Below are 288,358 nucleotides of genomic sequence, written 5' to 3' on the forward strand. Positions count from 1 at the left end.
CAAGAGAGATTCTGTATAAGAATATCTGCTGTGTGAGTGGCATTCTTCTTAATCTACAAATCAATTTGAAAGGTGAGTTGATAAGTTGTATGGGAATGTATGTGGTGCATCTTTGTACATTAAGGAATTATATTCGTCCCTTTTTAAATGTTTTATAGTAGTAAATGTGTTTTGCTCTAATACATGCTGTTTTGTTTTTTGTTTAATATCACAGTGTGCGTCTGTGTACATTAAGGAATTATGTTTGTCCCTTTTTCCATATTTTCTAGCCTCTCTTTTTATACTCGCCTCTCTCTCCTCTTACTGCTTCCTCTCTCTCGGTACTACTCTCTTTTTCTTTGTCCTCTGTGCTCATATTGCCCTTCTTTGTCTTTATATTTTCCTGTCTCTCCTCTTATTCCTTCTGTCTCCTCATTTTCTTCCATCTCTCTTCATATTTCATTTTTTTCTTGATACTCCCTGTTCTGTCCTCTTTCTCATTTCTCTCCCTCTGTATATACTCTTGGCAGATTTACAAGCCCCTTGTGCGTCTTTGTTGTTTTATTGTGTTAGATTTTTTGATGTAATAGTGGCAGAAATTATGTAGTACATTGCATATGTATTTGGAAAATGAGTCAGTGTTGTTCACTGAAATGTAGTAATGATATACATGGAATAAGTATAGTCACTTAAACGTTTTTCAGTAGTAAATGGTAAAATACATTGTCTCATATTTTTTTGTCTAATATCACACTGTGCATGTGTGTACATTGAGGAATTATGGGGCATATTATCAAGCCTGGGCGATAAAAGTTTCGCCACTCTATCGGCAGGAAACTGCTGATAAAGTGGCGATAATGGGCTTGATATTATGCTCTATGGAATTCCAATCGAAGCTCATGTTAGATGTCCTTCACATTTAGCATGAGCTTCGATTGGAATTCCATAGAGGATATTATCAAGCCCATAAAACTGCGATAATTTTTTCACCCAGGCTTGATAATATGGCCCAATATTCGCCCCTTTTTAAATGTTTTACAGTAGTAAATGTGTTTTGGTAAAATGTATGGTCTTATAATTTTTTGGGTAATATCACACTGTGCATCTGTGTACATTAAGGAATTATATTCACCCCTTTTTGAATATTTTCTACACTTTCTTGTCATACTCCTTCCTCTCTGGTCTTACTCCTTTCTCTCTCATTATACTATCTTCTTTTTCTTATATTCTGCTATTATACTTTTTTTCATACTTGCTCCCTTTTGTTTTGTATATTTCTCCTACTCTTTATATTCTCTCTTGTCTTTATATTCACCACTGTCGTCATAGTTCTTACTGTCTTCTCATAGTACTTCCTCTCTCCTTATACACTCAGTCTTCCCTTATATTTGTATTTTCTTCACATTTTTGTCTCTGTGTCTCTTTATATTCCTTCCTCTTTTTTCATATATACTCTTCTGTTAGTATATTCTCTGTTTCTTCTTATTCTCGCTGTTCTTTGCAGGTACTCCCTATTGTTTTCTCATACTTTTCTTTTCTTCTCATACTCTCACATTTTTCCTCTCTTTTCTTATACTTTGCACTCTTTTCTTATTGTCACATTCATCTCCTCATTTCCCCCCCTGTTCTTATACTCCCCCCTGTTTTCATATTCTACTCTCTCTTCTCTTACTTCTCCATGTCTCCTCATACTACTGCGTTTTTCTTATATTCTCTTTTGTCCTATACTCCTTCTCTCTGTGTTCATATTTTCCTCTTTTTCTTCATATTTCTTTTCTATTTTAATTTTCTGTCCTCTCTGTTTATACTTCTTAAATCTGTTCATATTGTTTGCTCTCTTCTCTTTCTCCTCCTTGACTCCCTGCATACACTCTGCAGCACTTTCCTCATATTCTCTGTCTTTTCATACTGACCTCTCTCCTTATATTTGTTTCTCTTGTCATACTTCTGCCTCTTTGGTCATACACTTTTCACTCTTCATAATCCTCCATCTGTTTATACTCCTTCTTTTCTCCTCATACTGTATCCTCTGTTCTTGTACACCCCTTTTTTCCTTATGCTCCACTTTTCCTCACATTCTCCGTGCTCTCTTCTGGTACTGTTCTCTTTCTCCTTATACACACTGTCCTTTGCTAGTATTCCTATTTTGTTCTTATAGTTGCGTGTCTTTTCATATATTCCTTTTTTTTTCTTTATAGTGTTTCTCTCTTTTCTTATAGTGCCCTCTCTGTCCACTCACTCTCTTTTTTCTTCTTATACTCTTTCTTCTCTCCTCATATTTCCATCTTTCTCTTAATACTCTCCCTTACCTATTCATACTTTCAGTTTATTCATACTCCCTTTCTCCCCTTATATTGCAGTGTCTGTTTATACTCCCCTTTTTCATTATATTTTCCTTTTTTCATACTCCTTCCTCTCTTGTTGTAATTCCTTTTATTTTCATAGTCCCACATTTATGCTCATAATCCACCCTCTCTTCTTATAAGTAATATAATAGAATTTTTCATATATTTATTTTTGTAATGTTATATATATATTTTTATTATTAGATTCTGTTTATCAATACAGATTTTTTTTTTATCATGCCTACGAAAACTCAAAAGAGGAAATAACGAAAGAAGTGTTTATTTGAAGAGAAATCATCCACAAGATTTACATGAATAATGTGTTAACAAAAAGAAAAAAAGTCCTGGTAAGAGAAAGAACACTTTTCTGAGGAAAATGAAATTAGGAAAAAAATGTTTTATAATAGAGTTGTGTCAAATTTAATTAAAGAAATTAAGGAATGTAAAAAAACAGCATTTTATAAGAAGAAGAAAGGTATCGAAAATGTAGTTGAGATAGCTTTCGAATTGAAAACGAAACAGTTTATTTTAGTAATCAATAGAATTAGATCACTAGATAAGCCAATCCATTTAATGAAGGCCAAAGGTAAGTGGAGAAGAGTAATCAACAGAAGTAATTTTTGTGAGTTTTTTTGGGTGAATGTAAACATAGCCCAAGTTCTGAGCCTTTTCTTAATGGCGAAAGTTATCTTTAGAGTAATGATTTGTTGCATGCAGTTGACACTAGTGGTCGTGCTTATGAGGTTAGAAATGGTTGTCCTATTGAGAAAGAGAAAATTGTTCCTAGAAATGCAGAAGAGGTGTTAGCTGATGATGTTTTAGGGAGACGTCCTAATGCTCCAGTGTACACTTGGAATTGTAGTAGTATTTGTAGTGTACAGCAAGAATCTCATGATTTTTACGCAATTTCTTACGTAACTAGACTAAGAAAAGTGTTAAACAAAAGATTAAGATGCTGCAAGGACTAGACCCTTGCAGAGTGAGAGAAAATACTGGTTTGCAAGGTCATTCTCTTGCTTGTCTTTTTAAAAAAAGTATGTCGAAGTGTTTATCACCATTTCAGGATGTTAGCAGTACATCATTCTGAAATGAGGAAATCAGTCAGAAGATTGTATCATGCAAAAAGTCCAGCACTAATGTTAAAAAAGTTGAACAGTGCTCTTTTGAATGGATCTGTATCAAATGTAATGAACGTTTGTGATGAAATTGAGGTTAGTTATTTTGGTCCTGAGGAAGACAGTGCAGAAATTGAGAAATTAATAGAAGAAAATGTAGAAGAGAATGTACAACATTGTAGTACAGAAAATTTTGAGCAAGAAATTACAAAGTTTAGGGTGATTTCAGGTGAAAGGCCAAATTATTCTTGTATCTGTTGTCAACGAACTCATTAAAAAAATCAGACCAGGACTGTTGATTTGTATTTAAAAAGTGAAAAGGAAAATAATAATGAGTGAAAGGATTTTGCAACTTATTTGTTGGTAGAGAATTGTGTTAATTTGGGTTCTGATCAGCGTATTTGTAAATATTGTTATAACAAATTAGATGAGAACAAAATGCCCTCTAGAGCTGTGCATATTAATCTTGAGTTGGTAAATATTTCTTCTAAACTGATGGATTTAAATACCTATGAGTCTATTCTTATTCAATGTGTGCATCCATTTTAGGCTATTGTTCGTATGGAGCCTAAGACAGGAAAATTGCCTCCTTCAGATTTGCAGAGAGGATTAAAGGGAAGAGTTGTATATTTGACTCTATATTTAAAGAAAAATAATAAAACAGTTTGTGTAGAAAATGTAGAGGATGAACCTTTATTTATTCTTGTTAATGGCGTTCCCACTAAGAGTAAGAATATCTGGCAAGAATTAGTGGATGTTAGGAAAGTGAAAAAGGCAACGTTGTATCTGGTAAAAAATAATCAATATTATAAAAATGTGTATGTGAGAGAAAAAGAAATAACTGTAGAAGAAGATAGTGACTTGCCATTTGGACAAATTGAAAAAGTGGATGTGTCCAGAACTGAAGAAATCTACCAACATTACAGTGTTCATCCACTTCATTCTAAAGAAGTCATGGGGAATACTATAGAGTTATTCCAAATGAAAGAAGCAAAAGGAAGTCCCATTAGTGTATGGGAAAAAAAGCTTGGAAGCTCATTGTTTCCCTAAGGTGTTTCCCACAGGATAAGGAGAACGATATGATGACCGACCTGTGCAGATTCCTGCATCTGAATTGCGGACATCAAGATTATATGCAGAAGATCCAAGATTTCGACATTGTATTCCATATTTGTTTCATCTTTTGTTTGAGAGTGATTTGTCTGGACTTTCTTATGCAGTAAACCATATATTGAAAACAGGTTTACATCTGCAAAATGTTTTGACAAAGGAATTTATGGATAAAGTACTGCAGAAAGATAATGTTTTGGAATCTCAGCTAATTAATCTCATGGCATGTCAGCGTGGTACTAATGAGTACTGATACCGTCGTCATGGAGAATTGAAATGTATGCTAAGGAACATAGGAACTCCTACATGGTTTCTTATTCTTAGCTGTGCTGAATGAGCTTGGGATAATTTACTTCAATTTCTTCTAGAGGCAAATCCAAATATACTAATTATTGAATACAAGACTCCTGGAGAATTGTGTTCTTTGGATCCAGTTAATGTATGCAGGTATTTCAATCATAGATTCGAGGCTATGATGCCTTTTATCACCAATAAAAAAATCCTCCTCTTGGAGAGGTTCTGGATTTCTTTTGGAGAAAGGAGTATCAAGCGAGAGGTGCTCCTCACATACATATGCTAATATGGATCAAAGATGCTCCCAAATTTGGAACTGAGTCAGATGATACTGTGCTGTCTTTTATTGAAGAATATGCTACATGTGATATACCCAAAAGTAGACAAGATAAGGACCTAAGACAACAAGTCTTACGATTCCAAAGCCATAAATATGGGAAATACTGTCGTAGAAAGTACAAATCTAAGGACAAGTTCCACACCAAATATCGTTTTGGATTTCTACGTCCTGTAATATCGAAAGGAAGAGTGAACAGTTTGATGTCATCTTTGCGACATACTATCACAAGAAAGTCTCTAAAAAATACCTACAACTTAAAAAGAAATGAAGAGTCAAAATACATAAATGACTACAACTCAGTCATTGTGTCCATGTGGAATGCTAACATGGATATTCAATATATTGCAGACAATTCCATTGCTGTTGCTCAATATGTAACATCTTACATAACCAAATCAGAAAAGACAGAATTGAAGGAAATGTGGGAAGAGATTTCCCACGAGTAGAGTCTAAGTAAGAAATTATATAGTTACAGTTTGAAGATGTTATCTCATTGAGAAATTGGAGCGTATGAATGTTCAGATCGCTTATCATCTGCTAGTCTGTACTCCAAATCTAGAAGAATCATTTGGGTGAGTTTAGGTCTTGCTGCAACACAAAATCGAGTACTTAAATCTGTACAAGAAATTGAATATGTAGCTGAAAAAGAGCCAGAAAGTACTGATATTGTAAAAAAAATAGAAGTCATCATCTTGAAAACATGTTTCCTTAGGAAGTGCTTAAAAACTATATTTTTAAACGGAATAATATAGAAAACATCAATAATGGTATATATGCCGTGGTTGGTTCTGAAGGATGTTTGGTGAAACAAAGAAAAGGACATTTGATTAATCACTGTAAACTGAGTTGCGAAACTCCTGACAAAAGGGAACTTTACTATTTAGCTCATTTGCATATTTTTCAAGCCGTGGCATTCAGAATTGGAATTACTTGGAGATTTTCAGAGTTATGAAGATTCGTTCAACGCAAGTAAAGATAGTATAGAATGTCCTGGTTTTGCTAATTATGTGAAAATGTTGAACAACGAAATTGAGCAAGAAGCTACAATTGCAGCTGAGATTGCTAGAGACAGTTCTCAAGAGAGTCAAACTTCTGCTCCGTTGAGTCAGGACCCACTAGGAGTACCAATTGTTCAAAATGAAGCAGCAACTGCTATGGAAGAGGTGGAAACTGCAATGTATCAAGCTCAAGAAGATGTAACAAACTTAGGAAACTTGGAAGAACAACTAAATCTTGAGCAGAAAGAAATATATGAGCAAGTGAGAGAACAGATTGGCCATGGATTACTTCATGAGAAGAAAGAGTGCTCTTGTTCATCATTTGAACCTATCCGAATGTACGTGAGTGGACAAGCTGGAGCAAGCAAAAGTTTTTAAATTAAAGTAATCACAACTTTTCTACAGAAAACAACTGAGTCGCATTTGTCTTGTGTTGTCACTGCTCCAACTGGATTAGTAGGCCACAATATTAAAGGAATTACTTTACATCGTTTAATAATGCTACCAGTAGAGAATGAAAACAAATTAGAATACCACAAGCTATCTGGAGAAGCTTGTTGTGAAGTTTCAAGAGTCTTGAGGAAAAGGAAACTTCTCATTATTAATGAGGTAAGCATGGTATCAAACTTAATGCTTGCCTTTGTGCATTTAAGAATGCAGTAAATTCTATTATTCGGAGGAAAACAGTCATAGTTTTTGGAGATCTTCTACAACTTACTCCTTTAAAAGGACAACCAGTTTTTAAAACACTGGCGCATGAAGATACCAGAAAGTCTTTGGGGAGCATTGGAAATGTAAACATTTGGTCATATTTTGAGTATTAGGAACCTATTACAAATATGCAACAAGCAAATTATGCTGTTTATGGAACTATTCTTCAAGATATAAGAATTGGAAAATTGACTGAACATGGCAAACAAGCTTTACAGAGATGATTACTTTCCAATTTGTTTCCAAATGAAAATATTGTCCCAGAGAAAATATACATGAGAATTGCAGAAAACAAATCTGTAATCTGCTTAATGCCAACACTGCATGAATGTCCTATATTCAATGAAGAAATGTTAAAGTTGGAAAATGAAGAAATTATAAAATTGGAAGCTATTGATAAAATAGAACATAAAGGAATCACTATTATTTTGACTGAAAGGTTGAAGAGGAAATTGGATTCTTTAGAGAAATCGATAAGTAAAACTGCTGGTTTAGAAAATAATTTATATGCATGTGTAAACTATAGGGTAATTGTACGACGTAATTTGAATGTGGAAGAACTTTTAGTATATAAAGCAATGGGTAAAATAGTTAATTTTGTTAATTACGTAAATAGAGATGGTATAGAATATTTGAAAATCAAATTTGATTAAATTTAAAGAAGTACAACAATTTAGTCGTTGTTCATCTCAGTTTTTGACTGTAAAAGATTTGTATGTTCGCAGAAAAAAGGTTCCTATTTGTTTGGCGTATGCGGTGACCATTCATAAATATCAAGATTTAAGTGTAGATAGTGCTTTAGGGCCATATGTATCAAGATACCAATTAGCAATTCTGTAATAGCAATTTTTAAGAAGTCGCTATTTCAGAATCGCTAATTGAACATAGAAGTTGGTGTTAATTTGCGATTCCTTAAGGGCATTTTGGAATTTTTTTTTGCTTAATACATTGCATTTAAGGAATCGCAAAATTAGCGATTCCTTAAATGCAATCGCAAAATAAGGAATTTCAAATTTTGCAATTCCTTATTTTGCACCCAAATTCTTTCATACATACCATTTTGCGAAAATGAGTTCGTAAACGCCGAAATTCGCGAACCCATTTGGCCTTGATACATATGGCCCATAGTGAATATTGAAGTACTGTGTTCAAAGAGGGTATTCCATATGTTGCTTTGTCTCGAGTGAGAAATTTATCTGGATTGTACTTGATTGATTTTGATGAGACAAAGATGCAAGTTGTGTGAAAGAGTATAATAGATTAAAAAGAGAATATGCACCCAATCTAGGTCAATATCTAATATTTGAAAAGCGTGTGGTAGGTAGTAAAAGTAGATTTGAGAATATCTGTAGTGAAGCTGTAGAGAAAGAAGAAAAAACAAGATGAAGTTGTGATTGGGGGCAAAAAGAAAAAGGACAGTGTTGAAGAGAATGTTGGTTATCAGTTTGAAAATAGTTCTGTTGTCAACTGCTATGCTAATGTAGTTGTTTATGTTGTTTTTTTCTTTGAAAGTTTGCTACAACAAATTGTTAGAAATTGGAAAGAAAGATTCTGTTCGTTGTTGTATTCTCTTTGTGAGAAATTTAGCAGTGATATAAGTAAGTTACAAAGGGGTCGATTCCGATCCTGGTAAAAAATTGTCTGTACGATTCGTATCCGGAGCCATCTCCGTACGAATCGTACCAGTCCATCCGAGTCGCGTAGTACAATCCGTATTTCGTGAAACCGTCTGAATCGTCGCGATCCATATGTATTGCAATGTTGAAACAGTGAACCGTACGACTCGGATACATGCTGTACGACCCGACGAGTACGATCCGGACCGGGGTATCAGGACGCGAGTCGTACGGTCCACACCAGGTAAGGGCGATTCATACGGAAAAGCAAACAATCACATATACACCGTATGGCGCGTACCCCCCATGATCACAGGGGTACGGTGCGTACCCCTGCGATCATGGGGGGTATGCGCCGTATACCCAGTGAACATGGGGTACTCGCAAAACACCCAGCATATAAAGGGTAGGGTGCATACCCCATGTACGCTGGGGTACACGCCATACCCCTGCAATCATGGGGGTACGCGCTATACCGGGGGGGGCAGTTCCGTACCTGTTTTGGCCTGAACTCTGCTTTTACGGCTATTTTCAGCTCCCGTAGAAAAAGGGTTGTACGGTGCGTACCCGACATGTGTTGTACTTGCTGGGTCATATAAACCAGCCGGGAACCGTACAGATGTCGCGTACAGCAGGTTACGAGTGAGACTCGTACGGAGATTTGAGTCGTACAGTCTCTGTACGATTCGTACGGAGTCCAGCTCCTGGTACAAATCGTACTTCATCGTACATACGGGGGAAGTTGCAGGGTACGATTCGTACGGGAAAAATGCTCCGAACGGCTATTCGGAGCGCTTTTGACCGGATCAGAATCGGCCCCAAAATGTTTCTGATATTCAAAATGTTTTGGACATATGTTCTGGTTCTACTCAATTTACGCAGAATATTCAGCAAGATTGTCAGGAATTTGTAATGCATATGCTTGTTGTATTGGAAGATGAAGGTATAGATATTGAAAATCTTTTTGGCCTTACTTATAAATGGGAACATAACTGAGAAAATTGTTTGTTTACATGTAGCAGTAACATTGACAGTGAAAGATTCATATATTTGACTTTACCTGACTGTGAATCAGTGCCTTTTAACAATCTAATTAGAGGAGCAAGTCAAAACATGGAGTTTAGACAATGTAAATCAGAAATGTCATCAACATTATTTATACAAAGATATGGACAGTATGTAATTTTAATGCTGCAACGTTGTAGAGCTGATGGAAGAAATTTGGAAACTTTGTTTAAAAATGTTGTAGCTGGTCAAGTTTCAATATCGGGAAGAACTTTTGTAGCTGTCTGAAAGGTTGTATACATTGTAATGATAGTCATTTGGTTTTTAAACAACGTTTCCCTAAAGAATTACCAAAATCTTACCTAATATTTTTAAAGCCAAAATTTTTGGAACGAAATTTGGCCTTTCAGGATTACTGCTGTTAAGGTACGTTAGTCTGGTGTTGTAGAGTATTTTGTAAGTGAGGGTGAGGAGCTTGAAGGTGATCCTCTTGTTGATATTGAGGCAGTGTAGGTGTATCCGGTGGTGGGTGATGTGGCTGCAGCAGGGGACATTGATGATCACTCAGGTGGAGGTCTTTTGGATTTGTTGTAGTTGTTGTAGGTGTTTGGCTGGAATTCCTGTGTAGATTTTTTTGCCACAGTGTAGTCTGCTGCTGATGAGGGCATGTGACACTGTCCTTCTGCGTTTGGTTAGGATCCACTTGTAAATGTTGTGGAGCATGTGGATGGTGTTATAGCAGTAAAAATATAGTGATGGATGCTATTTTTTTTACTGTATATTTAATGTACGCGTACAGTGCGAATTCTGAAAGTTGTTCCATAAGCGTACGTAAGCAAGAAAAAATCAATTAAAAATATATATTTTACAGATATCTATCAAGTTTATGTGTTTATATGTTGGTTGCTTCTAATAAGACCTTTTCTCTTCATTGGTACTTATAAGTAAGTGCTTATGCATAGTCTAAATTTGTTGAGGAGCAGTGTTTTAGAGAGTGCTGAACTTTTGACCTCTGTTGCCAGTTGACTTTTGCATGATCTGTTGGGGGTAGGGTGGAAAGTTTTGTAAGTTGGAAAGGTTTGAAATGTTGAACCAATTGAAATGTGTGTTTCGTTTAGAATTAATGTGTGAAGGATTTTAATTGGGTATTTACATGTATGTATGTGTAAATGAGACAGAACATGTTCCATTTCGTGGTTCTGCTGCAAAGACTGAACAAGAGAGATTCTGTATAAGAATATCTGCTGTGTGAGTGGCATTCTTCTTATTCTACAAATCAATTTGAAAGGTGAGTTGATAAGTTGTATGGGAATGTATGTGGTGCATCTTTGTACATTAAGGAATTATATTCGTCCCTTTTTAAATGTTTTATAGTAGTAAATGTGTTTTGCTCTAATACATGCTGTTTTGTTTTTTGTTTAATATCACAGTGTGCGTCTGTGTACATTAAGGAATTATGTTTGTCCCTTTTTCCATATTTTCTAGCCTCTCTTTTTATACTCGCCTCTCTCTCCTCTTACTGCTTCCTCTCTCTCGGTACTACTCTCTTTTTCTTTGTCCTCTGTGCTCATATTGCCCTTCTTTGTCTTTATATTTTCCTGTCTCTCCTCTTATTCCTTCTGTCTCCTCATTTTCTTCCATCTCTCTTCATATTTCATTTTTTTCTTGATACTCCCTGTTCTGTCCTCTGTCTCATTTCTCTCCCTCTGTATATACTCTTGGCAGATTTACAAGCCCCTTGTGCGTCTTTGTTGTTTTATTGTGTTAGATTTTTTGATGTAATAGTGGCAGAAATTATGTAGTACATTGCATATGTATTTGGAAAATGAGTCAGTGTTGTTCACTGAAATGTAGTAATGATATACATGGAATAAGTATAGTCACTTAAACGTTTTTCAGTAGTAAATGGTAAAATACATTGTCTCATATTTTTTTGTCTAATATCACACTGTGCATGTGTGTACATTGAGGAATTATGGGGCATATTATCAAGCCTGGGCGATAAAAGTTTCGCCACTCTATCGGCAGGAAACTGCTGATAAAGTGGCGATAATGGGCTTGATATTATGCTCTATGGAATTCCAATCGAAGCTCATGTTAGATGTCCTTCACATTTAACATGAGCTTCGATTGGAATTCCATAGAGGATATTATCAAGCCCATAAAACGGCGATAATTTTTTCACCCAGGCTTGATAATATGGCCCAATATTCGCCCCTTTTTAAATGTTTTACAGTAGTAAATGTGTTTTGGTAAAATGTATGGTCTTATAATTTTTTGGGTAATATCACACTGTGCATCTGTGTACATTAAGGAATTATATTCACCCCTTTTTGAATATTTTCTACACTTTCTTGTCATACTCCTTCCTCTCTGGTCTTACTCCTTCCTCTCTCATTATACTATCTTATTTTTCTTATATTCTGCTATTATACTTTTTTTCATACTTGCTCCCTTTTGTTTTGTATATTTCTCCTACTCTTTATATTCTCTCTTGTCTTTATATTCACCACTGTCGTCATAGTTCTTACTGTCTTCTCATAGTACTTCCTCTCTCCTTATACACTCAGTCTTCCCTTATATTTGTATTTTCTTCACATTTTTGTCTCTGTGTCTCTTTATATTCCTTCCTCTTTTTTCATATATACTCTTCTGTTAGTATATTCTCTGTTTCTTCTTATTCTCGCTGTTCTTTGCAGGTACTCCCTATTGTTTTCTCATACTTTTCTTTTCTTCTCATACTCTCACATTTTTCCTCTCTTTTCTTATACTTTGCACTCTTTTCTTATTGTCACATTCATCTCCTCATTTCCCCCCCTGTTCTTATACTCCCCCCTGTTTTCATATTCTACTCTCTCTTCTCTTACTTCTCCATGTCTCCTCATACTACTGCGTTTTTCTTATATTCTCTTTTGTCCTATACTCCTTCTCTCTGTGTTCATATTTTCCTCTTTTTCTTCATATTTCTTTTCTATTTTAATTTTCTGTCCTCTCTGTTTATACTTCTTAAATCTGTTCATATTGTTTGCTCTCTTCTCTTTCTCCTCCTTGACTCCCTGCATACACTCTGCAGCACTTTCCTCATATTCTCTGTCTTTTCATACTGACCTCTCTCCTTATATTTGTTTCTCTTGTCATACTTCTGCCTCTTTGGTCATACACTTTTCACTCTTCATAATCCTCCATCTGTCTATACTCCTTCTTTTCTCCTCATACTGTATCCTCTGTTCTTGTACACCCCTTTTTTCCTTATGCTCCACTTTTCCTCACATTCTCCGTGCTCTCTTCTGGTACTGTTCTCTTTCTCCTTATACACACTGTCCTTTGCTAGTATTCCTATTTTGTTCTTATAGTTGTGTGTCTTTTCATATATTCCTTTTTTTTTCTTTATAGTGTTTCTCTCTTTTCTTATAGTGCCCCCTCTGTCCACTCACTCTCTTTTTTCTTCTTATACTCTTTCTTCTCTCCTCATATTTCCATCTTTCTCTTAATACTCTCCCTTACCTATTCATACTTTCAGTTTATTCATACTCCCTTTCTCCCCTTATATTGCAGTGTCTGTTTATACTCCCCTTTTTCATTATATTTTCCTTGTTTCATACTCCTTCCTCTCTTGTTGTAAGTCCTTTTATTTTCATAGTCCCACATTTATGCTCATAATCCACCCTCTCTTCTTATAAGTAATATAATAGAATTTTTCATATATTTATTTTTGTAATGTTATATATATTTTTTTATATTAGATTCTGTTTATCAATACAGAATTTTTTTTATCATGCCTACGAAAACTCGAAAGAGGAAACAACGAAAGAAGTGTTTATTTGAAGAGAAATCATCCACAAGATTTACATGAAGAATGTGTTAACAAAAAGAAAAAAAGTCCTGGTAAGAGAAAGAACACTTTTCTGAGGAAAATGAAATTAGGAAAAAAATGTTTTATAATAGAGTTGTGTCAAATTTAATTAAAGAAATTAAGGAATGTAAAAAAACAGCATTTTATAAGAAGAAGAAAGGTATCGGAAATGTAGTTGAGATAGCTTTCGAATTGAAAACGAAACAGTTTATTTTAGTAATCAATAGAATTAGATCACTAGATAAGCCAATCCATTTAATGAAGGCCAAAGGTAAGTGGAGAACAGTAATCAACAGAAGTAATTTTTGTGAGTTTTTTTGGGTGAATGTAAACATAGCCCAAGTTCTGAGCCTTTTCTTAATGGCGAAAGTTATCTTTAGAGTAATGATTTGTTGCATGCAGTTGACACTAGTGGTCGTGCTTATGAGGTTAGAAATGGTTGTCCTATTGAGAAAGAGAAAATTGTTCCTAGAAATGCAGAAGAGGTGTTAGCTGATGATGTTTTAGGGAGACGTCCTAATGCTCCAGTGTACACTTGGAATTGTAGTAGTATTTGTAGTGTACAGCAAGAATCTCATGATTTTTACGCAATTTCTTACGTAACTAGACTAAGAAAAGTGTTAAACAAAAGATTAAGATGCTGCAAGGACTAGACCCTTGCAGAGTGAGAGAAAATACTGGTTTGCAAGGTCATTCTCTTGCTTGTCTTTTTAAAAAAAAGTATGTCGAAGTGTTTATCACCATTTCAGGATGTTAGCAGTACATCATTCTGAAATGAGGAAATCAGTCAGAAGATTGTATCATGCAAAAAGTCCAGCACTAATGTTAAAAAAGTTGAACAGTGCTCTTTTGAATGGATCTGTATCAAATGTAATGAACGTTTGTGATGAAATTGAGGTTAGTTATTTTGGTCCTGAGGAAGACAGTGCAGAAATTGAGAAATTAATAGAAGGAAATGTAGAAGAGAATGTACAACATTGTAGTACAGAAAATTTTGAGCAAGAAATTACAAAGTTTAGGGTGATTTCAGGTGAAAGGCCAAATTATTCTTGTATCTGTTGTCAACGAACTCATTAAAAAAATCAGACCAGGACTGTTGATTTGTATTTAAAAAGTGAAAAGGAAAATAATAATGAGTGAAAGGATTTTGCAACTTATTTGTTGGTAGAGAATTGTGTTAATTTGGGTTCTGATCAGCGTATTTGTAAATATTGTTATAACAAATTAGATGAGAACAAAATGCCCTCTAGAGCTGTGCATATTAATCTTGAGTTGGTAAATATTTCTTCTAAACTGATGGATTTAAATACCTATGAGTCTATTCTTATTCAATGTGTGCATCCATTTTAGGCTATTGTTCGTATGGAGCCTAAGACAGGAAAATTGCCTCCTTCAGATTTGCAGAGAGGATTAAAGGGAAGAGTTGTATATTTGATTCTATATTTAAAGAAAAATAATAAAACAGTTGGTGTAGAAAATGTAGAGGATGAACCTTTATTTATTCTTGTTAATGGCGTTCCCACTAAGAGTAAGAATATCTGGCAAGAATTAGTGGATGTTAGGAAAGTGAAAAAGGCAACGTTGTATCTGGTAAAAAATAATCAATATTATAAAAATGTGTATGTGAGAGAAGAAGAAATAACTGTAGAAGAATATAGTGACTTGCCATTTGGACAAATTGAAAAAGTGGATGTGTCCAGAACTGAAGAAATCTACCAACATTACAGTGTTCATCCACTTCATTCTAAAGAAGTCATGGGGAATACTATAGAGTTATTCCAAATGAAAGAAGCAAAAGGAAGTCCCATTAGTGTATGGGAAAAAAAGCTTGGAAGCTCATTGTTTCCCTAAGGTGTTTCCCACAGGATAAGGATATGATGACCGACCTGTGCAGATTCCTGCATCTGAATTGCGGACATCAAGATTATATGCAGAAGATCCAAGATTTCGACATTGTATTCCATATTTGTTTCATCTTTTGTTTGAGAGTGATTTGTCTGGACTTTCTTATGCAGTAAACCATATATTGAAAACAGGTTTACATCTGCAAAATGTTTTGACAAAGGAATTTATGGATAAAGTACTGCAGAAAGATAATGTTTTGGAATCTCAGCTAATTAATCTCATGGCATGTCAGCGTGGTACTAATGAGTACTGATACCGTCGTCATGGAGAATTGAAATGTATGCTAAGGAACATAGGAACTCCTACATGGTTTCTTATTCTTAGCTGTGCTGAATGAGCTTGGGATAATTTACTTCAATTTCTTCGAGAAGCAAATCCAAATATACTAATTATTGAATACAAGACTCCTGGAGAATTGTGTTCTTTGGATCCAGTTAATGTATGCAGGTATTTCAATCATAGATTCGAGGCTATGATGCCTTTTATCACCAATAAAAAAAATCCTCCTCTTGGAGAGGTTCTGGATTTCTTTTGGAGAAAGGAGTATCAAGCGAGAGGTGCTCCTCACATACATATGCTAATATGGATCAAAGATGCTCCCAAATTTGGAACTGAGTCAGATGATACTGTGCTGTCTTTTATTGAAGAATATGCTACATGTGATATACCCAAAAGTAGACAAGATAAGGACCTAAGACAACAAGTCTTACGATTCCAAAGCCATAAATATGGGAAATACTGTCGTAGAAAGTACAAATCTAAGGACAAGTTCCACACCAAATATCGTTTTGGATTTCTACGTCCTGTAATATCGAAAGGAAGAGTGAACAGTTTGATGTCATCTTTGCGACATACTATCACAAGAAAGTCTCTAAAAAATACCTACAACTTAAAAAGAAATGAAGAGTCAAAATACATAAATGACTACAACTCAGTCATTGTGTCCATGTGGAATGCTAACATGGATATTCAATATATTGCAGACAATTCCATTGCTGTTGCTCAATATGTAACATCTTACATAACCAAATCAGAAAAGACAGAATTGAAGGAAATGTGGGAAGAGATTTCCCACGAGTAGAGTCTAAGTAAGAAATTATATAGTTACAGTTTGAAGATGTTATCTCATTGAGAAATTGGAGCGTATGAATGTTCAGATCGCTTATCATCTGCTAGTCTGTACTCCAAATCTAGAAGAATCATTTGGGTGAGTTTAGGTCTTGCTGCAACACAAAATCGAGTACTTAAATCTGTACAAGAAATTGAATATGTAGCTGAAAAAGAGCCAGAAAGTACTGATATTGTGAAAAAAATAGAAGTCATCATCTTGAAAACATGTTTCCTTAGGAAGTGCTTAAAAACTATATTTTTAAACGGAATAATATAGAAAACATCAATAATGGTATATATGCCGTGGTTGGTTCTGAAGGATGTTTGGTGAAACAAAGAAAAGGACATTTGATTAATCACTGTAAACTGAGTTGCGAAACTCCTGACAAAAGGGAACTTTACTATTTAGCTCATTTGCATATTTTTCAAGCCGTGGCATTCAGAATTGGAATTACTTGGAGATTTTCAGAGTTATGAAGATTCGTTCAACGCAAGTAAAGATAGTATAGAATGTCCTGGTTTTGCTAATTATGTGAAAATGTTGAACAACGAAATTGAGCAAGAAGCTACAATTGCAGCTGAGATTGCTAGAGACAGTTCTCAAGAGAGTCAAACTTCTGCTCCGTTGAGTCAGGACCCACTAGGAGTACCAATTGTTCAAAATGAAGCAGCAACTGCTATGGAAGAGGTGGAAACTGCAATGTATCAAGCTCAAGAAGATGTAACAAACTTAGGAAACTTGGAAGAACAACTAAATCTTGAGCAGAAAGAAATATATGAGCAAGTGAGAGAACAGATTGGCCATGGATTACTTCATGAGAAGAAAGAGTGCTCTTGTTCATCATTTGAACCTATCCGAATGTACGTGAGTGGACAAGCTGGAGCAAGCAAAAGTTTTTAAATTAAAGTAATCACAACTTTTCTACAGAAAACAACTGAGTCGCATTTGTCTTGTGTTGTCACTGCTCCAACTGGATTAGTAGGCCACAATATTAAAGGAATTACTTTACATCGTTTAATAATGCTACCAGTAGAGAATGAAAACAAATTAGAATACCACAAGCTATCTGGAGAAGCTTGTTGTGAAGTTTCAAGAGTCTTGAGGAAAAGGAAACTTCTCATTATTAATGAGGTAAGCATGGTATCAAACTTAATGCTTGCCTTTGTGCATTTAAGAATGCAGTAAATTCTATTATTCGGAGGAAAACAGTCATAGTTTTTGGAGATCTTCTACAACTTACTCCTTTAAAAGGACAACCAGTTTTTAAAACACTGGCGCATGAAGATACCAGAAAGTCTTTGGGGAGCATTGGAAATGTAAACATTTGGTCATATTTTGAGTATTAGGAACCTATTACAAATATGCAACAAGCAAATTATGCTGTTTATGGAACTATTCTTCAAGATATAAGAATTGGAAAATTGACTGAACATGGCAAACAAGCTTTACAGAGATGATTACTTTCCAATTTGTTTCCAAATGACAATATTGTCCCAATGAAAATATACATGAGAATTGCAGAAAACAAATCTGTAATCTGCTTAATGCCAACACTGCATGAATGTCCTATATTCAATGAAGAAATGTTAAAGTTGGAAAATGAAGAAATTATAAAATTGGAAGCTATTGATAAAATAGAACATAAAGGAATCACTATTATTTTGACTGAAAGGTTGAAGAGGAAATTGGATTCTTTAGAGAAATCGATAAGTAAAACTGCTGGTTTAGAAAATAATTTATATGCATGTGTAAACTATAGGGTAATTGTACGACGTAATTTGAATGTGGAAGAACTTTTAGTATATAAAGCAATGGGTAAAATAGTTAATTTTGTTAATTACGTAAATAGAGATGGTATAGAATTTTTGAAAATCAAATTTGATTAAATTTAAAGAAGTACAACAATTTAGTCGTTGTTCATCTCAGTTTTTGACTGTAAAAGATTTGTATGTTCGCAGAAAAAAGGTTCCTATTTGTTTGGCGTATGCGGTGACCATTCATAAATATCAAGATTTAAGTGTAGATAGTGCTTTAGGGCCATATGTATCAAGATACCAATTAGCAATTCTGTAATAGCAATTTTTAAGAAGTCGCTATTTCAGAATCGCTAATTGAACATAGAAGTTGGTGTTAATTTGCGATTCCTTAAGGGCATTTTGGAATTTTTTTTTGCTTAATACATTGCATTTAAGGAATCGCAAAATTTGCGATTCCTTAAATGCAATCGCAAAATAAGGAATTTCAAATTTTGCAATTCCTTATTTTGCACCCAAATTCTTTCATACATACCATTTTGCGAAAATGAGTTCGTAAACGCCGAAATTCGCGAACCCATTTGGCCTTGATACATATGGCCCATAGTGAATATTGAAGTACTGTGTTCAAAGAGGGTATTCCATATGTTGCTTTGTCTCGAGTGAGAAATTTATCTGGATTGTACTTGATTGATTTTGATGAGACAAAGATGCAAGTTGTGTGAAAGAGTATAATAGATTAAAAAGAGAATATGCACCCAATCTAGGTCAATATCTAATATTTGAAAAGCGTGTGGTAGGTAGTAAAAGTAGATTTGAGAATATCTGTAGTGAAGCTGTAGAGAAAGAAGAAAAAACAAGATGAAGTTGTGATTGGGGGCAAAAAGAAAAAGGACAGTGTTGAAGAGAATGTTGGTTATCAGTTTGAAAATAGTTCTGTTGTCAACTGCTTTGCTAATGTAGTTGTTTATGTTGTTTTTTTCTTTGAAAGTTTGCTACAACAAATTGTTAGAAATTGGAAAGAAAGATTCTGTTCGTTGTTGTATTCTCTTTGTGAGAAATTTAGCAAAGATATAAGTAAGTTACAAAGGGGTCGATTCCGATCCTGGTAAAAAATTGTCTGTACGATTCGTATCCGGAGCCATCTCCGTACGAATCGTACCAGTCCATCCGAGTCGCGTAGTACAATCCGTATTTCGTGAAACCGTCTGAATCGTCGCGATCCATATGTATTGCAATGTTGAAACAGTGAACCGTACGACTCGGATACATGCTGTACGACCCGACGAGTACGATCCGGACCGGGGTATCAGGACGCGAGTCGTACGGTCCACACCAGGTAAGGGCGATTCATACGGAAAAGCAAACAATCACATATACACCGTATGGCGCGTACCCCCCATGATCACAGGGGTACGGTGCGTACCCCTGCGATCATGGGGGGTATGCGCCGTATACCCAGTGAACATGGGGTACTCGCAAAACACCCAGCATATAAAGGGTAGGGTGCATACCCCATGTACGCTGGGTGTACGGTGAATACCCCCATGATCGCAGGGGTACACGCCATACCCCTGCAATCATGGGGGTACGCGCTATACCCGGGGGGGGGCAGTTCCGTACCTGTTTTGGCCTGAACTCTGCTTTTACGGCTATTTTCAGCTCCCGTAGAAAAAGGGTTGTACGGTGCGTACCCGACATGTGTTGTACTTGCTGGGTCATATAAACCAGCCGCGAACCGTACAGATGTCGCGTACAGCAGGTTACGAGTGAGACTCGTACGGAGATTTGAGTCGTACAGTCTCTGTACGATTCGTACGGAGTCCAGCTCCTGGTACAAATCGTACTTCATCGTACGTACGGGGGAAGTTGCAGGGTACGATTCGTACGGGAAAAATGCTCCGAACGGCTATTCGGAGCGCTTTTGACCGGATCAGAATCGGCCCCAAAATGTTTCTGATATTCAAAATGTTTTGGACATATGTTCTGGTTCTACTCAATTTACGCAGAATATTCAGCAAGATTGTCAGGAATTTGTAATGCATATGCTTGTTGTATTGGAAGATGAAGGTATAGATATTGAAAATCTTTTTGGCCTTACTTATAAATGGGAACATAACTGAGAAAATTGTTTGTTTACATGTAGCAGTAACATTGACAGTGAAAGATTCATATATTTGACTTTACCTGACTGTGAATCAGTGCCTTTTAACAATCTAATTAGAGGAGCAAGTCAAAACATGGAGTTTAGACAATGTAAATCAGAAATGTCATCAACATTATTTATACAAAGATATGGACAGTATGTAATTTTAATGCTGCAACGTTGTAGAGCTGATGGAAGAAATTTGGAAACTTTATTTAAAAATGTTGTAGCTGGTCAAGTTTCAATATCGGGAAGAACTTTTGTAGCTGTCTGAAAGGTTGTATACATTGTAATGATAGTCATTTGGTTTTTAAACAACGTTTCCCTAAAGAATTACCAAAATCTTACCTAATATTTTTAAAGCCAAAATTTTTGGAACGAAATTTGGCCTTTCAGGATTACTGCTGTTAAGGTACGTTAGTCTGGTGTTGTAGAGTATTTTGTAAGTGAGGGTGAGGAGCTTGAAGGTGATCCTCTTGTTGATATTGAGGCAGTGTAGGTGTATCCGGTGGTGGGTGATGTGGCTGCAGCAGGGGACATTGATGATCACTCAGGTGGAGGTCTTTTGGATTTGTTGTAGTTGTTGTAGGTGTTTGGCTGGAATTCCTGTGTAGATTTTTTTGCCACAGTGTAGTCTGCTGCTGATGAGGGCATGTGACACTGTCCTTCTGCTTTTGGTTAGGATCCACTTATAAATGTTGTGGAGCATGTGGATGGTGTTATAGCAGTACGAGGAGATGGTGTAGACTTGCTTACACATGGAGAAGGAGGAGTTGAGGATGAATCCTAGGTTGTGGACATGGTCAGTAGGTGTTGGTACTGTTCACAGTGTAGTCAGCTAGCAGGAGTCGTCCGAGGCTGAGGGGGTGGGTCTGAGGATGAGTACCTTCATCTTGTGCGAGTTCATGTTTAGAGAGCTGCTCTTTATGTAGTCGGTGACGGCCTTCATTGTGTTGTGGAGGTTGCTTTTGGGTGTATGTGGCTTCTTGGTGAGTAAGAGGATGAGCTGGGTGTTGTTGGCGTAGGAGATATTGTTGAGGTTGTGATGGTGGGCTACTTGTGTGAGGGTGGCCATGTAGATGTTGAATAGCATTGGGCTAAGGGATGAGCACGGGGCGATGGAGCAAATGATGTTGGTGGTTTTGGATCAGAAGGCTGGGAGGCAGACGGTCAGAATTACTATTGGAAAGGGGCGACCATTCGGTCCCCCCGAACGTATGGTGGAGTACCACGTTCCCCCCGGGAAGCCATCTTGGGCGGGAGGCGTGCCTCGGCTGGTATGCCCGAAGCGGCGTAGCCGGGGCGCGACTTTTTCCCGCCCTGGAGTGGGCTGGCCTAGACACTGACGCGGCCGGCCACGCCCTGGAGGCAGGCCGGGGCGGGTTTACGCCCGCCCTGAAGACGGATAAAAGGAGCAACAAGCCAGGAAAGCATCCTCTTGTTCCTGTGCTCTGAAGCTGCACCTCCTCGCTGCACGTGAGCTCGAGACGGAACGAAGAGCCAATTTTGAGCGTTGTAATCTTTTTGTTTGTTTGCAGATACTCGGTTTGGAGAATGCCCAAGAAGGCGGGAAAGCGAATGACTACCGAACAGATGCTGCGTGTTCTTATGAAAGAGGTGACCGACCTAAAGAGGCGAATGGCGGATAAAGATGAGGAAGGGGGACCGAAACGCCCTTTGGCAGGAGCAGCTCCGGGAGGAAAGGGCAAGAGGCCCAGAAGGGGAGCAGCGGGGGGAGACATCCCGGTTCCCTGTACCCCACTCGAGAAACCAACTCCGTTGCCGGAAGAGGGGAATCCGATTCCCGTGGTGGTCACCCCCGTGTCCGGGGAGGATATGCCGCCCGAGCTGGCAGCACAAGTAGCAGCGTGGTTGGGTAAAGGTAGCAAGGGCGCCATGGCTGACGACGCGCAGGTATTGATGAAGCAACTGCGTGAAACAAGGGAAGCGGCTGCGGCAGTAGTGAAGCCACCTGGAACAGGTCCAGTCGCAGATACAGCTTCCGGTTCAGGTAAGCGGCCATTGCCGATTGCAAGGGATGAGTCTGCACCCTCTCGAAGGGAAAAGTTGGGTCAGCATGTCCCTCTGGCTATTAAAGAGAAGATATGGGCAGATGAGTACATAAACATCTTCTCGTTGCTTACCGATCATTATGAGATGGAGCATGTTAAGAGCCAGAAGGAGCTCATGCATCCGAGTGTTTGGCGCGCAAAAATGGCCGCCTTTAAGGTAAACGAAAACATTGGCACTTGGGGCAGAGCATGGGGGATTTTTACATCCATCATGGGTGAACGTAGGCCCGAATTGCTGTCCGAATTGCCGATTTATCAGACACGGATCATGGGGTACTCTGTTTCACACGAAGGCAATCAATGGTTTTGTTACGATAATATTTTCAGAAAAGCGAAGGAACATGATAAAAACTTAACTTGGGATTGTTATGATTCTGTGTCTTGGTCCAAAATGGAAGATAATGGTATGTTGAAGTTGCCGTTGGTAGGGAGTAGCGTGGGTGAATCCTCCCGCCAATATGCTGGGACGCCCTTTCGATCAGGTACGAGTTACGACAACCACTCGAGGCCGAGCGGCAACACAGGTAAAAGGGGGATTTGTTGGAACTTTAACAGGGGTAAATGTACGAGGCCCCAAGGGTCTTGCAAATTTAGGCACGAATGTGGTGGGTGTGGGCAAGCATCCCATCCTGAGTCCATGTGCAGAGCCAAAACGGGTGATAACGGGGGTAGAGGAGGCGCCAAACAGGTCTGATATAGTCCGAGGGGCGCCTTTACCTACTCCGATTGATACCATGGCAATGATTCCCTGGCTCAGCGAATACCCGGATCACGCTTCCGCTGGGGTGTTGCGGAACGGGTTTTCATATGGTTTCCGCATTCCTGTGGGGGAGTTTCGGGGTATAGCGAAATGTAAAAACCAAATTTCGGTATTGCAACATACGTCCGTGGTACAGGAAAAGATCGGGAGAGAGGTTACTCGAGGTCGAGTTGCCGGTCCATTTAATGTGCCACCAGTTGCTAACTTTGTTTGTTCACCTTTAGGGGTGGTCCCCAAGAAGGACCCGGGTGAGTTTCGGTTGATACATAATCTATCAGCCCCACGTGGTCGTTCCGTAAATGATGCGATAGACCCGGAAGTATGTTCGGTGCGGTACGCATCCTTCGATGAGGCCGTAGCCATATTGAATCGCCTGGGGCCCGGCGCGCTGATGGCAAAATCTGATATCGAGTCAGCGTTCCGGTTGCTCCCGGTACATCCAGATGACCAGCGTCTTCTTGGTTTCATGTTTCAGGGTCACTATTACATGGATCGGTGTATGCCGATGGGGTGCTCTATATCTTGTGCCTATTTTGAAAAGTTCAGTTGTTTTCTGCAATGGGTCTTCACAAAGAAGACGGGGTTTCGACATGTTATGCATTATCTCGATGACTTTTTGTTTCTGGGGGCAGCCGGGGATCCGGCATGTGGACAGGCCTTGACTGAATTTCGTGTCTTGATGGAACAGTTTGGCGTGCCATTGGCACCAGGTAAGACGGTGGGTCCCTCGACTTGCCTCGAGTTTCTGGGGATCGAGCTCGACTCTGAGGAAGGTTGTTTTCGTTTACCAGATGATAAAGTGTTAAAGTTCAGGGCATGCCTGCAAACGTGTATAAGTGAGTCTAAGGTTAAGCTGCATCAATTACAACAATTGGTGGGACAGTTGAATTTTGCCCTAAGAGTAATACCGATGGCCCGCCCCTTCTCCCGCTCGATCGCTCAAGCCATGGTCGGCCTGAAGGAGGGTCATCATCGCACGAGGCTCTCGGCTGAGGTTCGCCAGGACATGCGCATTTGGTTGGCATTTCTGGCGGAGTTCAATGGTCGAATTGTCTGGAATAAACCAGCGGTGTCCTCCGAAGAGCTGGGGCTGTGGACAGATTCGGCTGGGAGCATTGGTTTTGGTGCCATATTCGGCACACAATGGTCGGCCCAAAAATGGCCGTTAGGGTGGCATGAGTGTGGGCTGACCAGTAACATTGCCTTTCTCGAACTTTTTCCCATTTTGGTGGCCCTGAAAACTTGGCCTGAGGGATTCAGAGATCACTCTGTGGTGTTTTGGTCCGATAACATGACCGTGGTTGAGTGTATCAATAGCCAGGCAGCACGATGCAAATGGATGCTGAGATTGCTCAAAGAAATTGTGTTATTGTGTTTACAATTAAACGTGTTATTTAGGGCGAGACATGTGCCGGGGGTAATGAATCAGGCGGCTGATGCACTCTCTCGTTTTCGTATGCAGGCCTTCTGGGGTTTTCTGCCCACAGCGGACCCGGTGGCGGCACCCTTTCCCGAAGCTCTCTGGTCTCTCGGTGCCCCGAACTACAGAACCTCGTGGGAGAGAGTTTAGCACCCCGGACAAGGAAGGCATATGAAGGGGCGTTCCGAGCCTATTGGGCCTTTTTGGGGACTGCTAGGGGAGAGCTTTGGGGACAGGAAGAGCTAGTAGTAACATATCTGCTGTCTTTACATCAGGCAGGCAAATCAGTGGCTACGGCCCAGAGGCATCGGGCCGCCATTTCCTTCATGGCAAGGGCTCATGGGATCCAGGACCCGACTGCGTCTTTTGTTGTGCAAAAAGCGCTACGTGGGTGGCAACGCCTTGAGGGTCGCAGAGTAGATGAAAGGCGCCCGATAGGTCTGGATAGGTTGGCCCTGTTATTATCCATACTCCCTGCAACGTGTTCATCCCGATATGAAACAGTGTTATTCCGAGCCGCTTTTACGCTGGCATTCCATGGGGCTATGCGGGTAAGCGAACTAGTGGCAAGGAACAAGCAGGATGTGACGGGGGGACTGTGCCGAGAGCACGTTCAGGTCAGAGGGGGGACAATGACTGTCTCGTTCGTCAGGTCCAAGACCGATCAGGGTGCGATGGGTGACTGCATAATTATACAAGGGATTCCCGGGTCCTCCATGTGCCCGGTGAGTTGTGTAGAGGAGTATTTAGCACAAAGGGTGGCATCATGGGGGGGGACTTTGTTGAGACACGCTGACGCCACCCCACTGACGAGGTTTCAGTTTCAGCGGGTGCTTGCGATGTCGATTGCCGCTGCGGGCTTGAACCCGGGCGAGTTTGGGACCCATTCCTTTCGGATAGGGGCTGCTACAGAGGCTACAGCCAGGGGTCTGAATTTCGAACAAGTTAAACGTGTGGGGCGCTGGTCCTCCAACTGTTATAAAAGGTATGTGCGGTTGCACATGTTGTGAAGCTGTAATGATGTACTCACGCTTCTTGTGTTTGTTTGGTTTCAGTTGCGCAAGCCTACGAGGCGGGGCGGACTATGCAGTAGACCCAACACCGGGCCAGCGGTCAGACATCACCGGCTGTGAAAGAGGAGGTGTGGGTCGTGGGCCACTCATACGTGAGGCGTGCCGCGGACGTATTCAAAGCAGGTGATATGATTCACGTGGCTGGGGAATACGGGTACAGGGTGTCCTTCTACGGAAGGGGCGGACTCTGTATTGACCAGTTTCGATCATTTTTTGAGGGTTTGCTAGGGCGGACGAGGTCACCGCCGTCTATAGTCATAGTACATCTTGGGGGCAATGATTTGGTCACCACTGGTAGACGACTTCTTCTTGAGGCGATGCTTTCCACTGTAAGTTGGCTGGCGAGGAGAGTTCCAGGGTGCACGATTGCATGGTCTCATATGATCCCACGAAAAGTTTGGCGGGGGGCTATTTCTGTTTCTGCTCTGAATCATTCAGTAAGGAAAATCAATAACAAAGTGAGTAGATTGTTCCGTTCCAATACATTGCATTCGATTTCGCATGGTTGTATTACTAGTGACAGTATGTATTTGGGGGATGGTGTTCACTTGTCCCGGGTGGGGAACGAGTTACTCATAGGAGACTTGATGGCTTGGCTGAAGACTTTAAGACATGACCTTTAGGTAGGAGTTTTGTGGGGGGTCCGGATAGCCGGTCAACTATCCGGCCTGTGGCGGTAAGGTCATGATCGGTGAGCACTAATTGGAAGATCCCTATGAGTGGGCGTCACCCATTACGGATGGGAGCGCTCGAGGGAGGTGGCCATTGGCCCCTCAACGGGGAGGCGGTCCCTTCTAAGGATGGGCCGCCGCAAGGAAAGGAAAGGCGGTCAAGGCCCCTTCCTGGGTAGGAGGGGCTACAGCCCTCTCCTGGGGAATTTCCCGGGGCCAGGACATCTGCGACGGCAGATGTGGTAAGTTGTGTGGGGTTTGGGGAGGGGTCTACGCTACCTTCTAGATACCTCACACGAGTCCTCGGACGACCTTTAAGTGGCGTCGAGTTTAGTGGGGCCCCCGTCAAGTCAAGGGAAATTGGTAGTTGCACTTGAGGTACACCTCTGTGCGGTCGCCCCTCACAAGTGAGGGGGATATTTCTGGTTAGGGATCTTGACACCGGTTACGACCTTGCCGTTGGCCCTTAAACGTTAGGATGTACAATTTCAAATTGCAAGTTAATATTTTGTAGGATGTTAGTTCGGCTAGGAGAACCTTTGTATTAGAGAGTATGTTAAGGTTAGCCAAACATCGCAATGTGGTAATGAAATTGTACATAATATGAAACTGTTATTTCAATGTTTTAATTTTGTTTCATATTTTAATAAATACGGCCGGGAGGGTCACTCCCTCCCGTCTTCCAAAAGTTCAGAACTGATTCCGGTTTCCCATCCTTGGGGATTGTGTTGAGAGGGGGTGGCGGGTATCTCAGCCATATGGAAAGGGGCGACCATTCGGTCCCCCCGAACGTATGGTGGAGTACCACGATCCCCCCGGGAAGCCATCTTGGGCGGGAGGCGTGCCTCGGCTGGTATGCCCGAAGCGGCGTAGCCGGGGCGCGACTTTTTCCCGCCCTGGAGTGGGCTGGCCTAGACACTGACGCGGCCGGCCACGCCCTGGAGGCAGGCCGGGGCGGGTTTACGCCCACCCTGAAGACGGATAAAAGGAGCAACAAGCCAGGAAAGCATCCTCTTGTTCCTGTGCTCTGAAGCTGCACCTCCTCGCTGCACGTGAGCTCGAGACGGAACGAAGAGCCAATTTTGACCCACCCACCAGCCCCTGAGGGCAGCAAGTGGTTTTGAATAAAGTTTTGATGTGGTAACTTTAATTTTGTTTGTAGATTGGGATTATTATCATGATAACTTTGAAGATGCAATAAAGAATGGTCGTTTTGTGGTATGTTTTGTAAATAAAGTAATCCTGCTTTAGTGTTGATCAGTAAGCATGCTTTAATAAAGTGATCGTTGTTACTGTTTTTTTTTTTTTTTAAGTAATTTAGTCATTTAGTTTAGAATTGTCGTAATTATTTTGGTCGGGCGGTAAGGTCATGATCGGTGAGCACTAATTGGAAGATCCCTATGAGTGGGCGTCACCCATTACGGATGGGAGCGCTCGAGGGAGGTGGCCATTGGCCCCTCAACGGGGAGGCGGTCCCTTCTAAGGATGGGCCGCCGCAAGGAAAGGAAAGGCGGTCAAGGCCCCTTCCTGGGTAGGAGGGGCTACAGCCCTCTCCTGGGGAATTTCCCGGGGCCAGGACATCTGCGACGGCAGATGTGGTAAGTTGTGTGGGGTTTGGGGAGGGGTCTACGCTACCTTCTAGATACCTCACACGAGTCCTCGGACGACCTTTAAGTGGCGTCGAGTTTAGTGGGGCCCCCGTCAAGTCAAGGGAAATTGGTAGTTGCACTTGAGGTACACCTCTGTGCGGTCGCCCCTCACAAGTGAGGGGGATATTTCTGGTTAGGGATCTTGACACCGGTTACGACCTTGCCGTTGGCCCTTAAACGTTAGGATGTACAATTTCAAATTGCAAGTTAATATTTTGTAGGATGTTAGTTCGGCTAGGAGAACCTTTGTATTAGAGAGTATGTTAAGGTTAGCCAAACATCGCAATGTGGTAATGAAATTGTACATAATATGAAACTGTTATTTCAATGTTTTAATTTTGTTTCATATTTTAATAAATACGGCCGGGAGGGTCACTCCCTCCCGTCTTCCAAAAGTTCAGAACTGATTCCGGTTTCCCATCCTTGGGGATTGTGTTGAGAGGGGGTGGCGGGTATCTCAGCCATATGAACAATACCAAACTAAGAATTTGACGCATACTATTTGGCCATGCGGAAAAGTATGTGAAACCATTAAGGACTTTTTGTTGTATATTAGGTCAGGATATATTTGTAAGTAACATTATTTACAGTGTATGAAAATTAATCATAATGTTTTGTTATTTCATTATTGTTTGAGATGTGTCATATTTACGTAAGAAATTGCTCTGAGAAAAAAACATTTAAGATATGTTTTATTTTAATTTTTTAGATTGTTATTGAGAATGTTAAATGTTTTTTTTAAGATAATCTTATTGATTATCTTTTTTTGCCCGCTGTTATGTGATGAGTACTATTGAACTCATTGTTTCTAGTGAAATTCAATATATTCTGAGAACAGCAAAAAAGGCAAATGTTATACTTTACAAATTATTTTGTGTTGTAAAAGATATATTGTAACTGTATTCTTTGTGTCTTCCACAGATGGTAATTGTATAATGTATACTTTTTTATTACTTATTCTGCTTAAGGTAAGTACAAGTAACTGTTAAAAATGGTCGATGGAATGTGCTTCTACCGAGCTGAAGTAACAAAACATGGATGGAGTGCATAAGTGTAAAAAGATGGTTTATATCTTTTAAAGACATTTCAAAAAATTATATACTGAGTGTACCAATGTTCTATACCTGTTGCTGTGATTATTTCTGACTTATATAAGGAATTACTACTTTCTAATTATGTTAAAAGGTGAGTACTGGATAGGTCTTTAATAGTTTATTTGTGTGAAAAGACATGAAGTATTCAAAAACTAGTGTGATAATGGTACCTAAATATACACAGATACACAGTGTTGTTCTGGACAACCAAGAGTATCTCTTGCATTTTACTAAAACACATTTACTATTTTGGAATGGGTAAGGTGAATAGACATATTCTACATTTTTTAGTACTGTGTTTTACTATAATAGCCTGAGTCTTTTCCTATAATCATAAGGAGTGACTGGTTTCAAAATTTAAGAAAACTTAAGAACAGGATATCCTTATAAGTAATTATATTTATATAACTTTATAAAGGAGTAAAACTCTACTAATGGAATGTTATTAGACAATGGTATTTATATAATATTGTTTTAGGCCAAAATAGTTGAAACCGCTAGTTTTGTATTATATTTTAAGAAAACTGATAAATTGAACTGTTTAGATTTTTATACAAGGAGCTACAACATAAGAGAAATATTATGGAAAGAGAACACACCCATACTGAGGAGATTATGGAAATTACCTTGACTGTAATTGAAGAACTAATTGTATCTGTCACAGGCAATGTGACTGAAGAATGGGAAATTAGTGCTGCAGACATGAGCTATGATTTCGAAGACGAAAGCTTTGATGCAGATTTTGTGGAAGCATTAAATTATGTTGACATTTTAGAACAAATTAATTCCGAAACTGCTAACGAGGGAATTGATGTGTATGAAATACCTGATGAACTTGTTTTAGAAGCTCTGTTAAATTATGAGATGTTAGAAGAATAAATCTATTGTTTAAAAATAATAAAGGTTGGAGCACTATCTACTAATGTATTCATTGTACTAAAAGTGAAGCACTTTAAGACTCAGTTATAAATTCTTTACATTTTTGAATTGATTTAAAATATGCAAAGTGGGTCTGAGGGAATGGATTGCTTAAAATCCCTATGGACTATACATTCAGTCTTCTATGCACCTGCAAACCTGTGTTTTATACCTTCAATTCCCCAGTCTGTATCCGTACACTTCGACTAAACACTCTGACACTGCTGTTTCAGTATTGTAGTGAGTCATTCAGCAGTATGTGCTTATCTATGTACTGTGGTAAAACTGAAGCTGTTATAAATTTAGTTAGGCACTTTGATTGCAGAACTGTAATCACCTAGTCAGTACTTAAGTATTCATGGCGCAAAATAGGCATTACACCATTGACTGCTTTAAACCCCTATAGACAATGCATGCTGTCTTTTATGCACCTGCAAACTTGTCTTTTATACCTATGATTCCCCAGTCTGTATCCTTAGACTTCCACCAAACACTCTGACACTGCTGTTTCAGTATTGTAGTGAGCCAGTCAGCAGTATATTCTTTTCAATTGTACCGTGGTAAAACTGAAGCTGTAATAAATTTACTGAGACACGTTCTTTGCAGAACTGTAATCATCCACTCATAGTCATAGTCATAGTCAAGATACTTTATTCGGTTTTACGAATAGCAAACCATAAAAGCAATATTTCAACAATAAAAGGGGAAATTATATAATTAAAAATATGTACATTTAAACTTGTACAAGTAATAAAATAATTAATTCACATGTTAATACAAACAAAGTTAAAAAGCTTTCATCCCAGATGTGCAATTTTAGACTTTATTTGATACCATAACTACAGTACAAGTTTCCATTAGTTCGGGAGGCTTTTTCTCATTCTCAGTGCATTTTTTAAAAAACCAACCACAAATAAAGGGCTTTCTGGGCTCAGCATTTGCAGGAAGCAAAGAGCCGGATGAACCTGGGTGAAATTCCATTTTTTTAAAAGAGGTTTTAAAAAGAATCTACGGGAAACATCATATTAATGGCAAAAGAACATGAAGTGCATTAGGTCCTGTGGTGATGAAACATCGCAGCCACAGGGCGGCAATACCTGTCCTTTATGACTTCCCTTTGGAACAGCAAGTAGAAGGTGGTAATAGTTAAACCTAAATCTGCTTAACAGAAACCGCTCATGGGATGAAATAGGCCACGTTAGATAAGGTTCCAGGGAGGGGACGATTTTAAGTAACATAAAGTTATGAACACTAGGTTTAACCAGTTCTGTCCCTTCTCTGTTAAATTTTTGCCATAGGGAAAAGGTTTCATTAGCATAGACCACATCCTCGATGGTAATCGTTTCAGGGCTTTAAAAGTGATCCACTCACTGTCTAGATACTCATGGATTAAAACAGGCCTTAGGCCATAGACTGCTTCAAACCCCTATAGACTGTGCATGCAGTGTTCTATGCACCAGCAAACTTGTCTTTTATACCTTCAATTCCTCAGTGTGTATCCTTACACTTCCAGCAAACACTATCATACTACTGTTTTAGTATTGTAGTGAACCATACAGCAGTATGTGCTTATCTATACACTGTTGTAAAAGTAAAGCTGCTATGCATTCAGCCACACACTCTGCTTGCGGAATTGTAATCATTCCGTCAGTACCTAAGTACACTTGGTGCAAAATGGGCTTTAGGGCATGCACTGCTTGAATCTCCTGTAGACTATGCATGCACTGTTATATGCACCTGCAAATTTAACTTTGATATGTTCATTTCCCCAGTCTTTATCCTTACACTTGCACAAAACACTTTGTTATTCCTGATATAGTTTTGTAGTGACTCATTAATCAGTGTGTAGTAATCCATTCACTACATTCAAACAGTAATCAGCAGATGTACAATAGGTGGTACATCCCCAGAGATATGCCAGTTATTGTGCACTGTACATCATAACCATGGATGCACTGTATTTACAATGTGGTGTATTATGGGGCAAAAATGGCACAGATATGTGATGTATTTGTGTTGTGAAGGTGGTGCATTGCTTGTCTTGTGTTGGAAACACAGCGCAGCTCCAGCAATGCTCTTGGGGCCCCATGCTTACAATGCTGTGTCAATCCTTACACCTGTTTCAAGCAGATGCGGGGTTTTGATGCAGCATAAGCGTAAAAGTGACTGAATGAAATCTTATAGATTTCACTTAGTCACTTTTAGGAGGCGTTCCTGCACCAGAACACCTCCACCCACCCCCCATCTCTCTGCGCAGAAAAGCCTCCTTCTGGCGCAGGGCTTTACAATGTGATGCACCTTCCATATGCATGACATTGTAAATACCATACACCATGGCACATCTTTTGCACCACTGTTGCATCACAAAAGTGACGCAACAGGTGTGTAAAAGAGGCACACGGGCATTGTAAATCCGTTCCTAACACATACAAATTCACCCAGGCAGTTTTACCAGCCGTACAGATTGAAGTATTGATTTGTAACATTTATATGGATATGTTACATTCCAGTGCTTCGGAAGTACTACACTATACTATAATACCTTATAGATTTAGGCTGAAGCACTTCCTTATAGTTTTGCACTTTCACATTCACTATACAGTAGTAATGTATTCATTAATTAATTTATTAACTGCACATTCATTCTGACAAACCTTTACACACTAACATAGAAATATAGTTCTTTCTTTGACCAGTGAAGGTAGTTCCAAAAAGAACTGTTTTTTTGTGTTTTTTAGTTTTCTATATTTTTTGTATTTTTTAACAAGTTTTTTTTTTTTTAACTACAAAAATAGAACAGGAACCCAAAAAGTGTCCAACAGGAACAAAATGGAATGTGAATAAAAAAAACTCATGATGATGACAGCGATGCTCACGCTTCCTGCGTTTTATCAGGTCGATGGACAGTTCCCAGTAACATAAAAGTTCCTCACAATGAATGCAAAGGATTTTAACTTCACCAAAATCATGTTCGATCTGTGGTTGTGGACTGCTTTCCACAGGTGGTGGTGGTGCACTTGATGTAGTTGCTACAGCAGCAGGTGGGTCCTCTTGCAACCTCCTTGTTGCAGCTCTTCTAAAATTGTTCGGGTGCAAGTTCTTCACGTGCCGCACCATACTTGCCGTGCCAAATGAATATTTTGTTTGCAGGATTGCCCCTGGAAAGTGTAGTTTGTAAAATTTTACAGGTCACAAGAGGTGCATTGACTTTAGGGAAAGTAAAGAACTTCCAAATGACCGCCTCTTTTTTCTTCCTCTGAGGTGCTTCTGCAACAAATTCTCAATCAGAGGAGTGGCTGGAAGATGAGTCCATAGGTGTTGTCATCATTTTTGTTTGACACATTTCATCAAGGAGATACTTCTTCTTGGAAAGTCAATGTAGAATGATTTAAATAGGAGGGGTCTTTAAAGAGGTGGAATAGGAAGTGTTATGAACAAATCTAATCTCTTCTTTTTAAGTCACATGGCTTTGCGTACACTTACGGTGCGTTTACGGTGCAATGATACATCTTTCATAGATCAATTAATGGAAATCATCACTACCAACTCCAATACCGAAACTAACAACATTGTTCTAGGAGACTTTAATTTACACTGGAATGATAAAGATGACAAACAGGTCAATACTCTTAAAGACCTTCTAGAGGAGCTAAACCTTAACCAAGCATGCACACAACCAACACACATGAAGGGAGCCAAGTTAGACTGGATGATTTCAAAGACGAACAATACCTCAATTACAGCAATTGAGCCATGCGACTGGTCAGATCACCATGCCATAACCTTCCTGATAAACACTATGAAAAATACCAAAACCAGACTACCTACCAGACACAAGAAATGGATGCGAGATACCAAAGATCTGAATATAAAATTACTAATAGAAAGTTGTGAGAAGGATCTAAACCCACCAAACAATATGCTGAAAGTGGAGGATCTTACGAATCATTACACTACAACAGTGTTGAACATAGTCAATACCACAATGCCACTAAAACTGAAAAGAACAACAGAGAAGATCAAAAATCCATGGTTCAGTGGAACACTGAATGAAGCAAGGCGGAAGCTGAGACAGGCGGAAAGAAAATGTAGACAACACCCAACAATGCCCGAACTGAATACCCTCAGAAGAATCTGGAGCGAATACAATAAAAAGATCCTAAATTCTAAAAAGGAATTTATTAGATCCGAACTAGATAATGCCAAAAATAGGCCGCGGAAACTATTAGAGATTTTAAAACAGCAATCTAATAAAGTGGCCAAAACCGCTCAAGAAACGACAAAAACTAAGTTGTGAAGAGTTCTCATCCTTTTTCACAAACAAGGCTAATACTCTGGAAAGAGAGCTCAGAAAAGAAGCTGACAACATTGATAATACAGACAACCTTACACCGCAAACAGCTAATATCACCTCGGATAACACCCATATCACAAAAAACATGGCGCAATGGGATAACTTCAAGATACTTGACCAAAATACCGTCGCCAAAACACTATCAGACATCAAACCCAACAACCACTATAACGATCCACTCCCATCAAAGTGCATCAAAGAAATAAATCATATTGTGATTCCCATATGGACAAAAATAATAAAGGCCTCCCTATCCCAAGGGACCCTTCCAGATTGCTTAAAACTGGTCAAGTCGTTCCCATCATCAAAAAACCCTCAGCGGACCCAGCAGATCCAAATAACTTTCGCCCAGTGACCAACATCCCGATTCTTGCCAAACTAATTGAGAAATGTGTTCAAAACTAATTAAGCCAACACATCACTAACTTCTTGCTACTAGACGATTGTCAGTCAGGATTCAGAACAGGACATAGCACAGAGACAGCGATCCTTCATATTGTCCATGATGCGCTACAGGCATTAGACCTTAATCAGACATGTCTTCTTATCCTCCTAGACCTATCATCAGCATTTGATACAGTAAATCATGAGAAATTATTGAACAGGCTCCATGACAGGATGGGTTTGTCAGGAAATGTGCTAAAATGGTTTGAATCATTCCTTCAGAATAGAACGCAAAGATTTTTGGTCAATCAATCACTCCCAACATCAAGCCCTAACTCAATTGGAGTCCCTCAAGGCTCTACGTTATCTCCATCACTATTTAACCTTTACATTGAACCTCTCACAGAAATCCTTCAAAATTCAAAAATATCCTATCACATGTATGCGGATGATATGCAGATTTACATCAAGATAACATCCATGGAGGACCTCAAGAGAATGAATGAAGCCTTAAAAATATCATTACAATGGCTAGCTGACATTCATTTGAAACTAAATGCACAAAAAAATGAATTCCTACTAATCACACCACCAAAGAAACACACAGAAGGGAAAGAATGGTGCAATATGATAACAGTGTTAAACTGCACCCCTACACTAGTTGGCTCAGCGAAATCATTAGAAATCACACTTGATGACAACCTAAACATGAAAGCCCACATCAAAGCTATGGCAAAAAGCGCACGCTATCACCTAAACTACATTAGAAAAATGAAACCATTCATATCCAATCCGGATCTCAAACTGACAGTACAATCACTAGTCATCTCAAGGATTGAATATGGAAAGGGGCGACCACTCGGTCCCCCCGAACGTATGGTAGGGGGCCCGGATCCCCCCGGGAAACCATTTTGGGCGGGAGGCGTGTCTCGGCTGGTATGCCCGAAGCGGCGTAGCCGGGGCGCGCCTTTTTCCCGCCCAAGAGGGGTTGTCCTAGACACCTACACCTTTGGCCACGCCCTGTAGGCAGACCGGAGGAGGGTACACGCCCTCCCGAAGAAGGATAAAAGGAGCAACAATCCAAGGAAGCATCCTCTTGTTCCTGTGCTTGGAAGCTGCACCTCCTCGTTGCACGTGAGCCCTCGACGGAACAAGGAGCCAATTTTGAGAACTTGTAATTTTTGTGTTTCTCTTTCAGCGATTCGGAATCTTTGATCCAGGACCTCGTCGAGCAGCAAGGTTCGAATATTTGACAACGATGCCTGGCAAAAAGGTCGGAAAGAAGGCTGGAACCGAGCAGATGCTTCGTATGCTGATGAAAGATATGGCGAGCATGAAAAAACAGATGGCGGCAATGAACAATCCGGGCAGGCCTAAGAAAGTCATCGGACCAGCATTGCCGGGAGTAGTCCCCTCTGGAAGAGGTAAAAGGGCCAGGAATAGGGCGGCAGGGGGGGAGGCCCCAGTCCCCGAGTCACCCCCGACAAGCCCGGTTAGTCCTGCTGAGGCCCCCGTTCCGATCCCGGATGCGGGACAACCGATCCCTGTTGTAGTCACGCCTAATAATGAGGGGGATATGCCTCCGGAGTTGGCCGCCCAGTTAGCCGCATGGTTGGGAAAAAATACCGAGGGTGCTTTGGCGCCGGGAGACACGGCCGAAGAGGCCAAGCTACTAATAAAGCAGTTGCGGCAATCGAGAGATGCTGCGAAGGTGAATCTCCCTCTTGTTTCCCCTCAGGTTCCCGCGGATCAACCGGCGTCTGGCGTTGAAACAGCAGCACGACCAGCTACCGATTCGGGTAAGGAGCCGTTGCCAATGGCAAGGGAGGGATTGTTACCTTCAAGAAGGAAAAGAGTGGTCCAGCATATCCCGCTGGCCACTAAAGAGTTGATTTTGGCTGATAAATATGTCAATATGTTTTCTCTCTTGACTGACCACCACGAGGTGGAGCATGTTAAAAGTCAGAAGGATTTGTTGCACCCGAGCGCATGGCGTGCGATAATGGCGGGATTCAGGGTGGATGAGGCAATCTCTAATTTGGCCAGGGCATTTGCAATGTTCACTGCGATCATGGGGGAACGAAGGCCTGAGGTGTTGACTGAATTGGCTTGCTACCAGACACGTATAATGTATTTCTATGAAACTTACGAAGGCAATCAATGGTTAGGTTATGATAGTAAGTTTTGTAAGGCCAAGGAGCACGACTCATCCCTGACGTGGGATTGTTTCGACTCCATCTCTTGGCAGAAACAGCTCATGCCGGGCACGACGAAGTCGTCTTCGCCTGGCGGGAATGGGTCGGAGTCCTCCCGCCATTATACGGCGGCGCCCTTTCGAGCGGGCGCCACTAGTGATCACCAACCAAGGAGTGGTGGGAGCGGGGGTAGAAAAGGGGTCTGTTGGAGCTTTAACAGGGGCAAGTGCACAAGGCCACAAGGGACATGTAAATTCAGGCATGAGTGTGCGGGGTGCGGACACTCTTCACACCCTGAGAGTTCGTGCAGGGCCAAGAATGGTGATACAGGGGGTAGAGGAGGGGCCAAACAGGTCTAACATCGACCGAGGGGCTCCACTACCTACCCCCGTGGACATCATGGCATTGATCCCCTGGCTGAATGAATACCCTGATCATGTCTCCGCTGGGGTGTTGCGAGACGGTTTCTCGTATGGTTTCCACATCCCGGCGGGGGATTTTCAGGGGGAATCACGGTGTAAGAACCAACTGTCGGCTCAGCAGCATATGACGGTGGTGGAAGGTAAGATTGCAAAAGAGGTTGCCCTTGGCCGGGTTGCTGGCCCATATGGTCACCCGCCTGTCGATGATTTTGTGTGTTCACCACTGTGTGTAGTCCCCAAGAAGGACCCGGGTGAGTTTAGGTTAATTCATAACTTATCGGCTCCTAGGGGTCATTCGGTAAACGATGTGATTGACCCAGGAATCCGTACGGTACGGTACGCATCATTTGATGAGGCCGTTGCAATGTTGAATCGCCTGGGGCCTGGAGCGCTGATGGCCAAATCGGATATTGAATCAGCGTTCCGGTTGCTCCCGTTACACCCACAGGATCAGCGTCTGTTAGGTTTTGTTTTTCAAGGACGCTATTACATGGATAGATGTATGCCAATGGGTTGCTCAATCTCTTGTTCTTATTTCGAGAAATTCAGTTGTTTTTTGCAATGGGCATTCACCAGGGCCACGGGCTATGCCCAGGTTATGCACTACCTAGACGATTTCCTGTTCTTGGGGCCAGCCGGTGACACGAAATGTGCACAGGCTTTACTGAAATTTTGCACGCTCATGAAGCAGTTTGGTGTGCCATTGGCACCAGGGAAGACGGTGGGGCCATCGACTTCACTCCAGTTTTTTGGAATTGAGCTCGATTCTGTGAAAGGATGCTTCCGTCTGCCCGACAAAAAAGTGGTGAAGTTCAGGGCTTCTCTAGAACTATGCATTAGCAAAGAGAAAGTAACTCTCCATCAGTTACAGCAAACTGTGGGACAGCTTAACTTTGCCCTTAGAGTTATACCAATGGCGCGCCCCTTTTCCCGCTCGATTGAACAAGCCATGGTCGGTCTCAAGGAAGGGCACCACCGCACAAGACTGTCGGCAGAGGTTCGCCAGGATATGCGCATATGGTTGGCATTTCTGGCGGACTTCAACGGTCGAGTGGTGTGGAGCAAGCCGCCAGCGTCCTCGGAGGAGCTGGGGCTGTGGACCGACTCGGCAGGGAGTGTGGGATTTGGCGCCATCTTCGGTAATCAATGGTCGGCACAAACATGGCCGACGTGGTGGCACGACAGTGGGCTCACAGGTAACATTGGGTTCCTTGAGCTGTTCCCTATTTTTGTGGCCTTGAATACATGGCCGGAGGGGTTTCGTGATCGCTCAGTGGTGTTTTGGTCCGACAACATGACCGTGGTCGAATGTATAAATAATCAGGCAGCGCGCTGCCAGTGGATATTGAGATTATTGAAGGAAATTGTACTACTGTGTATGAGACTGAACGTCCTGTTTAGGGCAAGACACGTGCCGGGTGTACTGAACCAGGCAGCTGATGCACTCTCTCGTTCCCACATGCAGGCCTTCAGGGGTTATCTACCTTCTGCGGACTTGGTGGCGGCACCATTTCCCGAAGCTCTTTGGTTACTCGGTGCCCCGGATTACAGGACCTCGTGGGAGCAAGTCTAGCCCCCAGGACAAGGAAGGCATATGAAGGGGCGTTCTGTTCCTATTGGTCATTTTTGGGTCCAGCAAGAAGGGAGCATTGGGGGCAGGAGGAGTACGTCCTGAAGTTTCTAGTGTCACTCCACCAGGCAGGCCGATCAGCGGCAACGGCCAATAGGCACCGGACCGCCATTGCCTTCATGGCGCAGGCGCATGGCATCAAGGACCCCACATCATCCTTTCTGGTAAAGAAGGCACTGCGTGGGTGGCAATGCCTCGAAGGTCGTAGAATGGATTCAAGGCGCCCGATTGGGCTAGAGAGGTTGTCCCTGTTAATGTCCGTACTCCCTGCGACATGTTCATCCCAGTCCGAGGCAGTGCTGTTCCGGGCCACGTTTGCCTTCGCATTCCATGGGGCGATGCGGGTGAGCGAGCTGGTGGCGAAGAATAAGCAGGATACGGGGGGAGGTCTGTGTCGAGAACACATTCTGATCAAAGGTGATTCAATGGTAGTCACAATAGCCAGGTCCAAAACCGATCAGGGAGCTATCGGGGACAGTGTTGTTGTCCAACGCGTGCAGGGATCTCCCATGTGCCCAGTGAAATGCGTGGAGGAATATTTAGCGCAAAGGGCGGTATCATGGGGGGGAAGCTTGCTGAGACACAAAGACGCCACCCCACTGACGAGGTTTCAGTTTCAGCGGGTGTTAACAAAGGCAATCGCGACAGCGGGCTTGGACCCGAGCGATTTTGGGACCCATTCCTTTCGGATAGGGGCTGCTACAGAGGCTACATCCAGGGGTCTGAGTGTGGAAAAAGTGAAGCAATTGGGACGTTGGTCCTCGAACTGTTATAAAAGGTATGTGCGGTTGCACATGTTGTGAAGCCAATGTCATGCACTCATGCTACTTGTCTTCTGTTTGGTTTACAGTTTCGCGAGCAGGCTATGCGGGGCGGACTGTGCAGTTGACCTGACACCTGGGGACCAGCGGTCAAAGATCACCGGCTGAGGAAAGAGTGGTGTGGGTCGTTGGCCACTCATACGTGAGACGTGCCGGGGACGTATTCAAAGCAGGTGACATGATTCGCGTGGCTGGGGAATACGGGTACAGGGTGACCTTCCACGGAAGGGGCGGGCTCTGTATTGACCAATTTCAATGTTTTATTGAGGGACTGTTAGGGCGGACGAGGTCACCGCCGCCTGTAATCATAGTACACCTGGGAGGCAATGATCTGGTGACCATCGGTCGACGAGTACTACTCGAGCGAATTCTATCCACTGTTAGTTGGTTGGCTAGAAGGGTCCCAGGGTGCACGATAGCATGGTCACACATGATTCCCAGGAAGGTGTGGCGGGGGGCCCTCTCTGTGACTGCTTTGAATCATTCCGTGAAGAAAGTCAATAACAAACTTGGTAGGTTGTTTCGCTCAGGACAGTTGCATTGTATTCCGCATGGATGTATTCGGGGGGATCACATGTATCTCGAAGATGGGGTCCATCTGTCCCGGGAGGGGAATGTCTTACTCATAGGAGACTTCCTAGCTTGGTTAAGGGGTTTGTAAATCCATGACCTTTAGTAGGAGTTTGTGGGGGGTCCGGATAGCCGGTCAACTATCCGGCCTGTGGCGGTAAGGTCATGATCGGTGAGCAGTAATTTCAAGATCCCTAGAGGTGGGGCGCCACCCATTATGGATGGGAGCGCCCGGGGGGAGGCGGCCATTGGCCCCTCACACGGGGAGGCGGCACCCTCGAAGTATGGGGCCGCCGAAAGGGAAGGCGGTCATAGGCCCCTCCCAGGGGAGGAGGCGGCTACGTGCCCCTCCTAGGAATTTCCCGGGGCCAGGACATCCGCGACGGCGGATGTGGTAAGCAGTGTGGGGTGGGAGGGGGGTCTACTCTACCTTCTAGACACCTCACACGAGTCCTCGGACGACCACTAAGATGGCGTCGAGTTAAATAAGGGGCCCCCGCTAAGACAAGGGAAATTGGAAGTTGGCACAGAGGTACAGTCCTCTGTGCGCCCGCCCCTCACAAGTGAGGGGGGAGTTCTGGAGTAGGGATCTGACACCGGTTACGACCTTGCCGTTGGCCCGTAATGTTAGGATGTACAATTTTTATTTAGAAAGTATGCATTTACAGGATGTCTAGACTCGGCTAGGAGAACCTTTGTATTAGAGATTTGTTAAGGTTAGCCAATACGCGTGTCTGCATCGTAATGTCATAAATGAAAAATTGTACATGATATGAAACTGTTATTTTAATGTTTTAATTTTGTTTCATATTTTAATAAATACGGCCGGGAGGGTAACTCCCTCCCGCCTTCCAAATGTTCAAGAACTGTGTCCGTCTTCCCATCCTTGGGGATTGTGTTGGGAGGGGGTGACAGGCATCCCGGCCATATGGATGTACAATGCTAGCAGGGCTCACAAAAATATCAACTGCACCTCTAAAGGCATGTCTCAACGCAGCTGCAAGACTGATAACCGGATCGAGAAAATTTGACCACATATCACTGCACCTGAAAGCATTAAACTGGCTACCTTACGAAGCCAGAATCCAGCTAAAAATGGCATGCATAACCCACAAAGTGATACACCACAACACACCTAAGTACCTGGCTCAGAAAATTAAAATATCCAGAGGAAACAGACCGGCCAGGAGTGCAAATGATCCGGTGCTGAGACCAGCCATCTTCAAGAAGAAGAAAATGTACGATAGAGCCTTCTCAGGAGCAGCACCAAGGATCTGGAATTCACTTCCGCCGAGCATAAGAAAAATTCCAGACACTACATCCTTTAAGAGGGAAACGAAGAACTTCCTAATAAATAAGTTCCTTCCATAGGCTGGGCCCTGGTCAATAGGACACTTGAAAAAGGATTGAAAACAAAAAGCTACACAAATAATAGACACTTGGGATATTTTAGCCAGACTCAAATATATATCACATTTTGTATATATTTTCTGTATAACAATTAATGTAAAATCTCAGACTGTGTCATACCCTGTATATATTTTTACTGTATAACGTTTAATGTAAAATGTCCATCTATTGCTACTTTATGTACCTACCTCTTAATATTGAAAAGATCTACCAATACTTGTCTATAACTACCTCATATAATGTAAAGCGCTCTGATACCTAAGGGTCTTGTTTGCGCTATAGAAAACTCTTAAAATAAATAAATAAGAGTGTGAACGACGTACCGGAATTTGCGTATTTGCTTTTAAAAGTAATATACGCTTATTATAAGTAAAAAAAAAACTAGTTTCATAATTATCCCAGATAATGTCTTCCCTTAATAGGTACATTAAATACATAAATATATGTTTTTGAACGATTAGAAACTTTCGCGATGTGCGCGTACGGAATGCCGTACATGATGTTACGTGGAAGCCTTGATGCGATGCGCAACGTCAAAGCGTATCTGTATCGTGTGCGGGTTTGCGCAGAGGTCGATTTACTGTACAAAGTATGGTACGATTGCGTATCAAAAAAATGAAAAAGGAATTATATAGAATTTAATTTTAATATATTGTAAAAAAAAGTGTAATTAATAAGAAAAATTGGAAAGTAGTTTTGTTATTATTTTACATAAAGAATATGAAATATAACTTAGAAAATAAAATAAATATAAATATTTATAATAAAAATGTAAGTAATTAGTATAAAAAGAAAGAAATATAATAAATAATTCATTTAAAAATCATCATTTACAAAACCTTTGAAATTCACTGAAAAAACCATAGGTTTCACACATGTTATAGTTAGGAATTAATATTTACAAAACCTTAGAAATTCAGTGAAAAAACCATAGGTTTCAGACATGTTATAGTTAGCTGGACATTTCACTCATACAAAACCATTGAGATTCCACCGTTATAGTTAGTTGAGATAAGCGTTTTTTCTTTTGCCAATAACTTTGTCGCCGTTTGACGAATCCACATGGAATTTTCTAAACTAATGGTTCACTCAGGTGGTCAACTCCTGTTTTGAAAGTTTTGGGGTGATTCATCAAGCGGGGGTAGAGAAAAAGGTGAGTCTCAAAACACTTTTTCTCCATGTTATTTTCCATAGGAATTTTGGAACAGGCTACAGCCCGAACTGCTGAACGAAATTACACCAAAGTTGGCAAAAATAAAGCTCTTGGATCAGAAAACATACTTTATTTTAAAAGGTGGAAATCTGTTCAGTAGTTGCTTAGAAATTAAAAAAATAAAATTGTGTATATCTGAGCCCCGAGGAGGATTCGTGAGCCCTCCAGAGCATGAGCTTCATTCTGATTGGTTGCCAACACACTGTTGGCAGCCATCTTCTGACTCAATAACAGAGTCACAAAAAACAGCTTAAAAATTGATAAAAACAAGAAAAGGGGGCAGGGTAGAAACACCCTGACCCCCTAGGTATGCTCAGGGAGTCTACAAGCCTACTCAGGGCCATAAAAAGCATTTTTTAAACAAATTGGCAGAATTTGCGTTGGGTGCACAAATCCGGCTGAGAAAATAAAATAAAATAAAATGAAGCGCTGGCTCCTGGCCTTCGTTTTCCTTAAGACTCTGAGTGGGCCAGGTCTCGGGGGCAATGTGTAATTATATAGCGGCGGCCCCTGCAGCCTCGGGAACCGCTACCTCCCCAGAGCTTTATTTATAAATAGGCGGGGGCTCTCGACCCCCTCTAAGCCCCTGGGACCACCACCTCCTCTGAGCTATTTTCACGAAGGGAGGGGCCACGCAGCCCCCCTTCTGGAGCCCTTGATGGCCCTGGGGACAGCCAACCCCCAAGGCCAACTCCAGTGTTGTCCCGGTGTGCCCCCCCGGGACATTGCCTTTTGCTATGGTGGGGCAGGAGCACGGCTCCTTCCCTGCCATACCAAACACTGCTTTGCTAACCTGCTCTCGCTTCCAAGAAGCAAATCAGATTTAAATGCTCCCCTTGCCCAAAAGCAATGCAGGCTCCAGCAGGTGGTAGGGAGCCAGAAGGGACCGTGACGGCATTGGGGCTCCCCCATGGTCCCCAACTTGAGGGCTAGCCCCGGGGAATGTGGCCCCAGGACCAGAATTGGCCTCAAGAGGGGGGTCATGCGGCCTCCCTCAAAAATAAAAATAATGCTGGCCAGACCCTGGGGATGGGGTCCCGGGGGCAAATAGTGGCCCAGGGAAGGGACGCCACGCAACCCCCTTCCCATTTTTTCTAAATGCGCAGGCCCAAGGGATTAGGGTCCTCAGGGCCCAACAAATACTAAAAGAAGGGGGGACACAGAGCCCCCATTCTAAAAATATTAAAAATGAAGAAAAGCCAGCATCTCACCAGAGGCCCACCCTTTCCCTGCACCACTCTGCAAATGCACCCCTGGCACATTCTAAGTTGGGGGATTAAGTCCCTTTCATTCCTGAGGGTCCCTGGGGGCCCAACGTACCCACCTGGTACCTCCAGTAAGCTCCACACAGTGGGATTGGTGAGAGGTGGTCCAAGGCCACACCCCTTTTTACCACTCTGCAAACACGCCTCTTGGCGCACTCGCTGGGGGTGATGAGGTCCTTTTGTGTTCTGAGGACCTCAGGACACAAGTGGACCTCATCCCCAAGCAGGAGTGCACCAGGAGCCGCATTTGCAGAGTGGTAAAAAATCGGGGAGTTGCATTTGAGCACTCTCAGCAAATCAGTTGTATGGGCCCTACTTGAGGTAACAGGAGGGCTAGTTGGCCCCTAGGGACCCTCATGAGGAAAGGGGACATCATCCCCCAACCAAGAGTGCACCAGGAGGCACGTTTACAGAGTGGTGGAGAAAGGGGGCGGGGTCTGGGTCCACCTCTCAGCAATTCCACTGTATGGGCCTTACTGTAGGTAAGAAGTAGGCTAGTTGACTCCCAAGGACCCCCAGCAATAAAAGGGACTTCAATCCCCATCCAAGAGCATGCCGGGGAGCCCGTTTGCAGAGTGGTGGGAAAAGGGGGCATGGCCTGTAATGGTACTTACTGGAGGTAATAGGAGAGATAGTAGGCTCCCAAGGATGTCCTTAGGGGCCAACTGCGCATCTTGTTACCTCCAGTAAGTCCCATACAGTAGGATTGCTAAGACGCCATCCGAGGCTACGCCCTCTTTTACCACCACTCTGCAAATGTGCCTCCTGGCAGACTATGGGATGGGGGTTGAAGTACACTTTACTCCTGAGGGACTTTGGGGGCCAAGAAGCCCTCCTGTAAGTCCAATGCAGCGGAATTCCTGAGTCCTGGTCGGAGGCCTAGCACCCTTTCTCCACCACTCTGCAAATGCTACTACTAGTAGAGATCTAGAACCTGGGTGAGTCAGGGTGACCCAAAACTCACCTTTGTTTCAGAAATCCCCTTACCAAGCTAGCTACAGTGTCTCATCGGTAGTAATTACTTCCCAATGACTTAGACAATCCAGAACATGAACTTAGGGTACCTCAGGTATCGTGGAACACATGAACACTCTTTCGTTATATAATCATTACAAACCGAAACTGGGAGGCAAAGAACACACGTGCAAGTTTGAAATGTTTATTTTTTCAATGCAACATTCTCAAACGCAGTATCTTGTATAATATCAACATACATATTATAAAAATCAGAGTTAGCAGCATAGTCACTAATCCATAATAAGCAAAAGGTGATAGCATGTTATGATGCAAAAATCTATAGAATTCTGTATCACCTATATTTCGCGCACCCTATTCAGTATATTATATTATATCTAAGAAGGTCTCTTTTGGGTTCTAGCTGGGCGGGCCCATACCTCTAATTCTCAGTAGGAGTAGATCACATCAACAGCTACCAGCTCTCTGCATGCGAAGCATCAAGTGTGTCGATTCATTCCCTGTAACTCTATCTTAAACCCGCGTAGAGCCCAATGTTGACAGCAACATTATTTGTGTTATGTCTAACGTGGTCCGAGGATCAGGCCTTCAGCAACCTTGTGTTAGGTTATTCTTAGAGTGTGCAGTTCTCGGTGTGCAGACAGTTGTACCAAGTGTACCAAGCACGGCTGATACTAAAGCAATAACATATTATTCTCAAATAAATCACATCTTTCGTCTAGGTTGAAAGCTACAATAACAAGTAGGTGCCGTGTGCAAACTCAAGCTGAAATAAAATATTGCGTTTAAACATTTAATAAGCTCATGCTAACTTAACACAATATATAGAAACGTAGTAACCATATGACACCCCCCAATGATCCGAGGACGGTTAAAAAAGAAAAAATATAAGCCAATACTCTATGAGACATGAAACATTAAAGCAGAGTTCAATGATATTGAGCCAAGCTAAATATATGTAAATGTATATAAAAGTTTAATATCAAAAATATGTATGAATGCCTACAGTGGCCACACAAAAATATAAAAAGTCGAACTTAAGGCCTACTCCCAGTTCATAGTCCCAGAACATATGAAAGTCGAATGTTCGTATTAAAAAAGGGCACCATTCAGAATTACTAAAAAGTCACGTGCCTTAATAATGAAAGTCTTCAAAGTCACTCATGGGTTGAATGATTATGCAAAATAGGTAGCTACAGCTTCCAACATGAAATCACTGTCATCATCCGACAACAGTTCAGCCATCCAATTAAGCAATGGGAAAGAACATACGTGCTCCTCCAACACCAATTCCTCTAGCAACATCAGAGGACAACTCAGTGGGTTCTCGAGAACGCTATGTGCCAGAAAGTCATGCGCCGCTGCGAATATGTCCCACTGACCCATTAGTCCATGCATCGCTGCCACAGCCATAACCCTTTCGCCAGAACAGACCAACTCGTGAGCCACTACGGGGTTCATCAGCTGATCAAAATCGACGTCAGGAGAAGTCGGTAAACAGAGACACAAATCAATGGCCCAGTCGAAATCACAGCTCAGGCAATGAAACACGGGCTGGACACATGTGAAGTAGGAAAATCTAAACGATAATCCAAAAGCCGTGCTTAAAGTCGCAAGCGGCAAGGAGCCATAGTAATCAAGCATCCGGTTGCGAAACTGCATCAGTAGGGGCTGAGCGTTTTCTTGCGCAGGATGGGCATCCATGTTTTAGAAAGCAAAATATCAACAGAACGCCTGCAGCCAAAGCCAGCAAAACAGGAAATCCGCCAAACAAGCTTGCGAATATAGAATGAAAGAATGCAGGGATAATACCAAATACTTTTTCAAATGTAGTCACGAGACCACTGCTAACCAATTTAAAAAAATGTGCCAGACCTGTTGTGGAGGAGGCATTGCAGATTTGATGAACCAGCTCGGAGAAATGAAAAGGCAAATCAGTATTTAAAAGCGCCTGCACTTCTGTGCGTGTGTTAGCTATGTGAAGGACATAAGTTTCGCGGGCAGAGCTCAGGGCCACTGGCTTCTGAGACAATAGGGCTCTTATACGGCTTAGACCATTGAACTCGGCCTTCAAAGTTTTTATTCGTGGCCAAATTGAAACATCTGAATTCCCATGCGTGGGCGGATATAACACATTCTTGCAACAAACCACCCTCTCTGAAACGGTAACCACATAAGCGATACCGACCTGTAACCCACAACACAGTTCGTTATTCAAAAGTAAATAACTACCGTTGGATAATAACGTGAACGTGGGAACTATTGCAGGAACCGGAGTCCCCTTCAAAACACAGGCCAAATTAGGCTTGTCCTGATTACAAGAACCATGCAACTGGATGTGTCTGCATATTAGTGAGCGGTCAGGCGACTGTGTACATTCTTCACCATTCAGATTCACTTCACTCCCCTCCTTTAGGCATCTGTAAGTGTATGGCAAAGACCATGTCTCATGGAGGAAAGTACTGCCTAATGGTTCATATCGCCCTATAGCCATATACTTCATACAATTTGTAAATTTATACAGAGCAAAAGGCAAGGTAATAACACCATGGATAAGCCATGTAGCAGCAGTCACCTCAGCCACCGAAAATGGTAAGGATTCTAGTTTTTCAATGTGTAACATAGAAAATGATGCATCTCTCATTGAAAGCATGCGCTGTTTTTCAGTCAAATTAAATGGGGCAAATAGTGATGAGACGTTCATAAAATTCCAAGGTACTCGACCAGACTTCAGAGTCTGTAGTGTCCAAGCAAACTGCATCACAGAACGCAATTGATTTTGACCATGATATAACACGGACACTTCATCATGTACAATGTCAACTACAGAAGACACAATATTGTTCAACGTGTAAATTTGGGAAGAAAGCGTGTTAATACTGTTATCAACAACTGCAAGTACTTTTTCTAAATTTGCTTGATCAATAGCCCTCAGGCGCTTAGCAGCCTCAATTTGGGAAACTTTCCAAATTTCATTGTAAATCGCATAAAGCCACCGTTTAGATCTACCTTTAGCTGGGCCTTTTATAAAATCATTCAAATCCACATTATCATTCAATTGGGACAGATGTAGTTTGACTGCAGCTAATGTGGAATGTTGCAACCAATTCTGACACAGCTTCCCCACAGAATAAGTTGTGACAGTATAATCTTCTTCAAAACGGGGGTCGGGTCTGACTTCTGTGAACCCTTCAGCCAAACCTAGAAAACGACGTTGGCAAGAATCAGCACCCCTATGCCACATCAGCCAACCCTTGGAATCCAAACTGGAAATGTTAAAGGATGAATTGTGCAATAGAGTTTGCAGCTCATGAATGGACAATTCAGTAAAGTTACCCCAACCTGAATATTCCTCTAAATCTGGGATGGTTGGTGTATTTAATTTTTTAGAAGTAGCCAATCCAAAGCATGTTGTTTGGAAAATGGATGAATTTAAAAACAACATGTTATTCGGGATGAGACATGCACGGTGCAAAGCCTCAGTGCCTTGTACCTGCCAATCCTTGGTACCCCAAACCGATTTAAGGTCAATTGTTCCTTTCCAAAACTCATAGCCATCTACAGCCAACCTGTCTAGAAAGGACTTCGAATACAGTAATTTTGTATCGGTAAGTCTAACTTTGGACATGGACTTTTGTGTCATTTTAAAATAAAATGACTCGGGATTAGATTGATTAAAGTCTGTCAAATAAGTATATTTTTTCAGAAACGTATTGGAGATGCCACCTAATGGAGCAGGGCAATGTTCCCATTGTGTATAATTTACAGCAACCCTTCTTGAATTTGTCTTATGCAAAAAATGATTACCATAGTGTTGAAAACAAAACAAATCACCATAATTAATAGAATCTAAATACAGATCCTCAGCATCGAAGGCAGCATAATATTTCAAATCAGAGAATAATGCTTCTACGGCCTGAATATCCCAATCATCAGAACGTATATTTTGTTTATTCACATCTCCCATGTTTACTCTAAGCACATTTGGAACATTAATCACTTCAGTGGGCCCATGTATCTGAAACCTAACCGCATCCCACACAATCCCATCAAGGACAGGCCAAGCAGTAATGTTAACTGTATTTAAGTTTCGTTTCAGTCTGTGCGCTGAATGTGAAGAGGAAAGAGGGGCCAATGTTCCATTAAGGTATCGAATTCCTGTTCTTTCTTTAACGTAGTGACCATCAATCAGGCGGAAAAAATAAAACACAAAACCAATTGACATAAAAAGGTAAAATGAAAATAGTATCAACAAATGTATGTCCAAGGGGGAATTAAAAAAATGTTTTTTAAACAACGTGGCATATTTTGCAATAGTTGAGGGTTTCTTTGAAGGTTCCGAAACAGAGTCAAAAGAGAATCTGGACTGGTCGGCCAAACGGGTATGCAAATCAGGCATCGATAAATCAGCAGGATAAGTGTAGTTCAACTCATCAATGTCAGTTACAGGAATAGTATTTAATAAAGGACTGGATATGGCAGGCATCTCGAGGGACACCTCCTGTTCTGCACCAGATGTAATAGCCAGCACAGAGTGCCTCACCATGGAAGGACAGGAAACAGCCGGTGTCATGCTATGAAGAATCGGCCACCCTGTGTGTCTTGACATTGTCAATAGAAATAAATCTGTTTTCCTTACGACCTGGAAGTGGTGGTAAAATGACTGTTCTTGTGCCCTTCACTCCAAGAACTCGAACCGGTGCACGATATGAGGGACCAAACTCTTTCTTGTTATCGATCTTCTCTCGAACCAGTTCTCCAACTTGGGGTAGCCAGCCAACTACTGGGATCTGCAGCGCATCATCCGATGTGGAGGGCAAATGTTCCTTTGCAAGACTGTCTCTGGTCTTTTGTAGATTCTGTAAAACATTGCAATGTTCATCTACGTCAAAGGCCGTGGCCTGGGCCTTGCAGTCCAGCCCATCGAGGTCAGGGACATACATCTTGATACCAAAGAGCATTTCGTATGGGGTCCGCCCACCCAGAGACCTTCTAGGGAGATTATTAAGCGCACGCTGCACGCCTATGAGGTGGGCTAACCAGTTTCTGCCAGTGCCTATAACTCGAGCTGTCAAAGATTGCTTTAAGTCGCGGTTCATTCGTTCAACTACACTGTTACCCTCAGGTCTGTAGGGACTCGAAAACTTGACTTGGACCCCCATCGAAACCATAGCATCCTTATACGCCTTAGAGGCGAAAGCCGGACCCTGATCCGAATGGAAAGTACCACAGGCAAAAATTCCCACAAAGACTCGCAAATCCTTAATGACAGTACGTGAATCAGCGCTCCGATGTGGCCATACCCACAAAAAGCGTGTGCATGAATCTACTGCTACTAAGATGTACTTGTATGCAGTATCAGAAGAAAATGGACCGCAGTGATCCAAATAAACGCATCCAAGCGGTTTATTCGAGATGTACAACCGTGTCTGAGGCGGACGCGCAGCAGTTGAAGGCTTAATCTGCTGGCAAATGTCACAATGAAGAACATAATCGCGCGTCTGTTTGTACAGTCCCCGCCACCAGAATCTTTGTTGTAGCTGAGTTACAGTGGCCGAGACGCCCGCATGCGCAGACGCTACACCTTCATGAGCCGCTGCAATCAAAGCAGCCCTGCGATCCGAGTTGGGAACTAGACGTTCGCCAACATCAGGGATTTTCACATAAGGAACCTTATCGGGACTTAAGTGGTATGTGTATTTAGAAGGGAACCCCGCAGGAAATTTACTTCCCTTCTCCGTTGCAGCAACTGCTGCCAAGATGTCATCATCTATTTTGCTTTTGGACCTCGTGACTGCTGCAACTAAGTATTTTGATACCGCTGACTTCGCTGCTTCATCAGCAAGCGAATTGCCAACAGCGTGGACCCCCACGCGCTGATGACCGAGAGTATGAATCACAAACACGAGTGGCAACTTCTCTTTAAGTTCCGCCACTCGGACCCAGATCATTTTATGTTTTATTGTGCGACCTTTGGAATCACGAAATTCATTCTGAATCCAAAAAAACAAGTTTTCATTGTAAGACTGGACACAGTAGTAAGAGTCACTTACGATCAAAGTCGTCACACTAGGATTTGCGTACTCCAATGCCAGCATCAGAGCACGAAGCTCTGCTAATTGTGCGGTGCAGTCCCCAAGTGTCTGCGTGTGCACGACACTGGACTTGAACTCATCGTTCACCATGGCACCGACCACAATGGCGCAAGCGGAAACGTAGGCATGTTTAGAGCCATGCTCAACCTGCGCCGAACCATCAGTGTAAATGATGCAATGGAAATCCTCCAATGGCCGCATTGCTAATGGAGCAGGATTAACAAATTCATACTGTAAATACTCCTGCGACCGTAAAGTGGCGTCAAAAATAAACATGACATCTTGTGACGTCAAGGATGCAGCCCATTGAATCCACCGAGGGTGCAAAGCTTTGGAATTAGGTACACTGGCTTTCGTAACCGCCTCTAAGGCAGGACACGGGGTAACAACCAACATGCGCTTTCCTTGTGACAGGGCACGTTCTTTAAGAATTGCCATCTGTACAGCCGTCAAAACCTTCTCCACAGTGGAAAAACGCAATTCAGCCGATGTGTACAAGTGTGACTTGTAAGCAATAGGTACTGTATCTCCTTCATTAAAAGTCAGGTACGTGAACCCCACCGCCCCAGGGATAATTCTTATCACCAGGTTGGTCTGGTTATCACGAGTCTGTAAGTATTCAGAAGATAGCAAATCAGCCTGCAAAGATTGTAGAATGGCTGAATGCTCAGGCAGCCAGCATGATTTGGAAAAAGATGGTTGTATCAAAGCATACAAAGGCTTGATACGCTGGGCATATTCCGGAATGTAAGTTCTCCCGAAATTCAAAAATCCCAGCAAAGACTGTAATTTTTTCAGTGTTGTCGGAGAGCGCAATTGTGCGCATTTCTCCAGGAAGTGAGGAGCTAACCCTTTTCCCTCATTGTTAAGCTCGTAACCGAGAAACAACACTGTGTACTCTGCAATGTGCGACTTTGCAAAGTTAAACTTGTAACCAATGTCTGCAAAGTTACAAATTATGCTATTTACTCGACACAGATGCTCCCAAAGATCGTCGTCTGTGAGATAAATGTCATCCACATACGAACAAGCAACTGGGTCAATGCCCTCTAGAAGAGAGACAATGCGGGAGGAGAATACTCCAGGACTGTTCTTATAGCCCATTGGAAGACGCCGAAACATTTTTTGCACACCGCCGCATGTAAAACTGGTCCATTGGGAACTTAGACCGTCTAATCTATAGGCATAAAAACCATTGGAAATGTCAAGCGTGGTTTTGAACCGTTTACGCTCAAGACTGTTCACTAACGCAGAGCCATTAGTATTCTGTACTGCGCAGTTACGGCAATGCTAGTTCAAATGCCTATAATCCAAAACCAAACGATATGAGCCGTCCGGCTTGTTTACATTAAAAAGGGGGTTATTCATCGGTGACACACACGTTTCAATTACACCTTGATATTCCAATTGTTCAAGGATAGCCGCGACTGAAGCTTTGGCTTCACGCCGTATGGGATATTGAGGTTGTGGCTGCGGTTGAGACCGTAAAGGAATCTCGTGGCTTGGTGACAATTTATCCCAGCCACACTGATTGCGGTACACAGCTGGCGCAAGCGCCAGAGCCCACTCTTCTGCAAAATGCAGCGCTTCCACTCTCGGTACAGTGTGCGCGAAACTGGGCAGGATTACCTCCTCCCCTCGCGGAGTGCGAGAACAAAAGGTGGGGGCCAGTCAGCCTCCGAAAGCAAAATGTCATATGTAGACGAGAGATTTTCCCAAAATACCCCTTTTACAGTTCGCTGCATGTCACCTTCAATTAACAGGACAATTTCAAAAAGAGGTTCAGGGGGAGCAACATGCGTATCAGCAGTTTCAATTACAACATAAGTTTCAGTTGCTGTCACCTTCAACAGTGGACGGAGGGCCTCTCTCACTATGGTAATCTCCGCCGCGCTGTCTAGCAAGGTCAGAGCCCACGTCAGATTCCGAAGCCGCGTTCTCACTATCTGGGGCATATCGATGCGCTGTCAGGGCGGCGACTTTCTTCGTAGAAAACTGTGGTCTCCTGGGCGTAGAGCCTTCCTGCTGATCTCCACCGGTACGCGGGCGGGGCTGACCACGTCCTTGCTGGCCACCCCGGCCCCTGCTGCCCCCTTCTCCACCGGTTGACGGAGCCGATGAGTCCTGAAAGGAACGAGGAGAGCGTTGGTCAGAAGCCTGAAATCTATCAGCCGATTTAATCATCGCGCGGTCGCGCAAATCATAAACACGATCCGACTGCGCAGGCAACGGAGACGCAGGAGCAGAAACCTGTGTTTGTTGTTGTTGTTGCTTACCCTGATTCTGCTTTTTAGGCCAATTTTGTTTATTGGACTTTTGTTGACCACCAGTTTCCGATGACTGACCCTGGGGCTGCTTTTTCTCTTTATCAGGAAAAGCCTTAAGCCCCTTCGCATTGCGGCCAACCGTTTTATAAGTGGCCACAATGATCCTTGCCAACCGACGGGGTCTCTCGGCCTCGGGAATTAACGCCAAAGCGTTAGCCACCTGAAAGTTCACTGCATCTCCCTTGACATTTGCAAGGATCAGATCGCAAACCACATCAAAGGAGCCACACAGGCGCATACCCAAATCGACCGCCGACTCCGGTCCGTGTTCATCCTGAACACGTTTAAGGACCGCACCCAGATTGGTCACAGACGTGGTGCCGTAGCACCTCGAATAGACCGCTGCAAAAGTCTTACCCCAGGTCTCACAGTCAACAAGCTCAGGTGCCAAATCTTTCGGTAAACTTAGTGTAAGAATCTGGTGTTTATCACCGGGACTCGTATTAGGAAACACAGCTTCAAGCTGGCCGAATTTCTCTGCAAGCCAGAACGGAAAATCATCCTTGTCCTGTGGCTTTTTGCCCATCACGAAATTCACCATGACCGGATTGATTTTCAAACCAGCATGTTCTGCACGAAGCTGTGCCCCCCTAGGGGCTGCGTCCTGAACATTACGGCTAGTGTAATGAACAAGCGCTCTAATCACTTCCACCGCGACTTCATGAAATCGGCGCAGATCTCCCACGTTACAAGTGGCGCGATTAGGGTGAGGAGTGAATCCAGCCAAAGCGGGCCAAGGTGTGCCCGGAATGGACAAAGGACCTAACCTCGGAGCGGTTAAAGCGTGTGGTAGGGCGCCACCAAACCAAACTCCATGCTGCCAAGCATCAATAGGAACTTCCAGTGCCCTGTACGGAGCGTACGCAACCGGTACAGCTGAAGCAGTGTAAGAATGGAACACTCCAGAATTAGCGTCCACCGGCGGAAAGGTCACCCACGAATAAAACAGTTCTTACGGGTAAGCATGTTCCGCACTCACTACCAGAACAACAGCCAAGCCCTCTACTGGAACATCATAAGCCCGCAAATGGTCACGCACCGCAATGCGACTATGCTGCGGGATGTCCACGGCTTGTGCCATGTCAGCACAGGAAAGTGAAAAAACAAAGATTACTTTGTAGCAAAACTGGGTAGTAATTCAACAAAACCGTTTTAAGATAGATTCAAGCTTGAAAAAAGACCTATTTCAAAAATAGGTAGGTTTTTCCGACACTGCCGTTTTCCGGAAACGGGAATGAAGGGGTTAAGGTTTGAATGATATACTACTCGAGTGTCATGATATAAGGCCAATCAACGTATGGGCGCCATGTAGCAGGGTTTCCGTTCTCCCACAGAACTGTGCACGGAGATCTAGAACCTGGGTGAGTCAGGGTGACCCAAAACTCACCTTTGTTTCAGAAATCCCCTTACCAAGCTAGCTACAGTGTCTCATCGGTAGTAATTACTTCCCAATGACTTAGACAATCCAGAACATGAACTTAGGGTACCTCAGGTATCGTGGAACACATGAACACTCTTTTGTTATATAATCATTACAAACTGAAACTGGGAGGCACAGAACACACGTGCAAATTTGAAATGTTTATTTTTTCAATGCAACATTCTCAAATGCAGTATCTTGTATAATATCAACATACATATTATAAAAATCAGAGTTAGCAGCATAGTCACTAATCCATAATAAGCAAAAGGTGATAGCATGTTATGATGCAAAAATCTATAGAATTCTGTATCACCTATATTTCGCGCACCCTATTCAGTATATTATATTCTATCTAAGAAGGTCTCTTTTGGGTTCTAGCTGGGCGGGCCCATACCTCTAATTCTCAGTAGGAGTAGATCACATCAACAGCTACCAGCTCTCTGCATGCGAAGCATCAAGTGTGTCGATTCATTCCCTGTAACTCTATCTTAAACCCGTGTAGAGCCCAATGTTGGCAGCAACATTATTTGTGTTATGTCTAACGTGGTACGAGGATCAGGCCTTCAGCAACCTTGTGTTAGGTGTTATTCTTAGAGTGTGCAGTTCTCGGTGTGCAGACAGTTGTACCAAGTGTACCAAGCACGGCTGATACTAAAGCAATAACATATTATTCTCAAATAAATCACATCTTTCGTCTAGGTTGAAAGCTACAATAACAAGTAGGTGCCGTGTGCAAACTCAAGCTGAAATAAAATATTGCGTTTAAACATTTAATAAGCTCATGCTAACTTAACACAATATATAGAAACGAAGTAACCATATGACACTAGGTAAAGAAGCATTTGCAATGTAATAGGTTTCACATTTGCGAGAGTTATAGCTATTGATTTTTGTAAATGTAAAAGTGTTTTACTAATTTTTTTTGTGTATAGTGGATGTACATTGTATGTAGTGGAATTATGTGGTATGTTGTGCAGTGAAATTATGTGAATATAAAATATGTGGAATTTATTGTATAGGGATTATGTGGAGTGTGATTATGTGTTTTGGATAGTAATTATGTGGTATTGTAGTCTGTGTTCTGGAGTGGTTTCCTCAGGTTTAGTCTTTCTCGTTTCCATAGAAGCTAAACTATAAATTCAATGAGACACAAAAAAAGAAGGAACCACTGAGGAGCACATCTGGACCTAGTCAAAGGTATGAGCGGAGCCACTGGAATTATGTGACTGTTCGGCTGCACCAATTTTCAAATAATTAAACATTTACTGCATTTGCCAAATATTCCATCATATGCTGCCTAATTTGCAGATTTTAACAAAAAAAACTTGTTTCAAGCTCAAAAGGCTCCTACCTTTTTCTGTACACCTCTTGCTTCTTTTTGCACCACCTCTGTTGGTTCTTTTTGTACTGCTCTTGCTTCTTTCTGCACCTTACTTGCCTCTTTCTGCACTTTTTTGATCCTTTCTATACCTCTGTTGCTTCATTCAGCAATTCTCTTGCCTCTTTCTGCACTTCTCTTTCTTCTTTCTGTACCCCTTCTGCCTCTTTCTGTACCTTGCTTGCCTCTTTATGTACCTCTCCTACCTCTTTCTGTACCCCTCTTGCCTCTTTTTGCCCCTCTGTTGGTTATTTCTGCACCCCTTTTGTCTGTTTGTGCAACTCTCTTGCCTTTTTCGGCAGTTCTCGTGCCTGCTTCTCCACATCACTTGCCTCTTTCTGCACTTCTATTGCCCCTTTCTGCACCGCTCTTGCCTATTTCTGAACCTCATTCCCTTCTCTTCTGTACCCCTCTTCCCTCTTTCTTCACCTCTATTGCCTCTGTCTGCACACCAGTTCCATCTTTCTGCACCACTTTTGCCTGTTTCCGCAACTCTCTTGCCTCTTTCTGCAGTTCTCCTGCCTCCTTCTGCACCTCACTTGCCTCTTTCTGTACTTCTATTGCCTCTTTATGCACCTCTCCTGCTTCTTTTTGCTCCCCTGTTGTCTCCTTCTGTACGCCTATTGTCTCTTTCTGCACTCGTCTTCCCTCTTTCTGTACTTCTCTTGCTTCTTTCTGCACTTCTCTTGCTTTTTACTGCCCCTCTCTAGCCTCTTTCTGCACCCTTCTTCCCTATTTTGCATCCCTCTTGCATCTTTCTGCTGTTCTCGTGCCATTTTCTGCACCTCTCTTGCCTCTTTTTGTACCTCACTTACCTCTTTTTGTACTTCTCTTGCTTCTTACCACACCTCTGGTGCTTCTTTCAGCAATTCTCTTGCCTCTTTTTACACTTGCTTCTTTCTGCACCCCTCTTGCCTATTTTTGCACATCAGTTGGTTCTTTCTGCACTGTTCTTGATTCTTTCTGCACCTTCCCTCTTTATGCACCTTTCCTGCCTGTTTCTGTACCTCTCTTGCCTCTTTCTGTATCTCTGTTGCTTCTTTCTGCACTTCTCTTGCTCTTTCTGCACCCTTTGTGCTGCTTTCCGCTCCTGTTGCTTCTTTCTGCACCCCCCTTTCTGTACTTTTCTTGCCTCTTTGTGTACCTCTCCTTCCTTTTTCTGCACCCCTCTTGCCTCTTTTTGCACATCTGTTGTATCTTTCTGCACTGCTCTTGGTTCTTTCTTAGCCTTACTTACCTCTTTCTGGACTTCTCTTGCCTCTGTCTATACCTCTGATGCTTCTTTCAGCAATTCTCTTGCCTCTTTCTGCACCTCTCTTCCTTCGTTCTGTACCCCTCCTACCTCTTTCTGTACCTTTCTTGCCTCTTTCTGCACCTCTCCTACCACTTTCTGCACCCCTCTTGCCTGTTTCTGAATCTATGTTGGTTCTTTCTGCACTGCTCTTGCTTCTTTCTTCAATTCACTTGCCTTTTTCTGGACTTCCCTTGCTTCTTACTACACATCTAATGATTCTTTCAGCAATACATTTGTCTCTTTCTGTACCCCTCTTGCCTCTTTCTACACCCTTCTTCTGTCTTTCTGTACCCTTCTTCTATCTTTCTGCACCTCTCTTACCTCCTTTTGAAACCTTGTCCCCCCTTTCTGTACTGTTCTTTCCTGTTTCTGCACCTCTCTTCTTCTTTCTGTACCTCTTTTGCTTCTATCTGCACATCTCTTGACTTTCTCTACCCTTGGTGCCTCTTTCAGCACCTTTGTTGCTTCTTTCTGCACTTGTCTACCGTCTTTCTGCATCCCTCCTTCTGTACCTCCCTTGTCAATTTGTGCATCTCTCCTTCCTCTTTCTGAACCCCTCTTGCCTCTTTTTGCACCTCTGGTAGTTCTTTCCACACTGTTCTTGCTTCTTTATGCACCTAATTTTAAAATGTCTGCATCCCTCATGCCTCTTCCTGCACCCCTTTTCCCTATTTCTCCACCTCTCTTGCTTCTTTCTGCACTTCTCCTGCTTCTTTCTACACTGCTCTTGCTTCTTTCAGCACCTCTTTAGCAAGTTTCTGTATCCCTCTTACCTCTTTCTTTTCATGTGTTCCCACTTTCTGTACCTTTCTTACCTGTTTCTGCATCTCTCTTGCCTGTTTGTTGCTTCTGTATGCACTTCTCTTGCCTCTTTCTGCCACTCTCTTGCCTCTTTAAGCATCACTGTTACTTCTTTCTGCACTTCTCTTGCTTCTTTCTGCACCTCTGATTAAGAGGTAGTTTTAATCCACCTGCCCTATTATGTACTAGGGCTTTACTGGAGAGGTCTACCAATCACAGGGATACCCCAACCCACAGTGTACCCTAATGTATGTAGGTGTTTTGACTATATTCTAAGTGTCTTTTAGCATAGCACTGGCTCCGGACCTGGTTAGTCAGAGTCAGTTACCACCAGTACCCGTCAGCAAAAAGTTAGGGGCACAGGATGACTTTGCAACAAGGCCTATTTCTGCATCTCTGTTGGTTCTTTCTGCATATCTCTTGCTTCTTTCTGCATCTTTCTGTACTTCTGTGGCCTCTGTCTGCATTTCTCTTACTTCTTTCTATACCTTTTTTACTCTTTCTGCATATGTCCTACCTATGAGGCATAGTTGGAAATGATCATCTAAAGAACCTTTGAAATTCACTGAAAAAATCATAGGTTTCAGGGACGTTATAGTTAGAAATTAGCATTTAAAAAACCTTTGAAATCGAAATTCACTGAAAAGAAACATAGGTTTCATGGACGTATTAGTTAGAAATTACCATTTTAAAACCCTTGAAAATTCAGGGAAAAAAACACAGGTTTCACAGACGTTCTAGTTAGTTGAACATTTCACTCGTACAAAACAAGAGAAGTTCGGCCGTTATAGTTAGTTGAGGTAACTACAACTTTCACCCCCGCAATACACTGCTGATGAAGTCACATATTACATCACTCATGAAATGATCAGTGACATCACTGATGGCATCTCATATGACATCACTGATGACATCATCCATTTAATAATCTGATGCACCTCCTCATACCCTAATATAACCTTTGATACACCCACTCTAAAATGCAGACTAGAATTTTCGAAACCAAAGACACACCAATAGCAGTTATTATATACCCACTCACTGATTCCTAGGTCTATACACACACATCCACTCATTCACCCATGCAGTCACTCATACATGCAGTCACTCATCAATACAGCACTATCATATGCACTCATACACCTATACAGAAACACACACTTCCACTCACCCATAGAGTTACTTACACACATAGTCAGGCATGGAAAGAATCATTCACACTCCCATTTACTCACCTACATAATTATACACACACCACCTCACTTATTCATACAGCTAATAACACATGCTTATTCTGTTATAAAATCATTGAAACAAGCACACACTCATCCATATAGTCAGTCTCACAATCACTCACTCTCACATATACTCATTTATATAGTCTAATACTCACAATTAATGCATTTCACATATGTAGTTACTCACACATTTACCACTGAGACATCTAAACATTCACCAACACACCCATATAAAAACTCACCCATCCATGCAGCCCTTCACAGACACACTCTTGAACCCATACCCCCAGTGAATCACCCACTCACACATCTATGTACTAAGTCACACACACCCCACTCATCCACAGAGACACTCAGGCACTCAGACAGATACTCAGACAACCAATCGATAACCCATATAGACACTCATGTAGCTACTTACCAACCCATGCAGCTGCTTACACACCAACCGACAGACTAAGTCAGACATTCACACAGTTTAGTCACTAACTCATGCATTCAGTAAGACATATTTAATCACTCACTTATACAGTCAGTCACGCACCTACTAAATCATCAAGACAGATACTCATACACCCACTCATTCTTCAATACACCTTGGTATGTATATATATATATATATATATATATATATATATATATATATATATATATAAATATTACCTACTGGCGTCTCGCCAGTAGGTATATATAGTTAGGATTTTTTGTCTATGGAACTTTTGAAAATTCTATGTCTAATAACTTTGGCGTTTGTGGACGGAATCGCCTGAAATTGTCAGGAAAATGGTACATTTTGTTTCTGAGCAGCTCTTGAAAATTTGGGGGGGTTTCGTCAAGGGGGGGCCGAGAAAAAAGGGGGGTCCCAAAACGCGTTTTCCCCATGATAATTTCCATAGGGCGGTTGGCCTCACTTTTAGCTCGAACGGCTGAATGGATTTGCACGAAACTTGGCAAAATTGTAGGGACTGTTAGCCCGATGTGCCTTTGCTAGGTCTCAATATATGTGCTCCAGTGGATTTTGAGAAATTAACGTTCAAAACAAGATATATATCTGTAACAGCGCTCCGGGCTGCGCTCCGGTCCGCTTACTTTTCGCGAAACGGAACTTTGCGATGCGAAGCTGATTGGCTCTCCGGTGTCTGTCAACATTCTAAACAGTCCGGAGCGGCCGCCATCTTTTCTCTCGGTAGGATCGAGAGAGAAGAAGAGGTGAAAAACGAAGGGGGAATTTAATGAAAGGGGGCAAGGTAGACCCCTCTTGACCCCCTAGGAATGATGTCGGGGTTATAAAAGGGTCCCGTGGGGAAAATAAAAAAAAAATGATTTTTCACGGTAGAAGCGCTTCTCGGGCCGCGAACTGGGCCGCAAACTGGTAGCGAAACGGGAATTCGCCATTTTGTGTTTTGTTTTAATTAAATTACTAGGTATAAGGGGGTACGGGAGACGTATCCTGATCCCTTATGTTTTCTGAGGGTGGCTGAGGAGGCTCATATATGTTGATACATGTCTTCCAGCGGCAGTGCGTGTTTTTTTTTTTTTTTTGCTGTGTGACGTCTGTTAACGTTCGATTCGATGGAAATCAGGAAGTGTTGACCGCCAATTTGTCACTGCGATCAAATATTTTGTTATAAATGAATCCTTATTGATAAACATTGTCTGCGCCATCTTGCCTTTTTTCCAATGCCACAATTTTGTCGTGCACGGCAGCCATTTTAGATGCCAGGCCGGTCCCAGGCTATCACCTAGCCCTGCGGATGTAGTTTATAGCCCCAGCTGTAGAGAATCCAGACATGCCAACCCTCCCGATTCATGCGTGAGACTACTGATTTCAGTGCTAGTCTCCCGCCTCCCGATTTCTGCAAGCAAAAACCCGGGGGTATATTACCAACAACTAGCGATAATTTTTGTCTCTAACTTGTTTAGAGACAAAAGTTATCGCCGCACATCGGCGATTTTTATCGCAGATAAACCTTGCTATTAGCAAGGTTTATCGCAAATGCGATAAAAAACGGCCGCAATGCCTGAATATCGCTGTAAAGTCAGCGATATTCATGCATTATCGAGCAAATGCTCTTAGCCATGTTATCCACCTCCCATTGGATAACATGGCTAAGAACTGCTCAGGGCAGGCGTTAGCTTTTGGAGATATTCGCGCTTAGCGCGAATATCTCCAAAAGTTGGTAATAGGAGATAGCGATGTTAGGGACTGTTTCCAGTCGCTAACATCTTGGCACGCCCACTTTGCATGTCATTAGTGATAAATATCACTGACATGCAAAGCGGGGCCCAAGATGGTCGCTATCTCCTTTTAGCTGTCACTAACTGGTGTTAGCGACAGCTTGGTAATAGGGAGATAATTTTATCTCCGCTTTCTTGGCTTTTAAAGCCAAAAAAGCGGAGATAAACCCCCTTGATAATATGCCCCACGATTCCTCGGGGGTTTCAGGTGACAGGGCTTGGTATTGTGTTACGTGGTAATTCTTCCAGGAAACGTCAGAGGGTCGATGCAGGGGTTCTAGAAGGGGTGATAAACCATTTAAGCCTCATGAACAAGCGCATGGTCTTTTAAAGATCTGTGAAGTACTCGGGGCGGCGGTGTGTGTGTGTCCTCTTTCAGGAGCGGGCGGGGGGGCACTGCCAGCAACTTGCCAGGCCAGGCAGTGTTCAACACTTGCATCACCCTTTCTCTGCCTGCTATTGCGCTCCATGCTTCGGAAAGGTAAGAAAAAGAACGTGCATTTGAGTTTGAAATGTCCGATCCTGTAGCAGTACACTTCCAAAGCCCACACATGACAATAACCCGATTCAAGGCCCCATTCACCCGATTTTTTAAAAATATATAGCACTCCAACAAAGTAGGATTATAAAACTTTATTAACTTTTAAATATAACGAACGGAACAAAAACTGTAAATACATTTAAACATTTTTTGACAAAAAAAACAACAATGGTCAGAAGCTGTCTTTTGTGCGAATAGTCCCAAGGCAGCACAACGTGCTGAGTTCTGGACGGCACCCAGGTGATGTCACCTGGGTGCCGCACTGGTTTTTGGGATCCTACAATGCAGCTCAGAAAAACAGCGTGGGGCGTCCCGGGTGGTGCGGGGGGAGGCCTCGTCAGTAGCGGTCTGAAGTGCGAATAGTCCCAAGGCAGCAGAACGCGCTGAGATGTGGATGGCACCCAGGTGATGTCCAGTAAACTGCCGCACTGGTTTTGGTATCCTACAATGCTGCTCCGAAAATTGGCGTGGGGTGGCCCGGGGGGGGCGTGGGGGAGGCGGCGTGAACGGGCCTCCCCAGGTGGCAGCCATCCAGCTGAGTTGCGCCCGCTCTTGCGGCTACAGCGTCTCGCTCACCATGTAGTTGACTTCTGCCCACTCTTGCGGTGCAGCGATAGGCGGCTGCCACAGGACTCAAAATGGCGGACGGCTCTTCGGTTTTGGGCCTGGTCCACTAAAATGGCCCTAGGACACCTTGGAACTCGGACGCTTGCCTGCTAGGGCTTGGGCTCCATTCTCGAAAGCGTCCCCTCAGCCGTGAAGATTCAACAAAAGTCTTGGGGGCCCTCGACTCCTGCAGGCTTCCGGTGGGGAGCGGCTGCCATGATTGCTCACGGAATGACCACGACGGAGCCACGAGATGGTGGTGCTCTCATGCTGACGCCAGCTTCAGTCTGAAACATCCAGAAACAAGGTGGGGCTTTCATTGTTTGGGGAAAAAAAATGTTCTAAACCAATGAAAAGTGTTATTTTTAGGTCATATGACCAAGCCTTCCATCTTTAGGAAACCAAAAGTAAAATGAACCAATGAAAAGTTTTATAAACAAGTCACATGACCTGTTATGCGGCATAGGGCTACAAAAAGCGTAGAAAATCCGTTGGCACGTGAGGCGGCGTCAGTAGCGGACCGATGTGCGAATAGGCCGAAGGCAGCACAACGCGCCGAGATCCGGATGGCACCGAGTTAGTGTCCAGCAAGTTGCTGCACTGGTGTGGCTATCCTACAATGCCGCGCCGAAAATCGGCGTGGGGCGCCCCATTGGCCTGTGAGGTCGCGTCAGTCAGTGGGGGCTGTGCGTCTCCCCCAAGATGGAGGCTCCTCGGCTGCAGTGGGGCGCCCCTTATCTGTTAACTCGCCGTCCAACTGAGTTGCGTCCGCACTTGCGGCTACAGTAGGCCGAAGGCAGCACAACGCGCCGAGATCCGGATGGCACCGAGGTGGTGTCCAGCAAATTGCCGCACTGGTGTGGCCATCCTACAATGCTGCGCCGAAAGACGGCGTGTCCAGCTGAGTTCCGGTCACTCTTGCGGTACAGTGACTCGAACGCGCCGAGATCCGGATGGCACCGAGGTGGTGTCCAGCAAATTGCCGCACTGGTGTGGCCATCCTACAATGCTGCGCCGAAAGACGGCGTGTCCAGCTGAGTTTCTCCCGCTCTTGCGGTACAGTGACTCGAACGCGCCGAGATCCGGATGGCACTGAGGTGGTGTCCAGTAAGTTGCCGCACTGGTGTGGCCATCCTACAATGCTGCGCCGAAAGTCGGCGTGGGGTGCCCCGTTGGCTTATGAGGTGATGTCAGTAGTGGACTGATGTGTGAAAAGGTCGGAACCAGCACAAGGCGCCAAGACCCGAATGGCAAGTCCTGGATGTTGAGTGCCATAGTTGAGAGTTCTGAGCAGTGCTTGTAAGACTGTCTGAAGCTTATTTGCACCTGCTGCAGCTTCACTATTGCCCTGGTGTGGCCAAAGGTCGCACATGACATAGGCGGCCGGCTCCCGAGGAACTTTTTTCCTTTTCCTTTCTGCATCTTGTCCCACAATCCGTTTCAACTGAAGACACGACCAGGTCCCTGAATGTGTGCAGGGGGACGTTATTGATTGAATCAAAATGGCGGCTTGACACAAAGCTGACTCAAGCGTTGCTGTTGATGCTATACAGACAAAAATTGGTTTTCAGTTTGTACATTCTTCAGGATTTTTTTTTCCATCCAAGGCTGATTGAGAGTTTGTAGAAAAATGGCTTCAGATTTTCCACATACTACTCTTCAACATTCTTCCTAAATGTAACAATGTGAGACTCACTAGGAGAACGGCTGTTTATCTTTCCTTTCAAAATGCTGCCAACAATATTTTCTGAATGGAAGACACCATCTTGTAGCATAAAGGGCCGAAAGGGGTTCTGGTCTGGCCGATGGTTGGTGGAGACATTTTGACTATATCTTGGACCTGCCCGGCCTCGCCCCAAAATGGCGCCGGTATAAATGGGACTCGTAACTCCTTCTTGTGTACTGGTTGAACAACTTTGATATCACGAGATATGAATGCAGTTTTGATGCTCATGGCGGGCGGGGACGAGAATTGATTGAATATTTCGACATCCCTATTGATATTAAGTTCTGATGTGTTTTTGATTACTGTAGTATTGAAAGTTCGAATTAACGTCACCCATGGTACTTGCCCGCAAATGTATATCTAGATGATTTTTTTGTAAGTGGCCCTGTCGTATTTTAATTACAAAATGTACGTCCACCGATTCCGCAACTGTTAGACACCTTAGTTCTTGCAACCTAATGGCCCGCTCGTTACGTTCCTCTATAATAGAAATGTCTCCTCATCATATACGATTTCAGTTTGCTCCGTGGCCGGCCCACGTGGTTATAGGCCCGTATTTGTATACTGACATTTTCACAATAAAGGTTTTTAAAACAAAACATGGTAGTAGTATTTACATTGGTAAAGTTTTTACTTTTAGTCACTGTTTTCGAATCAGTAAAAGGCAAGTGAAATAAAGCAGTCCAATTACATGACGGATAAAAGGTATAATATGTAGGAACACAGTAAAGATAAATGGTCAAGGGCAGTTGTGTTTTCCACTCCTGCAACATAAAGTGATCGATAAGAATCTGATAATCAGGCGTATCGGCGACTAAGACAGCAGGCCGAGTCTCTTTTACTCAACGGCTCCGTCATGGAACGAAGAAACGCCCTTTTTCTCGAAAAAGGAATATATTTTACTTGCAGGACAGTTGTAAATTTTCCGGGAAAGTACATTAGCCTGGAATATTATAACATATATGTTTTTAAAAAAAATGTTCGAAATCAATAAAAAGCGTATTTTTTAGGTCATATGACCAAGCTTTTCATTATTAAAATAACAAAAGTAAAATGAACCAATAAAAAGTTTTATTAACAAGTCACATGACCTGTTATGCTTACGTTACGCGCTGCGCGCCGCGCCCCGGATCACTTCCGGGTGCGCTAACGCGGCGTGTCATATAACGCATTACGCGACAACGTAGGTCAAGAATATAGTCAAAATGTCTCCACCAACCAGCGTTCGGAACACAACCCCTTTCAGCAGTCCAAAAAGTTCTGTAAAATGACAACAGAGGGGACAGGCAACAAGAACCATCAGTCAAAGAGGGGAGGGCAAGTTCTTCTCTACCGGGTCATGTTGGGGCTATACCGGAACTGATCGAATTGGTAGTCTACAGTGTTTCTGGATGTTTCAGACTAAAGCTGGCGTCAGCATGAGAGCACTACCATCTCGTAGGTCCGTCGTGGCCATTCCACGAGCAAACATGGCAGCCGCTCCCCACCAGAAGCCTGCGGGAGTCGGGGGCTCCCAAGACTTTTGTAGAATCTTCACGGCTGAGGGGACGCTTTCGAGAATGGGGCCCAAGCCCTATCAGGGAAGCGTCCGAGTTCCAAGGTGTCCCCGGGCCATTTTAGTGGACCACGCCCAAATCTGAAGAGCCGGCCGCCATTTTGAGAGTCCTGTGGCAGTCGCTTATCGTTGCATCGCAAGAGCGGGAGCAACTCAACTACATGGTGAGCGAGACGCTGTAGTCGCAAGAGCGGGCGGTAAACAACTGAATGGCGGAAGAGGCACAGTGTAGCAAAAGCGGGCGGAATGGCAACTAAAACGGTAAAGGGGCGCCCCACTACAGCGTGTCTTCAGGTCAAACGGATTGTGGGACAAGGTCCAGAATAGAAGAGTCATCAAAAGGCAAAAAGTTCCGCCGGACCCCGGGAGCCGGCCTCCTATGTCGGGGGCGATCTCAGGCTAAACCGGTGCTATAAGACTTGGGGAGGGGGTCGGAGCCAAGCGTCTTCTCCGAGTCCGTGCCATCACACCGCCCCTCGGGGGCCTCCGTCAAGCGGTTTAGGGAGGTACCATATCACATTGTTTTCAAATGCAGTCAGGTCCACAAACGACCCTCACTTACTTTGAGAATAGTGAAGCTGCAGTAGGTGGAAATAAGCTTCAGACAGTGTTACAAGCGCTGCTCAGAACTCTGAACTACGGCACCCAACATCCAGAACTTATGCCATTTGAGAATGGCAGTGACATTGAAGCAACTCAGGGACCAAAACCATTAACGTACTTTCACGTATGAAAATCTTACTTGGGGAGGGGGCAGGAGCGAAGCGCCCCCTCCCAGTCCGCGCCACCACACCGTATGTTGAAAATCTGAAGCCATCGTTCTACAAACTCAACCAACCTTGGATGGAAAAATCTAGAAAAATGTACAAACTGAAAACCAGTTTTGGTCTGCATAGCATCAGTAGCAACGCTTGCTATCAGAGTGCATGAGTTTCATGCTCGATCGATTGAGCTAGCCGGATCGGGCAATAAAAAGTATAAAATAGTTATGTAAATAGTTATTTAATAAAATGTTTTACCCTGTTTCTTTGCTGGTGTGTTGTAGTTATTTTTAATATTTGCATAGGGTTTGTCGTTATTTTGGGCGGGGTGGGTGACGGAGCCGAGCTGTCTTGCAGCCCTCATGGTGTGGAGCTCAGTTCATCTCACTATTTTCGTATTTCTCATGAAGGGTTGTTCCTAATATTTCTATTTTAGCGAGGTCAAAAAGAGATCCAATTAGTGGCCTACTGATTTTGCTCGATTAATTTTATTTTTTTACACGATTTTTCACGATTTTTCACTATCTGCAAAGACTAAACAGAGTATTGCGACTTTCTGCTTGTTTGTAAATAGAGAATGAACCAAAGAGAATCAATTGTAAAACAGAAAATCCTTGGATAACAATCAATCAAATGGAGAGACAAGCAGGCACGACGGATTACAACGGGGGTAAAGGCCTTTGTTAACTACTCTTCACTATCTGCAAAGAGAGAGTACTACTAAGAGAAAAGAGGGGGGGGCAGCGTTCAAAGCACATCAGCGTGCATAAACACGAAAAAGTTTTTACCTATCACGTACTTGACATTTGACAGCTTTTGATATTTGCTATTAAAAAACCAATGAAATTCACTGAAAAAACCATAGGTTATAGGCCATATATAGTTAGGAATTTGCATTTACAAAACCTTGAAAATTCACTGAAAAAACCATTGGTTATAGACCATATATAGTTAGGGATTAGCCTTTTCAAAACCTTATTTTACTCACACAAAACCATTGAAATTCCATATATAGTTAGCTCCACTAACTATATATCGCGCACCCGCAATCCACTGCTGATGATGTCACATATTACATCATTCATGACATGGTTAGTGACATCACTGATGACATCACTGATGACATCTCAAATGACATCACTGATGACATCTCAAATGACATCACTGATGACATCTCAAATGACATCACTGATAAAATCACTGATAACATCTCATTTGACATGACTGATCACATCACTGATGATATCATTCATGTGATAATACCATGAACCTCTTCAGACTCTAATATAACCTTAGATACAATCAGTGTAAACAGACAGTCACAGACTGTCACTCATCCATGGAGTTACTCACACACCTAGTCAGTTATGCAAAAAATCAATCACACCTCCATTTTCTCAACTATACAGTTATACACACCTTACTTATTCAAACATATACTAACACATATTTACTTTACTCTCTTATACAATCCCTGATACATGTTCACAATGATCCATACAGCCACTCACACATTCACTGGCTCTTATGCACAGTTATTTATATATGTCAACTCTCACATGTACTGTGTTTTACATATGTACTTACTTTGACATGTAGCACTGAGATATCCATTCACTCACTAATACACTCATGCACAGTCAACCGCCCATACAGCTGTTTCCACATGCACCTTTGAACCCATACATATAGTGAATCAACTACTCACACATCTATGTACAGAGTCACACACCTCCCAGCCACCCATACACACACACTCAGTTTCCCATACAAATACTTGGACAACCAATGAATAACCCATACAGTTACTCATATAGCTACTGATCAACATATGCAGCAGTTTGTAGAACAACAGATATAATGATGCACAAATTAAAACAGTTTAGTCACTAACCCATGCACTCAGTGAGACACATTTAATCACTCACTCATACAGTCAGTCATGCACCTACTAAATCCTTCATCCAGACACTTATACATCCACTCATTCTTCAATATGTAAGACATATTTTAACTTTACAGAAACATACAGTCACTGGATGTTGTCATCAGTGATGTCATCAGTGATGTCATTTGAGATGTCATCAGTGATGTCATCAGTGATGTCACTAACCATGTCATGAATGATGTAATATGTGACATCATCAGCAGTGGATTGCGGGTGCGCGATATATAGTTAGTGGAACTAACTATATATGGAATTTCAATGGTTTTGTGTGAGTAAAATAAGGTTTTGAAAAGGCTAATCCCTAACTATATATGGTCTATAACCAATGGTTTTTTCAGTGAATTTTCAAGGTTTTGTAAATGCAAATTCCTAACTATATATGGCCTATAACCTATGGTTTTTTCAGTGAATATATATATATATATATATATATATATATATGTCCCCACAGATTGCTCTGATTTAAGGCCGCACTCCGCATCAGGTAAGTCACGGACCTTTATTTTCCAAACATGCAGTTTAAGTCCCGGTTATTAAGTCCTTGGCCTTACGTACGTTTCAAAGCATTTGCGCTTCTCATCAGAGGCCCGAAGCAGAGAGTCCTTTTTCTGCAACCACATCTCCCTCGCAGTTCTTTATTGTTCATTGGCCTCTGGTGTGCCTCAATTAATATTCTCTATGCATGCCTGTAGGTGTAGTTCATTGATGTGTTTTTTATCCTTCGCTGCATTGATTCTCTGCTCATTATTCCAGGATGTCTTTCTTTACAGCCCTCCGGTGGGCCCTAGAAACAAACCCTGCATGTTCCAATTCGTTTCCTGATGTGCCCATACAGAGAGGATTCTTTGTCTCCCTTACGGACCCTTTAAGTGTTGGGCGGTGCGTAGCCTCCACGGCCGTAGCCGCCGTGTTAAACATGTCCCCACAGATTGCTCTGATTTAAGGCCGCACTCCGCATCAGGTATGTCACAGACCTTTATTTTCCAAACATGCAGTTTAAGTCCCGGTTATTAAGTCCTTGGCCTTACGTACGTTTCAAAGCATTTGCGCTTCTCATCAGAGGCCCGAAGCAGAGAGTCCTTTTTCTGCAACCACATCTCCCTCGCATTTCTTTATTGTTCATTGGCCTCTGGTGTGCCTTAATTAATATTCTCTATGCATGCTGGTAGGTGTAGTTCATTGATGCTTTTTTTATCCTTCACTGGATTGATTCTCTGCTAATTATTCCAGGACGTCTTTCTTTTTAGCCCTCCGGTGGGCCCCAGTTCGTTTCCTGATGTGCCCATACAGAGAGGATGGATTATAAGGACAACGGTGGGACTAAGAAAATAAAATGATTTACAACAAAAGAAAAAGGAGTATGACCCAAAGAAAATATGAGAAGAAAGGGGAGTATAAGCAGACACTGCAATATAAAGAGATAAAGGGAGTATGAACAGACTGGAAAGAACAGACTGGAAAGTATGAAGCGGTAAGAGGGAGTATGACGAGAAAGGTGGAAGTATAAGGAGAGTAGTAAGAGTATAAGAAGAAAGAAAGAGAGTGTGAGCAGAGAGGGAGAGAAGTACTATAAAGAGAAAAGAAGTAATATGAAGAGTGAAAAGTGTATAAAGAAAGAGGCAGGAGTATGACAAGAAAAACAAATATAAAGAGAGAGGTCAGTATGAAAAGACGGAGAGTATGAGGAAAGTGCTGCAGAGCATATGCAGGGAGACAAGGAGGAGTAAGTCAAGAGAGCAAGCACTATCAACAGAAAGACGAAATATAAACAGAGAGAACAGAAAATGAAAATATAAAAGGAATATAAAGAGAAACAGGAAAATATGAACACAGAGAGAAGAAGTATAGGACAAAAGGGAATGAAACAAAAAGGCAGTAGTATGAGGAGACATGAAGAAATAAGAGAAGAGAGAAGAGAATATGAAAACAGAAGGGAGTATAAGGACAGGGGGGACAATGAAGAAAGGAATGTCACAATAAGAAAAGATGGCAATATCAGTAGAGAGTGGGAAGTATAGGAAAAGAGAGAAAAAGTGTGAGCAGAGAGAGGGGCATATGAGAAGAAAAAGAAAAGTATGAGAAAAGAATAGGGAGTATGTACAAAGAAGAGCGAGAATAAAAGGAAAAAGAGAATATAAGAAGAGAAGAGTATATATGAAGAAAGAGGAAAGAATATAAAGAGAGAGAGAGACAAAAATGTAGAGAAAAGACAATATAAGAGAAGACTTAGTGTATAAGGAGAGAGGGAGTACTATGAGGAGACAGTAAGACCTATGAGGACAGGGGTGAATATAAACACAAGAAAGAATATAAAGAATATGGGAATTATGCAAAAAGAGGAGCACTTATGAAGAGAAAAGAAAAGTATAAGAAGAGAGGATAATATAAGAAAAAGGAGGTAGTATGATAAGAGAGGAATGAGTAAGAGGAGAGAGGGAGAGAAAGGAAAAATAGAACAGAACAGGGAGTATGAACAGAAAAATTAAATATAAAGAGAGAGGGAAGAAAATGAGGAGACAGAAGGAATATGAACAGAGACAGGGAAATATAAACACAAACAAGGGCAGTATGAGAACAGAGAATACAAGAAAAAGAGAGGAAGAAGTAAGAGGAGAGAGGGTAGAAAATATGTAAAAAGGGTCAAATATAATTCCTTAATATACACAGATGCACAGTGTGATATTAAACAAAAAAATATAACACCATGCATTATACCACAACACATTTACTACTGTAAAATATTTAAAAAGAGGCAAATATAATTCCTTAATATACATAGATGCACAGTGTGATACAAGACAAAAAAATTTCAGACCATGCATTTTACTATTTACTACTGAAAAACGTTTACCTTACTATACACATTCCATGTATAGAATTACTACACTTCAGTAAACAACCCTGACTCATTTTCAAATACATATGCAATTTACATTATTATTTTCGCCAACATTTCATTAAAAAAAAGTGACACAATAAAACAACAAAAATGCACAAGGGGCTTGTAAATCTGCCCAGAGTATATACAGAGAGGGAGAAAGGAAAAAGAGGAAAGAACAGAGATTATGAACAGAGAAATGAAGTATAAAAAGAGAAGGAAGAAAATGAGAAGACAGCTAGAATATGAGAAGAGATAGGGAAAATAAACACAAATAAGGGCAATTTGAAGACAGAGAAGAATATAAGAATAAGAGGGTAGTACCAGGAAAGAGGAAGAAATAAGAGTAGAGAGGGGGAAGTATGACAAGAGACATTAGAAAATATTGAAAAAGGGGCAAATATAATTCCTTAATGTACACAGACGCACAGTGTGATATTACAGAAAAAAATGAGACAACGCATTTTATCAAAACACATTCACTACTGTAAAACGTTTCAAAAGGGGCAAATATAATTCCTTAGTGTACACAGATGCACAGTGTGATATTACAGAAAAAATATGAGACCATACATTTTATCAAAACACATTTTCTACTGTAAAACGTTTCAAAAGGGGCAAATATAATTCCTTAATGTACACACATGCACAGTGTGATATTACAGAAAAAATGTGACACCATGCATTTTATCATGTATGTATGCTGACGGCAAAATTATAGATTTAGAACACAAACCTAATTCTAAACAACCAACACTATTAACTACTCAACAACTAAAAAAGTGACTGCACACATTGTACATTTTTTAGTACTGCACTTTATTGTACAAAGGTGACTCACAAAACAAATTAACTTAGCAAATCATTTTATCAAATAGTTATCCAAATGCAGAGAATTCATTACTCTTACTAAGAACAAAGGCCCTCATTAGGATGACGGGCGGATTGCCCCCTCCAGGCTGGCTGTAAGCACCACAGGCCTGGCGGGGACAATCCGCCCGCCATCCGCTCCGGAATGACCCCACGCCATATTAAGATGGCTGTGGGTCCGCAGCGGACGGAAATACCGGGGCAGAAAAGGTTTAATATGGTGGTGGAAAGGCATGCGGAGACACCCCTGCGGGGGCCCGTTGTGGACCCCCAGGAACTCCGGGGGTGTGCACATGGGAGCATTTCAAAGTACAACGTGGCAGGCACTGCGCGGTGCCTGTCACTTTGTGCTTTGTAATGCACAACATGTATCTTTAGCATTGCGGTGGGCAGTGCTTTCAGCACCTCCCGTCGCAATGCTAAAGATACAGGATGCACCTGCCACTGTGGCGGGTGTATCCTAATACCCCTTATGGTGGGCAGTCCCTACACACGACAGGATGGCTGGTGGACAAAGTCCGCCCGTCATCCTAATGAGCCCCAAAATGTACCACATATATTCCCTTACAATGTATAATCTCACCTTAGATATTCTTATTCAGAATCTCTCTAGTTTGGTGTCTGCAGAAGAACTAAGAAATGGTGCATTTTCCCTCTCAATTTACAGTTCTATACCTGTAAATAACAAATCAAAATCCTTCACACATTAATTCAAAACCAAACACAAATTTCGTTTGGTTCAACATTTCAAACATTTCCAACTGACATAACTTTCCACCCTACCCCCAACAGATCATGCAAAAGTCAACTGTCAACAAAGTTCAAAAGTTCAGCACTCTATAAAACACTGCTCCTCAACAAATTTACACTATGCATAAGCATTTACCAATAAAGAGAAAAGGTCTCATTACAATCAACCAACATAGAAACACATAAACTTGATAGATATCTGCAAATATATATTTGTAAATAGATTTTTTCTTGCTTATGTACGGTTATTGAACGACTTAGAGAATTCGCACTGTACGTCGTCCGTACGTGCATGGTACGCGTACGATAAATCCACCGTAAAAAAAATAGCCTCTATCAATAATTTTTATAATCACTGGGAACCCCATCCCCGGGGCTCAAATATAACGTTGGGCACCCTGGGGGGAGCCCCAAAGCCCCCACGATCCCAGCCAGCTCCGGACGTCCTTCAGGAGTCGGTATTGCTTTTCGTCAGAGAGAGCAGCTTACATGCTGCTCTCTCTCATGAAAAGCAATCTCCTTTCATACTTGAAATACAGAACAGCCCTAGGGGATCAGGAAGTCCTATAGCAAATAGCAAACTTTTCCTCTCAATCTACACACAAATACAAATAAATAACAAATCACATTTGTTCCCTCATTAAATCAAAATGAAACACACTTATATTGCTTGAACTTTTTAAACTTTTTCCAACTGACAAAACTTTCAACCCTTTCCACATTCTGCCAGTTACCATAGAAACACTTCAGGGAACACCTAACTGAGAACACAGGTGAAAAGTTCATCAAACAATGTTGGAAATAAAAACAGCAAGTGTGCTTGAGTTGTCAATATAGCAGCTTATCTAAAGTAACGTTCTTTTCTATCAATTTTTCTGAACCAATACATTTCAGGCTTTCAAAAAACAGATAATTGCTCCCTAGTTTCTGTGTAAATTTTTTTCAAACATCCAATCACTTCTTTACTTTTTTCCAAAACGACATCTCATCCACCATTTTAGAAATGTTGTATTTTTCAAACTGCCATTTCATTTACAGAGACCATCTGAGTGCATCCAAACCTCTCTTCAAGATGCGTAGGGTGTGGATTGTGGGACACAGCTATATTTTCTGGAGCCAAAGGTACGCAGAACAGAAAGGACATCACAAAGACCTAGGTTTACCAAACGTCGATGTTAAATGGATTGGACAAAGAGGGTTATAGTGACACCAATTGATGCCATTGGTGAAATACTTTTTGCATATCTAACACCCTGACCTCATAATTGTGCACTGTGGTGGCAATGACCTAGGAACTTTGAAAGGGGTAGGTCTGGAAATGATTATGAAGGACACCTTTCGACAACTGATAACACTTTTCCGCAAAACTGCCTTTGTCTTTTCTAATATATGCCAAAGGTAGAAATGGAACTGGTCCAACCACCATTGTCCACAGATTGAGAAAGCTAGGAAACATGTGAATAAATCTGTTTCTGCCTTTCTCAGAGACTACCACAATAATCTGCATTTCAATATGCAGGACATCTATAGGAGAGACGGTGTACATTTTACAGATGAAGGGAACAGAGTCTTCCTCATAAACTTAAGACTCTGATCGGTACTTACTTGTGTAGGTACTAAAATTTCCCAATAAACACAAGGGCTCTTTTTAGAGCCACCCAACATGTAAACACATACACTTGATCAATCTCTAAAAACTATTTTTATTTTTCTAGCTTACGTACGCTTATGGGACAACTTACAGACTTCGCACCGTACATCGTACATACGTGCATAGTACGCGTACGCTAAATCGCCCGTAAAAATAAGTAGCCATTATCACTAATTTACATGCTGCTCTCACCCATTTAAAGATTATCCAGGTTCTCAACCTAAACACGTCCCAAATCATCTCTCATCACTTTGTCTTCTTTGTTACTGTATTGTATGAGGTAGAGTGCGTGACCCTATGCCCAGAACCGTCGAAGGTTCTGGAGACTGCCACGCCTCAGGATCAGCTCCTGCAGTGTCCCGAAGCCGCGCTGCCCCTCTCCCAACATTTGAAAACCCCGGGGGGAGATGGTAAATTAGTCGAGACTGATTACATTAGTACAGGCCACTCGTACGCTACCTGGAAAACACACCAACAGTACAAGGTCCTGATTTCCATTGTACTCATTTCTTAGTTGCAGGTCCAGTTGTCAAATCGGCACACAACACACCCACACCACACCCATCCAGCAAATTCGTCACTGCACACGTGACCCTATGTATAAAAAAGACAGAGTGCACATGTTGCACGCCATTTTAGAGTTGTTCCTAAAGTATCAAACAAGGGGCCCACTACTAGATACGTGGCCTCTTTGGTCTGAGTTAGTGGTGCCCGAAGCACTGAGCGGATGAATAACCTGCGATGATGATGATGTGAGCAGGAGTATGTTGTTAGCCATAGAGATATCAAGACTCAGCACAATATATGAGACTTCTTTGTTGGAGATCGGGATTACATCATGCATAAGGTGTCTTTTCCACAAAAAGGTGAGCAGTGAGGCTTGAGTACGCATCAGAGAGAGTCTTGGTTGTAGCAGACTAGATACAAAAACGAGACTTACCGTTTTAGACGAACGCACTCCTATATAGTGTATTAATTTACATGCATACATTTTTTCCCAATAGCAGGAATGTTTTTGTAATTGCTGAAATGTTCAGAATATTACCAATAGAAACAGTTCGTAAAAATGTGAGAAGGAACGTGTATAAAAGCGCAATGTTATCTAACTCCAAATTAATATAGTAACAATTACCAGTCATAACATCTTTCTTTTAATATCTTTTAGATGGAGTTCTTCACGATGCATTATTTAACAAGGACGACGGCAATGGCACAAGGTGAGCAAACCAGCTTGTTTCGGAAAGAACGACAAGTTATCTGTGAAACAAGAGAATGTGAAGTTTGCAGCAGGCGAGCAAAACACACATTAGGCTAACGGGGCTTCAGCTAGGATGTGATAGCTTCCTGGGCCCACACACAGTCTCGCCGAGTACTTCCAAGCTCTTTTAAAGACATTTTGCTTGTTAATGAAGCTTTGATGTCCCCCCTCCCCGCCCGCTTACAGCCCCTGCAGCTCCACTGATCTTTTTGCTCGAAGTTAAGCCCCCCCCCACATTTTATTTTAGCCCCCCCCCGATATTTTTGACTGGTTGCGTCTCTGGCTTCAGGCTCCCTCCCCCATATTGTGTGTGTCTCTCTCATGTTTTAATGTCCTTTTTTCTCTCCTTCTCTTTCTTACTCTCTCACATTGTTTCTCTTTCTTTTTGAAAGTTTTGTACACTGCTATCTCCAGTCTTCTATATACAACCTTAGCTGAGTTGAAGTGGTGAACTCTCTTGGTTACTGTGAAAGCTTCTTCAACACGTAGAGCACCCTCTTTCAATCACGCCAATGGCACTAGGTGAGTAAAGAATTTTGTTTCCGAAACAACAACAAATTATTTGTGAAAAGAGAGACTGAGTACTGTGCAGCAGCTTCACTATGTAGAAATATATAATTACCTTCGAGCAGTGACAACAGATAGGCTACAACAGTCTGCGAAACAGATCTACAAGCTTATTGCGCCAATTTTGTGCCACTTTTTACATGGGAAAAGTCGCGCAAGGAGCTTGTAAATCTGTGTCCGACTTTTCAAGAAAATAATCTCAACTCCAGACTCTGCGAGACATGTCGGAATAAATTCCTGTTGTGTAAAGGTCCCTAAGCTATTAAGTTCGGGATAGGTGTCTCTGATATGTGTTAAAACGTGCAATGTGCAAACTTGCAATGTGCAAAAGACTATGCTAAATATGGCGTTTAATGTACAATAGCTGCCTTGCTGGTTTTTAGAATAGTGTTAAATAGTTGTGCTGAAGTGCTTGTAGTATATGTGTGCAAAAAAGGGGGGGTTGTATTAAAAAATATATACATTATATATATATATATATATTCAATGAAAAAACCATAGGTTATAGACCATATATAGTTAGGAATTCGCATTTACAAAACCTTATTTTACTCGCACAAAACCATTGAAATTCCATATATAGTTAGTTGCACTAACTATATATCGCGCACCCGCAATCCACTGCTGATGATGTCACATATTACATCATTCATGACATGGTCAGTGACATCACTGATGACATCACTGATGACATCTCAAATGACATCACTGATGACATCACTGATGACAACATCCAGTGACTGTATGTTTCTGTAAAGTTAAAATATGTCTTATATTTTGAAGAATGAGTGGATGTATAAGTGTCTGGATGAAGGATTTAGTAGGTGCATGACTGACTGATTGAGTGAGTGATTAAATGTGTCTCACTGAGTGCATGGGTTAGTGACTAAACTGTTTTAATTTGTGCATCATTATATCTGTTGTTCTACAAACTGCTGCATATGTTGATCAGTAGCTATATGAGTAACTGTATGGGTTGATTGGTTGTCCAAGTATTTGTATGGGAAACTGAGTGTGTGTGTATGGGTGGCTGGAAGGTGTGTGACTCTGTACATAGATGTGTGAGTAGTTGATTCACTATATGTATAGATTCAAAAGTGCATGTGCAAACAGCTGTATGGGCGGTTGACTGTGCATGAGTGTATTAGTGAGTGAATGGATATCTCAGTGCTACATGTCAAATTAAGTACATATGTAAAACACAGTACATGTGAGAGTTGACATCTATAAATAACTGTGCATAAGAGCCAGTGAATGTGTGAGTGGCTGTATGGATCATTGTGAACATGTATCAGAGATTGTATAAGAGAGTAAAGTAAATATGTGTTAGTATATGTTTGAATAAGTAAGGTGTGTATAACTGTATAGTTGAGAAAATGGAGGTGTGATTGATTTTTGGCATAACTGACTAGGTGTGTGAGTAACTCCATGGATGAGTGACAGTCTGTGAGTGTCTGTTTACACTGATTGTATCTAAGGTTATATTAGAGTCTGAAGAGGTTCATCGTATTATCACATGAATGATATCATCAGTGATGTGATCAGTAATGTCAAATGAGATGTCATCAGTGATGTCATCAGTGATGTCATTTGAGATGTCATCAGTGATGTCATTTGAGATGTCATCAGTGATGTCATCAGTGATGTCACTGACCATGTCATGAATGATGTAATATGTGACATCATCAGCAGTGGATTGCGGGTGCGCGATATATAGTTAGTGCAACTAACTATATATGGAATTTCAATGGTTTTGTGCGAGTAAAATAAGGTTTTGTAAATGCGAATTCCTAACTATATATGGTCTATAACCTATGGTTTTTTCATTGAATTTCAATGGTTTTTTAAATGCAAATTTCTAACTATATATGGTCTATAACCTATGGTTTTTTCAGTGAATTTCATTGGTTTTTTAAAAGCTAACATCTGTAGCTGTAAAATGTATTATTCTTTAAATCCCAAAATATATTTAGATATTTATTGATATTTTTTTTTTAATATTTTTTTCTTCGCTTCTAGTTCGCGAACCGGGAAGCTTTCCGTTAGCTCATCTTGATGCCGCGATCTAGTCCGCGAACCGGTCAACGTTACGTTAGCGGAACAGTGACGCGTCGCGGAAGCGCGACGTATCACGTTATCGCGTAATGCGTCTAATGACGCGTCGCGTTAGCGCTCCCGGAAGTGCTCCGGACCGCGAACAGGAAGCGATCTGGGACGCGGCGCGCGCCGCGTAACGTAAGCGGAACAGGTCATGTGACTTGTTTATCAAACTTCTCATTGGTTCATTTCACTTTTGGTTTCCAAATGATGTATGACTAGGTCATGTGACCTAAAAATAACACTTTTCATTGGCTCAGAACTTTTGTTTTCCCCAAATCATGTAAACCCCTCCTTATTTCCTCACTCTGACTTTCATCTTGGTGAGAGAAAGACCATTTATCTGAAGTTCCACAATGGCTTCCATTCTTGCTGCAGCTGGTGCACCCCCACCACCACCTCCACCTCCTCATAAGAAGAGAGGACCACCTAGTCAAATTATGACTAACAGAGAGGAGGAAGAGGAGGAAGAAGAAGAAGAGGACAGAGAGGAACAACAATTTGTCGATGAGTTGCCCCGGGTTTCTAAACGAAAAACCAGTTTCATCTGGCAGTTTTTCACCATCCCTCCTGGATCAAAGAAAGTGAATGCAAAATATGCCACCTGCCTCATCTGTGATTACAGATTGTCGAGAGGCACAGAAAAGAAGTACAGTATGGGGAACTATACAATGCATCGTCACATGAGCAGGTGGCATCCCTTGAACTACAGCCGGGCTGAGTTAAGGGATCTTGAAGACAATCCGACGGCAACTCCTGTGGCAAGATCTACATCCACATTGTCTTTGACGGGAAGAGAGGCACAAGAGACTGTGCCAAACATCCAACCCAACTTCCAGCATATGAAGTTATCTTGTATTTACTGTGGTGCTATGCTGTCATATGGCAACATGAGTGTCAACCTGATGAACATTGCATATGAAAATCATAAATGCCCTAATGCACCCAAAAAGTAATTTTTTTTTTTTGCTCCAGTTGAGCCGTTTTGAAAGCCTGTTTTTTGTTGTCTCCCCTCCATAAAAAACACAAAAAAAACATAAAACAGTTCTAAAAATACAAAAAAAACAAAAAATGTTCAAAAAATAAAAAAAAATATAAAACAACAAAAACAAAAAAAAACAGTTCTTTTCAGAACTACCTCCCCTTTCAAACAAAATTGCTAGAATGTTTATCACTCTGGCAAGCTCTATTTCTTTTGGTTCGCTTCAAGTTCGCTGACCGGTTCGCGAACTTTAAGCGAACTAAAAAAATATTTTTTTAAAAAAAAGAAGAGTTAGTATAAGGGAAGTAAACAGAGAATAATGTAAAAAGAAAGACAGCTAGAGAGAGTAAATGAGAGATAGTGTCAATGACATCATCAGCAGTGCATTGCGGGTAAAAAGAGTGGAAAACATTTACCTTATAATTCTTGTTACCTTTTTTAAATATTTTTTCATACTTTCAATCTGTAAAACAAAGAACAAACATTTCAAAAAATATTAAAACATGTATTTAAAAATTAGAAAAGACAAGGGAAAAGGTTCAAAAACAAACAGTTTTTCAACAACTTTGACATTTACAGAAGTCTCTGCTTCTCTACGTCCCCTACACAATCCTAAAGATATATATTCGAAAGAAACTGTATCTTGATATTGCTGAACTGAGGCCTATTTTGGAACATGATGTTTTTCTTGCACTGCTAATGTCTCACAATAGTGATGCAATAGCAGCGCAAAAAAGATGTAAAGCCATAATAAAATTGTGTCTAACATTGTAAATGATTGTTTTAGGATGCAAATAAGATGTGTGCTTTCAAGAGCTTTCTTTGAGGTGAGGCCTCTTTTTTTTTAAAAAAAAAAACACTACCCAGAAGTACAGCACTCTAAGCATTAAAATTGATATTTACAGAACTCAGCTTACCCATATGTACCACACATTTCTAAATGTATATCATAAGGACAAAAAGCATAACATTAATTATACATGTTAAATGGTTTATTTTTGCTGTTCTCAGAATGTATCAAATTTCACTTAAATCAGTGACTTGAAGGTATTCATCATGTAACAGCGGGGAAAAAAAAACACAATCAAAATGACTGTGTTTAAAAAACCCATACAACCTAAGAAATCTGATTTCAAAACTTCTTAAAATTAACTTACTTTCAATGACGTCAAACGATCTCCTATAAACAGCATCCACTCTGTTGTGCTTTAAATATTTTCAGCCCGCCACTTTCTGAAAGAAAACCTCCATCGATACGTGAAATATGTTACATAGAAAAAAAACTTCTCTCATTATATCACATGTTTCCACTAGGCCAAATCATGTTGCCGCGATTCGCAAGTCTTGTAATTCTTCCAATCAAATCCCGACATTTTCTATTTTCGCAACTTTCAAAAATAAAATATTTGAGATTATTTTCACAATCCTGGACTACTAATATCTTACTCTTCTTTGTCACTCATGTTCTCCTTTTCCTATGACACTGATACTGCTTACTATGAAGCAGACTTACTTGCATCAGGTTTATGTAGTTGGATTTTTAATCGAGACAGCATTGCAGACTTACATTCCCTCTACTTAAAATTTTGGTTTTAAAAAACACCAGGTAAGAATTTTTAAGGTCAAACGGCAATTTTTTTTTGAAAGTTACAACAGAATCATTACAGAATGACCAGCCGTTTCCAGACTTTAAGTAAGCTGTATAATGTCCTGATGTTGTTGATGGACCATCGTGATAGATAATTGCTACAGTAACAAAAGTCCTCCCTGATATTGACAGCTGAGAAGCCACAAAATTTTTTATTAAAGTTGACAATTTTGATCCATCAGGCCTACATCGTTGCATCATTAAAATGACATACTGGCCATATCTACGTATAAATAATGTTGACATCATATCACATTTACATTGGCTACACTCCATGTTGTGATCCGCTGCATTTACTAGCTTATTAAAGGACACTGATTTACTGTCTGGCAAAGTTAAATATATAAATCTTTCTGAGTCTACACTAGTAGTACTTGATACCATACAGTTCTCGCAGTCATGCTGCCATTGATAAGAAAGCCCAAACAGGTGATCTACATCTACACCCTCATCTTGCAATATATCAAGCATATACATTAAAAACTCCTGACAATCTTGCTGATTATTTTCAGAGAAGTCTGTTTGACCTGAACATTCATCTAACAGATAACGAACTTCAGACACACTTTCTACTTTTGTTCGATCAGTGCTACATTTCTCTAACACAGAATTCAACAAGCAGCATAAACTTTGTTCTGAATTGAACACAATCTGTTGTTTTAAACTCTCTAGTGAAAAGAGAACATTAACAACGGCATTTGCATAGCAGTTGACACCAGAACTGTTTTCAAATTGAAAACCAACAATCTCTTCAACAGTATCCACTTTCTTTCTGCTAACAACTTTCGGTTCATTGACTTTTAGTCTTTTTGCAACAACCTCCCTACTATTACTGCTATTTCTACGTTTCCGGCCTACCACACGTTTCTCAAACAAAGGATATTGAGGCAAATGTGGCGCATACTCTCTTCTTAACCTATTGTATTCCTTAACACAATCTAGATCCGCACAAATGTTTGTGACATCACAGTCAATCAAGTACAATCCCGATAAAGTTCTAACTCGTGACAATGCCACATATGCCATACCCTCCTTGAACACTGAACTGCCAATATTCACCAATGCACAGTCTACACTTAAACCTTGCGATTTATGGATTGTCACCGCATATGCCAAGCAAACAGGAAACTGTTTACGGCGAACATATAAGTCTTTAACAAGCAAAAACCTAGCAGAACAACGAGCAATTATCTGTACTTCCTCAATGCCATCAAATTTAATTCTTAAAAATTCTATTCCATCTCTATTTCTGTATTTCTCAAAATCAACAACATTACCCATTGATCCATTTACCAGACCTCTTTCTACATGAAAATTCCGTCTCAAAATGATTCGGCAATTTAAACACACATTCAGAGTCTTTTCAAAACCCGCTGTCTTAGATATAGTCTTCTCTAATGAATCCAATTTTGATTTCAAATTATCTGACAAAATAATTGTTGATCCCATATGCTCTAATTTGTCGATAGCTTCCAGTTTCACAATGTCTTGCTTTTCTAAATTCAACATTTTGTTGTTGAAGATGGCACATTCTGCAAGAGTTGGCATGAGACATATCCCGGATTTCTTCTCAGTAATTTTCTGAAAAATATTCTCAGGCACAATCTCTTGTTTGGGATACAAATTTGACAGTAACCGTGCATTTAAAGCTTCTTTCCCATGCTCGGTCACTTTTCCAATTCTAATATCTTGTAGAATATTCTTGTAATCTTCATCCTTTGCCTGACGCATATTTTGATGCAGTTCTGCATAATTGAAGTTTAACCATATATTGACGTTGCCAATGCTCCCTAGGCACTTCCTGGTATCTTCATGCGTGAGTATTTTGAACACAGGTTGACCTTTTACTGGTGTCAGCTGTAGAAGATCTCCGAAAACAATAATGTGTTTCCCACCAAATAAGACATCATATTCAGTTTTAAGTACTTCTTGCATTCTCAAATGCACAAAGGCAAGCATGACATTGGAAACCATGCTTACTTCGTCAATGATAAGTAGTTTCATTTTCCTCAAAACTCTTGAAACTTCACAGCAAGCATCTCCAGATAACTTGTTGTATTGTAATTTGTTGTCATGCTCCACCGGCAGCATCAGTAGACGATGCAAAGTAATACCTTTAATATTATGTGCTGCCAGTCCAGTAGGAGCGGTGACAACACAAGACAGCGATGACTCAGTCCTTTCCTGCAAATAACAAGAGATTGCTTTAATGAGGAAACTTTTTGCAGTTCCCGCTTCTCCACTCACGTACAGTCGGACAGGCTTCAACGACGTACACGAGCACTCTTTCTTCTCATGACTTAATCCGTGCTCAATTTCCTTGGTAACTTCATCATATATTTTCCTCTGCTCAACGTTGAGTTGTTTTTCCAAGTCTTGTAAGTTAACTGAATCCTCCTGAGCATGTGCCATGGCTCTTTCTACTTCATTCATAGCAGTGGCAGCTTCATTTTCGATAATAGGTCCTCCAAGTGGATCTTGACTCAATGAAACAGAACTCTGACTGTCCTGAGAACTGTCTCTGGCAATCTCGGCTGCAATCGTTGCTTCCTGCTCAATTTCCAAAGTTAGCATTTCTTGATATTTAGAAAAAGCAGGACATTCTATGGACTCCTTGGCTGCATTGAAAGAGTCTTCGTAACAGAGGAAATCTCCAAGCAGTTCCTCTTCTGCACGCCAAGGCTTGAAAAGTTGCAAAAGTGCTAAATAGAAAAACTCCTTTTTTTCTGGAGATTCGCCACTTAATTTTCGATGGTTTACTAATTGGCATTTTCTTTGCTTGACCAGGCATCCCTCACTTCCAATTACAGCATACACTCCTTTCTCAATATCTTCTTTGATGTTCCTCTTGAATATATAATTTTGGAGAACCTCATATAGACAAACATTCTCAAGGTGACTGCTTCGATTTGGATAATATGTATCCAACATGTTGGTCTTCAAAATGTCGGTACTGTTTGGTTCCTTTTCTGCCAAATACTCAATTTCCCGAACAGGTTTTAGAACTCGATTTCGCGTTGCAGCAAGACCAAGACTCGCCCAAACGAGACTCCTGGATTTGGCATAGAGACTTGCTGAAGACAATCGATCAGAACATTCGTAAGCTCCGATTTCTCGATGCGACAACATCTTCAGACTGAAACTGTACAACTTCTTGCTGAGGCTCTTTTCATGGGAAATGTCCTCCCACATATCCTTCAGTTCGGTCTTTTCTTTTTTGGTGATGTAAGATGTCACATACCGAGCCACAGCCATACAGTTGTCAGCCACAAACTGTATATCCATGTTGGCATTCCACATGGACAAAATCACTGGGTTGTAGTCATTGATGTACTTGGACTCTTCGTTCCTTTTCAAATTGTATGTATTCTTGGGTGATTTCCTCGTCACATTATGTCGCAGCGAAGACATCAAACTGTTCACTCTTCCTTTAGAAATCACCGGTCGTGGAAAGTTGAAACGACATTTGGTGTAGAACTTGTCCTTGTTTCTGAATTTACGACGACAGTACTTTCCACAACGATGGCTTTGGAAACGTAGAACTTGTTCTCTTAGACTTTTCTTCTCCGTTGCGTTTGGAACAGCACACGTAGAATACTGTTCGATGAAATTCATCACTAAGTCATCCGGATCTTTTCAAAATTTAGGTGCATCCTTGATCCACAGCAACATATGTATATGAGGGGCACCTCTTGCTTGGTACTCCTTTCTCCAGAAGAAATCCAACACCTCTCCAAGAGGTGGATTCTTTTTATTTGTGATGAAGGACATCATAGCTTCAAATCTATGATTGAAGTACCTGCATACATTCACAGTATCCAAAGAACACAGTTCTCCAGGTGTCTTGAATTCAATGTTTTCAATATTTCCATTTGCCTCTCGTAGAAATTCAAGTAAGTCATCCCAGCCATACTCGGCACAGCTCAGAGTGAGGAACCATGTCGGAGTTCCTAAGTTCCTCAGCATACATTTTAAATCACCATGACGACGGTACCAGTACTCATTAGTACCACGCTGACACGCCATGAGATTAATTAAGTGAGAATCCAAAATACTGTCTTGGACATTGACTTTATGCATAAAGTCACTTGCCGAGATGTTTTGCATCTGTATACCACTTTTTAAGATGTGGTTCACTGCATATGACAGTCCAGACAGATCGCTTTCAAACAGGAGATGAAACAAATAGGGAATGCATTGCCGAAACCTAGGATCTTCTGCATACAATCGTAAAGTCCGGTATTCAGACGCAGGAATTTCACGAGGTCGCTCATCATATCTTCCTCCTTGACCTGTGGGAAATAGCTGTGGGAAACACCGAGCTTCCAAACTTTCCTCCCAAACACTAATGGGACTCCCTTTGGCTTGTTTCATTTGAAACAACTCAATAGCATTCCCCATGACTTCCTTGGAATGCAAAGGATGAACACTATAATGTTCATATATTTCTTCACTTTTAGAGGCCTCTACTTTCTCAATTTGGCCAGCACACAAATCGCTATCCTCTTCATCACTTACTTCCTCTTCTGCAACATATACATTCTTATAGTACTTATTATTTTTCTTCAAATACACTGTTGCCTTTTTGACTTTCCTAACATCCACTAAATCTTGCCATATTTTCTTATTCTTTGTCGGAACCCCATTAACCAAGATAACCAGAGGTTCCTCTTCCACTTTTTCTATTCCAATTGTGTTAATGTTTTTGTTCAAATCTAGAGGCAAATAAACAACTCTTCCCTTTAATCCTCTCTGTAAATCTGCTGGAGGCAACTTCCCTGTCTTTGGCTCCATTCTTACAATAGCCTGAAAGGGATGGATACTTTGAATCAAAATAGATTCATAAGTATTTAAATCCTTCAATTCAGAAGGAATCTCAACCAATTCCAGATTATTATGAACTGCCCTAGCAGGCATCTGGTTTTGGTTTAATTTATTACAACAATAAGTACACACACGTTGATCCGATCCCAAATCAAAATAATTTTCTACCATCAAGTATGTGGCTAAATCCTTCCATTCACTATTATTTTCCCTTTCACTTTTTGCATATAAATCCACTACCTTAGTCTGATTCTTATAATAAGTGCGTCGACAACATACACAAGTGAAATTAGGCCTCTCACTTGATTTCATCTGAAACGTGGCAATTTCCTTCTGAAAATTATCTGTACTGGAAACCTGTACATTATCTTCCACATTACCCTCTACTTCAGGGTCAATTTGAACATTCTCATCTTTACTACCAAAGTAACAAAACTCAATTTCTTCACAAAGATTCTTCACATCTATTTCAGAACCATGCAAAAGAGCAGCACATAACTGTTTAAGCATAATTGCTGGACTCTTAGCATAATACAACATTCTCACTAATTTTCTCACTTTATTATGATGCACTGCTAGCATCCTGAAATGATGAAAAACACTCTGGCATACTCTCCTGGAAAGACAAGCCAGTGAATGACCACGCAAACCTGTCATTTGTCTCACTCTGCAAGGATCTAAATCTTGCAACAACTTCATTTTCTGCTTCAAACTTTTCTTATTAAATGTCCGTATAAAATCACAAAGCAAATTGATGGAAACCTGTAGCACACTGCAAATAGAACTACACTTCCAAATGTACACAGGACCCTTAGGACGTCTTCCTAAAACCTCATCACTTAGCGCCTCTTCTGTCTCTGTTGTCACAAGTTGTTCTTTTTCAACTGGACAACCATCCTTCACTTCATAAGCTCGACCACTGATGTCAACTGCATGCACCAAATCATTATCCTGAAAATAAGTCTCCTCATTAAAAAATGCCTCAGAACTTGAACTATGCATCCATTCTCCAGAAAAAACTTCACAAAAGTTAGTACGATTTACTACTCTCTTCCATCTACTTTTTGTTTTGAAATCAGAAATTACCTTGCTTAGTTTCCTAATTCTATTGATTACCAAAATAAACAACTTTCGCTTGATTTCAAAAGCATGATCAATAATTTTCTCTACATTTTTCTTCTTCCTATAAAATGCCGCTTTCTGTTGGCCTTTCTTTTTAATATTTTTCAATAAATTAACTAATATCCTATTACGGAACATTCGTTGTCGAATGTCCCTAAACTGTTGTTTCCTTCTACTATCATGCACAGAGTTATCTCTTCCTCTACCAGTAACATTTGTGATGGGTCTCTCCTTTCCATTTAAATTACTTTTCTTTTTGTGAACAGAAACATTTTTTTGAGCAAAATTTTTTTTACTACAAATATTTCTTAAGAATGATTTCGTGCTCTTACCCGGACCTTTCTTGGTGTTTTGACAAGTATTTGGGGAAGAGGACTGCTGCAATAAAACATCATCCTGCTGTCTTTGACGTTTTCTAGCCTTTCGTATTCGACTTCTGGAAGGCATTTTCCAAACTATGAAAGAATTTGCAGTTGAATCTGTGAAAAAATATAATATAAAATGTTATTAACCACTATTACCAAACAGTAAATAAATAACAGTCATCTAAAACTTAATGCCGTACTAATTATTTAACATAGCAAATATTTTCCACCAGCACTGCATCACAAAAATGACACTCAATGGTACAAAACAGGCATACAACACTCATAAATCACTCCCTAATATTTTAAATCATTAATTCAGGATGACGATAAGATGTAGCCTATCTAAAGGTTTGTTTAGGCCCAGATCTTTGGACTGGGGTGAATGTGTGTCATTGATCCACATTCAGTCCATCACCTGTTTTGTTTATTTGAGGTGAGGCCAACACATGGTTGCAGATAAGATTTTCACTGAAAAAAACCAAGGTAAAAAAACATGTGAAGGCCTACCAATGAAGTAAATCATTAAATGAAAACCAATACATTTCTGGAAATATGCACTACTAGTGCTTCATAAGATGTTTTGGGTCATATTTATAAGTTATTTGAGTATCTAGTATGCTATTTTACATTCTTCATGGTGCAAATTTATTGTAAATACGCTCCCACCTGCGGTTGGCAAATTTAGATTTTGATTATGGGAGTTAGATAGGCATGTTAATAATTTCCCAAAAATGGTATATAACCCCAAACAACCTTTGAAGCAAATGCTCTTAGCCATGTTATCCACCTCCCATTGAATAACATGGCTAAGAAGTGCTTGCAAATGTGATAAAAAAAGGCCGCAATGCATGAATATCGCAGAAAAATCAGCGATATTCATGCATTTTCCAACAAATGCTCTTAGCCATGTTATCCACTTCCTATTAAATAACATGGCTAAGAACTGCTCAGGGCCCCATGAGGAACGCTTTCCATTTAAAAAGGGAAAAATAACTTCAAAGACACTAAAATGCCTTCTAAATATGACCCCAAACAACCTATGAAGCTCTAACAGTACATATCCTGAAATTTAATTCATTTCAAAATTCGTTTTTAAACACAACATATAAATCAATTGTATACCTGCATTCATGAAGAAATGACTAAAAATGTCCTTGAGACACATGAAAGTGTTTTCTGGAATGCCCTAGCACCATTTTTGGGACACTATTAACATGGCTAGGTAACTCCCATAATGAAAATCTAAATTTGCCAAGCACAAGTGGGAGCGTATTTACAAGACACTTGCCCCATGAGGAACACTTTACATTTTGAAAGGTAAACATAATATCGCAGAAAAGTCAGCGATATTCATGCATTTTCCAGCAAATGCTCTTAGCCATGTTATCCACTTCCTATTAAATAACATGGCTAAGAACTGCTCAGGGCCCCATGAGGAACGCTTTCCATTTAAAAAGGGAAAAATAACTTCAAAGACACTAAAATGCCTTCTAAATATGACCCCAAACAACCTCAACCTATGAAGCTCTAACAGTACATATCCTGAAATTTAATTCATTTCAAAATTCGTTTTTAAACACAACATATAAATCAATTGTATACCTGCATTCATGAAGAAATGACTAAAAATGTCCTTGAGACACATGAAAGTGTTTTCTGGAATGCCCTAGCACCATTTTTGGGACACTATTAACATGGCTAGGTAACTCCCATAATGAAAATCTAAATTTGCCAAGCACAAGTGGGAGCGTATTTACAAGACACTTGCCCCATGAGGAACACTTTACATTTTGAAAGGTAAACATAATATCGCAGAAAAGTCAGCGATATTCATGCATTTTCCAGCAAATGCTCTTAGCCATGTTATCCACTTCCTATTAAATAACATGGCTAAGAACTGCTCAGGGCCCCATGAGGAACGCTTTCCATTTAAAAAGGGAAAAATAACATCAAAGACACTAAAATGCCTTCTAAATATGACCCCAAACAACCTATGAAGCTCTAACAGTACATATCCTGAAATTTAATTCATTTCAAAATTCGTTTTTAAACACAGCATATAAATCAATTGTATACCTGCAGTCATGAAGAAATGACTAAAAATGTCCTTGAGACACATGATTGTGTTTTCTGGAATGCCCTAGCACCATTTTTGGGACACTATTAATATGGCTAGGTAACTCCCGTAATCAAAATCTAAATTTGCCAAGCACAAGTGGGAGCGTATTTACAAGACACTTGCCCCATGAGGAACACTTTACATTTTAAAAGGCGAACATAACATCTTAGACACTCAAATACCTTATAAATATGGCCCAAAACAACCTATGAAGCTCTAGCAGTACATATCCAGAAATGTAATTGATTTCTTAAATCGTTTTTAAAAGCAACATATCTGTTTCAGCTTACATAACAGACCATGAAATGGGCTCCATGTATCACAATATCTTGTGTTACTGCATGCCAGAATGTTACACCAAATATGCAATTATAATTTCTCTATGAAACTAATTCTATTAGTATATCACTAGAGACAAAACCACATTTTAAAAACACAGCTTTCTTCATCATTTTCTCCTTAAATCATACTATTCTCTATCTAAATTAAATAAATCTTTTCTCACCTTAGCAAATATTTTTTGAGTTTTGAAAACAGTCTCAGAAATACACCAAATTGTCTTCAGCAGAAGAAAAAGGATGCACTCCAAAGGCTGCAGCTATTGAAAGCACAGAAATACAGATATTCTTTTCACATATCTCTCATATTAGCCAATCATACCTCTTCCCTCACTTTTTTCAAATCAAAACCCTTCCCCCCTCTGCCCTGTCTGCCTTGTTTCCATAGCAACCACCTCCTGGAAGACCTCTCATGTTTGCAAATTCACACAACAATGTTTCAATTGAACTCTGAACTCTCAGTGCACCTGCGTATCCAGTGCAATCTTTCATTAAATGTTTCTTCCTTGACCATTCAAATTACATCTTTCAAAGAACACATCCATGCACCCTAACTTTCTGTTTTCAGAAATGGAAATGCACCAATCACTGCTAATGAATCATTAGCATTGTAAATCCACAGTTTTTTTCTTTAGAAACTCCTACTGTTTCAACTGCCCTTTCATTACCACACTTCATCTGACTGCAGAACAACCTTCTTCCACCATGTTTAACGTCTGGATTGTTGGACATAGTTACATCCACTGGGCTCAAAGGTATGCTGAGAGCAGAAATTTACACAACCTCAATTTACAAGATGTGGAAATTAAGTGGTTGGGCCAAAGAGGATTAAAATGTCACCAATTGATACCATTGGTGAAAACCTTTATGCATTTGCCAAAACCTGACCTGTTAATAGTGCACTGTGGAGGTAATGATTTGGGCACTTTGACAGGGGTAGGTCTGGAAATGCTTTTAAAGGACACCTTGGAGCAATTAATGGCACTTTTTCCTCAAACTGCCTTGGTATATTCCAATATATGCCAAAGACAGAAATGGAGGTGGTCCAACCAATTTTGTCCACAAATTGAGAAAGCGAGGAAGCATGTAAACAAATCTGTTTCAGCTTACATGAGAGACCATGGAATGGGCTCTCTTTACAACAATAACTTGCGTTACTACATGCAAGATATCTACAGAGGAGATGGAGTTCACTTCTCAGATGAGGGCAACAGAATTTTCATTCTGAATTTAAGACTGTGCATTGGTACCTACTTATAAGTACCTAAATGTACCATAAACCCAAAAGCTCTTCTCAGAGCTACCCTACATCTGATCACTCACAATTATTATTTTTCTCTAACTTTTTTCACTAATTTTCCACAAAATTCGCTCCCCGGAGCGCTACCCGGTTCGCTAACCGAAAGCTAACCTCGCGGAATTTTTTAAAAAAAAGTTTTTTTTTCCGCACATATAAGCCTCCTCAGCCACGCTCAGAAAACCTAGGGGGTCAAGATAAGTCTACCATGACCCCTTCTACCCATTCTAAACATTATTTGCCCTCCATCTTGTATCTTAATGCGACCGATACACAAAATGGTGGACTCCCGTGACGCTTAAGGTTCGCTAACCGGGCCGCTTCCCGGAAAGCGGTCCAAAAAAAAGGTGGGAAAGTAATTTACAGAAAAACGACTAGAGACACTCTCACCAAATATACATTAGCTCATACTACATAACAATCCCTTCCATTCTCACAAATTTCATTGAAATTTCATTTAGCCATTTAGCCTGTAGACCTCTCCAAGTACCGTGAGGTAAATTACTTCACAAAACACATCTGAAGTGTTGGAATTGACAACCAATGAAAATGTTACTTTCATTTTCTACTTTTATTACCTGACATTTGATTGGTTATATACCTGTATATATATAAAGGGAGAGAAGGAAACACAGCCATTTTGACTACTACTTGTTGTTGTATATATCATTTAGAATATCAATAATAACATCAACTTGTTTCTAAAGGTAAGTTGTTATTTTTAAAACTGAAGTATATTGTGCACTATAAGTAAATATGATAAACATTTTCAGATAGTTATATACTATCCCTCTGTAAGAGTTAGACATTGAGAAAAGCTTCTTTATTATAATTATGGACTGATTTAGGTTTCTGTGGTATAATTATAAATTTACTTAGGCTTCTTCACAGGCACTTTTTAATAGTACTAATTCACGCCTGAAACCATACAGTGCCCATAGATTACTTCTCTGGTATAAACTCACAAGTGCCTGTCTGAACTTAAACCCAACAGTGCCCTATCTCTACTTATATATTTATTTTTTATGAAAATTACAGCAAAAAAATGGAAGGTGAGCAGAATGTTTCCTTCGAAATTGTTCTGGAGACCAACACACAAAAAGAAATTGAGGACAATGAAGACTCTGATTTCATGGATCAATCACGGGACCATGAATTAGTTCAATGTGTGGAATCAGTGGATCATTTACTTCATTATGATGACGGTCAAATGTTTGAACTTATGTTCACTGAACAAGAACACATATCAGACAGTGAAATGCTAGACGTTCTATTAAATTTCGAAAAACAATCCGAAAAATAAAATTATATGTAATATTAAAAAATTGTTTGAGTCTTTAATCATTTTTATATGTAATTCATAAAGTAGTTAAATGTAAGAAATGTTATTAAATTTTGAAACACAATCACAACAATAAAAAATTGCTGAAAAAATAATAATATTAAAAAAAAATCAACAAAACCAACAAATAATTAACATACAGTATTAGAAAAGTCTTTCATTATTTTATCCATAAAGTTCGCTGCCCAGAACGCTTTCCGGTTCGCGAACTTGGCGCTTACCACGCAAAAAAAAAAAATTTAATTTTTTTTTTTTGGACCCTCCTAGGCCCTTTTAAAACCTCCACATAAAACCTAGGGGGTCAACGAGGATCTACTATGCCCCCTTATGGTAATTTCCCCCTTTGTTTTGGCCTCCTCTTGTCTCTCGATCCTACCGAGAGACAAGATGGCGGCCGCTCCGGACTGTTTAGAATGTTGACAGACACCGGAGGGCCAATCAGCTTCGCATCGCAAAGTTCCGATACGCGAAAGGTTCGCTAACCGGATCGCTGCCCGGAGCGCTGTTACAGATATATATCTTGATTTAAACGTTAATTTCTCAAAATCCACTGAAGCACATATATTGAGACCTAGCAAAGGCACATCGGGCTAACAGTCCCTACAATTTTGCCAAGTTTCGTGAAAATCCATTCAGCCGTTCGGGCTAAAAGTGAGTCCAACCGCCCTATGGAAATTAACATGGGAAAAAGGCGTTTTGGGACCCCCCTTTTATCTCGGCCCCCCCTCCACAAACCCCCCCCAAATTTTCAAGGGCTGCTCAGAAACAAAATGTGCCATTTTCCTGAAAATTTCAGCCAATTCCGTCCACAAACGCAAACGTTATTAGGCATAGAATTTTCAGAAATCCCATAGGGAAAAAATCCTAACTATATATACCTACTGGCGACCGCCAGTAGGTAATATATATATATATATATATATATATATATATATATATATATATATATATATATATATATATATATATATATATATATATTGCCAGTAGGTAATATATATATATATATATATATATATATATATATATATATATATATATATATATATATATATATATTGCCAGTAGGTAATATATATATATATATATATATATATATATATATATATATATATATATATATATATATATATATATATATATATATATATATATATATATATATTACCTACTGGCGATAGCCAGTAGGTATATATAGTTAGGATTTTTTCTCTATGGAACTTTTGAAAATTCTATGTCTAATAACTTTGGCGTTTGTGGACGGAATTGGCTGAAATTTTCAGGAAAATGGCACATTTTGTTTCTGAGCAGCCCCTGAAAATTTGGGGGGGGGTTCGTCAAGGGGGGGCCGAGAAAAAAGGAGGGTCCCAAAACGCGTTTTTCCCATTCATTTTTCCATAGGGCGGTTGGCCTCACTTTTAGCTCGAACGGCTGAATGGATTTGCACGAAACTTGGCAAAATTGTAGGGACTGTTAGCCCGATGTGCCTTTGCTAGGTCTCAATATATGTGCTCCAGTGGATTTTGAGAAATTAACGTTCAAAAAAAGATATATATCTGTAACAGCGCTCCGGGCAGCGCTCCGGTTCGCGTACTTTTCGCGTAACGGAACTTTGCGATGCGAAGCTGATTGGCTCTCCGGTGTCTGTCAACATTCTAAACAGTCCGGAGCGGCCACCATCTTGTCTCTCGGTAGGATCGAGAGACAAGAGGAGGCCAAAACAAAGGGGGAAATGAAGGAAAGGGGACAAGGTAGACCCCTTCAGACCCCCTAGGATTGATGAGGGGGATATTATAGAGCCACGCGGGGCCCAAAAAAAATAAATAATAATTCCGATTTTTTCGCCGTAGAGACGCGTCTTGGTACGCGAACCGGGCAGCTAACCGGGAAGCTAACCGGCAGTGTAACGGGAGTCTGAGGAGTAGCTGATTGGCTGTCAACATTGTAAACAGTCCGGAGCGGCCGCCATCTTGTCTCTCGGTAGGATCGAGAGACAAGAGGAGGCCAAAACAAAGGGGGAAATGAAGGAAAGGGGGCAAGGTAGACCCCTTCTGACCCCCTAGGATTGATGAGGGGGATATTATAGAGCCATGCGGGGCCCCAAAAAAAAAAATCCCAATTTTTTTGCCGTAGAGACGCGTCTTGGTACGCGAACCGGGCAGATAACCGGGCAGCTAACCGGGAAGCTAACCGGCAGTGTAACGGGAGTCTGAGGAGAAGCTGATTGGCTGTTAACATTGTAAACAGTCTGGAGCGGCCGCCATCTTGTCTCTCTGTGGGATCGAGAGACAAGAGGTGGAAAAAAAAAAGGTGTAAATGAAGGAAAGGGGTAAGGTAGACCCCTCCTGAACCCCTAGGATTGATGAGGGGGCTATTAAAGTTCCCCGCTGGGCAAAAGAAAAAAAAAACTGCTATTTTTCGCGGTAAAGGTGCTTCCCGGTACGTTAACCGGGCAGCTAACCGCCAGCGTAACAGGAGTCCGACATATTATGTTTTTTGAACGTTTGTGATATGTGCACGTGTGGATTTTGTCTAATTAAGGTTAAAAAAATATATATATATCTTTAAGCGTGCTCTGGCGCGCTTACGTTACGGGTTTTGTTTGCGCTGCAGAGACGATACGTCACGGTTATGCGATGCATCATGAGGCGTCTCACGGGCTACGTGATACGTCACGTAATAAAGAATATATTTTACAGCTATAGATATTAGCTTTTAAAAAACCAATGAAATTCACTGAAAAAACCATAGGTTATAGACCATATATAGTTAGGAATTTGCATTTACAAAACCTTGAAAATTCACTGAAAAAACCATAGGTTATAGACCATATATAGTTAGGGATTAGCATTTACAAAACCTTATTTTATTCGCACAAAACCATTGAAATTCCATATATAGTTAGTTGCACTAACTATATATCGCGGACCCGCAATCCACTGCTAATGATGTCACATATTACATCATTCATGACATGGTCAGTGACATCACTGATGACATCACTGATGACATCTCAAATGACATCACTGATGACATCACTGATGACATCTCAAATGACATCACTGATGACATCACTGACATCTCATTTGACATTACTGATCACATCACTGATGATATCATTTATGTGATAATACAATGAACATCTTCAGACTCTAATATAACCTTAGGTACACTCAGTGTAAACAGACACTCACAGACTGTCACACATCCATGGAGTTACTCACACACCTAGTCAGTCATGCAAAGAATCAATCACACCTCCATTTCCTCAACTATACAGTTATACACACCTTACTTATTCAAACATATACTAACACATATTTACTCTCTTATACAATCCCTGATACAAGTTCACAATGATCTATACAGTCACTCTCACATTCACTGGCTCTTATGTTCAGTTATTTATATATGTCAACTCTCACATGGACTGTGTTTTACATATGTACTTACTTTGACATGTAGCACTGAGATATCCATTCACTCACCAATACACTCATGCACACAGTCAACTGTCCATACAGCTGTTTCTATATGCACTTTTGAACCCATACACCTAGGGAATCAACTGCTCACACATCTATGCACAGAGTCATACACCTCCCAGCCACCCACAAACATACTCAGTCTCCCATACAAATACTTGGGCAACCATTCAATAACCCATATAGTTACTGATATAGCTACTGATTTAAACATGCAGCAGTTTACAGAACAACATATATAATGATTGCCAAATTAAGACACTTTAGTCACTAACCCATGCACTCAGTGAGACACATTTAATCATTCTCTCATACAGTCAGTCATGCACCTACTAAATCCTTCATCCAGACACTTATACATCCACTCATTCTTCAATATGTAAGACATATTTTAACTTTACAGAAACATACAGTCACTGGGTGTTGTCATTTGAGATGTCATCGGTGATGTCATCAGTGATGTCACTGACCATGTCATGAATGATGTAATATGTGACATCATTAGCAGTGGATTGCGGGTCCGCGATATATAGTTAGTGCAACTAACTATATATGGAATTTCAATGGTTTTGTGCGAATAAAATAAGGTTTTGTAAATGCTAATCCCTAACTATATATGGTCTATATCCTATGGTTTTTTCAGTGAATATATATACATATATATATATATGGGAAAGAGCAATGCGCTGGAGCATTTGGAAGGGCTCACCACGAAACTCCAACCATCCGGTTTGTTTTGCCACCGATGTAGCCTTTAACACCTTTCTTTGCTGAACATTTCACTGAGTCCGACGCGTTTCGGGGCCAACGCCCCCTCCTCATGGACTTGAATCAATGAAACACGCATCACTCGCCTTCGTGTTTCAACCGTATTTAATTGAAACAGACGCCCTGAGTGGGCGTGGTTTACATAGTTTGTTTCGCCAGGATTGCTGGTTACTGCAATCCTGCTTAAGGGCAATACTTGTTACTCACCTTCATTACACTACAGTAACCAGCAATCCTGGCGAAACAAACTATGTAAACCACGCCCACTCAGGGCGTCTGTTTCAATTAAATACGGTTGAAACACGAAGGCGAGTGATGCGTGTTTCATTGATTCAAGTCCATGAGGAGGGGGCGTTGGCCCCGAAACGCGTCGGACTCAGTGAAATGTTCAGCAAAGAAAGGTGTTAAAGGCTACATCGGTGGCAAAACAAACCGGATGGTTGGAGTTTCGTGGTGAGCCCTTCCAAATGCTCCAGCGCATTGCTCTTTCCTTCATATATATATATATATATATACATATATATATTCACTGAAAAAAACATAGGTTTCACACCAGTTATAGTTACCTGGAAATTTTGCTGACATAAAACCATTGAAATTCCCACGTTATAGTTAGTTGGACTCACTATAACTTGTGCGTGTAATGCACTGCTGATGACATCACATATTACATCACTCATGGCATGGTCAGTGACATCACTCACGACATCACTGATGACACCATCCAGTGATTGTGTGCCTTTCTGAAAAATAAACATGTTTTATATATGTATATGTAAAGGTCAATGGAAGAATAAATGTTTAAATTAGTGTCTTAATGGATGTTTTTTTAAAAAAAAATGATTGGTTAACTGCTTTATTAAGTGTATTATAGTGAATACATATATTAGCGAGTATTGTTTAAATATTTAAATGTTTGTATCAGTGTTTCACTTTGTGTATAAGTGGGTGCATGGGTTGATGAGTAGCTACATGTGTGTTTATATGGGTTATTAGATGTTTTTTTAGTATCAGTATAAGTGTCCGTATGATTTGGTGGGGGTGTTACTTAGCATACAGAAGCATCAATGACTGACTCACTGTTTGTATGTGTTTTGAAGACAGCATATGTGTCGGACTGTATGGGTGAATGAGTGTGTATATGTATGTGTTAGTAAGTGAATGACTGTCTTACTAGTGTCTTTTATCAGTAACTACATATGTTTTAATCTAGTATATGTGAGTATTGGTGTATATAAGTGAGTATATGTGAGAGTCAGAGATTGAAAGAATTCTTGTTTAAATAAGTATGTGTTTCTATAAGTGATTGTTTAAGAGAGTAAGTATGTGTAAGTTTCCTTAGAAGTAAGGTGGTAGTGTATGTATAGCTGTATATGCAAAAAAAATGGATGTTCAATATTTTATTTGCATGTGTGAATATGTGTGTGAGCAACTTTTGGAAGACTGTCGTGTGTTAACGGATGTATAGGTGTCTCACTACATATGATGAGTGAGTATATGTATGACTGACTATATAGAACTGTTGGTGAATGAGTGGATGTGTATGTAAATGGTGGAATTACTGAATTGGTTGTTGTAACTGGTATAGGTATCTCCACTTTTTTGAAAATGTTAGTTTCTATTTTTGAATATGTGTTTCAAGGGTTACTTTACAGTGAAAGGAGGTCAGTCTCGATGTCACAAGGATGTTGTCATCAGTGATGTCATGAGTGATGTCACTGACCATGTCATGAGTGATGTAATATGTGATGTCATCAGCAGTGCATTACACGCGCAAGTTATAGTGAGTCCAACTAACTATAACGTGGGAATTTCAATGGTTTTATGTCAGTAAAATTTCCAGGTAACTATAACTGGTGTGAAACCTATGTTTTTTCAGTGAATTTAATAGGTTTTTTTAAATGCTAATTCCTAACTATAACTGGTGTGAAACCCATGGTTTTTTCAGTGAATTTCATAGGTTTTTTAAATGCTAATTCCTAACTATAACTGGTGTGAAACCTATGGTTTTTTCAGTGAATTTCATAGGTTTTTTAAATGCTAATTCCTAACTTTAACTGGTGTGCAACCTATGGTTTTTTCTGTGAATTTCATAGGTTTTTTATCTGCTAATTCCTATCTTTTTATAGGGCCTCATACCTATGTGTTTTTAGTGAATTTCTAAGGTTATTTTTTCGCAAATATCTATAGCTTAGAAAGGTATGTTTTTCTTAAAATGAATCCTATATTGTATATTAAAGATAATATTTTTGTTTTAAAAAAGTATATTCTTTTTTTTTTATATTTCACACTGGTGCGCTCCCGAAGCGCGTACCGGTGAGCGCCCCGGTGCGCGTATCAGGACGCGTCCCGTCAGCGCACCAACAAAAAAAAATAATGAAGGAGTGAGCATAAGGAATGGGGACAAAGAGAGTGGTGTAAAGAGAAAGAGAGCTAGAGGGAGAAACACAGAGGGACTGTGTAATAGATAGTAAAACAGAGAAAAGGTATAAGAGGAAGTAACTGAGAAAAGGAAAATGAATAAGGAAGCAAAAGAAGAGAAGAAAGAGGAAGAAAACTAAAGCAGATGTTCTGGGAGAATGTGAATGGGTGATGAGAACAAAAGGAAGGAGAGTAAAGGATGGGGAATGGCAGGTAGTGACAGAACCAGAGAAACGGAACAGTGGTGATGGAGGGAAAGAAAATAGCAGTGAGTGTAAGTAAAGAGGAGTGAAAGAGGGTGGATAAAAGTGAATAAGGGTAAGACATGGGGAGTGACAGAAAAAAAGAACAGAGAGAGCAAAAGAAGGAGTGTCAGAAAGGGACTAAGTGAAGCAGAAAAAAGGAAAGAGAGGGAGTGTGGGTGAGCAGGGGCACTGAAAGAAGTTGAATGTGGTAGGAAAGTAAGGAAAACATAAGTACATATGGAGGGTAAGAATAAGTGAGGGAAGCAGTGTAAGAAAACAGGGGTGAGGTAGGTTGAGAGAAAAGTAGTGAGGTTAAAACAAAGGGTGATGATAAACTACATTTTTTAGTCACACTTACCATATAATTAATGAAAACTTACTTGCATCTTTAAACTACACTTTGTATCTGTGAAAGACAAAAGAAAAAACAAGTTATAATTAGTAAAATATATATTTTAAAATAGAATAAACAGGGCAAGAGGTAAAAAATCTAAAAAAGTTTCCTAAGAAATAAAGCAATAGTGAAGGATACAAAAACAGAAATAAAGTAATGTAGAAAGAGAAAAAAGAGGGAAAAAGAAATAGAAAGAGAACAAATTACTGAAGATAAGTAAGATACTAAAAGAATGCGAGATACCAAAACGAAATCAGGAAAGAGAAGAAAGTAAAAGGAAAATGAGTGAAAAGGAGAGGAGTCTAAATGAGGAACTATTAATAAGAAAGAGGAATAGAAGATGACTGAGAGTGAGTGAAGGGGAGTCACAGAGTGAAGGGATGAAAGGAATGAGGTTAATATAGAACGATAGAGGAAAAAGGAGTGAGAGAGTTAGTACACAGAAAGACAAAGGGAAGGACTGAGTGAACTGCAGTACAATGAGTGAGAAAGGAAAAAGAGTAAAGGAGCAAAAGAAGGAAAGAGAGGGGAAGAGAACTAAAGCAGTGGTACTGAGAGAATGTGAGAAAGATGAAAAGTGGTGGAAGGGAGAGAGGAAATGCAGACAGTTGAAATTGGATTGAGGACTTGTGAATGAAGTGGAGTAAAGGAACAGCGATGAAACAAAGTGAAAAAAGGGAGTATAAGTGAGTAAAGAGAGCTAAATAAGGGTGGAAAAAGGAAAATGAGTGTGAGACAATGGGAATACAATATAAATTACACAATGCAAACTATAGAATGACTTATACAATATGTTACATTGTTTATTTTTGCTGTTCTCAGAATATATTGAATTTCACTTAAATTAGTGAGTTCAAACTCTTCATCATATAACAGCGGGGAAAAAAACACAATCTAAAAGATTGTGTTTAAAAAAAACATAAAAACTTACAAATTATATATGTACAGTAATCTTTGATTCACTTACTTTTCCGTGAGGCCAAATAAAAGATAGTGAAGGTCCTTTTGGTGGAAAAAAAGTCTGATGTTCTCTATAACTTCCATTTCATCGACTTCCTATGAAAAAAGATCTAAGAATATCATACCTTACACTTTCCTTACGGCCAAATCGTGTCAGATATATGAGTATTTTTTACTATGAGATCCACTTACAGTACCTATATGAGATAAATAATTTTAAACATTAGATTAACTAACTAACTAACTTTTATTAACTATTCCCGTCTTCAAAGGCCAATTACCTTTACTAAAACTTTGGTTTTAAAAACACTAGGTAAGAATTTTTAAAGTCATATGGCAAACGTTGTTTATAAGTCAAATGAGAATCATTGCAGTAACTCCAACCTTTTTTACATTTTAAGTAGCATGTATAATGTCCTGATGTTGTCGAAGGACTGTCATGATAAATAATAGCTACAGTTGTAAAGGTCCTTCCTGAAATTGATAACTGAGAAGCCACAAAATTTTTGATACAAGTTGTCAATTTAGTTCCATCAGGTCTACATCGTTGGAAAACTAAAAGGATGTACTGACCATAACTTTGTATAAAGAATGTGGATAGCATTGGACACTTTCATTGGGTACACACCATATTATGATCTGCTGCTTTAACTAAATTTTTAAATGACACTGATTTACAGTCTGGTAAAGTCAAATATATAAATCCTTCAGTGTCTATTCTAGTAGTACTTGATGAACTACAATTTATGGCAGTCATGCTACCATTGATAAGAAAGGCTGAAAAGATTATCTACATCTAAACCTTCATCTTCCAAAACACCAAAAATATACATTAAAAATTCCTGACAATCCTGCTGAATGTTCTGTGAAAATTTATCTTCACCAGAACACATATCTAAAATATTTCGAATTTCTGTTACACTTTCTATTTTTTCTCTATCACTGCTACATTTCTCAAACACAGAATTCAATAAACCAAACAATCTTTGATCCCGATTTTCAACAATCTGTTCTTGTAAACTTTGAAGAAAAAAAACAACATTACCACTACATTAGCATAGCAGTTGACACCAGAACTGTTTTCAAACTGAAATCCAACAACATTTTCATCAGAATCCTTTTTCTCTCTGTTTTGAATTACAGTTTCATCTACTTTTTGTCTTTTTGCTAGTACCTCACTGCAATTATTCTCATTTCTTCTTTTTCGGCCTACCACACGTTTTTCAAACAGAGGATATTGAGCCAAATGTGGAGCATACTCTCTTCTTAACCTATTGTATTCTTTAACACAATCTAGATCTGCACAAATCTTTGTCTCATCAAACTCAATCAAGTACAATCCTGATAAATTTCTGACTCGTGATAATGCCACATATGCCATACCCTCTTTAAACACAGATCTTCCAATGTTCACCAAAGCACTATCTACACTTATACCTTGAGATTTATGAATTGTCACCGCATATGCCAAACAAACAGGAAAATGTTTTCGGCGAACATATAAGTCTTTTACAAGCAAAAATCTAGCAGAACAACGACTGATTTGTTGTACTTGCTCAATGCCATAAAATTTTATTTTTAAAAATTCAATTCCATCTCTATTTCTATAATTCACAAAATCAACAACATAACCCATTGCCCCATTTACCAGACCTCTTTCAACATTTAAATTCCTTCTCAAAATGATACGACAATTTAAACACACATTCAGAGTCTTTTCAAAACCAGCTGTTTTAGAAATACTTTTCTCTAATGAATCCAATTTTGTTTTCAAATTTTCTAACAAAACAATTGTTGCACCCATATGCTCTATTTTATCTATTGCTTCCAGTTTCACAATCTCGTCATTCTCTAACTTTAACATTTTGTTGTTGAAGATGGAACATTCTTGCAGAGTTGGCATCAAACATATCCCAGATTTCTTCTCAGTCATTTTTTAAAAAATATTCTCTGGAAGAATGTTTTCATTTGGATACAAATTTGAAATTAATCGAGCATGTAAAGCTTCTTTCCCAAGCTCACTTACTTTTCCGATTCTTACATCTTGTAGAATATTTTTATAATCTTTTAAAGACTGGTTGTCCTTTTACTGGAGTCAACTGCAGTAGATCTCCAAAAACAATAATGTGTTTTCCTCCAAATAACACATCATACTCAGTTCTAAGAATTTCTTGCATTCTCAAATGCAAAAAAGCAAGCTTTAGATTCGAGACCATGCTTACTTCATCAATGATAAGAAGTTTCATTTTCTTCAAGACTCCGGAAACTTCCGAACACGCATCTCCAGATAACTTATTGTAATGCAATTTATTATCATGCTCAACTGGCAGCATCAGTAAACGATGTAGAGTAATCCCTTTAATATTATGTGTTGCCAGTCCAGTTGGAGCGGTTACAACACAAGACAGCGGTGATTCAGTCCTTTTCTGCAAATAAGTTGCAATGGCTTTAATCAGAAAACGTTTTCCTGTTCCCGCTTCTCCACTTACGTACAGTCGAACAGGCTTAAATGATGTACATTAGCACACTTTTTTCTCATGTCTGAATCCATGTTCAATCTGTTCTGTAACTTCGTCATATATCTTTTTCTGCTCAACGTTTAGTTGCTTTACCAAATCTTCTAAGTTAACTCCATCCTCTTGAGCTTGTTCCATAGCTCTTTCCAACTCATCCATGGCAGTTGCAGCTTCATTTTGGATAATTGGTCCTCCTAGTGGATCCTGACTCAATGAAGTAGAACTCTGACTGTCTTGAGAACTGTCTCTAGCAATCTCTTCAGCAATTGGGGTTTCTTGCTCTATTTCTTTGTTCAACATTTTCAGATAATTTGGAAAAACAGGACATTCTATGGTATCCTTAGTTGCATTAAAAGAGTCTTCATAACAGAGCAAAATCTCCAAGTAGTTCCTCTTCTGTACGCCATGGCTTAAGAAGTTGCAAAAGAGCTAAATAGTAAAATTCTCTTTTGTCTGGAGCTTCGCAACTCAATTTTCGATGATTAATCAAATGGCCTTTTCTCTGCTTCACTAGACATCCTTCATACCCAATGACAGCATATTTTCCATTATTGATATCTTCTGTGATGTTCCTCTTATAACTGTAGTTTTGCAGAACTTCATACAAACAAGTGTTCTCAAGGTGAGTACTTCTATTTGGATAGTATGTATCCAACATATTTGTCTTCAAAATATCTGTACTGTTTAGTTCTTTCTCCGCCAAACATTCAATTTCTTGTACAGATTTCAAAACTCGGTTTCGTGTTGCAGCAAGACCTAGACTCACCCAAATGATTGTTCTTGATTTGGCATAGAGACTTGCTGATGATAACCGATCAGAACATTCATATGCTCCAATTTCTCGAAGCGACAACATCTTCATACTGAAACTGTATAATTTCTTGCTTAAACTCTTTTCATGTGAAATGTCCTCCCACATTTCCTTCAGTTCTGTCTTTTCTTTTTTTGTGATGTAAGATGTCACATATCAAGCCACAGCAATAGAGTTGTCAGCAACAAACTGAATATCCATGTTAGCATTCCACATGGACAAAATCACTGGGTTGTAGTCGTTGATGTACTTGGACTCTTCGTTTCTTTTTAAATTATATGTATTTTTGGGTGATTTCCTCGTCACAGTATGTCGTAGAGATGACATCAAATTATTTACTCTTCCCTTAGAAATCACTGGTCGTGGAAACGCAAAACGACATTTCGTGTAGTACTTTTCCTTGTTTTTGAATTTTCGACGACAGTACTTTCCACAGCGATGAGATTGACAACGTAAAACTTGTTGCCTTAAACTGTTTTCTTCAGTAGTTTTCGGAACAGCACATGTTGAATACTCTTCAATGAAACTCATCACTGTTTCATCCGAATCTAATCCAAATTTGGGTGCATCTTTAATCCATAACAACATATGTATATGATGAGCACCTCTCGCTTGATATTCCTTCCTCCAAAAGAAATCCAAAACCTCTCCAAGGGGAGGATTTTTTTTGTTGGTAATAAAAGACATCATAGCTTCAAATCTATGATTAAAATATCTGCAAACATTCACTGGATCCAAAGAACACAGTTCTCGAGGTGTTTTCAATTCTATATTTTGTATGTTTCCATTTGCCTCTCGTAGAAATTGAAGTAAGTCGTCCCATGCATACTCAGCACAGCTAAGAGTGAGGAACCATGTAGGAGTTCCTAAGTTTCTTAGCATACATTTCAATTCCCCATGACGACGGAACCAATACTCGTTTGTTCCACGCTGACATGCCATGAGATTGATTAGCTGAGATTCCAAAATACTGTCTTGCAGATTGACTTTCTCCATAAAGTCCCTTGCTGAAACATTTTGCAGATGAGCTCCACTTTTCAATATATGATTAACTGCATAAGAAAGCCCCGACAAATCACTTTCATACAGTAGATGAAACAAATACGGAATGCATTGACCAAACCTTGGATCTTCAGCATATAATCTTAAAGTCCGATATTCAGCTGCAGGAATTTGAACTGGTCGATCGTCATATCGTCCACCTCGACCTGTTGGAAATAACTGTGGAAAACAATGAGCTTCCAACCTTTCTTCCCATACACTAATGGGACTTCCTTTTGCTGCTTTCATTTGCTGCCTTTTAGGAAAGCCGTGAAGACATTTCTTTTCACCTCAGTTAAATAGTCTTTGTTTCTGGTTTGGTCCTTCATTGTGTTGTGTTGTACTGTCCATCATAGCGCTGGGACGCCACTTGGCTGTGGCAGCTATGCGCTTTATAAATAAAATAACATAACATTTGAAACAAGTCAATTGCATTCCCCATTACTTCTTTGGAATGCAAAGGATGAACAGTATAATGTTCATATATTTCTTTACTTCTAGACACATCCACTTTTTCAATTTGGCCAACTGAACAATCACTGTCTTCTTCTGTAGCTTTTTCCTCTGCTCCAACACTTACATCTTTATAGTACTCATTGTTTTTGACCAAATACAACGTTGCCTTTTTTACTTTCCTAACATCCACTAAATATTGCCAGATTTTCTTACTCTTTGTCGGAACCCCATTAACTAGAATAACCAGAGGATCCTCTACTACTCTTTCTACACCAATTGTATCAATATTTTTATTGACATCTAGAGGCAAATAAACAACTCTTCCCTTTAATCCTCTTTGTAAATCTGTAGGAGGTAATTTCCCTATCTTAGGCTCCATGCGAACAATAGCTTGAAAAGGATGGACACATTGAATCAAAATTGATTCATAAGTATTTAAATCCATCAATTCAGAAGGAATATCTATCAACTGAAGATTATTATGAGCAGCTCTAGCAGGCATTCTATTTTCATTTAATTTTTTCAAACAATAATTACAAATAAGCTGATCAAAACTCAAATCAAAAGAATTCTCCACCAACAAATAACTTACAAAATCCTTCCATTCACTATTATTTTCCAATTCACATTTTGCATATAAATCAACTAACCTAGTCTGAATCTTATAATGAGTCCGTCGACAACACACACAAGTTAAACTAGGCCTTTCACTTGATTTCACCTTAAACTTGGTAATTTCCTCGTCAAAGTTTTCTGTACTTGAAATCTGTACATTGTCTTCCACATTACCATCCATTACTATATCCATTTCTACACTGTCCTCTTTGTTCCCAAAATAACAAAACTCAATTTTTTCACAAATAGTCTTCACATCTACTTCAGATCCATGCAAAAGAGCACTGTTTAACTGTTTAAGCTTAAGTGCTGGACTTTTTGCATAATACAACCTTCTCACTAATTTCCTCACTTTATTATGATGCACTGCTAACATCCTAAAATGATGAAAAACACTCTGACATACTTTTCTAGAAAGTCAAGCCAGTGAATGCCCATTGCAACCTGTGTTTTCTCTCACTCTGCAAAGATCTAACTCTTGCAAGATCTTCATTTTTTTTTTAGACTTTTCTTACTATATGTATGTAAGAAATTTCGAAGCAAATCGATTGAATCCTGTCGCACACTACAAACACTACTGCACTTCCATGTGTACACTGGACCCTTAGTACGTCTCTCTAATACTTCATCACTTAACACCTCTTCTGCATCTCTAGACATAAGTTTCTCTTTTTCCATCACACAACCATCTTTCACCTCATATGCTCGACCACTGGTGTCAACTGCATGCACCAAATCATTTTCCTGAAAGTAACTCTCCTCATTAAAACATGGCTCAGAACTTGAACTATGCATCCATTCTCCAGAAAATACTTCACAAAAATTAGTCCGATTAATAATTCTTTTCCATCTACTGTTCGATTTGAAAATATCAATTGCCTTATTAAGTATTCTAATTCTATTGATTACTAAAATAAATAATTTTTTCTTAACTTCAAAAGCCTGATCAACAATCTTCTCTACACTTTTCTTTTTCTTGTAAAAAGCAGCTCTCTGTTTACCTTTCTTTTCATTTTTCAGCAAATTTAAAACTAGCCTATTGCGAAACATTCGTCTACGAATGTCCCTAAATTGATTTAACCTTCTATTGCTATCCATACCCTTCTCTCCTGCTCCAATAGAGACATTTTTTGAGGGCCTCTCCTTCCTTTTTAGATTTGCTCTCTGCTTCTGGATCTTCACATTACCGTTAACATTTCTTTTTAATCTACATAAATTGCGAAGAAAAGACTTAATTGACTTACCAGGAGCTTTTCTGGTGTTTTCTGAAGTACTTGTTGTAGAGGATTCCTTTGATTCCTTTGATGATTTTGTTCTTTTACGTATGGTATTTTTTCTACTCCTTTGCCTTGACGCCATTTTTGCTTGCTTTTAAAATGTTGATTTCAATCTGTGGTTCTGAAAAAAATAACACATTAAAGACCACTATTAGCAAACAACAAAATAATGACAAAAAGCAAACGATATAAACACTAATTTGCAACATATTAAAGTTTATACCACAGCAACTCAGGGCCTTATTTATGAAGACCTTGTGCCACCAGTGCGTCCCATGTTAAAAGAGACACACTGGTGCCACAAGGCAATCATAAATAAGGGCCAAATGTAAATACCATTGATTTGCCCCCAAAATCGTTTTTTGAATAACATTTAAGAAACACTGCGCAGAACCTATGTACAACCACTCAATATCACTTTTGAAACCTCACTGTTTCCCAAAATACAAATCCTCTATCTTGCAAATGTTCATAGCAAGCATTATCAAAAAGCAAAAAACAAACCAACAGCAAACAAACTCAGGGCCTTATTTATGAAAGCCTTGCGCCACCAGAGCGTCACTTATTTCCCATGTTTAAAAAGATGCAGCAGCAGCACAAGGCAATCATAAATAAGGGCCAAATGAAAATATCATTGATTTGCCCCAAAATCGTTTTTTGAATATCATTTTAGAAACACAGCGAAGATCCTATGTACAAGCACTCAATTTCACTACTGAACCCTCACTATTTCCCAAAATACGAATCCTCTATTTTTGCAAATGTTGATATCAAGCATTATCAAAAAGCAAGACACAAACCAACAACAAAAAAACTCAGGGCCTTATCTATGAAGGCCTTGCGCCACCAGTGCGTCACTTTCTTCCCATGTTAAAAGTGACGTACCGGCACCACAGGGCAATCATAAATAAGGGCCAAATGTAAATACCATTGATTTGCCCCCAAAATCGTTTTTTAAATAACATTTAAAAAGCACAGCGCAGATCCTATGTACAACCACTCAATATCACTTTTGAAACCTCACTGTTTCCCAAAATACAAATCCTCTATCTTGCAAATGTTCATAGCAAGCATTATCAAACAGTAAAAAACAAACCAACAGCAAACAAACTCAGGGCCTTATTTATGAAGGCCTTGCGCCACCAGAGCGTCACTTATTTCCCATGTTTAAAGTGATGCACCGGCAGCACAAGGCAATCATAAATAAGGGCCAAATGAAAATACCATTGATTTGCCCCCAAAATCGTTTTTTGAATAACATTTTAGAAGCACAGCGAAGATCCTATTTACAAGCACTCAATTTCACTACTGAACCCTCACTATTTCACAAAATACAAATCCTCTATCTTGCAAATGTTGATATCGAGCATTATTAAAAAGCAAGACACAAACCAACAACAAAAAAACTCAGGGCCTTATTTATGAAGGCCTTGCGCCACCAGTGCATCCCATGTTAACAGAGACGCACCGGTGCCACAAGGCAATCATAAATAAGGGCTAAATGTAAATACCATTGATTTTCCCCCAAAATCGTTTTTTGAATAACATTTAAGAAACACTGCGCAGAACCTATGTACAACCACTCAATATCACTTTTGAAACCTCACTGTTTCTCAAAATACAAATCCTCTATCATGCAAATGTTCATAGCAAGCATTAACAAAAAGTAAAAAACAAATCAACAGCAAACAAACTCTGGGCCTTATTTATGAAGGCCTTGCGCCACCAAAGCTTCACTTATTTCCCATGTTTAAAGTGATGCACCGGCAGCACAAGGCAATCATAAATAAGGGCCAAATGAAAATACCATTTATTTGCTCCCCAAATCGTTTTTTGAATAACATTTTAGAAACACAGTGAAGATCCTATTTACAAGCACTCAATTTCACTACTGAACCCTGACTATTTTACAAAATACAAATCCTCTATCTTGCAAATGTTGATATCAAGCATTATCAAAAAGCAAGACACAAACCAACAACAAAAAAACTCAGGGCCTTATTTATGAAGGCGTTGCGCCACCAGAGCGTCACTTTTTTCCCATGTTAAAAGTGACATACCGGCGCCACAAGACAATCATAAATAAGGGCCAAATGTAAATACCATTGATTTGCCCCCAAAATCGTTTTTTGAATAATATTTTAGAAACACAGCGAAGATCCTATGTACAAGCACTCAATTTCACTACTGAACCCTCACTATTTCACAAAATACAAATCCTCTATCTTGCAAATGTTGATATCAAGCATTATCAAAAAGCAAGACACAAACCAACAACAAAAAAACCCAGGGCCTTATTTATGAAGGCCTTGCGCCACCAGAGCGTCACTTTTTTCTCATGTTTAAAGTGATGCACCAGCAGCACAAGGCAATCATAAATAAGGGCCAAATGAAAATACCATTGATTTCCCCCAAAATCGTTTTTTGAATAACATTTTAGAATCACAGCGAAGATCCTATGTACAAGCACTCAATTTCACTACTGAACCCTCACTATTTCACAAAATACGAATCCTCTATCTTGCAAATGTTGATAACAAGCATTATCAAAAAGCAAGACACAAACCAACAATAAAAAAACTCAGGGCCGTATTTATGAAGGCCTTGCGCCACCAGAGCGTCACTTTTTTCCCATGTTTAAAGTGATGCACCAGCAGCACAAGGCAATCATAAATAAGGGCCAAATGAAAATACCATTGATTTCCCCCAAAATCGTTTTTTGAATAACATTTTAGAAACACAGCGAAGATCTTATGTACAATCACTCAATTTCACTACTGAACCCTCACTATTTCACAAAATACGAATCCTCTATCTTGCAAATGTTGATATCAAGCATTATCAAAAAGCAAGACACAAACCAACAACAAAAAAACTCAGGGCCTTATTTATGAAGGCCTTGCGCCACCAGAGCGTCACTTTTTTCCCATGTTTAAAGTGATGTACCAGCAGCACAAGGCAATCATAAATAAGGACCAAATGAAAATACCATTGATTTGCCCCCAAAATCGTTTTTTGAAAAACATTTTAGAAACACAACACAGGACCTATGTACAAGCATTTAATTTCACTACTGAAACCTCAATGTTTCACAAAATACAAATCCCCTATCTTGCAAATGTTCATAGCAAGAATTTCCAAAGCACATGCCACAAACCAATAAAAAAGAATCTCAATCTGCTTCCAAATCTGAGGTAATGCAAGTGACATTATTCTAAATGGTTCAAATATATTTATTTAATGAGACAAACACTATTAATTACTTCTCAAAAATATAAAAGCCATTCTTTTACCCCAAAATCGATTTTTAAATAACTTTTTACAAAACAGCACAAGTCCTATTTACAAGCAATCAATTTCACTACTGAAACTTCACTATCTGCTTCCAAATATTCTCCATAGAGCAAACAAGTCTCTAAATTAAATGAATCATTACTTACCTTTACAAATGCTTTGGGATATTGAGAACAGTGTCAGACACACACACCAATTTTCCTTTAGCAGAGCAAAAGGTGTGCACTCAATACACTGAAACCAAGACTGGCATAGAACATCTCTAACTTTACACACATATGCCTTATTTCAACCAATCAAAAGTCTTCCCTCACTATTTTCAAACCAACACCCTTCCCCCTGTCAGACCTTTCTATCTGTTACCATAGCAATTCCCTCCTACCTGAACTCTCAGGTTCAAAAGTTTATTCTACAATGTTGCAAATTAAGTCAGCAAGGATGTTTGACCTCTCAATACACCAGCTTATCCAGGGCATTATTGCTTTTAGTGACTTTTTCTTAACCATTCAAATTGCTTCTTTCACACAACACAACCATGCACCCTAATTTTCAGTTTTCAACTATCTGAATCCACCAATCATTGCTTGTGATTCAACAGCAGGGAAACTCCACAATTTTTTTTTTGTAAACTCCTACTGTTCCAACTGCCATTTCATGCCCACACTTCATCTGACTGCACCAGAACCTTCTCTAATCATGTATTCTGTATGGATTTTTGGACATAGCTACATCCACTGGGCTCAAAGGTATGCAACAAGCAGAAATGATCACAACCTTGATTTATCAAATGTGGAAATCAAGTGGATTGGCCAAAGAGGATTGAGATGTCATCAATTGATACCATTGGTGAAAACCTTTTTTTATCTGCCAAACCCTGACCTCTTAATAGTGCACTGTGGTGGAAATGATTTGGGCACTATGACTGGGGTTGGTCTGGAAATGCTTTTAAAGGACACCTTTGATCAATTGATGACGCTTTTTCCACAAACTGCCTTGGTATATTCAAATATATGCCAAAGACAGAAATGGAACTGGTCCAACCAATTTTGTCCACAATTTGAGAAAGCACGGAAACATGTGAATAAATCTGTTTCTGCTTACATGAGAGACTTTGGAATGGGTTCAATATACAACAACAACTTGCGTTACAACATGCAAGACATCTACAGAGGAGATGGTGTGCACTTCTCAGATGAGGGGAATAGAATATTCCTCCTGAATTTAAGACTATGCATTGGAACCTACTTGTAGGTACCTAAATCAGCCACAGAACCCAAAAGCTCTTTTCAGAGCTACCCTTCCTCTGATCACTCATAATGATTTTCTTTTTCAAACTTTTTTCACTATTTTTCACCAAAGTACGCTCCCCGGTACGCTCCCCGGTGTGCGTACCGGGCGCTTCCCCCGCGAAAAATGTAAAAATGATTTTATGAGGGGGGACATAAATGGGCCTTCTAAACACCCCTCAGAAAACCTAGAGGGTCAGGAAGTGTCTACCGTGCCCCCTTCTACCCATTCCCAACGTTGTTTGTCCTTCATCTTGTGTCTCAATTCTACCGAAACACAAAATGGAGGACTCCCGTAACGCTGCCGGTGCGCGTACCGGGGCGCGCACCGGTAAGCGCTCCCAAAAAAAAGGTGGGAAAGTAATTTACAGAAAAACCACTGGAGACACTTACACCAAATATAGAATACACCCTACTACAAAGCAGTCCCTACCATTTACCCACATTTGGTGGTATTCCATTTAGCCATTTGGGCTGTAGCCCTGTCTAAATATCCTGAGGTAAATTACATGACAAAAACACATATGAAACTGTTTGAATTTTCAACCAATTAAAATGTTACTTACATTTTGTACTTTTATGTGCTGACATTTGATTGGTCAAGTACATGAATATATATGAAAAATGAGAGGGAAACACAGCCATTTTGACTAACACTACCTAAGGTACATTTGGAAAACATTTTGACAGAAAACTTCAACTACTTTGAAGAAGGTAAGTTGTTAATCTGAAAGGAGAACTATGTTATGCACTTTAAGTTAATTTGTGAAAACGTTTTCAGATAGTTATATACTGTCCCTCTGTAAGAGTTAGACATTGAGAAAGGCTTGTCTATTATAATTATGGATTGAGTTTGGCTTCTCTGGTATAATTATGAATTTACTTAGGCTTCATCACAGGTACTTTCCTGCCTGAAACCATACACTGCCCAAAGAAACAGTGCCCTGTCTCTACTGATATATTTATTTTTTATACAATTTACAGCAAGAAAATGGAAGGACAACAAAATGAAATTAATATTTCATTTGAAATTAATATGGAAAACAATCCTAAGGAAGACAAAGATGAAGTAGACTCTTTGGATGACACTCTAGACCAAGACTTAATTAAATGTGTAGAAGAAATTGAATCATGGAATGAAAAGGAGGACATACCTGATGAATTAATGTTGCAAATTCTTTTAGATTTTGAAAAATCACAACAATAAATTTAAATTTAAAAATTAAAAATTGTTTGAGACATTATTCTTTTTTATATGTAAATTATGAATTAGTACCAAAATAGATATAATATAAAGTGAGACTTAAAATATACTGTGCAACTTTTTTGTGTTACATAGTAAGTTTGCTCATAGTTACTTCCTTTCTCCCACTATATTATCTCCAATGTGTATTTAACATCTCTTTATCATCTCCTGCCTCCATATTGTTTCTGCTTTCCTGACAGACTATGGTATGAATTCCATATACCACAATAACTTCTGTAAGAACATGCAAGATATCTACAAAGGAGACGGTGTATATTAAATTTTAGACTCTGCATTGGTACCTACATGTTGGTACTTAAATTAAAAATAAAAAAAAGAATAATTAATAAACATACAATTTTTGAAAAGTCTATCATTCTTTTTTCCCCATAGTACGCTCCCCGGTCCGCATCCCGGTGCGCGTACCGGGCGCTCCCCCCGCAAAATCGAAAAAAAAATACTTTTTTTTTGCCCCGAGGGGCCCTTTTAAAGCCCCCACATCAAACCTAGGGGGTCAGAGAGGGTCTACTCTGCCCCCTTATGGTCATTTCCCCCTTTGTTTTGGCCAGCTCTTGTGTCTCGATCCTACCGAGACACAAGATGGCGACCGCTCCGGATTGTTTCGAATGTTTACAGACACCCGACAGCCAATCAGCTTTCCGTGCGCAAGTCGCGTGGCGCGCCCAGTACTTTACGGTCCCGGTGCGCGTACATGGGCGCTACCATAGATATATATATTTTTTTTAACCTAAATTACTCAAAATCCACTGGAGCACATATCTTGAGACATAGCAAAGGCACATCGGGCTACCAGTCCCTACAATTTTGCCAAGTTTGGTGTAAATCCATTCAGCCATTCGGGCTAAAAGTGAGGTCAACCGCCCTATGGAAATTAACATGGGGAAAACGCGTTTTGGGACCCCCCTTTTATCCCAGCCCCCGCTTGACGAATCCCCCTGAAACTCTTAGGGAAGGACCGAAGCTCGACGAGGCCATTTTGAGGAACTTTTCAGGCAGATTCGTCAACCGGCGCCAAAGTTATTCCAAATAGAATTTTGAGATTTAACATTGAAAAAAATCCTAGCTATAACTACCTACTGGCGACTGCCAGTAGGTAATATATGTATATATATATATATATATATATATATGTTGATTTGAAAATAGTGAGGGAAGAGTTTTGATTGGCTGACATGAGAGATATGTGTGATGAATATCAGCGTTTCAGTGCCTTTGTTGGTTCCAGCCTCTGGAGTGCATACCTTTAATTCTGCTAAAGAATAATTGGTGTGTTTCTGAGTCTGTTTTGAATTTCAAAAAGAATTTGTAAAGGTGAGTTATCGTTTATATATTTTAGATAAAGACTAGTATGCTTTTTTGCGTAAATAAGAAAGTCAGCTGTGTATTTAAAATGATGTTTTGCGTCAAGTGTTTTGCATTCTGCTTTCAAAGGATTTTGGATTCTTTTACCAATTGTAATTGTAGATAATGTAAATTATTAGTACTGACAAGGTGTGTATGTACATAGGAGCTGTGCTGTGTTTTCAAATTATGATCGGAAAATCGTTTTTAAGGAAAAGGCATGCTTTAAAAAATTATGGGAAACTATGTACTTGTGATGTGACTCCTGCAATGCGTTGCTTTTGCGGAACAGATATATGATGCTTTTGTGTTGGTATTGTTACGGTGTATATGTAAAAAATGATGCATAAGTGTTGCACGGGCATTGTAAATACTCTCCTATGTGTGCTTAGCAATTTCAAGTCACTTCCCCCGGGTTCAAGGGCGTTGTGAATACGTCCCCATGTGTGTCTGGTCATTTGAAGTCACTTTCCCCGTAGTGCAAGGCCCTTGTAAATACGCCCACATGTGTGCCTGAAAATTTTTCATTTTGATTGTTTGAGTTACATAGCCATGTTAAAAGTTATTGAAAAAAAGGTGCAAGTTCCTTAAAAAAACTTTTTGATGTGTATTGGAAAGGGGCGACCACTCGGTCCCCCCGAACGTATGGCAGGGTGCCCGGATCCCCCCGGGAAACCATTTTGGGCGGGGGGCGTGTCTCGGCTGGTATGCCCGAAGCGGCGTAGCCGGGGCGCGCCTTTCCCCGCCCAAGAAGGGGTTGTCCTAGACACCTACACCGTTGGTCACGCCCCGTAGGCGTACCAGAGGAGGGTACACGCCCTCCCGAAGAGGAATAAAAGGAGCAACAATCCAGAGAAGCATCCTCTTGTTCCTGTGCTTGGAAGCTGCACCCTCTCGTTGCACGTGAGCCCTAGACGGAACAAGGAGCAATTTTGAGAACTTGTAATTTTTGTGTTTCTCTTCCAGGAGCCTTCCCTCCCAGCATCGGCGGACCACCGGATCCAGGACCTCGTCGAGCAGCCAAGCAGCAAGGGTCGAGTCTCTGACAACGATGCCTGGCAAGAAGGTCGGAAAGAAGGCAGGGATGGAGCAGATGCTCCACGTGCTGATGAAAGACATGGCGGACATGAAAAAGCAAATGGCGGCAATGAATAATACGGGCAGACCGAAGAAGGTCATCGGACCAGCATTGCCGGGAGTAGTCCCCACAGGGAGAGGTAAAAGGGCCAGGAATAGGGCGGCAGGGGGGGAGTCCCCAGTTCCCTAGTCACCCCCGGTAAGCCCGGTTAGTCCAGTCGAGGCCCCGGTACCTGTACCGATCCCGGATGCGGGCCAGCCGATTTCGGTAGTAGTTACGCCCACCAGCGAGGAGGAAATGCCTCCGGAGTTGGCCGCCCAGTTGGCCGCATGGCTTGGAAAGAATACCGAGGGTGCAGCGGCGCCCGGAGACACGGCCAAAGAGGCTAGGTTGCTAATGAAGCAGTTGCGGCAATCGCGAGATGCTGTGAAGGCGAATGTCCCTCTTGTCCCCTCACAGATTCCCTCGGAAGAACCAGCGGCTGACGGTGGAAAATCAGCAGGACCGGCTATGGAGTCTGGTAAGCAGCCAATGGCAAATGGGGGGTCTTTGCCCTCAAGGAGGGAGAAAGTAGTTCAGCATATTCCTCTGGCCACGAAAGAGATGATTTGGGCTGATAAATATGTCAATATGTTTTCACTCCTGACTGATCATCACGAGATTGAGTATGTTAAGGCTCAGAAGGATTTGTTGCATCCGAGTGTGTGGCGCGCAAAAATGGCGGGCTTCAGGGTGGATGAGACGATCTCGAATTGGGCCAAGGCCTTTGGGATGTTTACTGCTATTATGGGTGAACGTAAGCCAGAGATTATGACTGAATTAGCCTGCTATCAGACACGTATAATGGATTTCTATGAAACATATGAGGGCGATCTATGGAGGGGTTATGATAGTAAGTTTCGTAAGGCCAAGGAGCACGATTCGTCTCTGACGTGGGACTGTCTCTACTCCGTCTCTTGGCAGAAGCAGCTCTTGCCGGGCACGACGAAGTCGTCCTCGCTTGGCGAGTATGGGTCGGCGCCTTCCCGCCATCAATCGGCGGCGCCCTTTCTAGCAAACCCCGCAGGTGATCACCAACCCAGGAGTGGTGGTAATGGGGGTAGAAAAGGGGTTTGCTGGAATTTTAACAGAGGCAAGTGCACGAGGCCACATGGGACATGTAAGTTCAGGCATGAGTGTGCAGGTTGCGGACATTCTTCACACCCGGAGAGTTCGTGCAGAGCCAAGAATGGGGATACCGGGGGTAGAGGAGGTACCAAACAGGTCTAATATCGGCCAAGGGGTACCACTTCCTACCCCCGTAGATATCATGGCAATGATCCCCTGGCTAAACGAATACCCTGATCATGTCTCCGCTGGGGTGTTACGAGACGGCTTTTCGTATGGCTTCCACATCCCGGCGGGGGATTTTCGGGGGGACTCACTGTGCAGAAATCAACTGTCCGTTCAGCAGCACCCGATGGTGGTAGAAAACAAGATTGCGAAGGAAGTTGCCCGGGGCCGGGTCGCCGGCCCATATAGGCACCCGCCTGTTCCTAATTTCATTTGTTCGCCGTTGGGAGTAGTCCCCAAGAAGGACCCAGGTGAGTTTAGGTTAATTCATAACTTGTCGGCTCCTAGGGGTCTTTCGGTAAACGATGCGATTGATCCTGGAGTCTGTTCGGTGCGGTACGCATCCTTTGATGAGGCCGTCGCCATGTTGAATCGCCTGGGGCCCGGGGCGCTGATGGCTAAATCAGATATTGAGTCAGCATTCCGGTTGCTCCCGGTACATCCTCAAGATCAGCGTCTGTTAGGTTTTGTGTTTCAAGGACGCTATTACATGGATAGATGTATGCCAATGGGCTGCTCCATCTCTTGTGCTTATTTTGAGAAATTCAGCTGTTTTCTGCAATGGGCGTTCACCAGAGCTGCGGGCTATACACAGGTTATGCACTACCTAGATGATTTTTTTTTGTTCTTGGGGCCAGCCGGCGACACGGAATGTGCACAGGCTTTACTGGAATTTTGCAATCTCATGAAACGGTTCGGCGTGCCATTGGCACCGGGGAAAACGGTGGGGCCATTAACTTGACTCGAGTTTCTTGGAATTGAGCTCGATTCAGTGGAGGGATGCTTCCGTTTGCCCAGGGACAAAGTAATTACATTTAGGGCCTCGCTAGAATTGTGCATTAGCAAAGAGAAGGTAACTCTCCATCAGTTGCAGCAAGCGGTGGGCCAGCTTAACTTTGCCCTCAGAGTGATACCAATGGCCCGCCCCTTTTCCCGCTCTATTGCACAAGCCATGGTCGGTCTCAAAGAAGGACACCACCGCACGAGACTGTCTGCAGAGGTTCGCCAGGATATGCGCATATGGTTGGCATTTCTGGCGGATTTCAACGGTCGAGTGGTATGGAGCAAACCACCAGCATCCTCGGACGAGCTGGGTTTGTGGACCGACTCGGCAGGGAGCGTGGGATTTGGCGCCATCTTTGGTAATTGATGGTCGGCGCAAACATGGCCGACGTGGTGGCACACCAGTGGGCTAACAGGTAACATTGGGTTTCTTGAGTTGTTCCCCATTTTGGTGGCCCTGAAGGCATGGCCGGACAATTTCCGTGATCGCTCAGTGGTATTTTGGTCCGATAACATGACCGTGGTTGAATGCATAAATAACCAGGCAGCACGCTGCAAGTTGATTTTGAGATTATTAAAGGAAATTGTACTACTGTGCATGAGACTGAACGTTCAGTTTAGGGCAAGGCATGTGCCGGGTGTACTGAACCAGGCGGCTGATGCACTCTCTCGTTCCCACATGCAGGCCTTCAGGGGTTATCTACCTTCTGCGGATCTAGTGGCGGCACCATTTCCCGAAGCTCTCTGGTCACTCGGTGCCCCGGATTACAGGACCTCGTGGGAGCCAGCTTAGCCCCCAGGACATGGAAGGCGTACGAAGGAGCGTTTCGTTCCTATTGTGCATTTTTGGGTCCAGCAGGAGGGGATAAGTGGGGACAGGAGGAGTATGTACTGAAGTTTTTAGTAGCACTCCACAAGGCAGGCCGATCAGCAGCGACGGCCAATAGGCACCGGGCCGCCATTGCATTCATGGCGCAGGCTTACGGCATCAAGGACCCTACATCGTCCTTTTTGGTTAAGAAGGCACTACGAGGGTGGCAACGCCTCGAGGGTCATAGAGCAGACGAGAGGCGCCCGATTGGGTTAGAAAGATTGTCCCTGTTGATGTCAGTGCTCCCCGCGACATGTTCCTCCCAGTCCGAAGTAGTGCTGTTCCGGGCCGCTTTCGCATTAGCATTCCATGGGGCTATGCGGGTGAGCGAGCTGGTGGCAATAAATAAGAAGGATGTGGGGGGAGGTCTATGTCGGGAACACGTTCAGATCAAGGGTGATTCAATGGTAATCACAATAGCCAGGTCTAAAACCGACCAGGGTGCGATGGGGGACAGTATTGTGGTCCAGCGCGTGCGAGGGTCCCCCATGTGCCCGGTGCAGTGCGTTGAGCAATACCTGGCACAAAGGGCGGTAGCATGGGGGGAAGCTTGCTGAGACACACCGACGCCACCCCACTGACAAGGTTTCAGTTTCAGCGGGTGTTAACTTTGGGAATCGCGGCAGCGGGCTTGGACCCGAGCGATTTTGGGACCCATTCCTTCAGGATAGGGGCTGCTACAGAAGCTACAGCCAGGGGTCAAAGTGTGGAAATGGTGAAACAATTGGGACGATGGTCCTCAAACTGTTATAAAAGGTATGTGCGTTGCACATGTTGTGAAGCTAATGTCATGCACTCACGCTTCTTGTCTTTTGTTTGGTTTACAGTTTCGCGAGCTTGCGAGGCGGGGCGGACTGTGCAGTCGACCCGACACCTGGGAACCAGCGGTCAAAGATCACCGGCTGAGGAAAGAGTGGTGTGGGTCGTGGGCCACTCATACGTGAGGCGTGCCGCGGACGTATTCAAAGCAGGTGACATGATTCACGCAGCTGGGGAATACGGGTACAGGGTGACCTTCCATGGAAGGGGCGGGCTCTGTATTGACCGGTTTCAGTGTTTTGTCGAGGAACTGTTAGGGCGGACAAGGTCACCGCCGTCTATAATCATAGTGCATCTGGGGGGCAATTACTTGGTGGTGCTCGGTCGGCGAGTACTCCTCGAGCGGGTTCTATCCACTGTTAGCTGGTTGGCAAAGAGGATTCCGGGGTGCACGATAGCATGGTCACACATGATTCCAAGGAAGGTGTGGCGGGGGGCCCTCTCTGTGTCAGCTTTGAATCATTCAGTAAAGAAAGTTAATACTAAGCTGGGTAGATTGTTTCGTTCAGGACAGTTGCACTGTATTCCGCATGGTTGTATCCGGGGGGATAACATGTATCTCGAAGACGGGGTTCATTTGTCCCGGGAGGGGAATGTCTTACTCATAGGAGACTTCATGGCATGGTTACGGGGTTTGTATAGTCATGACCTTTAGTAGGAGTGTGGGGGGTCCGGATAGCCGGTCAACTATCCGGCCTGTGGCGGTAAGGTCATGATCGGTGAGCAGTAATTTCAAGATCCCTAGAGGGGGCGCCACCCATTATGGATGGGAGCGCCCGGGGGGAGGCGGCCATTGGCCCCTCACAAGGGGAGGCGGCACCCACTAAGTATGGGGTCGCCGAAGGGAAGGCGGTCATAGGCCCCTCCCAGGGGAGGAGGCGGCTCAATGCCCCTCCTAGGAATTTCCCGGGGCCAGGATATCCGCGACGGCGGATGTGGTGAACAGTGTGGGGTGGGAGGGGGGTCCACGCTACCTTCTAGACACCTCACACGAGTCCTCGGACGACCACTAAGATGGCGTCGAGTTAAATAAGGGGCCCCCGCTAAGACAAGGGAAATTGGAAGTTGGCACAGAGGTACAGTCCTCTGTGCGACCGCCCCTCACACCGTGAGGGGGGAGTTCTGGTAGTAGGGATCTGACACCGGTTACGACCTTGCCGTTGGCCCATAATGTTAGGATGTACAATTTTTATTTAGAAAGTATGCATTTGCAGGATGTTTAGACTCGGCTAGGCGAACCTTTGTATTAGAGATTTGTTAAGGTTAGCCAATAAACGTGACTGCAGTGAAATGTATAAATGAAAATTGTACATGATATGAAACTGTTATTTTAATGTTTTAATTTTGTTTCATATTTTTAATAAATACGGCCGGGAGGGTAACTCCCTTCCGCCTTCCAAAAGTTCAGAACTGCGTCCGTCTTCCCATCCTTGGGGATTGTGTTGGGAGGGGGTGATAGGCATCCCGGCCATATGGAAAGGGGCGACCACTCGGTCCCCCCGAACGTATGGCAGGGTGCCCGGATCCCCCCGGGAAACCATTTTGGGCGGGGGGCGTGTCTCGGCTGGTATGCCCGAAGCGGCGTAGCCGGGGCGCGCCTTTTCCCGCCCAAGAAGGGGTTGTCCTAGACACCTACACCATTGGTCACGCCCCGTAGGCGTACCAGAGGAGGGTACACGCCCTCCCGAAGAGGAATAAAAGGAGCAACAATCCAGAGAAGCATCCTCTTGTTCCTGTGCTTGGAAGCTGCACCCTCTCGTTGCACGTGAGCCCTAGACGGCACAAGGAGCAATTTTGACCCACCCACCAGCCCCTTATGGCAACGTTAGTAATGCAATGAAGTAGATTTGCGTTGATAGTATCTTTTTTCCAAGGTTTTTTAGTGTGTAATAAAGATGTCAAATGTTTGAACTGCAATAAAGTGATTTGCTTCATAACAATTTTTCTCATCCAGTTGAGCGGAGTATCACAGTCTAATTGAATGCGTAGCATGTGTAGATAAGTGGATGAATAGTACAATGTCCAGTTAACCGCTTTATCGCTCTCTTCATTAGGTTCAAAAAACGTCGTATTTATTTTGGTCGGGCGGTAAGGTCATGATCGGTGAGCAGTAATTTCAAGATCCCTAGAGGGGGCGCCACCCATTATGGATGTGAGCGCCCGGGGGGAGGCGGCCATTGGCCCCTCACAAGGGGAGGCGGCACCCACTAAGTATGGGGTCGCCGAAGGGAAGGCGGTCATAGGCCCCTCCCAGGGGAGGAGGCGGCTCGATGCCCCTCCTAGGAATTTCCCGGGGCCAGGATATCCGCGACGGCGGATGTGGTGAACAGTGTGGGGTGGGAAGGGGGTCCACGCTACCTTCTAGACACCTCACACGAGTCCTCGGACGACCACTAAGATGGCGTCGAGTTAAATAAGGGGCCCCCGCTAAGACAAGGGAAATTGGAAGTTGGCACAGAGGTACAGTCCTCTGTGCGACCGCCCCTCACACCGTGAGGGGGGAGTTCTGGTAGTAGGGATCTGACACCGGTTACGACCTTGCCGTTGGCCCGTAATGTTAGGATGTACAATTTTTATTTAGAAAGTATGCATTTGCAGGATGTTTAGACTCGGCTAGGAGAACCTTTGTATTAGAGATTTGTTAAGGTTAGCCAATAAAAGTGACTGCAGTGAAATGTATAAATGAAAATTGTACATGATATGAAACTGTTATTTTAATGTTTTAATTTTGTTTCATATTTTTAATAAATACGGCCGGGAGGGTAACTCCCTCCCGCCTTCCAAAAGTTCAGAACTGCGTCCGTCTTCCCATCCTTGGGGATTGTGTTGGGAGGGGGTGATAGGCATCCCGGCTATATAGGGCATCTTAAGTCTGTTCCGCATGAATGTAGGTGTATTATTGTTTTACATAAAAGGTTTAAAAACTTTGTTTGAAATCAAATGCATGCATACTTAGGGCCCGATGTAGGTGGTTGTTTCAGGCCATTTACCGACCGGTTACGGACGATTTCGGCCGTTTCCGACCGGTAAATGGCCAATCGGTATGTAGGGGCCTAAATCCAAGGCCACATGTATATTTTAAATGATGTTTTGCGTCAAGTGTTTGCATTATGCTTTGAAAGGCGATTTTGCATTTTTTTACCAATTGTAATTGTAGTTAATGTAAAGTATTAGTACTGATAAGGTGTGTATGTACATAGGAGCTGTGCTGTGTTTTCAAATTATGACCAGAAGAGTCCTACCTACATATGGGTGGCTTTAAATCGGTATATTTATCGATGTTTTATTTTACCGAATCGGTAAAATTACTGATTCCGTAATTTTACCGATTCGGTAATATATTGCCCCTTACATGACTGATTTTGTTATCTGGTCGGTAACGGCCGAAAATACAGTTTTTCGGTCGTTACCGACCGACCTACATCTGGCCCTTAAAGTCTTAGAGACAGATTTATGATGGTTGTGCGCCTCTTTTGTGCTGTTGGTGCGTCACTTTTGTAATGCAGGAGAGATTTACAAGAAGCACCATGTTGCAAAACAGCAGCCGCGGGTCGTGGAGGGAGTTACGGTGGGGCAGGCATGCGGGGAGGGTGAGGGGCAGGGTGGAGGGACGTAAACAGTGGCATATGGATTATTGCAGGTAAGTACACAGTTTAATGTGTGTAAAGTTTCATGTGGGCTTTTTTTTGCAGGGTGGGTAGTCATTTGCATGAAAGCCCTGTAATACTATCACTATCACAGTAAAATTAAAAAAAATTTAATGAATCATCTTTATAGCGTTGCTGAATCAAATTCTTACTGTTGATTTACTGTTTGGTATTAGTGGTTAATAGCATTTTTTATTATATTTTACCACAGATTCAACTGCAGATTATTGAGAAATTAGACAATGCCATCTAAAGATAGAATCCGAAAGTCTACGAAACGTCAAAGACAGCAGATTACTACATTTTTGCAGCAGTCCTCTACATTTAAATCATCTCAACGCAGAAAACTTCGGGTAAGCGAACGAAATCATTTCTTAGAAACATTTGTAGAAACAAAAGTATAACTACAGAACAAGTTTTAGTGCCGAAAAAGAGAGCCAATTTAAATGGAAAGGAAAGGCCCGTCAAAAAATTTTCTGCTACAGCTGGAGATAACTCTGTGCATGGCAGTAGAAGGGAAAATGTATTCAGGGACATTCGTAGGCGAATGTTTCGCAACAGGGTAATTGTCAATTTGCTAAAACAATTCAAGAAAGGCCAACAGAATGCAGCATTTTATAAGAAAAAGAAAAATGTAGAGAAAATTATTGATCAGGCTTTCGAAATTAAGCGAAAGTTATTTATTTTGGTAATTATTAGAATTAGGAAACTAAACAAGGTAATCTATGTTTTCAAATCTAATAGTAGATGGAAGAGAGAAGTAAATCGAACTAATTTTTGTGATGTTTTCTCAGGAGAATGGATGCATAGTTCAAATAGTGAGGCATTTTTTAATGAGGAGAGTTATTTTCAGGACAATGATTTGGTGCATGCAGTTGACACCAGTGGTCGAGCTTATGAGGTGAAAGACGGTCAACCGGTTGAAAAAGAAATACTTGTGTCTGCAGATGCAGAAGAGGCGTTAAGTGATGAGGTTTTAGGGAGACGTCCTAAGGGACCAGTGTACATCTGGAAGTGTAGTTTTATTTGCAGTGTGCGACAGGATTCCATCAATTTGCATTGTGATTTTATACGGACATTTCATAAGAAAAGTGTAAAGCAAAAAATAAAGATGTTGCAAGAATTAGATCCTTGCAGAGTGAGACAAGTGACAGGTTTGCGTGGTCATTCACTGGCTTGTCTTTCCAGGAGAGTATGCCAGAGTGTATTTCATCATTTCAGGATGTTTATGGTGAAATCAAGTGAGAGGCCTAATTTCACTTGTGTGTGTTGTCGACTGACTTATTATAAGAATCAGACTAAGTTAGTGGATATATATGCAAAAAGTGATATGGAAAACAATAGTGAATGGAAGGATTTTGCCACATACTTGATGGTAGAAAATTGTTTTGATTTGGGAGCGGACCAACGTATGTGTACTTATTGTTTTAACAAATTAAACCAAAACCAGATGCCTGCTAGAGCGGTTCATAATAATCTGGAATTAGATGACATTCCTTCTGAATTGAAGGATTTAAATACTTATGAATCTATTTTGATTCAAAGTGTTCATCCCTTCCAGGCTATTGTACGAATGGAGCCAAAGACAGGGAAGTTGCCTCCATCAGATTTACAGAGAGGATTAAAGGGAAGGGTTGTTTATTTGCCTTTGGATTTGAAGAAAAACATTAATACAATAGGAGTAGAGAAAGTGGAAGAGGAACCTCTGGTTATCATAGTCAATGGTGTTCCGACAAAGAGTAAGAAAATCTGGCAAGATTTAGTGGATGTTAGGAAAGTCAAAAAGGCAACATTGTATTTGATAAAAAACAATAAGTACTACAAGAATGTATGTGTTGCAGAAGAGGAAGTAAGTGATGAAGAGGACAGCGATTTGTGTCCTGGACAAATTGAGAAAGTAGAAGCCTCTAAAAAGGAAGAAATATATGAACATTATAGTGTTCATCCTTTGCATTCCAAGGAAGTCATGGGGAATGCTATTGAGTTGTTTCAAATGAAACAAGCTAAAGGGAGTCCCATTAGTGTTTGGGAGGAAAGTTTGGAAGCTCGATGTTTTCCACAGTTATTTCCTACAGGTCGAGGAGGACGATATGATGAGCGACCTGTTCAAGTTCCTGCTTCAGAATACCGGACTTTACGATTGTATACAGAAGATGCTAGGTTTCGACAAGGCATTCCCTATTTGTTTAATCTCCTGTTTGAAAGCGATCTGTCTGGACTGTCATATGCAGTGAACCACATCTTGAAAAGTGGTATACAGATGCGAAACATCTCGGCAAGGGACTTTATGGATAAAGTCAATGTCCAAGACAGTATTTTGGATTCTCACCTATTTAATCTTATGGCGTGTCAGCGTGGTACTAATGAGTACTGGTACCGTCGTCATGGTGATTTAAAATGTATGCTGAGGAACTTAGGAACTCCGACATGGTTCCTCACTCTCAGCTGTGCCGAGTATAGCTGGGAAGACTTACTTGAATTTCTACGAGAGGCAAATGGAAACATTGAAAATATTGAATTCAAGACACCCGGAGAACTGTGCTCTTTAGATCCAGTGAATGTATGCAGGTACTTCAATCATAGATTTGAAGCTATTATGTCTTTCATCATGAATAAGAAGAATCCACCTCTTGGAGAGGTGTTGGATTTTTTCTGGAGAAAGGAGTACCAAGCAAGAGGTGCTCCTCATATACATATGCTGCTATGGATCAAGGATGCACCTAAATTTGGAACAGATCCGGATGACTTAGTGATGAGTTTCATAGAACAGTATTCTACGTGTGCTGTTCCAAACGCAAAGGAGAAGAAAAGCCTAAGAGAACAAGTTCTACGTTTCCAAAGCCATCGTTGTGGAAAGTACTGTCGTCGTAAATTCAGAAACAAGGACAAGTTCTACACCAAATGTCGTTTCAACTTTCCACGACCGGTGATTTCTAAAGGAAGAGTAAACAGTTTGATGTCTTCACTGCGACATAATGTGACGAGGAAATCACCCAAAAACACATACAATTTGAAAAGAAACGAAGAGTCCAAGTACATCAACGACTACAACCCTGTGATTTTGTCCATGTGGAATGCTAACATGGATATACAGTTTGTGGCTGACAACTGTATGGCTGTGGCTCGGTATGTGACATCTTACATCACCAAAAAAGAAAAGACAGAATTGAAGGATATGTGGGAGGATATTTCCCATGAAAAGAGCCTCAGCAAGAAGTTGTACAGTTTCAGTTTGAAGATGTTGTCGCATCGAGAAATCGGAGCTTACGAATGTTCTGACCGCTTGTCTTCAGCAAGTCTCTATGCCAAATCCAGGAGTATCGTTTGGGCGAGTCTTGGTCTTGCTGCAACGCGAAATCGAGTTCTAAAACCTGTCCGGGAAATTGAGTATTTGGCGGAAAAGGAGCCAAACAGTACCGACATTTTGAAGACCAACATGTTGGATACATATTATCCAAATCGAAGCAGTCACCTGGAGAATGCTTGTCTGTATGATGTTCTTCAAAATTACGTTTTCAAAAGGAACATCAAAGAAGATATCGATAAAGGAGTGTATGCTGTAATTGGAAGTGAAGGATGTCTGGTCAAGCAAAAAAAATGTCAATTGATAAATCATCGAAAATTGGATTGTGAATCTTCCGAAAGAAAAGAGTTTTTCTATTTAGCTCTTTTGCAACTTTTCAAGCCTTGGCGTGTTTTTCCCAAATATCTACTAATGTTGAATGCAGAAATTGAGCAGGAAGCAACAATTGCAGTTGAGATTGCTAGAGACAGTTCTCAGGACAGTCAGAGTTCTGTTTCATTGAGTCAGGATCCACTAGGAGAACCAGTTATCGAAAATGAAGCTGCCACTGCCATGATTGAAGTGGAAAGAGCCATGGCACATGCTCAGAAGGATGCAGTTAACTTAGAAGAATTGGAAAGACAACTCAACGTTGAGCAGAGGAAAATATATGACGAAGTTACCAGCCAAATTGATCATGGATTAAGTCATGAGAAGCAAGAGTGCTCATGTACGTCGTTGAAGCCTGTCCGACTGTACGTGAGTGGAGAAGCAGGAACTGGAAAAAGTTTCCTCATTAAAGCAATTTCATGTTATCTGCAGAAAAGGACTGAATCATCGCTGTCTTGCGTTGTGACCGCTCCAACTGGACTGGCAGCTCATAGCATTAAAGGGATTACTTTGCATCGGTTACTGATGCTGCCAGTGGAGCATGATAACAAATTACAATACCACAAGTTATCTGGAGATGCTTGTTGTGAAGTATCTAGAGTCCTGAAGAAGATGAAACTTCTTATCATTGACGAAGTAAGCATGGTTTCAAATGTCATGCTTGCTTTTGTGCATTTGAGAATGCAGGAAGTTCTTAAAACAGAGTATGATGTGGTATTCGGTGGCAAACTCATCATTGTTTTTGGTGATCTTCTGCAGCTGACACCAGTGAAAGGACAACCAGTGTTTAAACTGCTTACACATGAAGATACCAAGAAGTGCCTAGGGAGCATTGGCAACGTTAACATATGGTTAAACTTCAGTTATGCTGAGCTGCGTGAAAATATGCGTCAGGCGAAGGACGAAGATTACAAGAATATTCTGCAAGATGTTAGAATCGGGAAAGTGACTGAGCGTGGTAAAGAAGCTTTACATGCACGCTTACTGTCAAATTTATATCCAGAAAAAGACGTTTTGCCAGAGGATATTTTTCAGAAAATTACTGAGAAGAAATCTGGAATATGTTTGATGCCAACTCTTGCAGAATGTTCCATCTTCAACAACAAAATGTTGAATTTAGAAAAACAAGACATTGTAAAACTTGAAGCTATTGACAAAATAGAGCATATGGGAGCAACAATTATTTTGTCAGAGAATTTGAAATCTAAATTGGATTCATTAGAGAAGACTTTATCTAAAACTGCTGGTTTTGAAAAGACTTTGAATGTATGCTTAAATTGCCGAATCATTTTGAGAAGGAATTTACATGTTGAAAGAGGTCTGGTAAATGGATCAATGGGTAATGTTGTTGATTTTGAGAGATACAGAAGTAGAGATGGAATTGAATTTTTAAAAATTAAATTTATGGCATTGAGGAAGTACAGCTAATTGGTTGTTGCTCTGCTAGGTTTTTGCTTGTTAAAGACTTATATGTTCGCCGTAAGCAGTTTCCTGTTTGCTTGGCATATGCGGTGACAATCCATAAATCGCAAGGTTTATGTGTAGACACTGCTTTGGTGAATATTGGCAGTTCTGTGTTCAAGGAGGGTATGGCTTATGTAGCATTGTCAGGAGTCAGAACTTTATCGGGATTGTACTTGATTGACTGTGATGTCACAAACATTTGTGCGGATCTAGATTGTGTTAAGGAATACAATAGGTTAAGAAGAGAGTATGCGCTACATTTGCCTCAATATCCTTTGTTTGAGAAACGTGTGGTAGGCTGGAAACGAAGAAATATCAGTAATAGTAGGGAGGTTGATGCAAAAAGACCAAAAGTCGATGAACCCAAAAGTGGAAGCAGCAATAAAATGAATTCTGTTGAAAATGTTGTTGGTTTTAAATTTGAAAATAGTTCTGGTGTCAACTGCTATGCTAATGTAGTTGTTAATGTTCTCTTTTCACTAGAGACTTTCAAAGAACAGATTGTGATCAATTCGGAACAAAGTTTATGCTGTTTGTTGAATTCTGTGTTAGAGAAATGTAGTGCTGATAAAACGAGAGTAGAAAGTGTGTCTGAAATTCGTTTTCTGTTAGACGAATGTTCAGGTCAAACAGAATTCTCTGAAAATATTCAGCAGGATTGTCAGGAGTTTTTAATGTATATGCTTGATGTATTGCAAGATGAAGGTGTAGATGTAGATTATCTATTTGGCCTTTCTTATCAATGGCAACATGACTGCGAGAACTGTAGGCTATCAAGTACTAATAGTGTAGACTCAGAAAGATTTATATATTTAACTTTGCCTGACAGTAAATCAGTATCCTTCAATAAGCTAGTAAAGGCAGCCGATCAAAATATGGAGTGCAGCCAATGTAAGTCTGGAATGCTGTCCACGTTAATTTTACGAAGTTATGGCCTGTATGTCATTTTAATGTTCCAACGATGTAGTCCTGATGGAACTAAATTGACAACTTTAATTAATAATTTTGTGGCTTCGCAGTTGTCAATATCAGGAAGGACTTTTAAAACTACTGCAATTATATATCATAATGGTCCTTCAACTAATTCAGGACATTATACAGCCTATTTGAAATCTGGAAACGGCTGGTCATTCTGCAATGATTCTGTTTTAACTTTCCAAAAAAGATTGCCTTTCCACCTTCAAAATTCTTACCTGGTGTTCTTACAACCAAAATTTTAGGAAAAAAAGCTTGGGATTTGTTCAGAGGAATTTCAAGATGTTCTAATGGCTCCTACTCTATATGGCCTTGTGGATAATTGTAGTACAGAGCGAAAACTGTTTGTTTTTATAAGCAAAGTCAAGTAACAGATCAAAATAAGGAGTAGAGGAAATGTAAGTCTGCAATGCTGTCCACATTATTTATGGAAACTTATGGATGAAATGTCATTTTACAATTTCAACTACATAAACTGGAAGAAAATAAGTTATCCAGTCTAATTAAAAATGTTTTGGCTACATAATCATCGATTTCAGGAAGAACATTTGCAACTGCAGCTATTATATAATATACTGGTCCTTTGACAACATCTGGATATTACACAGCTTATTTAAAATTTATAAAATGGCTGGTCTTTCAGCAAACATTACTAATTGACTATGAAGCAATGTTGCCTTTTGACTTGTTTTTTGACGTCAGAATTTAGGGTAGGTAATTGGACTATAATGATTCTAGGTGTTGCTGTAACTTAGTCTGCTGTTTCAAATTGCTTTGTATGTCTCAGTTTTCTTAAAACAATTGAGTTTATCTTTCAGAAAGTGGCGGGCAGAAAATAGTAACAGCACAACAGAGTATAAGCTGTTCATAGGATATCCTTTGACGTCATAGAAAGTAAGTTACTTTGGAGGAGTTCTTATTTCTGCTTAGTTATATTATTTGGGTTTTTTAAACACAATCATTTTGATTGTGTTTTTTTTCCCCGCTGTTATATGATGAATACCTTCAACTCACTGTTTTCAGTGAAATTTGATATTTTCTGATAACAGCAAAAATAAACCATTAAATATGTTTAATTAATGTTCTACTTTGAATTGTGATTTCTAATATATATATGGATTGGTGTGGCTCACTGGTTAGAGGTGGCAGACCCGGAAGCAGAGGTCAACCCGGGACCAGGGTTCGATTCCTGACGTGGCAGGGTCTTGGGCCATGGTCAGCGGTCTCGATAATTCTCGCCTCGGTGCCTACTCCAACCATGGGTCCCACTCAGCAACTCTGGGCAATAGCTTGCTTAATCTCTACTAACGGCTCCATCAGCGCCGGGGATGCCTGGCTTCACCTTGGGGATGCCCAGGAGGGATCATCTCTCAGGGAAAGCCAGGATGGGTTCCCCAGCGGTATACAGCACTGGGACGCCTCTTTGCTGGGGCAGCTGTGCGCTTTACAAGTATACCACATTTAACATTTAACATTCATTTTGTCTCATGCTCACACTTTTTTTACCACCTTCTATTAATTTAAATTTTTTTGTTCTTTCTTACACAGATTAAAAGTATAAAAAAGATAATTTAGTACGGTAATGACAATTAAAAGGTAAGTGTTTAGTACTCTTTACGTTACATGTCTATCAGATTTAACTTTTATTAGTTCCACTGCTTCTTTTCTTTAACCCTTAGTTTCCTGTCTTTGCTACTTCCTTCATTTCTTTTTCTTTTACTTACTTATACTACTCTTTTCACTTCTTCTATCAGTCCCCCTTTCAACAGTAACTGTGTATTACTCCCTCTATTTGTCTTTCTTTTCACATTACTCTCTGTTTATTTATTTGTCTTTTTTTTAAAAATATTTTTTTAGTTCGCTCCCAGTTCGCGTACCGGAACGCTAACCGGGAAGCGAATCAAAAGAAATAGAGGATGCTAGAGTGCTAAACATTCTAGCAATTTTTTTAAAAAGGGAAGGTAGTTCTGAAAAGAACTTTTTTTTATTCTTTTTGATGTTTTATATTTTTTTTGTGTTTTTTTGGAGGAAGGGGAAACAAAAATGATTCACTTCAAAGGGCTCAACAGGAGCAACAAAAAAAAAAAATTACTTTCTTGGACGGTTTGGACATTGATGATTTTCAAATGATGTATTTATTAAAGTAATACTCATCTCTCCGCATGAAATTAATTTTCCACATGCTAGACATGTAAATCTCATCTGCCCAAAGTTCTTTTGGAGATTTGGGACCGTTTCTCTTGCCGCTGACTCACTTATTGCTAAGTCATTGTTGGATATTTTAGCCGGTCGGGGGTTATCCATCAGATCTCGAAGTTGTGCTTTAGAATAATTAAGAGGGTGCCACCTCTCCATGTGCCGATGCATGGTATGATTACCATAGCTATATTTTTTTTCGGTCCCTCTCGAGAGTTTTATTTTGCAGATGAGGCAGGTAACGTATCTGGCATTAACTTTCTTTTCATGAGAAGGATGAGAAAAAAATTGCCAGATAAAATTCACTTTGATATGGGACGTTCTTGGCATTTCTTTTAGAAAGCCACTTGTCCCTTGCTCCTGTTCCTCGTCTTCCTCTTCTTCTTCCTGGTCGAAGATGACCTGGCTAGTCGGTCCTGTCTTCTTTGGTGGTGGTGGAGGTGGTGGAGATCCACCAGCTGCAGCTAATACAAATGCCATGTCTTAGCAAACAAAAACAGGTCTTTCTCTCATAAAAATGAAAGTCGGAGTGAGGAAAAAAGGTGGGACTTTCATCATTTGAGAAAAGAAAATGTTCTAAACCAATGAAAAGTGTTTATTTTACGTCATATGCTCAAGCGTTCCATCATTAGGAAACTAAAAGTAAAATGAACCAATGAAAAGTTTTATAAACAAGTCACATGACCTGTTATGCTTACGTTACGCGCTGCGCGCCGCGCCCCGGATCGATTCCGAGCCTTTACGTTTCGCGCCTTGGTTCGCGTTCCAGAACGCTTCCGGGTGCGCTAATGCAGAACGTCTTAAGGGACATTACGTAGTAACGCGATATGTTGCGTTTACGGGACGCATCGCGATGTGCCTTTCTAACGCGGTATTTGCACTAACGGAACGTTTACCGTTTCGCGGATCGGCAGCGAAACAAGAAAAAATAATTTAAACTATAATATAAATTGAATTTAAAAAATATAATACAAATATGTATAAAATATATTTATGAATTAGAATAAGAACATATGTTACAGCTATAGATATTTGCTATTAAAAAACCATTGAAATTCACTGAAAAAACCATAGGTTATAGACCATATATAGTTAGGAATTAGCATTTACAAAACCTTGAAAATTCACTGAAAAAACCATAGGTTATAGACCATATATAGTTAGGGATTAGCATTTACAAAACCTTATTTTACTTGCATAAAACCATTGAAATTCGCATATATAGTTAGTTGCGCTAACTATATATCGCGCACCCGCAATCCACTGCTGATGATGTCACATATTACATCATTCATGACATGGTCAGTGACATCACTGATGACATCACTGATGACAACATCCAGTGACTGTATGTTTCTGTAAAGTTAAAATATGTATTACATATTGAAGAATGAGTGGATGTATAAGTGTCTGGATGAAGGATTTAGTAGGTGCATGACTGACTGTATAAGTGAGTGATTAAATGTGTCTCACTGAGTGCATGGGTTAGTGACTAAACTGTCTTAATTTGTGCATCATTATGTCTGTTGTTCTGTAAACTGCTGCATGTGTTGATCAGTAGCTATATGAGTAACTATATGGGTTATTGATTGGTTGCCCAAGTATTTGTATGGGAGACTGAGTGTGTGTGGGGGTGGCTGGGAGGTGTGTGACTCTGTGCATAGATGTGTGAGCAGTTGATTCACTAGATGTATGAGTTCAAGAGTGCATGTGGAAACAGCTGCATGGGCGGTTGACTGTGTGCATGAGTGTATTGGTGAGTGAATGGACATCTCAGTGCTACATGTCAAAGTAAGTACATATGTAAAACACAGTACATGTGAGAGTTATAAATAACTGTGCATAAGAGCCAGTGAATGTGTGAGTGGCTGTGTGGATCATTGTGAACTTGTATCATGGATGGTATAAGGGAGTAAATATGTGTTAGAATATGTTTGAATAAGTAAGATGTGTATAACTGTATAGTTGAGGAAATGGAGGTGTGATTGATTCTTTGCATGACTGACTAGGTGTGTGAGTAACTCCATGGATGAGTGACAGTCTGTGAGTGTCTGTTTACACTGAGTGTATCTAAGGTTATATCAGAGTCTAAAGAGGTTCATCGTATAATCACATGAATGATGTCATCAGTGATGTGATCAGTAATGTCAAATGAGATGTCATCAGTGATGTCATTTAAGATGTCATCATTGATGTCATCAGTGATGTCATTTGAGATGTCATCAGTGATGTCATTTGAAATGTCATCAGTGATGTCATTTGAGATGTCATCAGTGATGTCATCAGTGATGTCACTGACCATGTCATGAATGATGTAATATGTGACATCATCAGCAGTGGATTGCGGGTGCGCGATATATAGTTAGTGCAACTAACTATATATGCGAATTTCAATGGTTTTATGCGAGTAAAATAAGGTTTTGTAAATGCTAATCCCTAACTATATATGGTCTATAACCTATGGTTTTTTCAGTGAATTTTCAAGGTTTTGTAAATGCTAATCCCTAACTATATATGGTCTATAACCTATGGTTTTTTCAGTGAATTTCAATGGTTTTTTAATAGCGAATATCAAAAGCTGTAAAATGTATTCTTATTCTAATTCAAAAATATATTTTATATATTTTTGTATTATATTTTTTTAATTTAATTTATATTATAATTAAAATTATTTTTTATTGTTTCGCTGCCGGTACACGAACCGGTAAACGTTCCGTTAGTGCAAGTACCGCGTTAGAAAGCCACATCGTGACGCGTCGCGTAATCGCACTGTATCGCGTTACTACGTAATGCGTCATATGACTGCGAGGCGCAGCTTCCTGGAAACGATCCAGAGCGCGGCGCGCAGTGCGTAACAGGTCATGTGACTTGTTAATAAAACTTTTCATTGGTTCATTTTACTTTTGTTATTCTAATGATGAAAGGCTTGGTCATATGACCTAAAAATAACGCTTTTCATTGCTTTCGAACATTTTTTTTTCCCAAATGATGAAAGCCCCACCTTTTTTTTCTCACTCTGACTTGTAAAGCAAAGGACCCAGATGCATTTACAGTTTATCACTAACACTGTTCCAGGCTAATGTATTTTCCCGGGAAATTTACAACTGTCCTGCAAGTAAAATTTTCCTTTTTCGAGAAAAAGGGCGTTTCTTCTTCCCATGAGGGTGCCGTTGAGCAAAAGAGGCTCGGCCTGCTGTCTTAGTCGCTGATAGGCATGAATATCGGATTCTTATCGATCACTTTATGTTGCAGGAGTGGAAAACACAACAGCCCTTGAGCATTTATCTTTACTGCGTTCCTGCGTATTATACCTTTCAACCGTCATGTAATCGGGCTGCTTTATTTCACTTGCCATTTACTGATTCGAAAACAGTGGCTATTATTCAAAACTTTACCAAAAAAGGTACTACTACCATGTTTTGTTTTAAAAACCTTTATTGTGAAAATGTCAGTATACAAATACGGGCCTATAACCACGTGGGCCGGCCACGGAGCAAACTGGAATCGTATATGATGAGGGGACATTTACACTGTAGAAGAACGTAACGGGCGGGCTATTAGGTTGCAAGAAGTAAGGTGTCTAACAGCTGCAGAATCGATGGACGTACATTTTATAATTAAAGTACGACAGGGCCAGTTACAATAAAATTATCTAGATATACATTTGCGGCAAGTACCATGGGTGACGTTAATTCGAACTTTCAATAGTACAGTAATCAATAACACATCAGAACTTAATATCAATAGGGATGTCCAAATGTTCAATAAGTACTCGTCCCCGCCCGCCATGTGCTTCAAAACTGCATATGTATCTCGTGATATCAAGGTTGGGCAACCAGTACACAACAAGGAGTTACGAGTCCCATTTATACCGGCGCCATTTTGGGCGAAGCCGGGCAGGTCCAGGATATAGTCAAAATGTCTCCACCAACCAGCGGTCGGACCAGAACCCCTTTCGGCAGTCCAAAAAGGTTCCGTTAAATGACAACAGAAGAGATAAGCAACAAGAACAATCAGTCAAAAGAGGGGACGCTTTTGTGAATGGGGCCCATGCCCTAGCAGGCAAGCGTCCGAGTTCCAAGGTGTCCCAGGGCCATTTTAGTGGACCAGGCCCAAATCCAAAGAGCCGGCCGCCATTTTGAAAGTCTTGTTGCAGCCGCCTTTTGCTGCACCGCAAAAGTAAACGCAACTCAGCTGGATGGGGGGTGAGGCACTGTGCGGCAAGAGCGGGCGCAATGCAGCTGGAAGGCGAGTGAAACGCTAAGGGGCGCCCCACTGCAGATGAGGTTCCTCCACCTGGGGAGGCGGGAGAGGGCCGTTTGCGCCGCCTCCCCCCCCCCCCCCCGGGCACCCCACGCCGTCTTTCGACGCAGCATTGTAGGATAGCCACACCAGTGCGGCAACTTGCTGGACACCACCTCGGTGCCATCCGGATCTCGGCGCGTTCGAGTCGCTGTACCGCAAGAGTGGGCGAAACTCAGCTGGATGGCGGGTGAGTCGCTGTACAGCAAGAGCGGGCGGAACTCAGCTGGATGGCGGGTGAGTCACTGTACTGCAAGAGTGGCCAAAACTCAGCTGGATGGCGGGTGAGTCGCTGTACCGCAAGAGTGGGAGGAAAACAGCTGGATGGCGGGTGAGTCACTGTACCGGAAGTGTGGCCGCAACTCTGCTGAACGGCGAGTGAAACGGCAAAGGGCGCCGCACTGCACATGAGGTGCCTCCACCTGGGGAGGCGGGAGAGGGCCATTTGTGCTGCCTCACCCCCCCCCCCGGGCACCCCACGCCGTATTTCGGCGCAGCATTGTAGGATAGCCACACCAGTGCGGCAACTTGCTGGACACTACCTCGGTGCCATCCGGATCTCAACGCGTTCTGCTGCCTTCGGCCTATTCGCACATCGGTCCGCTACTGACATCGCCTCACAGGCCAACGGATTTTGTAGGCTTTTTATAGCCCAAAGCCGCATAACAGGTCATGTGACTTGTTTATAAAGCTTTTCATTGGTTCATTTTACTTTTGGTTTCCTAATGATGAAATGCTTGATCATATGACCTAAAAATAACAATTTTCATTGGCTTGAAACATTTTTTTTTCCCAAACGATGAAAGCCCCACCTTTTTTTTTCTCACTCGGCAATCCAAAAAGGTTCCGTTAGATGACAACAGAGGGGACAGGCAACAAGAACCATCAGTCAAAAGAGGGGAGGGCAAGTTCTTCCCTACCGGGTCACGTTGAGGCTCCACCGGAAGTCATCGATTGATAGTCTACATTGTTTCTGGATGTTTCAGACTGAAGCTGGCGTCAGCATGAGAGCACCACCATCTCGTAGCTCCGTCGTGGCCATTCCGCAAGCAATCATGGCAGCCGCTCCCCACCGGAAGCCTGCGGGAGTCGGGGGCCCCCAAGACTTTTGAAGAATCTTCAAGGCTGAGGGGACGCTTTTGAGAATGGGGCCCAAGCCCTAGCAGACAAGCGTCCGAGTTCCAAGGTGTCCCAGGGCCATTTTAGTGGACCAGGCCCAAATCCGAAGAGCCGGCCGCCATTTTAAGAGTCCTGTGGCAGCCGCCTATCGCTGCACCGCAAGAGTGGACGCAATCCAACTACATGGTGAGCGAGACGCTGAAGCCGCAAGAGCGGGCGGTAAACAGCTAAATGGCGGATGAGGCACAGTGCAGCAAAAGCGGGCGAAAAACTGCTGAATGGTGACTGAAACGGTAAAAGGGCGCCCCACTACAGCAGACGAACATCCACCTGGGGAGGCCCGTTCACGCCGCCTCCCCCCCCCCCCCCCCGGGGCGCCCCACGCCATTTTTCGGTGCAGCATTGTAGGATGCCAAAACCAGTTGGGCAAGTAAAGGACATCACCTGGGTGCCGTCCAGATCTCGGTGCGTTGTGCTGCCTTGGGACTATTCGCACAACAGACCGCTACTGACAAAAAACAGTGCAGGAAAAGCGGGCGGAAAACCGCTGAATGGCAAGGGGGTGCCGTCCAGATCTCGGCGCGTTGTGCTGCCTTCGGACTATTCGCACAACAGACCGCTACTGACCATTGTTGCTGTGTTAAATTTTTTTTTTTTACGTGTTTACTGTTTTTTGTGCTTTGTATATATTTATAAGTTATTAAAGTGTTATAATCCTACTACTTTGTTGGAGTGCTATATATTTTTAATGTGACACATAATTGTGAAGACTTTGATGTACAAAAAGACATCCCTGGAATCTTCCTTTTCAGGCTCGGTCCCACACACCCTCACAGTGGGAATCCCCTCTCCAATCACAATACAGGATCGTTATCAGATAGTAGGAACGCGTGTGGTGTGACGGATCTCATGGGGTGGGGGCCTTGATCTACTGTAACTCCTTTGAAGAGGGATGATTCTATACAGTTGAGGCCATAAACTACATCCGCAGGGCTAGGTGATAGCCTAGGACCGGCCTGGACAATCGGACACAGAGGAAGAGGAGTGTCAGAGGGTGCGGTAGTGAATAGGGTGGAAGGGTGGTGTCGGGCGGGCACAGGGTGTGATTCTCAGGGAAGAGCAGCGCAAATGGGGGGAGGTTTATGGCCCATGCATAAGACAGAGAGCGGGGGTGACCAGTGCGTGGGGGAGATGCTTGCGAGGGTGGGAAGCCATGCTGAGGATCGGCGGCGTGCAGAGAGTGGGTCTGCTCAAGGCATCTAAAATGGCTGCCGTGCACGACAAAAGTGTGGCATTGGAAAAAAAGCAAGATGGCGCAGACAATGTTTATCAATACGGATTAATTTATAACAATTATATATTTACTCGCAGTGTCAAAATGGCGGTCAACACTTCCTGATTTCCTTCGAATCGAACGTTATCAGACGTCACGCAGCAACAAAAAAAAAAAAAAATGTTCACGCGCAGACGCTGGAAGACAAGTATCAACATATATGAGCATCCTCAGCCACCCTCAGAAAACATAGGGGGTCAGGATACGTCTCTCGTACCCCCTTATACCCATTTCTCACATTGTTTTTCCTCCATCTTGTGATTTAATTAAAACCAAACACAAAATGGCGAATTCCCGTTTCGCGTCCCGATTCGCTACCCGGAAAGTGCTTCTACCGCAAAAAAATCAATTTTTTTTTATTTGCCCCACAGGACCCTTTAATAACCCAAACATCATTCCTAGGGGGTCAAGAAGGGTCTACCTTGCCCCCTTTCATTAAATTCCCCCTTCGTTTTTCTCCTCTTCTTGTCTCTCGATCCTACCGAGAGACAAGATGGCGGCCGCACCGGACTGTTTAGAATGTTGACAGACACTGGAGAGCCAATCAGCTTCGCTTCGCAAAGCTCCGTTACGCGAAAAGTTCGCGAACCGGAGCGCTACCCGGGACGCTGTCACAGATATATCTGTTTTTTAAAACGTTAATTTCTCAACATCCACTGGAGCACATATATTGAGACCCAGCAAAGGCACATCGGGCTAACAGTCCCTACAATTTTGCCAAGTTTCGTGCAAATCCATTCAGCCGTTCGAGCTAAAAGTGAGGCCAAAAACCCTATGGAAAACTCAATGTTGAAAACGCGTTTTGGGACCCCCCTTTTTTCTCGGCCCCCTCTTGACGAAACCCCCCCAAATTTTCAGGGGCTGCTCAACAAAATGTGCCATTTTCCTGAAAATTTCAGCCGATTCCGTCCACAAACGCCAAAGTTATTAGACATAGAATTTTCAAAAGTTCCATAGAGAAAAAATCCTAACTATATATACCTACTGGGGACCGCCAGTAGGTAATATATATATTACCTACTGGCGGTCGCCAGTAGGTATATATAGTTAGGACCTAGTTTCCATAGGAAATCCCCAACATTCTATTGGGAATAACTTTGGCGCTGGTTGATGAATCTTCGCAAATTTCTCAGAGAAGATGGCTCGCTCCGCTCCGCTCCTTCCCTGAAAGTTTGGGGGGGATTCGTCAAGTGGGGGCTGAGAAAAAAGGGGGGTCCCAAAACGTGTTTTCCCCATGTTAATTTCCATAGGACCTTTAGACTCGGCTACTGCTTGAACCGCTGAAGGGAATTACACCAAACTTGTCAAAATGGTAGTGTCTGGTACGCAGATCACGCTTTTGGTAAAATAGTGTAAATCCCTCCAGTGGTTCCTGAGAAAAGTAAAAGAGAAACAAATGATATATCTATAAGGGCGCACCCGTGCGCGCACCCCCGCGAATTTTCGGAATTTTTTTTTGGGGGGGGGGGGGCTTGGGGGGCTTCTCTCTTTTATTTTATTGTGTTTGATTTTAATTTCGAGGGTGCCCACCCCTCGTTTAACTCCCGAGATCACCGCCGCGGCCCGAGCTGCCTCAAGATAGCCGCCGCCGCCGCCTGGTTGTGGGCGGGGCCGGAAGGACGTGGTTTCCGCTTCCCCCTGATTTTATATCAGGAGCACAGAGCGGGAGTATTAAAAACAAGCGTATATTTTTTATTTGTTATAAAAGTTGCATGTTTCAAATATTGTTTGTTTTATTTACAAGTATGTTGGTTCAAGCTGTCTGCACCGGCTATTTGGCTCTCCTATTGGTTGGCAACCCCAAATAGGCTTTGTGATTGGTGGACCTTGTCAACCAATTAGAGAGCCTACTGGCACGTGCAGGCAGCATGATCAAGACAGGCTGTAGACTCGCTGTCTCATGGGCAGCAACGGCGCATAGTCTTTGTTTAAAGTGGATTTTACATCAAGAGCACAGAGCGGGAGGACTACAAATAAACGTATATTTTTTATTTATTCTAAAAGTTGCATGTTTTGTTTTAATATTGCTTGTTTTATTTACAGGGTGCTCGTGATAACCGCAAGGCCCACGCAGCCCACACTCACTACCCCGCTGCCACTTCTCCCTCCCAACCTCGTAAGCACAGAGCGCCCGCTCTCTGTCACCACCGCAGGCACCAGAAGGAGCCCGCCGCTCACTCAGTGTCCAGTGTCTCTCTTCAAACCCCTTCTCTCGCAGCCGCGCTCTGCATGAAATCACCGGCCATTCTCACAGCATGAATGAAGTGGGTATTGCTACTTGTTCTGCGCAGCTCGTGCCCTTGTGCGCGCGGAGCCCTGAGGGGTCTATTAACGCCCGCCGGAGCGGTCATTAACAGCAGCTGCGGCGGGATAACTTCTATTCCACAATCAGTCATTCTAACGCAGCTCAGATCCGAGAGGGGGTCTGTCTCTCTGTCGGGGTGGGGGGGGTCTGTCTCTGCCGAGGGTGGGGTCTGTCTCTATGCCGGAGGTGGGGGGGGTCTGTCTCTATGCCGGGGTCTGTCTCTGTGGGGGGGTCTGTCTCGGGGGGTCTGTCTCGGGGGGTCTGTCTTGGGGGGTCTGTCTGGGGGGGTCTGTCTGGGGGGTCTAACTGAGGGGGGTCTGTCAGGGGGGCTCTGTCTGGGGGGGTCTGTCTCGGGGGTCTGTCTGGGGGGTCTGTCTCGGGGGTCTGTCTGGAGGGGGTCTGTCTCGGGGGGTCTGTCTCTATGCCGGGGGTCTGTCTCCGCGGGGGGGGAGGGGGTCTCTCTCTATGCCGGGGTCTGTCTCTGTCCTTGGGGGGGGGGTCTGTCTCTTTTAATTGTATTTATGCGATTTTATATAGCGCAGACTTTACCCGAAGGTGTCGGAGCGCTTCACAATAGGAACAGCACTGATACATGAGCAGAAGAATTACAAGTGAACAAAGTACAAAAGCAAACGTTACGTTACGTGAATCAAAAGTGACAATAGTGAGCAACCAAAATACATGAGGTAGCAATCGGTACATTACAGGAGGAAAAAAAATGTGTGCCGGTTACAAAAGCGTTACAAGTAGAGGTAATACTGCAATAAGTGGCAGACACTCCAGCACAAGAACAAACGTTACGAAGGCAATGGTGGCACTTGTGCAAGTATCTAAAGCAAACAAAAAGTGAGAGGTAGCGTACAGTGTGATGCCAGAGAAAAGTGACGTGTGCAAGTTACAAAAGGGTACCATACACCGGTACAAGGGTAATACTACTGTAAATGGTAAACACTCAAACTGCCACAACACACTGGGGGGCCCTTCCATAGTCACGGACAATAGAATTTACAATAATGGGAGGTCTTCCTTCAGTTCAGATGATAGAGGCGGCGTGAATTAGATTCGGAACATGAAAGTTGCTGGTTAGCGTTCTCAATAGGCTAGGCTACATAATAGACTATCCTTATGCCTTATAACCAATAACCAAGATAGGTGCAACGTTTTAACATTTTGCAGCCCCACATGAAGGGCTTTTAGTGCAGGGACTTTGTTGTTTTAAATAGTGCGTTTTTTTTGTTACTTTGCCCTGTTGCTATCATGGCAACTGCAGCAGTTAGCTCTCTCACTGGGTAGCATAATCGCACACCCATTTTTTAATTCATGGGCCAACGAATACCCCGTTTTTGTCTGGAAGCAAATAACATGTGCATAGACAAAGGGCCCAATAAGCCACAGCAATACTTGTACACAAATGCAGAAAACTATCTTGGTGGCACAACATGTGCAACATATATGTACAATATTTATGCACAGTTTTAAATTAAATCGCAAAATATTTCTTGAGAGCTAATGCACTAATATGCAGTTCTAGACTGTAGGGACCCTCCATTGCTGGTCATTTTAAAATGTTACTGGTTACTTACACTTTACTGGGTGCTACGGTAATTTTCAGCTCCATGGGGGCGCGGTGCTTGGGAACTGGGCTGATTAGGCCCTAGTAATGTAACCGCTTTGCATGAAAGGGTAATCATCAGCGCAAATTTAAAAAGGAGGCTCATCCTAAACACAGCAGAGAGACAAACACAGAGATGGGTCTCTACGAGTTTACTGAACTGCTGCTGAAAACACGCCCAGGGATAATCTCTAAGCAGGACCAGGCTTGACAGCAATTCTATCCAAATATTCTGTGGAGGAGGTTAACTTTTCAAAAAATGTGCGAGTTCATTTTGTCCGAGTCCAAAATGATGGGCAATGCATTTCATGTATCTGTATTTCCTTCGCTGCTCATAGTTTGCGGCCTGAGATCAGTGCCTGCTCTGGGACAACTTGGACACCCCCACTCCACTCCCTGGGGGCCAAGGCCGAAGGATTTCAGGGGTGCATTTCACTGGGCCAGCAGTTCATTGTTCATTGTTCATTGTTGTTCTTTCGCCTCATGTACAGCAAAACCGGCCTGTCCTTATTTTACGGGGAGTGGGTAAGCTTTCCCCTCTAGGAGCACAGAAGTTCAGTGGTAGAACACTTCTGAGCTCTATTGGCTGCTGCTAAAAAGGCAAAGAAAGCTCACACTACCGCAGGAAGAGGGGCATTTTGCATTTCTAGTGCTTTTATTGATTAGCTTCATTAATCTCCCCTGCCCGCGATTTTTTGTTTGTGCTGTTTTGTCCAGCATCTTCTTGAGGTTTCGATAGAGGTACCCATCTTCCTGCTGCTCTGCCTAAGCAGAACCTTCTCGGTTAGGAAATGTCACTTACAGACATCTATTCCCATGATCGTCTCGCTAGACATTTTTAAACTGCCTTCAATTTAGAGCGTTTCTCCCATTGAAACTTTCAGATGGATAGCGGCAGGTACGACATGGAAGGAAAGCTTGGATGTTAGAGAGATTTGAGGTAGTGATTGGTTTTCATGCGCCGTACCTCTCTGGACTAGAGTACCTCCACTGTACCATTGGTTGGATCTACAAGTGCGACTGGGACGAGTATCTTTCGGAGAAAGGGGATTGTGACGTTGGCTTGTATTGTCACAAGTTGCACCGCATATCATTGACAAACTGGGAGAGTGTAAACTGCATCGTTGTATTGGGGGGGCCAATGTGGGCATGGGCTGTAACAGTGCCTTGTGTCATCAGTTGTGAGGAAATGTTACAGTTTTCATATATTTTATATTATGTACATATATTTAACAATAAGGAGAAGTCTGCATTAGTGTTTTATGACGTACCTCCGAAAGGATAGCTCAGTTGGGTCAAAATAATGTCTCTTTGGGCAATTCTACCACGTATTGCATTAGCCAGCAGCTATGAACTGTATCCCTTCTTTCTTACCTAATTTTGTCTTGTAGTGTTGATAATTTGGAGCTGAGCATAAGGTGGTGTAGAAAAGTGGGACACTAAACGTATGTAAAAACAAGCAGGTGCTTTATATATATATATATTAGCTTTTAAAAAACCAATGAAATTCACTGAAAATACCATAGGTTATAGACTATATATAGTTAGGAATTAGCCTTTAAAAAACCTTGGAAATTCACTTTAAAAACCGTAGGTTTTAGGCCTTATATAGTTAGGAATTAACATATAAAAAACCATTGAAATTCCTCCTGTATAGTTAGCTGGACATTTTATTGATATAAAACCAATGAAATTCCACATATAGTTAGTTGCACTAACTATATATTTCGCGCATCCGCAATCCAGTGCTGATGATGTCACATATTACATCATTCATGACATGGTCAGTGACATCACTGATGACATCATCCAGTGTCTGTGTGTTTTTGTAAAGTTTAAATATGTTTTGCATATTGAAGAATGAGTGGATGTATAAGCGTATGGATGAAGGATTTGATTGTATAAGTGAGTAAGTATGTGTTAGTATATCTGTGAAAATGTAAGCTGTTCTGTGTTTAACTTTATAGATTAAGAAATCAAAGTGTGATTGATTCTTTACCGGACTGACTAGGTGTGTGAGTAACTCCATGGATTAGTGGCAGTGTGTGAGTGTCTGCATAGGTGTATGAGTGCATATGATACTGTTGTAATGATGAGTGACTGTATGTACGAGTGACCTTATGGGTGAATGAATGAATGTGTGTGCAGACGTAGGAAGCAGTGAGTGCATATGTAGTAAATGGTATTGGTGTGTCAATAGTTTCAAAAATGATACTCTGTATTTTACACTAGGTGTAACAGAGGTTATATTAGAGTGTAAGGAGGTGCATTGTATTATCACATGAAGTATATCATCAGTGGTGTGATCATTGATGTTAAATGAGCTGTCATCAGTGATGTCATCAGTGATGTCACTGACCATGTCATGAATGATGTAATATGTGACATCATCAGCATTGGATTGCGGATGCGCGAAATATATAGTTAGTGCAACTAACTATATGTGGAATTTCATTGGTTTTTTATCACTGTACCCCCTATTCTGAGTCTAACTCGCATTTCTTCTTGACAGGTCTTGTAATCCTCATCATTACTGCGTATGCATTTTAGTCTGAGGATTTCTCCATAGGGTATGTTAGCCAACAAATGCCTAGGATGTGAGCTGTTTGCATGAAGCGTTATATTTCCTGCCGTAGGTTTTCTAAACATTGTGCTTTCAAGTCTGGAGTTTTCAACATGGAGTCTAACATCTAAAAAATCGATTTGTGTCTCATGAATGTGTGAAATAAACTTCAAATTTAAGTCATTGGTGTTGATGTCTTCAATAAATTTCTGTACTGATGCTAAGTCACCTCGCCATATTAGGAAAACATCATCAATGTATCGATAATATGTGGATACATTTTCCTCTAACTGTGCGAGGTGTTTGCCCCTGAGGACCTGTTCCTCCCACCAGCCAACGTGTAAACATGCATAGCTGGGGGAAAAAAAAAATATATATATAAAAACATATTTAAAGTTTACAGAAACACGCGGTCCCTGGATGATGTCAACAGTGATGTTATCAGTGATGTCACCGACCATGTCATGAGTGATGTAATCGATGACGACATCTGCAGTGCATTGCGGAGGCGTGAGTTATAGTTACCTCAACAAACTATAACAGCCGAATTTCTGTACGTGAGAAACTTCCAACTAACCATAATGTTCCTGAAACCAGTGGTTTTTCAGTGAATATATATATATATATATATATATATATATATATATATATATATATATATATATATATATATATATATATCCACACAACGCCTCTCTTTTACTTCAGGGAAGGCACACTGACACCCGGTGAAAGTCAGGAAAAAGGCTTTTATTCCATGTTGAAAATTGCACAGGTAAAGCACACCCAACGTGTTTCTCCTCCTGCGAGGCTTGATCACGGGTAGAAGTCTCTGCCTTTGACTGGCCGCCTGGATTAGCACTGCACACACACATAGCAATACACACTAAATAAAATAAGGGCGTCCATCACTCAACACATTCTAATGATGTGGTATTCTGTAATTATAATGTGTTTAAAAATATGCACCATCACAGTTGTATGTGGTTTAAAAAGAGCTAAAACTTCACTTCAATTACTACACTTCACTCAGGCACCAAAAGGGAAATTCTAACCGGTGTTTTTAAAAAGAATTAAAGTTAGTCAGAATTACATATTCATTTTCAACATGTACTTGTTAAACTAGTGAGCCACACAGGGAGAGGACCTCCATAGCCAGCAACTCCAGCTCCTCTGCTGAGAAGGCTAAGGCCATGTTACCTGATTTCCCAGGCATCATGGCTCCCAGAGGTCCAAAACAGCAGCAAAAGTTGAAAGGAGGTGTTGTTGGTTGCAGTCAATGGAGGTAATTGAGCTTTTTTTGAAATGTTGCATACATATACACTACGTACGCCGCCACATCCATCTGATAGCCAATGTCCTGAGAGCGATGTCATGCTCCTGACATTTTATTTTGTGAAATAGTGTGCTTGTGAATGTTAATTGTGTCACCACCACTCAAAATTGTGGCTACTTTGTTTACGTATACAAAAAGCTAATGTTCTTCATTTGTTTTCCAAAACAAGTATTATGTAGTATGTTAATGTGGTTAAAAGCAATATTTTGGTAGTGTTGTTTATACCGTATTTTCAAATATAACAATTAAAAGAAAATTGTAAATTATAAATGTTAAATGCATTATTTACACATTTTAAATGTATTATTTACACATTTAAAACAAAAGTTATTAACACATATAAAAAATGTCATTAGAATAATTATGCTAAACTTATTAACGGTCTGTTTAATTATGAAAAAAAAGGATGTGCATTTTTTACAGCATTTTCATTATTTAAAAGGTTGGTATATGAACCCAGGGAGGGTGACAAGATGATAGCCTCAATTGTTCAGATCATTTCTAGACCTTACTGCAATGTATATATGGGAAAAGTACAGATTAAATAGGCAACAATTCTTGATTTAAGTCTTTAGCTGGGGACAGATCTTCTACCTCACAAAAGGAATACCAGAGCAATAACACCAATAGTCAAAATCATGGCAGTAATACATTTTGTGGCCACAGGAAGATTCCAATATACTGTGTCAGTACCTGATGGAATGTCACACCCACCTTTTAGTGGTGTGCTACAAGAAGTGCCATCTTCAAAGATGAGACACATCAACAGCTTCATGCAGTTTCTACAAACTAAGAATTTTGCCAATGTTAAATGAGATTTATATGCTTTGGATCGCCTACCGCATGTGGTTGTGGTAATTGATGACAAAATCTATTGCCTTAGTGCCGACACTCACCAGAGAACAAGTCTATCGCAATCAAAAGAAGTCATTCAATCAATGTGCAAGTTCTCCGCATACCTGATTTGAACATCACAAGCATGTGTGTGCATTTTCTAGGATCAATCCATGATTCCTGTATACTACGGAACAGCAGCATACCCCTGCAAATGTCACAACTTGGAACTGAAGGAGCCTGGCTTGTTGATAAGTACAATCTGGCAATATATTGTTTGGTGTAATTTCAAGTTTAATGATCTAAAATATTGTTAAATTTGTTGGCTATTTTCCTTCTTCCTTATACATGACTTAGCATGATTATTGGCACCGGTGAGGAATCAAACAACGCCAGGGAAATCTGCTTCAATGAGGTCCTTGGAGAAACACAGAGACCGGTGGAGCAGTCTTTTGGGCTCCTAAAGGCCAGATTTCGATGTCTGAATAAGAGTGGTGGAGCCCTCCACCCGATAAGGTGTGCCAAACCCCAATGGCCTGCTGTATGTTACACCACATAGCACTGCAACAGAAAATCCCATACATTGCAGAGGATGGAGACCATAAAGAGCCACCAGGTGAGGATGTTGAAATGCCAAATAAAGAGAATAGTGGTGAAGCGGAAGGAATTGATTTACGTCAAGATGTTATTGCCAACTTCACATGAGTGTGATTATATATTTACAGTGTATTACATTACATGTTAAACCAACTTTTAAACGAATGAGGATGACAGTCTGTGCTGGAAAAGTTTTAGAAAGGGAAGTTAAGGAAAATATAGTGCAAAGATGTTGGTAATCAAAGTTTTGACATAGTGAAAGATTTATCATTGATTGTTAAGCATGGGCATAAAATCCGTTCCATTTGCGGAATTTGTGGATTTTCTGCAATTTTGCGGTCTGCTAATCTCTCGAAATTGCAGAAAAATCCACGAAATCGCAAGCGGGACGTACTTTCAAAAACTGAAGTACATGAATCACCTATAGGGTTACAGCAGGTGCCCAAGTTGAAGATTATTTCTTTGTAACCATTTACAAAATGGTTACAAAGAAATTAACTCAAACTTGGGCACGTGCTGTAACCCTGTAAGTGCTTCCTGAGCGGCACCTCCAGAGTTCGTTGCCTACTTGCAACTATTCTCTGACCCTGCTCTGACCCTCGAAGCAGGGTAAGAGAATAGTTACAAGTATGGCACAATGTTTCAGGCTGTCACAAAAATTAAACCACAACAGGAAGCACTTACAGATAAGGAAGCAGGTGCCAGACTTGAAGCTCAAATTCAGTAACACATTAACCAGCCCCCGGTTGAGGCTGGGCAGGTGTGCTTTCTCCCCATAATCTACGGTGGTGAACCAGAGGGTGCAGTTGTGAACCAGAGGGTGGCAGTGATGAACCAGAGGGTGGCAGGGGTGAACCAGAGGGTGGCAGTTGTGAACCAGAGAGTGGCAGTGATGAACCAGAGGGTGGCAGTGGTGAACCAGAGGGTGGCATTGTTGAACCAGATGGTGACAGTGATGAACCAGAGGGTGACAGAGGGTGGCAGTGATGAACCAAAGGGTGGCAGAGGTGAACCAAAGGGTGGCAGTGGTGATCCAGAGGGTGGCAGTGGTGAACTAGAGGGTGGTAGTGGTGAACCAGAGGGAGCTGTGATGAACCAGAGGGTTGCAGTGATGAACCAGAGGGTGGCAGTGATGAACCAAAGGGTGACAGTGATGAACCAGAGGGTGGCAGTGGGGAACCAGAGGGTGGCAGTGATGAACCAGAGGGTGGTGGTGGTGAACCAGAGGGTGACAGTGATGAACCAGAGGGTGGCAGTGGGGAACCAGAGGGTGGCAGTGATGAACCAGAGGGTGGTGGTGGTGAACCAGAGGGTGGCAGTGGTGAACCAGAGAGTGGCACTGATGAACCAGAGGGTGGCAGTGATGAACCAGATGGTGGCAGGGGTGAACCAGAGGGTGGCAGTTGTAAACCAGAGGGTGCTGTGAAGAACCAGAGGGTGGCAGTGTTGAACCAGATGGTGGCAGGGGTGAACCAGAGGGTGGCAGTGGTTAACCAGAGGGTGCTGTGATGAACCAGAGGGTGGCAGTGGTGAATGGGAGGGTGGCAGTGGTGAACCAGAGGGTGGCAGTGATGAACCAGAGGGTGGCAGGGGTGAACCAGAGGGTGGCAGTTGTGAACCAGAGAGTGGCAGTGATGAACCAGAGGGTGGCAGTGGTGAACCAGAGGGTGGCATTGTTGAACCAGAGGGTGACAGTGATGAACCAGAGGGTGGCAGAGGGTGGCAGTGATGAACCAAAGGGTGGCAGAGGTGAACCAAAGGGTGGCAGTGGTGATCCAGAGGGTGGCAGTGGTGAACTAGAGGGTGGTAGTGGTGAACCAGAGGGAGCTGTGATGAACAAGAGGGTTGCAGTGATGAACCAGAGGGTGGCAGTGATGAACCAAAGGGTGACAGTGATGAACCAGAGGGTGGCAGTGGGGAACCAGAGGGTGGCAGTGATGAACCAGAGGGTGGTGGTGGTGAACCAGAGGGTGACAGTGATGAACCAGAGGGTGGCAGTGGGGAAGCAGAGGGTGGCAGTGATGAACCAGAGGGTGGTGGTGGTGAACCAGAGGGTGGCAGTGGTGAACCAGAGAGTGGCACTGATGAACCAGAGGGTGGCAGTGATGAACCAGATGGTGGCAGGGGTGAACCAGAGGGTGGCAGTGGTAAACCAGAGGGTGCTGTGAAGAACCAGAGGGTGGCAGTGTTGAACCAGATGGTGGCAGGGGTGAACCAGAGGGTGGCAGTGGTTAACCAGAGGGTGCTGTGATGAACCAGAGGGTGGCAGTGATGAACCAGAGGGTGATAATGGTGAACCAGAGGGTGACAGTGGTGATCTAGAGGGTGCTGTGATGAACCAGAGGGTGACAGTGGTGAACCAGAGGGTGAAAGGGGGGAACCAGAGGGTGGCAGTGGTGAATGGGAGGGTGGCAGTGGTGAACCAGAGGGTGCTGTGATGAACCAGAGGGTGGCAGTGGTGAGCCAGAGGGTGGCAGTGGTGAACCAGAGGGTGGCAGTGATGAACCAGAGGGTGACAGTGGTGAACCAGAGGGTGACAGTGGTGAACCAGAGGGTGCTGTGATGAACCAGAGGATGGCAGTGGTAAACCAGAGGGTGACAGTGGTGAACCAGAGGGTGCTGTGATGAACCAGAGGGTGGCAGTGGCGAACCAGAGGGTGGCAGTGGTGAACCAGAGGGTGGCAGTGATGAACCAGAGGGTGGCAGGGGTGAACCAGAGGGTGGCAGTGGTGAACTAGTGGGTGGCAGTGGTGAAAAAGAGGGTGGCAGTGATGAACCAGAGGGTGCAGTGATGAACCAGAGGGTGGCAGTGATGAACCAGAGGGTGATAATGGTGAACCAGAGGGTGACAGTGGTGATCTAGAGGGTGCTGTGATGAACCAGAGGGTGACAGTGGTGAACCAGAGGGTGAGAGGGGGGAACCAGAGGGTGGCAGTGGTGAACGAGAGGGTGGCAGTGGTGAACCAGAGGGTGCTGTGATGAACCAGAGGGTGGCAGTGGTGAGCCAGAGGGTGGCAGTGGTGAACCAGAGGGTGGCAGTGATGAACCAGAGGGTGACAGTGGTGAACCAGAGGGTGACAGTGGTGAACCAGAGGGTGCTGTGATGAACCAGAGGGTGGCAGTGGCGAACCAGAGGGTGGCAGTGGTGAACCAGAGGGTGGCAGTGATGAACCAGAGGGTGGCAGGGGTGAACCAGAGGGTGGCAGTGGTGAACTAGTGGGTGGCAGTGGTGAAACAGAGGGTGGCAGTGATGAACCAGAGGGTGGCAGTGATGAACCAGAGGTTGACAGCGGTGAACCAGAGTGACAGTGGTGAACCAGAGGGTGCTGTGATGAACCAGAGGGTGGCAGTGGTGAACCAGAGGGTGGCAGTGGTGAACCAGAAGGTGGCAGTGATGAACCAGAGGGTGGCAAACCAGAGGGTGCTGTGATTAATCAGCCCTAGAAAACAGTGAGCAAGGTCGAGGCTGGTCAAGTGTCCTTTATCCCCATATCTGCTGCCGAAAATGAGCTGTAACCTTGAGGAGGTCTCTGCATCCATGAGTTTCCCGAGCGCCATCCCCGTGTAGTTCCTGTGACCAGGAGCCTGCTTTCTCCTTATCTGCTGCCCTGCTTGGTCTCTGACCCTTTATAAACAAGAGGCATGTGTACTCGCATTGAAGCCCTGTCTGTTTGGCCCCACCACACACACTAGCGCTATGAAATGTATTCCTGCCCTTTCCCCACTATGATGGACAGCTTACTCAAGGGACCTCGGAGGTGGAGAGGGAGCAATTAAGGGCTGTGATATCTTTAATCCAGAGTTGAAAGGGTAGGGAGTTGAATTTAGGGGTGAAAAGGATGATTTTGTTTTTTAGGATTGAGTTTGAGATGATTCAGGTGGAACCAGCCTTGGACTTTCAACAGAGTGTCATTGAGGTGAAGGATGTCATTGTGGGTTTTAATCTTGTAGTATAGTTGGGTATCATCGGCATATAGGTGGTAACTGATTTTGGCTTGCTTGAGAATGAGAGTGAGGGGTTCCATAAAGAGGTTGAAAAGGGTTGGAGAGAGGATAGACCCTTGGGGGAATCCAAGAGCGACAGGTTGAGGTTTATACAGGCAGTGACTGAGTTTAATTTGTTGTGATCTGTTCTGGAGGAAGGAGGTGAACCGTTGGAGTACAATGCCTTTCAAAGCAAAGCAAACTTTTAGGGTGTTCAACAGGGTGGGATGGTGTACCGTATCAAAGGCAGTCGAGAGATCAAGGAGGATTAGCAGTGAGGATTCGCCCTTGTCAAGAGAGCGGTGAATGTCATCAGTAATATTGAGCATGGCTTTTTCTGTGCTGCATACCTTTCTAAACCCAGATTGGAAGATGTCGAGTAGGTTGTTGGAGGAGATACGGTTGTCTAGCTGAGACAGAACACATTTTTCAAGGGCTTTAGAGAGGAAGGTAAGGTTGGAGATAGGGCATAGATTCTTCAGATCATTAGGGTCGGCAGTGGGGTTTTTTAGAATAGGGGAGATTTGACCTAGCTGAAGGGAGGCAGGAACGCAGCCAGAAGAAAGTGAGGAGTTGATGATAGCGGTCCAGATTGGGGCAATGGCGTATTTGAGTTCTTGAACTAACTGGGCGGGGAGGGGGTCTTTCGAATGCGAGGACGGTTTGAGTTTGGAGATGATGTTGATGATAGAGGTTTCAGAGGTTGGATTAAATACACTCCATGAAGCGTTATTTTTAGGAAGGGAAAAGGTAGAGGATGAATCCGGCAGGGTGAGAGAAGGGAGGGGTTGGGTGGAGTCGGGTGCAAGGGGAGGAGGAAATAAGTGAATTGGGAGTGCTGGGGAGGGAGATTTGGATGGGGGAGGTTGATAGGTGAGAGGGGGGAGGAGGAAGGAGGTGAATTGGGAATATTTGGTATGGTGGATTGGATGGAGGGGGGTTGGAGAGAGAGAGTAGTGGAGGAGAAGGATAGTTCAATGGAGTTGACTTTGTTCGAAAAGAAACTGGCAATTTTTTCTCATCTATCTACAGAGGCTGCAAATTTAGGAGGGCCAGGGGAAGTTTGTTTTTAACAATGTTAAACAGTTCTCTGGGACGGTTTCGGGCCTGGTCAAATTGAGATCGGAGGAAGGTAGCTTTTTCGTTAAAGATATGTTTTTTGTAATGTGCTCTGTTGGATCTCAGTAGGGCCAGGTTTTCAGAGGAGGTATGATTCCTCCAGGCACGTTCAGATTGTCTGAGGGTCCGCATTACAACTAATGACATTTTTTTTGCCCACTATGCCAGGGGTAAAACTGTCCACATATCCTGTAATATGGATTTTGTGAGTCTGTGTGAGCATTTGGTGGCACAAAAGGGAAGAGTATTGCTGTTTGATATGTTTGTGTCAAAGTTAGGCCTAGAGCGAGAGGGTTTTGACTTCTGTTTCCAGAATTGCAGCAGGGTCTGGATAATGAGACTCCTCATCTCAACAGTGCAAGCCTTGCTTGAAGTGCCTGGAGCCTGGATGATTCTGTTATTTTGAACAAGAGCATCTAGTCGGGTCTGCAGCCAAGAAAACATGCACAGCTGTAAATGTGAGAGGTCTGCACCGTGGGAGTTCATTTGGGATTAGGAGAGGGTTTTTCACTAATCACCAGCTGGTTAAAGATGGCCCCCAACCACCAGCTTATCAGAACTCAACTTAACCTGGTAAAGATTCAAAAGATATACGTCTGCCTTCAGCTGTCTTTTAAAACATTTGAAGAGTATCCTGCTTCCCTCCTTTACACAGGGATGTTGCTCTCCTCTAAAGATTTATTTATTTATTTTATGCAATTTTTAAAGCGCGCAAATACCCGTACGGGTGTCTCGGCGCTATCGTTACAGAACTCACTTCATGAGATTAGGGGGGAATTAGGAGGAGAACAACCATGTTTTGAGGCTCTTTCTGAACTTGAGAAGCGTGGGGGCTGTTTTGATGTGGAGTGGTAGAGTGTTCCACAGTTTGGCAGTGGCGATAGTGAAACATCTATCTCCCCAGCTGGCCTTTCTTGTCCGTGGGACGTTCAACAAGTAGGCTAAGGACGATCGTAAGGTCCTACGTTGTTCCACTGGGCGGAGGGCTTCTTTTAGGAACTGTGGTCCTGCGTTGTTCAGAGTTTTGTAGGCTATACACAGAGCCTTAAATTTGATTCGGCTCCTAATAGGGAGCCAGTGTAACTCTTTAATATAAGGGGAAGTTGAGGTAAATTTAGGGATGGGTATTAGGGTTCTGGCCGCGGCGTTTTGCACCGTCTGGAGTTTATTGAGTACCTTTTCCTGAGCGTTCAGAAGAAGGGAATTACAATAATCGGTTCTTGAGAACACTAAGGTGCTGATAAGTGTTTTGCCCGCGGACTGTGGTAAGTAAGGAAGTAGTTTTTTTATTTTTTTTAGGGTGTAAAAGGCAGATGATACCACAGCGTTGGCGCGATGGAGGAAAGTCAACTTATTGTCAAATTTGACTCCCAAATTGCGGACCTTGGCTACCGGTTGGGGGGGGACCCAACTGAGATGGCCACCACTGTGGAGACCATGCCGGCTGCAAGCTCCCGAATGTCATCACCTCCATTTTATCGGAGTTTAGTTTGAGGCAGTTTGATGGCATCCAGGAGCTTATCGCCTTCATTCCCTCTTGAAAGTTGGCTGCGACAGATGTTCCATTGTTGTGCACCGATAACACTAGTTGAGTATCATCGGCGTACGTTGTAAGGGCAATTCCATATGATTTTATCACCCTCGCTAAGTCCGATACGTAGATATTAAAAAGCGTCGGACTTAGCGAGGAGCCCTGTGGAACACCGCATGGGAGGGAGAAGGTCTGGGAGGTGAAATTACCCATCTTGACTGTCTGAGGGCGATTGGCTAAGAATGACGCAATCAGATCTTTAGCCTTGCCTCTTATTCCTAAAGCCGAGACACGGTCGATCAGAGTGACATGATCGACCGTGTCAAATGCAGCGGAAAGGTCCAAAAGTATTAGGACCGCCGCTCCTCCCCTGCCCCTGTTGCTCTGATTTCATCTGCGGCCTTTAGCAGTGCTGTCTCCGTCCCATGCCCCTGTCTAAAGCCAAACTGAGTGTCATCAAGTAGATCGTTGTCATTGATGAATTTCGAAAGTTGGATGTTCATTGTTTTTTCGAAAATCTTGGCTGGGAAGGGGAGACAGGCGATAGGTCTATAACTGGCAGGGAGCAGAGGCTCCAGAGTTGGCTTTTTAGAAGTGGCTTAATGATAGCCTCCTTCCAGACCGATGGATAGATGCCTGTTGAAAACATGGCATTGCAGATAGTGGACAACGCGGGAGAAATTGCTTCAGGGATGAGATTCAGAATAGCAGGGGGGCATGGGTCGAGGGGGGATCCAGATTTAGTGCTGGTTACCAAACGTTGAATATGTTCCCGATTGATGGTGTCTAAAGATGAAAAGATGGGGGAAATACTGATGGGAAGTGCCAAAGGAGGGGGGAAGGGGAGGAATGCGAGAAGGTAAGGAAAATGGAACTAACCTTCTCCTCAAGGAAGCTGGCCAGAGCGTCCGATAGAGACTGAGAGCCTTCTAGGCGCGGGGCAGGGAGATTGGACAAAGTTGTGACCACCTGAAATAGTTCTCCTGCCGAGTTTTTCGCCTGGTTAATTTGGGAAGTATAATAACGACTTTTTTCAGAAACTATAAGTCTTTTATAGATGGAAAGGGCATTTTTATAGGTCGTTTTGTCTGCAGGGCTGTAGTGGCGACGTCACTGCCTTTCAAGGTTCCTGCAGTACTTTCTCTGAATCCGAAGGGCTTCTGTAAACCACTGAGCTGATGGTATTTTCCTGTTCCGGTGGGAAGTTTTGATCGGGGCTAGTTTGTTGCAAGCCATGTTTAAGTTTGTCAAATAATTGGAAGACGCTATGGTGGGGTCCTGTTCATTGGGGATATGACTTTCCTGCATCATCTCTGTTAAGTGAGCTAGATTGATGTTTTTCCAGTCTCTATAGGAAAATTGAGAGGGGGATGTAAGAGAAGGTTTGGTAGGGTTAGTTTCAACAGTGAAACAGATCGCTGCATGGTCTGTCCAGATAAGGGGAATTATTTGGGTAACTGTTATAAGGGGGCTGTTGGTGAATAGACCATCTAGTGTATGGCCTGCTTGGTGCGTGGGAGATTTTATCAATTGCAGCAGGCCGGCAGCTGCTAAGTCTGTAATTAGCTGCGTTGTATCATGGTTGTTGAGGGCTTATAGGTGAAAATTAAAGTCACCTAGTATGGTGAAGTGTGGGGAGTCTGCAGCTGCTTCAATTAAATTGCCTATGTTGGCTAGAAACTTGGATCTTGACCCAGGAGGGCGATAAATTAGCATGCCCTTAAAAGAAGATTTGGCCGAGAGGCCTAATGTGAAAAAGAGGGCCTCGTATTCAGGACAATTAAATTGTTTCGTTGTGAGTTTAAACTGGTCTTTGTAGATTATTGCGATGCCTCCGCCCTTTTTTTTTGGCCTGTCTAATCTGCATACATTGTAATTAATAGGGGAGTCAGCTCGGAAGTCTGGGCCGGAGGCTTCATCCCCCCATGTCTCTGTGATGAATAAGAGATCCAGTTTATGCGTGTCTATCAAGTCGGCGATTTCTAGCTTGTGTTTGGGAAGGGATCTGGCATTTATTAGCGCTGCTTGAACCAGTAGTGGGTCAGTTGTAGAGGGTTTCGAGGTTGCTTTTATGCAAGTAGGACATTGGTATGGGCCTAGGATGGGATTGGTATACCCTAGAAGTGGTAGAGCGTGAGGTAAAACAGCTACATGCCTGAATTCTAGTAATTCGGCAGAGGTGTAGTTGAGTCTCACCGTATTGGTAGGTGGTTGTGGGACTGGAGCGGCAGGGGGGGTAGCCCTTGGCCCGTCCTCGGCGCGGACGAGCGCAGACGAGCTTGCCTTATGCGCGCCTTCGGCGCGCAATCGTCGCGCCCGCTGCACTCGTCCGCTGCGCTTCCGGTTGCAGCACATGATTTATCGAGCCGAGAGTGACATAGAGAGGGGGCGTGGTCAGCGCGTGTGGGCGTGTCCGCAGGTCGAGGAAGGCGGCGTTGCCCTGGCTGCAGTGTGCCGCATCAGCCCTAAATCGGCTGGGCGGGTCTGCTTGCTCGTAGTAATGTCCTGGGAATTAGCAAAGTTAAAACAGATTGTGCAGTTTTTAAAAGAAGTGCTAACTCCCGGCTTTTCGCCTCAGGAGTGGAGTTCTGTGTTAGGGTGATCTTCACTGTGACCTGAATGTCCAGTGAAGGATGAGCAGACAGGTCAAATATTTCCCTAGTGTAACCATCTGAGGCTCTAGCATCAACACTGCTCTGATAGAAGTAGGGTGTGCCCGAATGCAAATGGATGCCAGCAAATCGTGACCCTGCTGGAAATCTCTAATATGCCTACCCATGCAAAACAGGAGAGAAAAATGCATCCAAGCTAGGTGAACAAGTTGGAGAAGCAAAGACACACAAGACAAGATATATTTTTAATACTAAAACACACACAGGGCTTATAAAGTGAAAATGTAAGGAGCACCTACCCTTGTACATCATCAACAGGCTCCTCAATCAGGAACTGCCTTCGACTGGGTGAAGACAAAGGAAATGCAGAAGAAGCTGAATGAAGGAGGAAGTCTATTCATATGCAGTCAACTGTACCAGGCGGTCCCACTGACAGCAGAGAAACACCTTTTTCCACTGTAGAGGTACTTGGGCTGAACACACTGGTACAGGAACATTGAACTGTGCTGTTTCCACAGAGTAACCAGTTATGGCCAATGGAAGACACAAAGGATCCTGAATCACAAATCTGGGGTCACAAAAGGGTCAGAATGTCAAAGATAGGACATATGAAATAAAAAAGAAATGCCCAATGACACCTGCAGTAAATGAGGGTTTTAATGCTAGTCAAAGTGGAACTTGGAGCCTTAGGCATAAGTGATATGTAAAAGAAGGCCTGGAGAAAAACACTCACAGGAATCTAGGGAGACATCACTGGAACTACCAATAAACAGAAACAGACTAATTATATTATATATATGCCCCTGCAAATCAACCTAACTAAGAGACCTGATAAACCACAGTGAGAGCTGCTGTTTATCAGTCTCGTTTGGAAAGCCTTGCAAGAGTTGGGCAAATCCCACCATAAGTCCCAGTGACTGCCTAATGTGCAATACCTGTAACTCCTGAGAGGGAAATACCACTGGCACTCTGAATCAGTGAGATATCGTACTATATACTAATACTAAGGAGTGTGACAATTGCGACAAATGAAAATAACAAAAGAGAGTTGCATTGATTTTATTGAACAACCTTGAGTTTAGAAGACCATGGGCAACATAAAGGTATAAAATGTGCTTTTATGTCACAACAAACACAGATACAATTGCTCCTCACAGAAGCAGTAGCTGGTAAAGTGAACAAAGACCAACAAGAAAAGAACTTTACATCAGTAACTCACATCACGATGGAAATAATCCTGTGAGAACTTCTGTTGATTAAAACAACTATAAAACACAAAATCTGAGATCAAATAATTGCAAACCGATCTAACCACCTTTTAAAATGGACTTAATACAACAGACCAGCACCTGGAAGCACCAAAAGAACAAATTGAACAAATAAACAGAGTACTTGACCTAGGCAGAGAAATATTTCTTCATAGACAAACTGGGGATTTGAAAGGCAAATGTAGACATGATAATATTGGGGTATCTGGAGTGCCTGGGAAGGTAGAAGGCACAGACATGATGACTATCCCGAGTACAGCCTCCTTGTTGTACTGGGATTGACCTGCTTCACTCGTTAGAGCTTCAGATAGCCATAGGGCACAGTACAAGTGTAATAAAAGAAAGAAAATGATGGACTATTCACATACAAGATTGTGACATCTGCATCTCCGTGGATTTGCGTAAAGTAAACAATGAGAAGGAGGAATGTTTTTTGGCCCTACACCTCTACACCTAGGCTTAAGGTATTGACTACTGGACCGAGCCATAATGTTAATCATAATATAAGACAGAAACAAAGTATGTCTTCAACCCAAGACCAGTTGCTGGAAAGCATGGTGATTGGAAATATGGACATGTCAAAAATAGCAAAAATCAATCTACACACTCACACAGGAAACTGCTATGAATGTCAATGGTGGCTTGCAGAGAAAGGTGGAGTGTGTCTAGAAGAGAACTGTCCATGGCTGAGTAATAGGTTGTGGTTGCCCGAAAATTGTGATCTTGCTTAATTGTGATGGAGTTAAAATCCATGACAGAGATGTAATGCTGATGATTGGTCTTAAATTGATCATAATGTGTGCAATTGGGAATGTGGCTATCGATTGGGAAGGTTAATTATTACCAATTTACAAATGCACTATATCGATTTAAAAATGTGAAAGAAATCCATGCGTGATATGCTGTCTTTTTGTGTGCAAGAATCATCTAAGACGTTGGGGTCCTGATAAACATGTAAAAAAATGGGATTGAATACATGTGCCCATCAAGACATGACATAAGGGTAGCCGGGAGCCATATGCTGGAACAACACAATGTTTATCGCAATATCCTTCAGATGAACACGTCTAGAGGTAATTACTATCAGGTAATATATGCAGTACAGTTTTACTTCTAAACATCCCAGAACCAATCAATTACAAAATCATATTGGCGACTGATTTTGGGGCCATAATTAGGTGACCTGCAATTGCATAGACATCATTTTCCTAATGAGGGCTTCAATGTTTTTGTCGGAGTAATTGATCCGAAGCAATTGTAACTGTCTCATTTCACTGCCTCTTGCTGAAGCCATTTATGAAAACAAATAATTGAAGAGGATCACTGAGAATCTTTATTTGCAATTTCATTTCTGAGTTAATTATGTACTTACAGTGCGAAAGGGCAAGTGCCCATTTCCAATAGAAATAGCATTCACAAGATAATTAATAATCATGGCCTGTCGGCATGCTAAAAGTAGCTTTTATCTGCTTTTTGCACAAGCAAGACCTTATGGAGTCAATGAGGTGCGAAGGGGTCTGCAATGTAGGTGCAGGATTCTCTGATTAAAGGCCAAAGACAGTGTGCTCCCAGGGTTCAGCACGCGATGCAGTGTACTAATCAGGTATTTAATAGGGGACAGAAGTGTGCGGACATCAACAGTGTCTCTATGATTCAAATAAATATTTTATGCAGAGGGATCAAATGAATCGTGGCATACTTACTTTCAGGTGCTTAAAAAGGGTAGGCAAGGCGAATATGATCATCCCCAATTCTCGAGGTGTTATAAGAACCCCCATTGGAACTTGAGAGGACACTTTTCATTGTGGAATATGACGGCCCATAAACGGTATAACATGATTTATGTATAAAAGTTCAGAATGGTGTCACGAACTTCTTTTTTAATAGTGTGAGGTATCGCATAGTCCGAAATGTCCCAATTATTACAATTAATTTTAGTATGCTGACTTGTTATTTATGTTTTCTTGTTTTTTCCTCTCAATTTGGAAGTTTGTGTCCTTCTCCACATTATTATTTTACGCTGCGTTGTTCTATTTTCTAAGTTTATTTTTCTTAACAAAAAGGAAGATTTCGATTAATAGAAGTCAGAGGCAGATCCAATAAATATAATTATTGTGTACACCCGAGGGAAAAATGTATTTGGAAGACTCTGCTCATTCAACCTGTAGCAGCAGTTCAAAGAGCGTCATTGTATGGAACCTGAAGGTATCTTTAATGTATCTGATGAACCGGCCTGGTGTTCGAACACCTGCCATACAATGCCACAATTCATCTGGAAGGATGTGAGGGTTCCTAAAGACTATTCTACTGAGCAAAACATGGGTCTGTGTTACTATCTATAAACACGATTGTGGCCAGCTAATACGACATGTGTGAGGTGGGATCTGGACATAAACTTCAGATTATTGTGACAGTGACCATTATAACTCTTTCTCAGAGATATTCATAGTCATGCTGTATTTGATCTTGAGGTTATAATACTTCCTCCCAGTACATAATACTACACCTTTGCATGTGGCCAGTGTCTCCAAATCCAGACCTAGATGCATATTTAGTCGTGGTAGGTGTTATGTTACAACTCTTCAATTTGTTAGCTTTCTTTAACATATCAGGGAAAACTGTGGTATGTTGGCCATGTCCTAACTCTGCCTTGAACGCTGTCTGGGAGCTGGGAGTGGTTATGCAGTAAAAGCAATGGCCTTTACGATGTACAGTAAGATAGCTTGAGCAAGACTGGGGGAGTGACAAACTAAGATCACCTTTAAGTACAAGACCTAGAAAGAGGGCCGGCTCTAGGGCGGTGCGTCCGATGCAGCCACACCTGGCCCCGACTTCGTGGGGCGCTCTATTTAGAAGTAACTTTTTGGTTTAAAGCACCCGTTGCAGAGTTCCTTGTGTGTCAGACAGTTTTGCAACAATATAAAAAGTCACACTAACTCTAGTGATTATGTTCCTGCTGCAGAGAGATTAGTTTTATCGAGTGGCTGTTCTGACTCATCATAAAGTAGCACAGAGTGTTAATATGCCTGCTGCAAAGAACTTGCACATGTAGATCACATAATTGTATTTTATGTGGAACGCTCAGTGGTTACTATTTTTGTCACAGAGATCTTTTTGTTACTTGCAGTTCATAAGTTACAGTTCAGATATAGAAGAGTGACCTATGAACTGTCACCAAAGAGCTGCATGTAAACTGCAAGGCATATGGTTGGAACCATATGTTTTTCCCCAGTCTTTCATTCAACTAATGTTGCTAAAAAAGGTTAGTTTGGGTAGAAATACATTCTTATAAACAATGCCAACCCCAACTTCTGTGGTACAAATCAGAGTTTGTGCTTCTCCAAACCAAAACATTCTTAAAATATTCTGCCTACTAATACGGATGATGTGATTCCTACATTGTGTACATCGTGTAATCCTCATTGTTTTATGTAACAATTCCTATATACTGATTTACACACGTATATTTCATTGTCTCTGCATAATGTGTCTGTGATGTAAAGTGCTCTGACACCCTACATGGTATGATTACAGCTGTAAAACAATTGAAATGCATGTGAGAGAGGGGCTAGAGAGAGATGAGTGGCACTGGTGTAGGGTGGAAGTGAGGGAATCGAGGGAGAAAGTCATTCACGGGGGGTCACCAACAAGATTGTTGCACTGGGCACCACCAGCGCTTCAGCTACAAAGAAATTTGAGCAAAGCCCAATCAAGAAATGAGAGCAATCCAGTCTGAAGGATTCACAGACAAAATATTGACTACCTGAATATCTGCATACAAAAATATCGAGTAAAAAATATCAGTCAAAAAATATCGACTCCCTATACTTAAAATTAAAATTTCAAAATTATCAGAAAAAAATATTGCTGTCACTAATATATCGACTTTTAAATATTTATACATTTAAATAGTAAATATTAAATTAAATAATATAACTTATATAATACAAATAAAATATATTTACTAATTAGTTTGAAAAATATAACAATTATAATTATTTTTGAAAATGAAAACGTGTATTTATAAGTACACTTATTTACATATGTCTAGTTAATAATATCATTAAACTAATACTTTAAATCTATATTATTTTTGAATGCTTATTTTAATGTAATAATATACAAAATAAATAAATATAAATATATCCAATAACGTAAAATATTTTAAAGAACTAACTATTTTAATTACAAATGTAAACCAAAACAAAATACAAATGCAAAAATTTCAAAAAATACATAAATTATTAAAAACATTAATAATCACAAATATATACATTTTCAATACCCAAAAACATATACATTTAAACAATATAAAGTAAACTACAACATTTTAAAACTCTTGAATAAACTATTCCCACTACAACTTATAAATAGTACACATAGGTGCTGATTACGAAGCCGGTGAGACAACACCAACGTGCCGTCGGTGTCAGTCCCACTGATATCTATATCCATGGTCAGACCGCAATATTAGGATTTGGTCGGTCGGATCGCATTGCCCCAAGGATGGACCAACAGCTACCAACCAGCTCAAGGAGCCCGTCGGGCGGTTGATCGGATCGCATTTCCCACGGCACTCCGATATGGGCCCTTGCATCCCTCCATCGTATGGCAGACACTGTATGGTTGTGGCAGGCATTTCTTTTGGCATTGTGGCTTGTGCTGCAGCCCTTTTAGGGCCTCAGCACAAGCCTTAATACAAAGACGCATGTTTCGGACCACCTCCACGGCTGTTGGATCCTAATTGAAGGTCAGGCCTGCCGACTAATTGTTGGCCAGTTCGTTTACCGCAACAATGCCAGTCGGACCAGCATTGAAATCGGCCACAAAGTGGCAAACTCCAGAGGTGTAAAATGTACAAGTCCCTCTACAGTCAATGCAACAATAGCGAAAGTGTCGGATTACGCAGGGGTAAAACTTACTATTCCCACTCCATTCAATATAGCAGTAGGGAAAGTGTAGGATGTTGGAGGGGTAACATTTACTATTCCTAGTCCAGTCAGTACAACAGTAGGGAAAGTGTTGGATTGGGGAGGGGTAACATTTACTATTCCCACTCCACTCAGTACTACACTAGGGAAAGTGCTAGATTGCGGAGAGGTAAAATGGACTATTCCCACTCCAATGAGTGCAACAGTAGGGCAAGTGTCGGATTGTGAAGGGATAAAATGTACTATTACCACTCCAGTCTGTGTAACAGTAGGGAAAGTGTTGTATTATGGAGGGGTAAAATTTAATATTCCTACTCCACTCAGTTCAACAGTAGGGAAAATGTTGGATTATGGAGGGATAGAATTCACTACTGCCACTGCACTCTATGAGGCATTAGAAACAGACTATTTCACTTCAAGTAAAATAAATATTTAAAACCTTAAACTTAATAACAAAAAATCTAAATATTTATTTATATATATCTATTTATTTAAATGAACAAATTAAATATGAATTACAATGTTTATTACATAATATAAATTAATCTGAATAGTTTTTTTATCAAAATACCCAAATCTATTGTCTAAATATTAACAACCCAACCAATTCATACACTATATTGTGCAATTAAAAAGCATAACACAATTAAACCATGAAATAATAATTTATAATAATAAACCAGAATTATAGATTTTTAAAGGAGAAATAAATTAGTGGATTTTTAATCTTGCAAAACTATAACGTGCGGTCGATGAGGAAATACACCTGTGACAATCGGTCACTGGCAGGTTGAAGTCAGTGGAAATTCAGGGAGATAAGGTGAGGTGGGTCCCTGGACCAGGCTCCAACAGTCAGTTGATTTTGACCTGGCTCATAGGACTCAGCTGCAGAGTAGTCCTGGCTGTCCCTAGTGCTAAAGAATGGGAGCTGTGGTTGCTACTTTTACTGCATAGATAATTCTGTGTGGAAGAGGGTACAAAATCTTGACAACGGGCCACAGAGACATCAAGTTGAAGATGCTGAAGGTTTCCCTCGAGGCACAGCATGGAAGAAGGACACTGGTAGCTAGACTGGCCACCACAAGCCCTAACAGTGACAAGCTCAACCTTCAGTCTCTTTGGCATTCTGGAGTTTGGAGGAAAATGGTAGCTGGTTGAAACTTTCTGAAGGTCAGGAGTATGTTTCCCAGAATTCACTTGACTACGTACTTTTTCATGATATCCTCAACGGGTCAGAAGGCCAGTGATTCGATGGTTCTGGTTGTGGGGACTAGTACCTTTATTCCAAGGGAGCTCTGGAGTGGCCTTTGGCTTGCAGAGAGGTTCCTCTTTCCTTTGGAACCAGTCTCTGGTCCAGGATGAGTCGTTGTCATGCAGTTGCAGGGTGGTTGTTACAGTTGCAGTCTTTGATGCCTTTTCTTTTTTGCAGGTCCTAAAGTCGCAGACCTGGGTCCCTTCTTTGTCATTCGGTTGTAAGCCAATCAGATCTGAGGGGCTGGTGCCAGGGGAGCCCCTTAATTTCTAGACTTATGGCTGTTAGGGGTGTGGGAGCTAATAGTCTATGGGGATGCTAGACAAAACAGGTAGAAGCCTTCTTTGGCTGTACAGACCAGGTAGCCCACCCTAGGGGTGTGACTAGCTTTCTAGGGGTGTTCACCTCCTGACTATTCAATTTTTTCATCTGCTTGAGTTACAAATGTGCTTGGGGCAGGAGTTTGGTCTTTTTCTCCTCTTGGAGGAAGCCTGGTTGCATTTCAGAGGTGGTGGGAGCTTTGAAGCTCACCGCCTTGTAGTGCAACTTCACTAGTCATCCTAGTCATCCTAGCAGTGACACCCCCGCCCAGATAGGCTGTTGTTTTGGGCTCCTAGAAAGGGTCCACACCTCCTGCACTGGGTCATATACCTGCTTGACAGCAACAGCTGCAGGCTGTCAGCCAGGGCACAGGAAAGTTTGGGGCAACCAGTTGGGTAACCTCTAACGTAGACCCCTGGGTGCATGACACAATATATCCAACTTTGAGAAAGAGTCAGGTTTAATCAAATAAGTTGTTTGATATCAAATATGACTCTTTTCCGTAGGAGCATTTTAGAAATTGGACTCCTGGTTGGCGACTGAGTTATGCACTCAGTCAAGGCAGGAACCACCAGCTAGATATTCACAAAAAGACGAAATGTGCTCACCCTCTGGTAACATGGCACAGAGCAGTCAGGATGACCTAAAAAGGCAATGTGCAAAGTATTTGTTCAACATACGCAGATGGGTACCGGAGTCAAGAGGTGTCAAGCGATGTGCCACATTTTGCCACGCAGTTGAGGGGATACGTCAATCTCACCAAGCTGCAATGGTGGTGATACGCTGTCCGATGTATCGATCTCAGGAGGCAAAGTGAGGTTTCAAAGTCAATGCGCCGATTTTGCTGCCGCAACCAGGTGGCTGCGCTGGTTCTGTTACCTGCAGACAGGAGTTGCATCGATATATGTTTTGCAAGTACCTGAGACAACTCCAGTGAGCCAGGCACAAGAGCAGGGGTAGACACTTTGAAATCCCTGAGCAAGCCAACAAATCCTTGGAGAACTCTAGGAGTGAGTATAGAGTTCACTTCTGCTTTAGCAGAGTCAGAAAGCAGCAGGGCAACAAACAGAAAAGCAGGCCTTCCAGATCAGCAGTCCAGTTCAGTCCGTTAAGCATCACAGCAATTCTTCTGGCAGAGCTTCAGTACAAAGCCAAGTAGTGTCTGATTTTAGGAGGTCAGAGACCCAGTATTTATTCCCAAAAATGCATTTGAAGTGGAGGTGACTTCAAAGCAGCTCTCTGAATTGCACAATTATCCCTTTCAACTCACTTTTTATTTATTTTGTATTTTATTTATTTAAAAAGTTTTTTATAGCGCTGCTGGACCCGAGAGTATCAGAGCGCTTTACATAGTGATGATACAAGAACAGAGCAAGTACATATTAAGTAACATATACAATTGGAAATGAAAAGGAGAAATTAAAAGAAAAGAAAATGTACAAAGCGGTAGGTTATTGAAAGGGGTCAGTAGAGAAGAGTAGAGGAGGTGCAGGGGGAGTTGAAGATAGCGCTAAGGAAGTGGGTGAGGAGGTGGGGTGGGTGAGATGGAAGGGGGAGAAGGTTGGGTAACAGAGAGAGAGTGATAGAAGGGTGATGAGCAAGTTCAAGATCAATAAAAATTAAGAACCCCAGTATTTAATGAGGAGAAGAGCTTTGAGTCTCCTTTTGAAGAGAGGGTAGGAGGGGTTGCAGCGAAGGTCTTTGGGTAGTGCATTCCAGATAGTGGGGGCATTACCAGAGAATGCACGAGATTGGGTATTTTTGCTTTTAAGTTTGGGAGAGATAAGGACAAGGGAGTTTGTACTTCTTAAGGATCTAGTGCTGCCTGCTTTTAGTAGTTTGCTTGACAGGTAAGAGGGGGTGTCTTGGTGAAGAGCTTTGTGGGTAACGCAAGCAATCCTGTGGGTGGATCGTCCTTCGATTGGGAGCCAGTTCAGATTTTTGAGGACAGGGGAAATGTGGTCGAATTTTAGACAGTCAGAAATAAGTCTGGCGGCTATGTTGAGGACAGATTTAATTGGTGCCAGGTGGACTTTGGGGTGCCGGCCAGAGTGGCGTTACCATAGCCATTCCTGGATAGGACAAGAGATTGTACGACGATTTTGAAATCATCAGCTGGAATGAAAGGTTTAACTTTTTTGAGGTGGTGTAGGGTGTAGAGAGCACTTCTTGCTGTATTGTTGATGTCGGGGATTAGACTAACGTTCTGATCAATGCTGATGCCCAGGGATTTGACCGTATTGGAGGTGCAGCAAAATGGATGAGGACAGGGCAACACGGCGCAGGGAGAGGCAGAAAATGGAGCACCATACGAGGGCAGTTAACCGCCTACCAACTGCCACTTCTCTGTGATGCATGTGCTCCGTGGCCATGCAGGAGGGGTTGACGCACTGCAGCACTGATGTCTCCAGGGTGCTGGTAAAGGTGACCACTGCTCTTGAAGTGCTGCTCACGAGTCAGTCTACCACTGCTGCTGCTCTGGAAGTTGGGGACAGTGAGGACACGACCAGTCGGAGCAGCATTCCCCTGTAACAGACACCCGGAGGAGCAGCAGACGCCATGAGGCTGCCACTGGTTCCACAGCTGGTGAGGACAGTCAGTTAATGGCATCCAGCACTGTTGTGCTTGGCCGCGGACGCTGATGCTGGCCACACTTTCAGGACTGAATTGGGTGAAGTAACCCATGACTTTCCACTATGGATGTCACATGTTGGACTGCCAGGTTTGGCCGTTTGTGTTGTGGCGTAGTGCCCAGAAATTAAAACTACGTCATTACATTCAACAACTGGCTGTGTCTCCTTACTTACTTAAAAATAGTTGTATGTGATCTCTGCCCGTCTCTGTCGCCCATCTGTTGCTTATGGCACTCCTGCTGCATTGGGCTCTGGCTGTGCAAATCCATCATCATAGTCCTCAAAATCAAAATCAGTTAATTCCACTTCTGTACCTTTCTTTGTGGCAAGATTGTGTAACATTGCACAAGTTCCAATGATTTTGCAGCAGATGATGGGTGTGTACTGATGTGTGCCTCCGCTTTTGTGGAGGCAGCGGAACCTGCTTTTCAATAGTCCAAAGGTGCGCTCTACAACGTTCTGTGTTGATTTGTGTGCCACATTGTATCGTCTCTCACTGAGGGTTGATGGGTTTAGGTAGGGAGTGAGGATAAATGACCGCACGGCATTTACACTATCGCCTAGGTGAGAAAGAGAGTGCCATTAGTTACATACACCAAAACACATTCCACTGCAGTATCTATCAGGGTGTGTCACAGTGATTTACCTAGCAGGGATCCTTTTCCAAATTCTCCCGCAGCCAGGTGTGTGTAGATTCCACTGTTCTGGAAGATCTATGAGTTGTGGGTGCTCCCCAGAAATTTGTCAGTGATTATGTTGGCAGCATTGCGGATTACCTGCACATTTATGGAGTCAGTGGACTTTCTGATCCTGTAGATATTCTCAGTGGCTGCTGGTGGGCAGATTGGAATGTGTATCCCATCAATACATCCTATGACATGCTGGAACTGTGCCATCTGGTAAAAGTCTGTCTTGGGTTTCAGCAGTTCCGCCTGTGTGTTTTGGAAGCTAATGTAGTTATGCATTCTCTGCATCATGGCATCCAGGAACTTTCTGAAGAAACGGGACAGGCAACTCTGAGACACCACGCCTACCACAGCTATCACCCCCTGGTAACTGCCAGATGCGAGTAGATGTAGGCTACAGAGCACCTGCACATGTGGTTGAATGGCGTGCACCATTCGTGTTCGGAGCTCCAGGAGTGGGTGCAGGTCTCTTATCAAGTCCAGGATTATATGGGGGTGTAGCCTGTACATTTCATGTATCTCAGCCTCAGTCTGTTGGAAGAGTGTGATGCCTTGTTCTGTAAATGCACTCCTCCCGTCTCTAGATCCTCACTCCTGTTGGCAGTAGACGTAGCCGCCTTGCAATCACATAGAAAGCCGCCATGGTGATCACACTGTTGCATTTTGGGATTGCTTATATACACTGTTGAAGATTACCACCTGCTTTCAGTCAGTGTTAATTACTGACTCTTAAATACTGAATTTCATGAAACTCGGTATTTCAGATTTTACCCACATTTCTTTTCTCCTTCTTACTGTTTCTTATTTACCGATTCGGTAAATAAGAAATCGGTAAATACTGATTCGGTTATTTAGAATTCAGTAATGATAAATCAGTATTTACCGATTCATAATTATGAATCCTTATTTTTGGCCTGCTACATCTCAATTGCCTAAATACCAGTTGGTAATGGGAAATGTAACAAATTTAGGCCATTACTGACTGGTATTTAGCTACCTACATATGGCCCCAAATGTGTAAACTGTGCCTTGTTTGACTAGGATTACTATTAATGCAATAAAACCACAGTACAGTGTACACCATCTCCTGAACACCCCAGAAACTTGACGCTGTTGAAACCTCAGTCTGAAAATGCTGCCAAGACTAGGAATTGCTAGCAGAATCTGAGATATTAAGTCTCATTCCCCAGTAGTTACTCATTTGTGACTGGACTATTAGATTCCAACTCATAATGACATTTTTTTCCTACCCTCACAGTTAGTGTACCAGTCAATAACTTAGAGAATTTAAATTACCTGTTCCATTGATGATCTACTTGCAATGAGGCCCTCCATTCTTTATTCAGCTGTCTCTTGCTATATTTCCCAGTTTTCTAGGAAAGTACAATTCTGTCCTTGTGTGATATTCTGAATTCTCCTTACAGTTTCCAACCATCTACCCCTTTTGCCTTGTTGATAGAGCCGCTCAAATTTGTTTTATATTTTATGCATTGAGACCCTTCATTGCTTGAGCTTTTCCTTCTCCTTCTGTTCTTCTTTTTTCTAGCAAAAACATGTACATGTTAAATGCAAATAAAAACTGAAGCATGTTCCTTCCTCTTTCCAAGTGTCAAATTGTCAGAAGCCATTTTCCTGAGTGCGTCATGGTTTGGCATATGTTGCATGAGCGGCCTTTTCCAGAGACCAGTGTCATCAGCTAAGGTAATGAATAGAACAAAAAGCATATCTCAACATCTGTTCCTGACACTGTCTCACATTAATTACTCAAGCATGTTTTTCAATCATACCCATGTGACCTACAAGCAGTCACACACCTGAACAGACATTCTGACTCTATCAGAGGTATTCACAAATGCCACTTAAGTGTATGAGTAAATTACTTGAGTAAATTACTCCTGCAGTTTCGAGGAACGTTACTACTTTTAGATATTTATAAAATCTGATTGTAAAGTTACTGAAAAGCGTATTGTAAGTTACTACTGCCAAAAAAAGAAACCACACTAAGGGGCTCATTAGGATGGCGGAGGGCCCACCACCACCAGCTGTGCGGTCGCGGGCCGTCTGCCATTTGACAGGCAATTTCCCCCGCCATCGTAATGTCGTTCTGCAAGTGAGGCGAGGGCAAAGAACACCAGCCACGCTTACGCCACAGGCAATCGTTACGATTGCCTGGTGGAGTGGAAAGGACATTGTAAATGGTGACCGTGCCTAGCAGGCATTGTCCACCAGATTACAATGCTGGTTACACCCAGCCTTTCCATGGCAGTGCAACTGCCATGGAAAGGCTGGTCGTGATTGGATTCGGGGCCCCGTTGCGACCACTCTCTGTGTTGGAGAGTGCACTGGGGGGTATCCATGGTACCCCCCAATATCTCCCACCACTATATGGCAGGCACCGGGTGGTGCCTGCCACGTAGTGCAGGGAAATGCAGTGCATACCATATTAATATTGCGAACGATGTTGCAGCCAGCTGCACCGTCCGCAATGTTAAAGGCCCGGGATGCGCCCACCACACTGGCGGGCGCATCTTAATTCGTGTTGTGGGACCGCCGCATGACTGGCGCCCGGTACCAAACACCTCAACGATGGCGGGTTGACTCAGGTCCGCCCGCCATCGTAATGAGCCACTAAGTCCAGCACCACATATGGCCAACCTATGATACTGCAACACCCTCCAATTGAATACAATATCACGCGGGACTTAAAATAAAACTCTATAGAAAATAATGTTAAATGAAATTAAACTATTTAAACTAGTTTTCAATTCAATGTAAAGAATTCTTAAAATAGTACATATTTATGATTTAGTTATAAAATGCTATAATTGTAATCCTTTTTTCGAATTTAGAAATTGATGTAACGTTATGTTTTTATTAAAAAATGAATACATTTTGAGTAAATATATATATCACTTATAATAATAGTATTAGTGGATAATATTTTCTTTTAATGCAGGTAAGTATTTATTGTTTAATCAAAACATAATTTTAATTTAATGTAATATATTTAAATTTATTAAAGATTTAATTCACAATTAATTTGAAATAGCTGTATTATTTCCTTATTTTGTTCTACACTTGAAATATATATAAAATGAGTTTATTTTAAAATTGAACATAAAATTCTTTGACTTAAATTAACACTTTTATCAAAATAAATATATTAACCTAAATGAAAAATATGTTTCTGAAGTTTAAACTAAAAATGCATGCATCTAAAGTAAAAAATATATTATGTACTAATAAGTATCAAAGACGTATAGAATTATTTAAACTTAATGTAACTATGCAACACTCATTTATAAATTAAAAAGAGTCTTAAAATATTCTAGAAATAAATAATAAATGTGTTCTATTTTTAGACTTTCTTAACATTAAATTATTATTAAAAATAAAATATTTATATTTTTATTTTATGTAATTTAATTTACATTATTGTTGTTGTTGTAAAAACTTTATTTCGGACTATGAGACCATAAAAGTACATATTTAGCATTCCCATGTATACATTCACTATATACAATAATTACAAATTCATAATATATACATGGTTGAATAGAAAATACAACAGAAGACAAAAAAATAACCAGTATAAAGGTTAAAAATACACAGTGGCTATGGAGAATCAGGAGTCCTTATATAATCCTCCCTTATACAGATTTTGATAACAATCTTCTTCTAATTAGCCACATAGCATTTAAAAAAAGAGATAACGCAAATACAAGTAAAGGTTCGGTATTATATTTTGAAACCCTAAATGCCACGGCACAGCGGGTAAATCCTAGGGGCCTTATTTATGAAGGCCTTGCGTCAGTTTTGTGCCGCCGGTGCGTCACTTTTTGTGACGCACCAGCGATGTAAAAAATGCGCCTCGTTGCGCCATATTTAAAAAGTGACGCATCTAGGTAGATGCGTCACTTTTTAAACCCCTGCGCCACATTATACCTGCGTCAGGTATAATGTATGCAGAGGGGGCGTTCCCCCGCAAAAAGCCCCGTAATAGTGACGCAGTGAAATCTATGAGATTTTACTGCGTCACTTTTAGGATGCTGTTGCGTCAAAATCTTGCGCCTGCCTCACAGCAGGTGTAAGACTGACGCAAGACCTTTCACATGGGGCTTTCCCCATGTGAAAGGACGCATTGCTGAAGTTGCGTCCCTTTTGTGACACACTCCAGCAATGCGTCACTTTTGCGCTTATAGATGCGTCAGAAATACTGATGTATCTGTAACTCCTTGCGACATGATGCGTCATACATTAAATATGACGCATCAGGAATGTCGTAAGGAGTGCGCAGTGAAAAGTGACGCATCGCTGCTTTCACGCAGCGATGCGTCACTTTTCAGAAATGAGGCCCTAGGTTTTTACATAGCTGAATTACCCAGCGTTTGCGCGGTAATGCGTATGCCGGGCAAAAGAATAAAACATGCATCTCAGTTTCATCCGATCGTTTACAACAAGGGCAGAAACTCAAATTCTCCAGGGCCCATGAGCTTGTGTATTCTGCCAGAGGTAGGTTCTACCTTCTAAATTGTGCATACAATTTCATCGCCATGGGTGACTGAATGACATCCAGAAAGGGTTATTTTATATACATCTCCTTTATTTGTAAGAACTCTCTGGTCAACCTGCCCTCATTAGTACTCTCCTGTAGTAACGACAGATTTGATTGCCTAAGCTGTTTCACAAGATCCTCCCTCAAAATTGTTAGGCAAGATGACTCTGGGGATAGACAGAGATCGGGTCTCCCAATCTGGTTGGCAAAGCTTTTAATATGGGCCAACCAGGGTGCTTTACTAGGCTTGAGTCTGGGGAGAAGCTCTTTTAACTCTTCTTTAAAGGAACTCAACTCAGGAGTTACCCATAGCCTCCTCCAGAAAGTCAAAGGCCTAAGGGCAATCTCTTGGCCGATTGGCCTCATTCCCAAGTCCATGTTATGTTATGTTATGTTAATAATTTCTTATATAGCGCACGTTCACCGAATGGTTTCTTGGCGCTAGCTATAGCCTGTACTTGAACAGCCAAGTTTTTAACAATTTCCTAAAACTCAGGAGGCTGTTACAGGATCGGATTTCAAGAGGAAGTGAATTCCATAGTTTAGGAGCCAGAGTCGCAAACCTGCAGCCACCCTGCCGTTGAAGTTTAAATGAAGGGGTGACCAGAAGTTGAAGACTAGTAGAGCGATGGGTGCGGGAGGGGGTGTATCTAGGTAAGAGACATTTAATGAATTTGGGGCTGTGATCGTGAAGGGATTTAAAAATAATGCAGGCTGTCTTAAATGCAGTACGTTGGGAGATAGGAAGCCAATGAAGTTTCCTCAGCAGGGGTCTGGCGGATTGCCATCTTGGTTACTGATGGATTAATCTAGCTGCCTGGTTCTGGACTAGCTGGAGACGCTTGCTGTGATAGAGAGGTAAGCCCAGGTAGATAGAGTTGGCGTAGTCCAGGTGAGATAGTACCAAGGCTTTCACCACCTGAATCAGCGCCGAATAAGTGAGCATGCGACTGATCTTCCTAATCCTGCGCAGCTGAAAAAAGCAGGTGGATACCACAGTGCCTGTATGGGTTTTCAGGGATAGATCATTGTTAATAGTCACCCCTAGGCTTTTTACTGAAGGAGAAGGAATGGGGGGGGACGGAGTTCTGGGGACCAATAGTGAGGGCCCCAGAAGGTTTGGCTGCTTCCATTCAGAATACTCCTGGTCTTGCCAGGGTTCAGCTTCAGGGGGTTTAAATCCATCCACTGGCGGATGTGGAGCGTGGTGCTCTGGAATTGCTGGATAGATTCAGGGGAATTATCGATCATAAAGACCAGCTGAAGGTCATCAGCATAGTTGAAAGTTACAGGTTTCTTGGCCTTCAGAGACTTAATCAGAGATAGCAGATATAAATTAAATAGCAAAGGGGAAAGTGAGGATCCCTGAGGGACCCCACAGGACGTGAATAATTTAGAGGAGGTGAAAGGAGCATGGCGTACCGCTTGAGTGCGGCCGCTGAGGAATGATGCAATCCAGCTACGGGCTGGGCCACAGCGGCCAGCCTGTTCGACACGGTCCATTAAGATATCATGATCGACCATGTTGAATGCGGCAGAGAGGTCCAAAAGGACCAGGGCCTGGGGGATACCCCGATCAGCGTTGCCTCGCATGGTGTCCAGAACAGCTATGATTACAGTCTCAGTGGAATGGGCAGGCGGAACCCTGCTTGATGAGGGTCCATGTAATCTGTTTGCTTAATAAAATTAGACAGACAAGTGGTTACATGAGCTTCAAGGACCTTAGCCAGATACGGAATCAGAGAAATGTGCCTATAGTTGGTAAGATTCTGGGGGTCTGCTCCAGGTTTTTTTAGGAGGGGGACCACAACTGCATCCTTAAAGGCATTAGGGACCCTACCCTGGGACAAGGACTCATTCAGAAAGGTCAGAATGGGAGCAGGAAAGACCGAGAAGAAGTCCTTTAGTATATACGGGGGGCAACAGTCTCTGGGCGAGCCAGATTTTACCCTGGCTAGAAGAGCCTGTAAGGACTGAACATCTATAGTTGGAAAGTGATAAAGGGTGTGCGGGTTAGGCGTCAAGACCAGGGAATCCTCCTTGGGACAGGAGCTGGGAATACTGGCCTTGATACTGGCAATTTTATCCAGGAAAAAGGTATTAAGGGAGTCACATAAGTCTTGAGTTGCAACAGGCTTAGGTAAAATTATTTCTGCATTGGATAACTCATTCACTATTGTGACCATATCCTTTGATTTATTATTAGAGTCTGTGATAAGGGGCAGAGAAATAAGAGGATTTAGCTGAAATAATGGCTTTTTTGTAGTCTTTACGAGCAGCTAGGTAGGTGATTTTCCCTTCCACAGAACATGTGAGTCTCCATGTCCTCTCCTTTTGACGTAGATCTAGATTTTGAGCTCTAAGGTTGGGAGAGAACCATTTCTGGGCTTCGGAGCGACGAGCGAGTTTAAGTAGTTTAAGGGGAGCTTGTTAATTGCTGGCTGCTAACAGCCGGTCTGAGATGTTAGTTTCAGCTAGGTCCACATCAGGGTTGGATGCGGGGACAGATCTCATAAGGCTGTCCAGGAAATCCTGTTTATTAATGGTGCTCCATTTCCTAATCCAGCCCCCCTTGGTAGCTGAGGTCTTAGTGCTCATGGGAAGCGAGACTACAAATTTTATTAAATGGTGATCAGACCAGATACATGGTAGTATTATGGGCGTGGAGACCTCAAGATTAGCTGTCCATACCTGGTCCAAGATATGACCTTTGATATATGTAGCCAAACAAAAAGATATGTTGGGTGAAATTAAGATTTGAGAGCAATTCTGTCATCTCAGTGGACTGAGGTCCACCGAGTGCATCATTATGCCAGTAGTTAAGATCGCCTATTAATAATATTTTTGCATAATCTGTGGCTAGCGTGGCCAACTGCTCGCTCAAAGAGAGAGGGAATGATGGCATGTGTTGTGGGGGTCTATATATCAGGACACACATCAGTGGCCCTGCGCAAGAATCAAGTTTGACAATCATGTTGTCTGCTGCAGGAAGATTTAGAGATGACATGGAGGTAAAAGTATGGTCCTTGTGGATAATAGCCGCTACTCCACCACCCACCTTCCATACTGGCCGATTGACATGTAGAATATAATAATGTTGGGGAAGGGCTGCCAATATATCGGGCATAGAGTTGAGGTTTAGCCATGTCTCTGTAATAAAGAGGATGTCTGGCTTGTCTGACAGCAAGAGTAGAAAAATGTCTAACTGGAGCTCGATGAGGCAGTGGGTATTCAAATAAAATATCCGAAGTGCAATATTTTTAGTGGTACTAGGGAGCCATGCCTGCCCCTGATGGCAAATAATATGCAGGAGTTCGTGAGGAGTGTTACGTATTTTAAGGATACCTCTAAGGTCAAGGCGTGCATGAGTGGCTGGGCAGATCATAAGGTCCACTCGGTGAAAGGCTCTTATTTCCTCAGAGGAATAAGTAAGAATTTGTGCAGGGGATCTGGCCCCTGGGCCCGCACTGGCGCAGACGGGCTTGCCTTTGGCGCGACCCCGGCGCGCCCGCTGCGCGCATCCTCTGCGCTCCCGCATTGCCTGTTGCATTTGTAGCCATTCCCCGCCTGAGCCTCCTCCCCCGTGCGGCGTGATTGGAGGCAGCCTAGGGGTGTGTTAGGAGAGCGCGAGGGAGCCGGTTTCGTAGACAGGTAAGATATGAATTGAGTAGTTAATCACCCAAGAGCATACAGATTTACTAACCACGATAATTTTGAAAAGGTTGCATTTCGTTTTAAATAGAACACATTTTAAAAATCACAAAGCACATAACAGCCATGAGCAAGTAGCGGTAACCAGAGCTAAAGTGCCCGCTCCCGCGTTGCCTGAGTCTTTTCTAGGCATTCCCCGCCTGAGCTTCCTCCCCCGTGCGGCGTGATTGGAGGCAGCCTAGGGGTGTGTTAGGAGAGCGCGAGGGAGCCGGTTTCGTAGGCAGGTAAGATATGAATTGAGTAGTTAATCACCCAACAGTCCATGTGAAGGGGAACCAGTGGGGTACTGAGTGATAAGCTAATTAGTTGACACATGAAGTTATTTTCTAACTTTATAAGATCTTTGGTTGGGCTGTGCCCCCAAAGTTCTGCCCGATACAATGTGGCCCCTCTCGCTTGAGCCTTATGTATCTCCACCAGAGGGGCAGCTGGCTTAAACATAGATAATCTAAGCATTTTCAATATCCCCCTCCTGTCTGGGTAAGCCTGAGCCGTGCTTTCATAATCTGGGGACCCCACCCAAATTGTTCAGACAATGTTATCCCCAGGTATTCGAATGTCCTTACTTTTTCAAGTGTAATGCCATTTAGGGAGGGATTAGGACACATGGTCTTTGGAGGATTAAAGACCATAAATTTGGTCCTAGATAAATTTATCTCTAGACCTCTCTTATTACAACCCATCCAAGGTGCGTTGAGTGCCGACAGCTGATTTGGACAATAACAAAGTATCGTCGGCGAACATTAACGCCGGTATTTTCCCAGTAGCCAGTTTCGGTGCATCCGTGTCTTTTATGTTATTTAGAAAAGCAATAAGCCCATTAATATAGAGGCAAAATATTGTGGGGGCCAGGACACAGCCCTGTCTGACCCCCTTTCTGACAGGGCTGCATGAGGAAAGTTCCCCAAATTTGCCACACCTAACCTGGGTGTAATTTTCTAAGTGTAGCCTCATCAACACATTTAGAAGGTAGGGCGGACATCCAAACTCGTCAAGCACCTCCCACAGCTTGCTTCTAGGCACGAGGTCAAAGGCGAACTTCAGATCAACAAATATAAGATAGAGGCTGCCACCCTCCATCTTCACCGTTTTCCAGAAAAGTAGCTGTAATCGAAATAACTGGTCCACGGTGGACATGTTTGATCTGAAGCCCGCTGGTAAGGACTAAAAATTCCCTGCTCCTCCATCCACTCCTGGATATGGCACAAAAAGAACCCTGCCCATCAGCTTTTGGGTGTTATCAGTTAAGCTGATGGGTCTATAGTTGTTAGGTAGGAGAGGGCATCCTTTTTTCAAGATGGAAACTTATAAGTATCAGGAGGATTCATGCCTTCCAAGATAGCATCAAATAGGACACTCAGATATGAGGCCCAAATAGTGGGTTCTTCCCGAAAGAGGTCCCCCGGAATTTTATCGAGACCCTGGGCTTTATTGGGGAGTAAGCTGGGTAAGGCGCTCTGAACCTCCAGAAGCGTGATGTCACCACCTCCTCCCTGATTTGACTCCAGATTTTTACTTGGAGACTCTAAGCTTGGGTGGTTTTCAACATCACAATCATACAGGGTCCCAAAGTGTGACTCCCAAACTTCGGGCACTATATTGGGCTCTATTGCTGGGCGTCCTACCTCATCACCAGAGCTAACTCACCTCCAGAACAATTTTAAACTGTTAGATTTGAGCGCTCTCCCACCTTTCTGTTTCCCACTCCTTCTTTGCGTTATGCAGGGTTTTCCTATGATTTATTCTAGCTGACTTGATAGGTGACTTATCTTTCCCTTTCAGCGCAATTAAAAGCTCTTGTTTTGCTTTACGGCAGTTATTAGTGTACCAAGAGTATTTAGGTCTCTCTATTTCTCTCCTAGAAACTTCCGGGTGGGATACATCTATCAGGTTTGCCACTAGATCTTTATGTTTTATTCTAACCTTATCCCTATCTTCTTCAAGTTGCTCCCCCTGTACCAACATGCTTATTCTCTCTGTTAGAGATAATACCCGCTGGTACAGCTTTGCCAGCTTGGGAGGAGATTGCCGGACATGATTCCATCTGATTTTTCTCTGGTTGTTGGTAGTTACTAGACCATCCCCAGTGGTCACCCGATTTGGAGCCTTACATTATTGAATAAGACCTATATATCTTTCTACCTCTTTGTAAATAAAGAAAACATGTTGGCGTTTATGCTCAGCATAACAAACTCTGCATGTGTGTCTTTGAATTTTGCCTGGTCCATTGGGACTATTGTAATTACAAAAAACACTAACTAGCATCCTGCATGTGGCGCAATTGCAACTTGAAATAGCTAGACATCCATCAATGTTGCTGACACCACACTTGTATTTCAAGTAAAAAGGCATGTCCATTCTTCAAACTAGCATGCCATTTACAATCTACATCAATTGTCTGCATTCGTATATTTATTTACCCATCTTGCTTCATGTGTTGTCTGTAATCAATATACAATGGCATGCCCTGCCCCATGTTCACAATTTGGCCTTCCAGTGAAGATCACCGTTGTAACCACAATTGTGACATGTGACATTCACTGTTGTTGACATTAATGCAGTGCCACTGGAACCAGCTACAACACCTGCCACTAGGACAGAATTTGATAAGTGTTCTGTATCAAGTCTGATACAACATCATCTCCCCTTAAAATCTTTACACCCTCTCATTGACTTACATGTTAACCATAATACTCATTCTAAATCAATCATAATATCTACTACATGTGTCATTCAGTATTTCTTACTATGAAGTCACAAGTAAAATATTTAATTTAACCACAAATTCCCCATCTCTATTAAGTCACCTTATTGGGACTCAAGACGCTCTCAGGTAAACTAACTCTACAACTGTGGATGTGCCACAAGGTACATATTTAGACTGCCACTGTGGTAGCCAGGTCACTATCAAACATGAAGTAGGTTTTATAGAGATGGGGAGCCACAGGATATAATGCTCAAAATGGTTGATGTCATGTGATCTATGTTAGCACCAGAAGCTTTGTTCTCATTAATTGTGACAGATTTGAATCTGCTTTTGGAGCTATAGATTCCCCCACTTACTTTCTGAATCTCATACAAACTACATGAGAAGTAAAGGAAATGGCATCAAATTAGCCACACAACGCAGATGGCCCATCAAAATGATAGACCCTTTATGTCAATTTTTGATCATTTTATTTCATTGAAAACAATCTACAAAGTGCTATGGCCAATATTACAAAATCCCGACTACACCTGGTACGACAGAGATCATCCTGTGCTTGTGTCCATATCTGTAAGAAACAGTAATTCAGCAATGCTAACGTGTTTCTAATTATGTGATTTTACCCTCCACCCAAAGATTCTGATGCAATGTTGATGGCTACTGTCACAGCATAAATGAACTACTCACAACACTGTCTCACATGCAAAGCAGCCTCTTTAACATAGACACAAATGTCACCTTGATTCATCCAACACAGGAATACACATTGGAAATTTTAATTTTCAGCTCTCAGGTGTACTTCACAAAAATGTCCTATAAAAGAACCTTCTTTAGCCTTACCCTCTCTTCAGCTCCAGTCACTTATGATCCAACAGCCCGAATCAATTGATCCATCCACCAACATTAGTGTGTCTGTTACCCAGTATTTTATGTTGTTTGCGAGCTAGGGAGGTGTCCACCATTATGTTAAATTACAGACCCTCTTTTCATGAAGATCCTTCACTCTTCTAACTCTCCAATTCAATTGATCTGTCCAATTCAAGTACTTTATACAGTTTAAAACAACCATAAAAACGGACAATAAATGTTTAAAACATTTGATGATCACATAGATATATACAATAAAATAATGTTGTCTTCTAAAACTGATTAAAGTGCCTCAGTGTGGATCTGAATCAAGAAACTATTGATAAAAATCTATTCTTTCGATCAACCTTTGATCTTAGTTCCTGATAGAGCTCATCATATCTTCCTCACTAATGTCCTGTGTTTTATAGCATGAACAAGAAATCTATGCACAGTAGTACATACTTGGTCCATCTGGAATGATTGTAGAAACTCTAAAGCCTCTTTACATTTTCTACTGTTTAAACATTTCAGAAGTGGCATTAAATACAATGTTTTCTGTTCTTTATAGAGCTCATAAAAAATAACATATGCACTTCAGATTGAAGTGTAATCGCATTACATGGACATATGTCCAAGTCCTTATCGGAGAAAACATTGGGAGGATAAGAGACCATAAAATAGACCATGCCTCATCTAAACTTCAGGTGAAAAAATCTCTGATTATGAGGCACGCTTAACAAATATGGTTCATGCCTGGTGTGGTACACAGTGGTAGGTAGGTTATCACCCTTCCCTTCTTCCGCTCCCCCCACCTCTTCTCATCAATATGGTCTAGTAATTATTTTTTTATTAGTAATCTTGACTGATCATTAATCAGCAGTGCATTATAAAGAACTCTGATCTGCCAATTGTATTCAATGTATTCTTTACATGGGTCAACCACCTGATATTTTGGACATTTGAAAGTTTAAACCAGTCATTAATCACTGACTATGGCAGTACTGCCTCAGGTCTTGACCACATGGAGAGCCAGAATAAGTGGGTGCGTTCTTAAGACGTCCCCAATGTACTTCAATCCTACTTCCTTAGGCATTATTAATGAGGGGAAACTACAGGGAAGTGACAATAATCTGCGCAAAAATGAGTATTCACTAGTTTGTAATACTGTTTAGTCTGTGTAGCCCCATACAGTGGCACCATATGTGTCTATTGCTACAAATCTGGCTCTCTGAATATTAAGTACAGCAACCAGTGGCATGGACCCTAACTTAGAGGCAAACTTAACAAGGGCCGCAATAGCCTGCTCCAACTGTGTAACCCTTACACTTATCAAGTACACTCAAGTCCCCCAAGAATCTAATGGGATCCCCAAGTACGTAAAGTTGGGACAATTTTGAGAGAAGAATCACCAATATGGAATGGAGGTATGTGGCTATGGGGTCACACACAAATCATAGCATATGAATTGGTTGACAACCCTGCGTCAGACACAATATCCCACAAAATGGTCCAATAATTTTTTAAGTCCCCTCTCATAAGTACAAAGTCCTTTGCATACATTAGGACTGGTACATAGCGATTCCATTTCCTAGGGGGATCTGCATCTACTGAAATTATGTCATTTCCTAACTCAATGTAAAAACTAAAAGGGAAAAGGGCCAACACACACCCTTGCCTGACCCCTTTTTTGATCTTAATATTTGAAGTGCACCCCCTTTGTGGCCTACATCTAATCCTACCTTCCACACCAGTGTGCAGTTGAGACAAAAGGAGAATAATTTTTGGGTTGGCCACCTTACTCAATAACGTGGTCCACAGTTTCCGCCTCAAAACATTGTCAAATGCTGCACTTAATTCCATGAACGCAAGGAAGAGACAGCTCTCCCTGGTGGTCACGTACTTACTGAGAATCAGGTGGAGATTCAGACACTGATCTACCGTCCCTGAAGCTTGTCTAAAACCCTACTACACTGAGGAAAGGATCTGATTTTCTATTGCCCTAGTAACCAAATGATCCAACAAAGCTCTACAATTTCTTTGCAGTCAATTATAATAATGCTATGAGGTGATAACAATGACGATCAGTCCTTTCCCCCTTTTAAAAAATAGAGACGATTGTGACCCATGACCATGACTTAGGTAGAGCATCCTTAATCACACTCCTAAGCTCATTCACCAAAACAGGGGACCACAGTGCCAAATTGCTATTAGAAAGATTGACAGATACTCCTTCGGGTCCCAGTACTTTATGACTTTGTAATCTAATTACTGCAGCGATAACATTCCCAAGCAAGATCATGAAGTGGTCTGAACTCACTTGATTCCCTATACCATCCAATGTACAGCCTTCTCTGGGTGTTTGTTCATTGGAATCATATAGCTTTTGAAAGTTTTCGACCTAATCATGTTCTGAAATAATTACATTTAACGTTGACCTTGGGACAGTTGGAGAAAAATGAGGCATTCACTATCTTTCAGAATTTTTTAATATTTCCAGACGAGGCACTAACCAGCTGTTGCAACACCTCATATCTAACTCTCATATCTCCATTGTTAAGCACATGGTCATCATCATTATCCATTTCTGTAATACCACCTTGCCATAAATGTTTGGGTTGCAGCTCTGAGTCATATCAAACTATGCACCTTAACTTATTGTCCTTTCCAGGAGCTGATCTACCTGACCCCTCCTGGAATCTACATTTCTTTCAATTGTGTGTGCCCTATCAACAGACCAGACTGAACCAGGTATTGCCCAGTACACCTCTGGCACAATCAGGAATGATGAATTCAGTTTTAAAAGCAGATGATCTGTACATACTATGTCATTCAAAGCATTTGTCTAGGAACAGCCTGATCCCAACACCATTTCAATCAGTGGTGGGAATAGCACAATAGCTAGAGACAATGCTGATACAATTTTGATTTTATTGAAGACGAGGAGGATAGCATTATGCAAAAACCTTTTATTCAACACGTTTGAGCAGCATCACTTCAAATTCCAAATAGTAGAACTCAACTTGAACACAAAATCGAATAGAACACTGGCATCCCATGTAAGTTCCTTGAATACCATCATACTCATCTTTTTTTTGACAACATGTGAAAAATACAAACTAGCAGAAAATATATTAAATCCAACTGAGCAAGGATATGAGATATACTTTTCCAGAATTCATTAGACAGGATACAAAAAAAGAAAAAAAAACATGTTTTTAAATACAAATTTGCAACACAAAATACATGTCAAACTAGTGTTAAATAAATCTGCCCCATATCTTTTCCAATTTCCGTAATGATTGAGCTCCTCTCATTTTAGCTAGTGAGGATTCCATATGATATGTTTCTCTAACCAGCGACCACTAGTCCAACACCGACGGTGGGCTTCGTGAAATCCAAATCCGGGCTACAGTCAGTCTGGCACACGCTAGCAAAATGGTTATTAAATCTTTCTGAAGGGTACTGGCAGTCTTCCCACCCAGCATTACCTCCAATGCTGTGAAAGATACTGATCTCCCAAGTTTCTGCGTCAACACATGAGCAACTCCTTGACAAAATTCCATTAGTTCCGGACAAGAGAAGAACATATGTTTCAAATCAGCAGCTGCTAGGTCACATTTTGAACATTTTGTCCAGTCACTAATGGAATTATTTAAAGACCATTTTGCTATCCTTTCTGGTGTGTAATATAGTGAACATATTTTTCTATATTGATGTAACCTTAAGCTAGAAGAATGTACTGGTCTAATAATATTGCTGAAAGCAGCAGAGATAACATTAGCAGTGATATTAGTGCCCATCTTTATATTCTTGTACAATCATCAGCTTTGTATGAATTAAGACTACTATATCCATTACTGATCAATGATTTATTCGGGGAACATCCTTTACAACGCGGATGTTACACCGCAGTTCCCTTATGACGCAACTTTTACAACGCAAGTTGTAACAACGAATTGCGCTGGGGGGCGCTCTAGGATAGTAAATAGTTTAATTTACTATCCAACTCCTTACCTACTATCCACGGGGACTGGAGTTGGAATAGTAAATTAAACTATTTACTATCCAGCCCCCAACAACGCAAGTCGTGGTAACGACTTGCGTTGTAAAACATGCGTCGTAAAGTACTGCGATGTAAAACATTGCGTTGTAACGACATACATCCATTTATTCTGGACCGCATAAAAGCAATTCCAAATATCAGAGTCCGAGATGTCTGTTCGATTCATACTACGAACAAGATAATCTCGAATCTGATAGTACTTGTACCGCATGCCTTCTGTTAGATTAAATAAGGCCTTCAATGTTTCAAAAGTCATAGGCCCCCTATGATCATACAGGTCCCCAAGGGTTTTTATTCCCAAAGTAGACCAAAGCTTACTGGTCCAAACTTTAGGACTCCTAAACTGAGAAAAATCCTAATATTAAGGCTTTTAGTATTCACAGAAGGCATTTAGGAGTCCTAAAGTTAGGAGTACTAACGGTACTGCAACTAAATTGAGAAAAATCCTAATTTTAAGACTTTCGGTATTCACAGAAGGCATTTAGGAGTCCTAAAGTTAGGAGTCCTAACTTTACTACTACTAAATTATGAAAAATCCCAATTTTAGGACTTTCGGTTTTCACAGAAAGCATTTAGGAGTCCTAAAGTTGGGAATCCTAACATCTGTGAATGCCAAAATGAGTAAGTTTATTCTGTGAATACCAAAAGTAGTAAGTGCATTCTGTGAATGCCAAAAGTAGTAAGTTCATTCTGTGAATACCAAAAGTAGTGTGTGCAATCTGTGAATACCAAAACAATAGTAAGTTTAGGATTGGGTCTTAAGTTCATTCTGTCAATCTGGCCCATAGTGTAGTATTCCATGAGCTGGGAGCTTTTCCTCCCCTTCCGATAACACTGATTACCTGACTAAAAAGTGGAAGTAGCTAATCCATACATAACTTATATAGCTCCAGTGGTACTGAGTCCTCTCCAGCAGCTTTGCCAGATGGCAAAGCAGTGATTGCAAGTTTAATTTCATCCATCGTAACATCCTCAGTAAATAAATCAAATCCTTCATTTTCCCCTTATTTTGTTATATTGGTTTCTAAGTATCTTTGTATATTGATCATGTCAGGACAGCTTTCCGGAGTATACAACACTCTTTAATAATTAGCGAATTGTTCCAGAATCTGCCCAGGCTGATTGTAAATCAGATTATTAGGTCCTTTGATTGTCTTTATGAGCGTCTTGGCCTTGTCATCTGTGACTTTATATGCCAGGATCTTACCTTTTTTTTCCCCACTCTCATATTGAGATAGATGATATTTATTTAATTTTGCACAGCTTTTTTCCCTAAATGTGTTTTTAAGGCAGATTTTAAATTCACCAAGTTATAGCCCAATTCTTCTATTTTTGTTGAGCCCTGGAGTAGCGCCTCAGCTAATTGATTTTCCAGTGAGAGTATATTCGCAATCGTTTTCTCAGTTTCTTTCTTACCCTCAGAATTCTGTCTCCATAAAATTGATGAGTAAAGCCCCCTATACTAGCTTTACAAGTATCCCATACCTCGGTTGGTGAGACTGAATCAATATTTATTTCAATAAATTCTTTCAAATGTTTCTTAAGTTGCATTACAAACTCATTATTTAAGAATAAGTATCTGGGGAAGGAGAAAAGCCGCAGTCCTTGCATTTCTCGTAATATATTAAAGGAGAGATTAATTGGATTGTGGTCAGAAATGACCCTAGGGCAGATCTCCATAATGCTTGATTCTAAAATCCTATCTGAAACCCAGGCCATATCTAAATGTGAGCATAATGTATGTGCTGCTGAATAATAAGTATAGCCTGCTATGTTTGGGTGTAATGCCCGCCAAGAATCCTATATAGCATGTATATGCCCCATTTCTCTGATTACAGCACGTGACCTGGGCATCCGCTGAAAAGCTCCTCATTTGGTGGTATCTATATCATAATTCATGATGCAAATAAAATCACCAATTACTACATATTCTCCATCCAAACCCAGCAGCTCAATGTTCACCCGATCGATAGTAGAGGGATCATCTATATTTGGACGATATAAAACACAAAACGTATATTTACAGCCCATCATAACTCATTGAGTAAAAGCCCATGTTCCCCCTTTGTCTGAAGCTGTTTGGACAATTTTGACCCGGAGCTATTTCTGTTTAAGAATGGCTACTCCGTGAATTGAAGCATTTAATTCCGAACAAGTTATTACATTGTAGCCAAGTTGCCTGAACAGATTCCGATCTTTGTAAGAGATATGTGCCTCCGAAATCAGAACAATTTGAGGATTATACATTCTTAACTCTTCAAAGACTAGTCGTCTTTTGTTTCTACTATTCAGGCCAGCTACGTTCCAAGCTAAACATCTTAACCGATGCATCTTTGTAATTTAATACCCCCTTCCTTGCTCATTATATCCAAGATAATCTTTTCATTACCATATTTCACACATCTTATTCTCATGTTGTTTTTTAATTGCCCCCCGTGAATCCAACCACCCCTTGACCTTCTCGGTCCACCCTCCCCTTCCCCTTATCCCTTAGAGGAGGATCTCTTTCTATGACAAGCTCTCGTTGTCGGGGCAGCCATACAGAGTCGCAACAGTAGTGCTCAACCCATCACCTTTAGTTCTACCTAACACATTTTAGAGATTGAAGTTATTGTGCGTTATACTAAATAGAATAAAATATATTGGAGCAGATAAAGAGAAGAAAGAAAGCACCAATCGAAAAATATGAAAGAAAACAGATACGAGAGGAAAAAAAAATAATTGGTATCCTTGCTAGGCTAGCAAGAAACTCCTTAACAAGCCATAGCCCTTATAACTACAGAGTTATTACTAATCATTGTTCTTGGTCTTATCTGTAGCTTCAGAATGCCATTTGGCCAGTGCTTGCTCAGCTTCTTTTTCGTCCGTGAAGAAATATTTATGGCTACCCTTAAGCACTTTTAAAGGCGCTGGTTCTTGTAAGAAAGCCTGACCCCCAAGAGCTTTGATTGGATCTATGAACTGGCGCAGCTTCCACCGTTTTTCCATTCCATTGTGACTTTACTTAAGTCAGATCTTACAAAGTGACAGATTCTATTGTTACAGGAGAATTAGGTCTAGCCTTCAAGGAAACGGCCTGTCGCAATAAGAAATTGCCCAAATAGATCAAGAAGGGCCGAGGATATTGGCCCCCTTTGTTCCCCTGAGCTATCGGAATTCTGTGGACCATCTGCAGCTGTGAGTCCCAGTCCCAGTCGGAGAGATCAGGGAATGCCTTTTGGAATAATTGGACAATGTATGCTCTCCGATCTGCTCCTTCCACCCCTTCCGAGATTCCAAAGAGTCTGAGATTTTGTTGTTGTTGCCGGTTCTCCATGTCCTCCAGCTTGGACTGCATGTTCGCAATCTGAGCCTCGTGTTTATTTGTAAGAGCCTCTGTGCGAGCCGAGAGTTCTTCCATCCCCAGGACCCTTTGTTGCAACTCTGTGATCTCCTGGGTCAGTTCCCCAAGTTTACCTGCCATCTCCTGCAAGGAATTTTGCATTCTGCAATTGTCTTCTCTCAGCTGCAGAAAATGCTGTTGCGCTTCTTGTCTGTGATCATTTAGTGTTTGCAATATTAAACCAAGTGAAGACGGTGTATCTTCCTTTTTCCCCTGAGTCACGCCCCCAGACTTTAGCTGAATGAGCGCTTCTGTTGTATCAGAGCTCGGACTGATTCAACTGAAGCAGCCACAGCTCCCTTCACAGAATAAGCTTTAAATAAGGAAATATTTACTCCTGCTGCATTCATAAAATGTTTAAACACATCTTGCAATAGTCACAGAAGAAACATACCAACATTTTTCAGATGGCATAACAAATTGGGTTACTGTTTGAGGGGCTGAATCCTTTCTCACGCAGCAAACACCATTTTTCTTAGGGTGAAGTCACAAGAAACCCTTAAATTAATTTGTGTTCAACATCGGGTAGCTCGGCACAGAGCAGTCAGGCTTAACTCTAAGGCAATGTGCAAAGTATTTGTGCAATACTTCAAACAGTAGCACAATGAAAACACAGCACTAAAGGATCCCAAACCAGTTTAAGAAAACAAAGACATTTTTTATTAAGTAAAACAAGACCAATACAAAAGTCCAATCAGTAGAAACAAATATATTCAATTTTAAAGATTTCGGTAAAAATAGTGCCGAAAGCACAATACCCGTACTGTGGATATCTGGTCATGCCGGACCAGGACAAAGTCACAAGTGCAGGCCTACTGCGATGGAGAGCGGGCTGGCTACAGGGATCCCAGTTATGCCTGCTCAACAAACTTAAATCCTGGTTTGCAGAGAGTTGTGAGGATCTGTATCGAAGAGGCACCGCGCACCTGAAGCGAGGGGTCAGTTTAAGGATGCAGTGAGGCTGTGGTACGAGGTCTTGCATTGTCATCAAAGGCCCTGTCAAAGAGGGCTTGAGCATGTGTGACTCAGTCAGGGTGATGCATCGGTTCGAAAGAACTATGAGGCTGTGATGCAAAGATCGTCAATGTCGTTAATGCTGCTGTTGACAAGGGATGCGAGAGCCTGTGCTGTAGATGCATCACTCGGTGGCGGTTCCAAAGAGGTTGCAGGCTATAAAGTCAATGCGGGTCTTTGAGAAGGGTCTGATCCATGCAGCGATGCATCAGTTCTGCTGAGGGTTGCACCACACAGCAGAGATATGTCAAATCTGGGCCCACAGAGGCTGGCAGAGCACCTTAGGCTCTCTTCTAAGGAGCAAGGACTGCAGTGGTACCACTCAGCAGGGTAAACTCACAGATGGCAGAATCCAGGAGCTGTGTGCAACATTGTTGGAGCCTTATGTTCCTGAAGCTCTAGTCATGAGAGCAACCAACCAGTGCTTGGAGGCACTTTGGGGTCCTAGGTTCAACAAATGCAGGTCCAGTCCTTCTCACCCAGACAAGAGGGCAGCAGGCAGCAGGTCAGCACAACAGGGCAGCAATTCCTTCAAAGCAGAAGTCCAGCAGAGAAGCAGACCTTTCAGCAGCACATCAGTCTTTCTTCCTGGCAGAATGTCCAGAGGTCCAGAACTGTACTTAAGATTTGGTGTCTGAGATTCAATATGTACTCCCAGTTGTGCCTTTGAAATTGGAAGAATCTTCTAGCGGCGTGCCTTTGAAGTGCACAGGTGTCCTGCCTTCCTTGCCTTGGCTCCAGACTAACTGCAGAGGGTTTGCAGTCCTAATCAAATGTAAGTATGGCTGTGCCCAGATCCGCCCTCCCATCTTGTCAGTGTTTACTCCTCTAAACACACCTAAGCTCCCTACTGTGTGTGGCTGTCTAGGAATGCACGAAGCCTGGCTGTCAACTACACCCAGTCATGTGACCCAAAGACAGGCTGCAGGAAACAAATGGCTAAGACAAGAAAGATGCGGTTCCCGAGTGGATCATTTGTAAGTAATCAGACGAAGTTCAGGCTTTGACAAGTGTGTGACTAAAAGTGGAACTTCCCGCAGGGTGAACCATGGAACCTAGGCTTCAGCGGTGATAAATTAATCACAGTAGGATTACCAGGTGGCATAACATCTATAGAGCACCTGAGTGTAATTGTGCGATTGTGGCACTGTATTTGAGTTGGGTCTAGCAGACCAACTGTAGGAGTAGAACTAGGTACACCAATATCAGATACTAGGTCCTGAAGAATAGCCACAGGGGTAGGCTAGAAACATGTCGACATTAGGATTTGGTATAACTGCAATGGGGTAACCCTGTGTCCTTAAGAACCTAGGTACATTTACAGAAAGCTACAGGGGTTCTGTTGGGGAAGAATATTTACTTTACATGAGAAGAATAAATAAAAAATGGAACAAATTATACGTTATCCAAAATCAAAGAATGATATCAAATTGCTTTTTAAAAAAATAGCATATTTGTTGAATGCGCTTGGAACACAAAATCAAAAACACTGGCTAGTAGGTGTTTGCAAAATTATTATTTTATATAAATTGTAGCTTTCAAATGTATTTACAAAAATTGAAAGGGCTGTCAAAATGAGTAAATTTACAAGTGACATGTAATATAGTGACATTGGGTGCTCAGTGCTGAATGTGCAGTGCATATCATATGTACACGGTGAGATTTTATACAATTTAACAGGGAAAAACTAAAGGTGGTCAGGATAAAAGAGGACAATGTCTCTGGTGAATAGCACTTTCTCTGATTTATTTGAGCCAAGAGACTTGATAATAGCTGAACCATATGTTTTTGTCAATGTTTTGACCCTGACAAGACACTATTTAAATGTCATAGCGGGTCTTCTTCAGGACATGGGTGGTGTATGACAGCCTGAAAGAATTAAAGGAAGTTATCAACATGTGTTCCAACTAACCTGAGGAAGCTCTGATTATGCTAAACGGTTCCAACTAATGTGAGGGAGAGCTGGTAGTGATGAAAAGGTTACTCACCCAGCGTGGGGGTGGAAAAGTGCCCCAAGGAGATCCCTCGCGAATTGAAGGCTGCAAAAGGATTAGGGCATATTAAATCCCACAAGTCCTAAGTTGTTCCCCTGTTTTTTAACTATACCGACTGGGGGTAAAAATAAAAGTAGCATCACCCACTATCCAGGTATTTTTAAATACACACCTCCTTTACCTCAATCCTCCCCAGTAGAACAACCTGCCTCACATAGTCATTACTTTCAGTGCTCCCGCAGAGTGTGTCTGGTCTCAGCACGCCCCATTCCTAGCGGATTAGGAGGGACCCTATGATGAAGCATGCCACCAAGGGGTAACCCTGGTGGGTGAGGGTTTCACAGAAAACTGTATGGTTTTCCCTCAAAGTGAAGGAACAAGGATAACTAAGAACTCCACGCAGCAAGAGATTGGGTCCTTTGTTTTTGTTTTCATAGACAAAAAGGTTTTAGTTTATCAGGTCGACTTGGCAGTTTAAAAACTGCACCCAAGGACAGCAATGGCAGGCCTGAGACATGGTTAAAGGGCTACTTAGTTGGATGGCAATATATATGTTGTTGTCCCACTGGTAACATTTAATTTACAGGCCCTGGATACAGTAGTACCACTTTACTAGGTACTTAAATATGTCAACTGGGGCAAGCCAATACTACCATGTTTTAAGGAGTCAATGCATGCACTTTAGCACTGGTTAGCATGGCTAAAGTGTGCAGAGTCCTAAGGCCAGCATAACCGAGATCATAAAAAATTGAGGAGGAAGGCAAAGAGTTTAGGGGAAGATCACCTTAAGACTGACAGGTCCAACGCATGGAAAATCAACAAGTGATCCCCCACCTGCACTCATATGCTCATTAAATTCTGCCTCATACTCCGATACACCACATAACACAAAGTATTGGGTGCTCATCAAAACTGGAATAAAATGGTGTTTCTGACATAAAAACACACCAGGAGGTTAGTAAAAGCTATTGCTTCACACCAACTTCCAAAATAATTATCTAGTATTCGAAAATCTATAACTATGCCACTTCTCCCACAATATAAGACTTAACTCAACATCCCAAGAGTTTCATACTAGACCTAGGAGGCCTTTTAAGCCTTATTTCTTTCATGACCATACAAATCAAAAGACTCCTGCCCACCAACATGACATCCAAAAGTAAATCTCCATCTGCTATTGATGACCTGTAACAATTACCTGTTTTATAACTAAGACCTTTGTCAATTATTTTTGCTAAGTATTTAGCAATTATAACCTCATCAGCCTCTACTGGATCTAAACTCCTCGACATGCACCAACAAAGCCATACTTTCCAAGGGCATCTATATGTCTCCTTTGTTCCAGGCGCCCAAGATTCATTGAGTAGTTCCAAAGCTTTTCCAAAATGTTCTACACATTTTCCTGAATTCCTGAAATTTTCCTGGAAGGATAAGTAAGCATGGGGGTAAAATCCGTTCCGCTTGCGGAATTTTCAGTAAATTCGCAATCCGCGAACTCTCGCGAATTTGCCGAAAATCCGTAAATTCGCACGCAGCGGATTTTTTTGCTTGGTGATACTATATTGCGGCGCGCGGCGTTCACTTACCGTCATTCAGTGTTTGTCGGGTTGTTTTTCTCGAAATTTTGCGAGTGCTGCGCCATTTTGGATCATACTGCGGGATCCCACAGGAGTTTGGCGACCGCGATTACGTCATCGCGGCTTGCCACCTTGCACAGCGAGAGTTTGTCAACGCGAGTACGCCGTGATCACGTATCGCGGGAGTTCGCAATTGCGAACATGTAGATGCGGCGGGCAGCAACAATCTCGCACTCGCGAAATTACAAAATTTGCAATTCTGCACAAGAAATCCACCAGCAAGCAGCATAAACCTTCTGAAAATGATGATTTTTATCAGAATAACTCCTCAGGTTGACATTTGCCTGTACTTTTTTTTGCAAGGAGTCCATTTTTGGGGGGGGGGGGAAGTGCCCCACAGTCTCCAACTTCCTGTTCCTGTCCAGCAGGCTCCTCCCAGTGCTTTCTTCATGTGCTTGTCACTTTCATTCGGATCTTGACCTGGAAGGATTACTTTTTGTGGATGCTGCTGGATATTTGTATTTGAGGCCTTTTTGACTTTCTTTGAATCACTTTTGGATTAGAAATTTCACAAGTAAGTTTGTTTGGGGCATTACAGTTGCTGCAACTACAATTTTGGAATTTTCGATTTTTGGGCTGTTGTTGGGGCCTTTTGCCCAGGGGTAGTGAGTGGTGTATGGACTGAGTCTTTCTGTGTGGTCTCTTTAATGTAAACATCATGGAGGGCATGGATGGCATGGGATTGTGCGTTTTTCGATTTTTTGGGCTGCTGTTGGGGCCTTTTGCCCAGGGCTCGTGAGTGGTGCATGGGCCTAGTCTTTCTGTGGGGTGTCTTGAATTTAAACATCATTGAGGGCATGGATGGCATGGGATTGTGCTGATTTTTGTGTGTTTTTCGATTTTTTTGGCTGCTGTTGGGGCATTTTGCCCAGGGCTAGTAAGTGGTGCATGGGCCTACTCTTTCTGTTGGGTGTCTTGAATTTAAACATCATTGAGGGCATGGATGGCATGGGATTGTGCTGATTTTTGTGTGTTTTTCGATTTTTCTTTGGCTGCTGTTGGGGCTTTTGCCCAGGGGTAGTGAGTGGTGCATGGACTGAGTCTTTCTGTGGGGTCTCTTTAACACCTTGGCTGCTATGGGTTTTCCCCCTGGGTGCTGCAATTTAATAAATCCCACTTTACATGACAAAGCCAGCTCGTCATAAGCACAGGGCAGGTAAAGCCCATGACGAGCTGGCTTTGTCATCAGCACTGAAGGGGTTAATGTAAACATCATGGAGGGCATGGATGGCATGGGATTGTGGTGATTTTTGTGTGTTTTTTGATTTTTTGGGGTGTTGATGGGTACTGGCCATGTGGGTGGGGGCCCTTTTGAGTGCTGGTACAGGCAGGCCATGTGCTGGGGGGTAAGGGGCCATTTTGAATGCAGGCAGTGTTCTCAGGCCTGCACCCATTTTGGCTAGCTTTCATCCATTATGTCCAGGGGTAGTGAGTGGTACATTGGCCCAGTCTTTCTGTGGGGTGTCTTGAATTTAAACATCATTGAGGGCATGGATGGCATGGGATTGTGCTTATTTTTGTGTGTTTTTCGATTTTTTGGCTGCTTTTGGGGCCTTTTACCCAGGGCTAGTGTGTGGTGCATGGGCCTAGTCTTTCTGTTGAGTGTCTTGAATTTAAACATCATTGAGGGCATAGATGGCATGGGATTGTGCTGATTTTTTTGTGTTTTCCGATTTTTTTGGCTGCTGTTGGGGCCTTTTGCCCAGGGGTAGTGAGTGGTGCATGGACTGAGTCTTTCTGTGGGGTCTCTTTAATGTAAACATCATGGAGGGCATGGATGGCATGGGATTGTGGTGATTTTTGTGTGTTTTTCGATTTTTTGAGGTGTTGATGGGTACTGGCCATGTGAGTGGGGGCCATTTTGAGTGCTGGTACAGGAAGGTCATGTGCTGGGGGGCAAGGGGCCATTTTGAATGCAGGCAGTGTTCTCAGGCCTGCATCCATTTTACCTAGCTTTCATCCATTATGCCCAGGGGTAGTTAGTAGTGCATGGGCCTAGTCTTTCTGTGGGGTGTCTTGAATTTAAAAATCATTGAGGGCATGGATGGAATGGGATTGTGCTGATTCTTGAGTGTTTTTCGATTTTTTGGGCTGCTGTTGGGGCCTTTTGCCCAGGGCTAGTGAGTGGTGCATGGACTGAGTCTTTGTGTGTGGTCTCTTTAATGTAAACATCATGGAGGGCATGGATGGCATGGGATTGTGGTGATTTTTGTGTGTTTTTCGATTTTTTGGGGTGTTGATGGGGACTGGCCATGTTGGTGGGGGCCATTTTGAGTGCTGGTACAGGCAGGCCATGTGCAGGGGGGCAAGGGGCCATTTTGAATTTAGGCAGTGTTCTCAGGCCTGCACCCATTTTGGCTAGCTTTCATCCATTATGCCCAAGGGTAGTGAGTGGTGCATGGGCCTAGTCTTTCTGTGGGGTGTCTTGAATTTAAACATCATTGAGGGCATGGATTGCATGGGATTGTGCTGATTTTTGTGTGTTTTTCGATTTTTTTGGGCTGCTGTTGGGGCCTTTTGCCCAGGGGTAGTGAGTGGTGCATGGGCCTAGTCTTTCTGTAAGGTGTCTTGAATTTAAACATCATTGAGGGCATGGATTGCATGGGATTGTGCTGATTTTTGTGTGTTTTTCGATTTTTTTGGGCTGCTGTTGGGGCCTTTTGCCCAGGGGTAGTGAGTGGTGCATGGGCCTAGTCTTTCTGTGGGGTGTCTTGAATTTAAACATCATTGAGGGCATGGATGCCATGGGATTGTGCTGATTTTTTGTGTGTTTTTCGATTTATTTGGCTGCTGTTGGGGCCTTTTGCCCAGGGCTAGTGAGTGGTGCATGGGCCTAGTCTTTCTGTTGGGTGTCTTGAATTTAAACATCATTGAGGGCATGGATGGCAAGGGATTGTGCTGATTTTTGTGTGTTTTTCGACTTTTGGGGTGTATAACTGATGTTCCTCTGTCTTCCATTGCTTTTATGTGCACAAGACTCAAGAAAACCACCAGTGCCAGGAAGAAGTCCTGCAGCAGTGTGTGTGTGCAGCATAACGTCACGCGACGTCACGTCTGGCCACAGAAAAGACAACTCTGCAACTCGTGCAACTGCGGCCTGCTGTTCTGACCTCTGAAGAAGATGGCCCCAAAAAAAGTTCCCCGTAGGTCCTCTAGCCAGAAAGTTGCCAGTAAGGAGCAGAAGAAGCAATTTACCAAGGAGACTGGTATGCCGCCTGCCACATTTTTGGGGAATAAAAAAAAAGTACTCCTGCAGCAGCAGCGGGATCTGCTGGGGACCAAGTTGGGAGCAGCACCCCCGCTCCATTGGGCTCAGTGCCACCACCACCATGCCAACTTAAGTCCAAGCCCTTGAGTGCTGCAGAGGCAGCCAGTCTAGTTGTTCAATCACCATTGACAAGTGATGTTGGCTCATCGCAAGAAAGTAGCAGCAATGTTCCTCAATCAACACAGGTTGTTGTAACTCATCTGACGAGTGTTCAAAAACCACAGCCCCAACAACAACCACATGTGCAAGTACAAGCCCAAGTAGATGTGGAAGGAGAGGCAGCGCAAGGAGATGCGCAAGCAGAGGTGCATGGAGGGGCACAAGTGCCCACAATAGTTGTTTCTCCCAAAGAAGGGGCACATCAGGAAATTGATATTCAAGCTGAGGTATCATTTGAGGAAGCCACTCCTCCTGATCATTCATTGTCTTCCACATCCCTAGTAAGGAAAAGATCAAGGATGGTGTCTACATCTTCTTCAAGCCCACCTCCTTCTGATGATATGGATAAAACTTGGGAACCACCACTGCCGTCTGAGAGTGAGGCACACCATGATCTGACAAAGGTAGCTAAGCGTAAAAGGAAGGTCCTCGAAACTCTCGTACTTATGGAGTGTGGTGCTGAAGAAGAAGTGGCATATACTACTCCTGCTGTTGAAGACTCTAACGACGACGACGCAATCATCATACACGCCACTCCAGACTCAGCGGGCATGCAGCAAACAGACATTTTGACCCTAGTCTGAAAAGCTGCTGAGTGTGATGTTGTCGACGAGGAGGCAACGGGAACACCATCATTGGAGTTAATTAGTGCACCACCACCTACCGCTTCCATATTTCTTTCTCGCAAGAAAGGACCTCCATCCACCTCGACCTCAATTAGTGGTGGTGCAAGTGCACAACGTAGTAAAGTTCGGCAACACACATCCTCCACTTCATCTGGCATTATCAGCATGACCACCAGTATTGCCTCCTCCGCCCCCACAGACATTTCAAGTCCGCAGTTTGGGACTTCTTGAGTGTTTGCCCAAAAAGGGAAAACATAGCCATTTGTACCATTTGTAAGCTTGCAGTTAGTCGTGGTAGGTTTGGTACCAACTATGGTACCGGAGGCCAGAGAGGTCATCTTGAGAGACAGCACACTGTCCAATTGCATGCGCAACTAAAGGAGATCAAGGAAGCCCGAATTGGAAGTCAACAAACTGTATACGTTGATGTTTCATCTGATGATGACGAGGAGGAAGAAGCGTCAAACACTTCACTTACACCCAGTACCCCTGTCAGCAGCACACCCCCTGTGAGCCACACTAAGAGTGTGGGAGAGAGTGAGACACCAATACGAAAAAGTTCATCATCACCGAGCGTAACTGGGTCGAAGAAGTCATCATCATCATCCCGTAAAATCATGATCCAGCCCACCATTAGAAGCATGTTGTTTTCAGAAGCGCCATTTGAACGCAACTACCCATTGACGCGTCTGTATAACACTAAGCTTGCTAAAATGCTAGCTCTGGACCTTCTCCCTTTTTCTTTTGTGGAAGGGGTTGGTTTTCTTGAATTAGTGGCAACGCTCAGCCCTAAACGGAATTTTCCTAGGAGGTTCTATTTTGCTAGAGTTGCGGTTTCAGCACTACATGACGATGTGCTGGAGGTGATTGGGGCAGCTTTGCAGAAGAGTGCTGTTCACACTATACATCTGACAACAGACATGTGGAGCAGTGGCGCAGGCACTGATTACATGTGCATCACTGCACACTGGGTCTCTTTTTCAGGAGTTACAGCAAAGCTAAGGGCAGATGTTGACACGGACAACGTTTTTAAAGCTGCTCGGAAACATGCAACACTAGCCATGTTTGGCATGGAGAAAAGTCATACAGGAGAAAACATTTTGAAGGAGTTTAACACAAAGGTCTTTCAAAGGCTGTCCCCAAAAAAACGCAAGATTGGTTATGTTTCCACGGATAATGGCGCCAATGTAGTTAAGGCCATGGAGCTGGGTAAATATTTCAGAGTGCCGTGTTTGGCGCACTGTATAAACCTGGTTGTTAAAAAATTCTTGAGTGAAGAAAGTCCTGTGTGCGAGTTACTGACCACATGCCGAAGAATGTGCACACATTTCAGCCATTCTTTTAAGGCCCGGAAGCATCTGAGGGGCCTGCTACATGAACGTCGACTGCCAGTGAAGGCACTCATCCAGGAGGTGGCAACACGTTGGAACTCAACCTTCTACATGCTTGAGCGTCTGTATGAGCAGTTTACGGTACTCAATCAGTATTTCTTAACACTGGGTACAGCTATGAAGGTCCTGAGGCTAGATGCAGCGCAATGGGACCTAGTTAAAAGACTGACAGACATGCTTCGTCCTTTTGAGGTCTTCACGCGTGCAGTCAGCAGGGAGGACTGTAATTTGGGAAAAGCTATCCCATTGTTGCGCATGCTAGAGCACCAACTGAAGGCGATGTCTTCTATGTTTGAAAAAGATGAAGAAAAGCAAGAAGCTTTTGTTTTGGCGGAGAAATTGATACAGCGCCTACTTGGCATTGAACGTCTTCAAATGATCCACTCAGAACAGCATTACATTTGTGCTACTATTCTGGATCCACGCTAAAAAAAAGGCACTGGCAGGCAGAGCATTCTTTGCTTTTGGTGACGCAGAAGTTTTAATGTACAAACATTGGCTAGCTGTGTCAGCCATGAGGTTTGAAATAGAACGGCAGAAAATTGAAGGAAAAAGCAGTACATCAGCATCAGCAGGCCATCCCCAGTCAAAAGAATCCACTTCTGCAGCTGTGGCTGTGGCAGAAGTGACCTCTCAGCCGTTAAAGACACCAGCAACCGGATCATCTGCACCACACACAACAGTAACATTGAGTGAAGAAGAGCAATGGTTAACTCAGCTTGGGTTTGCTTCTTAAAAGGTCCCAGCAAAAAGTAAGAAAAGTGGAGGAACCGTGGAGAACCTTGAGTTGATGGTGCAGGACTATCTGAATGACTCAACAGAGGTCTATGTTCATGATGACCCATTGGCTTTTTGGCATGGGAAAAAAGAATTGTGGCCAGAGATCTCCAACCTGGCTATAAACTACTTGTCTTGCCCACTCGCAAGCGTGTCTTCTGAACGTGTTTTCAGTGCTGCAGGTGGCATTGTAACTTGCAAAAGGACCCGTCTCTCGCCCAAAAATGTGGAGAGGTTAACAATGATCAAGATGAATCAGCATCTCATACCACCAGATTTCAAAGTACGAGAATACACGCCGGAAGAAGACGAGGAGGACACCAACTTAGATGAGGGAATTTCTTCTCTGTTAGGTGACCTACTCCCGCCTGAATTCGCAGAGTATGAGGACGAACTCTTCTTCCCTGACACCGAGCCCTGAAAATGAGCCAATGAATAAATAACTTTCTTTTTCGTCCTTATTCACTTTTATTCCTGTGTGTATGTCTTTCTTTGTTTTGCAAAGTCAATATAAATAAAATCTTTAATCACCTAATCACAAAAACAAGCCCATCAGCAGAACTGTCTTCACTTATTTGCTTATTGATTTGAAGGTGCCGCAGTCTGCATTCCTCAGGTTCACAAGTTCACAAGAACATGCTCCTCTATCCTCCTCCTCCAGACTCCTATTTCACTCAAAGCAGAGGGCTGGATTACGCCCAATGAAGAAAGACTCTGCACTTGTGGGGGTGTGCTACTTCTTTGCGGGTAAGTTGGCGGGTCTTTTGGGTCATTGCTGGGAAAGGTGTAATACCGGATAAAAGTGGTTTGGACAAAATCAGACTTGAAAAAGTTGTTGCCTTTTTGCTCACTATCATGTTTTCGGGGGCCTGTTTGGGGGGCTTCCTTGTGTTTGTGGGTGGGTTTCGGGGTCTGGGAGCACTGCTGGCACTGTCTAATGTTGATTGCATTTGTTTTCTAGGACATCCATGGTGGAAAAGTGGAGTCATGACCTAGCTGCACAGCGCGTTTGGACAGAAGACCAAAAAATATTGTAAGTATGAGATTTTCCATTTTTGCTTTTTGCCTGTTTGGGGGTGTTGTGCTTTTTTGCAGGTGGGTTGGCGGGTCTTGGGGCATTGCTGGGAAGGTCTGATACTGGATAAAAGTGGTTTGGACAAAATCAGACTTGAAAGCAATTTTGCCTTTTTGTTCCCTATCATGTTTTCAGGGGCCTGTTTGGGGGGCTTCCTTGTGTTTGTGTGTGGGTTTTGGGGTCTAGGAGCACTGCTGGGTATGGATACTGTTGATAGCAAGAGGTTTGAAGCAAATCCATGGTGGCAGAGGGGAGTTAGTGCCTAGCTGCAGAGCGTGCGCGGAGTGATTTTGGAAATTGCCCTGAAAATGACTAAGTGCCCATTTTTTAAGTTTTGCTTTTTGGCTGTTTGGGGGTCTTCTACTTGTTTTCGCCTGGGTTGATGGCTCTGGGGCCATTGCTGGGAAGCTCTAATACCGTACAAAATGGTTGGGACCAAATCGGAGGTGAAATTTCTTTTGCGTTTTTGCTGACTTGCTTGTCTTTGAGGTGCTCTTTGGGGGGTTCTGGGTGTTTGTGGGTGGGTTTTGGGGTCTGGGAGCACTGCTGGCACAGTCTAATTTTGATTGCATTTGTTTTTCAGGAAATCCATGTTGGAAAACGGGAGTTATGGCCTAGCTGCACAGCGCATTTGGACAGAATTGAAAGAAGGCCGAAAAAAATTTTAAGTATGAGATTTTCCATTTTTGCTTTTTGGCTGTTTGGAGGTGTTGTGCTTTTTTGAGGGTGGGTTGGCGGGTCTTGGGGCATTGCTGGGAAGGTCTAATACCGAGAGAAAGTGGCTTGAACAAAATCAGACTTGAAAAAGTTTTTGCCTTTTTGCTCACTATCATGTTTTCGGGGGCCTGTTTGGGGGGCTTCCTGATGTTTGTGGGTGGGTTTCGGGGTCTAGGAGCACTGCTGGGTATGGATACTTTTGATAGCAAGAGGTTTGAAGCAAATCCATGGTGGCAGAGGGGAGTTAGGGCCTAGCTGCAGAGCGCGTGCGGAGTGATTTTGGAAATTGCCCTGAAAATGACTCGGTGCCCATTTGTGAAGTTTTGCTTTTTGGTTGTTTGGGGGTCTTCTACTTGTTTTATCCTGGGTTGACGGCTCTGGGGCCATTGCTGGGAAGCTCTAATACCGGATAAACGTGGTTTGGACCAAATCCATGAGGAAAACGTTTTTGCTTTTTCTGACATTTCGCTCAATTTAGCATTTTTGGGGGCCTGTTTGGGGGGGCTTCCTGGTGTTTGTGGGTGGCTTTTGGGGTCTGGGAGCACTGCTGGGTATGGATACTTTTGATTGCAAGAGGTTTGAAGCAAATCTATGGTGGCAGAGGGGAGTTAGGGCCTAGCTGCAGAGCGCGCGCGGAGTGATTTTGGAAATTGCCCTGAAAATGACTAAGTGCCCATTTTTGAAGTTTTGTTTTTTGGCTGTTTGGGGGTCTTCTACTTGTTTTCGGCTGGGTTGACGGCTCTGGGGCCATTGCTAGGAAGCTCTAATACAGGATAAAAGTGGTTTGGACCAAATCCATGAGGAAAAAGATTTTGCTTTTTCTGACATTTGGCTCAATTTAGAGTTTTTGGGTGCCTGTTTGGGGGGCTTCCTGGTGATTGTGGGTGGGTTTTGGGGTCTGGGAGCACTGCTGGGTATGGATACTTTTGATAGCAAGAGGTTTGAAGCAAATCCATGGTGGCAGAGGGGAGTTAGGGCCTAGCTGCAGAGCGCGCGTGGAGTGATTTTGGAAATTGCCCTGAAAATGACTAAGTGCCCATTTTTGAAGTTTTGATTTTTGGCTGTTTGGGGGTCTTCTACTTGTTTTTGCCTGGGTTGACGGCTCTGGGCCATTGCTGGGAAGCTCTAATACCGGATAAAAGTGGTTTGGACCAAATCCATGAGGAAAAAGTTTTTGCTTTTTCTGACATTTCGCCCAATTTAGTGTTTTGGGGGGCCTGTTTGGGGGGGCTTCCTGGTGTTTGTGGGTGGGTTGTTTCGGGGTCTGGGAGCACTTGTGGGGAATGGATACTTTTGATAGCAAGAGGTTTGAAGCAAATCCATGGTGGCAGAGGGGAGTTAGGGCCTAGCTGCAGAGCGCGCGCGGAGTGATTTTGGAAATTGCCCTGAAAATGACTAGGTGCCCATTTTTGAAGTTTTGCTTTTTGGCTGTTTGGGGGTCTTCTACTTGTTTTTGCCTGGGTTTATGGCTCTGGGGCCATTGCTGGGAAGCTCTAATACCGGATAAATGTGGTTTGGACCAAATCCATGAGGAAAATGTTTTTGCTTTTTCTGACATTTCGCTCAATTTAGCGTTTTCGGGGGCCTGTTTGGTGGGCTTCCTGGTGTTTGTGGGTGGGTTTCGGGTTCTGGGAGCACTGCTGGGTATGGATAATTTTGATTTCAAGAGGTTTGAAGCAAATCCATGGTGGCAGAGGGGAGTTAGGCCTTAGCTGAAGAGCGCGCGCGCGGAGTGATTTTGGAAATTGCCCTGAAAATGACTTAGTGCCCATTTTTGAAGTTTTGCTTTTTGGCTGTTTGGGGGTCTTCTACTTGTTTTCGCCTGGGTTGACGGCTCTGGGGCTATTGCTGGGAAGCTCTAATACCGGATAAAAGTGGTTTGGACCAAATCGGAGGCGAAAGTTTTGTTTTGCAATTTTGCTGACTTGCTTGTCTTTGAGGTACTCTTTGGGGGGAGGTTCCGGGTGTTTGTGGGTGGGTTTTGGGGTCTGGGAGCACTGTTGGCACAGTCTAATTTTGATTGCATTTGTTTTTCAGGAAATCCATGGTGGAAAACTGGAGTTAAGGCCTAGCTGCACAGCGCGTTTGGACAGATTTGAAAGAAGGCCGAAAAATATTGTAAGTATGAGATTTTCCATTTTTGCTTTTTGGCTGTTTGGGGGTGTTGTGCTTTTTTGCGGGTGGGTTGGCGAGTCTTGGGGCATTGCTGGGAAGGTCTAATACCGGATAAAAGTGGTTTGGACAAAATCCATGCTGAAAAGCCTTTTGGCATTTTTTGTAACTTAGGGTTCGTTGGGGTTAGCACTAGCAGCAGTATGCCATGTGTTTGGGGGTGTTCTAGATTTTTGCAACTGGGTTCTGGGGTCTTACAGCACTCGTGGTAATGTGTAATCTTGGTTGCAAGTGGTTTGAAGAAAATCCATGGTGACATTTTTTGTAACTTAGGGTTCGTTAGGGTTAGCACTAGCAGCAGTATTCCATGTGTTTGGGGGTGTTCTAGATTTTTGCAACTGGGTTCTGGGGTCTTACAGCACTCGTGGGAATGTGTAATCTTGGTTGCAAGTGGTTTGAAGAAAGTCCATGGTGGCATTTTTTGTAACTTAGGGTTCATTAGGGTTAGCACTAGCAGCAGTATTCCATGTCTTTGGGGGTGTTCTAGATTTTTGCAACTGGGTTCTAGGGTCTTACAGCACTTGTGGGAATGTGTAATCTTGGTTGCAAGTGGTTTGAAGAAAATCCATGGTGGGAAAGGGTGGATTTGGCCTAGTTAAAGAAAGCGTTTGTCACTATTCTTAACTTAGGGCTCGTTAGGGTTAGCAGTATTGCATTGCATGTGTTTGGGCGGGGGTTATAGATTTTTACGACTGGGTGGGGTCTTGGAAAACTTGTTGTAATGTCTAATTTTGATTGCAAGTCGTTTGAACATACTCTCTGAGTGCGTTTTGACACGATTTGAAGTTAGGCCTCTGTTTTTGGGAGGGTAATGTGGGGTGTTCTAGATTTTGGGGATTGTCATCTCTGAAAGTGACAGTATAATTTTTACACTACACAGCGTGCCTTACATATTTTTTTCTCTGAGGTGTCTTTAACACTTACTGTTGTATTTTTCCATCATCAATTACAGGCAGGCTTTTACCCTGTGCCATCGATGTACTACTCAGGCTTACAATTAGCGATCCGCAAATCCGCATCAGGCAGGTAGTGGACATTATGTCTGGTCACCAAGATTGATCGACGGAGCATCCGATGGAATGAAGGAGTACAGCGAATAAGAGGAATGGCTAGATGCATCGACTTCACAAATTCAACGGGACAACTGCAAAAAACAGTAACAGTATCCAAAATTCTCCTTATCTTTTAAATGATATTGTTGTGAACTTCAACTTACTTCTACAAGTGTGACTCTGACTGTGCGTTTGTTTGATCTCTGCTTCAAATTCATCCCTCCCTCCAGCAATTAGATACATCTTTGCTATGTTTAACACTAATTTAATGTTCTAAGTGTTTATTCTCTCTGAGGGCAGAGAGGCAAGTGAAATTGCGTAATGACTGCATCCCTGTACTGTCAACTTGTTTCTTTGTAGTTACTAGTAAGTTGCAGTAAGTAGTAATACTACTTTTCAGTAACCTAACCATCCATTTACTACTTATGGCATGCAGTAGTGCACTTCCTTTATGTCCCTTTCAAGATTTATCAATATCTTGTAATCCAAAGATTTGTTTCTTTTCATTTGTTGTTTGACTGTCCATGCTGTGTTTTTTTTCCTCTCTACCAAACTTTCCCAAAAACCCCAATTCCCATCCAATTTTCAAACCCTAACCCTCTTCCCCCGAGCTGTGTGGTATTTCATTGAGGTGTGACTGACAACAACAATAAATTCCACACACTTGCTGGGGAGGATAAGGTCAAAGCAACCAGAAGTTCATGTGCGCCATCGTGGATTGATAGGAACATCCTCCTCCTACACGACGTTAACAAGCAACAATGAAATGATTAATGCTTACCTTTTGTTGGCACTGCTTAGGCTAGGGCACTGTTCTGTACTGTACTATCTATTGTACCGTTTCTAATGCTACGGTCACGCCACTCAATGTTTAATTTCATATCGTGATACTGCCAGTGTGTACCACTACTGCTACCAGCACAACAATGATATTGCATCCGTCGAGGATTCAAGTCAACAACCAACCTTATTCACCAACCGTGATTCGCAAATCACAGGTAAGATAAGCATATTGGGGAGGTAATAGTATAATGGGCTAGGACTAAGTTTGGAGGAGAGCAGAGACTAACAGTACTACTAGTAAAGTACAGTAGTAGGGCTACTGAATTGACTAACTCGGTTACTTGATTTTGGTACATTTCAGGACAAGATGTTTCATTCATGCTGGTAAGTTTGAAAAACCAAACGTCCAGTAACCACCGCCAACCCCCACACAAAATATTATGAGCGCGTGTTTTTGAATGAAAAATATAATTATTGAGAAATATAAATTATGGATGTTGTTGTTGTCACAAAAATAGAATTACCCCAACTCACCCCCCTCCCTAACCAAACCAATGTCCAAAAATCAAAAAGTACCCTTTCCCAAAAACCCAATTCCCACCCATCCCCCCCCCCCCAACAGTCTTTAAAAACAGGGACAAGGGACAGTCACTTCCTCCGGTGGTGTTTGGACAGCTGGTGCTGCACGTCCCGCAGCTCTTTGCGGAGTTCCCGGAGCTGGCGCTGATGTTTTTTGGCCAACCGCTCTAGGTAGTCCACTCGCTTTCGGAGGCGGCCCTAACGTACCATCCAGGCTCTGGGGGGGGGGGGGGCAGCTGTTGTTTTTGCTGCTGTGCGGCGGGGGCTGGAGGCTGTTGGGCCATGGCTCCGTTTTGCTGGAGGCTTGTGGCTGGTGGACCGGGGGGCAGTGGAGGAAGATGTGGAGGTTGTTGTAGTTTCCTCCTCATGCTCCCGAGCCCACAACCGTAAATACTCGACACAAATAGCCTCCAGCTTATGGCCCGGACAGTCATCTCCTTACGGGTGAGCTTTTTGGGAGTAGCATCTATGAAAAAGGAAAGAAAAATACTGTAGCCAATAGTCTTTAACATAAAGTCAAAATAATTCAACAGAAAGTTGACACTCAGTAACACCAGCATCAGTAACACCAGCAAGTAGCAAACACAGTATAACATTTTTAAGATAACGGACCAGGTTTTTTTTGATTGTCGATCCACAACTGGCGCCTCCCGTATGTGACGTTATTTATAATTTCTAACCACTATTTTGAGGGTGTCCCAGATAGGAGGAAGAACCTAAACCTCCAATTAGGACCAAGATCCAAACATAATTGATACAGCAGGTATCTGTGCACACGTCGCCTTTTACAGAGTAAATGCTGTTGGTAATCAAACAACACATCCAATAGACAAACAATGTGGAAGTAGTCTTGATAGAAGTTTTTCTTCAATTCAGATTTTATCCACCACGCCCATCCAACACGTGTTTCGTCAGGGCTAGTAGCCCGCGACTTTATCAGGGCTCCCGCGGGCAGCGGTTCCAAAGCTATTGCCACAATGGCTAGGTGCTCTCAGCCGGTTCTAATTCCGACCCGTCCCGCAAATCTCGCGAAATGGAAGAAAAACAAATTTTGGAAAACTGAAAGCACTTAGCAGGTGCAAAAGTTTAAACTAACCATTCCCTGTAGTGCTTCCTGAGGGGCCCCTCCAGAGTTCAGTTGCCTACTTTCAACTATTATCTGACCCTGCTCTGACCCTCAAAGCAGGGTCAGAGAATAGTTACAAGTATGGCACAATGCAACTGGAAGGTCTTACAGCTAAGGAAGCAGGTGCCAGACTTGAAGCACAAATTCAGTGACACATTAACCAGCCCCAAATTAATTCATCTCAGTTGAGGCTGGGAAGGTGTGCTTTGCTTTCCCCCAAAATCTACAGTGGTGAACAAGAGGGTGGTAGTGGTGAACCAGAGGGTGCTGTGATAAACCAGAGGGGGACAGTGAGGATCCAGAGGGTGGCAGTGGCAAACCAGAGGGTGGCAGGGATAATAATAATAATAATAGGGGGTCTTATAGAGCGCTTGGTGACGCACCACGGCGTGTCCCCGCGCTGAAAAGCGAGTGCTACCAGGAAAGTACCAGGACAAGGACCCAACTACCGGGCAAATAGGAAGGTTTTTAACTTGGCTCTAAAGGTGCGCTCTGAAGGGTCCAGGCGCAGTGCCACAGGAAGTTTGTTCCAGCTTGAGGCCGCCAGATACCTAAAGGATCTGCCGCCCATCCGTACTTTAGATACCTTAGGAATGGATAGGCGCCCCGAGCCAGAAGATCTGAGATCACGGGGGGCTCGTATTGTGTTAGCAGGCCCTGCAGAGGGAGAGGAGCCCTGCCGTTAACAATCCGGTGGCATGTGCATAGTGCTTTGAATTCCACCCTGCTTCTCACCGGAAGCCAGTGCAGGGCCTGAAGCGCAGCTTTAGATGATGCTCTTCTGGGTAATTTGAGAACCAGCCGCGCCGCAGCGTTCTGCAGGACCTGCAGGTGGCTCAGGTTCTTCTCAAGAGTCCCCAGGTAGAGCAGGTTGCGGTAGTCCATCTTGGACGTAACTAGTGCATGCACTAGAGTTTGACGGGCTTTGATTGGCAGAAGCTCCAAGACCTTCCTAAGGCTCTTAAGAATCCCGAAACAGGCACCAACTACCCGGTTCACCTGGGGTCCAAAAGTCAGCTTAGAGCTGAACCAAACACCCAAATTCCTCGCCTCCTGGCAGGGAATTGGTGCTAGTCCCAGGCAAGGAGGCCACCACGCCGACGTCCAAGCCGCTTGGTCTCCCCCCACCACCAGCACCTCAGTCTTGCCTCCGTTGACTTTAAGGCCATTGGCAGACATCCAGGCAGCAAGATCTTGCATGCATGCTCTGAAGATGTCCGCCGCGAGACTTGGTGCTCGCGAGAGGGAGATGACCAGCTGCGTGAACCAGAGGATTGCAGTGGCAAACCAGAGGGTGGCAGTGATGAACCAGAGGGTGGCAGGGATGAACCAGAGGATGGCAGTGATGAACCAGAGGGTGGCAGCCTTGAACCAGAGGGCGACAGTGATGATCCAGAGGGTGGCAGTGGCAAACCAGAGGGTGGCAGTGATGAACCAAAGGGTGGCAGGGAGGAACCAGAGGATGGCAGCGATCAACCAGAGGGTGGCATTGATGAACCAGAGGGTGGCAGTGATCAACCAGAGGGTGGCAGTGATGAACCAGAGGGTGCTGTGATAAACCAGCGGGGGCAGTGATGATCCAGAGGGTGGCAGTGGCAAATGAGAGGGTGGCAGTGATGAACCAGAGGGTGGCAGTGATGAACCAGAGGGGGCTGTGATAAACCAGAGGGTGGCAGCCTTGAACCAGAGGGTGGCAGGGATGAGCCAGAGGATGGCAGTGGCAAACCAGAGGGTGGCAATGATGAACCAGAGGGTGGCAGTAATCAACCAGAGGGTGGCAGTGGTGAACGAGAGGGTGCTGTGATAAACCAGAGGGGGACAGTGATGATCCGGAGGGTGGCAGTGGCAAACCAGAGGGTGGCAGTGATGAACCAGAGGGTGGCAGGGATTAACCAGAGGGTGCTGTGATAAACCAGAGGGTGGCAGCCTTGAACCAGAGGGTGGCAGGGATGAACCAGAGGATGGCAGTGGCAAACCAGAGGTTGGCAGTGATGAACCAGAGGGTGGCAGGGATGAACCAGAGGATGGCAGTGATGAACCAGAGGGTGGCAGCCTTGAACCAGAGGGGGACAGTGATGATCCAGAGGGTGGCAGTGGCAAACCAGAGGGTGGCAGTGATGAACCAGAGGGTGGCAGGGATGAACCAGAGGGTGCTGTGATAAACCAGAGGGGGACAGTGATGATCCAGAGGGTGGCAGTGGCAAATGAGAGGGGGGCAGTGATGAACCAGAGGGTGGAAGGGATGAACCAGAGGGTGGCAGGGATTAACCAGAGGATGGCAGTGATGAACCAGAGGGTGGCAGCCTTGAACCAGATGGGGACAGTGATGATCCAGAGGGTGGCAGTGGTAATCCAGAGGGTGGCAGTGATGAACCAGAGGGTGGCAGGGATGAACCAGAGGGTGCTGTGATAAACCAGAGGGGGACAGTGATGATCCAGAGAGTGGCAGTGGCAAGCGAGAGGGTGGCAGTGATGAACCAGAGGGTGGCAGGGATGAACCAAAGGATGGCAGTGATCAACCAGAGGGTGGCAGTGATAAACCAGAGGGTGCTGTGATAAACCAGAGGGGGACAGTGATGATCCAGAAGGTGGCATTGGAGAACCAGAGGGTGGCAATGATGAACCGGAGGGTGGCCGCGATGAACCACAGGGTCGCTAACAGGCTGGACACATAGAAACAACATGGTCGCGACCGTTGCGACCACACAAGTAAGTTTGCGTTCCCGAACTTGTACAAAACCCTTGTGACCTGGCAAAAACAGCAAATTCGCAAATTCGCACGAATTCGCGAGTTTTACGAATTGCGAGTTTGCAAATCCGCAAATTCACGAACCGCGAATTCGCAAAATTCACCCATGCTTAAGGATAAGCATGCATGAATCTACCAAAGGATGTTCCTCTCCTTCTACACTTACCCATAATCCTTTACAAGGCCACATCAGAAATGTAATTTCCACCACCATTTCCATCACCAATGGAAACCACGCCTGAGTTGTCCAAAATGGAGTTAGCAACACCAACTGACATCTTTGTCTCCACCTGCAACAAAACCCTTTGCATCATTGAGAAAGGAATATAAGCATAACCCTTCATTTTCTCATAATTGAATGCATTTTTAACTACTGCTCTCAGATTCAGATGCCAACTCACATACCATTTTATCTGAACAGTTAAATGAGAAGCAAATAGATCTACCTCCAGAGGACCAAAACTCTGTTGAATTTCCTGAAACACCTCTGCCCTCCACTTTCAATCACTGGAATCCACCACATACTGAGCAGTCAAATTTATCTCATGTTTCAAACAATCCTCCCACATTTATTTTGATAATTCAGATAGCTTCTTCAATAAAACTGTACATCCCTGAATCTGTTTCCATGAACCTTTGAATCACAAAAATGGCTGCCCTCACCTCTAAACAGCTGATATGATCCTGACTCTCTAATAAACTCCATTTTCCTCATGTAACTTGATCCTCTAAACTCGCTCCCTAACATAAATTGCTTGCATCTGTCTGCCCACCATATTCTGGTATTACACCTAAAATATCTCAACAATTCCAAACTTGTACATTTTCAATCCACCAATCCAACTCTGTCCGAGCTTCTGGAGGCAATGCCACCTTGTCTTCATACGCAAGATCTATTTATAAACCTGACCTTTCCAGAAGCTGCAATGACCTGTAGTGTAAGGGACCTGGACAAAAGGTCTGAAGTGTGAAGACAGAAACCCAATCACATGAGACAACTTTCTGAAACCTACTTCCTCTTTTTTTAATAAAACATCCTATTTTGGGTTTTATCAGACAAGCGTTCTTCTCCTGTGATTGACACTGTACCTTCACTGTGTCTATTATACCTGCTGGCAAGGGTAGAAGTATTGCGGCGGCCATCTTAGGTAGGGCGAGCCTTCCTTAGGGGCGAGAGTCACCGCTATAAAGAGGAAAGAAGGACTTTGGCTTACCATTACTGCCAATATCGCCTGAGGCTTGAGCCGGGCGGTCATTCTTTCTCTCTTGCTATCTTTTTAAAATACATTTGTTCATTGCTTTTTACTTGCCCTTTGTGTCCTCTCCCCCCTGCACCAGCGCGCTGAATTAGCGCGACGCTGTGGTGTTTCGGCCGATTTTCGGGCAGAAACATTATTTTAAAACTCTGACCTTCTAAATTGACTGGGTGCACTCTTCCTGCAGAGCGCTGCCTCCCCCAGACACTACAGCCGATTTCAGGGCTGTTTTTACCTGCTGGCAAGGGTAGAAGTATTGCGGCGGCCATCTTAGGTAGGGCGAGCCTTCCTTAGGGGCGAGAGTCACCGCTATAAAAATAGACAGCCATGACTTCGCGCAGCGGACGCGATCAGCGGACGCGCCGGACTCGCGCCGGAGTCAAGCCAGAGTCCTGCCCGTCTGCGCCCGTCCGCGCACGGGCCGGGCAAGGGGCTAAGGACTCTGCTGGGATCAGTAAAGACACTTACAGCAGGCAACAACTATTAACCCTACAACCAGACCACGACTGTGACTACCACAACCTAGACCCTTCGGACTGGATAGGTCCGGTGAGCTGCCATAAATGCCATGTCGCATTTTCATGGTCTCAGGTATCCGCCCTTACAACACATACCCCCCCCACCCATTCCTTAAAAGCGGGCTTAATAAACGCTAGATCTTTACCAAGACACGCCCAGCACATATATGACCTCCTCATAGACGACAACCTAGATTGTCTTTTTATTACAGAGACTTGGCTCAAACCCTGGTGCACTCCTGATCTGGTACATGCCCTACCTTTAGGGTATGGTATCCAGAGGGTTGACAGAGGCAACGAGCAACGGGGAGGGGGAGTGGCTATCATACACAGAGATATCTTTGGGTGTGTCATGACGGAACTCCATGATTTAAAAGGGGCGGAAGGGATGGCCTTTAGTATTAAAATTCATGACAACTTCTCTTTCTCTGGGGCATTAATTTATCGCCCTCCCGGTACTAGCACTGACTTTTTAGGAAGTGTGGGAGAAGCGCTAAGCCCACTGATACTCAGATATTCAAACTTCACCTTGTTGGGGGATGTGAATATTCATCTTGAGTCTATAATTGAGGCACCTACTGCCTCCTTCAGAGAAACCTTGGAAGTATTGGGTCTTAAAATACGTGATACTCCAGCCACTCACGAGGCGGGACACACGATTGATTGTATTGCTACCAACTTAGACACCTTAACAATAGACCAGCTGAAACCCCAAATATGGACTGATCATGTATTAATGCCTTTTTCGATTACACCAGAGACTAATGCCAACAAAAAGAATACTTGCAAAAGCAACCAGGCCAGACACGAGGATTGGAAGGCCACCATGAAGCATCCAGAATTAATACCAATAGCCAGAGAGTGTAGAACTAAGTTACCCGGACCCCCAAACCTAAATACCTTTAGGGAATGGATGACAGAACTAAAAAATATGACCGGACAGGGAAGACGCAAGCTCAAACCCGGGAATAAGAAGAGATCTGCCCCTTGGTTTGACCTAGAGCTCAAAAATAAACAGGGGGAACTAAGACGGGCTGAACGTAGATGGCGTAAGAACTATCTCAGCACAGAACGCAGCAAATACAAAAAGACCAAGAAAGCGTATCATGCCTTAATCAAACAGGCAAAAACAAAGTATTTCACGTCAGCCATAGCAACAGCCAATTGTAAACAAAAGGCGATTTTTAATATTGTAAAAGATTTTAGTAAACCCAAATGTCTAACACAGGACATCCCCCCCTCTCAAATGCTTTGCAACTCCATCGCAGACTTTTTTGAGGAAAAGGTTAAGGGTCTGACGAAAGACTTTGAGGCTCCCAGCTTTGATCAAATATGTGAGGACGAAACTACCAGGCAGGAAGTCACCCAGCTTACAGCTTTCCGCACAATCAGCCTGGAAGAGACAAAAAAGGCCATTCTGGCAACCAAATCAGGATCACCATTTGATCCATGTCCTATAGCACTCCTACATCTTATTGCGGATATTGTCAACCCGGACATAAATGTTATCGTTAACAACTCTCTGTCCACCGCCTATGTCCCCCCCGAGTGGAAACTGGCAGCTGTAAAACCCTTACAAAAAAAACAACTTCCTGACCCCTCCACACTATCCAATCTACGTCCGATTTCATTACTTCCAGCTCTGTGTAAAATCACTGAGTCCACAGTTAACAAACAGCTGACACTTTTCTTGGAAAATAATGAAGTATGGCACCCCAATCAGGCTGGCTTCAGAACTCAGCATTCCACCGAATCGGCTCTCCTGTTCACTACGGAAACTATCCGCTCAGCTCTAGACCAAGGCAAGAAGGCCGTCCTGATACTATTAGATCTGTCGGCGGCCTTCGACACGGTCTCACATGCCATCTTAATAGACCGGCTAATAACATCTGGCATTAAAGGTATTGCCTTAGAGTGGATAAAAAACTTTCTTAGTGACAGGAAACAAGTGGTGACTCTGGGGGAATTCCGTTCCAGCGAGAAGCCACTGTCAACGGGAGTACCTCAGGGCTCCAGTCTGAGTCCGACATTGTTTAATGTTTACACCGCACCCCTGATTCAGCTGATATCGTCCTACGGCATAGATGTAATAGCATATGCCGACGATACCCAACTAATCCTGGTCATGGACAAAGACAACCAGGCCTGGGAGGAAAAGCTTAAGTGCTGCTTAACGGCCACCTTTGAGTGGATGCGGAAAAACCACCTAAAATGTAACACAGGAAAGACCGAGATCATGCCCATAGGCTCAAATAATGATTTCATCCCCAGACTGTGGTGGCCTGAGAAGGCAGAAATTCCACCCCACACTACCTCCTCGGCTCGCAACCTTGGGGTACAGTTTGACGCCGATCTATCCTTCAAACATCAAGCGTCAAAAGTGGCAGGCACTTGTTTCGGGGTAATAAAAATGCTTAGAAAGTTCTTTGACTTGCTGCCCCTCGAAGCAAGGAAAACTGTTACGATTGCATTAGTCACCTCCCGCATTGACTATTGCAATAGCCTGTACGCTGGCACCAATAAGATGGTTACTCATAAACTCCAGATGGTGCAGCATGCAGCTGCAAGGCTGGTTCTGAAATGGCCAAGAAGATCCTCAGCAACCAAAGCCCTCAATGCACTACACTGGCTGCCTATAACTAAAAGGGTCCTCCACAAAGTTTTAACTATCACTTTTCGCGCTGTGCATAATTCAGGCCCCACTTACCTAAGAAATAAATTTGTAAAATACTGTCCAAATCGCGCATTAAGATCCTCCAATGCCAATCTTTTGACCATCCCGAGATTCAGACTCAAAACCCGCGGGGGCAAATCCCTAGCGGTGTTGGGTGCCAAAGCATGGAATGCCCTACCCCCTCTATTAAGAGCACTGGACAAGGAGTCTGAGTTCCGCAAGCAATTGAAAACCTGGATTTACAATCTTCCAGACCCAATGGCCAGAGCGCTAGTGTGATCCCGGTTATGGTCTCCTCAGCAGTAAGGCAACCTTTTCATCTGGTTGTCCTCATATTGGCGCCGAGATGCTCCTTGGAGCGATTGCTAGCGCGTTATAAATGGACTCTACATCTACATCTACATCTAAAACCCAAACATTCCATCCTCTGTAATGGAACCAGGAATGACTTTTTATCATTGATAAAAAGTCCCAGAGACTTCAACAAATTATTTGCCAATATCAATTCAGTCATTAAATGCTTCACATCCTGATTCAATATCAGATTATGTCCAAATAAATTATCAACTTTACACCTCTTTCTCTCAAAAAACCTACAACACATTCCATCATCCTTATAAAACACCAAGAGGCTAATGAAAGATCAAAGGGAAGACACCTGAATTGGTATAATTGCCCCTCTGTTCTGAAATGAAGAAAAGTCTAACTCAATGTGAACTGAAAACTGAGCAACATTCAGATCTATCCTGAAAAACCTCCATCAGCAGAGTCCCTTCTATTTTGAAATGCCGATATATCACAAATAATAAAGGCTTGTGAGAATTTGAGTTGTTGGTTGACTGTTGTGTGAGACCTGTTTAAGCAGTAAACACAATCCTTGTCAGGGTAAGGCAGTCGCAAACCCCAAATTAACCTATGCTCACCCTCCTAGTAGTTAGACACAGAGCAGTCAGGTTTAACTTGGAGGCCAGGTGTAAAATATATGTGTAACACTTGAAACAGTAAAACAGTGACAACAACACACAAAAAAGATCCCACAAATTATGTGAAATATAGAGCAGAATTTAATAAATAATTCAAGAACAAAATGATACAAATCACATCAGTAGAACCAGAATTATTAATTTTTAACTTTCTAAAAGTGACATTTTAAACATTTTAATTTAAAATCTGGCTTCACCATAAGTTAGGATTTTAAATTCTAATTACAGGGACACAAAACATGAACTGGTTATCTATACCTTTTTGATAATTACACTTAGAAAATACAATAAGTTAACTCCATAGTGCTGAGGGATAGGCCTTGCACTAGTGAACAAATAAATGTAAGTGTATTTCCACTACCTGGATATGTAAAACTTAAAGGTACATGTCTAACATTTTTAATACACTGCACCTTGTTATTGGGGCTGTTCAAGGTTTATCTTAGGGGTGACTTATATGTAATAAACAAGGTTTGGGCCTGGCAAAAGGTTTACATTGTCAGGTTGAAATGGCAGTTTAAAACTGAACACACAGGCTCTGCAATTACAGACCTGAGACATGGTAAGAAATAATAACTTGAATGCTGTAACTGTACACCAAATAATACAGTGGCAAGTGGGTCTTCAGTGTCTATTATGATGTTACACTTTATCTGGTGCAAATATGAGAGCAAAATGTTGCATTGTTTTTAGTGTTCAAGGCTGCATGGCAGTCAAAATGAATCAGGGTTGCACTAGAACACTTTATTAAAGAACTTATTTTGCAACACTTGGGCATTTAATGAACATGATAAAGAACAGGATAGAGGTTTTTCTTCTAATGACAGACCTGATTTTTCACAAAATCCTTATCATCACCCTCTATGATATCATCATCATCATGGTCCTCTGCTATTTATGATTAAGTGGAAGAAGTTGTTAGCCTCTCTCTCAAATGGGAAATATACAAAGAAGCAGATGTTGCACAACCTGTTCCCTATTTATCTGCAAATATTCACCTTTCACCAGATAAGGAACGACTTGCCTCAAGCAGAGAATTGTTCAGACAGTTTCAGAGACCTTCAGTTCTCAAAACTGTCAGTCAGTACTGCTGTTCATGGTATCCCATAAAGGGAGCAGAGAGATCCTGAAAGAGCATAGATTCCAAGATGTTTGAAAAGTTTATATCTTATTGCAAAGGGAGTAAAGGATTTGCTACAAACTTCTATTATGGATCATTTGTTGACAAACTTGACAGGTCGGATGACAATTCTAAAGGAACTCATCCCCATCACATATGTGGTAGACAAGAAGGTTGATGCCTCTTTAAAAAGAGCCAATGCTGGGATAGGTTTAGCAATGAGAACTGAAATCCCTGCAGGTTATACATCACCTGTAACCGAGCAGACATCCTGAGTCGCGTGCATGGGATCAAAATATGTAACAACTAATATAAGTCAGTACATCGGCATTGCTCAAAAGTCAGAGACCCCTCCAGGCACAAATAGCCATAACAGTCACATCCAAATGCAAAAATCCAAAACGAGAACCAAACTCCCAAATGCCACATATAAAGCCATTAATGGCCTATACTCAGTTCAGATCATGCTAAAACATCAGTGCAATTCAAGGCGCCTGACAAATATACTAGGCTTAAACAAGCATTATTAATCTAAGACTTGTGTAGACCACACTTTTGATCTAGTTCTAAACAAAAATGACTGAATCCAAAACCCTTATACAAGCACACACAAAGTAAAAAAACTAATAAATACAGTAAACACCAATGCTTAAACAAACCTTGCTAATTTATGATTGATATGAACCGCATCTATGATCTAATTCAAAACATAAATGTCCGAATCCAAATCACACACAAAATAAAAGGACGGTAAGTACAGCAAATGTCACTATTTACACTCCCACTACTAGTTTACTAATTTCATACTGTTTTGTCAGGTAATATATCTCATATTCCTTAAGGCAAATCACATACTTTCATAACACAAATTTGTCTATGGTGTTGCCTTGGATATTCAATAACATTTCACATAGGAAGACAATATCCGTAGTGTCCCAAAATCATGTAACACCGGTCGATGGGCAAGCCTATACTGTACCAAGAGGTCGCTGGCCACAGTTGTGCACTCAGAGTGTTTTAAACCAGGTCAACAAAGAAAGCATGGCACCCATAAATTATTAGCCACATGAGGGGTAAACAGGTGGAAAGCTCTAGAGATGAAGAAACAAATTACAGAAATGGAGAAGAAATGTGGCAAGTAGTAGTAATTACAACATATCCAGAACCCCAGAAACACATTTCAAAAAATGATGGAGTTATTTGTCAGAGTTGAGTCCCTTCTGTAGAAATCTTAGCCTACATATACATTTGGATGGACCAAAGGCCATATGCCTGATGTATCAAACTGCAATATGTCTTTGTTGCATTATATGTGTGACCCCTTTGTTATATGTTTATATGGGAATTTTCTTTCTAGTTTGGTTTTTCACAAAGATTAGTTTATGTAGTGTGGGTCTTTTTATTGTGGGTTTGAATGTAATATGTATTGTATAGTTTATGTCTGTTATTGAGCTTACACATCTTTACATCTATGTCCCTTGCATGTTTGCAGCCCTGAGGAAGCCTTTGTTAAGGTGAAACTCATTGTCTGTGCTTGAGCTGTCAGAGGAAGAACACGAATAAAACACAAACGCAAACAATTTTTTTGTACAAACTCTGTGTGTATACACGTTGTTTCTTGTTGCATCTTGCTTTTGTTTAATGATTCTGAATACATGTAGCTATTCAGGTGTAACATAATGAATAATCATTACTTTGGTACTTGCACTGCCATCAATATATACATTAACTTCCCCACTACTGTTAATGCCTAAATACAATACATGAGTCGAGTGAAATAAACATATTCTGTACAGCATAGAAGTTCTACTACTCCTTTTAATAAGTGCGATAGAATTAGTAATCCTAGAAAGGATGACTCCAGTATATAGAGTTTATAATCCTGGAAGGAAAAACTTAATCATTAAAGTGCAAATCACAGTATAAATCCTTTGTCTCTAATGTGTAACACTTCTCTGAAATCAATATAATTCTCCATGAAATCAAAATGAATTCAAATCTTCTAGCAAAGATATTTTGAGTGAAGCAACTAGGCGCTAAGATTGCCTTGCAAAGAACACTCTGAAATATGAGGAACTCTTACTAAATGGATCTAAGATGGATACCACCAAAACTACAAGTGCTGTAAGAGTTCCATGGTGTGCTGTGGGATTTAGTTTGTCTTGATTGCACTTGCATGGTTCGGGTAGTGAATGCCTATGCCTCCGAAGCTACCCACCAAGCAGTACCACTGACCTCCTGTGCATTGCATTACTTAAGCACAATTGAAGTTAAGAGAAGCATATCTCTTTTCCTGTCTGCAATGCTCAACTAATTGTTTGGCTTCAGCTAAATTTGCCTTAGTCCCTAGATTTAAACTGCTTCACGGGGAGGCAGAACCTTTGTTTTGGGAGCAACAAAAGCTTGGAATGCACTGCTGATGTACATCAAAGCATCACCCAACCTACTAGCATTCAGGTAAGCTCTAAAGACCTGGTTATTTAATATTGAGTAGGTCTCTTTATTTCTTCAAGGTTCCTCTGCATTGCCAATATAGCCAGTGCCAAGACACCCTTGGGTAATCAAGCACTCTAGAAATTAATTAACATAACATAACAATAGGTAAGTAAAAGCCACATATCATGAGAGTTTTTTGGAGACAGTGATGTCACTTTCTCCTCCATGTCCAATGATCAAATTAAAGGAAGCAGGAACATTTGGGTGGTCTGAAAGTCAATCCTAGGTTGATGATTACCTCTAGTACCTCTAGAGAAAAGTCATGTGCCCAATTGGAGGGAGATCATGACAGTGTTTATGTTTAAAGTATGTTTATTGCGCTGCACACATAGATGAATAACAAGATAGTGCGTTATACACTAAGTGGCGTCAACATTCGGCCACTAGTGACGATACAGCTTTTTTAACAGCAAAGACAGTTGCAATTATGAGGGAGAGCCATAACACAGCATATCCGCCCCGGGGATCCCAGCCAATGTCAATAGTTGGGCAACCTCAGCCCATAGGGCTCAGTCCCGAATGAGGAAGAAGGGGGACCCACAGAGGCCAAGCGGTCTAAAAGTTGGACCAGTCTCGACCCTCCAGTGCTGCTTGCCCTGAACCCTCCAACCAAAGAACATCGTCAAACTGCCCCCTTTAACTCCCGGTCCCCCCCCCCGACCCACCCCCACCCCCGTTCCAGGTCCAAACCACTCGCACTGTAGGCACTCTTGACTACCCTGTCGACTCCGCAGCAAGATCATCCGGCAGCCGGAGAAGCCGCAGGAACCTGGGACAGGTCACTTCCCTGAATTCTGTGGCCAGGAGAGCTAAAAAGCGACTCCACAAGCCTGGGTATTTATCCCCCTCCCCTCTAGCCACCAAGGACAGTTTCTCCATCCCCAGAACGTTCCAGAGACGGTGCAACCAACCCTGAAAGGTAGGGATGTGGGTAGAGCGCCAGAACGTGAGTATATTTTGCAATGCAGATCCCAGGGCTATCGCTATCATTCTGCCCCGGTGGGAGCGCAGGGGATAGGTAACAGGATTGGGGGAACCCAGTAGTATGTATGCGGGAAACCTCAGAAGTGTAGTGTCCAGGTGCAGATCCACCTCATCCAGTACTTTGCTCCAATAGTCCTGTATGCATGGGCAGTCCCAAAGCAAATGAACCAGCGTGCCCCTCCCTCCACAGCCTCTCCAGCACAGCGCCTCTCGTGTGTGATCAATCATGACAGTGTTTAAAGGGAAGAAGTGCTTTAAACATGAAATTAATAGTGCATTTTTAGTAGTAAAAACCAACACCACGGTCACAATGACATTCCTGAATAATCAGTTCATGACATGGTCCTAGTCCCTGAACAAGGTAGCTGAGCAAATCCTAGCTTAGCCAGATAAAGTCATCTGTGTCACTCAAGACAGTACACATTTGGTGAAAGGCGAATATCTTAGGAGCACGGTATTTCCTTATTATTATTATTATTATTTGTTGATTTCTAAAGCGCATGGCTGCCCGTGAGCGTCCCAGCGCTAGTGAAAGAGCTAGTGAGGACAAGTGAGGAAAGTTAAGGGAACAGCCAAGTTTTCAAGAGTTTACGAAAGGACAGAAGATTGGGCTGAGCATGAATGTCCATAGGAAGAGAGTTCCACAATTTGGAGACGTTGTATGCAAAAAGACGGCCTCCAGATCAGGCCCTTTTAATCCGGGGAGTTGAAGCCAGATGGAGATGAGTGGACCAAAGGGCTCGATTGATTTTATAAGGGAGAATGAGATCTTTCAGAATAGGGGGGGGCTTACCATGAAGAATTTTATGAGTAGTACAGAGGGCCTTAAAATGTACTCTTTCCAATATGGGAAGCCAGTGAAGTGACCTGAGGGCTGGTTTAGCTGAGCATCGGTTGATAGTTAGTGCTTGTGAGGAGCCGGGCAGCAGCATTTTGCATGACCTGCAATTTGGCCGTCACTTTCTTTGGGGTACCGAGGAAAAGGGCGTTACCATAGTCCAATCTGGACAATATGAGGCCCTGGATCAAAAGCTTCCAGGACTGAATAGGGAGCAAAGGTAAGATTTTGCGGGAAGTACAAAGGAGGCCGTAACAGGTTCCGGTGCTTTTCCTTGCTTGGGTGTTGAACGTAAGGCCTTGGTCTATCCAAATCCCCAGACTTTTAATGTCTGACTTCGGGGTCGGGGCGGACCCATGCACGGAGGCCACAAAGTCTCAGGGCGAAAATGAGACTGCTTACCTATCACCAGAATTTCCGTCTTGTCGCTATTAAGCTTGAGGTGGGATCTATCCATCCAGCTGGTTATATCCTTAAGACAGGAATAGAGATCAATAGAGGGGTGGTCCTGTTGACTCAGTGAAACAACCAGCTGAGTGTCATCAGCATAGGTCAGAAGTTTGATTCCATAAGGAGTGACAATTTTTTCAAGGGGAGACATGTACACATTAAAGAGCGTAGGGCTCAGGGATGAGCCCTGAGGGACGCCGCAGTGTACCGGAGTTATGTTGAAAATAAAATTACCCTCAGCCACCTGAAAGGAGTGGCTATGTAGAAAGGATTTGAGCCAGGATAGGGCAAGTCCAGAGATCCCAAGATCCCTAAGCCGGTGGACCAATGTCAGATGGTTCACGGTGTCAAAGGCTGCACTCAAATCCAGGAGGGTCACTGCCACTGATCCCCCTGAATCTATGATCTTTCTGGCCTCTTCAACTACCGCAATCATAGCGGTCTCCGTGCCCTGGCCCAGGCGGAAGCCCGTTTGTGAGGGCCTAAGCAGATCCCTTGATTCAAGGTAGTCAGAAAGCTGGCGGTTGATAAGTTTTTCTGCCACTTTGCTAATGCCTGGCAGAAGGGAAAAGGGCCAGTAGTTGTTTAGCCCCAAAGGGTCAAGGTTGTCTTTTTTAAGTAGAGTTTAAGCTATTGCCCTCTTCCAGCTCGGGGGTACAATGCCCTGTAAAAGGGAGATGTTGATCAGATTTGCCATAGGAGCAAGGATGGTGGGTGCAACTAATTTTAAGATGTTCCATGGGACTGAATCTAGCGGAGAGCAGCTTTTTATTGATTGAAAAATGGGAGAAAGTATATCTTTTGTAATGGGAGCAAACAAATCCAGTCTAGGTTTGGTTAGCTTTAGTACTGACGGAGAAGTATCTTGCAGGTTGTCAGTAATATGTCGAAGGAGATGCTTCAAAATATTTTGAATTTTCTGATCAAAGAACTCGGCTAACTCGTTACATCGGTTGTCAGAGGGGTCCACAGGGCAAGGGGGGTCAGGGGTTTTTAGAAGTTTTTTCACAATGTGAAAGGTTTCTCTTAACGAGTTAGAGGAGGATCTAGATTTTTCTTTAAAAAAGCAGCTTTCGCTAATTTGAGAGCCTTTTTATAGTTTAGGATCGTAAGTTTGTAATCCTGCTTTCTGTGGGGGTCAAAATTCTTCCTCCATGCCGTTTCGGACCTTTTACAAAGTTTTTTTAGAAGACGAACCTTCATGGTGAACCAGGGCGAGGTGGTCTTGCCCCGTGGTTTAAGAGCCATTTTTTTCCGGAGAATTAAGTCCAAAGAGTTTTCAATCCACATGGAAAACATGTTGTCTGCTGATACAGGATCCGACTCACAAGTCGGCGGGGAAAGCTCCAGGATGTGTCTCCATTTTTCCGGTTCAAGTTTTGACCAATGGCGTGCGAGCATGCTAGAAGCTGATCTAGGGCGATAAGTGGCGGGAATCCACCAGCTAAACGGAAAAAGGAAATGGTCTGACCATCGAACAGGGATCGGTGCCAGCACCTTAAGATCAGGGATATTGGAGAAGATGGGATCTAGAAGATGTCCCAATATATGGGTGGGTTGATGGTTTCCCAGATGGAGGTGATAAGCTGCTAGATCCAGTGACAATTCAGCAGCTACCTTGTCACCATCATTATCGAAATGGATGTTTAAATCTCCTAAGATCACAAGGTTAGGGAGAGTTCTAGCCAGAGCCATTGAGGTTTCCAAAAGGGAGCTGAAAAATTGACCAATAGCATCAGGAGGGCGGTAAATCAGGATTCCTGAGAGAGATTTACACCGGGAGATTTGGATGGAAAAATAAGCATTTTCGCAATCTGATATGGGGCTGCCGTGAAGACAGCAGGAGAGGTGGTCTTTATATATAATAGCTATCCCCCCTCTCTTTACCTTGGATCGGTCAAGATGTTGAATGAGGAAGCCTAAAGGCAAAGCCTGGACAATATCCGGGTCGAAGTCTGGGGATAGCCACGTTTCTGTTAGAAACAGAACCTCGAGCTGGTAATCATCTAGGAGTATAGAGATTTTCAGCGCGTGTTTAGGCAGAGATCTACAATTCAACAGAGCCATGTTGATGACGGTATGAGGAGTAGAAACGGGCTCGTCAATAGTTAGCATATATGGGCAGTGGAGGCAATGGTTGCGAGAGCCACCAGGTGTAATTGAATGGGCGCAAGAAGGTAGAGGGTGCAATCTGAGTTGGAGCAAGGAGTCCCTAGAGTACTCTCTAGGGATATGAGGGTTACAAAATAAAGTACTGGGCCCTAAGCCTGTTCTGGCGCGGACGGGCGCAGACGGCTAACCTCTGGCGCACCTCCGACGCGCCAACGGCGTGCCCGTTGCGCTCGTCTGCTGCGCGTATGCGTTATGGGGGGCATTTTGTAGTGCGTGGACCAACTCGCCCTGAGCGCTAGCCAGCCGACCTCAACTACACCCAAGCTGACGCCTATGCAAATGCGCTCGAGTGCCTAATCCCGCGTCTCAGGTGACACAAGTCAGCCGCCTGAAGTCACGTAGACCCCCGGAAGGAGCGAGTGTGGAGGTAGGGGAGAGAACAGAATATTTAAAAAGTTACATAAAAATCACAGCGTTCTACAATTTAAAAGTAACACACAAGTCACAGCGTTCGGACAATTTAAAAAGATTAAGTCCCTGACTCCCGGCTTCCGCCTCAAGAGTCTCTGTCACTATCACTGAGTGCTGTGCAGATCAGCTCTATATGTAGTGCGTGGGCCAACTCGCCCTGAGCACTAGCCAGCCGACCTCAACTACACCCAAGATGGCACCTGTGCAAATGCGCTCGAGTGCCTAATCCCTCGTCACAGGTGACCCAAATCGGCCGCCTGAAGTCGCGTAGACCCCCAGGAGGAGCGAGTGTGGAGGTAGGGGAGAGAACAGAATATTAAAATATCTTAGGAGCAGGGTATTTCCTTCCACACAGGAGTTTATGGTATTAGCTCCAATATTCCAAATGATTTGTAAAATGTTTGGTGCCAAAATAACAGACCTCTCCATCAGTTGTCGCAATGCACTACTGCCTCAATTCTTTTCTCATCTTCAAGATCTAAAGGCATTGAGGACAGATGCAATACTGAGTAATTTGCCAAGGGGTCTTCTACTTGCATTTCCACTGATTCCCCTTATACCCTATCTATTTGCTAAATGCAAAGATATATTGCAGAGGTGATATAGCTATGGCATTTGAGATGAGAGTGCTTATAAACATGTGGTTACCTTTGTCATTTTCCCTTTCAATTAGTTTATTAAGGAGGGGATCAACTAGTAAATCTTATAATCACTATTAGGTGTCATTTGACTGATGAAGTTGAAAGAATAAGTTATCTCCTGTTCAGTATAAACCTGATTCTGGTTTATTTGTTCTTCAAGAATGGTTGGATGCGGGTTTATCAATAACAACATTAAGGTTACAGTGAACAGCAATCAAAGATTGTTGATGGAGTACTTTAGATTCCAACAACATTAGTCAGACTATCCTAAGGCTTCGAATTGTGAGAGCAAAAGAACAGAAACGAGTGACTCTTTGGAACATTCTTTTATTTTTGTCAGCATTCCAGAAACTGTCTTTTGAAACTTTGAAAGAGATTTTGAAAAAATTCTTGACCTTCAAAACTGTGTTTTTAATAGCCATCAATATGGCTAGACATTTAGGAGAGATGGATGGCTGCAATAATGTGCACTCCTCTTTATTAAAAGTTTTTTGATGCTTGGATTATTTTTCAATCATGGACAGGTTTTATTTTCAAACTATAATCCTTTCATAAGAATCAGGAAATAATTTTTCCTGTTTTATATCTTAATCCAGCTTCAGACCAAGAAGCGCGATAAATATTATCGGTTGATGTCAGATCTGTTAAAATATACCTCCACAGCACAGCCGAGTTCAGGACTTTTGGTGGTTTAATCAAATGTCGTTATAAGCAATCAATGTCATCATTAAGTCATTAGATAAAGGAGTAAATTGCTTTATCCTACACTCACGCAGTTCAAGATATTCCAGGTTCCATCCATGCCCTATCCACTCGTATAATGGAAGGTTCACAAGATAAATGGGAGCCACTAATTTTGACATTTGTTCCAAAGTTAGCTTGCCTAATCCATCAACTTTTCTGAATCAATATAGATTGATCTTGATTCCGAAATGATCTTGGTAGCAAGGTTTTGTCAAAAAGCAGGTTTCTTTAAGAGTGTTTTTCATTTGTGAATCAGTAATTATACTGTAAGTTAAAGTTAAAAATTTTGGGTAACTCCTGCGCACAATTGTGTTTTGTTACCCTTGAGATTGCAAAAAAAACATACTCCTTGGATATGCTTGCAAGCATAAGGAATGGGAGTAGGACAGGAACGAAGAGGTAATGTCTAGATTACTCACCGGCAATCATCATTACTCTAATTCTCCATTTCTCTTCCCAGTACTTGTGATCCCTTCCTCCCATCTGTATCGTCTTTGTCAGGGTGACGGCTTACTTGCATAAGGATTAGTGTTAGGAGTTTTCTCCTGATGGGTAAAGTCCTCAATATTGAAAAGAAAAATAAATGATTGGGGAAGAATGCCGGCTTTGAAGGGGATGAGTCACTTTGCCAAAGTAAGTACTGGGACGAAGAAAGGAGAATCAGGGTCATGAAGATTACCGGTAGGTTAAATACACAGTACAGCAGAAGCACTTCAGATTCCAGCACATAGCCACTAAAAATGTAATCTTGCATTTACTGTCAGTGAGCAAATGGTAGCTTGAGTGGTTTTAAATGTGTAATGTAATTTACAAACCGCATAGTTTACACTTAAGAGTATTTACCTTTCATTTCAGTCACTCTTGAGTGAATGACTTATTTTGTTGTTTGTCTCTCGCTAGACATGACATTTGGCATATTGTCAAGAATTATTCTTTTGTGTAGTTTTACAAAAAAGTGTCATGCTATCACCGACTCTGTGTTGCAAGCACGATGGTGACAAAGCCAGTCTCTCCTCTCTACATAGACGCCTTTTTATGAAGTCAATTATGGTGATGAAGACCCTGAGTGAAGGAAAAGAGGTGAGGGAACTGTGAGAGAGAGAGAGGTACACACATGCAGGTGGATAGTTGGAAGATCTGAAATGGATTCCTAGACACAGCAACTCAAATCAGATTCATCAAGTTCAATCTCCACCTACAGGTGAGAGGACACAATATTAGTGGAAGTCTAAACAAGGAAAGTAAGTGCGAGTCACAAATACCACAGACTAGGAGTTACCTGTTACAAGCATATTCTATGCGGTAAGTAGCCCAAGGTGTACTATGTAACCAACTTGGAAGCAGGAGATGAAGACCACTGCAGCACTGGGAAGGAAGGTGACTGGATGGGAAATACAAACCCTACAAAAGAATACGTAAGGGAATAATAAGGCACAACAGGAGAGGGAACAAGTGGACCGAAGGAACCGAAGAAGAGGAAATCAATAAAAGTATCAAGAAGTCAAAATGAAAGGTTGTTGCGAGACAAGTAAGATCAGTGTGACTCAGGACTAAATACTCTCAGTTCCACGATTGATCAGGGAGTCTGTATCCATGTAACAGTCTTCTAGTGACTGGGGCTTTGACTCTGACTTTGAGAAATGTCATTTTATATGTCAAAGAGTGTAATTTGCATTGCCCTGAATAAGAGCTCTACCAACTTTGTCTTCTCTTTTGCCATACGGTGTCCTTTGACCTGACACATTCACTCGAAAGTGAATGTAAAACAGAATTTCCCCAGGGCAATGGGTCTTTTTTTTAATCCATGCTTGCCTATAAAAGTTATTGAGAACAAGCACATAACTTCAGAAAACTATGGGCAAAGATCACATATAAATGAATTCACATCAGTAGTTTTTGACTGATACAGAACTAGGGGGCATATTTACAATAAAGTTGCGAAGCATGTCATTAAGCCAAGAAGGCTAACGACATGCTTTGTCACTTTAGAAATGCAGGGCTGCACCATATTCACTATAATATGGCGCAGCCCTGCTTTTCCCCCTGTGCTGCTGCTAACTTTAGCTGCCTAGTGCCAGGTTGAGGGGAAGATTGTTTATGTGCAAGAAGGTCCCTCTTCCTACACATAAATAATCTTTAAATGCCATTTTGTAACTTCTATGTGTATTGCTTAATGCAGCACACCTAGAAGTTCCAAAATAGTATTTTTTTTTAAATGATTGTTTATGTGCAGGAAGGCGGACCTTGCTGCACATAAACAATCAAAGTCAATTTGCTGTTTCTATATGTGCTGCACAAGGCAGCCCACATGGCAACAGCAAAGACGAGGAGAAAAAAAGCATTTCTCCTCATTTCCCATGTTTTAAGAGCAGGTTTTCCCTGGTTTTAATGTTGGTGCTGCCTCCTATGTGCACTGCCCTTGTAAATAGGAGACAGCATCACAATCAATGGGTGTTGAGGTGGAACGCCCACCACAACACCTACTGCCCACCCCTTTCACGCTAAATACAGCGAGAAAGGGTGCCTTATTTACAAGGCAGCGCTAAGAAACATTAAGTGCTTTAACGCTGCCTTGTAAATACAGTGATGCCTCCATCGTCATCACGTCACTCAAAGTGACATTGTGGTGGTGATAGCGGCTTGTATATAGGCCGCCTAGGTGGTAATGGAAATTCATCTTATTTACAGAAGTGTGAAAGCCCTAGAAAAATACACTCATACATACTTCCCAATTATTGGGGTGCATGGTGGATGAGATCCCACCAGTGGTTTATCCTCTGGAGTTAGCACTTGCACCAGAATTTAGAAACTTTTCGATTAACACCAAATCTAAATCAGGCCCTTAGCCTTGGAAATGTAAACACCTCAGCTATTCATCGAATTTATATTTCTAGGTAAAATTGTGTTTTAATATGAAGTGTTGGCTGAAAAAAGCACTGACTTACATAAAGAGCTGGAGCGATGCAGCCAGAGGTAGAAAGAGACAAAAGGATTGGGATTAAGAGAAACAATAACAAACACGGTGTTCAAAGAAGGAAATCAGTTATATGGAAGTAATTGCCTACAGTATTAGAGAGACTTACATTTCTGCACTGCAAATTGCATAACCTTAAAAAAGCAAACCTTCTCATCTCTGTTTTCAATCCAGTGCTTATTTCATTTGCGGAGGCCGGCCTCGTAACCCATCTGTTGTCCTCGATCAAGCAGTTGAAATCCATTTTCAGGGCAGCAGGACCTTAATTGCGCATGCACCCCTCGTCTTAATATCGCGTTAAAACATAATTCCTTGTTGACCTGAAAGAAAAAGATTATAGACTGCGGCATCCATACACGGACCAGGAGAATGGGAAGATGCTATGCCGAGGCAAGTGGCTCAAGAATGTACAAGCGGAGCGGTGTTCCATGTAGCCAGAAGCTAAGTGGGTGCATCTGGAGGACACTGTACAGAAGGTGTCCCATTCACGCAACATAAAGGGGTCCGTACTTGAAAGCAAACCTACATATACCTTAACTGGTCATTTCATTTTTCTCGATGAAAGTGTGAGTTTCTTTCTCATTATTCACAGGTTCCTTTAAGGATCTGAAAGGCCCAACCCCTGCAATTGAGAAAATAGTAAAATGCGGATTTTGTCAGCCTTCTTTACTGGAAAGCTTTAGCATGAAGGGGGCATTAATGAAGCTGAAAAGTCAATTATGCGTTTAACATAGGTGACAAGTCAGAGGAAGCTGATGAGATGCAAAGTGTGCACACTTGACCTGCGCGCCAGGACCATTGTTATCTAGTATTCAAAAAGATGGTTTGTGTAAATGGACAGTGAAGCTCAGGTACTGTGGCAAGCGAAAGTAGGTAGACTCCGAACTCTGCAAAATGTCTCTGAATGGTGAAATTCAACCTTCTTAGATCTGGCATCATCTGCGTAAACATACATACACAAAGATGAGCTATGTGTCAGGAACCTTGAGCCACTATCTTGCTTCGGTCTATCCCCTACTGTCAATTGTTTGCCTCATGTGCCTGTTACATTTTGGACCAGGCCACGGCATATTTGAGGACATGTTTTATGTTTAGATTTTGCATTGGTGATAGGGCACAAAGTAGGCCATCTTTGTGGTTGTTTTTGTTCTAAATAATATGTCAATGTATATATTTGTGATAGCCAATGGTTTCATTGGCTCACTGGAAGCTCATAAGCTACAAAAGATGGTTCCCTGCAATTCCTGTGACAAATCCTGATGTGCTTCCATGTCATTGCTACTGTGCTGGGAGCTCACAAATCGTTGGCAGGCAATGGTGTGTCTGGTGCCTCTTGCCGTCATCCTAATGACCCAGCCTGTATTAACCTGCTTACCAAGCCCTACAATCCTAGCTCTACTACTTTCATTTTTTTCCCAGCAAGCGGAATATCATTTCATGTGCCGCTCTGGATTTCACAGAGCAAGTGTGCCTGCAAGATGAATCTGGACTTCACGGAGCAAGTGTGCCTGCAAGATGAACAAGCATCTTGAGAGTTATTGGCTATACCATAGTCCTTGAGTCATGTTGTACAGTATGGCTGCTTTCAGCATGGATAAGTAAGTGTGTGGTGTAGAGGAAAGTGGCATAAAATGTAGTGGAGTAGCATACAATAGAGAGACATACAGTCGAGTGGCATAGAGTAGAGTGGTGAAGAGTGGCATAGAGTAGAGTGGAATAGAGTGGAGTGGTGTAGAGCAATGTGGCATAGAGTGACATAGAATAGAATGGCATGGAGTGGAGTACAGTAGGGTGGAGTGGGGTGGCATAGAGTGGAGTGGACTGTCGTGGAGTGGTTTGGCATAGAGTAGAGGAGCCAAAGAATCATAGTGTACACTACAGGGGGAAGAGTAGAATGGAGTGGTATGGAGTGATGTATTGAAGAGTACAGTGGCACAGAGTGACGTAGAGTAGAGTGGCTCAGAGTGAAATAGAATAGAGTAGAGTGGTGTTATGTAGATTGAAATGGTATAGTGTAGACTATAGAGTAGCGTAGACTGGAGTGGAGTGGCATAGAGTACATTGACATAGAGTGACATAGAGTAGAGTGGTTTAGTATGGAGTGGAGTGGAGTTGCTTAGAGTGGCATAGAGCGGAGTGGCATAGAGTGCTGCAGAGTGTCATTGTGTGTAGTGGCATAATTTAGAGTGGCATAGAGTAGAGTAGCATGGAGTAGAGTTGAGAGGCACGAAGTGAAATAGAGTGGCATAGAGAAGAGTGGTGTACAGTGCTGTAGAGTGGCATTGTGCAGAGTGGAGTCATATGAAGTGGGGTAGAGTGGAGTGGCCTAGAGTGGAGTGGCATAGAGTGTGGTAACGTGGGATTGTGTGGAGTGGTATGGATTGAGGTAGATTGGAGCGGCGTAAACTTAAGTGGCATAGAGTAGGGTACAGTGGGGTAGAGTGAAGTAGTGTGGAGTTGAGTGCCTTAGAGTAGAGTAGAGTGCCATACAGTGGGGTGGAGCAGAGTGGTGGGGAGTAGAGTGGCATGGAGTAGAGTGGCACTAGTGGTGCGAAGTGACAAAGCATGCAATGGCATACAGTAGAGTGGAAAAGAGTGTGGTAGCATGGAAAAGAGTGGCATGGAGTGTGGTAGACTGGCATTGTATGGTGTGGAGTGGTGTAGAGTAGCACTGAGTAGAGTGGTGTAGAGTAAAGTTGCTTGAAATGGAGCAGCATAGAGTGGTGTGGCACAGAGTGGAGTGAAGTGGCAAAGAGTGAAGTGGAGTGGCATAGAGTGGAGTGTGTAGAGTAGAGTGGAGTAAAGTGGAGTAGGGTGGCATAAAGTGGAGTGGTGTAGAATAGAGTGGAGTGGCATAGATTAGATTGGTGTAGATTGGAGTGGTTTAGAGTAGCATAGTGTGGAGTGGCATACAGTGGAGTAGCATAGGATAGAGTGGCATGGAGTAGTACAGTTGTGGGAGTAAGTACCTACAGCCTAAATAGATACTGCAGAAAGGGTGAAAGCAATATATATATAAAGCTATATGCCTGTGTTAAAGGTAAGAAAGCACATTGCATGTCCAGGAATAATCCCAAAATGCTTAAAAAAATATAGTGTGTTGTAAAAAGACGAGGAAGAACACATGCACTTGGTCCATGTTTCAAATAGGAGCTAACACATGAAAGGAAGGGTAGAGTAGAGTTGCATGAAGTGGAGTGGATTGGGGTAGAGTAGAGTGAAGTGTCATAGAGTACACTGGCATAGAGTGGATTAGAGTGATATAGAGTTGAGGAGCATAGAAGTACAGTTGTGGGTGTAAGTATCTAAAGCATCAATAGAGATGGCAGATTGGGTGAAACCAAAATAAATAAGAAATTATGTGCCTGTGTTCAAAGTAGGAAATCAGATTACACGTCCAGGAATGATACTGAAATACATATACAAAACAAATAGAGTGTTGCATAAAAACGAGGAAGAATATATGTACTTAGCCATGCTCAATGGAGGAGCTAACACAAGACCGGAAGGGAAGCCTACAAGCTCAGTAATCGAACGATTGCAAATGAGAGTGACAATGAAAGTATCTAATTGGTATGCTGTGGGCGGGTTGTAAGACCACCAAATTGTAAACAATATGTACGATCTTGCCTGCACATGCACTGTGCAGGCAAGATCTAAAAAGGACTTGATGCAGATGTTAGCAGTGCCGGCATACATTCTACTCTGCCATGTAGTGAAGAGATCACGTCCAATGTAGCGAGGTGGTGTTGAGACTCTATGCACATGGCTATGCCTTCCAGAGGAGTGGGGATTTCTCTTCTGATGCATGAGGGTGTTCTCTCTCAGTGCACTAGCAGCTCATATCTGACCTTGTCTGGGATGTCATCATTTCTTGAGTGACCTCTTTCTTGTTTCTTTCTCAACTCTAGCATCCCTGGACAGGAGCATAATTGTCTTCACTTCCCCACCCAACAGGAACAATTTTCTGTAGAATTAGTAGGTTTCGTTAAATGAACTAATACTGATACTGATACTGGTGGATAGGAAGGTATGCAGCACTGTAAATTAGTGCTGTGTTGATAAATGATGGAAGGGCAACAAAGTACTATTAGATCAAGTCAGCAGTTTGTCAGTGAGGCTGCACAGAAAGTTATTTGATTATTTCTCCCTGATAATGTCCATGTCAGTCAGTTATCCACATAGGATTACATTTATAGTGCTCTTGGGGGTGAATGTATGACACTACACATGCTTTTATCTATGCTTGACTTCACCACACATGCCTTTTCCAGGCAGGCTTTACCACACATGATAAGCATTTGTAAGGCAAATAAAATTCTCCCTGTCTCTCTCTCTATATATAATCCATTTTTAAATTCATGCCTAACCTCCGGTTACTATTTCCTGCCCCTAATCCCGATAAAAGTACCCACACCTCCCTTTACCACTACCCACACCTAAAAACGAATGTTATCTTTACCGCCCTTTACCACTACCCATACCTAAAACCTAATGTTATATTTACCTCTGTTTACCACTACCCACCCCAAAACCTAAAAAGTATCCTTTCCTCCCTTCCTTTACCACTACCCAACACTAAACCCTAACAGTTACCCTTACCTCCATTTGCCACTGAACACCATTGAACCTTAATGTAAATAAACAAACAGAATCCACTCTTTGTGTTAGGGGTGTATCCTCCACCGTTTGGGGAACACCCTTCTTGTTTTTAGGTCCCCTCACACACCAACAGGCCCCTTGGTGTCATGCTTCATCATCGGGGTCATCGTACCTCTCTACGGGGTACGGCGTGCTGCGACCTACGGATACGCGGGAGCACTTGGTAGACTATGTGTGGTGTGGGTGAGGGATTGTTTTTATGTGAGTGTATGGTGGGGTTTAGAACTAAGTGAAGGTTAAAAAGGACCTGGCTCGTGGGGTAACTAAAAATTATTTAATGAGCCCCCGGGCTGGTGCTGTTAAAATAGAGTGTGGGAGGTTACCATGCAGACAATGTGCGTTACCTCCTCTTTGTGTGCGTTGACATGTTTCGGTGTAAAAACATCTTCTTCAAGACGGGGTACACAAATCCCCGCACACTTCACCGCTGTGGTGGTAACAAGAATCACTTGTCTTTTCTTTCCCCACTTCGGGGCAAGGCAACTCGACCAGGTGTGTTTCTTTAGTACAATCCAATCACCAGGGTTCAGATTATGGGCTGGAGTTGCTGGCCTGGCGACGTCGTTTTCCCCAATCTGGTGAGAGATAGAATGCACTTGGTCACCCAGTTGCTTGCAGTACTTTAGCACCAAATCATCAGAAATGTTTATCAGTTTGTGTCCTGGCACCCATGCTTGCCACATTACTCTTCCCATCAGAATCTCGTGGGGGCTCAGGCCTGTCTTCCGATCCGGAATACTTCTGGGTCCCATCAAGACAATGGGCAAAGCATCTATCCATTGCATTCCAGTAGATTCACACATCTTTCCCAATCAGGACTTTATAGTGCCATTCAGTTGTTCTACCACTCCAGAAGCCTCTGGGCGATATGCACAGTGTAGTTTTTGTGTGATTTTGAATGCTTCACAGGTTTGGCCTATTATTTCATTCTGAAAATGCCCACCTCTGTCTGATTCAATTGTGACTTGAAAACCGTACCTAGGTATTAGTTCCCACAGTAACAATTTGGCTACAGTGATGCCATCATTCCTTCTTGCAGGATAAGCTTCTACCCATTTTGAAAATATGCAAACAATGACGAGGACGTACTTCATTCCTTGACAGAGGGGTAACTGAATAAAGTCAATTTGCAACCTTACGAAAGGCCCTTCTGCTTTTCCAATTCTACCTGGTAAAACTACTGTTTTCTTTCCAGGATTAAATTGTTGGCATGTAAAGCACCTCTGGCAGAGTGCCTCTGCTATGTTCCTGAATTTCGAATTGAACCATGTTTGTCTGAAGACACGGCCATTGCATCTCTTCCTAAATGTGCATCTCCATGAATTAATCTAGCCATAGGAGCAAGCAAGCTGTCTGGCAACACAGGCATACCATCCGTGTAAACAATGACACCATCCTCATTCCTTTGCTGACAACCAAATTTTCTCCACCTTTTCTTTTCCTTCGGTCCTGCTGATTTCTGCAAATCTCTTAGTTCTTCCCATGTTTGTACATCTTCAAACACCATACGTTGGCAGCTGTTTGTCCTTCCCCCCAATTTGATATTGACCGACAATCTATGTTTTGCACAATGTTGGGCCAGTTGGTCAGCATATCGATTACCTGCTGTCACATTGTCATCGCCAGATTTGTGAGCAGCACACTTGACCACTGCCAATTCTTTAGGTAACAGGATTGCTTCCAGTAGTTCTTGTACAACTTTCCCGTTTCGAATAGGAGTACCCGAAGAAGTCATAAATTCTCTTTGCAGCCACAACTGGCCGAAGTCATGCACAACCCCATAACCATACTGGCTGTCCGTGTATATGGTTATTCTCTTGCTTTTCCCAAATTTACAGGCTCTTGCCAATGCAACCAATTCAGCTACTTGTGCAGACTTTACTCCAAACAAATAGGATGCTTCTACTGGGCCCCCTAATGTACACACAGCATAGGCAGCGCTTAGGCCTCCATCCTTGTGTCTCAGACATGAGGCATCGACAAACAGCTCAAAATCTTCTACAGTCAGGGGCATTTACTTGATGTCTGGGCATGGTTTTGTACTAAACTCAGTCAGATCAATGCAATTATGCTTGACCTCTCCCTTTGCTTCTGCCATGAGTGAATTTGGCAATAAGGTAGCTGGATTCAAAATATTACATCGGGTAATGGTTACATTTGCTGCACCCACTAGAATTCTCTCATACTTAGTCAGCCGACTAGGTGTGAGATACTGGGTTTTAGTTCTGGTCAGTAAGATTACAACTGCATGTGGAACATACACAATTACAGGATGTCCCATAATGATGGATTCACTCTGTTCGAGGCTCATGCAAGTTACAGCTACAGCTTTCAGGCATCCAGGTAATCCAGCAGCCACTGGATCCAAAGTAGCAGAAAAATATGCCACTGGACGTCTAGTCAAGCCATGCATTTGAGTTAGGACTGAAAGTGCACTATTGTCTTGTGTGTCACAAAACAGTGCAAAGTCTTTCGAGTAGTCAGGCATTCCCAATGCAGGAGCTGTACACAGACATTCTCGTAACTTTGTGAAAGCTGACATGCTTTCATCATCCCACTCCACTGGGTCTTTCGCTCCTTTCTTTGTCATTTTTATTAATGGTTTGGCTAGGACTGCAAATCCCACAATCCACTGTCTGCAGTATCCTACAACTCCAAGAAACATTCTGATTTCTCTCTGAGTATTTGGTAGTTCCATGTTTCGAAATATTCTAATTCTTTCTGTGGTAACCTTCCTGATACCTCTCTCTATCTGGTGCCCCAGATATTTCACTGAGAAGATACAGAACTGTAATTTGTCTGGTGATACTTTATGTCCTACTTCACCTAAATGGTTCAGTAAGGCAATGGTGTCAACAACACAGTCTTTCCGACTTTTAGACGCCACCAAAAGGTCGTCCATGTATTGGACCAGGACTGATTCTCCAGGTAAAACCAAAGATTCAAGGCATTTTTTCAGAATTTGATTGAAAATTGAAGGACTCCCTGTATACCCCTGAGGGACACGATTCCAGACGTAAACATGACTTTCGAATTCAAATGAGAAAAGAAATTTGCCGTCTGGATGCAATGGGATTGAAAAGAATGCGTGACATAGGTCAATGACGGTAAACCATCCAGCATTCCATGGAATTGGGTACAAAATCCCTGCAGGGTTTGGCACAATAGGAAAGCAAGAAACGACAATTTTGTTTACCTTGCGCAGGTCCTGCACTACCCTGTACTTACCACTCGGTTTCTTTATTCCAATTATGGGCGAATTACAAGGACTGCTCATTACCTCCTGTATGATGTTTGCTTCTAACAATCTTTTTATTTCAATGGCAACCCCTGCTTTCACTTCTGCACTCATTTTATACTGTTTAGTATTTGGGTAAACTGCATCTTCTTTTAGGGAGATTTTAATTGGGTCAATATTTGCCATTAATCCTACATCTTTTCCAGTAAAATCCCATACTTCTGGTTTCACTGTCTGTTGGAGTTCTTCAGGTAAGTCTTGTATTGTCAGTCTTTTAATTTCTGAATCAGGCCTTATTAACATTAATTTGTATATTCCGTCTTCATCTGGGGTTTGTATTTCAATGCCTTTTGGTGTGCAAAAGATGGTGCAGTTCATTTTGCACAACAAATCTCGTCCTAGTAAGTTCACAGGACTGGAATCACAGACAACAAATCTGTGCATTTCTTTGAAATTCGCTATTGTGATCTCCATGGGCTCTGTAACTGGGGTACTAATTAAAGGATTAGAAACACCCACTACTTGGATTGCTTCTCCCGAGAGGGGTAGGTTTGGAACGTCTGCTGTTCTCACAGTAGAACGGGTAGCACCAGTGTCTAACAGAAAGGTGACGTCATTTCCTTCAACCTTTCCTTCAATGTATGGCCCTGACTGGTCTACCGGCAAGGAGGCGCCAAGCACGCACTCCTCGTCCTCCCCCTCAGGCACCGTCAGTAAGGTTCATCACAGAGGAATGTGTCATTCAACAAAAATTGCGAAGTTGCTGCATTTCTATCCTCCCTTCTTTCCCAAACCTCTGTTTCCTCACTCTGTTGTGCTTTGCTCCTATAGTTTGGCCTAGGTGCATGAGGCAACTGATTCTGTTTTACCTGTTGCTGTGTCTTCCGTGGTGCCTCATTCTGTGCCTGCGGATTTAAATCATTATTTGACACATTATCGTTCTGCACAGCCTTACACTCGTCCCTCCAGTGCCCCATTTTCCCGCACCCGTGACAGGGGAATTTCTTTTGTGCCCCTTCTCTGCTCATTTTTGTTCTGGGCTTTCCTCCACCCCCAGGGTTCTGATTCTGAGTATTTGTCATTTTGCTCAACTGCTGTTCTTGGTGCTCTGCCAGTTTTACTTGTGCCCACATAACTTTTTCTTTTAATTCTTTTCGTTTATTTTCCCGCTCATCTTCATAATATTTGGCATACTTCAGGACCTCATCAATACGTTTAGCTTGCCAAAGGATTTTATTGTCTTTGATCCACTGGGAAATCTCAGGTCTTAACCCTAACACGAATCGATAAATGAAGTGGGTCATGTCCTTCATCTCAATGTTATCTAGCCCACTATACGTTTTGAACACTTGTAAAAGTCGTTCATAATATGAATGTACAGTTTCATCTCTATTCTGGGTAGTTCTATCTATTCGGGTCCAATCAGTTTCTTTTGCAGGCACCTTTCCTTTCAAGTACAATATTACCTGGTCATACTGTCTCATCACCTCCGCTGAAGGAGCTCCTGTCTTTTTGACTCTGGCATATTCTTCACTTGGCCAATCAACAGCAATTTTACATTCTGTCCACAAATCTACGGGAACTACAATGTCAAAGAACCCATCTAGATCTTTCAGGAGGCATTTTAGCACTTTAACAAATCTCTCGACCTGTCTGTACCATTCTACAGGTTTCTCTCGTAATTTTGGGAAATCATTTGTAAATGACACAATATCTTGTCTGGACCATGGGACATGTACATATCCTCCACCTGGCACTTCTCTCATAGGGTACAATGTTTCTGCCTTGTCAGCTTCTTTTAGGACATATTCAGAAGTCACTTGTCTGGATCTACTGTCCTCCTTTTTCTTTGCCAACCTGGCTTTCCATTTTTCTAAGTCTCCCCATTTCTGTAACAGATTCAATAATTCTCCTATCTGAACCTTTTTCCCTGACAAGTTCATGTTTTCTAAATCTTTGTCAGAAAATTCTGCTCTATATGGCTTTTGCAACACTCTGGATCTGCTAACGTCTATTCCCATGTTAGCTGCTGTGTCCATTAGTTTCTCATGGAACACTCTGGTGTTTCTGGTAATACTTTTCCAAATGAATAGTAACTCCTCTTCACTAAGGGTGTTCAGCCTCTCTAGTGCCACGTTCCCAGCCATTAGTTCGTCCAATTCTATTCTTAATTTGTAAATATCTAAAGGTTTTGGCTGTGGATTTATTTTCTCTAATTCTCAAGTCCATCGATCTATTTCATCCGGAGTCACTACTGTTGCACTTCTAGTACCTGAAGATGACTCGATCTGGACTTCTCTTGCACCAATCTGAGTGTTCTTTCTCATAGAGTGTTCTAGACCATACAGAGACAGCAGATACATATAAATAATTCTGATTAATTTGAATAGTGTGTTGAGGGATCTTTAAGACATTGGGTTAAATTAGTTCCACCTAATTGTTTTCCTCATATGAGTCTGCGTGATCTCAATAGGAATGTCTGTTTAAAGTTTTTGGTGAGACATCCTAATTCGAAACGAAGGGCTTCTATCCTGTTGTATATATGTAAAAACTATTTGTATATACAAACGTGTTTTGAAAATCAGAAATGAGAGATATATGAATTTTCTTACTTGATAAAAATAAAAAATAAAAATCATTTGTTAACAATCGCTTACGTGTCTGTGGGTCACGATGAGATAGGAGGCTATATAAAAGAGATAAAATTACTTAGTGTGGTCACAGTGATATAAACACTAATATAGGGAGTACTTTAACTTTATTCCTTATTACTTCAAATTATAATACATACCGTATAACCAAGGTACCAACTTCTTATTTGAGTCTATATTACCCAGGTACCCTTTGGTTTAATGGGTTTCCCCTGTCCTACATAGACTATATGGCTTTTGCAACACTCTGGATCTGCTAACGTCTATTCCCATGTTAGCTGCTGTGTCCATTAGTTTCTCATGGAACACTCTGGTGTTTCTGGTAATACTTTTCCAAATGAATAGTAACTCCTCTTCACTAAGGGTGTTCAGCCTCTCTAGTGCCACGTTCCCAGCCATTAGTTCGTCCAATTCTATTCTTAATTTGTAAATATCTAAAGGTTTTGGCTGTGGATTTATTTTCTCTAATTCTCAAGTCCATCGATCTATTTCATCCGGAGTCACTACTGTTGCACTTCTAGTACCTGAAGATGACTCGATCTGGACTTCTCTTGCACCAATCTGAGTGTTCTTTCTCTGGGAATTACCTTCTGGTTCCCTTATGGGCAGGTCCATTAGGGAAATTACAGACTCGCATTCACTTGCCTGGTCATCAACTATTAAGGGCTCTCTTCTCGGCTGCACCACAACTGGAGTACTAACTGGAGTCTTTGGACTAGCCTGTTTATCCCCGTAAAGAGGAACAACGGGGCCAATAGTTACTGGAATTGTCAAAGCCTCAGGACTGGTATTTAACTGGGATATTTTCTGGATAAGTTCAGTTCTCTGTTTAGCTAGAGCTTCTCTTTCTCGGTCCTGTAAAACTTTTTCCATGGAGGTTTCATGCATTACTTGTGGAATTAAGGGAGGGTAAAGAATCGGGGCAGTTGGAATTGTCATACTTGATCCCTCACCACAAGACGGCCTATAATATGGAATGGTGGGATGAGGCATGCTCGACCCCTCATTACCACTAGGCCTATAACCTGGACCTGTCGGATCAGTTGCACTGGCCCTTCTATTACTGGAAGGCCTAAAGAATAAATTTTTCGTACTCAAGGACCTAGACTCCTCATCATATGGTGGTGGATTTTTCATTAATAAATCCTCCAGGTATTCATCCTCAGAATCACCAGCAGTCATTAGGTGTCTGGTTTTTTCTGCCCTTTTTTCTCCTGCGGGTTCGTCTACAGTACGTACTGGGAACAGTCCTTCCATCCTCATGTTCTGTCTCCACTGCTTCATTTTTTTCTCTTCTGCTTCTCCGTGCATTTTCGGATACCATTTGCTTATCCCTTTGTCAATTCTAGATCTATCTCGCTCAAAGGCCTCAATCTCCCATTCTTCTAAAGCCTCATATTGCGTCAATCTTGGTCTGGGATGTAAATCATTCATTCGAGTCCTCAAATTAAACAAAACCCTACCATTAAAGGTACCGTCTAAAGGAAATGCTAAAATTCCATCATACTTGGCATATTCCACCCAATTTTCCAACCACACACAGGTATGATACCCTCGGTCAAACAGCATAAATGATGCAGGGGTATTAGGTGGTGGAATGCTTATACCCTCTCTAGTTTTGATGGGTTTATCCTTCTTGAAGTAATTTTTAACTTTGTCTACAAAAGTCATCTTTCTCTTGTTTCCGTACACATTGTAAGGTCTGCCTTTTAACATCTGTTCTTTCGCAAACCCTGAATATTTCGGATCAGGTTAAAATTCAGGATACCACATATACTTCGCAATCGTGTTTACTATTTTCTTCCAATGCTAGTGCGTCTTTCAATTTTCAACAACCAATCAACACTGTGGTTGCAAATAGTTTCGACCAATGGGAGCGCTACCTTTCCGTGAGACGCATTCTCACGCTCCGGCACTCACCCCTCCTTTACAATACCAGCTCCGTTACACACCCACTGTTTCGACCAATACCAGCGCGGTACAGAGTGACGTCAGCGCAGCTCCGCGACTGACTCCCTCCTTCACAAGGTAACGGAAACTCAATTTCTTTTCTTAAAGTGCAAGTGCTTTATTTAATTTACAACGTATAACATTCGCCACTGTACTCGAGTGTCTAGAAAAGAAAGATTTGTTTCACTGCAAGTAAACCTTTTCTGTCTACTTTTCATATACTGCGGATAGACCCTTCTGCCTACCCTTCACACAAGCATTAGAGAACCTGCTACTTCTTTGACTCATCCACTCTTTTCGAAATATATACTAAGTCTAAAGTTTCACTAGCAAACTCTTTTGCTATCACTCTAGCTCCAACGAACCTACTACTCCTTCTCGTGTGACCCTTACTAGGTTATATCACAACTGAAGTTTCATTAGCGAACTCGCTGCTATCATTTATTCAACTATTCATACAGAAAACCCTAATTAGCGCTTCCAGATCTGCCTAACCATGCACTAATTTTCCTCAATGTAAGTGACCTCTCTGCGAGGTGGATTCTCCTCACCACCCGCTATTCTGCCCCCAGGGATTCCAGACAACATATAACAATCACTAACGAGTTGTTAATACATTTATCAATATAGCAGCATTTCATCAAAATTATTTCAAAAACATTTCATAACATTTCAAAGCAATATTTTTACATGCGATCGATCAATACTTTTAGCAGCAAGAAAATTTTAGCAGCAATTTTATTTTACACAGTTATCAACAAGGAACCTATTTACCTGTCTTAACTAGTCTCTAACCATCTATCTGCAACCAGAAAATTACTGATAGAGCGTGCAGGTCACCCGACTAACTTTATTTCCAAATAGTGCACACTTGGGCCCATAAAAATAATTTCTCATCGATACATTAATCAGGTAACCTACACACTATTATCAGTAATTCAGTTTCATTTCTTCTTCTATTTCCGTGTACCTGACTTACCAATCCTCGTCACAGGTACCTAAGATCACAATGGATCAGAGAGCTAGCTGTGGGACAAATAAACAACACAAATACCAAATTCACATTGAATAAAGTTTTATACTCCTTATAATGACCACAGACTCAAGAAGTTTTTCAAAACCTTTATCTAAACATCATCATCATCATATGTCATGAGCCACAAATTTACACAGATCAAACTGTCTAAAACTAGAATTAAAAATATCGTATAACTATGAATGAAAGTAAGAATCATTTAGAAATTCAAAAAAAATAAAGGGAAGCAAAAATAAGGAACACGCTAATTTAGATCAAACTCGGTTGCCGATGCACTCAAGACGGTGTATACACTGTTAAGTAACAATATGCAGAAAAAGCAGATAGTGAACAAAATGACAGAAGTATCATAACAAAGGCTCTCATGAAGAGTAAATCTTGGAGTCTTTAATGTAGCAAACAGCCAGCCGACACGTGTTTCATCGCACTCGCGATTCCTCAGGGCTGAAATGAACAGAAAGTTGACAATGGAGCATGTATCTCGCAAGATTAGAATATACAATAAGACCTGGTTACATGGTCTTGCATGCTCAGTTGTTGCTTCTACTCCAGTAAGTGTATAACAAAATATCTTCAATTTCTGAGTGCCACCCCAACACGTCCGTGTCGTAAGCGTACCAATTATCACTATTATCACTTATTGTGCAGTTATAAAGTGATTTGTGCGCTAATACGTGGGTGTAGTGAAATATTTATACTTAGGAGACAGAGTCTCTGGCTAAAACGTGATCTATCTGTGTTCGACTCAATCATACTGCATGCTCAGTGCATCTGTGAGTAGTGTGGAAACTCTGGACCTAAGGGTGTGTGCATCACATACCTAGATGGCTGTGTTCCGATCAGGAAGGTCTAGTATTTCAACACGGAGAAAAGAAGAACACGAAAAAAAGGGAGAATCTCATCACTATTTGTCCTATTTCAAAATGTTAAGGCAAACAACAAACCAACGTAGTGAAAATGCGAGGTCAAAAGTAAAATAAATCAAAGCTCACCGCTCAGCTGGTGATACTTCCAACCCAGCCGGGCCCTTGACCGCCGATACTTCGTATGAATCTGTATTGAGAAGTTAATTCTGTAATCAGATTGAGTAATCTGAGTTACTATGGATAGGTTGGCATTTAATTATTTCATAAATGCAGTTACATGACAGACCTTGTATTGCTGTCACAGAGTCACCCGAATTACAGGCTAAAAATATAGCGCACTTAAAACTGTCACACCAACGACCATGTGTAAGAGTTGATAGCATCTGCATCTCACCCTGTTATGCCAGGTTAAGTGTTTTACGCATTCACCTAAAGTTCAAATGTTGTACCACATGTAAGTAAAGTAAACTTACAATTGCTGGTTAGTTTTCAAAGTTTCAGGCTGGAGATCCACAGTGTAGTATTTTCCAATTATTGCCCACGGCGAACAAGGTATTGTTCTGTGAAAATTAGGGGCAACACTGGTCATTCCTTCCGATGTGAGTCATGGAATACGAGGAAACATTATGAGTGCAACATAAGCGTTGCCTTCCCTATTTGCTGCCGAAATCTTACTGACGCCCTGTATGGCTCAGATGTAAATGGTACTTCAATCTGCAAAAATACCAAAGTTAAGAATGGAGTTATGCTCCTGGATAACTGTCCATCTTGGTTTAAATAGATTGGTCTAGAAGCGTGGGCCGGCGAGACAGCTTACCTTGATACAGCATAGACGCGGCGTGTAGCGCGTCCGGACCCCAGGCAGTGTTCCTGTTTGGACACGTGACCGGGTCTACGCGAGCGTTAAGACGTGTCTCTCCGTGACGTGCCGTGTTAGAAAGCTAGACCGTACGCGACCTATTGCTTTTGTTTTTCATCCATTTTGGGTTCCATGTTGGAATTCTCGAACTCCACAACCCACATACATATTATGGGCCAATTGACCTATTGAGCTTATGGCCACATTGTAGTGCTGCATTAAATTTGATGTAAATTTTATACTTACGCAGAGGACCGAATTTGGCAATTGTTAGGAAGGGGAGGTAAAATCATGTAATATGTTGGTGATTGGTGATCGGTTAAGTGCCGTATGCGCGTCTAGGAATTAAATCATTCCTAGTCATTCACATGCTACAGGTGCCCGTCACACTCACACGTGGGTGTCTCAGTACAATTCAATTTAGCAGTACATTTTCAAATTTCTGTTTATATATACATAAGTCCATTATCAACCCACATGTGTGGGATATTACATAAGCAAATGTTAATTTAAACAGAGTACGGCAGAGTTACACGTCTTAACGCGTCTATGCTGTATCAAGGTAAGCTGTCTCGCCGGCCTACGCTTCTAGACCAATCTATTTAAACCAAGATTGACAGTTATCCAGGAGCATAACTCCATTCTTAACTTTGGTATTTTTGCAGATTGAAGTACCATTTACATCTGAGCCATACACGGCGTCAGTAAGATTTCGGCAGCAAATAGGTAAGGCAACGCTTATGTTGCACTCATAATGTTTCCTCGTATTCCATGACTCACATCGGAAGGAATGACCAGTGTTGCCCCTAATTTTCACAGAACAATACCTTGTTCGCCGTGGGCAATAATTGGAAAATACTACACTGTGGATCTCCAGCCTGAAACTTTGAAAACTAACCAGCAATTGTAAGTTTACTTTACTTACATGTGGTACAACATTTGAACTTTAGGTGAATGCGTAAAACACTTAACCTGGCATAACAGGGTGAGATGCAGATGCTATCAACTCTTACACATGGTCGTTGGTGTGACAGTTTTAAGTGCGCTATATTTTTAGCCTGTAATTCGGGTGACTCTGTGACAGCAATACAAGGTCTGTCATGTAACTGCATTTATGAAATAATTAAATGCCAACCTATCCATAGTAACTCAGATTACTCAATCTGATTACAGAATTGACTTCTCAATACAGACTCATACGAAGTATCGGCGGTCAAGGGCCCGGCTGGGTTGGAAGTATCACCAGCTGAGCGGTGAGCTTTGATTTATTTTACTTTTGACCTCGCATTTTCACTACGTTGGTTTGTTGTTTGCCTTAACATTTTGAAATAGGACAAATAGTGATGAGATTCTCCCTTTTTTTGTGTTCTTCTTTTCTCCGTGTTGAAATACTAGACCTTCCTGATCGGAACACAGCCATCTAGGTATGTGATGCACACACCCTTAGGTCCAGAGTTTCCACACTACTCACAGATGCACTGAGCATGCAGTATGATTGAGTCGAACACAGATAGATCACGTTTTAGCCAGAGACTCTGTCTCCTAAGTATAAATATTTCACTACACCCACGTATTAGCGCACAAATCACTTTATAACTGCACAATAAGTGATAATAGTGATAATTGGTACGCTTACGACACGGACGTGTTGGGGTGGCACTCAGAAATTGAAGATATTTTGTTATACACTTACTGGAGTAGAAGCAACAACTGAGCATGCAAGACCATGTAACCAGGTCTTATTGTATATTCTAATCTTGCGAGATACATGCTCCATTGTCAACTTTCTGTTCATTTCAGCCCTGAGGAATCGCGAGTGCGATGAAACACGTGTCGGCTGGCTGTTTGCTACATTAAAGACTCCAAGATTTACTCTTCATGAGAGCCTTTGTTATGATACTTCTGTCATTTTGTTCACTATCTGCTTTTTCTGCATATTGTTACTTAACAGTGTATACACCGTCTTGAGTGCATCGGCAACCGAGTTTGTTCATGTAGGGGTAGTTTCTTTCTACTCTATTGAGTGGTTCAAGGTTTTTCCACTTGCCGTTTTGCACCTGTCCAAATACTATTCCTTACTGGTGTGCGTATAAACAGGCAGTGCACCCATAGCGCAACTGATTAAAAGCCTTCAGAATTCTACGCTAATTTAGATCAACAGACTTTCACAATTTCACTAAAGGCGGGTAAAGAAAGGGAACATACTAATCAAAGTAGACTTTCGAATTTCACTAATAGTTCAGAGGAAACAAAACTTAGGCTATTTGTTTATCCAGATGTGCTTATTCTAGGGAGGGTAAGAATGGAACATACTATATATGCAAATGATTCAGTATTTTACTAAAGGTAGGAAGAAAACTGGAACATGCTAATAGACAAAATACATTAAAATCTTAATTATAGAGAGACAGGTGAAAAAGGACGTAGGTAAATATGCTTTATTCGAGACGAGAGAGAGAAGTTTAGATAGACAAACACCCACGTAGAGTTTATATTTACCTAGGACAGAATGAAGACCAACCCTGGCCACGGGTCAGTTGGAAAAGGCGGGAAAGGACCCTCAAGGACTTAGGCTGCCAGTAGGTGAGCAGGTACAACTCATGGACAGTCAGGACAGGATAACCCCAGGATTTGGATCAGGACCGGGCTCACCAAAGGGTACGACCAACACCTGCAGCTTCGGTTGCAACGCCTGAGCTACTCCCTATCTGCAAGATTCTGCCAATAACCCCGATTGGGTTCTCGAATCTCCCAGCAAAGTTCTTCGCCAGCACTTAAGGTTCCCAAAACCCCGAGTGGGTCTGTGGAAATTCGGACAGAGTGCTCCGTAGCTCTCTGTATCAGTCACCTATAGAGTTCGTTGGGTCAGTGACAGGTAAGCTATTCGGACAAGTCGGACAATTTCTCTAGCTAAACCTAGGCTAGTTATACTGTTTTCGGGTCAGTGTACCACCCCCAATGTTGCAAGTGAAAGGATACCCAAGTTTTGATTGGCCAAAGGAGGAGGTTAAGTAATCATACCACCAAATTTTAGACTTTCTCAGGGTTAATATTCATTTCTCGTACCCACCCCTAAAATACTAGCTTCCCATGGCATATGGTTTACAGTGAACAATAGAGTATACAGAAGTTAATACAATTGTATCAAAATTAGGTACAAGTCAGCTTCGTCTTGCTGGGTAACAGGTCGATTCTCAGGAGAATCTTGGTTTTTGCTGCCAGCTGGCTGGGTTCCACTACGGCAAGGTTCATTTCCCTCATCACATGACAAGTACCATACGGGCTCTTCAAGATGGAGTAACAAGCACCTCCCAGGCCCAAAGAATACGATACATGAAAAGCAAGCGAAAACAATTTAGAAACACAGAAAAAATGAATACACTGTATACCATGATTGGCTATACTACACCCCTTACTTTATAATAACTATTTGCATTAGGGTAAGTGCAGAACAAAACGGTTTGCAAAAGCGGCAATGCAAGCTCAGAGCATATGAGAAAACAAAGCGGCCATTTTAAGTGCATTGCGCATGAGCAACAAATTCCCTCCAGAACTGCGAGTGCGTCACATCACATGGGTATGACCGACGCATTTGCAGACTAAATTCCCGCAAACCAGCGGCCATTTTAGAGGCAAGCGTATTACGTTTTAGAAAACACATAGGCAAGCGTCTCTGGGACACCCCGTGTAGTGTAAAATGTGCAATATTAGTAAGACAAACAGATTGATTACAAAGTTAAAGTTATTCGAGGTTCATGAATACAAGCAAGTCGCTTAATGTGCAAATCCTTGCTCCATCAATGTGCCCACCTAAAAGAAAGAGGCCAGTCATGTGTGGGTGGTGAGAAGCCCTGAGAAACAAGGGCACTGATTTTGGAGAGGATTGTCATTTTATTTTTATTTGACCCAGAATGCTGTACATGTGTGGGACAGGTGATGGGTTGGTTCCTTGAGTATCAGTTAGAAGTGGAGAGATAATATGGCATCACAAGATTTGGTGAGGTACGCACAATTCACATAATGCTCTGCCTCTATTTTCAACTGTTGTGCTGACACAGACAGCTGTAAAGGAGCCTGGTAAGGATGAATGAAAGACCAGTACCACATTGTCACTTCAAGAACCTTAGGGGTATGCCCACTCCTAATGTGTAATCTTGGAGACTTTGAACAGGGCTGGATGCATCAGCTCCTTACCTCTCTCCCTGGCCTTGTGGAGAGAACACTTGTTGAAGAGCCATGAATGATATGTAACTCTGTACTTCTCTTCGACTGGTCTTGCTGTAGTGCTTAAAGGAGTGGGCACTGTGGATGTTTGTGGTAATACACAGCCACCATGTGAGAAGCTCAAGGTCTCTGTAAATGAGGAGGGCAGGCAGAGAGGCCCACAATGGGGGTGCTGTGAGCACCACTAATGAAGAGCTCCTGGTCAAGAAATCACCAGGGCTCATATAGAGAAAATTCTTTGTTTGTGCAAATGGAAGCAATGACACAGGACACAGGAGCCTATGAAAAGCTTGTGAGAAAGTGGGTTATTTATCTGGGAAAGGGAAGCGTTACCAACTAAAATAACACGCTTGTTATGTCTCAACACAAATATCAGTGAAACTCTGCTCAACCCTTGGTAGCTATGGTTCAAGCAGCATGCAGTTCCACAGAACAATGTGTGTTAACTTCAAGCAGTACCAACAATCTTAAAGTCAAGAAAACAATAAAATATTACTCCTGAATCAATTTAGCTGTTTAAAATCTTAAGAAGTACCAGAATAATTTAAATCAATCTGGGGAACTGGGGGTATGATTTTTTGTATTTTTGAGGCAAAGAATGACTAGCAAAAAGTAAAGCATTATTGAAAAATATTTGTTCACAGTTGACTGGGACGTAGATGCTATTTTAGGTCCACTGAAATGGAGAGGAGATCGAAGACAACCAATGGGTTTTACCATTCACATTTATTTTAACCTTGGACCTTAGGCTTTACTTTAAACCTCAAAATATTTCATCAGGATGCAACTTTCAAGGTCCCACAAAGTCATGTCCATCATTGTTGAGCTCCCTCTAAACTATTGGTTTTAGTGCCAAAAATCAAAGTTGAACAAAGTAGGTTGGAATTTGTGCCTTCAAACTTAGTTTTGCTTTTGGTTCTCAAAAATCACGAGCAAGTGCAAAGAAGGAAGAAGTAGCAAGAAGGGCTCCACGAAGTGATAACTCTGACATTTAATTTTAGTCTGTAAGGTGGTTACTTTAATACTCACAGTCATTGAAAATCACCTTTCAATAGCGGGCATGCTGAAAATATAGTATAAACTATAGGATCTACTGGAGAACTTCTTAGGGAGTGGTGATGCCGCACTTACGGGCTGCTGCTGAGGAGAGGAAGTACCAAAATAATATTAATGTGCGTCCAAGGTGATGTTTATCCAGTGAGAGGGCCATGATTTGTAGATGATTCTGGCCAAACATTCCTCCATGATGATGAGCCAGGCCTGAAATGGTAGATGAATACTGTTTGATCAATAGCCACAATACCCTAAGTGACAGTGAAGACTTTTTGTAAAGACAGGAAGATCCAACAGGTAGCACAATTTTTGACAGAACGCAGAACCCACATTTTTTAATCCCAGACTAGCGACCACAGCAGTAGCTCAAAAGCCTTTGCAAAATCATTTGTAAAATAGTCTTGAGCAATAACAGGTCACCTAGAAAGTCTTTACACAAATGTACCTTTGGCCCACATTGTCTACCAGCTTTGGACACTCAAAGGATTGAATAATGTGCAGTTTATTGGAGCAGCTGCAGATGCTGGTAAGCTGGATGGCAGGGATAGTCATGTAGATTGGATAGTGAGTCAGGCTGGTCAATGATCCCCCAACTGCAGTGGTGCATAGTGGCAACTACCTTGATTAATTAATTAATTAATTGACGGCACCAAAACCAACTCCTCATCCACCAACACCAAACAGAGACCTGACACCAACCACCTAAAATGCATCCTGCTCAACACCCGCTCGGTTCACAGACACGCCATCGACCTTTGGAATCTACTGGACACCATCTCTCCGGACGTCGCCTTCTTAACTGAAACATGGATGAATGCTACCTCAGCCCCAGACATCACCATTGCCATCCCGGAAGGATACAAGATCATCCGTAAGGACCGCATCAAACAAACAGGAGGAGGCATCGCTATCGTCCATAAGAACTCCATCCGCATCTCAACCAGCTCAGACGTCAACCTTACCAGCGCCGAACACCTTCACTTCCAGATCCACACCGATCCCAAGACCACACTCAGAGGCACCCTCCTCTACCGAACACCAGGATCCCGTGCACAATTCACTGAAGACATCACTGATTTTATCACTCCACACGCCCTCCCCTCTGAGGAATACATTCTACTGGGAGACCTCAACTTTCACCTGGAAAAGAGCAATGACAGCAACGCCACCACCCTTCTGGATAATCTCGCCAACATTGGACTCAAACAACTTGTCACTACCCCCACCCACATCGCAGGCCACATACTCGACCCTATGTTCACCTCCAGCAAACATGTCTCCTTCAGTCACACCACAACTCTACATTGGACGGACCACAGCTGCGTTCACTTTAGCTACAATAACAACTCGCAACCATCCTCAACCTACTCTGTGAAGAAACTGGAACAAAATGACCATCGACCAGATCTCCTCATCGCTTCTTCAAAACCCCCCTGTCCACTCCTCAAACCCCGACCAAGCAGCCATTTACCTCACCCAATGGCTATCCAACAGCGCCGACATCCTAGCACCGTTGAAAAAACGCCAAATCAAGCTAGGCAGCAAGAACGCCTCCTGGTTCAACGACGATCTTAAGAAATCTAAGAAACTCTGTCGCTCCCTCGAAAAGGCCTGGAAAAAAGACCCAAACACCAGCACCAGGGACGCCTTCAAAAACGCCACCCGCACACACCACCAACTAATCCGGTCTGCCAAGAAAGCCGCACTCAAAGACCGACTAGATAACAACGCACACAACAGCAAGGAATTATTCAACATCGTCAAAGAGTTTACCAACCCCTCAGCCAACTCCAACGACATCACCCCCTCTCAAGCCCTATGCAACTCCCTAGCTTCATTTTTCCACAACAAAATCGCAGACATCCACAACAGTTTCGTCAACCGACCCGGAGACCAACCCAACCAACCCTCTGCAGGACCTTCACCCCCCTTGAACATCCTTAATGACTGGAACCCAATCTCCACTGAGGACACCATCCGCCTGATGAACTCCATCCACTCAGGATCCCCCACAGACCCATGCCCTCACCACATCTTCAACAAAGCAGACTCCATCATAGCACCACACCTCCGAGACGTCATCAACTGCTCCTTCAACTCCGCCACCTTCCCGGAAAGCTGGAAACATGCCGAACTCAGCGCCCTCCTGAAAAAACCCACAGCTGACCCCACCGAACTCAAAAACTACCGCCCCATCTCGCTTCTTCCATTCCCGGCCAAAGTTATCGAGAAAGCTGTCAACAACCAGCTCGCCGCCTTCCTCAAAACCAACAAATCCCTCGACTCCTCACAGTCCAGATTCCGAGCCAAACACAGCACTGAGACCGCACTCATCGCAGCAACAGATGACATTCGAACCCTACTGGACAATGGAGAAACAGTCGCCCTCATCCTCCTCGACCTCTCCGCTGCCTTCGACACAGTCTGTTATAACACCCTTCTACAGCGCCTCAGTAACGTCGGAATCCAAGGAAAAGCACTGGAATGGATCACCTCGTTCCTCACCGGAAGAACCCAGAGAGTCCGCCTCCCACCATTCAAGTCAGAGGCCTCTGAAGTCATCTGCGGCGTGCCACAAGGATCGTCACTCAGCCCCACCCTCTTCAACGTATACATGAGCCCCCTCGCGACCATTGCTCGCCAACACAACCTCAACATCATCTCCTACGCTGACGACACTCAACTGATCCTCTCACTCACCAAAGACCCTAACACCGCCAAAACCAACTTACACGAAGGAATGAAAAAAGTAGCCGAGTGGATGAATCACAGCCGGCTGAAACTGAACTCTGACAAAACAGAAATCCTCATCTTAGGCACCTCCCCCTCCGCCTGGGATGACTCTTGGTGGCCAGAGGCCCTCGGTAAAACACCCATCCCGACAGACCACGCACGGAACCTGGGCGTCATCCTGGACTCCTCACTCTCGATGACCAGACAAGTCAACGCCGTCTCATCATCTTGCTTCAACATTCTTCGCATGCTCAAAAAAACATTTCGCTGGATCCCCACCGAAACTAGAAAAACGGTCACCCACGCACTGGTCACGAGCCGCCTGGACTACGGAAACACCCTATACGCCGGTACCACCGCAAAACTCCAGAAAAAACTCCAACGCATCCAGAACGCTTCAGCCAGGCTCATACTAGACATCCCGCGTAAAGAACACATCTCTGGTCACCTGAAAAACCTCCACTGGCTCCCCGTAAATAAGAGGATTACTTTCCGCCTCCTAACCCACGCACACAAAGCACTTTACGAACTTGGACCCGAATGCCTCAACACACGACTGTCCTTCTACACCCCCTCCCGTCAGCTACGATCCTCCAACCAAGCCTTTGCCACTGTACCTCGCATCAACAAAACCACCATGGGAGGCAGATCCTTCTCCTACCTGGCAGCTAAAACTTGGAACTCTCTTCCCACTCACCTTCGACTTACTCAGAACCACCTAGCATTCAGAAAACAACTCAAAACTTGGATATTCGACAAGTAATTCCCCACCCTTCCTCAAGCGCCTTGAGACCCTATGGGTATGTAGCGCGCTATATAAATCTCTTGACTTGACTTGACTTGACTGTCTTATCCTAAATCCCTTACATTAAATGTAGCCAACGCCTGAGATATAGACTTTGGCCTTGGGAGATTACATTTCAGCAGTTGAGTCTGTCTCTCTGAGCACCGTCAAAGGGCTTCTTTATGCACTCTGCATGTCAACATTACTGCTAAGTCTGCCATACCAATGAATGCACTCAAAGAGTCAGGTGGCCTACTGTTAGAAATGGGGGTGTCTAGTTGGCAATGGTTTACACCTTTGTCCAAGTGGGACCCTTCTTCCTTGTCAGGGTAAGTGGGATAAACTTTAAAAATAACCCTTGCTCAAACCCTTGGCAGCTTGGCACAAGCAGACAGGCTTTTCTCAGAGGCAGTGTGAAAAGCATGTGTGCACACATACAGAAATGCAGTGAAAACACTACAAATGGAACCACACCAGTTTAGAAAAATAAGTAATCTTCATCTAAACCAAACAAGACCAAAATGACAAAACTCCAATATACAATAATCAAAATATGACTTTCAGAAGGTAAAATAGTTCTGTCCATAGCAAACTATAAATGCATCTCTTTCAACACAAAATAACTTGGATGCATCAAAGTCATAAACAAAAACATCTGCAGGGAAGGTGATGCATCAGTTCCTTATGTGCAGGGAAGGTGATGCGTCAGTTCCTTGCTCCAGGGGAGGTGATGAGTCAATTCCTTACTGCCACGCAGGGGAGGTGATGTGTCTGTTCCTTACTGTGTGGGAAGGTGATAGGTTGGTTTCTTACTGCAGCCCTGGCGTTGTTATGTGGGGATTCGGGGATGCGTTGGTTTTCGATGCGGTGGTGGCATCTCTCCAGCCATGATCCCACGATGTAGTGGTTCTTGCAGTTGCACAGCAGGGCCTGAGCTGGAGTCGGTAAGGTGATCTCGGAATTCAAAGATCGGTTCATGAGACTCGTCTTGCAGCAATTTCTCCAGCGGCGGGCAGGTGCTGCATCGATTTTTTCAGCGGCATGATGGCGATGCATAGGAAATCTTCCCACACAGTGGTGTTGCATCAGACACTGATGCATATGCATCATGCTTCTCTAGTTGCTTCCATTTTCTCAGCTCCCAGCAGCAGGAACAACCTCTAGAGCCTAACCCAGGAAGAGGCACCTCTTGGCAGCGAAGAACCCCCAGCAAGAAAGTTCAGAGGAGAAGGTGGTGAAGTTGTTGTGCCCCTGAGACCTCAGAACAGGAGGCAAGCTATACTTCAAGCTCTTGGAAATCTTCTTCAAGCAGGATACACAGCACACAGCAAAGTCTTTGTCCTCTCCTTGGCAGACACAGCCACTGCAGGCCAACCCCAGACAGCACATAGCAAAGGGGCAGTAATTCTCCTTCATATTTCCCCGCTCTTCTCCTTGGCAGAAGTTCCTCTTTAGTCCAGAGGTATTCTAAAATTCTGGGGTCTGGGTCCCAATATTTTTACTCAATTTCTCTTTGTTCTCTTGTGGAAGAGAAGCTCTGTGCTCAGTCAAAACCAGTTCTGTCCTCCCTGATCCAGCTTAATGGCAGGAGGTGGAGATGGCATTGTGTAAGGCAGACCAGGCCCATACAGGTGCAAGGAAATCTCCTTCTCCTACTCTAAATGCAGCCCAGGTCTATTCAGCCCTGCCCTGACTCATCCAGGAAAGGCAGGATACACCTCAACCCCCATGTGGTTTTCTACAGTGAATGCACATCTCCAGGCCCTGTCACTCCTAAGCCAGACAGTCAATCCACAAACCAGCAGAGAAAATAGAATGGCTAAGCAAGAACATTCCCACTTTCTAAAAGTGCTACTTTCAAACACAAAATATAACAACCATCTTTAGTAGACGATGCATTCTTATATTCTGAGCTCAGGCATGCTAAACTCCATATTTCTACCTCATCCCAATGGGAAGTTACACTTATAAGATGTTATAAATAAACTCCCATTCTATCCTGTGCGACAGATAGCCTTTCAATGGTGAAAATCGAAATACACTGTATTTCACTAGCAGGACATATCACACACATCAGTATATGTCTTACCTTTCGCATACACCGCACTATGCCCTTAGGGCCTACCTTAGGGGTGAATCCTGTAATAAAAGAGAAGAATGCAGCCTGGAAAGTGGGTGCACTTACCAGGTCGAAATGGCAGTAGAGACTGCATGCAGATACTGCAGTGGCAGGTCTGAGACCCTTTGAAAGGCTGCTTGTGTGGGTGGCAAAATCAGTGCTGCAGGCCCAATAGCAGCACTTGACCTGGGCGCACACAGTGCACTGTACTAGGGACTTAGAATTAAGACAGACAAACCAATAATGGAAACACCAATCCATATTCTAAATTTACAGAGGGAGCACTTGCACTTTGGCACTGATCAGCAGTGGCAAAGTGCTCAAAGCATCTAGACCAGCAAAAACAAAATCCGGCACACTGCAAATATACAAGAGGCAGAGGCAAAAAGACAGGGCAAAACCACGGCAAGGATGCCAAGTATAATTTACAGTACAGCCCCAATGATAGTATATGGGACAGACAGCCTTTCAACCTTTCAACCTGTTCAGTCTTTCAACAGTAAAAAAAGCAGGGGGGGTTCCTTTGGAACAGAGGAGCATCGCCCCACTTAATTGCCCCCCAAAGCACCTTGGATGTTAAATAAAATGGCAATTCATTGCCATTTTATTTTTCATCGGCCGTTCCGAACAGAGCATCAGGACGGGTGGGGCTTGTAGAGTGACAGCGAGGGGGAGTTGTTATCAGGGCGCTGCTAAGGCACTGCTTAAAGTGAGCATGTCTTTTTGGCCGGCTGTCTTGCAAAGGCCAGCAACACAAGCACACTTTAAACCTCTCAACCCACCTGTTTTAAGACAGCTGGTTTAGAGGTTGGTGCAGGCCTGCATAGCGCAGTGGAGTGAAGAGACAGGCCGCTCCCTCCAATAAGGGCTGCTCTCATGCTGAGAGAGCAACTTTCTGATTAGCTAATGGGTTTCCTGGTGGCTGGACTTGGTAATCAGGAACCAGAATGTTCCAGTGTCTCCCTGGATGAACAGGCCAGCAGCGGTGGAAGTCCAAACCCTTTTCATGAGTTTCTTGATATAGTGGATGCTGCAGAGCAGAGTCTGGAAGGAAGCAGCAGTCCCTAGTGCAGTGGAGGACTTTGATAAGTTTTAAATTATTTAATTTTATTTTGCCCAGGCATTCGCCCTCCCCCTTCGCCCCCTTTTGCCTACTCCCCCGTAGATGCCAGGCACCACTGGGATTATGTTTCATAAAACATCCCATGTGGTCTAGAAATCTCCTGCATTAAGTGAGAGACAATATCAGAGACAATGTCTGTGTGACTGAGTATGCAAACAAAGACAGAATCCTGAACCAATGAAGTTACAGACGCACAGGAGCCAATGTGGTAGGACCTGGTGACCAACTGGCCATCCATTGATGCAGGACATCCAGTGACCCATGGAGCTTAGGACACAGAGGGATCGAGGAGATGTACAGGAAGGTCCATAGCCTGTGCGGCCTGCCAGACATGATCATGGGCTAGAGCTCAAGCAGCGATCTGTGAAAGCAGGCACTGACAAGGTGGCATTTGCGGCAGCTTAGAAGCATGGCTGCGGCATACCGAATGAATGGAGGCTTGAAAGCACTGAGGAAATCACCTGCCATTTGTCTTCTCTTTGCCCCTTCCCAGTGAAGTGAGAGTGCCATTAGTACGGTAAAAATATGTCAGGATTCAGGAATGTTCTTTCTTTTTGTGTAAACTGGGCGACAGGCTTAGTTGGAAGTTTCTTAATTTGTATAATGTGCTAAAGTTCACCTGTATTACTCAGTTGAATTTTACGAGTTTTAAGGCACATGTAATGGAAACCAAATGGATGTGGTATACTACTATAGGGCCGACTTATATGTCTGACGTACCAGAATCCGTCCGACATCGATCTGGAAGTGGGACCGACCGACCTCCTGTCGGTTGTCCTAAACCAGCAATTAGGATACGACAAAACACTGTTCGGTCGCGCTCTGATTCTTTAAAATGGCAGCATGCATTCCGACTGGAATACATGCTCTCATTGTAAAGAGCTGAGGTGCAGTTAAATTTAAATGTAAATGTGTGGTACTTGTAAAGTGCACTGTTGCCCGGGAGCGTCCTGGCGCTGAAGACCGCTGGGGAACCCGTCCTGGCTTTCCCTGTGAGATGGTCCATTCTGGGTATCTCCAAGGTGAAACCAGGCATCCCCGGCGTCTGTGGGGGGCTGTTGTAGAGATGAGGCAAGCTTAATGCCCAGAGTTGCCGAGTGTGATCCCTGGTAAGAGTAGGTACCGAGGCGAGAATTATCGAGTCCGTTGACCCTAGTCCACGACCCTGCCGCGTTGGGGATTGAACCCTGGTCCCGGGCCGTTCTCTGCTTCCGGGTCTGCCGCCTCTAGCCAGTGAGCCACACCACTCCACATCATCCTCCCAGCACCCAGTGGCAGGCACTTCAAGGTGCCTGCCACAGGGTGCAGAGATCAACAGGGGGGAACCATAGGTGCCCCCTTGGGCACCATCCAGAGGCCTTGCACCCATGGGACCCCCAAAGTTGGATTCCCTGAGCCTTTCTGTGTCAGAAAGGCCGGCACAGAAAAGCTGTAGGAATCTAGGAATCTGCGATAGCAGCTGTACCTGGCTGGGTATAGCTGTCCCCCCGGGCACCGATATGTGCTGAATCAGCTCTCAGTTTATCTTTTGTTCATTCACTGAAACGTTTATAGTTTGTATTTCAAAATAACACCATTATTCCATTGTTTCTGAACATTTCATTTATTTCTCATGAAATTATTTTCTTTTTCAAAGCATTATTTCCGTTATTTCACGTAATACATCCAATGCATTTCGGCAGTATGATCTGCCTTCATCAGGGAAATAATTGATCTACAAATAAAAAATATACGCATTTTCAATTTAACAAGTTATGATATATTTTGCATACTACTGCAATTTAACTCTATACATTTCAATCAAATGTTATCTTAGTTTCACTAACGGACCCTTGTGAACCTCTGTTCTCGGGTTTATCGAGTGTATGAAACTGAATGTTCTTTCCTCTTTTTCAGTTTCTACCATGCATTACGCTCTTTTCCTGCTCTTGGTTAACTGCCGTCTATGTTACGAGGTTCACCTTTAAGATTATGTGCCTCGCGCTACGCGCTGGTTATGCCACATTTCAACAACGCAAGCGCGTCTATCTTCCATGTAACATTCGTAGCTGTTACTCCGGCACGGGTTAATGCTCATATTTAACGCTCTTAGTTTAAGTTACAAGCAATGCGGCTTACCACGGCGTTTCTGTCTTCCACGCCATTCCTCTACGGACTGGTTCTGTTTCCTTTCGGTTTACGCCCCTAGCGCATGCGCATTCCTAAGTTCTCGCGGACCCGTTTTTTTTGTTATTTCACTAACTTTACTGTTCTATGTTAGGGGATCTAAACCAGGGCTCGTACTACTATGTGTATTCGCTGCTGATACGCTAGCATAATGTTCATAAAGAATTACTGTGGTGATGTACAATAATGTGGTTATTATGAATTGCTGAACTAACAAAAATTATAAGTAACAAAGAAACTCAGTCCTTTCATTGAGTCCCCCAGGCTTTAGACTTCCCAACTTATAAATCCAATAGTTCTCTTGTTTTAACAATTTGTTTTTGTTTGTGGAACCTTCCGTTCTGGGTAACATTTCCAATACACATACTCGTAGTTGGCCAACGTTATGTTGCTTCTCAGTGAAATGTTCTGCCACACTCGTTTTGTTGGATTTAAGTCTAATTGTGCTTTTGTGTTCGTTTATGCGGACTTTCAGTTTTCGTTCAGTGTGGCCTACATAAACGTCTCCACAGGGGCATTTAATCATGTAGATTAAGTTACTTGAGTCGCATGTTGCATTTACTTTTAAGGATATGGGAAAACCCTTTTGTGGGTGTGTTATACTTGATCCTTTGATGATGTTATTACACGTGTTACAATTATAGCACGGAATAGTACCTCGAAATTTGGTGACTATGTGACTTTCCTCCTGTGGTTTTAAAAAGTCTGCTAAGTTTTTTGCACGGGTATGTGCAAATATAGGTTCTTCTGAGAAGATTCCTTTGAAGTCAGGTTCCATTGTGAGCATTGACCAATGCTTCTTGATGATCTTTTTAAACTGAGTACTAACCGTTGAAAATTTACTTACACATGTGATACGGTTGCTAGGTGTGGTAGTTTTCCGAACTAGTAACTCCTGTCTCCCGGAGGCACGTAAACATCGAATAATTTCCAGCACAAATAGCGGTGCTCCACCCTACACTTTCAGGAATCTAGGAATCTGCCATCGTGATTCCTCATGTGGAAAGAGCAGCCCTTGGGATTACTGGCCCCTTTCTGAATGGCAGACGGCCTCTCCCAGCCCATTGGAAGCCATTCTTCAAGCCTATTTGTATTCCTTTCCAACTCACCACATCATCGGTCGAAAAGGAATCCGAACGTGACATTTCGATGTGGTCGGAATGGCTCAGACCGATGGTCGGAGCCTTTTCCGACTGCATCAAAATTGGCACCCAAGTGTGCATTACAGTTTGAAAAGGACAGTTGTTGCATGTTCTGCCATTACATAATCTGATCTCAGTGCATTTCTTAATCCTAATACACATGCTGGAGCAGCCAAAGGGTTGGTGTCTGATTGGGCGAGGGTATGGCTAAAGGAGAGGGTATGTATGACTAAAGGGCAATGCCGCTTGTCTGGGGGTTATTGTATATTAGTCTGGGTGGAGGGTTTCAAAGGAGTGTTTTCCATCTGTTTGTTGCATGTTCCTTTCCAGACTGGTTTCTCAATTTTTGAAATTGTGTCATGATAGTATCCTGGCTCAAAGCAGCCTTGTCTTACTTGTGTAACAACCCTGCAACAGACTGCAGTACTGTCCATGCAATCTGTGCACTAAGATCCTGACCTTAGGGCATTTTACAGAAGCCTGCTCAAGGTAGGTGCACTGAGCCCCAGATTCAGTGGCAGTGCTATTTCTTTATTTACACATTTAGACGTGTATTCAAGCTTTCTGGGCAAAAGCTTCACCTCATCAAACCAGATGAACACTTGAATATTGCAATCAGAAACTAAAAGGCGCCCAGTTACTCTTTGCAAAAGATCTGCTTGTGTACAACACCACATTGGAGCAACTTTTTAAGGTACTTTTGATGTGTCTGGGTTAGAAACATGTTTTTCAGATTGAAATACCCTCCATCCAGTGCGTGCACCACATACAGCTGTAGTACCTTGCCCCCACACCTCCCAGTTTGTGTGCAGGCCTCTATCTATAAATAGCAGTAGGTTTAATTTGTAAAAGTATGTCAATAAATAAGGAAATCTGTGTGGTGCTCAGCATTGTAATCTTAAATTCTGTCATGAGGTTCACTGGCTATATTGAATAAGCAGCTACCTACCTCATTATCATATGAAATCTCTTTATTGATGTCAGAACTATACTTTCACAACTGCCTTTCTAACCATTTTGCTTTCTCAAATTTGCTTGAAAATGCACCATTTGTCCACTCTTTTCCCAAAGTTTTCTTGGGGGAGAACACCCCCCAACATCCCTTATGACGGTCGGGCTTGCTCACTATTCTTGCTCACCACTGGTCACTCATCCTGAACTTTTGAGCTCACCACTTTCAAATGTCATCAGCCGCCACTGGAAAAACTAAATTGGCAGTATTTCAATATCAGGATGTGTGACACGCACGAGTACATATCCAACCTTTCACACGCACTGCACCCTTCCCATTCGAGTACCTAGGCCTACCTGAGGGGTGCCTTACATGTAAGAATAGCAAAGGTTTGGCCCTGGCAAGTGGGTGCACATAGCAGGGTAACATGGCAGTTTACAGCTACGTGCACCAACACTGCAGTGGCAGGTCTGAGATACATTTACAGGGCTACTCATGTGGGTGGCACAGTTAGTGCTGCTAACCCTCTTGTAGCATTTGATTTACAGGCCCTGGAACACTCAGTGCACTACTAGAGACTCACCAGTAAATCAGATATGCCAACCATAGATAACCAATCATGTCACACTTTATGAGAGCACATGCATTTTAGCACTGATTAGCTGGGTTAGAGTGCCCAGAGTCTTACAGCCAATGAACTGCACCCAGTAAAAAAAACGGTGGCAAAGAGGGAGCTGGTGCCCTTGGTCAAACTGTTTCCTAAATATGAAAGCACTAAAGGTCTTATGTGTGCCATTTAAAAAAAAAAACTCTGAAAGCCCTCCCCAACAAGTATCCCTGGACCTATATGCAAAATGTGATAAGATAATAAACACTGTCATAACCCATGAGAAGTGGCACAAGTTATGGCAAAATATACTAAAACTGGTGAGAAGTATACAGGGCAGAGAAACATGTTGCAAGATTAAATAGGATTGCTATATGGCTCTGCATAAATTAAATAGGATATTTCTCACCACTAATGGCCTATGCTTTGAAGAGGTGGAAATGGTGCTACATGTGTGGTGGGCATGACCAAGGTTAAAGTTTTTTTGGAAAGAGATACTGAGCCTCCTAAGTGGAGTGATGGATTTGCAATACATTTATAGTAAGTCACTCCAGCTCAGATCTGAAGTAGTTCTATCACCACACATGGCCTGACACTGGTACTGCAACAGCCTCCTATAGAAAATAATGGAGGTATGGTCTTAAAGCAAAACCCCAAAGGAAATATTGTTAAATTAAATTAATATATTTAAAAGTTAATCATATAAATAAATTAAAATATAATGTTAAAAAATGCAAATATAAAACAAACTCTTTCAGAGGTAGTACTCAAATGATAGTTTAAGGGACAGTGACTGGGCTGTTCACAAAGGAAATTTACACTGATGAGTAATTTACATGTGAGACTTTAATCCTACACTTTTGAATAACTCTACTACTTTTGGCTCATCAAAAAATCTGAGTGTAAAGTTACTCTAAAGAGTAGACTAACCCGGCTCCATCTACTGAAAATCAGGGAGGAATGATTTTAAGTTACTACTAAAAACAGCAGTGAGTGCAGCACCACAAATAGCCGACCAATGGTTCAACAGCCACCCTTTCACAGACAATAATGAAGATCGGGACTATAACTGTGTCCCATAAGAAATACAATTAATATAATGAAATAATTTTAAAACCTTTATATAAATATAATTGAATATTAAAACAAAAAAGAACATTTTATTTTTAACTATAATGTTAATACATTTTTGCATAATAAAATGAATGTAACAAAACATTTTATTAAAATATAGTATGGCATTTTCTATATATCACCTTTAAAAATTATTAATGCATAATAAGAAACGTTATATTTTTACTGAAGATGGATATCGATTTTTTAATTAAAAGTTGAAAATATGTATTGCCCTTGTGGTGACGTTCACAGTTCTGCAAACACTCAACATCCACCCAGGTCAGAGGCATTCCTCAAGACAGGTCCCTACACAAATAAGTCCCTATTCGGAGTCATCAACATTTGTGATAAAGGGAAAGAAATTAAATGAAGAACAGATTTCTTACATACTGCATGGGTTAAATATTAGAAGATATTTGCTGTCTTTACATGCAGGCAGGGTCACTGGAATTATGCATTTCGACAGCCACTGCTTTTTTTCACATACTTATGGATTTATCACATTTGCCTCTTATTCCATCAGCTGATGCATAATCTGCAGATTTTAACAAAATCTAATTTTGTTTCTAGCTCCAACAGATCAGAAATTATTCAAGCGTTGTGACTTGTTCGTGCAGAGTGGAAGGTCCTTCACAAAGGTTAACGGGTCATCTTTCAGTTGCCTATTTCTGCATTTGGTTGTCCAGAACTGTACTGAAGAATTGGTGTCTGTGGTCCTTCTTTTATACCCTGGTGTCCTGGCTCTGGAAGTTGGAAGAAGCTTTTAGACCGTGTCTTCAGAGTGCATGGAATTCCCTACCTCCCTTGCCCTGGCTCCAAGCTTGCTGAGGTGACTTTGAAGGCTCGTTGAGCCCTTTGTGTGGAAACAGGACACAGCCCATTCAAGTGTAAATAAGACTGTATCCAACTCCTCCCTCCCATTCAGCCAGTGATGGCACACCCAGCAACACCTAAGCTCCCATTGTTTATGGCTGACTAGGAGGAAGGAATACACAAAAGCTCAACTGCCAACTACACCCAGTCACGTGACCAGAGACATGCTGCAGGCACCAAATAGCTTGGGGCATGAAAATGCCAACTTTCGACTAGCGGCATTTTCAGAATTGCGGTTTAAATGCTAACTTCACTATAAGTTAGAATTTTAAATTGTGATTCCAGAGACACAAAACTTGAAAGAGTTATCTCTTCCCATTTAAAATTACATTTATAAAATGCAATAAGGCAACTCCAATGTTATCCAATGGGAGCGACAGGCCTTGCAGTAGTGAAAAACAAATGTAAGAGTTGTTAACTACCAAAACATGAAAATCTTAAAATGTACATGTCCTGCTTTTTAAATACATTGCACCCTACCCTCTGGGCTGTCCAGGGCCTATCCTAGGGGTGACTTATATGTATTAAAGGGGAGGGTTTAGGCATGGCAGAAGGTTTATTTTGCCAGGTTGAACTGGCAGTTTAAACTGCACACATTTGCTCTGCAATGGCAGGCCTGTGACATGTGTAATGAGCTACTTAAGTGGGTGGCACATTCAGTGCTGCAGGCCCTCTGCAAAAATAACAATTGATGGATAGAATGCAGAACAATGTCATACATTCATCGCAGTATAGAGATCCGGGTCCAAATACATCATTTTTTTGCTCCCCATCCCTTTCCAGTTTCAGGCCAGCCACATGCAAATCAGTCTTGACCGTGCACCCAATGGGAACAGTCCAGCCTGAATCTCCAGGCCTGATCCTCCCTGGACTGGAAACAAGTATCCTAGGACCAGTTTCGGGGTTTCACCCCTCATCAGCCAGGATAGCTTGACTCCAGGTGCATGGAGAGCACAGGACCCAAGTCTAGGCTTACCCATCCGACTCGGGCGACAAATGCAAAACTAGCAATTGATGGACAGAATGCAGAACAATGTCATACATTCACCCCAGTACAGAGATCTGGGCCTACATTCATCGTTTTGTTGCTAGTAGCATTTAATTTGCAGGACCTGAACTCTTATAGAACCACTGTACAAGGGACTTATAGGTAAATTAAATATGATAATTAGGCATGAGCCAATATTATCATGTTAGGAGGAGAGAGCACATGCACTTTGGCACTGGTTAGCAGTGGTAACGTGCTCAGAGTCCTTAAGCAAGCAAAAATGAGGTCAGAAAAATGGAGGAGGAAGGAAAAAGGTTGGGGGAAGACGACCCTATGGCTGACAGGTCTAACATCAGCCTGTGCCACCTTCCAAGAGTTGGTCTTGAACTACTCTGCTCCATTGCTGTCAGATTAAGATTGGTTACTAGCACACAGCCCCCACCCTTTAGGAACAGATCCAGCAGGGGTGATGTACAGTTCCCAGTTGCCCCTTGCACTACTCCCCAGGGAGCATGTAACACCCTTCCCTGCACAGTAGTACACAAGGGAAAGGGGAAAAAAGGATAAAATAACAAAAAGTAGTAGTCCGCCACCTAAAGGGCCTCTTCGATCCTCATCTGAGGAGCAGCAAACCTTCTCACTTGAAACCCCATGCAGGAAATGGGGGCACCCTGCATGTGAAAGAAAGGACAGCCGTTATGTCCCATAAACAAGTTGTGCAAGACAAGCAGTCATAAACTCCCTCTACCCTAGCAATACATGCTGTTCACCTAGATAGTGTCATCTGCGAGCAGTGGTGAGGATGGCACATAATATGGCATGACAGTAGCTAAGCCGGGATCCAAGGAAAGGACTGCAAAGTAGAAAAGGCCCCAAAAGAAATGTGAGTGCAGAAACCACTCTCTCCCTGAGAGCGTGCGCTAGCCTCACTGTTGAGTTTCACAAAGGATCACACATCGCAAGCCAAGCTTGAATGGCTCACACACTGCTGGACGAAGAGTGTGAGGTACATAAGTAGAACAATGTCAAAATAAAGGAAAACACCTGCCAAGCAGGATAAGTCTTGCACGGTGTTGAAATATATGAAAAGTAAATGAGCCAGGAATCTGAAGGGGATTTCCCTATTACTTTTGAGTGTTCTGATTTAGAACGCGCAGGCAGGGCTCTGGCCCTGCAAAGCTTCATGCTACTCCGCTTCTCAGAGCAGATGCGCGCTCAGATGCTCTGTGCATCTGCAACGGTAGTCAGAGTACTGGGGTCGACTGGCGCTCCTGTCCTTGGAGCGGACCAGTCCATAGTAGTCTCAGAGGAAGAGACTGGTTTACCGAATGCTGCACAGCATTCTTGACCTCTGAACTGGCGTGTCCATTGGTAGCTGAAAGCAACACTGCAGCGGGCTTCAGCTGTCGGCCTAGATTCCTCGACACAGCAGGCAGGGCACCACACTGTAACAGTTAGCGCACCAGCGGTTACCACTGATGCATGCCAGCCGTTCCCCGCCCCTGCGCTCACACCAGCTGGCATGAGCACGCATGTAAATAAAGATGGGAAGAGCTGCGACAGCAGTCCGCGCCTAGAGATTAACACGGTATATGTGTCATTATTTGAGCCGCTTTTCCAGGCCTCAGCAGGCGGCCTTCGGCGGAGGGTGGACCCCGCCCTCAAATGCAACAATGGTGACGAGGAGCAGAAGCAACTTATGCCTGCTTCTGCCCAGCTGAGAAGCACCTCAGCAAGCCGGAGCCACGTTGGCATTACCTGCAGGCTGAAGCCCTGCCAGGCCACACTGCAGTGATCCCTACCACACCGCAACCACAGCTCAGGCAGCTGATACAGGGCAGCAGCACACAACACCTTCCTCATGCTCCAGCGTCCATCGGTCAAGACGATCGGCACCATGATGTCTGGGTGAGTCCTGCAAGACGCAGAGAAGGCCCACAAGCAGCCTTGTCCCAGGTCAGCCAGGCCACGTGCCTCGCAACCAGGTGCACGCGGGCCCACGTTACGCCCAGAAGCCTCTCACCACCACCTGGTGCATCAGAGCCCATCACTAGTGTGCAGCACTCGCAGCACTCTTGGCAGACCGCCTCTCCATGCACATGCCCACCACCATGGGGGATCAAGTCAAGTCAAGTCAATAAATTTATATAGCGCGCTACATACCCAGAGGGTCTCAAGGCGCTTGAAGAAGGGTGGGGAATTACTTGTCAAATATCCACGTTTTAAGTTGCTTTCTGAATGCTAGGTGGTTCTGAGTAAGGCGAAGGTGAGTGGGAAGTGAGTTCCAGGTTTTAGCTGCCAGGTAGGAGAAGGATCTACCTCCCATGGTGGTTTTGTTGATGTGAGGTACAGTGGCAAGGGCTTGGTTGGAGGATCGTAGCTGGCGGGAGGGGGTGTAGAAGGACAGTCGTGTGTTGAGGCATTCGGGTCCGATTTCGTAGAGTGCTTTGTGTGCGTGGGTCAGGAGCCGGAAAGTAATCCTCTTATTGATGGGGAGCCAGTGGAGGTTTTTCAGGTGACCAGAGATGTGTTCTTTACGCGGGATGTCTAATATGAGCCTGGCTGAGGCGTTCTGGATTTGTTGGAGTTTTTTCTGGAGTTTTGCGGTGGTACCGGCGTAGAGGGTGTTTCCGTAGTCCAGTCGGCTCGTGACCAGAGCGTGGGTGACCGTTTTTCTAGTTTCGGTGGGGATCCAACGAAATGTTTTTTTGAGCATGCGAAGAATGTTGAAGCAAGATGAAGAAACGGCGTTGACTTGTCTGTTCATCGAGAGGGAGGAGTCCAGGATGACGCCCAGGTTCCGTGCGTGGTCCGTCGGGATGGGTGCTTTTCCAAGGGACTCTGGCCACCAAGAGTCATCCCAGGCGGAGGGGGAGGTGCCTAGGATGAGGACTTCTGTTTTGTCTGAGTTCAGTTTCAGACGGCTGTGCTTCATCCAGTCGGCTACTTCTTTCATTCCTTCATGCAGGTTGGTTTTGGCAGTGTTAGGGTCTCTGGTGAGAGATAGGATCAGTTGAGTGTCATCGGCGTAAGAGATGATGTTGAGGTTGTGTTGGCGTGCGATGACCGCGAGGGGGCTCATGTATACGTTGAAGAGGGTGGGGCTGAGAAAAGATCCTTGTGGTACGCCGCAGATGACTTCAGTGGCCTCTGACTTGAATGGTGGAAGGCGGACTCTCTGGGTTCTTCCGGTGAGGAACGAGGTGATCCATTCCAGTGCTTTTCCTTGGATTCCGATGTTTCTGAGGCGTTGTAGAAGGGTACTATGACAGACCGTGTCGAAGGCTGCGGAGAGGTCGAGGAGGATGAGGGCGACTGTGTCTCCATTGTCCAGTAGAGTTCGAATGTCGTCTGTTGCTGCAATGAGGGCGGTTTCAGTGCTGTGCTTGGCTCGGAAGCCGGATTGTGAGGAGTCAAGGGATTTGTTGGTTTCGAGGAATGCGGCGAGCTGGTTGTTGACCGCTTTCTCGATGACTTTGGCCGGGAATGGAAGGAGTGAGATAGGGCGGTAGTTTTTGAGTTCGGTGAGGTCAGCTGTGGGTTTCTTCAGGAGGGCGTTGAGTTCGGCATGTTTCCAGCTTTCCGGGAAGGTTGCGGAGTTGAGGGAGCAGTTGATGACGTCTCGGAGGTGCGGTGCTATAGTGGAGTCTGCTTTGTTAAAGATGTGGTGAGGGCATGGGTCTGTGGGGGATCCTGAGTGGATAGAGTTCATCAGACGGATGGTGTCCTCAGTGGAGATTGGCTTCCAGTCATTGAGGATGTTCAAGGGGGGTGGGGGTCCTGCAGGGGTTTGGGTGGGTTGGTCTTCGGGTCGGTTGTCGAAGCTGTTGTGGATGTCTGCAATTTTGTTGTGAAAGAATGAGGCTAGGGAGTCGCAGAGGGCTTGAGAGGGGGTGATGTCGTTGGAGTTGGCTGAGGGGTTGGTAAATTCCTTGACGATGTTGAATAATTCCTTGCTGTTGTGGGCGTTGTTATCTAGTCGGTCCTTGAAAGCGGCTTTCTTGGCATTCCAGATCAGTTGGTGGTGTATGCGGGTGGCGTTTTTGAAGGCGTCCTTGGTGCCGGTGGTTGGGTCTTTTTTCCAGGCTTTCTCAAGGGAGCGACAAAGTTTCTTGGATTTCTTAAGATCATCGTTGAACCAGGAGGCCTTCTTGCTGCCTAGTTTGATTTGTCGTTTTTTCAGTGGTGCTAGGATGTCGGCGCTGTTGGATAACCATTGGGTGAGGTTGGTGGCTGCTTGGTCTGGGTTTGAGGAGTGGGCTGGGGGGTTTTGCAGAAGCGATGAGGAGATCTGGTCGATGGTGATTTTGTTCCAGTTTCTTTGCAGAGTGGGTTGGGGGTGGATGTTGGATGTGGGCTTGTTGTAGGTAAAGTGAACGCAGCTGTGGTCAGTCCAAAGGAGAGCTGTGGCGTGGCTGAAGGAGACATGTTTGCTGGAGGTGAAGATAGGGTCGAGTGTGTGACCTGCGATGTGGGTGGGGGTAGTGACAAGTTGTTTGAGTCCGAGGTTGGCGAGGTTGTCCAGAAGGGTGGTGGTGTTGCGGTCGTTGTTCTTTTCAAGGTGAAAGTTGAGGTCTCCCAAAAGGATGTAATCCTCGGAGGGGAGCGCGTGTGGAGTGATGAAGTCCGTGATGTCTTCACTAAATTGTGCGCGGGGTCCTGGTGGCCTGTAAAGGAGGGTGCCTCTGAGTGTGGTCTTGGGGTCGATGTGGATCTGGAAGTGAAGGTGTTCAGTATTGGCGAGATTGACGTCTGAGCTGGTTGAGATGCGGATGGATTTCTTATGGACGATAGCGATGCCTCCTCCTGTGTGGCCGGTACGGTCCTTACGAATGATCTTATAGCCTTCCGGGATGGCAATGGTGATGTCTGGGGCAGAAGAGGCGTTCATCCATGTTTCTGTTAGGAAGGCGACGTCCGGAGAGATGGTGTCTAGTAGATTCCAGAGGTCGATGGCGTGCCTGTGGACTGAGCGGGTGTTGAGCAGGATGCATTGTAGGTGGTTGGGGTCGGATATCTGTTGTGTGTTCGTAGATGAGGAGTTGTTCTTGGTGCCGTCGAACTTGCAGGAGTTGCAGGAGAAGGGTCCATGGGTGTGTCCAGGAGCGGCTTGGGCGCAGTTGGGGGAACGGCCGGGGTTAAGGGCTAGGAGGGTGGTGGCTTCGTAAGTAATACGGGAGGGGTGGGCATTACGAGGGCCAGGGGGTCTGGCGCTGGGCGCGGTCCAGGCGCGGACGGGCGTAGACGGGCTTACCTTTGGCGCACCTTCGGGGCGAATGGGGCGCGGACGCTGCGCGTGGACGCTGCGCGGAGGCTCATCGGTCATATATGGATAGTGGAAAGGGGGAGGGGCGAGGGCGGCTCAGCTGGGAGGCGGGGCGGACTCACGAGGACGAGGACACCAACAAAACAAACAAAATGGCAGCGGGGGGGAGGGCAGAGCACAGCGCCGGGGGTAATCACGTTTAAAGTACCTGAGAAAGCAGCGGAAGTAAAGCGAAGCAGCGCTCAGGGCAGAGACACAATAAACAACTTTAGGATGGAAGGCAGAATCTCAACGATACCAGGTCTCGGCAAGCAGGCTGCAAGCAGGCTGTGGAGCGACCTCTCAGCGCAGGAGCGATAAGAGGATCACAGCGCTTCCAGGTATGGGAGCGCTGTATATGGACAGTGGGAGGGCGGCTCAGCTGGGAGGCGGGGCGGGCTCACGAGGATGAGGACACCAACAAAACAAACAAAATGGCAGCGGGGGGAGGGCAGAGCACAGCGCCGGGGGTAATCGCGTTTAAAGTACCTGAGAAAGCAGCGGAAGTAAAGCGAAGCAGCGCTCAGGGCAGAGACACAATAAACAACTTTAGGGTGGAAGGCAGAATCTCAACGATACCAGGTCTCGGCAAGCAGGCTGCAAGCAGGCTGTGGAGCGACCTCTCAGCGCAGGAGCGATAAGAGGATCACAGCGCTTCCAGGTATGGGAGCGCTGTATATGGACAGTGGGAGGGCGGCTCAGCTGGGAGGCGGGGCGGGCTCACGAGGACGAGGACACCAACAAAACAAACAAAATGGCAGCGGGGGGAGGGCAGAGCACAGCGCCGGGGGTAATCGCGTTTAAAGTACCTGAGAAAGCAGCGGAAGTAAAGCGAAGCAGCGCTCAGGGCAGAGACACAATAAACAACTTTAGGGTGGAAGGCAGAATCTCAACGATACCAGGTCTCGGCAAGCAGGCTGCAAGCAGGCTGTGGAGCGACCTCTCAGCGCAGGAGCGATAAGAGGATCACGACAATGTGGCCCAGGCCCCAGCACCAGCAGCTACAGACCACCCTCCCTCGGGTGTCCTACCTCCATTTAGTGAGTCAGCAAACCCCACCACAGCAGCGCCAAGGTGGCAGACCTGGCTTGGCTAGCTGGAGAACTATTTCATTGCCACAAGGGAAAAAGATGGAGCAGTAAAACGGTTGCTGCTGCTCCATTATGCAGGGGAAGAGATCTATCTACTCTTTAAGCACCTACCGAACACGGACCCTCCCGAAGACTACACCGTAGCGGTTACTGCCTTGAACGCTAACTTTGACCCCCAAATAAACCCAGGCTTCGAACACTTAAAGCTGAGGCAAGCCAAGCAAAGAGAGGGTGAGTCAGTAGACGACTTCCACACGCGACTCAGGGAGCTGTACAATTCTCACCTCGTGGGAGACCATGCAGCAGAAGAAATCACAGCCCAGCTGATTCTTGGGAGAATCAGCAAAGTCCTGCGAAGCGTCATACTCAGGCCACCGAACACACCAATGAACGACATTGTTGTCCTAGCGTGGTCTCACGACCTTTCAGCAGGGCGAGCAGAGGAAATGGACATGGCATTGGTGCGAGGGGTAGAAAAGAGCGTAGTTGTCAAGAAGGAAAGGACAGACACAGTCAGGATGAGAGACAAGTCTTACAGGCCACGAGAATGCCAGCCGCATGCCCCAAAGAACCACTGTGGATAGTGTGGGTATGAGGAACACCCTCTGCAGTCATGTCCGCGCAAGGAAAGACCTGCATCAACTGTGGCATGGTGAACCTCTTTGCGTCAGTGTGGAGAAAAAAGACACAGCGTAAGGAATTGGGCCGACCCAAACAAACGCGGAGGATGGTCCACCAACTATTGCACGTCTCGCTCGCATCTCAACAAAGAGGAAAGAAGAGAGAGCAGACAGTCTACCACGGGGGTGATTCCACATCAGAAGACGAAGGGGAGACATACCTAGTCTCTTTCACCCAAGCCCTAAAGAACAGGAGACGCCCCCAACCTCGCTGCACAGTACAGATTGCAGGATCAGATTTCAATGAGGTAATCGACACAGGTGCATCAGTGACAGTAATGGGAATCCAGCAATACAACAAACTAAGACCCAATCCAGAACTCAGACCATCGAAAGCACAGATCTTCGGGAATGGAAGTGACTCACCATTGCCACTCTGAGGCAAAATGACCTTGCCAGTACAGTCAGAAGGCATCGAGATCACAATTGACATCCATGTTATTAACCAGGAAGTGGACACGCTGCTCAGCAGCCATGCGGCTGAAGACCTAGGGCTGGTGATGTTTGCCAGAAGAGTACAGGCAGACCAGAAGGCGGAATTGCTGGGCCAGTTTGGAGACCTATTCAAGGGTCTGGGAAAGATAAAGAGGGCCCCCATCCGACTACACATAGACCCGGCTGTCCCGCCAACGGCCCTTAGACACCAGAGAATTCCTTTTCATCTCCAGCCTCGGTAGAGGAAGAATGACAAAAGCTTGAAGACCAAGGGGTCATAGAGAAAGTGTCCATACCTACACTGTGGGTGTCACCCATGGTAATTGCAGAGAAGCCTCGCCAAACAGGGAAGATCAGACTCTGCATTGACATGTGCCTCCCAAATAAGGGCATCTGACATAAACGCCACATTACCTCGACTATGGATGACATCGTGGCCGATCTGAACGGATCCAGATGGTTCTCAAAGCTGGATCTGAATGCGGGCTATTGCCAACTAGGCACCACCGAAGACAGTCGATACATAACGATGTTCAGCACACACCTAGGCCTCGGGAGGTACAAGCGGATGAATTTCAGCATATCATCTACCTCCGAAATATTCCAAAACGCTGTCAAGGAGATCCTGGGCTACCCGGCATCCTAAACATGAGTGATGATATCCTCATCCACTCAAAGACAGCAGAAGAACACTATCACCATGTGAGAGCCACTCTGAAAAGACTCCTGGACCATGGAGCCACTCTACACAAGGAAAAGTGCCTGTTGTTACAACAAAAGATAGAGTTCTTTGGCTACACGTTTACTCAAGAGGGCATACAAGTGGACCCCCGGAAGTCCCAAGCGATCAAGACCGCATCTGCCCTCCTTACCATGGCGGAAGTACGCAGCTTCCTGGGAATGGACACGTACTGTGGCCGCTTCATTCCAGATCTGGCTACACTTGCAGATCCCCTCCAGAATCTCACTCAAGCTGATGCTCTGTGGCAATGGGGTCCAGGCCAAGAGACAGCGTTTCAAGCCATCAAGAAGGCCCTCCTCGACCACACCACGTTGGTGTACTTTGACCCCGTGAAGAGGACCGAAATCCTGGTGGATGCTAGCCCCGTGGGCCTAGGGGCAGTTCTCACCCACGAACAGGAGCCCGGCCAATGGGCTGCCCTCGCGTATGCCAGCAAAGCTTTGTCTCTGACAGAGAAACTATACTCTCAAATCGAAAGAGAAGCCCTAGATATCCGGTGGGGCTGCAGGCCCTTCCATTTATACATATGTGGACACCTGTTCACTGTTATCACAGATCACCAAACTCTGGTGCCACCATTCAGAGGGTCAGCACCTAACCCCCGGCCACAAATTGAAAGGTGGGCCATCGGGCTCCAACACTACGACATGGGCGTGATCTATCGGCCCGGCGCCAAGAACCCGGACAACTTCCTGTCAAGGTACCCAGACACCACCAGACAGATAAAAAAATGAGATGAGATGAGTGAAGAACCCAGCAGTGATGACACAGAGGCACACCTAGACATGATTGCAGCACTGACGTGGTAGCAACCGCAGCGGAGCACAACCCAGTCATGGTCAAAGTTCAGGACACTATCCAAGGAGGGCTGTGGCGTCAATTTCTACTGTCAGCAAACACATGGTCGAGCCCAGAGAAGGAAGACCTGATTCAAATGTGGAAGGTCAGGAACAAGCTAAGCCTTACCCAAGGAGGCATTCTCCTCAATGGACCCCAGATAGTTATCACAGCATCCCTGCAATCACGAGCACCACAACTTGCGCATGGAGGGCACCAAGGAGTGGAGAAAATGAAGGCCCGCATGAAGGAAAAGGTCTGGTTCCCAGGGATGGATGCACGAGTAGAAGAGACCGTCCGGAAGTGCCCATCCTGCCAAATAACGAGTGGGCCCGAAAAACCAGCACCCATCCACACAGAGGAACACGGCCAAAGCCCATGGGTGAAGGTGAGCGTGGAACTCAGGAGTTTTCCCGATGGGCGTGTCACATTTGACCTTACCCTGCCCTAGAGAAGATGTCCAGAATGTTTGGATGTCCGGAGGAGCTCTGCAGCGGCAATGGGCCCCAGTTCCGAGGATAGGAGTTCCGCAAATTCATGAGCTACCATGGCATCCGACAACCAGCGCATCACCCTGCAGTGGCCCCAAGCCAACGGGGAGATTAAACATTTCATGAGAACGATAAACAAGATTCTTCGCATTGCAGTGGTGGAACAAAGCGATCCAAAACAAGAGCTGCAAGGATTCCTGCAGGAGTATCGGAGCACACCACACTGCTCAATGCGCAAAGCACCCTGGGCGCTAATGTTCAACGGCACCCAACTGGGTGGGCTTCCCACTGCACCAAGATGGTCTCCCCCTCCCTATGATGAAGAGCGCGCTCTTAGAAGGTGAGAGAAGCACAATAACACCGCTAGCCAAGCTCGGCGAGCCGGTATCCTGCCAACTATAGCACGAGGACACCGTCATCATAAAGGACCGGAGGCCCGAAGGAAAGTTCCGGTCGTGGTACGAGCAAGGGTACTGGAGAGTTCTTAAAAGACAAGGAGCCCTGATGACTGTCGAGAAGAAGGGAGAAACTGTGACCCGCAACATCTTGTGTTTCAAACAAGTCGACAGGCCTACTCCTCCTACTGACACCATGAACCACGCGGGGGAGATGGAGGTCAGCCAAAGAGAGCTCCAAGTAGGTGACGAACACCACCCAGAAGTGAATGCCTTGCCGGCAAGTCCAGAAGCCACCCGTGAAACTCCCGACCTGTCTCCAGCACCCCGTTCCCTGCCTCCACCACCGGCCAGGGCCCTTCCAGGTATGCTCTGAGCGAGAACCCTCTGCCGAGCACCCACCTGCAGGTCAAGTAAGTGAACTACGAGATTCTTGAGATTCAGTCAAGGACTGAGTTGAGATGGGATGTAACTGTGCACCAGCCTTTAGCGCTGACGCACACTAGACATTACCCCCCCTGTGCTCATGCTGGCCGTCATGAGAGCGCATATGAATAAAGATGGGCGGTGGGTTGACGCGCTAGTCTCCCACTCCGCCCTGATTACTTAAGGGCTGGACAGTTTCGCGCTCGTAATTGACCTAAGAATATCGTAGCGCTGGCGCTTGGTAGCAAGTAGGACTGCTACAAGCGCTCTTGTATTCCTATTTGTGCTTTGCTTTTAGCCGATTTTAAAATTGTTGCACTGTATTAATTTACCTGATTTGGGCGCACTTACTCCCCGGTCCACCGCAGCAACCAGTGCTGTTTGTTGTGGAGGGAGGCAAGCGGCACCACTTCCTGGTTGCTCCTTCTGAGGCGGCCATTTTCGGTGGGTTGACGCGCTAGTCTCCCACTCCGCCTATCCCTTTTTAATACGCAGTTGTCCGCGCAGCGGTGACGCGCAGCGGTAGCGCCGTAGACGCGCCGGAGAGGCGCCAGAGAGAAGCCAGTCCGCGTCCAGACGCTTCCCGCTATCTGGCGCCCAGCTTCTCTCATTATGGTAGGCCCCTTGCTATCTTACGATGCATTATCGCTTCATGCCCTTTGTCCTTCTCATAACCCTATGTGTGCCCATACCTACCTTCCATATCAGATTGACTACGTCTGCAAACAATGCAACTGGCGTCCCTCCATCCCCTCTATTCGTCCACCATCATCTACTCAGGACTGGAAAATGTTCCTCCTGAATTGTAGGTCTGTCTCTAAACACCACACTGATCTATATTCTTTGATCGAAGACCTTAACCCTCATGCACTTTTCCTAACGGAAACGTGGCTCCACATGGACAACGATCCAGCTATCGTCTGGGCCATCCCTCAAGGTTTTACGCTAAAGAGACTAGATCGCTTGATTGGTAGAGGCGGAGGAGTGGCTATTGTCTATCGCGACAGTTACAAATGCCGAATTACCCCTATAACTGTGCCATCCTGCGAAAGCTTTCATTTCTCCCTTGATCTTACCCCCACCACTACTTTTTCTGGCATTCTAGCCTACCGTCCTCCTGGTGCTCTCAATAATTTTATAACTAAAATGACGGACCTTACTGCAGGCCTCATCCTGTCCTCACCCAACTTCACCTTGTTGGGTGATTTTAACTTGCACTTAGACGACCCTCACGATACTGCAGCCAATACCCTCTGTTCCAATCTTTCCGCGCTAGAATTACATCAAAAGGGATTTCTTCCGACCCACAATAGAGGTCACTTGCTGGACCACATTTACAGCAATATTAGCGATCTCTTAGTCGAATCCCCAGTCCCATTACCCTGGATGGATCATTTCTTAATTCCCTTCATTTGGCGCACTAATCTTTTCCCCTCCACCTGCGGCCCCGTTAAACATCGAGGCAGGAAATGGTCCTCACTTCCTCTCCCCGCCTGGGAAGCCGCCATGATTAAAAATTTACCCGGGAAAGTGTCGAATCCCACTACAGCAGCTAACAATTTTGATGAGTGGATTTCTACCACACTTGACACAGTCCTCCCTGTACAGGCCACCAACCTCATAAAAAGACCTAGAGCCGCCCCATGGTTCACTCCCGCTCTTAAGACCATGAAATTAGCCTGTCGTAAATATGAAAGAGCTTGGAGACAGGATTACTCCAAGTCTAAGAAGGACGATTATAGAGCCGCTATTAGGCTCTATAAACAAGAGATAAAGACGGCACAAGCTGCCTTCTACGGCAGCAAAATCAATGTAGCCGCTAACGCCCCAAGGGAGATTTTTAAAATTGTCAAGTCACTCATTTCACCCCCTGCGGAATGCCCCTCTGCTGATGGCGCCCAAAACCGCTGCAACGAGCTGGCTGAGTTCTTTTCTGGGAAAATACAGAACATATACTCCTCTTTTGGGGATGCTAATAATGACCTGGACCCCCCCCCTTCCCTCTACTTCTGATATCGCAGTCCTGTGTAGGCTTGACACAATTCCACTTTTACACTCTTCGGCTTTGGATAAGCTTATCTCTAAAGTCACTTCAGGCTCCCCTAATGATTCAGCACCCCCTCAGACCCTTATCAAGGCCATGGACATAGTTCGCCCGGTCATATTGGACCTTCTCAACACCTCCATCTCCTCTAAATCCGTACCTCCCTCCTGGAAGTGCGCGATGGTGAGGGCCCTGTTGAAGAAGCCCAATCTCGACCAATCCAATTTGGCGAATACCGTCCTATTTCCGCGCTTCCTTGGCTGAGCAAACTGCTGGAGAGGCATGTAAATAACATCCTGATGAACTATCTGGAGTCAAACAGCCTTCTACGTGCCTCCCAGACAGGGTTTCGTCCCCTACACGGGACAGAAACCGCCCTCCTGGCAGTAACAGAGGAAGCAAGATCAGTGTTAGACCAGGGTGGCAAAGTTGCCATCATCTTATTAGACCTCAGCGCCGCGTTCGACACGGTTAACCATGTCACGCTATTACAACGTCTGGCGGACATGGGCGTGTCGGGCCCGGCTCTGGACTGACTGACATCATTCCTGACTGACCGCTTCTTCCAGGTCTTCGAGGGCGAGGCAGTGTCACCTAAACATCCCCTCAGGTGTGGGGTTCCTCAGGGCTCATCCCTGAGCCCCACCCTATTTAATACCTACATGGAACCCCTCGACAGGATTGTCCAACCCTTCGGTGTGCGTATTGTCACCTACGCGGACGACACCCAACTGGTGGTCTCTTTAGACCACACGGAGGTGTCGTCCAACACCCTAGGCCCCTGTCTGGAGGCTGTTGCCAGATGGATGCAATCTTCCTGTTTAAAACTCAACGGGGAGAAGACAGATGTTATCTTATTGGGTAACCCCTCCCCCTCTGTCTTTGCTTCCATCTGGCCACCATGTCTGGGCCCGCCCCCAGCTCCCAAGGACCAAATAAAAAGCTTGGGAGTCTGGCTTGACACTGCCCTGAATTTCTCAGTTCAAGCCACAAAGACTGCAGCCACCTGTTTTGGACTGATGAGGATGCTGCGGAAGGTGCTCCCCTTACTCCCATTTCAGGCAAGGAGGATCCTAGTCCAGGCTCTCATACTATCTCGCCTGGACTATGGGAATGTCCTCTATATGGGAGCCCCTTCCTTTGTTATCCAGAAGCTCCAAGTCACCCAAAACAGTGCAGCTCGCCTGCTCTACAACCTTCCCCGCTGGCAGTCAGCAAGGAATGCCCTAAGGGAACTTCACTGGCTTCCCATAGCGGCCAGAGTGCAATTCAAGGCTATGTGCACTCTTCACAAAGCCTTTCATCATCTGGGCCCTGCAATCCTACAGCCTTTTGTCACTCCTTATGTTCCGTCACGTTCCCTTCGATCTGGGACCCTCCAGTTGGCCTCCTCTACCAGAGTTAGGAGAGCCCGCTGGGGTGGCCGCTCCTTTTCACACACCGCGGCTAAGCTCTGGAACACCCTTCCTCTAACTTTGAGAGGGACCACTAATCATCTCTCCTTCAGGAAAGCCCTGAAAACTCACTTGTTCACCAACTCCTGCTGATCTACCCGAGCCCACGCTAATTTATTCTTCTGTCATAAGCGCTACGAGGCCTCCGGGTAGATAGCGCTATACAAGTGAACTTTCAATTCAATTCAATTCAGCTGCAACAGCAGTCCGTGCCTTGAGATTAACACTGTGTAAGTGTTGTTATTTGCAGCGCATTTCCAGGCCACAGCATGTGGCCTTCGGCGGGACGGAGGACCCATCCCTCAAATGCAACACACACCGCTGAGCCACAGGTGGACTCCCGGCTTCCACAGCTGAACAGGGCTCTATACCACGGTCCTTCCTCAGAGGGATCGAGCTTTACAGCGGGGCAACTCCGGAAAACTACAACACAGAGCCAAGGACCAATGGCTCTAACAATGTGATTGACAAGCACCGGCTCTCTCCGGGGGAGGGGCATATATAGGCAGCCCCAAACCCCAGATAAGACATGTGATAGCCCTGTTGAATGCTGGACCTTGTAGTATTGCAATCATGCCTCATTCATTCCAGCCTGCACACCGCACCAAGCCTCCCTGGTGTCTGGTGTGACGCCATGTCCCCTTTCCTTACGAAGGATCATGACAACTGCCATGAAAGTCAGGTGCTTCAATTGGGTACTTAGACAATTGTGGGCCCATTACATGCGAAGTACTCACATTCTTTGCAACTAATAACTCAATTACCTAAAGGTATCATAGGACCTAGTTCATCATAACAAAACGGTAAACTAGTGACATCATGCAATAGTTTCCAAAGTTATCCTATATAATGCCCCTACGTATTTACCCTTTATATGGAACATGATTATCAAACTCGAATTGTGTTTTGTTTGTGTCTAACATGTGTTCATGAAAGCAGGAAATATGTTTTACAACTCAGAGCTAACACACTACACTGAGACATACATGGTATGCTGCACAATAAACAAATGGAAAAAGTACATGCAACCACATTGATTGAAACTACAACAAAAACAGCAAAATGAGATAATGGGAATAGTGCAATATACTGTCACAGCAGTATGTTATTCTGAGTTTGGTTTTCGGATGTCAGTTTTTTTCCTGAGCTCCGAATATACAGCTCCAGGCACATCTTTGTAGCATGATCAGGCGCCGCTGCTGTCAGCTCCAGGGCTAAGCCTTAGTAGGAAAGACACGTAATGATTGCACAGACATCTGAACCAGCAAAGCGTTTGAACTTTGCATCCTTACCTGCCTGAAGGCGGGGCTGACTGAAACGTGAATCTGTTGTCTAGAGTTGCCAATGGAGAGCCTCGGTTCTGCGGCACGGTGGAATTCTAGGGGGTTCTATTTGAGGGAGAAACTGTTGAGATGAACAGGGTAACTTGACCTGCCAGCACAACCCTCATCATTCCGGCCCGGTCATTGACCGAGCAAGAATACACTCTTGGTTTCGCGGTGTTTGGTTTTCATTAGAGGCGCCTCAGAGGCTTAACTGTGATGACGCGCAGTGGCACACGCTTCTTAAATTTATACCGTCAAGCCGTTGAGTATACAACCGGGCAGTGCATACTAAATAAACATCTACAATGTATGCAAAGCCGGGTGACTCACCCCGCCAGCACTCCACAGGTAACGCTACAGACAGACATCAAGTATCGCCCTGCTGACGTTTTCAGTGAAAACATCCGCAGGCTGCCTTTAGCTGTCTTCCGGGAGCTGTGCCAGTCGGCTGCGCCCCTAATTTATGCATAACAGTGTCCTTTGTTCAGAAGTAACAATACATTGGAAGATACTACACATGGCGGAGTACAAGAGGTAGACAAGTACATAGGATAGTCCTTGTTTTTGCAGCACTACTGAATGAGTGAGGCATGCGTGCCTTCCGCCACTGACGACCCTGAACTGTTTCCGGCTCACTGCCTCTTCCTGGTCTAGTAGTGAAGGATGGAAGCACCTGGAGATCCCCATTCATTGGCGAGTTTAAGTGCTGAAAGTAAAGCAGCATTTGTACGAATATATAGGTGTAAGGGAAAGTACATTATGACACGTCTTGAAGTGTTCGAAATCTTGAAATTACTTTTACTCTGTTAGTAATAAAAGACTACGGATAGTCTTCAAAGAGGCTGTGAGCACTCATTCATGTTGTGACTAAACCGCTATGCGGTCAGTCAGGTTGACGTTAAAACAGAGGTATCGAAAGTCTCAACTCAATATTAGCCAATTGGGAGTTTTCCTAAGGTCATTAAGAATGCCCCGGTTACTTACCGGTAATCTTCATTACTCCGAGTCCATGTCTTCCTCGCCACAGTAATCTACATATGAGCCTCCGGCTCCACACAGAACTCCAAGTAAAATTAAAAGAGCAGCGCTCTAGTCTCCCCTCCCTCCTCCAATATGGCCCCCGAGGCTTCCACCAATCCCATAAAGGGACACATATCCATCAACTCAGCCTGAAAACCAAGCCGCAGACATGAAGCCACCACCAGGGCCGGGAGGGAAGGGAAACTATACTGTGGCGAGGAAGACATGGACTCGGAGTAATGAAGATTACCGGTAAGTAACCGGGGCATTACCTCCTCGTTCTGTCTTCCTCGCCACAGTAATCTACATATGAGCCGATACCAAAGCAATCAGCTTCATGTAAGGAAAACAGACCACCACATCAGTGCAGTGAAACATATTTTAATATACAGAGGCACAACAACCCAAAATGGACAACCTCTTAAGGCACCCCAGCAGTCAAAACCGAAGAGGCAAACGAAACAGAACCCCCACCCCCAATCTGGAGGCGGTAATGGGACATGAAGGTATGCGGAGAAGACCACGTAGCAGCCCTGCAAACATCCTCCATAGACACCCCTTTGAAAGAAGCCCAGGATACAGCAACAGACCTGGTGGAACGACCCTGAACAGGAAGAGATGGAACCACCGACACCGAAGCATAGGCCAAAAGAATGGCCTCCTTAATCCACCGACTGATCGTGGACAGGGAGGGCTTCATACCCTGACGCGACAAACCATAATTTACAAACAAGCAGTCAACCTTACAAAAGGGAGAAGTGCGAGAAATGTAAATCAGTAAGGCACGCCGAACATCCAAGAGGTGCAAAAGGGACTCCTCAGCCGAGGAGGGATCAGGACACAGAACCGGAAGAACCACCTCGGCAGACCGGTGAAAAAAAGAAGCCACTTTAGGAACAAAGGTGGGATGAGGGCGCAAGACCACACGGTCCGCCAAAACCAACAAAAACGGGGCAGAACGAAGGAAAGCACCCAACTCACCCACACGCCTGGCAGATGCAATCGCCACCAGAAACACCACCTTGAGAGTCAAAAACTTCAGGTCCACAGACTCCAAAGGCTCGAACGGAGCCAACTGCAAGGAACGCAAAACTAAAGGAAGGTCCCAAGGAGGAGGACGCATGATAGGACGAGGCCGCTGGAAAGAAAGAGACTTAAAAAGTCGAGCAACCAACGGAGAAATGGACACCAAAGGCAGGACATGAAAAGCCCGAATGGCGGCCCACTGAGCCCGAAGGGTCGAGATGGCCAAACCCAACACAAACCCATCGTTTAGAAAGTCCAGAATGCGAGCTGGATCCAAAGACTCCATCGTCAGTCCACGATCAACACACCAAGAAGCAAAATGATCCCAATGCTTGGCGTAAGACTTAAGCGTAGAAGGCCGCCGTGACTGCTGAATGACACCAGCCACAGTCACCGAACAACCGCCACGTATCAGAGACTCCCTCTCAAGAGCCAGGCCCGCAGACCCAGGGAACGGAACACCGGCAGTGGAAGATGAGGACCCATCAGAGGATACGGCACGAACGGCAAGGGCCACCCCGGAGACACCGTCAATTCCCTCAGAAGGGGAAACCAAGGGCGACGCTTCCAACAAGGTGCAATCAGAAGCACCAACGACCCCTCCCTCTTGATTTTCTGTAGCACAGCCGGAAGCAGGGGAACAGGAGGAAAGGCATACAGCAGACCCTCCGGCCAAGGGAACGAAAGGGCGTCCACCCTCCAGGCGTCCCGGCAAGGCATAATCGTGCAAAAACAACGGGTCTGGGCATTGTCCTGGGAGGCAAACAGGTCCACAATCGGACAACCAAACATCATCCGCAACCTCCTGAACATCCACCTCGTGAGAGACAAGGAACCCATGGAAGGAAACACCCGGCTCAGACAATCCGCCACTGTGTTCTCCGCCCCAGGTAGGCAGATGGCAGACAGGGACAACAGACGCACCTCCGCCCAAGAACCAATCCGACGAGCCAGGCAACTGAGGGAGCGAACCCTGCACCCCCCTTGATGGTTCACATACGACATCACAACCTGATTGTCCGTCCGGATCTGCACGTGGTGACCCTGAACAAGAGCCGAGAATTCCAACAGACCCAGAAGGACGGCCTTCAGTTCCTTGAAGTTGGAGGAACATGACAAAACCGACTGAGGCCAAATCCCTTGAGCCGCCGAAACCCCCAGAGTAGCACCCCATCCCAGCAGGCTGGCATCGGTAGTGACCACGCGGGTGGGAACAATCAGAAAAGGGCGGCCTTTGGACAGATGACCCACGTCCAACCACCAACCCAGGACCACCCGAACCTCCTCCGACATAGGAACCAGAACATCCATATCGAGGGAACAGGGGTCCCAATGCGATAAAATGTGGGACACCACCGGGTACATATGAAAGCGAGCCCATGGCACCGTCAACAAGGAAGCCGACATCAGACCCTGAACTCGCAACCACAGGCTCACAGGATGAGAAACCCCCACCAACAGGGAGCGAACAGCAGACATCAGGGACAAAACACGGGGAGGGGGCAGGAACACCATCCCCAACTGAGTCTTGAACAGAGCCCCAATGAAAGTCAATTCTTGTGCAGGAACCAGGGAGGATTTCGGCACATTCACTAGGAACCCATGATGCGTCAGGACCTGGCACACCTTCTGGACATGCAACTCCGCCTTAGGAAGAGAAGAAGCAGAAATTAGAATGTCGTCCAGATAAGGAAAAACACTAACCCCCTCTCCATGTAAATGTCCAATAAGAGGAGCCAGAATCTTAGTAAAGATCCGTGGAGCAGAGCAGAGTCCAAAAGGTAATACCTGGAATTGGTAATGACGCCCCTGCACACAAAACCGGAAAAACTTCTGAAACTCCGGATGAAGAGGAACATGAAGGTAAGCATCCCTCAGGTCGATCGAAGCAAGGAAATCCCCCTGAGAGATCAGAGGAAGGATCAAAGGCAGGGAAACCATCTTGAACCCTTGGTGAGGGACGAAAGTATTCACCCACTTCAGGTCCATCACAGGTCGAAGATCCCCCGTGCGCTTGGACACCAGAAAAAGAATGGAGTACACCCCCTTCCCCACTTGGTCGCAGGGCACAGGAATCACCGCCTTTTTGACCACCATGGAAGCGATGCCGTCCAAAAGCGCCAACCGTTTCACCGGATCTCCGGGACAAGGAGTGGCCTTGAAATAGTCTGGGGGCGTCTGGGCAAAACCAATGCGCAACCCCTCCGAAATCACGCGAAGCACCCATTGGTCCGACACAGTCTCGCGCCAAGAGTTCATGAAGCAAGAAAGTCGACCCCCAACCGGACCGACACCAGGAGCGATCCAGTCAGGATTTGGAAGCAGGAGCGGAGGAGGCAGAAGCGCCGGAGAACCGGGACTTATCAAAGGAGGGAGCACCCCGGCCACGCCCCCGTCCACGAAAGGGCTGACCAGCCCGACCCCTCTTCGAGGTACCAAAAGACCGCTGGGAACCAAAGGCACGGAATCTGCCAGGACGGTCAGGAGCAAGCAGTTTACGGTCCTCCGCCGTCTTCTTCACCATGTCGTCAAGAGACGAACCAAAAAGTCTAACTCCAGAGAAAGGGATTTTCATAAGCAAGTTTTTCTGAGCAGCATCAGCTTTCCAGGAACGGAGCCACAACTGACGCCTCGCAGCCACAGAGGATCCGGCCGCAGAAGCAGCAGCCCCCAGCGAATCAAAGGAGACATCCGACAGCAGACGGACCTGCTGCTCCATCATCGCCAGGGTAGAAGAAACATCCTCCCCTTGGTCCAACAACTCCGACAGAGACTGGAAATCCTTGAGCAAGGACTGGATAGTGTAAGAGGAATAGGCCGCCGCCCGGATAGAAAAATTTGCAGCCGCAAAAGTGCGTTTCACAGCACCATCCACCTTACGGTCAACCGGGTCCGCAGGAGAAGAGTCCTCCGAGACAACGGACCCATGTGAAGACATGCTCGCCAACAAAGAGTCAACCTTCACGGAGGCAGGGTATTTCACCGCAAAATCCTGAAGAGGGTACCTCCTACTCAAGAAACGAGGAAAAGAACCTTTGTCCACATCCTTCCATTCATTCTCCAGGACCTTCAAGACCGAGGAATGGAGAGGCAAAGAATCAGGCTCGGGACGACGATATTGCGAGAACAGATCGTCTTCCAGAGGCACCGCAGAAGCAGGGAACACCAAGTTTTCGCGAATGTGGCCCAGCACCTCCTTCAGGTCGGCACCTTGCACAAAGCGACCCCTGACATCAACCTCCTCCTCATTCGCGGAATCAGCATCAGCAGCATCGTCCTCAACCCTCGCCTTCTTAGGAGGAGGGACAGGAACATGACCCCGCAAAGCAGCAGAAACCGCAGTATCTATCATCTGCTGTAAAACTTCCATAGAGGGAACATGCACCCCTGAACCGGAAGCCACGGCCAAAGTATCAGGATCATCCACGTTAGAAGAATCCATGACCGACAGCCAAGTGAAAGTAAACAAACACAGGCATAACGAAGAACAGCCCGGTAAAATAGGACCCCAGGTTGCTAGGCAACCCAACAAACTCCACCCGGACCGAAGCCGAAGGAAATAAAACATCCGGAAGAGCCGCGCGCCGCAGCAGGAAGACGCCCAGACCGCAGCGCGCCAAGCCCAAACAGCCCCAAACGCGCCTCCCGCTCTGCAGGAAACGAGGAGGCATGAAACGCCGCCGGCGCGAAAACCGGCAGCAGGTAAGGCCGTAGACCGGCAAAAGCACCCACGGAAGCCCTCGGCTCCCAGAGACCCCGCACCCGGCCGTGTAACGTCCGCTCAGCAGGACGCGCGGCCGGGAAAGGAAAGCAAATTTGCCAAACAGCCTACCCACCAAACCCCGGAAGTCCGCTGAAGCAGGACACGAGGCAACCAGGCAACAGAAGGGGGAAACAAAACATTAAGCAAACGCAGGTGCAACACCCCGCATAAGGCAACATGCAGCAAACTAACTTCCCCCCAACCATATACCACAGGACAAGGGGAACCGCTAAGGCAGGAACCCCGTCCCACTCACCTGACCAGCAGGGAAACCACAGCACTCGGAGAAGTGCAGAAAAAAAGAACAGGCTGAGTTGATGGATATGTGTCCCTTTATGGGATTGGTGGAAGCCTCGGGGGCCATATTGGAGGAGGGAGGGGAGACTAGAGCGCTGCTCTTTTAATTTTACTTGGAGTTCTGTGTGGAGCCGGAGGCTCATATGTAGATTACTGTGGCGAGGAAGACAGGACGAGGAGGTAATGCCCTGTTTCTAATATGAAGTACTGTAAACCAGCTACAACTCAGGAACATTCACCTTGAGGACTTTAGTGCCCCCAATCAGTGACATACATGTCTTTCTCTCTTTCACTGGCTTTGGCCAACTGCACAGGTGAAAGCCTAGCTCAAGGTTTTATCCTAGTCTCTGAAGCTGTCATTATACATGTGCTGAGAACCCTAAAATCAATTTTTGTGTTTTGGGGGAGTGGCCTTAGTTTTACTTTTAGTGCATTTTAGATCATCAATCGTGATTTTGCGTGCAGCTTGCAGTGGGATTATTAATTGATTTATCGGTAAATTTAACTGAGTATCTGTTGGATTCTGGCTGTGAAAGAAGACAATGGGATGACCATTGTTTGCCTGCTGAGGCACTGGAGTGGCTACACATGTTTCTCTTTCTTTATCTGCAAAAATTCCTTCTGTTTCTTCTGGTTTCCTCAACGTGTTAGAGGTCCTGGGGGAAAATGCACATTGACTTTTCTGCAATTGTTTTTGTGCCCCCTTGATGTGTTGTGCTTCGAATAAGCAATGGACAGCCACAGGCATTTTGCTCAGTTTTCCTGCCATTATTATTTGTATTCAATGGAGCCTCGAGTCCATTTGGGGCACTTTTTGTGCGTGTTTGCTTGGATGTCTGGGGTGACAGGGAAACTATTCTGACCCTAGAAATTATCCGAATTTTCCTATATGGGGTGGCTGTACTGGAGGACTAAATATGGTCCTAGATTTTCATCAAAGTTTGACGATGCATTATGTTGTTAGGTCCTTGCTTCTCTATTATGCTAATTTGCCTCCTATTTTGGTGGTCAATCATTCAGGTATCATCTTCACTGCGGTGGGCCTGGCAAGTTAGCCACGTCACCAAGCATACTATTCTTCATGTGTGCTGCTTGGCCAAAACACCTTTTTTCTACCACTGTATTCTGTATGTTCGTGTGTTTTCTGGTCAAATATACCATTTTGCTTATTGTGCTATTCCTCATGTGCATTGCTGTTCCAGGCAGCCATTTTGTATAACATAAATTAAATAATACAGAGAGGAAACTTTTGACTCTGTCACTAATTTCTTCATCAAGTACATTCATAGGAGTCCAAAGGGTCTCAAAAGAAAGCTCCTGATGCTTCAATCATTTGTATTTTCTTTTCTTTTTGGATTCTTGAACAAAACGTTAAAACAAGTCAATGCGTTCGACTTTTGCAATGCAAAAGGGCTTCCTCAGGGCTAAAGTTAGTCACTCATGTCAAGGGCATTCTAATATTCGCATCTAGCTTATAACAGACAGGGCCGGACCGGGCATAGCGGGCACCAGGCGTTTTCCTGGTGGGCCGCTAGGGTGGGGGCCAGTTTTGTTACCAGGGGTTGGTTTTGCAGCATAGCTTCAATATTTGCCCCAATGCTTAATTTGAGCAGGTGCTTTCAGGTGCTCAGCACCAGCACTTCTTTCACAGGGCAGGGACTACAATTTCTGACCCTGCAGGTGGTGGTCTCAATATTAATAGTTCAAATTCAAAATAAAAAGAATAACATACATTGCAGGGTGGCTGGCTGGTAAATGTTCATAGACAGGCCAGCATACGCCTGTCAAGGCAGGCATGATTGTGAATCACCATGTTAGTGATGATGTCATCACACCAATCAAAAATCCAAGAAGTCATCGACAAACTATGGCTTGCATTCTATTCCCCTAGTCTGCTGCACTGCCTGAGCCTAAGCCTCCCATTGGATAATTGTAGCTGGGGGCTGGCTTATGCCGAACTTGAGGCAAGGAAGCTGCAAGAGGGCATTAGGAACTTTGGAGTGAGGATTCTTGAGGAAGAATAAATGAAAGTAAGTGTGGACTTTCCACTTGCTGCGTAGCCAGAGTAGCATATCCTTCAGCCCTGCATTGCTGCTATCCTCAACATGCTCGATGCGGCTGTGGCCCAACACAACTTTTGTGCGCCTCGTCGTCACCTGTATAATCTGTGCGCTGCACCCCAGCATGGTAATTGCTGAGAATGCGTGAGTCCAGTAGGCACCACAGCTATACTTACCAGCATTGGCAGCATTACTGCTGGGGACAATGGCTTTGCTGTAGCAGGCGGGGTCATAGCAAGCTGAGCAGTGGATGCCAATGCCATCGCCATCCCTGGACCTACTAATTACAGGCAGCACTAGCAGTGACATCACCTGCTGTGCTCAGGCAGCCGTCTGTTCCACAATAAGCCCAGTCATATTGCACTGATTAATATATGCAAAAAAGCATTTTCATTTGGTGTACATTTTGTTTTTGCACTTGGTGTAGGTAAGAAAGTAAAACATGCCATCTTCCACTTCTTTAGGAATGACAACAGGAAAACGCAGAGTTCAAAATAGAAGGGACATGTACAGGCTGATGACTGGGGTCAGAGGCAGCCGCAGTGTTATAGATGAGAGAGAGAGCAGGAGTAAAGAGGAGAAAGAAACAACAGGAGAGGAGAGAGATAAGACAGAGCTAAGTAGAAGAAAAGGGGAGCAAATCAGATACAAAGAGAAAGCAGCCATGATGTGAAGAAGAGAGCATTAAGAAGAGAGAAGCTAGAAAGGATGTAGGACACAGGAAACAAAGCAGACAAATGATAAAATGGAGACACATCTAATCACTGCTAGAAGAGTGATAGTAAAGAGCCAAGATCGAGGGTAGAGAGAGCAGAGCGTGGACAAAAGTGAAGAGGAAAAAGGGCAGGGCTAGAATGAATAGAGGGCAAATCAGAAATACAGGGAATAAGGTAACACACCAGGTGTGACAAAGATGATAGAAAACAATTTGAGAGGTGAGAGGATAGACTCTTAGAGCAAAGACTTAGGGGAAAGACAACAGATCAAGGTTAGAAGATAGAGACTGAGGCAGTGAGAGTGTTGAAAGTGGCGCTCACCGGAGGAAGAAGTGAGCTGTGGCCTCCATGGCAAAATTTTCAGCACCTGCACTTCTTTTTTTACAAATTAAGCACTGACCCAGCAACAAAGGCAGCACAAAGCTTTCCACTAGCACACCCCACCAATATGTTAGAATGTGCATATCTGTGCTAAAAAACATAGCAAAACAATCCAGTCTAGAAGTTGCACAATAGTGAATGCAGGTCAAAACACACCTGGAGGAGAACCAGCTACTGGACGCTTCCCAATTCGGCTTCCACAGCAATCACAGCACCAAGACAACCCTGATCACAGCCACTGACGACATCCAAACCTTTCTCGAATGAGGAGAAACAGCATCTCTGCTCCTCCTCGACCTCTCGGCAGCATTCAACACCATATCCCACCACACGCTGAAAGAAAGACTCAGCTACATCAACATCCCAGGGGACACGCTCAGATAGATCACCTCCTTCCTCACAGGAAGAACACAGCTACCATCTTTCACATTCAAACCCAAGGATGTTGTCAGCGTTAGGCCTGGGCGGTAAATTCTGTTCCGCTCGTGGAATTTGGGTAATTTCGCATTCCGCAAAGAATGCGTAATTGGCAAAAATTCTACGATCCGCGGCTTCGCAGAATTTTTTGCTTGTTTGCGCTTTCAAAATGAGTGTTTGTGAGATATTTCCCCTGCAAACAGCATTCGTGAACAGGAAACAAGCATTACAAAAGGGCGGAACAAGCAATTCCGCGTGTTCGCGGGACTCTGTGCGTTCTCGCTGAGATTTTTTACTGTTTCGCAGAGCTTTGTGTATCGCGACTATGAAAATCCCGCCCACCCATAGTCAGCGGTGTCTGCCAGGGCTTATCCCTCAGGATAATTCCTGTTGTGACAGAACGATCTCCCTGACAGATTCAGTGGTTAAGATCATGGATCGAATAGTTCATAACAGGTTGATGACATCGTCTCAGAACATAGGGTCTCAGTTCTAGGTATGCCTAATCACTGCTTAAAGTTCCACTTATTCATAAACAAATATACTGTAGCTAAAATGGTTCATCACATTTAGCTGTTACGGATCTTAGTTCAGCTTTTGACCAGGTTCATAGAGAGAAATTGGGGAGTTTTCTGAACTTGATGTTGAGGTAAAGAATGTGCAATTCTTAGGAGACCTCCACCAGAACTCACAGGCCTCAGTGAGATAAGGGCGCAGAGGCCAGTGCTCAGCATCCCTCAAGTTAAGGAGAAGAGTTCAACAGGGGTGTATCTTTGCACCTTTTAACTTTACCCTCGATATTAATCAGCTAGCAAATGTTTGATTAGGGTGTTAGATTTTGGAGAGCACTAGGATTATCATAGTGCACTCTCCAAACACACACACACACACACACACACACACACACACACGCACGCACACACACACACACACACACACACACACACACACACAGCTCTCAGAGCCCAGGTTTAGTGTTACCGAAGGCTGCTTGAAAAAGCACAAAATGGGTTGGGTTGGCTCCTGGAACTTTTACCTCATTTTTACGTTGTTTCTGGGAGTCATACTCATCCACTAGCCTGTGCTAAGCA

This window comes from Lissotriton vulgaris, chromosome 5 (assembly GCF_964263255.1).
Source record: "Lissotriton vulgaris chromosome 5, aLisVul1.2, whole genome shotgun sequence".
Taxonomy (NCBI): Eukaryota; Metazoa; Chordata; class Amphibia; order Caudata; family Salamandridae; genus Lissotriton; species Lissotriton vulgaris.